Below are 261,045 nucleotides of genomic sequence, written 5' to 3' on the forward strand. Positions count from 1 at the left end.
GTAGACTACAACAAAGTCTCTTTTAGTAAAAATGGTTAATAAATAGAACAAACAGAATTGTAGTTGCATACAAGTACAATAAAAAGTTCGTCTCGTACCACACTTTTAAACAATTGAATAAACAGAATTGTAGTTGCATACAAGTACAACAGAGTTCATTTCGTACCATACTTTTAACAATTGAACAAACAGCATTGTAGTTACACAATTCGACCGATACCCTGCCCCGGAACAACTTTTCCCTTGAAATTATTCAAGAATTGTAGTTGCATACAAGTGCAATAAAAAGTCCGTCTTGTACCATACTTTTAAATAATTGAACAAACAAAATTATAGTTGCATACAAGTACAATAAAATTTGTCTTGTATCATACTTTTAAGCAATGGAACAAACACAATTGTAGTTGCATACAAGTACAATAAAAAGTTCGTCTTGTACCATACTTTTAAACAATTGAATAAACAGAATTGTAGTTGCATACAAGTACAACAGAGTTCGTCTCGTACCATACTTTTAACAACTGAACAACAGAATTGTAGTTACACAATTCGACCGATACCCCGCCCCATTAAATTTTTCCCTTGAAATTATTCAAGAATTGTAGTTGCATACAAGTACAATAAAAAGTTCGTCTTGTGCCATACTTCTAAATAATTGAACAAACAGAATTATAGTTGCTACAAGTACAATAAGAAGTTCGTCTCGTACCATACTTTTAACAATTGAAGAAACAGAATTGTAGTTGCATACAAGTACAATAAAACGTTTGTCTTGTACCATACTTTTAACAATTGAACAAACAGAATTGTAGTTACACAATTCGACCAATACCCCGCCCCATAACAATTTTTCCCTTGAAATTATTCAAGAATTGCAGTTGCATACAAGTACAATAAAAAGTTCGTCTTGTACCATACTTTTAATTAATTGAACAAACAGAATTATAGTTGCTATAAGTACAATAAGAAGTTCGTCTCGTATCATACTTTTAACAATTGAACAAACAGAATTATAGTTGCATACAAGTACAATAAAAAGTTTGTCTTGTACCATACTTTTAAGAATTGAACAAACAGAATTATAGTTGCATACAAGTACAATAAAAAGTTCGTCTTGTACCATACTTTTAAATAATTGAACAAACAGAATTATAGTTGCTACAAGTACAATGAAAAGTTCGTCTCGTATCATACTTTTAAATAATTGAACAAACAGAAGTATAGTTGCATACAAGTACAATAAAAAGTTTGTCTTGTACCATACTTTTAAGAATTAAACAAACAGAATTGTAGTTGCATGCAAGTAGAATAAAAAGTTTGTCTTGTACCATACTTTTAAATAATTGAACAAACAGAATTGTAGTTGCATACAAGTACAGCAAAGTTCGTCTCGTACCATACTTTTAAACAATTGAACAACAGAAATAACTACAACAAATTTCGTCGTCTTCCACCGTAATTAAAAAAGTTAGAACACATAATTTTAAAGAAATGGAATATACAGAAATATAGGTTATATACAAGTGCAACAAAGTCCGTTTCGAATCATAAATGTAAACAAATGGAACAAATATTAATGTAGTTGTATACATTTTCAATAAAGTCAGTTTCGTTTCATAATTTTAAAAAGAAGCAGATATAACTTAAGTATAGTTGCATATAAATAGAACAAAGTCTGTTTTGCAACCATAATTTTAAAGAAATGGGACAAACAGAATTTCAGTTTCATACAAATGCAATAAAATCCGTTTCGCATCACGCTTTGAAATAATTACAATATGAGAAGTGTAGTTTCCTGCAAACACAACAAAGTTCTTTTCCGCCCACAATTCTAAAAAAAAAGAACAAACGGAAATTTTGTTGTAAACATGTACAACAAAGTTGTTCGCTGCTATTCTGGTAACAGTGTTTCTAGCTATAAAACAATCTGATCTGGTTTTGATTCTCATCAGAGAAATGAAGATTTATATTTCTTCAATAGAGATTGTGATTGACTTTCTTGTGTTTGTCCTATGTTGTCTTATGTTTGCTATGATGGTCACAGAGAAGGGAGTCGAGAAGCTTGGGTTTGATGCTGATTGGTTCATGTTCTTACAAAAGCGAAGATGAAAGTAGGCTATTATTTTTGCTCATTTATTTTACTTTAGACTGAAGCATAGTTCAAACATTTCAGCCCGTCATGGAATGAGTTAGTGCCTATTGTGCTGTTCAGTTGATCCTGTTTCACCATTCGCCACACTACGCATTCTTCTCCAGCCATCAAATTATTATATGATACTTCTGGTGAGGGTCTACCGTGCCTAACAGATCTACATGAGTCGTCATGCTACCGTCAGACAAGGGCTCTGGTGTTTCTTATGTAGGCCCTACATGTAGTCTATGAATCGTTCTAGAATCCGTCACCACTGACATTTACTAATCTTTGGACAAACCGCGATAAACACCAACCATGGCGGACGATCGATTCGGCGTCACGCAAACACAAGTGCTTCTCTATTTTTCGGAACATAAATGATGATGAAAGGAGAATCGTTGAGAGTGTCGGTGGAATGAGGAGAGAAGAACGGAATAATCCCGAAAATAGACCTTCACAACCTAAGTTTTATCCACCTCAAACACAACTCCGCCATCTCACCGAGTCCCATCATATGTCCATTAATGTTTTGTCTAGAAAAATTTGATGTAAATCCCATTATATGTTTGAAAAATATATATCCTACATATAAGTTAGGATCCCGCGCCGTATACGTCCTGGTCTAAACCATCATGCCTAGAACTCGCGTTACGAAATGCGCGCTGATTCGAGTCCTCATGGAGAAGGAATTTTCTCGTGAAATTTCGATCAGCGTATGAGGCCGGTGTCCACCTAGCATCGTGATGAATTTGGGGAGCTACGATAGGTAGCGAAATCGCGTTACGAAAACCAGCTATAACGGCTGGGGGATCAGCGTGCTGACCGCACGATTACACGATACCTTCGTTCTTGTTGGATAGTCGTTCACCTCAGCTGAGACATGTGAACGTGAGGCAGCAGTCGGCTTGTCGGCCCTGGTCCTTCATGGGATATCTCAGCACGGATTATTATTAGTAGTAATGGTAGTGGTAGTAGTAGGCTATTGTTTCTTATTATTATTATTATTATTATTATTATTATTATTATTAATATTATTATACAAGATTAGGCTATTCTGTATCCTTATAGCGAACGTATGTAAGTAAGTCAGAATTTAAATGGATCAAGTATTATTATTTGCGTGCGTTAATTGTTAAGTGTCTGTACAAGTAGACTTCGCTAGCATCAATAAAATGTAATAGACGTCACTGTGGTCCACGAGCCAAGTTTGGCTCACAGGCAACCATTTTTACTTCCCTGTCTTAAATTTATTTCCTTATGGTAGCTTCCATCTGAAAGGTGGAATGATAGGTATGGTGCTTAAGGGATGGGGATCGGGGTAGCTGAGGGATGGGTGAATAAAAACAGTGCTGGGAAGGGGCGGCGAAAGGAGTGCCTGGGCAGATATTTTTGACCCCTTGGGGATGTTGACTTTGTACAAGAGAAACAAGCTGAAGAGAGAGAGACTCGCGAGGGTGGACCCGAAAAGAAAAGTTAGTATTGAAGAATTTTTTCTTCTTTAGTATAGGGTGAAATAAGGAAAAAGTGGGAGGGGTGTATGTGGACTGTATTGGAAAGGGCGGGAGATGAAATGACGTGGTTGAAAGAAAGAGACATTCGTGCGGGGGGAAGGGCGAGATAGAAACTAAGTTAAGAAAAACAGGTAGTTTTTTCATTAACGACAAAAGGTGAGTTTTCTTCGTCTTTTTTTCTTCTTCTTAGCCGAAGGTTCAGTTTGGTTTTTTTAAAAAAGCTGGCAGTAGAGGGAATGGCGTCAGCTGTCCAAACAATGGCTGGCTACCACGTGACCCGCTGTTATTCACCCTTACTTATATTCGTCGTCTCGTCTTTACGTGTTTGCTTCTCAGTATTGCAGACGTCACTCAGAGGAGGGGCCGGTAATTGTTTGCTGTAATTAAGCCACATCCTCCCACGAGCGCCTGTCGATACGTCTCAACAACTCCCCCAACTCCCCCCTCTCCGAGGTCGCCCTCCCTTTAGCAGGATCGTCAAATTAAAATACAAGTTTGATCTTCTCATTTCTCCGTTATATATCTGTATCCGAAAGTCCATAGTCACTATGCTTTCACTATCTCTTAATCGCCGTTCCTTAAAAGCCACAACTTAAAATAATCATGCAGTTTAACAGAGAAGAGAGCAAACGTTTGTTTTTTTTTTTTATTAAAAAGAAAAAAAAATGTAAAATAGCATTTTGCTTCTTATTTATTTTGCATGTTTGTCATCTAATAATAATAATAATAATAATAATAATAATAATAATAATAATAATAATAATAATAATAATAATAATAATACTTTATTGCCAGAACAAAGATACATATTGATTTTTTTTAATGTAAAGACTCTCTAGCACCCCCAGAAAGAGTAAGTTACATACTCGTGATCAGGGGGCATTACACATAAGTTGTGTTTTTTTTAGTGGGTTATTTTACGACGCTTTATCAACAGCTTAGGTTATTTAGCGTCTGAATGAGATGAAGGTGATAATGGCGGTGAAATGAGTCCGGGGTTCAACACCGAAAGTTACCCAGCATTTGCTCATAATCGGTTGAGGGGAAAACTCCGGAAAAAACCTCAACCAGGTAACTTGCCCCGACCGGAAATCGAACCCGGGCCACCCGGTTTCACGGCCAGACGCGCTAACCGTTACTCCACAGGTGTGGACACATAAGTTAATGTTTTATTGAATAACAGAGTAAAAAATAATAAAAGAAAAGAAGAAAAAAACACATATCACAATAATTGAACTTTAAATTTTCTCTGTTAACAGCTATTTTTAATAGATTTTTTAAAATAAGGGGCATTAGCAAATTGTATGTTTGGAAATTTATCTATTATCATGTTATAAAGCCTTGGACCGAAGTTGCTAGTGTGATTATATGCTACAGTTGTAGTACATTTAGGAACTGTCAAGCATATGTTGTCTGATCTTTTGGTTTTATATTTATGTGAATATAAATTAAATATGTTTCGGTTTTTATGTACGAAATTCAGTAATGCATTGTTATAAATTTGATGGAAGTCAAATACTTTAAATTCTGAATACTGCAGCTCTGAAAGATAATCAAGAGGTTTATTAAGGCATATTTTTATTATTCTTTTCTGTAGCAGAGTTATTGGCATGAGGGAGGTACTATAAGCACTACCCCATCCTGTAATGCCGTATTGTAATATAGCTTGTACTAATGCGAGATAAATCAGTCGTAAGGTATGGACAGTCAAGTAATTTCGTAGGGTGACAAAATAGTGAATAATTTTTCTTAATCTATTGCACAGAAAAAGAACATGTTTATCCCAACGTAAATGTTGGTCAATTATTATTCCGAGATATTTAACTAGAGGAGATTAATTTAGAATAAGACAGTTACAACTATTAGAAGAATAATTGGATGTATGAATTTTTAAACACAAGAGCGAATAAGGAGATTTCATACCAACAGATGTTAACGAAAATGTTACAACCGTGGTTTTAGAACGATTTAAGACAAGAAATATATACACAAATAAAGAACTATATATACAGAGTGTAAATTAACGACGCTTCATATATTTAAGGAATTATAAAGGGTGATGTGGTGAACATTTCTCGTTAAGGTACCCATGGTCGGAAAAGAGAAATGACGGATCCATTCATCTATGGCGTGACAGCGCAGAGTGGACCAAGGTCGATCATCCGACTTCTCTCTGTAGCTTCATCACGATGTTCTGATCCCATACACTGTCCGAAATTTCATAAGAAAATGTCTTCCCTCGTGAGAACTCCAAAAAGCTTGCATTCCGTAACGCTAACTTAAAGTATGACACCTTAGACCACGAGATTACGGAGCGGAATTTGCTTTACTTTTGTAAAATAAATAAAGGATAACAATCAAATTCATTTCAAAATAATAGGGTAAGCCTAAATCTTTTCATATAACGATACTTTGTTATCTTGGCGTGCAGTAGCATGACGTGAAGGGAAGCAGTGCCTGTATGTATGCCATTGTTCTACTGGGTTTCGATGCCTGTTGCCTACATACAGGGTTTCCATGGAATTGCTTCCCCGAAAACGTCATCACCACACGCCGCTTAAATCACACAACATCTACAATATATTTCAAAACATTCGTTACTACATTTTAATTCTAAGAAATTTAATCAAATATTATCATCTTACTTTTTCAGCTATTATGACTGTTCTTTACATATTTAAACACCACGCTTCTTTATCTTGCTGCTCTTTTTTATGTAAAAGTTTTAAATTTGCTTACACATAGAGTGGGAAGTCACCTCTTCGCTCGCGGTGTCAGACTTTCGCGTTACCACGTTTATTCATAGTGCTTCATGCTTACTTTGAATAAAGTAGAGAAAGATACACCGTTCATAAAAGTAATGAATATGTGTACACACTAAAAAAGAATCATAGAAAAATCTATCTTTAAACCCACCAAAATGGCGACCATATCAAATTTACGTATGATTTTCACACTCTCAACATCTAAAACATTTAATATCTCGGAACCACTCAACATACGCTAACGAACAAATAACTTACTCTTTAGAAAGCTCTAACAACTATAGCTACCTAAAAACATGTAGAAAACAAATTTTTTCGAGAAATAAAAAATGTAATTTAAAAAATATATATATATTTCATAAAATTTTATCTTACAGCTTCACGATGTCGAGAGTAATTGACGCACAAAAGCAAGAAAACTACCGGAAACTGAAGAAAGAAGCACAGAGAGCAAAAATAAAATAAAATAAAATAAAAATAAATAAAAGAAGATCGCCAACATTCAACTTGTCGGCGTGAGGGTTATGTAAAATTTGCGGTACAGCCGTAACTTCAACTCTGACAATTTTTCTTGTTCCATGGTTTCCATGCAAGTCCCTTGCCGATCTTCCTCTCTCCTTTTTACCTATGAAGGCCTGGTTTGCATAATACTCATATATGGGATCGTCTTCATTGTTCTATTCTTACTGCTTTGCACATATTGTTTTGCTTCTTTTATACGGTAGTTGTTTTTTAAATTTTAATTTTATTCGTATAAGTTAGGTGTACTCCTTCATTGCTTACTTTTTACTAATTAGATGATCTTCAGTAAGCTAGTGCTATTGTTTAAAATATTGTCTGATAATGTTCGTAACAAATCATAAATCCAAGTTGATTTGTTGATTGCAACTCCTCCAGATAAAAGTGACAAATATTTTCTGCAGTCTAGTCTGACGTGTGTACTCCATTTCTGAGATGAGATCACTTGCAAGGTAGAATCGATTAATCCTAGAGATGGGATGGCAGAACAGATTTCTCTTGTGTACAGTAATAAGTTACATATTATGAGCCTCTTACCTTATCCTCTTTCAAAAGTTAATTTAGAGCTTTTCATCGCCCTTAAACAGTTATCGCTCTCAATTCCAATGACATTCGAACACCGAGGATGGAATATAAATCGATATTGCACAAAAAATTATTCATACTCGTAACTTACATGAATACTGAAAATGAAACTAGTTTATTTTCAATATTCACCAATTCTGTCTTCTAAAATCCGTCTCGAGTGCGTAATTGTGAATATGAGACATTGCTGGCCGCAGCTAATTCTACACATCTCTAAGTTCATGAATCATATATCACTTTCTTATACAGAGTGTTTCAGAAATATGTTAACAAACATTTGGGGGCATGTTCCTCACACCATAACAAGAAAAAAAGTTCATATAAAGATATGTCCGAAATCCTTAGTTGTTTATTTATTAATGAAAGAACATAATGAAACATCTGTTTGATATTGTCAGCTTGGTGGCAAGTGTTGCAACTTTAATCAATTCAGAAACTCATAACAAATGTTCAAAATGTTCTCTTGCTTCCACACACGCATGCACTCGTCGGATCATGGACTGTCCCACACGGTATCGACTTGTATCGATAACATCATTCGATTATCTAACAAAATGAATATTATTATCGGTTACAAACTTAAGTTAAGTTGTTGAATTCTACCTCGAAACGCTTTGAACGTAAACTTTCATTTGTTTTGAGTTCCTGAATTGATTAAAGTTGCAACACTTGCTACCAAGCTGACAATATCTAACAGATGTTTCATTATGTTCTTTCATTAATAACTAAAAAACTAAGGATTTTTGGACTTGTGTTTATATGAACTTTTTTTCATGTTTTGTTGTGAGGAACATGCCCCCAAGATTTGTCAAATTATTTCTGAAACACTCTGTATAGCACATAGTAGAACATAGTACGACAATAGTACCACATGGACAGTGAATGCCACGTCCACTCAAAACGGGATGGAGTTACGTTTTGAAATGAAACAAACACCCATCTAAGAAATTTGTTTGCATGACATAGTTTCTCCTCCCATTCCAGAAAGGCAAAACATCACTGTTTATCGTGGTTCTCTCAGTTCTCTAGGGAATATTTTTGTTGTAGTGACGTGCCCAACACGACTTATGGTGGGACAATAAGTGCTGGACGGTCTTACCGACACGTGATTTTCATATATTAAATAAAACCAGAGGCATCTGCCTTGTCATTCTCGTTTGATGTCTCTCACAGCATTCCCTGTCTCCAAGATTTTTTGAACCGTACCATTCCTCTTTTTTCCTTACTGTTTGGGATATTTCCTTGTCATTCTCAGAGTTATGGTACCGAGCATTGCCCTGTGTTCTTTTCAGTTCATTTTATTAGATATGTTATATTATTTGAATCCGAATTGAAGAATGTGACATCTTTCTTGTGTTGTCTTAGTTGAAAAATCTTGCTCGTGCTAACCCCAAGTAACGGGAGTCCCATAATATGTTCGTCTAGTGTAAAATTGAAGAACTGTGTAAAACAGGTCACGGTAAAAATCTGATAAGGATTAAAGATAGCACAAACGTCGGAAAAGTGCCCAAATAGTAACAAAATAATAGGCATAGGCTATAGCGAACTTTTTCACAACCCAGTTATGGTTTGGTAGTTTAATCTACAGCGTGTGATTCGACAGACAATAAGTACATCTTGAAGATTTCGATCTAACGATACGCTGACTGATTTTCTTCATTATGATTTCTGGTGTAACTTCATTCCATTATTTTTATATCTATTCCAAAAAGCAGTTTGCTATAAACGCTTCGTACTTACGAAACCTGGAGTTTGATTCCCGAGAAAGTCCCTTATCACAAGTCTTTTTGTAGTTTTCGTCAATCTCTTTCGATAAATTCCGGCATTGTAGCTTAAAATAGGCAACGACGGATTTTCCCTATGTGCTTTTGTTCTCAACTGGCATATACCATCTATAATTTTATCATCTCAATGACGCTGATTTTCTTGCAATAGCAAGGCTCTTAATTTGCTGTTATTAGCTTCAACGCCAAGAGTGTGACTCAGAGATACCACAAGAGCCGAGAAGCACAGGTAGAGCAGTAAGTTCGCAAATGATGGCTGAATAACTTGGACAGTTTATAAATATGATCATTAAGTTTATCCTCGTCATATCACAGACTCTAAATAACCTTATCATTTTACAAATTAGTCGTATGTTAAATTATTATTATTATTATTATTATTATTATTATTATTATTATTATTATTATTATTGAACATATCTTCCCTTGATAATATCCGGAGTGTGATGTTAAGTCTAAGATTAGAAAATATTGTCCACACCTGTGGAGTAACGGTCAGCGCGTCTGGCCGCGAAACCAGGTGGCTCAGGTTCGAATCCCGGTCGGGGCAAGTTACCTGGTTGAGATTTTTTTCCGGGGTTTTCCCTCAAACCAATACGAGCAACTTTCGGTGCTGGACCCCGGACTCATTTCACCGGCATTATCACCTTCATATCATTCAGACGCTAAATAACCTAGATGTTGATACAGCGTCGTAAAAATAAATACAGCTTAGAAAATATTGTGTGTGTGTGTGTGTGTGTGTGTGTGTGTGTATGTCTAATGTCTACCCACTTCACTTGCGTGATTCGGGTTCCGCATAATACATATAGATGACAGGACTGTGATCCATGGATACCTTGATACTCTAAATCCCTGCCTTTGTAATCTTGACGGTATTCATTTTAAGAACTTTACCTCTATCTCATCGCAAGTATAATACATTTCGTAACGATTCTTTGTGAGAGACAAAGAGTCGTCTTAATTTATATTCCTTCGCATTCTTCCGGTGGATTGCGTCGCTATGGTTAAAGAATGTTATTTTTCCCCCAATTTTTAGTCTCTCGAACATACCTACTTTAAGAGTTGATTAAAAAGCGACGTACTCTTCGGTCGTCTTGAGTAACAAGGCTATCACATAGCCTTCAGTGTTTAGTCTATATATCTTCATAGTTGTTTTCTTAAGACGGTTTCGAGTTAGAACACCACCTCCTTTAGTTCCATTACAGAATTCTAACTAGCTTCCTCACCTCTCTCTCCCTTCCTCTCGTAATGCATTGTATGCCTATTGTACATCTTAAATTAACTTTAAAATGCCCTCAGGTTTTGAGTTCACAAGAGAGAGACAGAGGGAAAGGTAATTTATACTGTACAGAAGCACCAGTCGGTATGCTGGTGATACAGCAGGAAACAGAATTCAAAGACGAAGTCACAAAAGACAAAGTCGCAAGCAACTCAATGAAAACAAGCGTATGGCTACGTCTAGAAGGCGTTCACTACGCTCTCGTATGTCTTTATAAGCTTGAAGCGGGAGAATTGAAAAGGATTTTAGAGTAAAAGCAGTATAAGTGCCTCACGTGTGTTGAAATTATTTTAATTTAATAGAAAATGCAAGAAAGGATATTTTTTCTCCACTTTTAATACAAACTTCTATAACTACTCAGATGCAAACTTTTATTCTTCCACGTCATCACTTCGATGATTAGACAACAATGTTTCGGCGCCTTATTTTCCCAAAAGTTCAACATCTCAACGCTCTATGGTTTTGTACTAAATTATAATTATTGTTAGGACCTATCGTATTTTTTCGATTTCATTTGGTTTATTTAGCCTATTGTCTCCTTATTCCTTCGTCGAGCCATTCACAACATATAAAAGATGTTTTTCGTGTTATTTCAGGAGGGGGAGGGTAGTGTAGAGTTAAAAATAAGTTTATAAAGTTGTGTGAAACTTTTTCTGAGGGAGCTTTATTTTAAAGTTAAAAATAAGTTTATAATGTCGTGTGATACTTTTTCTGAGGGAGCTTAATTTTGGAGCTAAAGTGTAAAGAAACTGCAACAAACAATAATAATTCTGCTGTTACTCCACATTCACAATCGTGGTCTTACATATTTCAAGCATACAATAAGATATTATCTAGTACTGTCTATCCAAACAAATAGCGTTGAGTCCACACCTGTGGAGTAACGGTCAGCGCGTCTGGCTGCGAAACCAGGTGGCCCGGGTTCGATTCCCGGTCGGGGCAAGTTATCTGGTTGAGGTTTTTTCCGGGGTTTTCCCTCAACCCAATATGAGCAAATGCTGGGTAACTTTCGGTGCTGGACCCCGGACTCATTTCACCGGCATTATCACCTTCATCTCATTCAGACGCTAAATAACCTAAGATGTTGATAAAGCGTCGTAAAATAACCTACAAAAAAAATAGCGTTGATTGACCACACATGTCACCGGACTTGAATCCTCTAAAATTTTACATGTGGAATTACCTGAAATCGCAAGTGTATACGTGGCGTGACTTGTTTTGGTTTCTGCCAACATCATTCTGTTATTATTGTTATTATTATCATCATCATCATTAGGCCTATTAGCCATGCAAATCATTTTAATTTAATTTAATATAATTTAAAATACGGTCTTTGAGTGCAATAGCACAAGAAACATAGTCGAAATACAAAAATTAACGTGCACATAAAAAATTAGACAACTTGCATTCAAAAATGCATTAATATTATAAAATGGTGTGTTTATAAGTCAATACATTTGATAAATTCAGATCTGTTTTTAGAAAATAATTCAGGATGCATTTAGTCTGCAACCTTAATAGCCATGGTCTCGTAATTATAACAAGAAGAATTTTCGCTATTGGTAAAACAATGCTATGCCAAATTCATTACTCAGGTTTACTAATCATTTTTGCATATTCATATGAGATCTTTCCGACATCATCGAATATGCCTCAATAAGTGTCAGACAAGCGTAGTATCTAATCTAGTAATATGTTAATTTGAGATTGCAAAAATCACAGCAAGGAAAATTTTTCTTAATTGTAGTGATTGTACTTTTCCTGCAATTAGTTTTCCATTTGTGTTTCCATCCTTGATGTTTGCGATAGGATGGTCGTTAAGTATAGTATGCTAAAAACTTCCTCATGTGACATTACATTAGTAAAACACTTTAATGTGCTTCCGTATTTCCTATTGTAATGCAAGTCGTTCCAACCATTTATTTTCCATTCAAATATATTTCGTTATTAATCTCTCTCTGTGATATTACAGTCCTTGAAGGGCCTACAGTTTCTTATCCCCGTTCTCAAAGCTTTCCTCTTTATCTTCTAATACTTTTTCCTTGGCTTGCTGATGCATCTCTTACCACCTTGTATTCTTTCAAACACATTTTTAAATTAAGGACACCTTAAGTTCTCTTAATGTACCCTTTCCATGTATATCTGGATATTTTAATTTATCCGATAGATTTCCATTTAGTTATCATAATCTGCTTTGACATTTGTCATACCGTGGGATCAACTTTTGTATTCCTGTGTCGTAGAAGTCTGCCGTCTGGGGTCGGAACCAGTGTGTGAAAGTCGTCTGTACCTCTCTGTCGATCCCATGGTATAATAAATGTCTCAGTTTCGGTGGGTAATATGTTGAAAAATAACTCAACAGTTGTATCTGTCCCAAAAAAATTTTCCAATGAAATTGTGTTTTCTTTTTGTAAACGGCCCCGGGAAACTTATTTTTTACGGCCTTCGTAATTACGTTCGAGTGGCCAAAATTTGTACAAGCACTTGTTTTGACATATTAACATGATGGAAGAAAAAAAATAACTTTTTTATCTGCCCCCATGAGAATGTTTGCTTGTCAGCGGTAAAACACTGGACTTGCATTCGGGAGGTTCCGGTTTCAAGTCCCGGAGTCAGCCACTCTGATTGGTGCTTTAATGGTTCTCTTGAGTACTCAACCTTTTCAACAAATCACTCCTCTTATGTTACAAGAGACATGGGCTAAATTGTATCATCGTTATGAATTGTGCAGGGTGCGCAGTGGCGGTCATGTTGAGCTCTGAGGAATCTCCCATCTTTTAGTGTTTTATGCACAAAGTTTCAACAAATAAAGTTCAGTAGTAAATATTTTACGGTGTTTTTATTTTATCCATATCCAAACGGGTCACCTTGTATTTATGTGATTCAATTTTGGTTGTGAAATTTAATAAGTTCGAGATGTTATGGACTTAGTTTTTTCGTGCTCTCTACAGGCGAATGCGTCCTCCAGCTACAGTATCCCTTCGCTGTCATATAATTCCATATGCCCACTACCCACACTCACCTCTGTAGTGAGACAAGAGAGAGACTATAACGCCATAAAGCAGGCTTGTAGAACTGGGCGACAATTGTGGCGTTACGTCACTCCTCGGTTACGTCACTCACCCCTTCCTTCCATCCCCGCGTTATTGACTTGGTAGGGGAGGGGATTTGTATTCAGTGTCTGTCTTATGTGATTGCGTACGGGCCATAGATACGTCATTCAACGCCGGTGGACTGTGGATGGCGAATCAACGCTTTCCCCATGCTTTCCACACCTTTCTCGCCAGTTCTGTATTCCTGCCATAGAGTATGAAGCGGCAACCACTGATAAGCGTAAGGTGAAGGTAGAGAAAGGTACTCCTTTATGTCATGAAGGCTCTTGGAAGACTTGGAGGAAGAGCTCCATACTTGCATGACTTCGACACTACTGTAGAAGGAGGTGGTGTGGTAGGCACCACTCTTTGATAGCCTTTTTTACTTTCGGGAAAAGCCCTGTACTCATTTTGATAGAAGACTGAGTGAAATTTGGGGCCTTCGCAACGAAAAATCCCACCACCACCTGGAATTGAACCCGGGACCTTCCAGTTACCAGGCCGGCCTTAAAATAATAAAAAAAAACATTGGAGTTTGAAGCATAGGCCTACGCTTTTATTTCAAATGATAACCTATTTATTTGCCAGTTGCTTTGTAATCGAAATCCGATGCTAGTTATTCTTCCTGCTGTGAATGAAGCATAATAATTAAGCTAAATGTTGGTGAAATTATTTTGGTTGAAGTGAGTTAGTTAAACTGGAAATTATATGAATAATACTTTGTGCGTGAGAGTGAGGAAGAGTGATGTAGTAAACGCCAATCTAAGAAAACATTTCGGTAGGCTATTTATGCTTATATCTTCTTTAATGAGAGGCCACTTACTGCTAGTTAGGGCCAGTTAAAACATAAAATCTTTTACTAATTTTGTAAAAAAGAATTCAGCATGTCATAGTGGATCAAATTGGACATGATTGATGAAGCTCTCGTATTTTAATTTGAAAAAATTGACAATCCTATTAATATTAAACATAATTTGAGATGTAAAAAGTGCAGACATCAGTAAAGTCTAGCAAAATCTTGTATAGTAGGCTATAAAAATTTACATAGAACTCACTGTTCAATCGAAATATAATTACCGTATGTTCACATGTATAGGCTACACACAATACAAATAAAATTATCGATTAAGGTACAATGTTCAGAGAACATTATGTCTTTCTTTGTTAAATTTTATATTACCTTGTTAATATGTTTCAGCCTGCTATTGGCCATCATCAGAACTGGTTTTTGCTGGTCTTGGTACCCTTTGTTTTGTTTCCTGTTTCCTGCGCCAAGACCAGCAACAAAGTTAAAAGTTGTGTAATCAAGATGTGGAACATTATGTACTTTTTGCGTATGTTCTAATCTAGACATTATATGAAACACATATTTTTGCATATAAATCCGAGCTGTGGTAATAAAATAATTTTGTTCGCTGCAAGTAAAGTGTCATAATTGCCCCATGCTCCGTTGTTTTCCGCAGTTGCTGAGTAAGGTGTTCGCTGCACTGTATTGTGTTTCGCTGTCTCAGGTTAGAACATGGTGGGGAGGGATGTTTTTCACTGTTAAAACAAGAGGGAATTTCGGATTAAAACCTTGATGGCAAGAGTGGGGCAGAGGGAGGAGTTGATGAGGTAATTTCTGAATAGAAGTGGAGTCTGAATATTAATCTCCGAGGTTTTCACAAGTAGAAGTGACGCGGTATTGTCTTCTTCCATACAACTCAGGTGATGACGTCACACGTCGAAAGAGGTCGCGTTCGCTGTATTCAGGTAGCTCAATGGTTTGCAGAGGATGGTCCGTGAAACTTCAGTTTTTTATTTTGTTGTTGAAAAGAGAGCTTTATCCGTACTTATCTTACCTTACTTCACATAATCTTACATTACTTTGCTTTGCTTTACGTTTCTAAACTTTTATTCAAACTTATGTCAACTTTCCTTCCCTTTCCTTTGATTTCCTTCTCTTCCCTTTGACTTTCTTCCCTTCACTTTATTTTTATTTGTTTTGCTTTCCTTCCCTTCCCTTTTACTTTGTTTTCCTCTCTCTTCTTTGTTTTCCTTTCTTTCCTTTCCTTACATTTCCTTTGCTCTCCTTCCGTTTCCTTTCTTTTCCTTTCCTTTCCTTTGTTTTCCTTCCCTTTCCGTTCCTTTTCTTTGTTTTCCTTTCCTTTCATTTGTTTTCCTTTTCTTTCTATCCCTTTCCTTAGTTCTTCTTTCCTTTTCTTATCTTTCATTTGTTTTTTTTACTATCCTTTCCTTTCCTCTACTTTACTTTGCCATACTATAATTTACTATACTTTAGGCGTATTTGACTGTATATTATATTTGTTTTCTTTACTTTATTTTGCTTCATTTTACTTTACTTCAGTTACTTTACCTAATTTCACTTTGTCCTACTTCATTTAAGTTTACTTTACTTTTCTTCGCCTTATTTTACTTTACTTCAATGTAATTTACTTCACATTACTATACTTCACTCCACTTTTTTCATTTTACTTTGCATTACATTATATTTTTTTACTTCACTTCAATTTACTTTACATCACTTGACTTTGCATTACTTTATTTTTAAGCTTACTTTATTTTACTTTACTTCAATTTAATTTACTTCGCATTACTACACTTCACTTCACTTTCCTCATTTTAATTTACATTACAGTATTTTATTTTACTTCACTTTTCTTTACTTTACTTACGAGTAATTTACTTTACCCCTACTACTTTAACTGCCTTTACTTTACTTTACTTTACCTTAAAAAGGTAAAGGTAAAGGTATCCCCGTAACATGCCATGAAGGCACTTGGGGGGCATGGAGGTAGAGCCCCATGCTTTCCATGACCTCGGCAATAGAATGAGGTGGTGTGGTCGGCACCACGCTCTGACCGCCTTTTACCCCCGGGAAAGACCCGGTACTCAATTTTATAGGAGGCTGAGTGAACCTCGGGGCCGTTCTGAAAGTTTGGGAACGAGAAAAAATCCTGTCGCCACGTGGGATTGAACCCCGGATCTTCCAGTCCGTAGCCAGCTGCTCTACCAACTGAGCTACCCGGCCGCCTTACTTTACCTTACTTCACCTTAATTTATCTTACTTTACTTTATTTTATTTCTCTTATTTTTTTTATTTTGTCTTCCTTTACTTCGTTTTACGTTATCTTACTTCACTTTACTTTACTTCACTTTACATTACTTCACTCCACTTTACCTTACTTCACTTTATTTACCTTACAATATGTTGTCTTACCTTACTTCACATCACCTTATTTTAAGTTCCTTTACCTTTCTTTGTTGTACCTGATCATATATTCATCTTGACTATCTTTATCTTACATTACTTCGTCTTACCTAACCTTACATTATCTCAGTTAAACCCGCGATCTGAGGCTGCACTTGTTCTTGGGTTTGAATCACGCTCGAGCTGATTCCTTACTTGATTGGTTTCTTTCAGGAACTTTCCCAACAATAAGGCGAATGTCAGGTAATTTCATAGTGAGTCCTTGGACTTAATACCATTACCATTTCGCTGTTATCAATTCCACCGACGCTAGTTAAATTAATGTCGTTAATTAACTGATTAAACAATTATCATTAGTTTAATTTAGGCTATAGTTTCTCTCTTCATTACGCTCATCTCAGTATGGTTTCAATGGTGCTAGTTTCGATACATCGACATTATTATTACTTTGTTAGGCCTATATCGAGTATCGTCAGTATTGAAAACCTTCAAACTTTCTGTAGTTACATAAGCTAGAGATCTATCCCTTTTGAGTGACTTCTGAGACAAAATCAATGAAAATGAAGCGAAGTAAAAGATAAATTCTCTTGAACTATAAGTACTTACGTATTCAGATGATTGTGAAATAAATTATGAAAATGAGATAATACAGTAATGTGGAATTGCGAAGAGAAATCGAATTAGGCTAATTGGAGAATATCTGTCCATTAGCTGCTTTTTCCACCGCAAATAATATAGGATCTTTCAGGGATGCAGCCACCATCCCTCAGGACAGAAACCATCAGCTGGCAGAAATATGATGTTTAGTCTAATAATAAATTTAAAATGAAATGTGGAATAGACTTAAGTTAGAGTGGGTTAGATTATCCCTAAGTAGGCCTACTTGTTCATTTCCACAAATTTTAAAGACCTCGCGGAATTGTTCTCGCTGTTACATACTTGTCACTGACAGTATACTGTAAATATTTGAAACGTTAAGACACTTATTTACTTTTAAGAATGAAAAGATAAACTACAAATGGTGCATACGGAAGAGAATTGAAAAACCGATGGAACCCTTTCCGATAACTTGTACCAAAATAAGCTGCAAAGCCGCCCGTCAGATTTTATGTATTTTATGCAGTTTTTCATGCAATTTTAGCGAAAATAAAACAGCAATTTAATAAGCAATCGTGTCGTTCTGTGGTACGTCCACATCACTGCGTGATTTAATTAAATTCCCTTTATGGACGTAAGCGTAATGCATATGCTATAAAAATTGTCATCTGAGCTGGCATCGATTCTGTGCTTTCATTACTTGAAAGGAATTTTAAAATTCTCAGCATATGGGGATATCTATTTAAGTTTCTGTTTCGTCTTAATTAGTATAAAATACTTATTTCAGATACTATAATATTGGAGTAGAACAAAGAAATGTAAAATTATGTTTTGCGTTTCTTCAAACTGAAATAAAGAACGTAACTTATTTTCAATTAATAACTAAATAGCGTAAAGGTTGGTAATATTGTGATATGAGTAATATTGTGATAGATCTTTTTGAGAATGTATTCCAATTTTACTGAGCAAGAGGAAGATCGTTTTTTTGCATCAACGTATTAAGGGAATGTTCGTGGACAAGTTCCTACACAAAACTGGTCCTCTCACTCAGTAAAATTGTCAAACATTCTCAAAAGGAACCATCACAATATTACTCGTATCACAATATTACCAACCCTTAAGTCTTGGTTTTTCTGAACCGACGCATGCGACGTGCGAAATGCGAAGCCCGCCTCGGACAAATCTGGACAACACGTGAGATAGTGAGTGGTTTCTACAGTTGCGAGGTGCGCAGATCTCGCATCTCGCAGTTATAGAAACCACTCACTATCTCTTGTGTAGTCCGGATTTGTACGAGGCGCGCCTCGCATCTCGCACTTCGCATGCGTCAGTTCAGAAAAGCCAAGGCTTAACTCTACATATAAGTTACAAGTCTAATATTTCATTATATCAGCCACTGATAATCATGGAGTAATGCTATGAATATTCGTGTAGATGTTATACAAATCCCACGAGAGGGTAGCAGACCTAAGTTTTTGCACAGAGGCGTAATTGTCCAAGTTCGAATGGACGTGACATTCATTGTCTATGAACTGCCGTAAGCCTACTATTGTTATTGCTGGGAAGGCGACGTATGATAGTTGACCTTGAGAGGCGCAGAGGTAACTGCCATTTTCTCCCACTTTACAGCCCTCAGTATTTCGTCTTCAGAATTGTGCAGTAGAAACGAATTTTGCAAGAAAAGTTGGCATTGCTGCTGTGAGACACCGTGCACTGTGACTATGAAATTACTCACTACTGGTCTGTCACCTCTCACCACAGTTCAGCTGTCTTGTGACTCCGGACGCACATGACATCATTCAAAAGTCGTTTCCAGAGATCGAAAACAACCGTGTATTATTTTCTTTGTTAGCTTTCATTGTTTGTTTGCTTGCTTGTTTATTTCTCTTGTCTGTTAACTTCAATTATTTGTTTGTTCGTGCTCTATTTTCTTTTGTATGCTTTGTCTAATGACAGACTGTGATTTGAGGAAGCTCTGATAAATACAATTTTTTATTATTATTAGTCTATTATTTATTATTATTATTATTATTATTATTATTATTATTATTATTATTATTATTATTATTATTATTATTATTCTGTTATATTTCATGTAGGCCAACTTCAAAGGAAATGTTATTTTGAAGAAACTGGAGTATGTATATCGTGCTCTGAAAGTTACTGAATAAGATATTGACATTTGAATTCAACCGTTTTATAGGTACATAAGCCTACTTAGAGACAATCCTGCATAGCCTGATTAATACAAACTAATTTCACATTGTCGTAGTCTTTGCGTACTTCCCAAGAAAGCCATCTTATTAAATTAGGGCTTATACGACACTGTGTTTGTCAAAGACATCTTGCAGATAATTCTCAATTGAGTTCCTAATTACATGATTTTTGTTTTGTTTCACATATGTACGTAAGTTGCATTTCAGCAAGTACTTATATCTAAAGATTATTATTAACTGTATATATGTATGTATGTATGTATGTATGTATGTATGTATGTATGTATGTATGTAATGCTCAACCAGATTGATTCAACATCATTTGGTTTCTGGCAGGCCAGTACAAAGTCTCCATAAAGGATTTAAAGTTTACACGTTTTTTTACAAGGATTTAAATGTTCCCAATTCATAATAGAATTTTCCTCATTACAAACGACACACTGAGGTGATGGTAAAATATCCAGTTTATATAAATATTTCGCCAGGCAATCGTGTCTGTTATTTATTTTTTATTTATTTAATGCAGAGCTGTAGAGTTTATCTTTAGCCATGATAATGGCAACATGCAATAGTGTGAGAGAAGTAAACAAATATAAAAATAAACAAACAAACAGTGAGAAGAGTACAAAAATAGTTCATCTCAGCAAGAATGATGGAATATAGTGTCTATTATTATTATTATTATTATTATTATTATTATTATTATTATTATTATTACTATAATTTTATTGTTATTGAAAACTGGGTCGATCTGACCTCAGATCACCTAAATTCTATTGTCTATCGGTCTAGTAGTAGGTCGAGAAAGCCATGATTACATGTGAGAGACCACGTATGTAGTTCCTTTGAGTACATGACAAATCTCTGCTCTCCTCGTTGGGAATCGATCTCTAGTCCTGCCGTTCAACTCTACCACTGATGCAAAGCAGTGAATCAAGAAGAATATCAAGAGTGGAAGGAAGTGCGGAATTGTGATTAAGCAGTGTGGTTGTACTCTCCTACCTCACTCCTACAATGATGGTGAAGCAAATAGACTATATAGGAATTAACATGGGTTTTCCTGGTCCAGGAGCACTAGGCTCTAAATGAGATGGAACCGTGGTCTTGAGATAGAGAGAGACGGAGATAGGTAGGAGAAGATTGCATTCACTTCATTAACCAGGTAAATTAAACCTGAGTTATCGGACGCTGCAGCACTGTCTGTAGAGTCACCTGCTGGGGGAGGGGGCGGATCTGACGATGAAACTCAAACTTTAATTCATTCCCATTCGGAGTATTTGGATACTGGGGAATTGCTGTAGATTCAGTCAGGTGCTAGCAGAGTCATCAGCTACTGATTGTGAGGGATCGTTGACACTGAGCTAATTCCTTTATTCACACACACGATGTAATTTCTGTTTTATACTAGGAATATCCGCAGATCATATTATGAAACGCAATGATTGGATTTTTCTTCTCTTTGCTAATGAAATATAAATAATTTGTCTTGTTAATTCAGAATGAATTACTTATGATTAGACAGTGGATGCGGGATCGGTTATCGTTGAATGTAAGTGCACATTTACTATATGTTACTTTTTTTCATTCAGGCCATTGGCTGAACAGGTTTTAAACGTAAACAGACGACGTCAACATGCTACTATATCTCTGTACAGTCAGAATTAAAAGAAAAATAACGTACTGTAGTACATACCTTGCAAGGTTCAGTCCTCGTCATCATTGATGCAATTACCAGCGTTGCAGTAAACGACGATATATTCTCGTAAGTTGTCGAAGCTGAATCGTCTTCGCCTATCGCTTAAACAGTTTTTGTATCGAGAGAATTTCTGAAGAAAACCTCTAAAATGGGGATCACTCAATTTCTTTAGAGGAATATTTGTACTGAGCATCATGTTGCACGTGTCGCTAGACCCGCACAACTAAATAATGATGATGATGATGATGATGATGATTCATTTCAACGCATTTTCTCTATAGCCTGAGTTGTTCTGGTTTTTATTTCAATTTTACATACATTACACACGATATTGTCTTCGTTAATACATAAAATGTCACTCTCATACTTCTTAATTGCATTTCGTACCTCTGTGCGAATTTAACGTTTTGCCATTATGAATGGATCAGCACAACATAATCAACGCGTACTAAATACTTGAGCAGGATAATACAACTGCACACATTGCGTTGCAATGTTACTATGAACCGATCGGGGTTCATTCGTTCTGTACGCTGCTGTACTCGTCAGGTACATAAAAGACGGACGACGCGGCACGTGCCATATACTCTGATACGAAACAACTTCACTTTTCCTTAAGTCCAGTGGCGTATACTGGTTTAAGGGTCTGGGCTACCACTGACCCTATTATTACACAAAATATATTTTAAAATCCCTATAATAAAATTCCTTACCTATTTATATGTGAATTCCAGACGTCTTGATTGGGACGAAAATACTTTGATGACTTCGTCATTGAAATTACAGTTGGGCCGCTTGCGAAGTTTCTGTAGAAATGACTTTTCAATGGACATCAGTGCCAAGCCGGATAAACGTTCTTGTGTATGAGTTGATCTACAGTAGGATTTTATTCTCTTCAACGCAGAAAATGTTCTTTCTACCGATGCTGACGTAGCTGGTATTGTCACAATTAATGTTGCCAATTTAAGGACTTCAGGAATAACTTGGTTCAGCTGGTTTTCATATATGACAGATAATATTTCATGGATAGGTTTGTTCGAAAAATCAAAGACTTCTGCTGAATATATTACACTTAATTCATTTTTCAAACGTACTTGATCAAAGTGACTGTCATAGGACTGAAATAATTTGTTTAGTGCCTCATTCGGGAAGTTTTCTCTATAATCAGAAAAATTTTGAGAATCTAGAAGATGTGTGAACTGAAGCTTTCCATAATCAGAAAATCTGTCAGTAATTTCCATGTGCATACGATCTAGTATGCTGTAGTACAGCTGCTTGTATTTCAGTTCATCATCTCCTTTTCTTCGCTTTAATGGTGGTTCCATTGTATTGTCTGAAGAATTTTCATTTTCCATATTACTCCATATGGACGGAAACCCACTACGTCTGAAATCGGATATAGTATTTTTTAACTTTGATACCTCTTGCAAGCAGTATGCTATGTCTAGACTTTTTGTCTGAAGAATATTGTAGAGCACATCTGTACGTGCGAACACTCTAGCATAGACTTCAAGAAGAAATATATTCTGAAACTGTGTGAAAAAATACAAATATCCTTGAGCCTGCACAATTACATCATCATCCCAGTTTTCTTCAGAGTCATTACAAATGATATTTTCAAAGAAAGCAGTCAGTTGTTCTCTGTATTTCTTTACTGTATTTACAAGCCGAGATGTAAAATTCCATGTAGTTGGTGCTACTTTTGGGAGTTTCTTTTTCATAAATTCCTTGAGTTTTTCTGATCTTTTAGGAGATGATGAGAAAAATGCAGCTAAACCCGACAGTGTTTTGAAAAAAAATGCGGCATTCTGGAATGGTTGAAGTAGTTTGTTGCAAAACTAAGTTGAGAACATGGCTGTAACAATGGACAAATAGTGCTTGACGATACTTTTCTTGAACTTTTGTTTTTAAGCCATTAATATTTCCCGCCATAACTGAAGCACCATCGTATGTCTGTGCAATTAACTTATTGCCGACATTGTATTCTGCTATAACACCTTCCACATGCTGAAACAAAGCAGCAGCAGTTTTGCCCGAACTGACATTTGTGAATCCTATAAACCGTTCTTGAACATTGGCAGTACTGTCGACGTATCTTAAAACAGTGGACAGTTGACTCTGATTAGAGCAGTCACTTGTTTCATCAACAACAATGGCCACAAAAGGTGCTTCTTCTATTTCAGATTTTATGTTCTTTATCATAACCCCACTTATAGCAAATATTAAGTCATTTTGAATTGCGGGAGAAGTACCACGGAATACTGTTGAACTCTCAAGATGATTGGCCAGTAAATGGTCAAATTCACTTAAGGAACTTAAATATTCAATATAATTTCCTCTATTGTCTGATTCCACACTCTCATTATGACCCCGAAAATCCAATTCTTGTTTTCCTAGAAAGCAGACTGCGTTAATAAGACGCAGTAAAATCTCCCGATTTTTTTTCACAAGAGCATTGTGTTGGTTGATGTGTAGAGCTTTTTGCTTATCTAGCTGTAAATCAATTCTTGTCTTCCCAAAGTTTGCAAAGTTCATGCTACTATAAATATGAGCTTTTGATTTGTCGTGTTTTAGGACTGCCGTTCGAAGGGAGTTCATATTAGAAAACCCCTCTTTTGACCACACATTAGTTTCGCGGCTAAATAACAAACATGGCCAGCAAAATAGTTTAGACAGTTTAAACTACTACACAACCAATTCCACTTACCATATGATGTTGAAGTGAAATGGCGTGTGTACTCACGCTGTTTTTCTTTTACGTCCATGGACAAATTTAACTCAGGAGTTGGTCTTTCCATTTTCACAATTTCAACTTTCTCGTTGTATGTACGACGGTTAAAAGGCACTTTTAATAAACCTTCTATTACACAGTCATTTTCAACACAAACCTCTTCAGAAACTTGTTCTGCCATATTTTTCACAATATCACTTAATTGGGAAATTAAAAACTTACTAATTCACAATTAATATAACTCTTAGACACTTGAACAAATCACAAATTTAAAATACTGCACTGGAAGAACACAATCACATTCATGAGCTAGCGTACTAAGCGTAATGTTGCTTCGCGCCTGCGAAGAAACCGATCACGAGAGCGGCAGCTCACCCGGCCTACAGTACACTGCACGATGAAAACAGAGGGGAGCGGGGGATGGGCAGTTGTGCGACAGGACAGCATTAGCGGAACGGTCACAGGCTACCCCTCCTAGCAGCGGTTTCTCCAGTGATGCCGCCTTGACAACTTGTTTCTTTTCGAGAGCAGAGAGCGCATATAAATCTAACAATTACTTTAATTTTAATTACTGTGGTAAAACTAATACGGTAATACAAAATTATTACATTATGTTATATTATAAACCTTTTCTTTTGTAATTTCCTTGGGCTACCGCCGGTAGCCCCGGTAGTCCGCAAAATACGCCTCTGCTTAAGTCATCCCACATCCACTGTCTACTTATGATTCTCTTTCATATACATTTATATTATAATGTTCATGTTATCGAGTAGGCCTATATCATTTGACTCCGTCTTTAATATTCTTTTATAAACAGCAGTAAAATAATTGTCTTGGTTCAGAGGATAATGATAATAATAATAATAATAATAATAATAATAATAATAATAATAATAATCATCATCATCATCATCACCATCATCATCATCATCATCATCATACATACTCCAAACGATTACTTACGCGTAATAGTTCAATATATCTTACTAATCTGACGATAAAACTCAAACTTTAATTCATTCTCATTCGGAGTATTTGGATACTGAGGAATTGCTGTAGATTCAGTCAGGTGTTGGCAGTCATAAACTCATCAGCTATTGATCGTGAAGCATCGTTGACACTGAGGCAATGCCTTCTAAATGAATAAAGAACTTCTAACCTTGAGGGGTTAGGTACAGCTTACAGCAGTAAAATTTTTGGAAATATTCAACATTTTTTCCTCCATTACTGTATCTTGTACAATAATGAAAATTGGTACGTGTAAAACACTGACCTTCTGCTATATGAATATATATATATATATATATATATATATATTTGCCATTTAAAAGAAATTATTTATATATTTATTTTCAAAATTAAAAATGGTGGCACTTTACTGTGCAGTGATGAAGCGTTTCCCTCATAACTCATAAACTTGTTAACTTTTTCATATTCTCTCTCTTTTATTTTATTGCTGAAACTCGTGTTTGCAATATCATGCTCTTTCAACTACATTCCTTAATAAATAATTTCTTTTTATTTTGTGTTAGAAGAAAATAGCCTACTGATATTTGATCATTTTTTAAATGAATTTATTTTTTAATTCTGATATTATTAGGAATGTTTCAAGGACATAGGGCAATTCAGAGACTGAAAACGATTTTTAAAGTTCATAATAAAAAATTATGAAATAATACTACAAATATCTAGAAATCGCAGAAAATAGTCGACAGAAATATACTATTAAACAGATTCTGTAGGCTATGTCCGGGCTCCAGCGCTGTTCTCAAGACATGCATAGACTACGAAACCAAAGATCTGCAGTTAGGTTGCTCAGAAATCAAGTCTTTCATTCACACGAGGTCTTCTCACTGACACAACTCTGATCAGTAGGGCTAGTATTTTGATGACCTATAAATCATGAAAAAATGTCCTAAGAACAATGCATTTATGACCTAAAAATCTTTCAAAAATGCCCTAAAAATTGATCTTACATAATTGGCTTAGTAGGAAAAGAGATTTTGTACTACTTAATATTTAAACTAGTAAGTAAATTAAATTCTAGTACTAACATTTAAGTTTATTTAATTTCACACAATTTTTTCTAAGTAGTACACTTTAATTAATTATTTTACCTTATGTAGTTTCCATGTAGTCCACCACAAGGCCACTCTTATCTGGAACTAGCAGACATAGAGGAGTCTATATTGAAGGGGTGGTTGGACTGATCCATTACATGGATTGTATTTACATGGAGTGTACTGCGTTAAAATGGCAATATTTGTGTAGTATTGTACAAAATAATGGGTATTAATGGACAAAATATGTAGAGAAAATATCAAAGCAAATAAACATATTTTACATTAATAATGGAGATTTATGGCCAAAATTAAATGAAAATGCCTCAAAAATGGCCGAATAAAACAAAAAATGCTCTTATGAGTTGAAACAGGCAAAAAAATGCAAAAAAAAATGCCCTAACAAATGTGTCTTAAAACACTCAGTTTATCATATATATATAAATCCTAAAGCAGCTATATTTCTGGCTTAATAGAAAAAAGATGCAATTTCATCAAAATCCTAGCCCTACTGATCAGCTTCGACTCTATCTCCATAGGCAGATGATGTTAATGTCGCCGATTTGAGCAGATGTTTAATATAAACTGTATTCCTTACGCATCAAACACAGCCAAGTACTCTGTATTAGAAATGAATGATTCCCTGTGGTGGCTGTGTGGTCTAGACCATCAGTCTCACACGGCAGTCTTGGTTCTACTCTCGATTAGGTATGGAATTTTTCATTGAAAAATCCGTAGGCTAAGTGACATTTGTGGCGGACTTAATTTCGCACATACCAAACATCGATGTAGCCTGGACACATAAATAGACTGTGTGTGTATTTTTTACCTATGATATCTAAGAGTTCGTGTTAATTCGGTATGAATCTGTATACACATAGGCTAGGTCTGATTTTAATTATGATTTATAGTATTTAACGAAGCTCGCAACTGCAGAGGTTATATCAGCGTCACCGGTGTACCAGAATTTTGTCCCGCAGGAGTTCTTTTACATGCCAGTAAATCTACTGACATGAATCTGTCGCATCTAAGCACACTTAAATACCATCGACCTGAGCCGGGATCGAACCCGCAACCTCGAGCACAGAAGGCCAGCGCTATACCGACTACGCTACCGAGGCCGACTAGGCTAGGTCTAATATCGCCTTTCTCTAAATCATTTAGTTTTCTAATCCGCTTACATTTACAGAAAATTCTCAAAATAACTCGCCATAGAACTACTCACTTGTTGAAAGATGTCAGGTATCTGACGGATTCGCTGGCATTGTTCCATACATGACGGAGGACATCAGTTCTGTCAATAGGTGCTGAATAAATATTCGTGTACAATGAGTACATAAACTCTCTTAAAGATTTGTTTTGCAAAGGTTATTTAGGCATTTGTTCTGCATCTGAACGTTTTGACTTAATTACTTCGTTTTGGCAAATGTACACGTAGCCTACTTAATATATGACCGCTGCCTTTCGATTTAAGCAATCTTTCATTATCAGTAAATGCACTTAATAATTTACTCTTCTACAGTAATGCCTTATCAGTTATCAAGAATATCAACAGAAATAATTCAAAGAACACTTACTAAGCTTAGGCCTATATCTTGGTCAAATAAGTATCAAATAATAGTTAGTAAACATTTGAATTGGCGGTAACGAGTCAAAATCAAGCATGTATTTACGGTATATACTGTATGAACCTTTCCGATAAGTTAACCTATACAGATCAACTAAAAATATTTCGGTCAAATCCTGAGAATGTGCACAGAGCTCTAAGTACGAATGAAAATTGTTTCGAATACTAAGTTAATCATTTCCGTGCGATTCATCCTGCACAACCCTGGGTGTATTGAAGTTGTCACATACAAGTTATACTTTATAGACTCTGCAATAATGACACAACACTTAATTAACTCGCTAATAGCTTTTCTGACTTATCTATTTGTTATTACTTTAGGAGGTCTTGTGATATCGGGCATGGCATAGCTCCCGTCAATTATCAGGTAGAAAAAATAAAAATAGACCTATGGGACAGCATTGGCAAGAGGATGTATAAAGAAACTCTCGACAGATTATTCAATACGCATAATATATTATCTTATTTACAAAGCAAGAGAGATTGGAAAGAAGCTCTCCATAGATTATTTACACGTAATGGCACGTCTTATTTAGAAATCAACAGTGCATGTATTCAAAATAGTAACCTCTGACTGACTCTACAGCAATTCCCCAGTACCCAAATACTCCGAATGGAAATGAATTAAAGTTTGAGTTTCATCGTCAGATTAGTAAGATTTATTGAGCTATTACGCGTAGTCTAATCGTTTGGAGTACGTATTTTGATGATGATGATGATTATTATTATTATTATTATTATTATTATTATTATTATTATTATTATTATCCTCTGAACCAAGATAATTATTTGAGTGCTGTATATAAAAGAACATTAATGCTGGAGTCAAATGATATACGCCTATTATTATTATTATTATTATTATTATTATTATTATTATTATTATTATTATTATCCCTGAACCAAGATAATTATTTGACTGCTGTTTATAAAATAAGATTAATGCTGGAGTCAAATGATATAGGCCTACTCGATAACTTGAACATGCATTAAGGGGTTAGGTAGCTACACCATACAGCAGGTAAAATTTTTGGAAATATTCAACATTTTTTTCCTCCATTATTGTTTCTTGTACAATAATGAAAATTAGTATGTGTAAAACACTGTCCTTCTGCTATATAAAAAAGATAAAAAATTATTTATATATATATTTTTTTCCAAAATTCAAAATGAGCAGTTCACTGTGCAGTGATGAACTGATGAAGCGTTTCCCTCATAACTCATAAACTTGTTAACTTTTTCATGTTCTCTCTCTTTTATTTTATTGCTGAAACTCATGTTTACAATATCATGATCTTTCAACTACATTCCTTAATAAATAATATATATTTTTTTTATTTTATGTTAGAAAAAAATACTGATATTTGATTATTTTGTAAAATGAATTTATTTTTATCACACAATCTATCAAAGATAGTGAAGTTATCTTGCATCATTTTGTAGATATGGCATGCATTAATACACACAAGAATTTCATCACAGAATGTTGGATAGTTTTTGAGTTATGTGGGAAACGCTTCATCATTGCACAGTGAACTGAATTTTGAAAGAAAAAAAAATGTAAATAATTTTTAAATCGTAAAAATATTTTTTTCATATAGCAGAAGGACAGTCTTTTACACTTACTAATTTTCATTATTGTACAAGATACAGTAATGGAGGAAACAAGTTGACTATTTCCAAAATTTCACTGCTGTAAGCTGTATCTAACCCCTTAACTTATACGAGGGAGAGTCAAAAAGTAACCTTAATAACTGTTTTATTATACATCTTGATTACACAACTTTTAACACTGTATCACTTCGGAATATGTATGATAAGAACTTTCTTGTGTTAAATATTAACGTACCTTGTTAACATGTTTCGACCTATTTTCGGTTGAATATGTACAATAAGACTACAAACACTTCATCACTTTTCAACATAGTCCCCAGTACGTTCAATGCAAGTGTTCCTGTTATACTATGTTAAAAGTGATGAAGTGTTTGTAGTCTTATTTTACATATTCAATTAATAAAACAATTACTAAGGTTACTTTTTGACTCTCCCTCGTAATATAAATGTATATGAAAGGGAATCATAAGTAATTTATTCTGAATTAACAAGATTAATTATATGTATATGTATATATATATATATATATATATATATATATATATATATATTTCATTAGGAAAGAGAAGAAAAATCCAATCATTGCATCTCATAATATGATCTGTTGTGGATTTTCTCAATTGACCTAACCCTCTGGTTGCACTATGGCTATGGGGTTTTACTCAGTCTCTGACAGAAATGAATATCAGGCTTATTTCCGTTAGGGTAAAAGCGACAGGCACGTAGGACTGATATCTCTACTGCCATTAGTGTCGATTGTAGCCTACACATGGAAGCTTCAACCTCTCGCCAACCTGTGAACCTTCATGGCATTTAATGGAACATGACTTTTATTATTATTGCTTCCCACTTTATATGTTTTTTTTGCCATAGAGACTTCTGTGATTTCACAAAACGTTGTTACGTCTGCAGTTTTATTCAAAACGTCGGTGCGCAGAGAAATCTGTCCAAAGCCAACATGGAATTGGACAGGAGGAAGACGAGTTAGTCGACAACTTTGCCTGGATTAACAGTTCATTCATGTGCCTTATAACTTATCTGCAGTAAGACAGCTTTGGTTTACTTGCTTTGAAATTGAAATTGTGATGAGGATCTGCAATGCGTATTGATTTTTTTCGGTCTCAGCTGAGTTTCAACCTTCAAACTCGACACCAACAGCTGTACAGATTCCAATCAAGTCAGAACAGGTATATGAGCTTAATCTTTGAAGTTCATTGTCGTAATAGCCTATTTAATATTAGGTCTTCAGACTAAGATTTAAAAATAAATTATCATTATTATTATTATTATTATTATTATTATTATTATTATTATTATTATTATTATTATTCATTTATTTTTGTAAGGTCATTAAGGGTGAATTGATTGCGAATCTTTCTTAAGTAATGCCAGTCTTCGTATTCCTACAAAAGGATTAAGATTTCAAAAAATTATTTACACTAAAAATTCAAAATCTCTTTCTCCGATCTGCAGATGCAGAAAAAAGTGCCAATTTGCATGAAATTAATTTAGATCCATTTTATGTATAGTATTTACTTAATTGGTATTGTACAGTGTCAAAAAATCTGGAAGTTAGAATTTATAAAACAGTTATATTACCGATGGTTATGTATGGTTGTGAAACTTGGACTATCACTTTGAGAGATTAAGGGTGTTTGAGAATAAGGTTCTTAGGAAAATATCTTGGGCTACGAGGGATGAAATTACAGGAGAATGGAAAAGGTTACACAACACAGAAATGCACGTATTGTATTCTTCACCTGACTTAATTAGGAACATTAAGTCCAGATCTTTGAGATGGGCAGGTCATGTAGCACGTATGGGCGAATCTAGAAATGCATATAGAGTGCTAGTTGGGAGGCTGGAGGGGAAAAATACCTTTGGGGAGGCCGAGACGTAGATGGGAGGATAAAATTAAAGTGGTTTTGAGGGAGGTGGGATATGATGATAGAGACTGGATTATTCTTGCACAGAATAAGGATCGATGGCGGGTTTATGTGAGGGCGGCAATGAACCTCCGGGTTCCTTAAAAGCCATTTGTAAGGTATTGTACAGTATGTCATTTTGTTCTCATTAATTTTAATTTATGCCTTGTGTTTTTGTATTCTTGTCTTAGCCTATGTATTGCCTTGTATTGTGTGAACTTTAATTGGCCTCTGGCTGTTGTTCAGCACATAAATATTAATAATAAATATAAATAAAATAAGTTATCATTAACTCGGCAGAGCTCGCGCTGGGTGTCTGAGATCCAGAGAAAATAGTTTACATGTTCTATGTTACTATGTAAAAACATAGTTAAACTATCACATAAAAAAAACTGTATAACTCTAAGATTATTATTTTTTTATATATTTAGATTGGGTCTGACAGACCCCGGAGCGACCATTTATGCTAGGAAAATATGTGCGAGCTCCGCCAGGTTAACATAACGATGGTGTTGATGGCTTCCCTGTATTTTTCACTAGACAGCACTTCATGTTCCTCCAGATGTGAAGCATTTGTCGTCTCGCATAGCCTACATATTAGTGTTTCAGGTTGTAAACAATATACCTATAATCCAATGAATCGTATTTCGAAGGTATACACCTTTCTCCAGATGTTGAGACAAATCTTCATGAAATGTCACGTTTCTCAGATCGTGTGAATTTTGCCAGTTAATATCCAAACCAGATGTAGCAGTTGGTGAGCTGTTGAAACTCCCGTTACCAACCCAAAACCATCCACAGTTTTCGGCAACCCTTAACAAAGTTCATCTGGTGCATTCAAAGTTGAGTTTAGGGGTGGCCGCCAGGTGGTACCCTTACCTTCTCTCAACAGGTTTTAAACACTCGTATAGCTACCCTTGGACTCAGTAACAAAAACAAAGCTCCATAAAACCAACGCCCCCTGTGTCTATGAAATTTTACTTCAGAAGAATATATAATAAAACTTCCTACAAGTTACAATGTGGGTCGAAATCCCTTTTAAGCATAGAAATGTGTTATAAATTTTATAAACATCCGGCTTAGAGTAAATACTACAAAATCTTTTAGGATCTGGCTGGTGCTGCATGTTACCACCCAGTTGAGAAGCTCTTAACGCACCATCTGGTTTCATCAAAACTAAGAATGAAATAGTGAAACGGAATACTTAGTTATCAGTCTGCCTTAGGGTTTGATTTTCCCATTTGTTAGTATTTCGATCTCCTGTTCTGTTAGGTCTACCTTACGTCATGGAACAGAAGTTGGACTCAAAATACTTCCCTTCTATTTTTATTCAATCGTATTATGGATTAAATAACTGCAAAGATAAGAAAATATCAAGGTCAAAAAATGGGAATGAAACAGAACTAATAATGCAGTTCTGAAGAAGACCAATAATAGGTCGAAACATGTAAACCAGGTACGATAAAATTTAACACGGGAAAGTCATATAATACATATTCCGAAGTGATATAGTGTCAAAAGTTGTGTAATCAAGATGTATAGAACTAATTAATTGGATCTATGCGTATGATATAGTAGGCAACTCTTTAGGAGGAACTTCCTCCGAGGAAGTATAAATTGGATTTTTTCCTTGCTGGTGTTTAAAAACGAAACCACTACGTTTACAATGTGTCATCAGGTGATTTTTAATAGGTTATCGAACGACTAATTTGCATAATTAAAAATAATTAACTTCGAAACTAGTAGTCCTACTGGGCTGAAAATCTGCACACACCCTATTCTTAAAGCATCTAACAAACGGGCGAAAGATTAAAAAAATCGGATTAAAATTATAAAAATTTCAAAACTCAGTCCTCATTCTCTTTATATCACTTTTACATGCAGACCTTCATAAATATAAAAATTATAGATTACATTAGAAATTATTACAATGTACAGTAGGCCTACATGTATTTATTTCCTTTATTTTATGTAAGTTATAACTTATATTAAAAAATATTAACTTGCAGGTTTCTTTATAAAATTAAACCGTATGATTTATAAATTAAGTCAAATGTCTTAATTTAGGAATGTCTTTTGTAACTCACAGCAAATAAAATTAGACCTTTTTCTTTCGAATAGCTAATAAGTGAGTAAAAGAAAAATGTGTACGGTAATGTAATTCGAAACATATCTGAGATGAATAGAATGAATTGTTGTGAAGCGAGTAAAATGTAATATCATACAATAAAATATGTGTCAATTTCGTGACACTCGTTCTTTTTCTTCAATTTTGTTTCGTCATTTGTTTGTTTGTTTTCTTGCTGGTTTGATTTTCCGTCTTTTTCTTTTTTGTTTGTCTCATTGGTTTAATTGAGTCGCCTAGAATCAAACTGCACTCTCTCCAAATTATGAAATATCGGATTGAGGCATGTTTCAGTGGAGAATTTTGAAGGGAATGTGATTAACTACTCGTTTGGAGTCAGACTAGAATTTATCAGCCTTAGCTTTTGTAGTAAAATCACTGTTTGAAGTCTATGGTCCGTCCCAGAAATCTGTGAAGTAGAAAGACGAAACAAGACCTCGGCACAAGTGGTATGTTGGAGGGCTAGGACCAATGACTGCTCTGGGGGGGAGGCATTGCTTGAACGAAGCGAGCAATCGCTTGCAGGAGGGGATAATTTATATCTGAACTCTACTGTGCCTTCTATCACGAGCATCTTACCCCTTAGCGGACTCGAGCTGATGTTGCCCGCAATACACTCCGGCACAGATAGATCCGCCTCCATATGCACGAAGTTACTCCACAGATCCCTGGGACGGACCATAGCCGCACTAGTTTTTTGTATTTTCTGACAAATCAGACTTTTGGAGAAAGTGCAGTTTGATTCTATGAGACTCATTTCTTTTCTTTTTTTTTTTCTTCCTTCATTGAATTGTTTTCTTGTTGATTAAAAGTACAAAAGAATGTTCCCTTAAATCACTTATGAAGGAACTGTAATCCGTTTCTGTGTTTGGCGGCACGTCCATTCTTCTCTGCACTTGATTGACCTGCGTTATTCCCTCCCTCTGTAACCGATGTTTATGTAACATTTCCTCATTCGCTTCCTCTTAACTAATGACCGCTTCCTCTACAATCCTCACCATGTCGTAATTTGTTATCGGATTTGCATCGCCTATCGCACCTCATGCCAAGTGCACCGAGCTGAATGTAGGAAATTTCAAGCATTTTTTTTTTTTAGTCGTTCTCGGGTATCGAGTAATATGCTTAAAGATTCTTGTCATTTGAGCCTAGTTTCGCAGGTTCAGACTCGACTGAGGAGAATTCACTTTTAATTATGATAAGAATTCTTAGCTATTTCGAAAATACTGTATAGCTTATAGTTTTCCAACACAAACTTGTATGAAATTGTTTTTAATAAATACATTTAATTGCAATTAGTTAAGCTACAATTAATACATTAGGGTGAACTGTCTTCTTTAATTTAAAAGTTTCAAATTATTTCAGGTTTTCATTGTAGCCTATTATTTAAATTTTACTGTTTTCAAATTTATATGTTTTTCAATCTATTCTGACGAAGCCTAAAACTGTATGTCTAATATATTATTATGATGTACCGAAGTACATATGATATTTTCGTCCAGAAATTCTGCGTCATCATAGGCTATGATGATGGATGAGTGGAACAGAGAAAAATTCTCTCCGGCACCGGGATTTGAACCCGGGTTTTCAGCTCTACGTGCTGACGCTCTATCCACTAAGCCACACCGAATTCCCATCCCGATGTCGGATTGAATCCTCTCAGTTTAAGTTCCACTCTTGGGTTCCCTCTAGTGGCCTACCCTCATGCACTGCGTCATAGATGAATGACAGTGGCACAATGTCCCCACATGTGTAGAGGTGCACTCGTTATGAGTGACTAACTGGCCGGGATCCGACGGAATAAGCGCCGTCTTAAATCACTAAGTGATTATTTTTCGCATATCATATATTATTATGATGTACCGAAGTACATATATTTCCATGCAGAAATTCTGCGTCCTCATATGATGATGAATGAGTGGAACAGAGAAAAATTCTCTCCGGCACCGGGAATTCAGCACGTAGAGCTGAAAACCCTGGTTCAAATCCCGGTGCCGGAGAGAATTTTTTTCTGTTCCACTCATCCATCATCATGTAGGGTATGTCTAATGGCCAAAATAAATTGAATTGAATATAATTAAGTAAACCTAACAAATCTGTGTGGTAGGATTATAGGTAGACTACTTAAAAATTCATGTCTGCCAGTCACTATCATCATTTACCTTTCTATCACTGGAAACAATAATTTATCATATAACTTAGGCCTGTAGTAATATTATCAACCAATCAACCAACTGTAGGTTACTTCTCACGCAGATGTGGGGCTAATCAGGCTACGTCTGAAGATGGTACCTGATTCTGTAAGACCTGAGACAGGATGGCTCACCTGTCAGCATCAGATTCACGAATGCCAACCGTGTCACCTGTCAGACTCGGAGAGTCATCGCATAAGTGATAAGTTACAGGGAATGCAATGACCTGCAAGGATTCGTTACAGGTTCAGGCCTAGAAAAGCCAAGCCAAATCAGTAGGTCTTAGTAGTCTGAGTAGCAAATAGGCCTATTCATCGTTCAGATAAAAATTTTCAGGAGATCAAAATAACTTTTTTTCTCTTCATGCAATCGTGATAGAACCATAATTTTCTTTGCTGTAGCTAATCCTCTTGGCAAACTAAAGCGTTCGGATTAAGGTATTCAAATCCTGAGATGATCATCTTTATAAAGTTTCAAATTTAATTTTGGAGATAGCATCTCTTGATTGAAATTATTTGAGGAACACGTTTTGATTGAAATCATATTGGAGAAAATACATTTTGGTTGGATTGATACATGGACAACAATTAGACCTACATTATGGCAGACCAATAGCCCACTCACAGTCAAGAAGTGCAGTTTCCTGATTGCCCCATGGGAGAAAAGATAATCTGATTAAAAAAAGGCTAGAAGAAAACTCTGTTTGATTGAAACCTCACTTTTGGATGCGTATTTTTACGGGAGAAATCATGTTTAGAATTAATATAATTTTACAGATCGGAAGGTCTTAGTAAGCTGAAATAACGATGTGTATAAGAATAATTTTTGAGACAAAAGACGGTTTGAAAATCTTCTCTTGTGCTATAGTCCTTATCCGTGAATCTTTCATAAACGATATTAGCTTTCGTGTTCTTACGAAAGGCATGAGAAGTCACAATCTTTTCTACAACAAATCTAAATCCCTTTCTCCGGTCTCCAAATTTATTATAATTTCTAACTTGTAGGCCTAAATTATAAGAATAAATATAATCCATTTATCTTAATATAGGCTAGATCCTAATACCCTGCTCTCTAATATATTCACAATACTTAAAACACAATTAGATAAAATAGACTCACAAAAATTTATGAAATTATGCTTATATCTCCATTAAAGTAGTTCATTCTCTACACTTTCAATGGCTACAGATTTCCTGAAAATTTGAAACAATTTGAACAATACGGTATATAAAACTAAATAAGCCTAGAGATATTTACATACGGAATCTTGAAAAAATTTACAGCAGAAAGAGTTCGTCCAAAGGGTTGGACTCGGGAAGAGTACCCAAAACGCTCATTGCATTTCCGCGTTGAATTGCAATAACTTACAGTACTTAAACGCTGACGCAAATAAGTAGTGCAACGACGATCATCAGTAATGGAGATCAAAATTTGGCCGATTTGAGATACCAAAACTTTAGCGTCATGACTCCAAGGACCGAAGGTCTCCACAGCAAAGGGAACAAAGATATAATTGTCTAAAAGATGAGCATATTTATTGACTTTATTTTTCACGGCTAATTCAGCAGCAGATGCTACGCGTCTGGAGGTATTCGGCAAGTGAGATGGAGCTAGAGTGTCAACGCAAGTGGAGTCCCAAATTAAACATTTTCCTCTAGACCATAGGCTAGATGACTTAGAAACAGCATAATGATAAATATTTAACATAAATTATGTACTATTATTATTAGTCTATTATTAATTTATTGTAAGCATTATTAGGCCTATTTTCAGTAACTTATCTTTTTCTTCCAATGCCACCAGGTTATTGTATTCGGATATTATTGTAAGTACTGTTATCAATATTATTGTTCTATTATTACAGCCATTCCTTGTGTTATCATATTTTTGGAAAATCGCTGTTGGTTAGGAAGCTTAGGCCCTACATAGAAATTAATAAAGGCGCAGTAAAAATTAATTAATTAATTAATAATAATAATTAATAATAATAATAATAATAATAATAATAATAATAATAACAGTAGTAACAGGATAATTTCTACTACTAACATTAAATCCAGACGTTTGAGATGGACATGGCATGTAGCACGTACTGTTCTCCAACCAGGAGATCACCCGTGAAAGGAATGTGCTTACTATTGCGTCATCTATTGGAGCGAAGTAGATAGATAATATTACCGTTATAACGTCAGTTTAAAAACCATGCGCTCTCCTGCATATGTTATTTCCTGTATAGAGGGATTAAAAGACCAGGAAATTAACAGTGATCTAATTTTGTAACTAGGGTAGTATAAATATGTGTGTATCAATGTTATAGTTTGTGCTGTGAGAGCTAGCCAATAGAGATACGAGTACCCACGTGTGTGACCTTATGACATCAACATTCATTCACAGCATTACCACAGTCTACTATATACAGTCACGAAGCTTGAGTTTTGAGGGTGCTAGAAACAATAGACTGTGACGGTACTATGCATTGCCTGTAATGAGGCGATATTAGCGATCCTAGTGGTGAGCAACTATCTAATATTTGCATATTTACTACGTATTGAGCTTCGCGACTGTATATACTAGATGTGGCATTACCCCGCTGCGTCTCATTCCGCAGAGACTTTCTCGTGGTTGGAGTACGGTATGGGCGAGTCAAGAAATGCATATAGAGTGTTAGTTGGGAGGCCGGAGGGAAAAAGGCCTTTGGGGAGGCGGAGAAGTAGATGGGAGGATAATATTAAAATAGATTTGAGGGAGGTAGGATATGATGATAGAGATTGGATTAATCTTGCACAGGATAGGGACCGATGGGACCGATGGCGAGCTTACAGTATGTGAGGGCGGCAATGAACCTGCGAGTTCCTTAAAAGCCATTTATAAGTACTGCTGCTACTACTACTACTACTACTACTACTACTAATACTGCTACTACTGCTACTACTACTACTACTACTACTACTACTACTACTACTACTACTACTACTATCCTGTGCAAGATTAATCCAGTTTCTATCATCATATCCCACCTCCCTCAAATCCATTTTAATTTTAATCCTCCCATCTACGTCTTGGCCTCCCCAAAGGTCTTTTTCCCTCCGGTCTCCCAACTAACACTCTATATGCATTTCTGGATTCGCCCATACGTGCTACATGCCCTGCCCATCGCAAACGTCTGGATTTAATGTCCCTAATTATGTCAGGTGAAGAATACAATGCGTGCAGTTCTGCGTTGTAAAACTTTCTCCATTCTCCTGTAACTTCATCCCTCTTAGCCCCAAATATTTTCCTAAGCACCTTATTCTCAAACACTCTTAACCTATGTTCCTCTCTCAGAGTGAGAGTCCAAGTTTCACAACCATACAGAACAACCGGTAATATAACTGTTTTATAAATTCTTTCAGATTTTTTGACAGCAGACTAGATGATAAAAGCTTCTCAACCGAATAATAACATGCATTTCCCATATTTATTCTGCGTTTAATTTCCTCCCGAGTGTCATTTATACTACTAGGCCTACTACTACATGTATTAAATATCTTGAGACATTTTTCTTAACAATCGTGACTTTTTTCAACAGTACAGTTTGTAATTACTCAATTGAAGTCCATAATATGATATTTTCTATGTAACCTTTAAGACCGACATGATCAAATTTAGCGCTTTTTAATAATTGCTACAGATAAATATCGTAAAAATAAAACAAAAATATCCGTTTATTGGTTATAAATTGAATGAATAGCGTAGTACATTTACATAGGCGATAAAGTGCGTCATTAAATAGAATAAGTTGAGAACAAATAAAAGTGATGCATGTGTTGCGGGACGGGGCAGAGGTGTGTCATGTGTAGTTTCCAGTCTGTTAGTGTTGTCGGGGGGGAGGAAGAGGAAGAGGGTTAGATATTTGAACCTCCCTTCCCCACCTAGCCCTCCACTGTATGAAAAAGCATTTCGTTATAATTCGTGTATGTTCGGATGAGGGTTGGTTTTTGGCCTCGCGGAGGGGGATGTACTATGAGTCTCGTGTCTGGGCCGGCGCACGCCGCCACCAGTCGGGAGATGAGCTGCTGCCGTCAACGAGACGTGCACTGCTTGCTGCCTGCTTCAGTAGGCCATGGTTGCGCGTGGAGCGAGCATGTTTGGATGTTACGACAGTTACTCGTATCGACTCTGGAGCCTAGCCAACGTGTGGAGTCAGTGTGAGTAGCATTTCTTACAACAATTATTGTTTACAAAATAATTGCTTCCTCTTTTATGTTTTTCTTTGTGATTGCGTGATTTTGTTTCATAGCTGTGTGAAATATGTTAAGTGACTTGTGTGTTGGCGGTATAAAACATCAAAGAAAAACACGCCGTAACCTAAATAATAACTAAACTCGGCTTGCCGAATACTTAAATAATATTGACGACTTAGTTTAAAATAAATTCACCTCAACTTTCTATGATAAAGTTACGTAACTTAAATAAAGTGTTCACAAGATAACACTATGAATTAAAACGCAACGACTTCCAGAATTGAAGTTCTTTCGCTTATTAAAATAAAAATAATATAACTACCAAGATTAAATGCAATTCAAATCGTGTGGGTTTAAATATACGTCATAATGTGTTTGTTTTGAAGTTGTAGAACACGAAATAAACACGCGATGTTACCACAGATGTAAGTTCATTTATTTACTAAACAGAATAATATTCACTAAAAACTGAAATTAAGTTAAATTTGTTCACGTAATAATGCGTTGTGTGCCGTTAAAATCAAACACGAAACGAAGCGCTGTCACTAACAAAATAAATAAATTCGCTTACTTAACATACTTTTTATGATATTAAATTTACTCGCAATGTATAAAATAATATTGTGTGTGTTCAACGATTTACACTCAGGATAAGTTTAATATATATTTCTAATTTCATGGTAGCCTATTTAAAGGTGTAATTTTGTCTTCTCGTATATTGTAATAAACGTGTTAATTTTGGTGATTTCTTCCATGAAATGCGTTGCAGTATCGTGTGAATGTGTTTAATATAGCCTACAGTCTCTGTAACAGGCCCTAAACAAGATGCGAAAACAGTTTCAACGTAAAATTAATTTTATAAATCTTATTGGTAATATTGTAACACCGGGTTGTAAACAAGTTTTAGCTGTGTGATTACCCCTGAATAAATTGCGCCTAACGTATGATTTCAACTTGTGCAATACACGAATAAATTATTATAAAAATAACTTATAAAATACTTGCATTGATTTATAAACAGTAAACCTAACTTGTCGTGTCATGTGCTAATAATTAATCTAGACATAACGTTATTAACTTCGCCTTATTCAACATTGACAGTGCATTTCAAATAAATTAACTTCATGAATAAAATATACGTATTTTTATTGTGACACAATTAATGGCAATTTACAGAATAAGAATATATGAGCATACGTTGCAGAATATCCAGTACTACTGGATAATAAAATTATTCTGTCATCTGTTATTTTCAATTTAATAAGTATAGGTCTACCGAAATTATTTTGCATGCTTTTAATACAGGCCTACATTTCTGTTCCCTTTCTGTTCATTGTTTTATTGTTGAAAGTTGTGGTGTTACATATGCCTATATTATTTTAATACGATACTAAAAAAATTATATAAAGACGTTGAGTTATAACTTTTACATGTAAGATCGAAAGCCTTGCATTATAAGTGTGGATCTACATTTTGATGGAATAGCCTATTATTTCAGATACAATGTCATCAATTGTCATAGAACTTTGCCATGCTCTGTACATGTCACTGGGTTAGACATGAAAACTGTTGTAAAATTAATTAGTAAAGAATTTATACTATTAATTTATTTTGTGTAGAATATATTCTGATTTCCTATTATGTGTGTGTTGATTGATTTGTTACGATATTGTAGGCCTATTTCTACCCTTCTCTCACTTCTCATTTTCAATATACTGTAACTTATAAATTGTTTATAAATGACCTGTGTATAGATATTCTCACCTGCTACAGCTGCGTACATTACTTTCTGTAGTTACTATTATGTTCCTGTCTTAAGATATTTTTATAGCAATCTATGGATTTGGTCAGGTATGTAAAAATTATTTTTTACACGATCGTGTTTCTTGTTGTATTTACAGATATTGTTGTTATACCTTGAAAGTTAGAATTCACACACAGAAACTTGTTGCTAGGGAAACCATTCCTCATAACATAAGACTATACTGAAATAGAAACAGTATAGGCCTACTTATTGTTATTTAGTTACCATTGCAGTAGGGCCTATAGTTCTGCGAAGGCTTTGTAATAATATTGCTCTAAATTTTCAATGCAAAATATATTGTATTTGCAATTTTAAAAATATGATCGTGCAAAAAATATTGTACAATACACTTTTGTGAAGCTCATTACAAAATCTCGGAAATTGAAGAACTCGCTCTGCTCATTTTTCAAACTTTTCCTCGATTTTGTAAAACGCTTTTTCCAACCTTGTATCGTAATATAGGCCTACTATTACCGCTGTCAACCCGATGTGGCAGTTACCTACTTAGATAGGCCTACCTGTTATTAAATGCAAAAGTCTTGTCTCTCTCCCATTTGTTATTTACTCTAACCACACTGACTTGGCTCCTGTGAGAGATTGCAGGTTTATTCTGGTAGCATATGCATTTTAATACCTAGTTACGCAGTGATGTGTAACTGTGAACTGCTAGATATTTTATCTTGTTTGTGAGAGTAGTAAGATTCAAAATGTTTAGCAGTGGGTAGCATAAATTCATTAGGCCTACATGAAATTAACGTGTGTTGTTCATTACAAAATAAATGTAGTCTAATATAGATTGATATATTGCAATTTAAAGTCATTTCCTCCTTGTTTCATTCTGAAGACATTTAAAGGTTATTAGTTTATTACCTTATTACAGTCTGTAGGTGTGTTTATGTGTCCTGTGTCATAGCACATGGTTGTAAAATATGTAATACATTGCTTGTAATAAGATGGAATCTTCAAAAATTCCTTCCTTTTCATGTGAATTTGAGTTAAAAATATGAGTCGTATTCATAATATTTTCGTGCGTGGAGTTTATAGGGCTATAGTTCACCATGATGTATACCTATATAGGCAAATTACACTCATATATACATTTATTTATGAATTGTTTATCCATTTTTGTTGATAAGATTAAATTACCTTAGGGATAACAGCACCGAAAACGGGGAAAAGCATTATTCTTAGCTTTAAATAGTGACTAATTAATGAGAAGATGATGATTATTCATATTATAGACTTAGACCTATTTAAGTCAGATATCAATAAAATTAAAAATTTACACTATTCATTTTTTTTCCAAGTTACTGTTGAAGCTTATATTTCTTTTCACGGCTAAGACTGCTGCAGTCTGTTAAAAACTGAAGAGCTGGATGCTAAAATGTCCGTGCTAAGGTTTAAAAAAGATGCAGTTCTTTCCTAACTAAGCTTACTAGTAAGTCAGCCGCAGCGACAAAAGTAGGTCTACTTAGACCCTATAGTTACTCATAACAAATGATGACAAATTCAGCCATTATTGTACGACTGTAGTTAAGTACTAAAAGCTCTTCAATTTTATTCTGCCTTAAAATTAATGCCATTATTAATTTTTGATCCTACAGAATTCTCTCTCGTGTTTATTATCCGTTATTAATAACTTAAAAATTAAGCTAATGTAAGTCTTAGTGTAGTAAATAAATTATAGGCCTACTTTGATCTCTACATGTACAAAACCGTTGCTTCTGGAAAAAAAAAGAAAAGTTTTGACAGCATGTGTGGCATCCAACTCTTCATATTATCTGTTGCATTTATTCCGAGTTAGGACCTATGTCTACGAGTATTATTGAATAATTTTTATGTTTATTTAAAGCGAAGGTTTTACAGCTGATTGTGATGTACAGTATTTGAAATATGTTTCCCTCCAACAACTTAAAGGGGAATATCCCATTAGCATACAAAACAATAGACCGTACTGAGACATTGACTGTTTATAGTGTAGCTTTTAGTGTTCTTAATAGTTGTAGTTAGATAGAAAAAATAAGATCCATTTCATTCCTGTAACATCTGCCTTTGATGCATTAATCGTTGGGCGCATTAACCTTACCTTTCAGAAATTCTAACGTGCCATGCCAGGCGCCAACTATCTACTCGGCACGCAACCATAAACTCACATTTAATAGGTCTATATCTATCATTTCACAATTCCTGAGAGCATGCGTCACTTATGATGTAGACTAGAGTGATGTCTTTAATAACCTTTTGACCTCACTTCTCAATTAATCTCACTGTAATCTTGAGTATAATTACCTATGTACAAAAATTCCACTTCTACTCTTTGTACTGTAGAATTATTTGACTGTTTTGACCTCTCAGGAAAACATAAAATATTTTACAACGGCTTAGATTTCGATGCCCAAGACAGTTTGTATCTTGGCCCGCGCATTTCTCTAGAGCTGAGGAACGTTGAGTCTGTTAATTTTTGTCTTATTCTAGTTTATGTTTGACTCCATACTCTGAGTCCAGTGTCTCTACATCTGCATAACATTTTATGATGGCATCGTTCTTAGGAACAGACTCATTATAAAATTTAATGACTTGTCGCGTAGGTCCTATCTCCTGAAGTTTCATCTGTTACACGCTCTCTTGAAAAACTCCCTTTTAGCTATCCGAGGCAAATGTTTCACAAGCAGCGCGGCTTTCACTCCAAAAAGGCTTCCGTTTTACTCACATGCTGTTGTCTGGGGAGATGCAAGTACCTTCAGAATACATGTTCTAATGCATAGTTTCGCATAGAGCGTTGGATAGAATGTAAACCTATTTCTGAGTAAGATACAGTAAATTAAATTACTACTAAGGAAAAATAATGTAGGGCTTAAATGACGTATTTTACATAGGCCTAGCCTATTGCTTCCACGTGACCGCGGAGTTCCAATAGATCTACTTGTGAATTTGTAACAATTCACAAGTGAGGACGTAATAGACCAAAGGGCCTAATCAGTGATAATTGATTCTTCATTGAATTTTAATTATATGTAGGCCTATCTATTTGTATATTATTATTATTATTATTATTATTATACTACGTGAAAACTCACGAGAAAATTCCAAAACGCAAATACTTATATTATACTTACTTTTTTAATATTAAATTAATGTAAATATGTTGATAATTTTATATCTACTGTAGCCGAATTATAATATAAACACTTTCATAATGACATTGAAAATCCATAGATCTAGATCTAATAGCCTACTTAATTTTATACACAGCTCTGTGCGCTGAACCAAATAAATTATGAAATTGGTAAGTTGAATTTATTGCCGTCTTATTTAGCTTATCTTAATACAATGAGAATTATATTTCCAATTTAATACATTATATCAATGCTAGATGAACGTTTTCAGCATTAAAAATGCCATCATCAGATCATGAGGTTAAAATACGATAAATATCGAAATATGAACACTTAACATTTATAAAATACAAGAAATTTACATATGCCAGTTATTAAAATAATTATGTACATATAGCCTAATGAAAACTGATGTTTGATATTACAACATAGGAGCGTGATGCATTAAAACAAGTAGGTATTGTATGTTGTAATCTTCATCGTAATATGATACAAACATGACTATCAAATAAATTATGTCAATATGAACTAGCCAATAATTAGGCCTATACATGAACTTAAAATACTGCATGTACTGTGGCTTAATATTAGCCAATTGCAGACTAAATAGGCTATATCTTACATGATAATCTGGTAAATTGAATCTTGGTTATTTTCTGTTTATTTACATCAATAACTAAACTGTCGTATTCATAGTCTTACAGTTCGTTCGTTGTTATAAAGAAGATAAAGGTATCCCTTTAATATGGCCTCGGAGGCGTGGCTCCCACCTTTTCTATACAGTTGGCATTAGTAGCAGTAGGGACGACAGTTCTACGTGCTTTCTGCCTTTACCCGTAAGAAAATACCCCTCGTACTCATTTCTGTTAGAGGCTGAGCAAAACACCTTTAAGTGTTATCAAATTTGTTCAGAAAATGTGTCCAAATATTTAATACACCCCGACACGATACAACTAGCCTAGTTAAAAAATTTTACACTAATTTTGTCACTAAAACAGGTTGCAAAGACTTAAAACTCATGATTTAGGCAATATAGTGCAATAATTTATTGATTAAAAGTTAACGGAAAGTGAATGGTTATATAACACATTAATTTTTTCGTTTATTTCAAACTTAAAATATTTTATAGACTATCAAGGATTGCCAAACTTTTTTATCCAAGCGAAAACTTCTGAGAAGTGGATGCTAGCTACCGCCCCCCTTCTCCAAAGATAAACATAAAAGCATAAGCTTACTCAAGTCAACGACAGTAACCTTAAATTCAATTCATGTTACATTATACTTTCATGTTTAAATATTTCAAGGCTAAATACAGTCGGTTAAGGCGCTTGCCTGCCGGTCTGAAGTTGAGTTCGGGCCCGGGTTCGATCCCCGCTTGGGCTGATTACCTGGTTGGGTTTTTTCCGAGGTTTTCCCCAACCGTAATGTGAATGCACGGTAATATATGGCGAATCCTCGGCCTCATCTCTCCAAATATCTCGCTATCACCAATCTCATCGACACTAAATAACCTAGTAGTTGATACAGCGTCGTTAAATAACCAAATAAAATAAAATCGAGACAAATTGGAAGAACAAATAGGCCCAGCCTAAATTTTACCACCTGTCAGAAGTCACGTATTCGTTCACACTTCTGATCGATGGCTATCTGCTAAAACACCTCCCGCAAATGCTATGTTGCTAGATGGACAATACATCCCTGTTGGGGATTGGGGGGGGGGAGGACAAAAATCATTATATCTACCACAAAATAACTGCATTTTTTCGCGGGTTCACTTACAATTCGCATGATTCAAACACATTAAGACGCAACTTGTGTTAAATGTTTATGAACATAAGTTAAGTAGCCATAAATTATAATCTCAGAATATATTATAGAACATTATAGGCACTTTTAAATAAATATTTTATTTCTTATTGTTATTAACGTGAAATTATTTGTGTCATGTCCATGAAAACCTACACGCCCCCCCCCCCACTATCCTCTCACAATTTATCGCCCCCCCCCCTGAAAACTAGAAACGTCCCCTGAGGGGCAATACCGCCCACTTTGAGAGAAACAGTTTTACTCGTATATGATCAACTGTTTTAAACAAATTAACTTATATTATTGTGTTTATAATGATATAAAAATTATAACCTGTTTGAAAATGTTATGTATGACACATATCAGTGAGTATAAGTAACTTCATTACAATAAGGCTACATAAATCACGAATAGGCCTATATATGTACGTACAAAAAAAAAAAAACAATTTTATCCTACAGAGTGACACATCATTACAAAGGTTTCTATCAACCTTCCTAACTTTATCACTCAGCCACAACTTTCCGTTTTTGTGACTAATATAATCTTGTAATCTATTTCTGTAAGTTTGAGTCATTTTATTCTTCAGCTATACAAGTTCATGTAACTCATTTCGATCAGCATAAATCTAATTTTGTGTAGTTAATTAAATGAAACATGTGCTGGCTGGAGTAGCCTATCTATGAAACCTTGCGTTTGATTTAGTCGGAATTGAAATGCTCCATTTAATTGATCCCCAGTGTTTACTCGCACCTTCCATTAAGGGCATTATAGCCTGTCAGGTCATTGCCTGCTGTCCCATAACGCCATACAAAAGTGATGTGAAGATGAGGACGCTGAATGTGCAGCCACGTGTCAACGCAGAAAGCAAAGGGATTCCATTACTGCTGCGTGCGTCAAGACTGAAATATTCTGGCTATGTACAGTCCTGCTTGTCTGGATTAGAAATCCTTGTCACACGCAGTAAAGGCATTAAAGTATCATTAATGAAATTTGGACTAAAATGATTATGCAGTTGTAAAACATTTCATAGTCACTAAATTGTCTGGAATAAATTAATTTTCTTTTAAATATGTATGAAATATATCCATTTCTCGCAAAAATGATTACTGTCATTTTTAACCAGAATTATTTTAATTTTATAAATGGTGTTCCTAGTAACGCTGTAGGTTACACACTTGGAATAGAAAATAAATTATGTAGGTCATTAAAAGTAGGCCTACTAACAATTTTAATATTTATGTACAAAATAACTGGATGTAGCTACAAACAAAAGAAAAGGAAACGTTTAAAGATTAACCGAAAACTGTATTTCAGAGTAACAATCAATTACTAGAGACCACTGGCAAGTAAATTATAAATAGGCCATTTTAAAAGAAAAACTAAAATAGATGTATCTATTTAAATCCTTAAAAATATGGATTTATAGGCTTACACACAGAAATATGCATGCATATAATGTAAGCTTATCAGATTTACTAAAGTGTGCATTATAAACGTGAAATTAACACAATTAGTCAATTCACTTTATTTCCTGCTGCTGCAGCGTGCGATAAAAGTCATTGTAAAATTTCACCTACTGAAATCTTCATATCTAGACCTATCGCTAAAGAATAGACCGGTCCAAGGCTCTATAACAAGATAACAGCTGAATTACCAAACATTCAATTTGCTAATGCACCTTATTTAAAAAATCAGTTAAAATTATTCTAAAGTTTTAATTACTGTAATATCTGTGGCTTTCTGTTTCTCTTTTTACTTTTTGTTAATTATTTGTTTTAAAATATTGTGGAATGCCCCTTGAGCCCGAGTATGTACTCATTCTGGGGATACTAGAGCGATTTTTATATGTAAAAACATATATTTATTCTTGCAATAATAATAATAATAATAATAATAATAATAATAATAATAATAATAATAATCATATGAGCCGTTCAAAGCAAAAGTGGTGTAAGTCAAAAATGGATAATGAGGGTTAAAGTAAACATTCTGTAAAATACAGTGCAAAGTAGCAATTAATATTCAATTTATTTAAACTATTAGTAGTCGATGGATAGCACGAAGGACATATTAACTCCTACTTTGCGCTGTATTTACACAATTTTTACTTTAAACCTCATTACCCAATTTTGACTCACACCACTTTTGCTCTGAACGGCTCATATATACCCAGATAGCTCGACCTTATAGGCTTTGACGGTAACAACTTTCGTCAGGTTTACTATGCTGCCATCCAGTTGTTGCATAAGGAGTCACGTCATAACTACCATTTGATTTACATTAGCGACTGTACCGCCATCTAGTGTTCGTTTATGGCGGACGGGTGGCGATCCTGGCGGTTGTTCTCTTCAGAGTATATATATATATATATATATATATATATATATATATATATATATATATATATATATATATATATATATGATCTAGGCTAATAGCTACATAGACTATTACAAAATAAATAATAAAAAAAGTACGTCAATATCGAACACGACGATAAGTATTATTTTTTCAAAAAAAATTTTTTTTTCTAAAAATGTATGCTGGTAACTTGAAGCTTAAAATATAAATCTCGGTAGTCTTAAATATCTTAATTTTCTTGAAGTAGTAGAAAATTACGTATGTTACGTAGGCCTATGTTCTCGAAGCAGTAGAAAATATGAATGCGACGTAGGCAAACTATAGGCTATGTAAGCTCATCTCTGGCTCACCTATGAATATACACAAACATTCAATCTGAATAGCAGTATTTCGTCCCTTAATCACTGCAGTAGGGGGTATAATCGAAATATACATTTCTGTTATCAAATTTAATAATATCGCTTTTGTAGGCTAAGTGTTTCAGAATGCCAACTTGCATTTTGCATAAAAATCAGTTTATCACAGACTTGTCGGAATGGGAAACATTAACAAAAAAGTCTGCAGACGATGTTAATGATGGTGAAAATCAAGAATTTCCCTCTAAACTCTTAACGATCAAAAAGTGGAATGACATTTCGCTATAAGTTATCCCGTTTATTTGAAACAAAATGTCCTTATATCCTAAGCGTTGAAAGGATTCAATTATTCTTGTTTAGAAGAATGCTTACTTACATAGGCTTATAGCCCTACGTGTAGTAGGGCCTAAGTTAGTATTAAAGAGTTTTTGGATAAATTCATCTTCTCCTTGACATAGCGATGAACTCGGAAGTGATTTTTCTCTCCTTTTTACCACTTTCTGTGTGGTCTGAACATACATGTCTTGTAGTACAGCGTAAGTTTCGAACCAAGTTGTAAAAATAACTAATAAAAGACCGATTGTACGCACAAGTTTCCGGTTTTTTATTTGACTTCATTGCAGATCTCTTTCCAAGACTCTGTCTGCTACATTATTTCCGTGTCACTTTTCATTTATTACCAAAATCTGAACAGTTTTCTACTGTCTCGCTATGCAGACATTTGGCTAGAACTCTGAACTCATTAAACTCGATATTTAATGCAATCTTATAATTAAAAATAGGCCAGGCTGAGCGTCCTTAATATTTTGTATCAATAAACACTTCCAGTCTTCTAAATATACGATCTTTTGCATTGGTGCTTTGCGATTCGATAACTATTTCACTTCTTGAGCACCTTGCCAAGGTGTTGTAGCCTATGCCTATAGGGAAATACATTTTTGTTATATAGCCATTTGTAATTCCTACATCCCAACGGTGTAATTAAGCGATCTAATTTTGTATGATGGAGACCCAAGATCAAAACTTGAGATCGCTTATAAAATATTTTCTTACATTCTTTGGTTCAAATAAGAAACTCAAATAGGCCTAGGATATTTAACAATAATATAGTCTATTAATTATACTTCTTATAGGCCTAAGTCTGTTATTGTATAAGTTAAAAAAGACTAAGCTCAGTCTTGATAACAGACGATGGCGAAATGAAATGTTTTTGAAATGGTAATTAAATAGTTTACATGTAGGCTATACATTTATGCTACCCCTATTATTATTATTATTATTATTATTATTATTATTATTATTATTATTATTATTAATCGTCGCCATGCTTTTAATACATTGAGTATGTTCGTCTTCAGGATGTTGATCATTTTAGATGGATGCACATTTTATTCACTCGGGAAGCATTATGTTAGCCTATCCCTCTTGAGAAAATAGGCTATCTGTCACTTTTAAAACACGTTATCTGGTTATTATATTGAAAATGTTGTAAACCACTTAATGGTAGTAAGGTAGTAAACATTAAAAAAAACTTTATTCTAGATGTTTCGTTTCCTATTAAAATATTAAAAACTTTATTACGGATATTTCGTTTCCTATTAAAAATATTAAAAACCTTTAGTACGAATGTTTCGTTTCCTATTAAAATATTTAAAAGTTTAGTACGGATGTTTCGTTTCCTATTAAAAATATTAAAACCTTTAGTACGAATGTTTCGTTTCCTATTAAAATATTTAAAAGTTTAGTACGAATGTTTCGTTTCCTATTAAAAATATTAAAAACTTTAGTACGGATGTTTCGCTTCCTATTAAAATATTAAAAACTTTAATACGGATGTTTGTTTCCTATTGAAATTATTAAAAACTTTGTGGATGTTTCGTTTCCTATTAAAAGTATTAAAAACTTCAATAGGGATGTTTGTTTCCTATTGAAATTATTAAAAACTTTGTGAATGTTTCGTTTTCTATTAAGAATATTAAAAACTTTAGTACGGATGTTTCATTTCCTATTAAAATATTTAAAACTTTAGTACGGATGTTTCGTTTCCTATTAAAATTATTAAAAACTTTATTGTGGATGTTTCGTCTCCTATTAAAAGTATTAAAAACTTTAGTACGGGTGTTTGGTGTCGTTAAAATATTAAAAACCTTTAGTACAGACATTTTGTTTCCTATTGAAATTGGATGTTTCGTTTCCTATTAAACTATTAAAAACTTTAATACGGATGTTTGTTTCCTATTGAAATTATTAAAAACTTTGTGGATGTTTCGTTTGCTATTAAAATATTAAAAACTTTAGTACGGATGTTTCGTTTCCTATTAAAATATTTAAAACTTTAGTACGGAAGTTTCGTTTCCTATTAAAAATATTAAAAACCATTAGTACGGATATTTGTTTCCTATTAAAATTATTTAAAATTTTATTGTGGATGTTTCGTTTCCTATTAAAAATATTAAAACCTTTAGTACGGATGTCTCGTTTCCTATTAAAAATATTTAAAACTTCAGTACGGATGTTTCGTTTCCTATTAAAATATTAAAAACCTTTAGTACGGATATTTCTTACCTATTAAAATTATTAAAAAGTTTATTGTGGATGCTTCGTTTCCTATTAAAAGTATTAAACACTTTAGTACGGATGTTTCATTTGCTATTAAAAATATCAAAAACCTTTAGTACGGATATTTGTTTCCTTTTGAAATTATTAAAAACTTCATTGTGGATGTTTCGTTTCCTATTAAAAATATTAAAAACTTTATTACAAATGTTTCGTTTCCTATTAAAAATATTAAAAACTTTATTATGAATGAAAGAGAGATGGAACGGAGAAAAATTCTCTCCGGCGCCGGGATTTGAACCCGGGTTTTCAGCTCTACGTGCTGACGCTTTATCCACTAAGCCACGCCGTTTAGAATCGTCTCAGATTAAGCTCCATCTCTTGGGTTCCCTCTAGTGGCCGCCCTCTGCACTACGTCATAGATGTCTATGAACGCAGGACCGAAGTCCATACATGTGTTGAGGTGCACTCAGATGAGTGACTGTTTGGCCGGGATCCGACGGTATGGGCGCCGTCTTTAAATCACAAAGTGATTTATTACGCATATCATATATATTTTGATTCTTTAAATCACAAAGTGATTTATTACGCATATCATATATATTTTGACGGCGCCCATACCGTCGGATCCCGGCCAAACAGTCACTCATCTGAGTGCACCTCAACACATGTATGGACTTCGGTCCTGCGTTCATAGACATCTATGACGTAGTGCAGAGGGCGGCCACTAGAGGGAACCCAAGAGATGGAGCTTAATCTGAGACGATTCTAAACGGCGTCGGGATTGTATCCGGCGTGGCTTAGTGGATAAAGCGTCAGCACGTAGAGCTGAAAACCCGGGTTCAAATCCCGGCGCCGGAGAGAATTTTTCTCCGTTCCATCTCTCTTTCATCATGTGATGACGCAGAATATCTGCGTGGAAATATCATATGTACTTCGGTACATCAAAATATATAAAAAATATATATTTATTATGAATGTTTCGTTTCCTATTTAAAATTTTATTACGGATGTTTCGTTTCCTATTAAAATATTTAAAAACTTTAATACGGATGTTTGTTTATTTTTGAAATTATTAAAAACTTTGTGGATGTTTCGTTTCCTATTAAAAATATTAAAAACTTTCAATAGGCCTAATAATGATGATAATAATAATGATAATGATAATGATAATAATAATAATCATCATAATCATCATAATTATATTCCTTTACAGGCTATTGATTCATTTCTAATGTGTTCAAAAGCTTACGCATTTAAAACATTCTATTCCGGAGAGTGTGGAATTACAAAAATTTCAATAAATTTTGCTTCATTTTCGTATATGCTAGGCAATGCTTTTCGATGTTGTTGCCAAAATATTTCTTCCACGAAAGTCATCCAAGAACGACGCTCGAGGCGTGAAATCTGTGTGCTGCATTAGTTATGGGGCGTATGATTGAACCGCAGATCTCTTTACTTAGCCATTGCTGTACGAGTATCAGATTTGGTGCGTACTTTCACCTGTGTTGATGTACTGTTAGCTTATGGGAGAATCAATTTTTTTAGCGGTGATTTCTGTTTGTGAGGAAGCTGGCTGGACCACTGCCAACGCCGGGGCACCTGTCAAGCGGAATGAGTTCATCACTGAAAGGAACTCTACACTTGTTACTATACGAATCCCGTTCTAAAACATAACGCTTCTCCCGTAACATTAATAACGGTACTAATGGACAGTCCTACGTTTACAAACGGCCGTGTAATTTGCTCAGGTTATTTTTTTTAAAACTCTCCCTTGTCAAGTTTTTGACCTATTAAAATAAAAAGATGATTCTCAGAAGGTTCTTGTATGCGTTCCAAGAACTTTTCCAACTCTATTGGATATCTGAATGTAGTTAAGGTGTTAGAGACTAATTGTTCTTTTTATACCTGTCAGTTATGAAACTATTAAAAGTAAAAGACTTCTCAGAAAGTCTTGGAAACATTTTGAACTCGTTCCAAAAACCTGTTTCCGTCTCGGTAATAAAATTATTGTATCTAATTAACTAACAACTTAAGAATTCTTTGAAAATTTTTTTCTTATAAGATTTTTAATAACTTTCAGATAAAATTCATATAAAGAAAACTAAAGGAATTACTTTTAAAGTAAAATCTGTGAGAAAAGAAATACAAATACGAAATCGAATATTACTGTATGAGTAGAAAGGAACACTAATATTTTTCTTTTTCAGTTGCAATGTTTCATACTTTTCAATCTACGAATACAAAGTTCAACGCATGTTAGCTTAAGATGGATAAAAAAGTTCTTGCAAGTGGAAACAAAATTATTGAAACTGAATCGAACCTGCAATCTTCCTGAATGATAGCCCTATAGGGGAAACTCGGCTAATTCTGCAGTACCGGTAATTCCGCAGTAGTGCATATGATTTTACTGCGGCTTTACAATAGCGTGAACGTAAGTTTTGAGAGGCTGTCAACAGTCCTCTGCAGTGCTATAGAAAAAAATCAAGGATACTGGTCGACACCTCTGTCGGCAATGCAGTGAAACCTCGAAAGTTGGCTGTTTTTCGTGTTTTGCTACATGGCTGTGAAGAAAGTGAGCATTGTTACATATAAATTGTTCCTTTTATGTTACTTTCATAATGTAGGCTATTTCGTAATTATTTACTGCTGCGGAATTAGTGAAGTCCTATTGCGGATTTATCCGCACTGTTGCGAAATTACCAGAGTTCTTTTTCAGCTTTAATGTATGTACAACTAAATATATTTGCATTTTAATAGGTCTCTTTATCTCATTTGGTAATGAAAGGTTTCGTCCATGTCTACATACCTTGATAATATTTTTCAATAAACATTTTGATAAAAATATGATAGATTTACTTCTTAATATTGCGGAATAAGCCGAGTCTCCCCTAAGCTTTGTCTACTACTCAGAGACGTCGAAATTGAACAAGACAACAAATAATAATTTTATTCAAACAACTTAAATAAGGTTCATAAGATCAGTTGCTGGCTGTGCGTTAAGAAATCATAAACACATTCATGATGGCCTATTGGAAAGTTTATTATCTACAGTAAACCATACAACCAAATGGAGAGAATATAACTTAGGCCTTTTTTGAAAATGGAGTCACATACGAGTAGATTTTCGTGTTTTATTTAATTACAGACTAACATGAAAGAAACCAGCGAGATTTCAAAGAAACACTTTGATGAAATTAGTTCTGATGATGGATTATGAAGAATGTCCATGTTAATTCTTCATTTATCAAAAATATTTAGCTCTGTAATAAGTATGCCTATACGAAACACAATGATCATTTTATGTAATAATTCACCCGGAATAGTTAAAATGCGTACGTCTGTCTACGATTTTATTGGGCATAAGCTTATGCAATAGGACGTCTACTCGATTCCTTGCAGAAAATTGTACAGTACATTTGCCTTCTTATTAGGCCTAGACCTAAGCGGCTGTTTTGTGCCATGCTGATGGCATGGTCAACGAGACCCGCTAGTCTACATTATGTTTCGTCAATATTAACAATCCTCACAACACTTGATGGCGAAACGGGTGAAAAGGCTAAAGGGCTAAAACGTCTAGCCTACAGCAAATGAAGATATAGCCTAAAAAAATGCAACTTATCTAGGCCTATAAGTCTAACTTGCGGTCTCGTAACATCTTCATACAATTTGTGAACCTACGTTTGTGATGTAGTATTCTGTTCATCGACGCTTTTTGCTGTAGAGGTTATTCAGCGTTGAAATTCAACATGGGTGATAATGGTCGACATTTTGCCAGAATCCCTTAATCAGAAAGTGTTGTTTTACGTGTCTTAAATCTTAACTTTACTTCCCCCATTAGAGGGGCCATTTTAAGAATTTTATCGCCTTTTGAAATCATCACTATTGTTTGCGGTTTACAAAATAGGCTAATATTTGCAGGAGATGAAGATGACATGGTCTACGTCTAAGCTTATATGCCAAATAAACTCGTAGAAGAATATTAAAAATGGCATTTGAATATAAATAGGCCTATAGAAAAGAAACAATAACCTATATGCGTACCTAACTCAGGGTTTAAGCCACAGTCGCATTTTGCTATTTGACTTCTAAAAATGCAACAAACTTTGAATGTAAATGTTAAAAAATGCGACGACCACATTAGACTTCAGAAGATGGTAATGGAGAAAATGAAATCAGAGATGTGTTTGAACTAATCTGAATTTAAATGAAATGCTAATGACATGGGTAATGTTCAAAAAGATATTGAGCAATAGATGTTCAGGAATTGATTTCAAAGAATTGATGCAATTCATGTAAGTTGAGTGAACAAATTCTTCTAATTGATTTATATAATTCCATCGCATTCTGTGAATTGTGAGTGAGGATTTAGTTGCATAAATCTTGTAAAGACTGGAATTAGAAACCACCTTTCAGTAAAAAGAGTTAGCATTCTGCTAACAATAAATCTTGAAAGGTATACTAGTAAAGAATTTCAATGTTTAGAGTGCTCATTAAATAACGTATTTTAATGTGATGTAAATTCAGCAGTAATTGATTCTAAACATACCAACGTCTAATGATTTACTGACATAAATATGTCTAGAGTGTAATAAGATGGATTGAAAGTAATAAAACTCCAAGAAACAAATTACATAACTTAACTTTTTTGTTTCTGCATACTTTATTAATTTTAACTTTCTGCACAATTATTTATAATATTGCATAAGTTTAAGCATTTTGCAATTTGCACAAATATAATTTTTCATTTGTGCATTTTTTCGATAATTATTTATTTTCTAGTTTAAACCCTGACCTACCTCCCAATAAGATGTAGGTCCTATAATAGAAGATGTGAATCATTTAGGCTCTAATACAGACGAAAATTGCTTTCGCAAAACATGCAACCAAATCTTTACGTGGTATTATCTGAAACAGGAATATAAAAAAGAAACAAAATGTAGAATTTATGTAAGTATAGGCCTAATAGACCTATAGGATATTCTTTCAGGCGTATATGGTAATGAAACTTAGTCATTAAGGGTGCTATGAATAGACATTTCGCTAGCCCGCGCTACGAGCGTGCTAAACTAGCCCCGACTATCGACTGATTACTTGTACAGGATTCATATCATATCATGTCGCTAACACTGGTTTATGAATACGATAAACGTTAGTTCGCTGATCATCCACCGGAAGGCCGCGCTAAGAATGTCTATGAATAAAGCCCTAACTGATTCACAAAGACAAAGACAGTAGACTTTGATTACCTTAGAATTTAAGACAAAACAAAAAATGGATTATTTTGGAAGGAAATGAATAGGCCTATCACAATATCCATTGTAAAACAAATTTTAAAATAAAACCCTTAGCCTAAATGACATGGTCATGTATAGCCTAATCAAAAATAGACTATAGCCTATATTCCAATGGCCATTGCCAGGTAGAAACAAAAGTGAAAGACCAAGATTGGATTGGAACGACAGAGAAAAATTTAAACTGAAGACGGCAAACCTATTTTAAAAGGGGAAAGAATAAATCATCAGCTGGGTTTGAACACCTAAACCTTGGATCCAGTGGTTAGCACGGTTGCTATTGGACCACTGAGGATGAAACTGTGATTTGAGGGTCCGTCCTCGAATGCAGTAACATTTTAGTCGCATTTTTTCATAGCGAATTCCACTTATCTTGCTAAGCATAAATATAGAACGAGGTACTTCAGTTTTAATTCCTTAGTTCTAACACGGGTGCACGGTAAATCCATCTTACTCATATGATGGACTCAAGAATGCATAAAATTGTAATCTGATGTTTACATAACATTTCACAACATGATGCAAGTCTGTGAAGTTTTACATACATGAGTGAATATGAATACAGCCGAACTAGTAAGAAGTTTTAACTTGAACATGCTACCTGTTAAAAAGTAGTGTTTTACTGCAGTTATGTTACATAGATCTAAGATATTTAAAATAGCCACAGACTTATAGAATTTCTAGGAGTTGAAAAGATCCTGTGAGGAAATATAACCCATGGAAGTCCCTGAAACAGGCCTTAACGTTTGAAAAGAAATAGAAAACTGGGACTAATTGTATTTAAGTAAGTTAATAACTATGGGGAATGCATTGCAAAATTGATTTTCGCATAAAGTTTTCAGTACCCCCGACCCGGATAAGTATTTTGGTAGATATGGGTTTCAATCTACAGCCCTCTGTTCCAAATTATAGACTATTTTATCTTCATATTCAATATTCTGGAGTATGTTTATAAGGAAACTATTACAGATCGTTAGTAAAGTTACAAATTTCTCCATAGGCCTGTCAGTAGCCAACTCAGACTTTCTTCTCGTAGTCCTTCCCTAAAGTTACCGTTCGTTGAAGAAAACACTAAGGCCTGCAGCATGCTGCATCGAACATTGTCTCGGACAGCACGGTTTTGTCTCAGACATTTCGATGTGACGGTGATTAGTGGTTACACTCATTCTTATGATACTGCAGCATATTGCAGAAGGATGCGTGTAATCACCGTCACATCGAACGATCCGAGACAAAACCGTTCTGTCCGAGTCAGAATGTCCGATGTAGTATGTTACCTGTCTAAGCCTCATGTAATTTAAATTTAGACAGGAGTAGTGGTTAGAAGGTGATCCTTTCTGATCAAGCGTAATGCCCTCATAAAATACATATATTATTATTTATTATTCATATACGCTCATTTTTGGGTATCGCTAGCAGTCGGTGGTCGTTTCACAAGTACTAACACAACCCATACTTCTTGATACTTCTTGATAGTCTGTAGATAATTGACTGACAAGAGAGAGTGTGAGAAATGACAACCTTTAATTTAACGTTGTCTGTATTTTCTTACAAGAGAAGCGGCCTGATTGGAAAGGACCAAGCGCTTTTGCCTGCTGATCCAGGGCTGCGCTTACGCTTGGGTTCGATTCCCATTTAGGCTGATTACCCGATTGGTTCTTTCCGAGGTTTTCCCCAACCGTAAAGCTAGTGTCAGGTAATCACACATAGCGAATCCTCGGCCTCATCTCGCCAAATACCATCTTGCTGTCACCGATTTTATAAACGCTAAATTATCTAGCAGTTTATACAGCGTCGTTAAACAACAACCGAAATGAAATGATTGGCAAAGCAAAGTGCTGTAACAATTTAACTTTAACTTCTAGAAATGATTTGACAGACATTGTTGTATACCAATGAATCAATTATATTAGGTTTACTGTTCAGTCAATACTTACAACAATTATATCGTCGAGTATAAAAATATATTTATTTTATTTTACGACGAGCGCTTTCACCTTACGGCATCTAATTACATATTTCAAAATCTTTGATTTGACAACTGTTAGTATTTGTCAACATATCACAGATGTAATATTAACAAATAGGCCTATGTACAATCAATTCATTCAACTTATGTTCAACTGTTTTTAATTGCATTTTAACTGTTTTATAATTAAGACACATCTATTGTACATAATATTTTGTAATTCTAGTTTTCCATATTAAGCTTAGACAATGATGTACAAATACTTTAAAAAAATCATATATGCACGCTGAAATGTTCCTTAAAAAACTCATTTGAGTTTCTAGTTTTTGTCGTAATGGCACAATTCATGCATTTTGTAAGTTGTCAATCAGATATTCTACACTGTGTTTTCGTCATGTTCAGATGAGACCTGATGATACCGTAAGGCCAAAGCGCTCGTCGTAAAATAAAATATATTTTTGTACTCAATGATATAATTCATTGTTTTAAGTGATAGACCTAAGTATTGACTGAACAGTAAACCTAATATAATTAATTGTAGAAATGAATTCGAGAGAAGTCTTTCAGTGCAGAATTCCACATCTGAGACGGGGAGATGAAATTCGTTACTCCCGATGCTAGAATATTATAAGAAATTACGAGAAGAAATATTGGCAGATCTTACATAGGCCTAATACAATTTTGTACATATTACTTCCTCGAAATTATTAAGATCGTAGCTATAAACAACGATAAATAAGTTGCGTTGCGTTCTGAAGTTGGTTGTTTACAGAGACTCTTTGCAGTTAAGTATTTGCAGTGTGCTGTACGTATTCGAACAATATGTTTCAGTTCACTTATTTCGGATGCATCCTGCAAAGATGTAGCCTACGACCTGTGACCTATATGGTCGGCGACGGGTGGAACGTGGGTTTGTGAAGAGCGAAGGACAATAGTCTCGTTCGAATCTATTCGTTCTCTGAACTAGGCCTACCTATTGTAAAATCGAACTTTGATAAGGGTAAGACGGCTGATAGTCTATTATTTTGCTTGGAGTTCACTCATTTATAGTCGCGTCGCTGTTATTTTCTCCTCTTTGCATACGCCTTAGGAAGTGAAGGCTCTATAAAGTCTAGGTAGGTAGTATCGTTCGCCATTTTTGTTCTTTCGTTGCCGAGCTATTAGACGAAGAATCTATTTGCCGTACCGTTAAACATTATCATGTCGTAGCTCCTATAATAATGAATCAAACGCACTGTAATTGAGCAAATAATTGAACGGCAAATAACGTCCTCGTGTGCTTTCTGCGAACGCCAACGAAAGTACCAAAATGGTGGGCGGTTATGTTGGGCTTAAGTGTTTATCGAGCCTTAGGAATTGCATTACGTCACCAGCAGCGAATGACAAGACGCACACGTGTAAATGGAGCCGGCCTGCAACGTGATTGGCTGCTGGAAATAAGAGCGACGGGACTATAGGATCAAAATTATTTTACATCCTAGATCTCCTACATCTGAAGAATGTGTAACGTTTTTGTTATTTAATATGTTACTGTTTTACATAAACAGACACTAATAACCGTTTGCTTTTATCAACTTTCGTAGGCCTAGGCTGCAAGGGTGTCCTATAAACATTATTATTATTATTATTATTATTATTATTATTATTATTATTATTATTATTATTATTATTATAACAATAATATTATTATTATTATAACAATAATAATAATAAGTTTACAGACAATTCACGACATTAAATCCTCAGCCTTCTCTTCAGAAGGAAATCATGTCAAGAATAGGATTTACCGCCCTTAGAAATCTATCACCCACGACAAGATTTGAAGCCGCGAATCTCGACACACATGGCAAACATGATAATCATTAGAATGTCGGGGACGACATAAGCAAATATTGAGATTATAGAAGAATATTATCACTCGGAAAAGTAATTTGGTTTATTGAATCCCTTAGACCAAAATTTCAGAATAAGTTTCTAAAGATTTTTCTTCTCTTCGAGAAAATATAATTGATCCTTACAGTATGGACTGTATTGCAATAATTGATTCGGCGTTTTTATATGCCTTAAACTCAGTTTATTGTACGTACAACAAGACAGGAGTGTAAGATGTGAACCTAATCCAAGATTCCTCTGAACTGAAGCAGACAAACGCGAAGGTCTTCCAATAATGGAGGGGAGGAAAAAGCTACAAAACGAAAACAATGACCTGTTAATTATCTATCATGGCGGCGTAACTTTGATGTTCCAAGAAAAGCGTAATATTCATTTTTTTATATAAGAAAGATAAAAATCGTGAGTCATTGTGAGCCATAGAGTTGTTGAAGACCATAGTAATAGATGGCAGCGTTGATTACGACGACATACATGATGTGTGTTCTCAATGATGGTTTTATAAAATAAAAGAACGACCCATTGCTCCTGCAACAAGGGGCATACTCTTTGTAGTTAAACCCTTCGTGTTGACCTTTTACGTTAGTTAACCCCTGAGCCTTACCACCACTACCACCAGGGGCGGGAGGCCTTCGACTTCCATCTCTTAACGAAACACGCAAGAGATAAAACATCTGATGTTACTAGTGGCTGTTTTTTGTCTCTTATGTTGTTTGCTGCTAGAGTTCTAACGCCTTTATATAGAAGACACGTGTGTGAAACCCTCGCATTGCCCCTTAACCCTGAGCCCGTATCGTATTTATAACTGAAGTGACTCAAGTCATCTCGACACTCCAATTGCAGAAATAGAGTTTACGAACACAATTCTAAACATTTGTAAATTGAGTAAATGCAAACAAATTATTATTATTATTATTATTATTATTATTATTATTATTATTATTATTAATTGATCATAATCATCACTGCTATCCTACTGGTAAGCCTATTAGTTTTGTTACGTATTTATAACTGAAGTGATTCAAGTCATCTCGACACTCCAATTACAGAAATAGAGTTTTCGAACACAATTGTAAACATTTGTAAATTGAGCAAATGCGTACAAATTTATTATTATTATTATTATTATTATTATTATTATTATTATTATTATTATTAATTGATCATAATCATCATCTCTGCTTTCCTACTGGTAAGCCTATTAGTTTTGTTACGTAGAGTAAAATATTGAACTATAAGTTAGGCTTTTAGTTTTTGTTAGGCCTATCCTATTTAATATCAAAACATTACTTAATGAGAATATTTTCCCCTATTTAATATCAAAACATTACTTAATGAGAATCTTTTAACTCTAGGCATAATTCATGTAGTCTGTTAAGAGCTGAATGGGTTAGGTTTAAAAATAGTCATGAACTAGGCCTACTATTAATTTTACCATGTAGGCCTATTCCTGCTTCTTTTTGCAGGCTTCATCAACTATTATTATTATTAATAGTATTATTAGTATTAATTATTATTGTTATTGTTGTTATTATTATTATTATTATTATTATTATTATTATTATTATTATTATTATTATTATTATTATTATTATTATTACCACTATTACTACTAGACCTACAACATCTAATTCGAAAGAAGTAGGCCTGTTTTCACAAACCTAGAATGTTCCTTTGCAAATATCTACTAAAAAAATAAGACGGTAACCCAATTTATTGTTAGAGCAAAAGGATACGGATATTGGAAGGTTCCGGATTCAATCCCTGGCGGTTGCAGGATTTTGGGCCCTTCCCATGGTACCGATCACATTCATTCTAGTGCCGAGGTTATGAAAGTATAGAGCTTTACCTTCATGCCCCGACGCGCCTTCATGGCGTCTAAAGGGATTACTTTTATCTTTATAAAAATGGCATAGGCCTAAACCCTACATATTTGGGACGATGATGGTGCTAATAATAATAATAATAATAATAATAATAATAATAATAATAATAATAATAATAATAATAGTAAAGTAATAATAGGCCGAATATGAATCAAATTTTATATTAGGCCTATTTGACATTTTCGTAACTAGTATTAGGCCTGTCGCAGTTACCTACCAGTAGGACTATCATAGTGTAGGCTAATTCTGTTCTAACTGGTAGGTCTGTTATTATATGCAACTCTCCAAATTCTAATCATGGGCATACAATTCACCTTATTCGAAATCTATTATGAACACGGAAAGGTTTAACTTGATGTTTTCTATCTTTATCTACACCCGTAACGTAATAGTGTAGGCCTATTATCCCATTCATTTTAAGTGGGATAAGAAGTTCTTTATCACACTCGTTTTTCTTATCCCACTCGTTTTCAGGAATGAGTGATAGCTTCAAATATATTTCAAAATGTATTGAAACTAATTATAACATAATATTACAATGTAAAAATCTTATCTATGTAGGCCTGTTGTAGATATTAATAAAAGATTCTTTACTGTTGTGGTTTTTAAAGCTTGCTCTTCAATATCTGAAGACAAACTTTCAGAATCACTCATCTTAAAACTTACAAATTACAAATTTGCAGTAAAACAAACTTTTGTGGTTGTCGTAGATTAGACCTATAGCGTCACTATACTTTATTTCAAATGCTACGTATAGTCTATAGTTAGTTTCAAATTTCTGATTCTCTTTTTGCTTACTCTTTTTGTTTGAACGGGTGTAGATAAAACATTGTACAATCCATATGTGATAACGCCCCATTAATATACTTATGTGATTACATGCATATATTAATAATGTTCTTATCCCATTTGTATTGTAAATATCTATTATGCGATTCAGATCAGAAGGAAATAAATCTTGCCTGAATTTTTAAAATTACTTAAGCTTTGAAAGTTTAAAAGCAAAACATTTTAAACGTTAGTTAATGTTCATGGAGATTTACTTCTTGAACCTCCTGTCCCATTGATGTTTCATGTCCAATAGCAGGTTACCTTATCGTGTACTGTAACCAATAGCGGATGACTCACAGGTAACAGGTCAGCAGTATATCCACACCCACGCCGTGACGTCATGGGCGGAGCTTAATAAACCACCTGACCGGCAAATCGATATCTTCAACTCAGGTGTAAAAATGGGCGGAGCATGAAATTCAGGCGTGGTTACAGTATACAAGTCCGGTCTTACCTGTTGTAGAGTCTGCCGTTAATCCTTGTTATCCTTGTCCTTGTTCCTGGAATTCACTTACATACAGACGAAGCGAACTGTTGCATATTAATTTCAGATTCAGTCACTTTGTAATCTGTGGTTTTGCAATAGCCTACTTCTTGCCGTAAGTTCATAAAAGAAAGCAGGCTTTAAAAAGACGGAGTAAATTGGCAGCAAAATTATAGTTACTATGAAAATAAATTAACTATGAACGATTCCGAACATTATTATTATTATTATTATTATTATTATTATTATTATTATTATTATTATTATTATTATTTTACAGCCTAATATTTCCTTAGTTCATGAATAAGTTAAAAACATATGTAAAACATTATCCTTCTGATACATGAAAAAAATATTTTTACGATTAATTTTTTTTTTTTTTTCAAAATTCAGTTCACTGCGCGGCGATTAAGCGTTTCACACATAACTCATAAACTATCCAACGTTCTGTGAAGAAATTCTTTGTGTGTATTTATGCATATCGTATCTACTGTATGATGCAAGATCACTTCTCTACCTTTGATAGATTGCCTGATAAAAAATAAATTCATTTTAAAAATGGTCAAATGTCAGTATTTTCTTCGAACACAAAATAAAAATATATATTATTTATTAAGGAATGTAGTTGAAGGAGCATGGTATTGTAAGGAATAAAATAAAAGAGAGAAAACATGAAACATTTAAAAGGTTTATGAGTTATGTGGGAAACACTTCATCACTGTACAATGAACTGCCACCATTTTGAGTTTTGAAATTTTTTTTATCGTATTTTTTTTTTTTTTTTTTTTCATGTAGCAGAAGAACAATGTTTTACACATACCAATTTTCATTATTGTACAAGATACAGTAATGGAGGAAAAATGTTTAGTATTTCTAAAAATTTTACTGCTGTAAGCTGTACCTAACCCCTTAAGTGTTCTCCAATCTTACCTCAAAATGTACCTACATGTTGTACTCGTAATATATGGCAAAAGGAACCCACCAAAATCATCAAAGCTCAGAAGACAATAATAGGGGTCTAATAATAATAATAATAATAATAATAATAATAATAATAATAATAATAATAATAATAATAATAATAATAACTTCCATGTTAAAGATCGTAGTCTTAGGCCTACTACAAAAATGAATTTGAAACTTGTATGTGTTCTGTGGAAAATGGCAAAAATCAATTAACTTACTTTCGACATAACTTATGTCATATAGGCTAAAGTCTAGTTCTTAGGTTGCAGTCACTGGAACAAAATTAGTTATAACATCGACTGAAATGGATAATTTTGATACCGGTAACCTCACTCAAATCAGTTATTGATAAAATGGCTGCTGCGAAATCTGTAGAGGTGGTTGCTGTATTCCGTTGCATTCTTATGCACTGAAGTGTAAATGAATTATTAATTACTTATCATTGCTAAATTGCCTTTGTAATGTTGGCTACCGTGACAGTATTAATTCCAGATTTCATTACATTCAAATAGGCTACTAACTACCTCTACCGATTTCGCCGCTGCCGTAATTAGTAATCTGGTTGGCTAAGATTGTATTAAATTAATAGTCTAGCAGTCGGTTATTTACAGCGAAATGCAAACTAATCAAAATAATTTAAATGGAACACAACTGAAATTGAAGTTATAATTCATTGTTTAGAGAGGCAATATAAAGTATCTGTGTTTTTCTTTTTCTCTTTTTACTTTTTATTTTTTGTTAATTAATGAAATACTTGTTTAAAAATTTTTTGGAATGGCCCTAAGCAATACTAAATAAAATTATTATTATTATTATTATTATTATTATTATTATTATTATTATTATTATATTATTATTATTATTATTATTATTATTATTATTATTATTATGTTATTTATTTAGCCTACGTTATAATTTACAGTAAGGTGCATTAACCTGTCATCATTTCTAGAAAAAGAGTTTAAATACTTTGCTACTCTTCGATTTTTGTATGACTTGATGTTAGTGACTACTTCAGAGAGACATTTGAATTCTGTTTCGAAACGTCAACAGCAGGAAGCAAAGACTTACTGTACATTGTCTCCCTTCACTTCTGAAGTAAGTGTTGGTTCGCACGATTGCCGTACGTTGGCGCTAGAGACTGGATCTCATCACACTCTGTCGGCAGACTTTTGAAACACAATTACAGGTATAAAAATGACAAAAAATTATATTTATACATTGATTGTTGTGCGGGAAGATTGAAATACTGTTATTTATATTCGAATTTAGTAAATTCTCGTATTCTGTACAAATGAGGGGATTAAATAACTTGATGTAAACCTTGTGCAATAGGTGAGATTCAGAATAAAGTTCCTCGGCAATTATGATTCATCACTGGAAATCAGATCAATAATGGATGCTTCTACTTCTATTCAGTTTTGTATGACGTCACTTGGGAGCAAACCACTCATTGGTTATTTCCGCTGTACCAGACGCGGAGAAAGAGAACCATAAGCGTCAGTTCCATCCTTCAGAAGCAGTTTTTTTTGTAGCTTTTCTTTCCTGGAAGTTCCCGTGAGGTTGTTCGTTGTGGAATGCGTGGTTTCTGATAAGTCATCGGTGTACCTCTACAGGCACACAGCGGTAATTGTTCATCGGTCGACGTGAAGTCTGTATGTGACGTGTCATGCGGTCTACCACTATTCGAGGAAATCTTTACTCATTAGCATACTTGTACAGTGATGTGCATTCACTTCACATTTTATGTACGCAGTCCTTCTCCCCCTCCCTTCTCCTTCTTATCCACACCTCATTTTCCCGTCACCTGACCCTCGTCTGACCTTGTTTACGATTCCAATTAACTTCTTACGAAATATGGAGTTTCCGTTTTAAGAAACGAGTGTGGAGCGGTTTGTTCTCTGTATCAGCTCTTAATGTTTAGAGTAAAACAGGCGTAAATCACTTTCTTTGTGGATACTTCAAGTTAAAGACCATATTTGAATAACTGTCGGTTTAAGAAGCCAAAATATAGAACGAATGGATAACAAGAGATTTCCAAAGTTTCTGTTTTCTCTGGCAAGTGGCAGCAGTTCAGCATTTACTCATTAACCATCAACCATCATCATCATCATAATCATCATAATCGCCTTGCTGTAACGTAGATCCTTTTGGACCACAACGTCGAAGATGACTGTAATCTACAGTTTTGGAGCGTTACTCTCAGAAGAGGTTGCTTGAGGTCAAACAAGCGAGGAGTCCCCGCCGATGGCGGTTGGAAGGGAAGGAAAAAAGTGAGAAAAAGGAGGAAAGATATCCAGAGGAAGCTGCAATAAAAAATCTCAACACGTGGAATAAGTAGAAAATGTAGCATCGTTTGAAGGATATTTATTGCTAAAATTTTAATAGCCTACATGGAGTATAAACCAGGACGACAATAAATACAACTGTATTATCATAAATATAAGTGAATGGACGTCAATTATTCACTGTCACTATCAGTAGACCTAGCATCAGGGTTACACCAAATTTGTCCATTTAGTTACCAGATGAAAGCTGATCATTCCAACATTTTTAGGACGTTGTTGTATTACTCTTTTTGGTCGGTAATCTTAATCTATTTTCGACAGTTAGGGCCTAAATGTCTCTAGTTCGCGAGTCTTTATTTTAATGTACATTAACTTAATGGGGAACTTATTCTGTTGTTAACATTAATCTTTGTCTTCTATATTTATTTAGTCTCTTGTTCTGCAGTAGGCCTATAACGTTTAACCTGGTATGCACTTGAAACCAGATTTATGCTCCTTCATTCTTTTTTAATTGTTAACCAAACTTTTTTTTGCAAACCATGCTATGATTGTTCAAAGTCCGACATGTGATCTGGATGCATTCATGAATTCGATGCCTAAAGGCAGGCCATCCTGTTTTAGTCCTGACAGAGCCAGGTACAGAAAAAAAAAAACCGAACCGACCCTTGTAGCTGATTTCAGAGCCTTGTTCATTCCAGAGCACGATAGACTGGTAACTAAGACTTTCGTGGTTCGAATCCTGTCTGGAAAAGAAACTTTTTTTTTGTTCCTTATTCAAATTCATTCCCAATACTTTTCAATTGCTGGTAAAATTCATATTCTGGGAATAATAAATTAATTAAGTAGTAAAATATCTCTGCATTCGAAAAGTATTGGGAATAAATTTGAATAAGGAACAGTTTCCTTCCCAGGCAGGATTCGAACCACGAAAGTCTTAGTTACCAGTCCATCGTGCTCTGGAGTGAACAAGGCTCTGAAATCAGCTACAAGGGTCGGTCTGGTTTTTTTTGCAACTACTGTACATTTCCAGACCTGATAAACCTGTGGTCGAAGTCCTAAATCAATGACAGCATCGGAAATCCGTATTAATCCTACTCCAAGTCTTCACTCTAGTCTATTTTTAACTATTACCGATGATAGATGAAATGAGGGAGCGGGAGTGTTTTAGTGAAATGAAAAAGGGAAAAGGAAGTACGCCAGGAAAACTTCTCTGCAACGTCCGCTTTCTCCAATGTAAATTTTATCAAAACCAGACCGGGAATCTAACCTGGACCGTCTACACGGAAGACCATAGCACCTAACCATAGACACAGCTAAATTACTTACATACTTTGCATATCATGAAACTATTATTTTGAGTTATTTGGAACGTAATTCTATAAATCAGTTATGAATTCATTACAGATAGCCTAGTCCAACGTATTTGCCTATAAAATATTTTTATATGGCGTAGTCCTATTTTATTAACTGAAAAATGTAACTTCATGCTCGGTTAGCGCGTCTAGCCGCGAAACCAGGTGGCCCGGGTTCGATTCCCGTTCGGGGCAAGTTACCTGGTTGAGGTTTTTTTCGGGATTTTCCCTCAACCCAATATGAGCAAATGCTGGGTAACTTTCGGTATTGAATCCCGGACTCATTTCACTGGCATTATCACATTCATCTCATTCAGACGCTAAATAACCTAAGCTGTTGATAAAGCGTCGTAAAATAACCTACTAAAATAATAATAAAAAATAACTTTATGCTTCGGAAGACCTTTTATTTGTAAGTTTAAAGTCACAACTCCATACTTTTATGGAATAGTCGGCAGTAGCAAATGACCACAAAAAATCGGAATCGGCTTGGCTTTGTAAACTTCAGGACGATGCTGTGACGCTGCAAGATGGTCAGTGCAAAACTTCCGCGCAAATATGCGGTGACTCTGGGTTGACAAGTGCATTTTACGATACCGCAGTCGGATTTAACGCGGGTTTTCCTCATCGACTAGGTTCCGCGTAAGACCTCAGCAATATAGATTTTATAGACCGCACCTGAAGTACGCTTTGCCTCTCCCGCGCTTGGAATGTCTCCTCACGGAATCTGAATTTAGACAGCCCGCGGAGTTCCCAATGTTGCAGTTACGAGGAACACAGCGGGTCAGAATACTGTTCTAATTTCACAGGAAAACTACTGACAATAGGCCTATTGGTTTTATCCCGTTAGGTTTATGCCAAACTTTCTGGGTTTTCAAACTTTTCGATTCATATTGTCCTTGGTGTCTCAGTTTTTTTTTTTTTTTTTTTTTCAGTTGTGCTACAGTCAATATAACCACCAATTCCACTCGACGTTAGGTCCTAACAACATAAATATTTATAACACAAGCAGTCGCTAGACAAGGAGTATTGTTGCCGTAGCAATAAGTTTCTTACATACCTACCATTGGAGAGGAAAGTTAATATAAGCCTAATAATTTAATGAGGAGCAAATGAATCAATGAAAACAAGCTAAAGGTAAAGGTAAAGGTATCCCCGTAACATGCCATGAAGGCACTTGGGGGGCATGGAGGTAGAGCCCCATGCTTTCCATGACCTCGGCACTAGAATGAGGTGGTGTGGTCGGCACCACGCTCTAACCGCCTTTTACCCCCGGGAAAGACCCGGTACTCAGTTTTATAGGAGGCTGAGTGAACCTCGGGGCCGTTCTGAAAGTTTGGCAACGAGAAAAAATCCTGTCACCACCTGGGATCGAACTCCGGACCTTCCAGTCCGTAGCCAGCTGCTCTACCAACTAAGCTACCCGGCCGTGAAAACAAGCTAAACGAGATTAAAATTGGAAAATTGAGCAAGGTAATGCATAGGAAAAAGATTTTAATAAATGGGGAACGGATTTTCAAGTAATGAGGAACTGATTTCAAAAAAAAAAAAAAAAAACTGATTAATATTGTAGCACTGTTTCTTGACTTTAAAACTAAAAGTGATAGGTATTAATATGCCTACGTTAATGTAGCAGTGCTTCTTGACTTTAAAAGTAAAATTTAAATAAAGGAAATGAAAAACAAATGAATTAATAAAATTAAATTGGTAAATGGAAAACGGATTAATAAGTGGAACACGAATTTAATAAATTAGAAATTGAATAATAGTCCTACTACAGCAATAATTGTTTGCTATGGCATCCAAAAGGAAAATTGGCATAACAATGAAAAACAGATTAATTAATGAAAGGAAAATAATAAACAATTAATGAAAAGGAAAATAATAAACGGAGAACGAATAAATGAACGAAAATATGTTTAATGAGCAAATGTTCAATTTCACGATTTGTGAATAGCAAGGTGTGGGACAAGCATGTGAAAATTAAAACAAATGGTATAGGTTATTACAACTTACAGTAGCCTATTTGCTAATTTTGAAATATAACAACTTTTGGGGGGGGGAGTCTAATTTGATGGCAGCTGAAACTGATTCTTTACTAATAAGGCCAGCCAGGATGTCAAGAAAGGAAAACTTTAGAAACTGTTACTCAAGTAAGGATGCATATAAAAATAGTACAATACGTGTATAGTTGATTATATTCAAAGAAAGCAATTAAGATGGAATGGTCATACACAGAGAATAAAAAAAAACATTGTGTTGTACCAAAAAGAAAAGGTGCTTTGAATTGGTAGATAGGTACCTATCTAAATGGAGGAAACAAGCAAGTGAAACGAAGCAAATCGTGGAGAAAGTAAGACCTATGCGAAGCAGTAGACTACAAGAAAGAGGCTTGCTAGGATAAGCTTAGTAATGGATAAGGAGAACTGCTTCGTTATTGTTATTATATTGTTATTAGGAATCAAGAAATGTCATTCATTACTCATAAGGTATAGCATTACAACCCATATTATTATTATTATTATTATTATTATTATTATTATTATTATTATCATCATCATCATCATCATCATCATCACCATCATTATCATCATAGTCATTATTATTGTTATTCGCTCCTGCGGTCGTAAGCACAGTTTCAAATATTGAGGAGTCGGACAACGCACGTTGCGATTTGTGCTGGGTTCTAGAGACGTTCGTGCGACCATTTCACACATTTTGAATAAATCACATATTCACAATGGCAATGGAAAAGACAATTGTAAACTACATCGTAGAAAAATATATCTTACTTATATCTAAGTATATCTATAGGCCTACGTAACCAATATGCGCTGTGTTACATAGGCCTACTTTTATAGCCATTATTGAACAGTTTTCATTTTGCATATTTCACTCGTAAATTCTGGAACGTCTTAGCTACAAAGTACTATTAGAAACAATATATTTTTAATGCTTAAGTTAACTGATGTACTTATAGAGAAACATCGTCGAAATAATAAAAATACAGGGGGTTCGTAGATTCTCTATAAGTAGGTCTAGTTGCATGCAATGTTTAAGTGATTTGTAGTTGTGTAATTGCATGGCCTTAGATATTTGTGGGTTATGATGCGTATGAAATAAATTAAAGGGCATTATTCATGTTGCATTATAGAGTTAAGTTATTATCTTTGTATTATTTATGCAATGTTGGCGGGTTGAATCGGTCCGCCGCAGCCGTTAAGGAGTAATATGTTGCGGGTTGCATCGACGGGAGCAGGATGCGCGTAGAATATTACAGAACGGACATTTTTCTCGAATAGGTCCCCACTTGAATGTTCCACGTTAAAAAAAATGTATGAAGTTAATTTGAAATTTGGATCGCGCGGAAATGGAATAAGTTAAGCATAAACTATTATCTCCTGGATGGTATGCTACCGCAGGAACAATATTAGAAATGGGAGGAAAAACTCTGGTTGACCGAAAGAAAGATGAAGTGACAATCTCTGACGAATAGACTGAAAGTCACGAAGAAGAAGAAGAAGAAGAAGAAGAAGAAGAAGAAGAAGAAGAAGAAGAAGAAATCTTGGCTCCATAGTTGTGTTAAAAGTTGCATAAACTATTTTGTTACAAAGCCAAAAGACCCGATTTCGATTAGGCCTACTGAAAAAGAAGTAGGCTACCTAGCTCCTTGCAGTAGGCTTTGTGTTATGTTGTGGATTTACGCAACGGCGATAGTATAGCGTACTTAGAATGTTCCGCTAACGTGTCAATTGACGCAATTCCTGGAGATAGATGATGATGATGATGATGATGATGATGATGATGATGATGATGATGATGGCTGTGATAATGGAAAATTTTAATAAAGAAAATTTACAGGGAAATAATATTTAACGGCAACAATGCGGCTCTGGCTGTTGGAAAAAGAGGTGAAAATTCTCCCTGAAGAGGGTAATTATTGTAAATAGGGTTGTCAACTTTTTTAAGAAAATACGGGAGGCTAAGAAATCAACAGAATTTCACATAGAAAAGTGACATTATTCTGTTAATTATTAAAAAAAACTACTTATTCTATTCTTGGCAGTTAGGTTTATATCAAAAGTACTTTGTTGCAGTTTTCCATCCTTTTTAACAAAACATTAATTCATGAATAGTTGAAGTTGGTTGCAGTTTGCAAGTCCGATTTGATTAGATGTGTCGCGTTCCCATTTCGGACATCTATCCACTTAGTCTATAGTTCATGATAGAGAACACTTTGAGCATTAATAGGCCTACCTGTTAACTTTGCCTAAAAACAAAACTTAACATTTTTTTTTTCCAAATTATTAATGTTAATATAGGCTAATTTGATTTCAAACTGAGAGTACTGAATCCCATTTCTGGCAAAGACTGCACATTTTAATGCATTTTTGGAGGTACAAAATTCATCATAGGATCATCTTCATTCACGGAAAAATTAAATAGCCTATTCGAAATCAAGGTTTTAACATTATGCAAAATAAGGGAGAAAAATGCTCGAAGAGAAGGAAAAATATAGGACCCGAAAGACTCTTAAAAATTAGGGCCAAATACGGGACGGTTAGAAACTCGTTAATAAGTAGCCTATGTTGTTGTGGTGATTTATTTATAGGCGTTCTATCTAACCGGGAGAGTCCAGATTTTGACTTCTTAGTTAGCTACTATTTGATTTCAAATCTTCTTCCCTAATTTGTAGCGGACAATTATATTACTTTTGCGAGTTTCATAACTTAATTTTGCATTTTAATAATAATAATAATAATAATAATAATAATGCTTTATTTTTTCTTGTTTTATGAACTTTGAACCTATAGATTTCATATTCTTCACTGAATAAAATTGAAGCCATATAAGTCACGGGCTATAACGCACATAACCCATTAATTTAATCGCTTCTTTCTACAGGGACATCATTTTATTTTTACTAACATTTTTAATATTAACTTGTCTTTACCTCTGGATCAACGCCGTTTGCTATCCCCTTCCACGACTGGAGTTCGATGATACTGACGTAATATACAAACAAATCACTTTACTAGGTATAGGAGGGAAGAAAAGTAGTTCATCCATTTATGTAAACTAGGAAATATTGCGCTTTTGAGTTTAATCATTTTCATTAGGTTTTTGTTTAATCAAAATACAGTACAGTATTAATAATGAGTGTTTTTACTCACGAACTGAGCTGTCCTTGTGGACGTATTCATTATGCAGTGTATATTATACTGTCTACAACACATTAGCGTACAATATAGAGAATGAAGTTAAATTGAAAAATAATCATAATATGGATATTAAACACATTTCGATACAGGCTTCATTTCTAATGTGCATATTATCGCACTATAGCATATTGTACTTAATTCCAATTACCATTTCTTCGTACTAGTAACTCATGTTAAAATAAATCTGTACCTACACTATAAAAGAGTACCTTACGAACTGTAAATTCAATCTTCACTTCTGCCCGAAAAGATAAAATTACTCAGACATACTATCTACTGTCCTTCCAAGTGGTTATGTCGTAGGGTCGTAGAAAGGAGGGAAATCACGTGACAGTTAATTACTTAACGAGGCCCTTTTATTTAAGTTATTTTAAACAGTTTTATAATATTACGTAGACGTCCAATTCCTAACAGAAATTAATGTTCTCAGAAAAGAGCTAAGACAGCCCAGCCATTAGCTGGCGAATAAAAGCTGTTTGGGGAAACCGGGATACGACGTAGGCAAATGGACGACAGTACCTGTGCAAAAATGATTCAATATTGAAAGCTCTTTCGTCACTGGAAAATGCGAACATATTTTTGGATCGTACTGTGGCTACTATGACTATATGCGGTCTTGGATCTGTGTGGAAGACGGTTGAAGGGGTGGGAGTGAAGTACATTAAAAAATTCAGGTACAATAAAAATTGAAGTAAAAATAAAATGATGTCCCTGTATAAGTTTAAGTTTGTATTAGGCAGTTAGCATACAAGTTAGTAAGATATGATCAGTGTCTCAGTTTCACCACACTAGCTTAGTGGAGATGAAATAGTGTTTTCTTTTTGTAAACGGCCTCAGGAAAACTTACCTTCTGCATGGTCCTCGTAATTGCGCTCGAGTAGCCAAAATATAAATATAAGGAGTTCTTTTGACATACAAATAACTTTTTTTCTCTGTCCCTATAAGAATGTTTGCTTGTCGGTGATGGTTAGTTGTTGTACAGTGTAGTATTACCGGTGAGTGAAATGTGTTCATTATTATTAGTAGGCCTAAATTTTTAGTAGGTTATTTTACGACGCTTTGTGCACATCTTTAGCGTCTGAATGAGATGATAATGCCGGTGAAATGAGTCCTGGGTCCAGCACCGATAGTTACCCAGCATTTGCTCATATTGGGTTGAGGGGAAAACCTCGGAAAAAATCTCAACCAGGTAACTTACCCCGACCGGGACTCGAATCCGGGCCACCTGGTTTCTCGGCTAAACGCGCTAACCGTTACTCCACAGGTTTGGACAGTAGGCCTAGATATTAGCAATAACCTCCCTTCTCTCGTAACTTAATCACGTAGAAATCCCATTTCTACCCATAAGTTATAATAGAAGAGTGGATGAGTTCACAGCTCTGCCTGCCCGAATTCATTGCAGCGCCACTGACAACCGTGGTTGACTATGACGATGGCGAAGAGGTCAGCTGCAATAATTATGATTATTGTTGTAATTATCGCAGTTATAAACTTTTGCTCCTAGTGTAATGGAAGTAATGGTCTTATTATCAAAATTCTCGAAACTTGTAAGTAAAAGACTTCCTCAGAACTTCTCATATCTCGTATCATTGGCGACTACATAATGTGTCTTCGTTGTCTTTGACCCTTGTCAAACATTTTTTACCTCTTCGGTGACTAGAAAGTCGTAAATTTTCGATCTATTCCTTGTATGAAACAACGCAAATTGTCTTCTTAGCAAGCAGATGTTCTTATTTGAGTTATCGTATTTTTTGTACTGCTTATCTCTTCTTGGTAGGCAATATTTACAGCTGAAACCACAGGCGAAGAAGTTGTGATGCGGTTTGCAGGAACAGGATTTACGTAGGCATTCTAAACAGTAGCTGTGACTTGTGGCATTTATCGAGCAGCCTCCTGTGGTTTGCTTGTTTAAAAATTTAACCCGGATTAAAATTTTGATAGCTGTCATTAGTCATGTTCTATTATTAGAAAGAACTGTTGTTTTCATGTAATTATCCCTTAAGACTGCGTGCGTCATTGTTTCTACTGCATAACACCCAGTAACTGTAAGAAATTCTTTGTTTCGAAATCTACCTCTAAACAAACATAATAGGTTTATAAAATAAATAAATAAATAGTCTCGAGTACATTTTATGTAATAGGGAATAAAATTTGCCGGCTTAGGTAACTTGTAACACTATGCGGAAATCACTGTTGCGATGTATGACCGTCCCTAGAAATTTTATCCGTTAATGTGATATCCTGTGCCTAAACTTACGCCACGGCAGTCCCGCTAGCCTTCATTTTGATGTGTAGATCTAGATCAAGTTAAGGGAAGTGGGTAGTGATGTCTTTGCGATTAAAGAATTTCAGTACAAAAGTTTAGTTCAATATTTCTAGGCTTTTAGTGTTCAGAGTGGAATAAAAGTTTCCATGGATAAACAATCAATCATTCTGAATTCAATGGTATAAAAGACAACTAATTAGTTTCGTATTCAAGTGCAAAAAAAAGCCCAAACTGATAACCTGTTTTCCCACTTTGCTAAATGTACCACATTCTGGATGTGCACATTACATGCTACAGTCTTCACTCATATATCTTGTACTCTTCCAAGATACCAAGTAATGTATATTATAAATTCTAAAGCAAAATTTAGTTAAGTATTTCACCCTTAGGCTTTTAGTGTTCAGAGTGGAATAAAAGTTTCCATGAATAAACAATCAATCATTCTGAATTCAGTGGTATAAAAGACAACTAATTAGTTTCGTATCCTAGTGCAAAAAAAAAAAAAAAAAGCCCAAACTAATAACCTTTTTTCCCATTTTGCTAAATATATCTCATTCTTGATGTGCACATTACATGCTACAGTCTTCACTCATATACCTTGTATTCTTCCAAGATACCAAGTAATGTACATTATACATTCTAAAGCAAAATTTAGTTAAGTATTTCACCCTTAGTGAAACTGAAAAATATTGAACTTTGATTAACAAGTTTTTCCATTTTTTCAATGCGTATATATTTTTTTCCCTCGTGTAATGGTTTTATTCTTGAACAAAGTAGGTCTACTTTGTAGAACATAGGCTGCAAAAAATACTGTAAACAATTTCATGTAAATTGATTCAGTAGTTTCAGAGAAAAATGCGCTTAAGTTTGAAAAAATATCAACTTACGAAAAACTGCATTAAAAAAAATAAGGGACTATGGATTACATGCGACGCCAAATTTAAGAGGCCATTTAAAGGGCTTATCTACTGAGATACTCCCACAATATATGTACATTGTTTTAAAGATAAAGTTTTGCACTTTTTTTAAATAGAAAATGAAAAATAGGATTTTTGACTTCTGATCACTACCAAGTCCCCTTAAAGAAGAGTACAAAGATTCGATACCGTAAGCGAAGACTGACTGCTAATAAACTAACCAATAAAATTTATAGTTTACATTAAACTATATTAAATGAATATTGTCCACAACCCAAACTGAGAATTTAGAAACATTCTGTCGCTAAATAACCTGCAGTTGATAGATGCTGTTAGACGCAGGATTCCGTCTTTTTAATCATCTTTACTTCTGCTGTATCGAGTGGAGTAGAAGAGACGGACGAACCTGTCACAAACTGGATTATTGCAAGAAATATCTTTCCTTCGAGACAGTCATTCGTATTCCAATAAGTTCCGAATAAATTCATAGAATATCTAGAGAAATAGAAGATATGCTGACTGAAAATAGGAGACTGCCTTAATTAAACTTTACTTGCGTGGGGTGGAACGATGAACGTCACCTAAAAAAACACAAGATGTCAGTTTGACAGTGAACAAACATCCATGCCCTCCGCGGGACCGTGTTGTTATGAGTTTGTATTTATCACATTGCTGTAAAACAAACATTTATAAAGTTTCATAGCCTATCTATGTTTTATACCTAAATTCATATGAAACTCGAGAGAGTGAGTCAGATCTGTGTACTTTTATTATTTGTGTCACTATTTGATTTGTGTTCGTTACGAACACCTCTAGATGTGGTTGACAGAAGATCTTCCTGGACAGCCATACTCTGGCAGTATCAAAAATTCCATTCCTGAGATGGGAGCCTCTGCAGTAAGCCTGCAAATGATAAAGGATGGATAGACGAGAGAAAAATTCTCTCTGGAAACTGGACCCGAACCCGGGCTTTCAGCTCTACGTGCTGACGCTTTATTCACTAAGCCACACCGGATTCCAGTCCCGATGCCGGATCGAATCCCCTCAATTTAAGTTCTATCTCAGTTTTCCCTTTGGTGACTTACTCTCAAGTACTGTAAATGCCTGATATAGCGCGAACCGGAGACTTAATTTTCTTTCTTTCTTTCCTTTTTGTTGGTTTTAATCTCTTCCTTTTCTGTCTTATACGCCATTGCGGGTAGGAGAAGGAGAATCACTAAATCACACACTAGACATCTCATAAGTGCGGGCCTACCTAGTCATGTACGAGTAATTATAGTCCCTTCGCTCTAATTTCCGGCAGCCAATCGCGTTGCAGATCGGCTACATTTAAACGTGTGCGTCTTGTGATTCGCTGACGAAGACGTTATTCATTTCTTAAGGCTCGATAAATACTTAATATAATCGCCCGCCATTTTGGCTCTTTGGTTGGTGTTCGCAGAAAGCACACGAAGACGTTATTTGCCGCTCAATTATTTGCTGAATTACAGTGCGTTTGATTTATTATCATAGGAGCTACGACATGATAATGTTTAACGGTGCGGCAAATAGATTCCTCGTATGGTAGCTCGGCAACGAAAGAACAAAAATGGCGAACTATACTACCTACCTAGACTTTATAGAGCCTTCACTTCCTAAGACGTAAGTAAAGAGGAGGAGTCACGCCGGGAATAACAGCTTCGCGACTATAGCATGGCACAGTACCACCGTAAAGACATCACAGGACAATCACAAGACAAGGGACAAACACTCAGTCCCTTGGACGGAAGATGAATTTTTTCCTTAATTTATATTTTACCCCTATAATATTTTTAACATGTTAAGGCCATTTATTGCGAATAATAGGATTATTAAAAAATCAGGAAAAAGTTTGGCTACTTCGTTCTCACAGGAACTTCTGTTTCATTTGTTTCGCTAATGTTGCTACGGCAATTCAAGGCATTTTACCATTACACTTGTGATGACAACAGCATAAATGTTGTTCCCATATGTGTCGGGAAATTGTGATGTACAGTAGTTGCAAAAAAAAAAAAAACCGGACCGACCTTTGTAGCTGATTTCACAGCCTTGTTCACTCCGGAGCACGATAGACTGGTAACTAAGACTTTCGTGGTTCGAATCCTGCCTGGGTAAGAAACTTTTTTTTGTTCCTTATTCAAATTTATTCCCAATACTTTTCGATTGCTGGTAAAATTAATGTTCTGGGAATAATATTTTAATTAAATAGTAAAATATCGCTGCAATCGAAAAGTATTGGGAATAAATTTGAATAAGGAACAAAAAAAGTTTCCTTCCCAGGCTGGATTCGAACCACGAAAGTCTTAGTTACCAGTCTATCGTGCTCATGAGTGAGCAAGGCTCTGAAATCAGCTATCAGGGTCGGTCCGGTTTTTTTTTCCACTACTGTACTTTATGTGCCATTCACAAACTGGAACTTGGTAGCCTCTATGAACTGAAAATCATTGACTCTTATCGGTGTTGAGAATATCAGTTTCTCATTTATGTATTTTCTGGAAGTTTTTTTACCTAATCAAGAAACGCGCCAGACTAAACAGTGATATTAACGTCGTTCTTTCTTTTTTCCCCCGCAGTCCCTCTGTCCGCAGCCGGCGTGGGTAAAGGCTTATCCCCAGGATCCGGCGCTGACGATGTCGGCGGTGGCGCGGGTGGTCCAGGGATAGGATCCGACTACTTCATCAAGTGCCCTCAGTGCCAGAAAGGTTATCCGGGGTTCCAGGCGCTCAAGGAGCATGTGGAGTCTTCCCACCCTCCCCCGCAACACCTCGGCGGCGGGGACGACGGAGGCGCGACCGGGGTGTCGCAGCCCACATCACCTGTCGGGTCTCCTGCCCCTAACACGCCTGTGGGGGCCGCAGCGGGAGGTGCTCCAGGCGGGGGGTACGCCTGTGCCCAGTGCAACACTAGCTTCCTGCACAAAGACCAGCTGGAGAAACACGAACTTCTGCACTCCCCCAACGCGCAGGTGGTAAGTTATTAATTACTTAGGCCTACTTGTCTGTGCAGTCTTACATGAGAATAGGCGGGATAGGAACCACCAGCTCAGTAATCAACCACGTTCCATATCTCACTTCTTAACATAATTAACGTAAGAGCCACCTCACTTCACTCTACTTTGTATGGACTTAGTCAATTGATAAGGGGTCATAATATAAATCATTATTTTGGAGTTTCTGGACCCATTGGAATGCTACACAAAGCTCCCTACTTTCATAGTTCATGTATTTATAGATCTAATAGTAAATGGTACCATAAAGCATTTCGTTTTCGTCATGTGAATCCTCTGCTATTTTGACGTGACTCAACACGTCACTGAATTTCTGTAAGGTTACCGGCTCACACGGCAGGAAGTGGTTAAAATAATTTTTTAAAGAAAAATATGACTAGGTCTGTCTTTAGTCTGTCCATTTTTATCGACTACAATTCGTGGTCTCTCCGATTCAGACTATATAGCTCTGTTCTATGAGAAATGAAGGTGAAGGTTTGACCAAAGAGGGTGTAAATCTCACCTATTTGACCAGCGTTCTTTATTAGTAAGCCAACTATATGCTGGGCCCAGAATACTGAGGGTCATCTTAAGAAATTCTGGAGAGAGTGAAGTAAAGCACAAAGTGGATCATGTTAAATGTCGCATGGAGGATCCCCAGTCTGACTTCATTTTAAAATCTTTTTATTTAATAGGTGTTTAAAATCTTTTTATTTAATAGGTGGGACAATTATTTTTTGTCTCGCTCTTCTCTTGTATTCTTACCCTTCTCTTGTTGTCTCGTCCTTCTCTTGTTGTTTCGCCCTTCTCTTTTTCTCGTCCATTTGTTGTCTCGTCCTTTTCTCGTTGTCTCGTCCTTCTCTTGTTGTCTTGCCCTTGTCTTGTTTTGTCGTCCTTTTGTTGTCTCATCTCGTCTCGTCCTTCTCCTGTTTTCTCGCCCTGCCTTTGTTTTGTCGCTTGTCCTGTTTTTCGTCGTCCGTCCTCTTTTTTTCGCCGTCCGTTTTCGCCGTCCGTCCTCTATTTTCGTTGCCAGTCCTCTTTATTCGTCACCTGTCCCCCTTTTTTTCGTCCTTTTTCGCCGCCCGTCCTGCTTTTTCGTCTCCCGTCCAACTTTTTTGTCGCCCGTCCCTCTTTTTGTCGTCCGTCCCCCTGTTTTGTTGCCCGTCCTTTTGTTTCGTCGCCCGTCCTCTCGTTTAGTCGGCCTTGCTCTCGTTTCGTTGCCCGTTCCATTGTTTTGTCGCTCACTTTCTTGTTTTATCGCCCGCTCTCTTGTTTTCTCTCCCGTTTCGTTGTTTTATCGTCCGTTCTCTTGTTTTCTCGTCTTCTCGCCTCTCTCTTACAAAAACCATAGAGCAGTAAGGCAACATGACTAGGCTACACCATATGGTTATTTTAACGCACGTTGTAAAGTTGGTAGTTACAGTGTCTAGCATACTGCCACTGGAATTTCTACTTCTGTAAGTTGCGGGCGCCGTAGATCTGTTTGTAGCTCTGACCAAGTGAATTTCTAGTGAGCACTCTGTTGTAACTCATTAATAGAGTCTACTGGGATTAGCGAATGAAGCTTTACCTTCATAATGCATTAAGCCTTCATGCTCTGGTGCCGAGAGACCACGAATAACGTCATCTTCAATATCAGACTTAAACGGAGTGATTCTTTTGGCTGAATACATTGCGCCGCTTCAATCTCTGCAGCGATAATGTCTGTTTTCCACTTCCTGTGATACACTGTGCCTGACATATTGAAACTTTGGTATGTTTCTGAGTTTTAGTTTTAGTTTGTCATTGTTAGTCGAACGGCAGTATGTTTTCTTGCATCATTGCTGCTTCTGTGTCGTAATTTTATTACGCGTAGGCCTAATATGAAGGGGAATTACTGTAATGTCGCAGAATTCGATTTCGAGATTTTCAAATAAGTGTATTTTTATGTAGGCCTACAGCTCGCATTATACTATATTTGGCACCTTTGCAATGACTTCTAATTTCTGTAAAAGAAATCTTATAGCCTAATCCGGTTGCAGAAGTTCTGGTTGTCATAGTTTTGAAGCATCGTGTGGTTCTTCTATTATTACCGCGTCACTTGACTACGGTTTAAAATTTGACGCGGGCAGAATCTATTAACTGCCCAAACGGACTATAACTCTCAGGCTATGTAGTCTTCTTCCTAGACGACTGGACGGATTTTATTTTTACAATTTTTACAATTACTTTTGTAATTATCTGCGAGTCAATTCGTTTGGGAAGTAAAATGCAATGTTGACTTCTATTAGCCTAATGACTGTAGAAAAAAGAAAGTTGGAAAGAGCACAAATGTGTTTTATAAGCTCCTTGGTAGGTGTTACCCTAAGAGATAGAATGAGTCAAATAATAAGGAGCCAGCTCGGAATAAAATCGGTACAAATAGAGGTTATTCGAGACTATAATTTGAATGGCAGCAGCATGACGTGAGGATGCCCATAAGCTACGCGTTTTCCATACTAAGTAAGTTTGTGTAATTTCACTGGGAGACGAAACGTAGTAAGTCCATGGACTAAATGGAAACAGCAGTTCCACTGTCCTCTGAACGGGAATTAATTAACTCTTTGTTTTTTGCTGAAAGAAAAATATAAAATTAACTTGAGATTTTTGAAACCTTACCTTCAAAGTTGCACATAGTCGTTCGTTACTCAAAATGTGCACCAACAATGTTCTTGTCTATTTATTACGTAAGAAAATATCAGTTGAAATGTTCAGAATGTATGTCTTCAATTGCCGTGGCTTGTTTACAAAATTACGTTCAGTAATAGATGTATGCCGGTTAGTCAACAAAGTTATCCATTTCTCTAGGTTTCTAGCGAGACGTGTTCTGTTGAAAGGATGGCACTCTTCGTTGCTATTGATATGATATGATATGATATATATTTATTCATCTATCATATATCTGTAAGACAGACCTGTTACGATTCTATATTACCCCATATCTGCCTTACTTTACAATTTTAGTCACCTATGCAGTCTTAAAGTTATACACACACACACACAGTACAAGATCAATTTAATACACCATTACTTTTAAGTTTCTCTTCCCATTTGATCTTCACTATCATTAAAAATTTGCCCAATTTATTTAACTCTCTTATATTAGATATATTCAGGGAAAGGAAGTTCATGCCCTAAAATCGTGAAGAATATGTAAGTTATGCATTTATGCTGTAAAAATAGATAAATATGCTACAAAATATGCATTATCAGTCTGAGATTATTTGAACAGAATAATAAGGTATACGTAACTTACGTTCAATCTATGGATTTTGAAGTGCTAGCCTCATTGCTGAATGCTCCATTTATGCTATTACAGTTCACAACTAAGCAGTGTCGTATGTTTTCTGTTGTCATTCTTCGCCTGTTGTCTCTCAGCATAACTTTGTAGCGCGAAAAACTTCGTTCTACGTCACAAGAAGCAAGAGGGACTTGCACAAATTCTGTGAGCTGTTCTATATAAAATTTTGTTTGTTTTTGGGGTGTTTTTCCTTCGAGAATATCTTGAATTTCTTTAAGTTGATAATAGCCAGGGTTTTTGGAAAGAATATTTGCTGTTTTCTCGTTCACTCTATCTCCTACATTTCCTCGAACCGATGTTAAACCGGATATTGTTCTATCGAAATCTGCTAAAGACTGCAGTGAAGGAATACCAGTTGCTAGCTTGAGAGGCTCCCTATGAGGGCGTCATCGTTACGTTCAAAATTCATAAACATAAATTAGTCGTGTTTACGAGGTTACACACTTTTGAATGAGGGAAAGACAAACATACGTACATAACATGCAGTTTCCTTGCATAAATGTTAAAATATTATGCTTTCATAAATAAAGGCAAAATATGCACTTTTATGCACAATAAAAGTAATACCATTGTATTCAGAAATTTGTGATTCATGTAGATAATCTTTCAGCATATTCATACAACGATAGAGTACAAATATGCAAATGCATGAACTTCCTTTTCATAGTTATATTACATATTTTCTTATATGCTACATATCTATTGATATTCAAAAATTGATTATTTATCCACTTTTCCTTGTATTGTCTGTTTCTTGACATTCTATAATACATGGAACGCGTCTTCTCCCATGCCGCAAAGGGGGCAGATATCCTTCTCTATGGTAACCCTCCTGTTTTTCAATTTCCATATTCCTAGTCTCCACCAAGCTAAGCCCATCCTCACTTTTCTATTATTTATTCTGACATATTATTCTTGCTCCCATGACATTTTAATGTCCTTATAGTTACTTAATTTTCTTAATTCGTTGAGATTTCGATATAATTCCTACCTCGTAGTTTCATTACATCTCTCTTTTACGATTTTACAAATTACATTTATATTCATTACTCCAATTTCCTTCCATAACCATCTTAGATCTACTGTACTCACCTTGTTCTTTAAATCTTCTAGCCAATTGGATTTCAAATTCGTGTCCCGAAGAAACTACAAACACTTCTTCTCAATGGCACTATCCTCGTTGCTATTGTATTCTGTAGATTCCTGGGATGCCAAGTAGAGAAATTCGATTGTAAAGCAAGTTGGATACGTGTGAATGTGAATAACTTTCAACCTTTACTTAATGCAGAGATTGTGTCAATTTTTTCGTAGTATGGGTAATATGAAAATGTGTTGTTAACTAATGTCTATTTTAAGTATATAGAATGGGATCTCTCATTAATCTATAATCTAGGATTGTGGGGACCGAAACTTTAGCTTTTGTCATGTAATGAAGATTGTCATTAGTGCAGAACAAATTTCCCCATATTTCAGTGTCGGAATCATTTCCATTGTGTTGCATTGTAATTAAAATAACGACATGTAAACATGTTGAGGAACCACAAACCAAACAGCACTTAATGAGCTGTTTAATGAATGTTTTCGCTACTCAAACATTGGTATAAGTATCAATTTTGTACTGTATTTACTGTGGAAACATTTCCGTTGCATTCCATTGCATCCTCATAAATAAAATAAATCTCTTAGCTTTAAACTGGTCCTCTAAAGTACAAATGAGAACATTTTCTTTAATGATAGGACTACTGCATGTAAATAATTGCGACTTATGATCTTAGATTGAAAAATATATTGACACTATTTTTAGTTGGCATTGTAATGTATATAAGGCCTATATATCGGGATTTCAATGTCTTTGACATCTTTAGATTGCCCTTCTCCATTCTTCTTTATTGCGCTATAGATTATCTTCCAAATTGCTGTTATCCCATCTCGCCAGGTAGTTCTTGGTATTCCCTTCTCCCTTCTTCCTTCTGGTATTCACTCGAATACACTTTGCACGTGCCCATACAATCTCAACTGATTTGTAATGTGCTGTTTTTTTAACCGTGACTCTTTCGTATTGGCATGAAGATTAAGAGAATATCGTGTTACAATAGGCCTATGTGTAATTTGCGCTTCTCAAACTTTTTTTTTCTTTTTGCTGCGGAACACTCTGTTTTTCAGACAAAAACTACCATGTCACTAAAATTCACAATTAACTATGTCTGATTAAAAAAACATGACATTTCTTCTTCTTCTTCTTCTTCTTCTTCTTCTTCTTCTTCTTCTTCGGTTGTTTCGGTTCAGTAGTCCATCATTTTCCAAGTCTTCCCTGGTCTCTTCGTGTTTTTGGTCTATATTGCCACATTAGTTTCGGATAATGTGTTATTTTTCGTTCCCTGTGAATGCTCAAATCATTTTATTCTATTTTTTTTTTTTTTTCCAGTCTTGTATAGTCAATTTTCTTGTTAAGTTATCTTCTCTTTCTTTCCGTCCTGTTTCACTTTCCTAATGCCGTGTCTAGCTTCAGCTTCTTGTTTTTGTTCTTCTTCTTTTCATCCCATTATTTTACTGTATTATTTGCATTTTAGCGCAGTTTTCTTCTTCTCTCTATTTTTTTTCTTGGTTTAGCTACATTATATTTTCCTCTTATACATAACTTATTTAATTATTTCTCTCCAGCTTCTTCCTATATACCTCACAACTCGTCATGCCCTTTTCCTTCACTCCATTTTTTATCCTACTCTTTGTTAAATTCTTTTATCTCTGTCGCGTCTACAAGTGGTGAGATCGAATCAAATGAATTGACGCAGGGATAAATGGAGGGAAAACGACTGAAAGGTACACGAGCGCATCTCCTAATTCGAATATGTGAGGAAGAAACTATGCGATCTCAAAACCTGTAGGCCACTTGTCTCTGTCCGTTTGTCGTCGTTCCAATGAATGAACCTAGAGAAATTTTAAGGTAAAAGCCGAATGTTATGGTGTATATTTGTTCTTTACGGGGCCAATTCGGCAAAAATTTTTCTGTTACCTTAATGTAGGAAGTCTCTGGTTAGGGACCAACCTAATGCGCTTGTTATCTCTGCGGTAGATATAATTGTAATTTAAAAAGTGAATTTTATTTTCGAACGCGAATATTGTAATGATATGCCTCATCCTCTACATAGGCCTACTTATAGAAATATATTAATGATATCACCGTATAAAGATTTCCGGTACTGTTCAAGAACGTGTTCGGTTCGACGATTTGTAGTCCCTACAAACAATATTAAGTATTCAAAATTTTGTACGCAGGGCAAGTTTTTTTGCGTTATCGAACTGTCCCTCAGTCTTTCTATGCATGGAAATGATTAACATTGGTATATTTATTTTCATATTTGTTCAGTAAGCTTTTATTATGTCGGAAATTTAAATTATGTATCCATGCTGAATATTCAGACAAGGAAAGCCAATTGAAATGCTTCGCATGTGATTCGTGCAATATTCAGATTATCTAGTAGATGTATTTTTTGACAAAATATGACGTTGTTACATTTTGTGTGATTATTATAGGATTCGTTTTTTCTTCATTAAATATATTATGAAATTTATTGGATATTATTTTGTTTTCGTTATTGATGTAATTTAAATAAGTTATTTCCCTATAAGTGGCTATAAATATTGGAGAAAATATATGAGTTATCTATTTTCTGATCTACTCAATACTAACTTTAACAATTATTACAGTGGTTAGATCACATCAAATTTCATTTATCAATCAAACAATTTTTAATAGGAAATGAAATATCCACAGTAAAATTCTTAATATTTACCACTATGGTAAAGTTGGGAAGTTTCGTTCTTCATTTCCATTTTATACAATTTTGTTTGAAAACAATAGGCTTATATCAGGCCTGCACATGATAGTCGCACGTTTTTTCTAAAATATCAATTTCCGAAGTTTTCCCCAACCGTAAGGCAAATGTCAGGTAATCTATGGCGAATCTTCGGCCTCATCTCGCCAAATACCATCTCGCGATGACCAATCCCATCGACGCTAAATAACCTCGTAGTTGAGAGAGCGTTGTTAAATAACCAAGTAAAAAAATCAAGGAACGAATCTTCGTAGCCCATGAACTCTTTGAGATACGTTAGTCAGGAATGTACTTCTGGTTTGTGCTGGCCAGAAGCTTGTTTCGAAAATGTGAAACAGTCTTAAAATCTCCATTTTCTCTTTGTTAATAATTATCTTCCTTATTTAATCTTTTATTAATTCATTTTTCCTCTGCCTTATCTTTCTTCACCTGTTTATTTTTTTGTTCCTGTCCTTCTCATTTCAACTTCAAACATCCTTCTCTCTTTATAGATTTTCGTTTCCTATTCACATTCAATCTTACTCTTCCGACATTCTTTCGCATTCTACTCTTTGTTGTCTTCCTCTCTCTTTCCTTCTTTTGTCTTCATTTTCTTCCTTGTGTTCATCCTACTTACAATTACATGTCTTGCTTGAAGTATGTTTTTCATTCACTTATGGATTGGAAAATGGAAATTCAGGACGAATGATCTTCATTACTAACAACACTATTACAACAGTACTCAACAACTTTCAAGAATTGTGTCCTTTGGGCCGGTCAGTTCTCTCTTAATTCTAGGCTTCAAAAAGTAGAGTGGCTTTGGTCGAGTGATCAGCATATTTCAAGCCCATCACTCACGATAGCACAGAGAGAATGAATATAATTTAAAATTTTAACACTATTTCATTTATTTATAGGCTACTGTAATTTAACGCTTGGGCTGTACACTACAGTTGTATATAACGCGTATCAGCGGAAGTTCGGATGATATTTGGAAGTGCTTTGGCATCTGTTGGGCTACAGGGCGCGCAGTTCGGAAACCACCGGCTTGCTATGCCCGTGGTTATGGTCTGTGTGTTGACTGTATTCTAATACTATTTTCAGAGGCAACAAAGTGCACATGTGAGTATAGAGAGGTTCTGAGAGCTAATTGACAAAACATAAAACATAACTCTTTTGATAGGTCAGCCCGCCATTCTGCTGTCATAACAGTTTTAAAAACTTTACAACACAACAAGGCGTGTCTCGCTCCTTCTCCCTTCTCTGTCGACCGCCGTTAACTGGAAGGAGAAAAGGTTCATACACTGGGTCAATTTTTTGGTCGCATCCATTTCTCTTTCGTCATATCTAAATTTATCATCTTGCAGACTGGGTTGCCTGCTCGCCTGGTCGGCTGTATTTTTTGTAGTTATTACTGTTGCTGCGTTTGTATGGAATAGGATGTCGAGGGGTCTTCGCCCATGCACTGTGTATATTGTGGCGCTATTCCTCATTTGTATTAATGCTAAGAATGCTTCACATTTCCGACTTACGTAAGCGTCTCTCTCACAGACGGCGCTTAAGCTTCCCATAAAGAAATTCAATGAAAGGAGGACAGCGGTAGGGGAAGGGGTGCTTGCACAGGACACAGGTGTCTGTATTGACACCTTAGTATCATAACCAAGCAAAAATCAATTTTTCTGTACCAAAATTATACAAGACTTTCCAGCGACGTGGTGTTGTGAGATATTCGGGTTTTCCAACGATACGTTCGAACCTAATAATTTCAGACGCTTCGGTGTAATTAACCAGAAGTTTGATTTGTAGGTATTAACGAAATACGCGAAATGTTGAAAACTTAATTGTATTCGCAAAAAAAAAAAAAAAAAAAAATTCACGAAGGCAGTCTAGAAAATGAATGACATTTAACCGCAAAATGTCGCGAAATCTAATGATTTCACAGACACGAAATTAGTACTTAAAAGCCTGTTTTCTTCACGAAATATTCGCGAAAACAAACATATAAAAATCCTATGAAATAAAAAAAATGAATTTGCTTTTGTCTGAAGCTTTTTGTCAGCTTTAAACACGATCCTACAACGTCTTTGCAGAGGTCGAAGAGTTTACAATATTGTACTAGTTACATATACTGTAGAAGCTCTTTGAATCAGACGGAAGCTCAACTATCAACACTGATAGTGAGAGAGGATTTTCACCATATAAATAAATTTTATCTGATCTAAGAGTTCGTTTGTCATGTTCAAATGTTGAAACTATTTTCAACTTTTATATTAGAACAGGATATCTTAAGAGAACATCGTGGTAATATTCAGATAAGTCAAAATATGTTTTATTATTTTATTGTATATATTAGATTGATAAGTCATTTTGACTGAAATATATTCAATAAAATAAACTAATAGAACAGGATAGTTAATCCGGTGTAAGATTTGTGCTTGGAATTAGATTGAACACACCCCGGTTTGTGGGTTTTTCAGAGTGCTTTCCAGTTACATTTTCTAAATAAGTTATGTGTAAACTGATATTAAGTAATGATTGGAAGTAGGCTTACTTTAAAATTATATATAATTTACTGTTTATAATATTGGAAGTATTGGGAAATTTGTAACGTTTAAAATAGGAACTGAATTTCTATGTGTTATTAGAGATAGGCCTAATATAAATTTTGTATGCCATCTTCTGATATTTTCACGAAATATTCACCGAAATCATGATAAAATAACATCGAAATAATTACCAAAAAATCACATCACTTGTAATTACACAAGAATTTTTCATTTTTTGCTCACAGTGAAATAAGACATGTTACATACATTCAAATATCCCCAAAATACGTAAATTTAATGAATAGAGAGACAGATTTAGCCAATTATGTAGTGTATGTCATTAAGGAAACACGAGACAAAATCACTGTTTTGATTAAATTTATTTATTTATTTATCTGTTTATTTATTTATTTATTTATTTATTTATTTATTTATTTATTTATTTATTTATTTATTTATTTATTTCATGTTGTGTCTTCCAACCATGTAGTGAGACCTAATATCTCAGACATTTCGGAAGTAGACCTAACTACAGGTTCTGTAATCAGGATCTCATCACCCAAGGTCAGAAAAGTTATCTAGCTGTGAGCCCTAGCTGCTGGCAAAGTATTAGTTTAAATGGTGATATTCACACGTGCACATCATATGAGCTGCTGTGGCGCATAATAACGCCCTTTTGTTCCTGGCAGTTCAGAAGTACTGCTGCGACACCGTTAGCAGATCATTGTTTCAAATGGAAGGCCACTCAGAGACGCCACCGAGCTACTAAACATTCCCGAGTAGATGAGGAAGATTTTATTATTGAAATAGAAAAAATACCCATCGATATGGAATACAAAGTGTGAAAAGTATTGTTGGAGAAGATGATTGCGTGAGAGACAGTAATTTGCAAGTTTTCATCTGACTTTGGAGGTAAAAGTTCACCAGAGAGAGAGAGAGGGGAGAGAGAGAGAGAGAGAGAGAGAGAGAGAGAGAGAGAGAGAGAGAGAGAGAGAGAGAGAGAGAGAGTTTTGGTTAGCTTAACATTTCGCTTCTGTTTTTACCTTTGAAATGTTACTTCACCGAACGGAGTGGTCGAGGTGGTATCGTCTCGGACTCACATTCTGGAGGCCCGATTTCAAATCCCGAAGCCAGTCAATCTGAGTGTGGGGTTTTCGGGGTCTTCTCCACTCGTAAAGGCGAATGCCGGATTGGAATTTACTTTCCATCAATCTCGAACGTTCTGTTCGTTTTATCTTAATACATCTTTAAGGAGGTGGTCCCTGCACCGAAATGATTACTCACCAGGAAGATGCTCCTTTCTCTATTAAAAGCTTCCTTTGCCATTGCTACTGTCCTTTTGACTTCTTGGCAGCAGCTCATTATTATTATTATTATTGTTATTGTTATTATACCCTATTATTTTCGGACGATCAAGTAGTGATTGCACAGGATATAGGCATATACGTGATAAGGAAATTGATATGGAAAATGAAAATTACAGATAATTTCGACAAGGCAGAATATTTATTGGCTATGGAAGAAGAGTTAGGCAATATGTGATACAGAAGAAATAAAAAAGTATTGAATATTATTTCTAGGTTCATTATTGGAGAAAAACGCAACAACAAATTTAGAAATTAAAAGAAGACTAAATTGACGTTAAGAAAATTGATATGATAAACTCCATTTTATGAGGTAGAAATATTTTATACAGAACTCAAAAATTAATATTTAAGACATTGTTACAAAGTACTTAGTTATATTATGGGACCAAAACATGAGCAGTGAGCAGACATCAAGCCGAGGGATATATGGTAGTAAAAATGGACTTTTGGAAGTCAGCGCGAATATCCAGAAATACTGAAATTCGAAATAGGCATCCTAGAATAAGGAAAATTATGCAGGTCGACAAGAACATATTTTAGACACTAGAATAAAAAATTATAAGGTGGTATGGACATTTAAAATGGATGCCAGAGAACAGAATACCGAGGAAGATATTGAATTGGGTGGCGGAAGGGAAAAGAGGAAAAGATAGACCATGAGAGAGTTGGATGGATGGGATGCGAAGAAGCATGAAGGGAATGGGCCTATGTGAGAAAGATGCCTCTGGCGACGGAAGATCGTTTTAGCATGAAAGCGAACCATTGTAGTGAAATATTCATTATTATTATTATTATTATTATTATTATTATTATTATTATTATTATTAAAAGTAAATAAATACAATGATTAGTACATGTGAGCTTTATTTAACAGGTTTCCATTAGTTGGCAGATACACACGTGTCTGGAAATCATATAAACCGCTATTGCATGGAATCGGTCAGGTCGCATGTCCTGGAATCTGATCCTAAACGAGCCAACTGGTATAAGGAGGGGGTGGGGCGGGTAATGCCCCCTCTTCATCTCTCTTACTACAAACACAAGAGCAACAGACATACACGGTAGAAAGATGGCTGCCTCTGTTGTTGATGATGACGACGACACCGAAAGAACGTAGCTTATAATGAGTTAAACAGCTGCTACTTGCTTCTGCCGTGGGAACCCGCCACGTATCCTAGCAACGAGTCGTTCCAGTTCTTTGCTTGTTTTTGTGACGGTTAACACTTTTCAGTATCTTATACACTACACGACTTCGTATGTTTCTAAGATTATTAGTTTTTTTAAGACCAATTCTATGAGAGATGAAGGTGCCAGTTTATTGGAGGGATGAGGTGTATATGGCCGTTCTTACGGCCTCAGGAACAGGTGTGCCTCGCCGAGGAACGATGAAATGATAGCTGGTCGGATTTCCTTCGCTGTGCCCATAATCTTCTTTATGAGATAGAATTAATAAAAGAGGACTCCTTTGGCTTCATTTCACCCTTTATTGATATTGCTTTGTACACACGAAACCATCTATTTTCGTCCTTACGTCAACTTTACGCGTAGCTTTTTTCCTCCAAGTTTCTATTATGTTCCTTCAAACAGAACGGCGAAAATCGGATTGAGACAAGTGGCCAACAGGTTTGGAGCCCACATCGACACTTCCTCTGAGCTCCAAATATCTTTGCAAGGACGCGCCATAGTTTAGGCCTATTTCATTTTCCATTCATTCAAATGGAAAACTAAGTGGAACAATCTCTTAATTTATGATGTGAGGTTGATATAGATGGCGGCGGTGGTGTTTGTGGTGGTGATAGCGACGATGATGATTTTGGACTTCATGGAAATGAGGTTGTTAGTGGTTGCGATGGTGGTAATATAGTGGCGTTGATGGTAATGTGGTAATAATTGTGATCGTAGTGGTAATAATGATTGTGGTAGTGGTGATGGTGATGGGGTAGTGGTGATTATGACGATGATGCCATTTCCTCTTTTTCGTCACAAATTTTATAGGATCTTTCTGCATTGAAACTTGATCCCCTTTGGTGAAGAGAAGGCACTCAATGAAAATAGCAGCTGGTGAATGGTGTTGGTGCTGGTGGTGATGGTGACGATGAAAATAGACACTTCAATCGAGTTTCGATTAACTTCATTTGCTGTAGTTTAAAAAAACAAAACAAAAAAGTGCAACGATTTTCAAATTTGTTTAAGATTTAGTCATATATCTCAAGTATCATTTTCTTACACTAAAAAAAAAGAAAAAGAAAAAAAAAGAAAAACTTGCTCCAGTTTTAGTTTACGAAATAAATTGCAAACCTTTATTCGTCATAGGTTTTTCCTACTACGTTTTCTTTCTTTTTTTTCGCAGTAGGAATAGAAGAATCTTCGTACGTGGACCATGAGGAATAAGAATGGTTGAAACAATACTGTATATAGGTTTACCTCATTTAACTCGCATTCTTTCCGCTGTCTAAATATCGCGTCTTCAGATTGCCTGCGAGTAGGCAAACCGTATTTTTTTTTCACTGTCCAAACCTTGCCTCTTCAGACTGCCAGCGAGTAGGCAACCCGCATTCTTTTTCCGCTATTTAAATCTCGCGATTTCAGACTGCCTGCGAGCAGCAAGCCGCATTCTTTTTCTGGTGTTAAAATCTCGCAATTTCAGACTGCCTGCGTGCAGCAACCCGCATTATTTTTCTGCTGTTCAAATCTCGCGATTTCAGACTGTCTCCGAGTAGCAACTCGCATTCTTTTTTCGCTGTTAAAATCTCGCGATTTCAGACTGCCTGCGAGTAGCAACCCGCATTCTTTTTCCGCTGTTCAAATCTCGCGATTTCAGACTGCCTGCGAGTAACAACCCGCATTTTTTCCGCTGTTCAAATCTCGCGATTTCAGACTGACTGCGAGTAACAACCCGCATTTTTTCCGATGTTCAAATCTCGCGATTTCAGACTGCCTCCGAGTAGCAACCAGCATTCTTTTTCCGCTGTTCAAATCTCGCGATTTCAGACTACCTGCGAGTAACAACCCGCACTTTTTCCGCTGTTCAAATCTCGCGATTTCAGACTGACTGCGAATAACAACCCGCATTTTTTCCGATGTTCAAATCTCGCGATTTCAGACTGCCTGCGAGTAGCAACCAGCATTCTTTTTCCGCTGTTCAAATCTCGCGATTTCAGTCTGCCTGCGAGTAGCAACCCGCATTCTTTTTCCGCTGTTCAAATCTCGCGATTTAAGACTGCCTGCGAGTAGCAACCCGCATTCTTTTTCTGCTGTTCAAATCTCGCGATTTGAGACTGCCTGCGAGTAGCAACCCGCATTCTTTTTCCGCTGTTCAAATCTCGCGATTTCAGACTGACTGCGAGTAGCAACCCGCATTCTTTTTCTGCTGTTCAAATCTCGCGATTTCAGACTGCTTCCGAGTAGTAATCCTCATTCTTCTTCCGCTGTTCAAATCTCTTTATTTCAGACTCCTCCGAGTAGCAACCCGCATTCTTTTTTCGCTGTTCAAATCTCGCGATTTCAGACTGCCTCCGAGTAGAAATACTCATTCTTTTTCCGCTGTTCAAATCTCGTTATTTCAGACTGCCTGCGAGCAGCAACCCGCATTCTTTTTCCGCTGTCCAAATCTCGCGACTTCAGACAGCCAGCGACTAGCAACCCGCATTCTTTTTCCACTGTCCAAATATTGTAGTATCTTCAGACTGACTGCCTGCGAGTATGCAACCCCCTTTCTCTTTTTCCACTGTCCAAATCTCGCGACTTCAGATTGCCTGCGATTAGCAACACGCATTCTTTTTCCTCTGTCCGCGACTAGCAACCCGCATTCTTTTTTCCACTGTCCAAATATTGTAGTATCTTCAGACTGACTGCCTGCGAGTATGCAACCCACTTTCTCTTTTTCCGCTGTCCAAATCACGCGACTTCAGATTGCCTGCGTTTAGCGACACGCATTCTTTTTCCTCTGTCCAAATCTCGCGTCTTCAGACTGCCTGTCGGTAGGCAACCCGCTTTGTTTTTCTGCGCACCCAATGGAAGGCGAAAGGCGAACATCTGGAACTTCGGTAAGCAGTCACCTTTGTGACATCTAACTATACTCTTGGCAGATAGGCGGACTACTTGATGTGTAATTCGGAAGAAGATGGCTCTGCCGAGGTTATCAGAGGAAGAGGGGTCACAAAATTTAGATAGTCTACTGGTACGTTTCTTTCAAGACTGGATTCTTGACCTTTACTGTAAGATTCCTAACAATCTCATATCCGCGTGAATCTCTATTTTGAAGGCTGAGATGAAGGTTGGAGCCAGTTGGGAGGCTGTCCGCCGGTCGCGGCCGCTGCGTGAGATCACAAGCGACAGCGGCGAACGGCCAGAGAGGCCGGGCGTGTGAAACTTCGTGCACGCTCATCAAAATATGTTCATTTCGGTTACTCTTGTATTACGCCATAAAACTCTGACGTTATAATCTGATCTGTAGACCCTTCCGAATTCTGGGAGAGAGTTAATTTATATACTGTAAGTTAAACGGATGAAGAAAAATGTTTTTAGTTACTGAGTTTCTGTTAATATCTAATTGGGAATAAACTTGCAGGTTTTAAATTTAAAATTCTAGTAGGTGAAATTACATTATGTCTAGGTCGTGAGGGGGAAAATGCTCTATAATGTAGGTCTATATAATATGGAATCTACACCATCAAAATCGTTTTCCGATAATATATTTTCGGATTAAAAAAAGAAGGGTTTATACAAAGATTTTACTGAGGCTTTGGTTCCATATGATGAAAAATAATCTTGATTCCTTAAACACGAGAGAGATGCATGTAAACGCCCCATATATACTTGTATACCCGAACCGCAACAGTCACCTAAGAGTTTCCAATTTGCTTCTTAGACGGTCGTTTCATATGCCTGAATCCCTTTCTATTCTTGTTACCGCGTCAATCATATCCCTCTGCCAACTCCTCCTGGGTCTTTCTCTTCCTCTTCTCTCAGGTGTCGTCTTATTGGTAATGAATGACACTCTCTCCTCCACGGCCATCTGACATGGCTATACAATTTAACTTTCTTTCTTCTTCTTTTTTTTTTTACATAAATACGTTTATTTCGAAGGGTCACTAGAGAAATCCGGGTGATGGAAATGGGTACGGAATCAGGGACCGGAAAGTGTAAAGGCTGGTTCACAATAAACCGGGAACAGAAACGAATATTGTGAATGCTTACATTTAAATACATTTATTTTATCAATATTTCCGTTCTCGTTCTCGTTGTCTTTTCTGTTCCCGGTTTATTGTGAACCAGCCTTAACACTACTTAAACTTATGGTAATTAAAAAACTAAAAGGCATATTAGGTAAACTTTAAGATGTACCGTATAAGACAATAGGCCTGTATTATTTGTTTATATTCAGACCTACAGTATTTCAACAATATTATTTATTTCATTTAGGTTCTGCCAAGGGCAGGTCTTTCACTGCAAACCCAACATTCTCCAACTTTTCCATCGCCTGGCTTCCTTTTTTCTCCTCATATGATCCATATATCTTAATGTATATCATCTTATATCTTCTTCGGCCCCCAAATGTTTCTTCAGATTTCTTTCTCCAGAGGTTCGCAGAAGATGTTCCTTTCTCTATTAAAAGCTTCCTTTGCCATTGCTATCCTCCTTGTGACTTCCTGTCAGCAGCTCATGTTACTGCTTATAGTACAGCCCAAGTATTTGAAACTGCTCACTTGCTCTACTGCCTGCCTCATTTAAGAATTTGTAAGTTTACCTTCTTTATGTTTCTTTCTATGACCATGGTATTCGTCTTATTTGCATTATCTTCATCCCATACTGTTCACAGCTGTCATATCCCTTAGTATCATCTCCTCTTTTGCTAACAAAGCCATATTATCAGCAAATCTTATGTACTTCTTCTTCTTCTTCCTCCTCCTACTATCACAACTCTCATGTTCTGAAAACAGTTATTTTCTCATCTTGCCACGTTTATAGTTTTTCTTGGGAAAGATAAATGTGGTAGCTTTCAGTTCCTTTCTGCACACCACCCTCTCTTTCGCATCTTAATAGATCCCAGGTGGGCTCAACGTGAAGGTGAGGAGAGTGGATTTGACTAATTAGGGCCTCCGGACTTCAACGAAATTCACCGCAAAGGTAAAATATCAGTTCCATCAGAGTTTTTGACCTGATCAGAGACCGAGAAATCCCAGTCAGTCACAATATTGTTAGCATTGTTTATTGTAGTACAGTAAATATGTCCGAATCTCGTTAATAGCGTATAGCTTAGAATTATATATTTAAACATACCATAGGCTATAATACAGTGCTGTCATTTTACGAGTGAAACCTTGGCGTATACTTTCCTGCATGTCGGCGGGAAGCGCGTTCCGTGACTACCGGCATCATCAACTTCGAAACGCAAGATTTTGTAGGAATGCTAGAGTTAGGATATTTACGAGAAATTTCAGAGTTATCTTTTTTTCACCTGACATGCCACCAAATAAATTCGCTGTTCAACCGTATCCTAATTCATTTTCCAATCGATTACTTAATACACAAGCAAGTCACACACACACGTTCAAGTATAATTTTCAGAAGCAACTAACGGTTGGGATGTTTTGTAGAACTGGCTTCCCACGCTGCTGTCGGGAGAGCAGGAAGTCGGCCGGCGGCGAAATGATGCGAAATTTCCTCGTAAAATGAGAGCACTATATATAAAATATGTGAAACAAATTAATGCGTTCCAAATATGGTTTCAGATTTTGAAGTAGGACCATTATTTGGAAATTATAAGTAGGCTACTTTAGTTAATTACAATTGGCTCGCTGCGGTTGTTTAGAATCTACAAAATTATCATAATCTAGTTTAAGTACGCATCTATAACTAATTACTGTGCTTATTTGTGTGTTCTTTGATGTTCTATGTAGGTAGGCATTATAGTGTCCAGAATATTTCAGTTATAATATTTTATCTTCCTACTTCGATTTTAGCTTTTAGGTAATTTATTTCTATATTTGTCATATTATACCTTACTGCTAAAACTGGCCTGATAAATACTGTAGGCCTATGATTTATTCTGCCTTATTCGTACTTTGTCATATATTCTTAATATAGGCCTAAACGTTTCGCTTCCACAAAATAGCATTGGCTTTGAGATGATCTTATTTCAGTGTTTCTTGTCAATAATTTCAAAACACCTTAATTAAGACATTTATTTTATTACATTAACACATTTTCTAACAAATGTCGTCATCAAAATAATAGTCCCGTCAGTCTGAGAGAGGCGGATAACATAAATACAAGGCGAAGTCTGCGTGACATATGCAACATAGTAATTACCAGAACGGCCTGTGACAGCGATCGTATGGCTGCTATCATGGTCTGACCTTTTGTATTTTGTCACACAATGATTTCCCTAGATGTCGGCCACACACCTCCCCTCTTTTTCTAAAATATGTTTATAATGAAGGCGTCTTTTCTTCTCCTTTTACACGGGTTTGTCACCTTCCCCTCTTTCTCGCAGTGTATGCCCTTAAATAATATTTAAATAAAAAAGACAAAACAAAAGTAAAAAAAGAAGTTAAAAGCGAAGCCCTTCTGTTTTCACGCTGTTGCAGTTGCTAGTAAAGGAAAAAGGTTGGAGACTTGTTTATGTGGAACAGAAACAGATGCTCTACCTCCTACATAGACAAGTTAACTTTTTTGTTATGTTTGTGTCGTCATAGCTTTTTTTTCAGTTCCTTTCTACGTTGCTATGACGACACCTGTTTCCAGGATAAACTTTACACTTCTTTCCTTTCTTTCTATTTTCCACCGCTTTTTTTCTTGGTCTCGAGTTTTCTTGTGTCAATTTTTCTTTGTAAAGCTTTACGTACCCTATCAGACGATCTTTTATGAAACTTTTTTTTTCGCTAAATATGGACCAACAGATCCATCTACGTAAAATAGCGAATCTTTGAAGAATCTGTGGATCTCTCTTAGTCGAAAATTCAGTCCAACCTGTTGAACACGCTTAATTGTTCATCGCATAGGTCTATTTATAGATTTCTTACGTCGGAAAGTACGATGTGTTGTATGTTATTCCAATTTCGTAACTAATCCACTCTGGGGAGTCTCTTGGAAAGAGTTCACATAGAAGCAAGTGCGTAAATCATGTGAATTGGTCTTGCTGCTAGAACTGTGTGTTCCATACAGCAGACCATAATAATTACTCATAGATTTATTTATCTTGAAATTTAGTTCAACTAGATCAAAAACTGAATAAGAAATTACGGAAATGGACGAGCTGTTGAGCTCAACTTATCATAGCACCTGTATCCATACTCAGGATTCTGATTCATTTTGATATACAGTGTGTCCACAGGAACATTCCGTGATTATAAACTGCTATAATTTCGTAACTTTGCGTAATCGGTTGTGTACAGTTGTCTTCGTCCCGCGCTGTGGCGTCGTGATGTAAGGCATCCTGCCTAGGACTTGCGTTACGGAATGCGCGCTGGTTGAGTTCTCATGGGGGGGTGGGGAAGAAATTTTCTCATGCAATTTCGGCCAGGGTATAGTACCGGTGCCCACTCAGCATCGTAATGCACTTGGGGAGCTACGATAGGTAGTGAAAATCCGGTTTCGGAAACCAGCTATAACTGCTGGGCAGATCATCTTGCTGACCACACGATTCCTCCATTCTGGTTGGATAATCGTCCACCTCTGCTTCGGCATGAGGACGTGAGGCCAGCACCCGGCTGGTCGGTCATGGCTCTTAATGGACTGTAGCGCGACGGATTTACTTTTACTTTTTACAGTTGTTTTCGCTATAAGAAAGACTAGGATTAAGTGACAACCTTTTAGTACAGTTTTCAGTATTATCTCCCCCCCCTCACTCTCTCTCTCTCTCTCTCTCTCTCTCGGTTGTTGCACAGTCAGTCAAAAAATGAGTGAGCGCTATTTAATGTCTGAAATATTTTAAAACCACTATTTGATTGAGAACTTGGTTAAGAAGATACCGATTTCAGTCATTTCATTGCTTCCATAATGTTATTTTTCAGAAGTTCAGAATGTTATTTTTTAGGAGCTCGTCCAAGAACAATTTCCATCTACAGAGAGATCTTGTGGCCTTAAGAATAACATGTCTGGCTAATAGACTAAAGTCCACGTGTGTATGCAGAGAGACTCTCATGTTACGTACTTGGCAACTGTGCAAAAACTGTGAAACGGCATTCTTACCTCCTATCATCTTTTCTTAATCTTACCGTTCTGCTAGTGCCAAAAAGACTATCCAGAGTACGCCATAGGTGGTGGACCTACATTGTACTCGTTATGAATGACGATAATATTGAGAATTGTTGGATCTACTTGGGGAACCGAAGTACCCGGAGAAAACCCCTGTGTTACCTGAGCTATGGGCTTGTCCAACACAAGTTATAAATTCAGAGTAGATCAACAAGGATTTGAACCCGAAGTCCCTAGTTCATAAGCCCAACACGCTAGTGCTGAGCTACCGTGGCGAGTGGCGATATACATGAAACATAATAGTAAGCAAAAAATTAATATGGCCTAGATCTTTATTTGAAATCTATTCTTTTTAAATTTCGTTTCTTTCGTACGTAAGATAAATAGATGATTGAATGACCTGAGGAATTTGTTTCTAGACTCTCAAGTTTCGGAGATATTATTTGCAGAAATAATTATACTTTTTGTTGCGAATTTTGGTAGTCCGTAAAAGTCCCCAAATCTCACGAAGTTAAGCCAGGTATAGTAGGCATCTTTAGTGAAACGCGTGCCATTGTTACAGATGTAGATTCCTTCTTACAAACACATTTCTTATAAGTGTGATTGAATGGAAAATTTCATAAATATAGGCATGACAATAGTAAATTATTGGAATTGACTATAATACGTTATTCGTAGCTATTCATTTAAATGTATGGAAACATTAATTACATGTGGGCCTGTCTACTGAAACAGTACAATACGTAAATAAGTTCAAGTTTCTTATCTTTTTATGTGCAATCTAGAAAAGTGAAGTTCATATTATTTGTATCTACATACAGAATAGTACCATGGGTATCTTTAGAACAATAGTTGAAGAAGAGAACCATATAAACAATCAAATGAACTAAATATCCTGAAAGTCTTCAAATGTATAATGATAAGTACGTCACATTCTTGACACCGGTTTTGTTAAAATTTACCCTCATAATGTTTTAATACAATTAATTATATTTTAGGTAAGCTTACACAATTCCCGATTTAATTGAGTTGTAGGTATTGAATGTGAACGAAATCCGTTCGGTAATTCAAGAGAAACTGCTGTTCACACACAAGTGATATGTGAAAAGTAAATTTTTCGACATCGGCTATCTAGAAAAGTATTTCCGTAAAATTTCGAAGTCATGCATAGCACCTCATTACTTCTCTAAGTCTATACTATGTCCAATGAAGAACTTCACAAAGAGCATTGTGTTAATTTGTATATGCGCAAAATATACTTAAATTTTCAAGTTAAAATCGATCCTGCATCTATTTATATCCCTGTTCAGGAACTTCATTGTATGAAGCAAAGTAAAGCCTTTTTATTTTATAACATGTTAAGGAGGGAATTTGTTCCTCATGCTTGTTGAATCCGGGCCGGTAGACCACTCATATCCTGGTTGAGAATCTTCATTGTGCTTATTATCTATAGTCTGCATACTAGCATGCACTATCAGACAGGATTCACATGTTTATACATTATCACCGGAAGTGACTATAAAAGAAGTGAGTCATATGAGTGAAGGAATAGATTAACATCCTTGATCAGGAGTGCAATGCGCAAAACTCTACAAGATCGAACCGAAGCAGAGTTCCGTCCTCTAAATAAAACATGTAGACTATCTCCCTACTTTTCGGTTATCATATGTACGTGAATTTTCTATTTGACTAAGATTATTTTAAATAGGCCTAACTAAACGCTGAAGAGCCTCGACCTCCCACATTTTTTGTCAGTACGACACCTGGCCTCGGCCTCATCTTGACAACGAAGAAACATCCAGCTCTGGTCGGGATTCAAACCCACTAGTGAAACCTCCATGCAACTACAAAGCTGCACGCCTTCCATTGGCAGATGCTGGGTGGGACGGAATGATCCCTAAGCACTGCAGACCAAGTAGGCACCTGTTATGGAATGAGTTGCGTGCCGGCGAACTCTGCTTTACCAACCGATGTACCACTCATTCTTCTCCAGCCAAGTTCGAATACCATAGTCCTACCAATAGTGATGACCTGCCGTAATTCAAGAGATTTGAGGCTTCCACTCGTCAGCATATCAGAGAAACCTTAGAAGCAGCATTTCAAGAAGCTACAACTAGCAGTGATCTGGTGAAAAAAGAGATAAGGATCAGCTGCTGCACCAAGCGGTTAATATTCTGAATCGTCTAGAGCCAAACGCTGCCATCTATCAATCTGTGGACAAACCACCAAGAACACCTGTCACGGCGGGTGGCCAATACGACACCGAACAAGCAGAAGTACATGTCTTGCTTCTCAAAACGAAGATGACAATGAAAGAGGAATTGAAAAACTTGTTGATGAAATTAAGAAGGGAAAACTGGAGAATTCCCAGAAAAGCCCTAACAGCCTTGGTTCTGTACAGCATAAATAGGCCTATAACTCTGGCAACGCTTAAACCATACAAATTATGAACAAAGTGAAATGTCTTGCTTTTGGAATTTTGAGACGGAGTGAAGTTCATATGCCCAAGATTGATTACTCTATAAACAGAATTTAAATTATTAAAATGTTTCTACAGTCTTCTTCTTAGTACTACAGCCCAAGAGAGCCTTGACTTCATGAATGATTCTCTTCCGTTCTTCACGAACCTCAGCCTGCTTCATCCAATTCCGGATTCCAAACCTCACCAAATCATATTCCATACACTCTATCCAACGCGATCGTGGTCTTCCTCTCAACCTTGTTTCCTCTATTTTTTGTGTGGTAACCATCTTAGCCTTCCTAAGGTTCTCCATATGTTCAACATGTCCCAACCATCTCAGTCTAAATATTCTAATGAAGGATCCAATAGCTGGTTCTTTAAACATATCGTACAGCTCCTTGTTGTATCTGATTCTCCATGTATTGCCCATCTGTACACCTCCGAAAATTCTTCTCAGTATCTTTCTTTTGAAAATTGCTATTTGTGTACATGTTTCCTTTTTTAATGTCCATGATTCTGAGCCGTAATGTTTCTACAGTACTTATACGAATGACCAGAACTGTATTTTCTGTAACCTTTATATTTTTAAAAACATATTCGAGTACAAATCATTTTCGGAATTACTTTTTCAATCGTCTGAAAGAATATTATGGGTCAGTCTTTGATTTTGTTTCTTTAAGTTCGCAACTTGTAACTTCTCTGTCGCAAGACACGCATTACAGATTCATAAACAATAAGCCTTCATTAAAACAAATGAACTGGATAGGACATAATAGTAAAGTAACAAATTTATGTAAATTTGTGTTGCTAATTCCAGCAAGCAGGACTTCAGTGGAAAGTAGTTTCTTAAAATTGGGGGAAAAAAAAAACATTAAAATCTATGCACGCAATACTCAATGGGTTTACAATAGAGATGAACAACGATCGAGAAAGCAAGACTAACAGCGCCCGCAAAGCCGAAAACCTGCACGACAGTGTTGTATACATCGCGTCGTTGACGTAAAGACTGCTTGTGAGTGATTCGAGACGTCGAGATTGATCACTCCCGAAGTCCAGAGCGTCAAGCAGCCTTGAATTGCCACAGTTTATACCTGACCGAACTTTTATTTACTTTGACAACTGTTATATATGTATAGACAATTAAGTAGCCTATTTGAAACATCATCTCTACCTTTCAGTGTATAATAATCCGTTCCCCAGTCTTTTATTACTAGGCCCTTATTAAAAGGATAGGAATTTACTTTTCATATGTTTGAGATCAAGTGTGCAATCTCAAGTAAAAAGGTATCAACGTTATGTTTTATGTTTCTTAGAAATGCAAATTTATTTGAGAATTGTTTTTTTCTATTTATATAACAATAGGTAATGTCATATAATAGAAAAAATGTTTTTTGATAATTAAGATAATGTTCTGTTTTGTCTTTTTGTCTCATTTAAACATTTATAATGTTATTTATTTCAATGATGTATGTTATTCAAAGTTACGAAATCTTTCCACGCCGACCAAATTCCATTTCGAGAATGATGAGCGAGATTCGAAGCGCACGAGAATGACGAGACGAGACTCGGAAGACAAATGCAACGAACACAGCGAGCGAGAGCGGCAGTACACTCCAGTATTCGAAGCTGTCCACTTGTTCCACTGCCTCATTTCCAATTTGCAAGTGTACTTTCACGGGAAATTTAAAATTAACTGAAAAACAATCACAAATAGTTTTTTTTTGTACCTTACTGCTTTTTCTTCACTCGCTTTAGGTCTATCTGATTTTTTATGACAAAAAAATTCTTATGTTAGTAAATGCATGTCTTGAAAACACAAACAAGAAGATGGAAAGAAATTAAATGAGAAAGAGATGGGCAGACATACGCTTAACAGTAAATAATGAAAATGGTGGATAATGGTATGTTAAAATGGTGGAATTATAAGGGCAAACCTGACTACCTTGAGGAAATCAGGTTCAGCATCGTAACCACCGCAGTCTCCATTTAGATTTCAAGTTGACGTTTCCTTTGCGTAAAGTCGAGGCTATCTCTGTTTTAATATGTTGTTTAATGACTTTATATCAATTCCGTGGTTGTGTAGCGTCTATGAAATTAATCATAGCGCGAATGTATCCAAGGATTTGTCAGATGTCAATTGGCCTTACAGTTGAAAAAAATAAAAAATAAATAAAGACAGCGAGATTTGAACTACTTGCCTGAAAAAGGAGGGTCACTGTACGAGTCCTGTTAGCTAATACTCATACCAATGTCCCATTATTTCGGTTTCATTTGGAGATACGTCCCGTCTAATATGTAATAATGGACATTAAAATTCACACTTTAAATTACTATGTAAACATGAAATATGGAATGCACTTATATTCCAATTTTGAAGTTTCAAATAAATTCCACCACGAAATTTGATTTCATTCTACTCGCTCCTCATATTTCCCTTTATACATTTTTATCCCCAAGCTAGATTGTATATATGCAGCTGGATATGATTTTGGACTATTTCTTCAGCCTGGGTTCTGTACCCGATCGATCTGTGAGGTACTTGTGAACAAAAACTTGCGGCAGATGTTCAATGGTTACAGACCTTGCTCCTATTGTTAGTTACACCTTTTCATTGCTCACCAATAACAATAATGCTAACAGATGGCGTTGCTTGCAGCATTAAATAGCAGTTGGTCCGTTGTGAAAAGTGCCCTGGTTTAAAGGGATTTAAATGGAGATTTACGATTAAATTATGATTATTTAACAATAATTATAATAATTATACATTTGGCTTATCTCAGCAAGTAGTATATAATTTTTGCTGGTTGGCTGCAGCTGAGGAAAACTTCATCTCAATCCGCTACTGCGAATGTCGTGGTGCGCCATATTATTATTATTATTATTATTATTATTATTATTATTATTATTATTATTATTATTATTAGGTCTCTGAACTTTTCTCGTCTTGGCCCCTCTTTTCTTCTCGTCTTGGCCCCTCTTTTCTTCTCGTCTTGGCCCCTCCTTTCTTCTCGTCTTGGTCCCTCCTTTCTTCTCGTCCTTTCTTCTCGTCTTGGTCCCTCCTTTCTTCTCGTCTTAGTCTTGGTCCCTCCGCTTCTTGTCTTGGCGCTTCTTGTCTTGGTCCCTTCGCCCCTTGACCTCTCTTAAGACTGCAAATGCCTCTGAAGGTTAAAACACGAAGCGAAGTACACAATAAGAAGGCTAACTCATTATGTGATAATGGACTGCAGTGTGTCCTGGACTAAATGGGGGATAAGTAAAAATATAATATTGGGGTGGTGGTGACTGTTTTACACACACACACACACACACAGATATATATATATATATATATATATATATATATATATATATATATATATATATATAAAGAACTTGCTGAGTGTATACGTGTATTGCATACATTCGTACATACGAAACTTGATGCTGTTTAGTGTCGATAACATCACGAAGAGGTAAATATCCGGTTACAGTCCATGGAGGCTCACAGGGTAGTAGAATATTAGGACTCTCACTTCTGCTGACAAACGGGATTCATAACAATAAGGATGTTAGTCAACTCGTATGTGTTTGTAGCCTTTATTCCTAAGCAAATAACTTCGATAATCATTCATTCCTGAGCTCTTAATACATACATTATTTATCATATTATTGAAAAGAATGCAATAGGAATGCCGTCGGTCTCCCACAGAATTCCGTGCTTCCTGCAGGTCCAGGCGTGATATGGGCGTAGGTGGCGTATCCCGTTCCTATCGCTTATCTCGGGAAATGAAAACGTTGCACCAATGACTCTCTGACATTGGATATGGACCGAAACACTAAACTACAAGGTCTGTGATAGGGCAACAGGATGCGTTGTACAAGTTGCATAGCTTTCAGGCTAAACGTCAAGGTAACTTGTGGCACCAAGGTGAATCGAAATAGGATACGAGTATGTTTATCTCTAACAAGGGAGAGACCACAATATTCTGCTTCACAATAAAGAAACAAGCTTTATGAGAGGCGCTTCCTTTGTATAACGGTTAAGATGTCTGCTTTCCATTTCGGAGACTCCAACGTAAGTCTGACGAGTCTAAATAAGCCTACGTACATATAATTTATAATTGAATGGTGCATACTTTTGTCTAATCGTGCATCAATTTGTAATGTTATTAGGTTGAGCCATTGCTTTTCGGCCTGGTGTATATGCTGAATATTTTCTATTATAGACTTGTATAGAGATGTTATCATGTAATTTGTCCGCTACGCAGAAACCAATTTCTGGTCAGTCAATCCTACCTTCAGATCACGTGACGGGAGCCTTCCCCTTTCTACACACTCCTCTCTCCCCGATACTGCTCGCGTCCGCTTAGACACGCTCAGTTCGCATGCGCTGATCAGGCTGTAAGCTCCACCCTCCCGTCCGCCCGCCACCATCTGCCCACCTCGCGGACAAATTACATAACATCTATACAGATACGAAACTAAAATTTGGAGCGGTTCTTGATGGGAATCCACCTGTAAGTAGGCAACAATTTCGCAGGACTTCCACAAGTAGCATATATACAGGTATTCATGTTTACTGCACATGCGCAGTGTATTGTAAGCGAAACCCTAGATCATATAGGTAACAGATATGTCGGGCTTATAGGCTTTGAGGTTAACAACTTTTGTCAGGTTTACTACGCTGCCATCTAGTTGTTACATAAGGAGTCACGTCATAATTCCCATTTGAATTGCATTAGCGACTGTGCTGCCATCTCGTGTTCGTTTACGGCGGACGGGTGGCGATCCTGGCGGTTGTTCTCTTCAAAGTGCTGCCGATTTTAACGTAGCGAGGAGTTATCTGTTACATATATGATCTAGGGCGAAACTCAACACAATAAGGAAGCTCCAAATATTATTTCCGTATCTGTACAGTTTTAAACTTCTGTTCAAGTAGCTCTGTATTTATCCAATATTATTATTATTATTATTATTATTATTATTATTATTATTATTATTATTATTATTATTATTGTTGTTCAGTCAACTGTTGAACATAGATTTGAATCCCATAAATGACACCAAAAAGCAGCACTCATTTCTCCTTCAGATTATTATTATTATTATTATTATTATTATTATTATTATTATTATTATTATTATTCATCTATGACCTGCTGAGATTATTCACGGATTAATATGCTGGTAAATGAAAAAGCGAGCGGATAGGGATCTAAAGAGGAACGGCGTGGCCTCTGTAATTGATTTTTTGTGGAAAGAATGAAAATATTCGAACATCGGATGTTTAGAATGTATTATCCCTATAGTAGTTTACATCTTCTTCCTCTTCTTCTTCTCCTTCTTTTCTTCTTCTTCTTCTCATTCCCTAATAGTACCACTCGTTTGCAGCGTTTAAGGATCTTCTTGGATTCACTTCTTATACTGCATGGATAGTTTATTCTTGACTATATCTTACCGCTTTTCTTTTTTTAAATTTGTAAACTTAGAGTAGGCTCTGTATTAATACATGATAATGTGGAGTGCTTGTGAAATGAACTGAAACCACGTATTTCAGCCTCCATTTTGAGGTTGCGTCAAGTACTGATACGATATCGCAACGATGATGCATGCATTCCGGGTATGAGGCCTCAGATCACCGTGGTAAACCACTTCCTCCAAACATCAACCTTGCGCCTTTAGAAAGTGTACGCCTTATAAGAGAGAGATAGAATCTCCTGATTTATTAGTCTACTTTTTTTCTCACATTCTTAGGCCAGTTCTTTCGACTCTTTCATTGAAGTTGTAAACGAGCTATGGTCCACAGTCAGTGAAGTCCTTGTGTGGTTCCTTGATTGACACAACCTTGGATATCAAGATCACGTCCAATGTTACATACCGAAACATAAATATGGCTCATTTTTCTTTCAGCCCACCGCTGTGACACATTGGTAGCATGTGGGGCTGTAAGTCATGCAATCTTGAATTATTTTCTAGGCGAAAGAAGCTGAGATTAATGTCTCTTCTCAGCATGGACTTGCATGCCTTATTGTTTATTTTATTTCATTTCGAGAGAAAACCGTTTCGTTGCTTCTTGCGTTACTCGTGGAATCTAAATATGTAAGCAAAACAAATAATGAAATATGTATACAAATGCATGTGCAATTTTATAAGGTAACTGCAAAATAAAATTTGCGTCGGTATACGCTGAAGATTATCGCACTTGTAGAAAACGAAAAGAGGATTGAATATCTTACTCAGCAGTATACAACTCCATCCAAGATAAAAGTTTACATGTAAACTGAAAAATAATTTGTTCTCTCTCCTAGCCCTCAACCCAATACTACCTTGCAAATGCATGTACTCGTATAGCAGCTTTGGTGAATTAATACCCAGCCGCCGACAAAGCGGACGCTTTCGTTTGAAGAGATAAGAGTTAAAAATTCATTAGGCCTTCTCAGATACGTTTGTCACAAGAAGGGCTAACACATGTCTACCGATGATACCTTAGCACTTTCAAATTACATAATATGCATACCAACTCCACGTGGAGTATAAGACAACGTTGTCATATCTCGAGTTGATTGATGTTAACTAAAAGGTTAGTAATTGTAATTAAAAGTTATATTTTAGGTTGAAATATACTCACTGTAGATGGTGTATGATGGTGATGGTAGAAATAAATCTGTTGATATAGCGGTATCGGTAATTTTAACTAGGGATAATCTTTACGACGAAAACGTGACAACACCGCTTGACATTACAAGTGTTGATGTGTGGAAAAAAAAAAAATATATATATAGCCAACACAAAGCTTGTCGCTAGGGAACTAATTCACCGCGGCAGCTGTTCAAGCATTTAAATAGCTAAACGTTTATCTTGGAACATTTGTAATGCCACCGGCATAACTCCTGAAAGGTTGCTCTCTAGCGTGCTATCGACCCTTGCTTAGATTGATCACCTGGTTGCGTTTTTACTGCGAATCTCGAGACCCATCTTCCAAAATGTCGTCTCGCTATTACTGGTTGCACCGACGTTAAACCACGCAGTTCGCCGCATTGGTAGCTCAGTTGGCACAGCGCTGGTTTACGACGACTGCGAACCAGAGGTCAAATTTCGGCGATAGCGGAGTTGTATTTGTTGTGAACAGAACCAAGATAGTGAGGGTTTTACTCGCGCTTCTATAGTTTTCCCTGGTCATTCTCCAAACGCTCTCGAAAAATCCCCTTTGACTATGTTTTTAGTCTCGAAAAACAGGGCACGACTTGGGTTTGTTTGACGCCGAATCGATCTCCGTCATGGTGGATATTCATCGCTGTTTGTCCAAAGATTGATGGCACGGTAATGAATTCTATACGACTCATAGATCGGGATAGGAGTTATCAGAGCTCCCACCCCAGGTCCTTCTTCTCTGGTGGAAACATGATTACTTAATTAGATCTGTGAAGTATGACAGACCACTGGATTTGATAATAGGAGAGAAATGCCTGGTATCACAGTTGGAGCCTGCTTAGCCGTGCAACACAATAGGCACGTAGCTCATTCTATCAATGAATGCATAAAAAGTATACTTGAACTGAAGGGCTTGGGGATATTCCATGTCCCGCCCCACAAGTAGGCCTACCTCTATCTCTACCTGTACCTTTATATCTATCTGTAAACCACGAAGTTAATGTAGGCTTACCATCATTAAATAACCAATAAATTTGTGAAATAAAAAATAAAAAGAAGAAAATATCAAAATACATCCTCGAAATCAGGGAAATATCTTAAGAGTACAATAATGCCAAAATGTACAAGAATCGATAAATGCTTAAAAACCTGAAAATTGATTAAAAAGAATAGGTTTGAAATGAACATTTAGGTGGAGCAGTAGACAGTCTTGTTGTTTCGCGTTGTAACACCGTGGTCTAAGGGCATTATGCCTAGAACTCGCGTTATGGAATGTGCGCTGTTTCGATTCTTCATGAAATTTCGGCCTCTGTATAAAGGGACCGATGCCCACCCAGGATCATGATGAATTTGGGAAGCTACGATAGGTAACGAAATCCGATTTCGCAAAGCCAACTAAGAAATGAAGCTATGTTGGAAAGAGTGGATGAAGAAAAGAATGGTGCTGAAACTGATCTGGAAGAGAAAAATGAATTGCTGAGTAAGGCCTGACCACGAATCGAATTCGGATCGCCTGCGTAGCAGGCTGAAGGTTTGATCACTCAGCCACCTCAAGAGTAGGCTGTACTGTGTACACACGAGTACATTGTTCGAATGAGTTTACCTTATTATCTGCAACAGCAGTTTGTTATTCTGAGATTTTTCTACTAGAACTTCGAAGTCTGTTAGCTGAAGAATATTATTTTGTAAAGTAAAAACGGCGTAATAACGATACTCCTTCATTACAGAAATGGAAATAAAAATGTAAATTTACCTAACCTCCACCACCACCACCACCACTACTACTACTACTACTACTACTACTAATAATAATAATAATAATAATAATTATTATTATTATTATTATTATTATTATTATTATTATTAATACTTTATTGCCTGAACAAAGATACATATTTCTTTTTTATATATAAAACACTCTAGCACCCCCAGAAAGAGTACACCGGGGACAGAACATCTAGACGCTTGTAGACCGTTACTTTTAAGCATTCCGACGACACCCTCCTCCCGCACTAGCAGGCACGGTACCATTCCTCTGCAAAACATTTTCCGAAAGGAAGTTATTGTATTGTGAGAACGCAGCTGGATCAGTGAAAGTAAGTGGTCAACGTTTTCAGTTTGTAGTGCAATGAACAATTCTGCTGTGTGTGAGCTCTTCTGTATACTGACATCACTGAAGTCTCTAGTTGTTCTGTCCCCGGTTTTTTTTTTTTTTTTTTTTGTAAGAATGATTGCGTATTTTTCGGCTGCCAGTGTTAAACAAAAATACCACTTCTCTAATGTGAGTTTTTGAAAGAGAAAATACAAGTGAAAGTGTGCGTTTTGTTATAGAGATATACAAAAATATGGATGCGGAAATTTACCACAGAAAATCCATTTACCTGCACAATGAAATGCATGCACATCTTCGATCGATGCACTATATTTTAAAGAAGGTTACGTACTTCTTTGCCCAAGAATATTACTTTCACATGCTGGTTTAGTTTATTACCAATGAATAGGGGGGAGATGCATCTGGCTTATCACTTGGCTGAAAGCAAAATTAAGGTAGAAATGAAAAGTCTTCTAAATTTTGGTTACATCTTCAAGAATGTAGATTACAAGAACCACGTGATTTTATGTTGCAATCTTACATTAGTCACAGTTACTAGATCAATTATGTCAAGATAGGCCTGACAACTGGACAAAGGTTTGCTGAATATTTGTAAAAAGGTCAAGAGTGAGTAACTTGTATTTAACTTACGTTCTGTAATAGCGTTTATTCTGTATGTTTAGAAAACATGGAGCGTTAGAAACCATCTTTTGGGACAAGAACGAAAAGTTTGGGAATCACTGTCTTTGATGAGGATGCCTGCCCGACAAATATTTGACGTTTGCATACATAAAGTCATACTCCTAACACAGACTTCACCGCTACATGAGGTAGCCTACGAATCTGTACTTTGTATTGGGAGTAACCGCTTGTTATCAGCTATGTTGGCCTAGGAACATAGGAGGAAACGATGAGGTATTGCGCATGTGATGTTTTGATGTAACAGAAACACATGATGGTTGGCAATGACTTCACACGCACAGGAAATAGTGGCTACCACTAAACAAAAAAGGTTAACAGATTATTTAACGAGGAAAAATAACATAAGAACCATGCAACAAGTGTTCAAGTTACAAAGGGTGGGAGGACCTAGTTTCCAGAACTGGGGGAGCAGGATGTAGGAGACTGTAACCTGATAGCGACTTATGTGCGTCTTGCACTGACGTTTTTATCTCTAATTAAACTCTTGTTTTGTGTACCAAGGTTTAATGTCATTAGATTATGTAGAACATGTTTCTCTTGTTATTTCGCAGTTGGCGTATGACACATTCCCAACGTCAATATTCTGTACTCGCTATAAATAAAGGATAGCATTCTCATGTTGAGGTCAGACACATTAAAATGTATGATACATATCTAAATTAAGACGTTATGATTTTGTTTCTTGTAGCCATCTTTGTAGGTTAAAAACTGTTCCTTAGTTGTAAAATTTCATACTACAGTTGTTTTCATTCAACATGGCCACTCGAATACTAGTGATTAGTATTTCGGCGGGAATATATGTACTATATATGAAGAGTTCACTGCAAGAATGATGGATGTTACTTTTTTGTCGAAAATGAACCAAGACTGTCAAAGCATAGCTTAAGACTTGGTTTTATAATAACTATCATTTTAAGTTTGTTAAAATTTTATTTGTTTAGATTTTGATTTATTAATATTTAATTATTTTATTGAAATTTTTTATTAAATTATTATTTATTTGTAATTATGATGGAATTATACAGAATGTACATAGAGAGTTATATGCCATTAACACTGATGTCATTGTCCAGTAATGATCGGAAAATCACAGTTAAGCTTTGAGCGCTAAGCATTTCAAACTTTCAATTGCTTCTCCTGAGAAATGTGTTCCATATGACATCCATCATTCTTGCAGTGGACTCTTCATATGCAAGTGATGCCAAGTATTGACCTTTAAATTTACAATTTATTGCCAATGACGATCTGTAGAGATAAACTATCTGATAAGCTTAGGTCGGTATGTACTGATATTGAATGAGAAGGACGAGGTCAGTTTTAACAGATGCTCTCAAGTCGAAGGTGAATTTATTTATGTAACCCATCCATTAATACAAAATAAACTTGAGTTGTGTACAAATATACGTTATAATTACCAAATGTAAATGTTTTCTTATCAGAGCGATACAGTTTGTGAAATGTTTGAACGTTATCAATCTTATAGGCTCTCACGGAAATGCATGAAATCGTTCAAGCTGTATACACATGCGGACGTAGTGTCGGTGTTGGAGTTCTGTTCATCAGCGCACTATTTTTATCTATGCATTTCGAACTGTCGAATCAAGGTCACCTTCCTTTATGGCATCTTCTTTCAAATTTATATCTAGACCTATATCTTCTGAACGGATTTTTAGTTATTTCAAATACATTTTATACTTTTATGATTTTTTTAACATGTTTATATTATTTTGAGGTAGGCCTACATTATCGCCATTGTTAAGTACGAGATTGCAAGATGCATAACTGGTAACGTTAATTTATTTAAAGGAAAAACAAAGTATTTTATAGGCCTATATTGTTGGATGAATTAGGATTTTTTGTAGCACTTTCAAATTGTGTTGTAATGAAGAGAAATCATTAATGGCAAATGTTGAACGTAAATTAGCCTATATACGTCTTTCGAGAAATTTGTTTCAATTGAGATTTCTATGAAATGACCAAGATATAAAATACCTTGTGTGGCTCCAGTCTCCGTTACAGAAGTATATCATCCTGGGTGCTTCATCTTGTTTGGTGTGTATTTTTTAAAGTATAGTTTTCTGATCCATAGAAAAGTATGGGAATGGTAATTCCTTCATAAAATATTGTGGACCTTACTTTGTTTCTGGCTTTCAAAGTGTGTTCCCTTGTCCTTAAATTTAAACTTGTTTCTTTTCATCATCATCATCATCATCATCATCATCATTATTATTATTATTATTATTATTATTATTATTATTATTATTATTATTATTTTCGTAAGTTTATATACACGCTTTAACATCTGTGATCATATCGCGTGTTTATGATATGTGGTTACACAAGTAAGCCGTCTTTATTATTGTTCAGTTCTTACAAGGAATTCCTGTTTCTATTGTGTGTTGTAGATGGCTTATGTTTATGTAACTGATTATAGATTTGATTAATGTTTATGATATTAGTGACTGAGGGAAACCATGAAAAACCCGGGATCTCCCGAATGCGAGTCTCAAACGCTATCATCTGAGCCACCTCGCTCGATATTATTATTATTATTATTATTATTATTATTATTATTATTACTACTACTACTACTACTACTACTACTACTACTACTACTACTACTACTACTACTACTACTACTACTACTACTACTACTTCTATAAAATAATCTCATTTCAGTTCCTTCATTTTGGTTTTGCGTGCATTTTTTAAAGTATAGTTCTTTGATTCATAGAAAGGTACGGGAATAGTCATTTCTTCGTAAAATATTAAGGGTAAGCCTATTCTTTGATTGTAGCTTTCACTGTGTGTTCATTTATCCTCAGATTTAAACTTTATTTTCAAACGACGTTGTTGTTACCATTTTCATTATTGTCATCATAATCATTATTGAATGACAAACGTCGATGGTCGGCCTGGTTGGCGCAGTTGGCATAGCACTGACCTTCTATGCCTGAGGTTGCGGGTTCGATCCCGGGCGAGGCCGATGACATTTAAGTGTCCTTAAATGCGATGGGCTCATGTCAGTAGATTTACTGGCATGTAAAAGAACTCCTGCGGGACAAAATTCCGACACACCGGCGACGCTGATATAACCTCGGCAGTTGCGAGCGTCGTTAAATGAAACATAACATTTTAACATCGTTGTCATTAACATCAAAACGTTTAGAACTTCACCCTCTCCGCATCAATTTCTTCTGTAAGTTGATGTACAATACGATGTTTTTATTCGTTTATGATCGAGAAGACTAGCCAGCTAGCTATTGGTCGTAGAAGCTCCATGCCATGAATTTTCCTCCTTATCTAATGTGCTATCATGGTCCATACTTCTGATTCTTTAATTGGTGTCGGTATAATATTAATGGTTACCCATTTTCATACGGCACAGTTTCTTACTTTAATATGAAATTATAACCTAAAGAATTGAAACTGTTCACTTTGCTTATTTATTATCGGTAACAATTGAAGGGTTGGGTGCAAGAAAGGCACTTCTCTCAAATGCAAGTTTTGAGAAAATTGATGTTGAAAATTCAAACCCTAATAATGTTACGTATGCACGTCTTTACATTTTGGGTACTCCTGACCTCTATGATCACAGTATTGAACTACAACTTGGTGATCATATGCATAACAGGTCAGAGAACACAATAAAGCGTTTTACTCAAAAAGGGCACATCCTCTAAAATGCCTTTCTTGCACCCAGCCCCACAATTTCGATTCTGATGGGCATTGCTTCTGAAAACTACTTCATTTTGTTTTATAACAATTTTAGTTACAAAGTGTGATTTTTTTGTATGTCTTACAGTCTTGCAAGGTGTGCAACAAGACATTTGCGAACGTGTACCGCTTGCAGCGCCACATGATCAGCCACGACGAGAGCGCTGTTCTGCGCAAGTTCAAGTGTCCAGAGTGCGAGAAAGCGTTCAAATTCAAACACCACCTCAAGGTAGGACGATTGCCACGTTAATGGCCCGCATCTGTAGCTTCATGGGATGTTTATGTTGCAGCCCGTTCAACTGACAAGGGATCGCAGTTACACTCTCGCACGGCTTTCCTTTTCAATTGAACACGCTGTATTATGTAGTAGTTTTTTATACGTTGTACATACGAAATGTGCTATTTGTTAATTAAACATGTTATGTCATTATCAAATTACTTGCATGCTTAAATATAGAACACTTCACAATGAAATGTGAATAATAAATAAAAATAAAAATGTTTGTTATTTTGAATAGTTCCTTGTCTCAATTTTCATAGTTCATTAATACAATACAATAGGCTCTACAAATTGTACGTTTAACTTTTACAAGTTATTTAATGTAATTCTCATAACTGTATTCGGGCAGTTAAAATGTAGCTGTACAAAGGATGCAAGTTACTATTTTCACCTTCCTTCTCATTGGTAGAGTGGATACTACGCCTATCATTGCATCTGAGGTCCGTGAGTTCAAACCCAGCTAGTAATTGGTTAGTCCTCTTTCCAGATTCTTTGTTTCGAAAATCATGTTAAGTGGGCGACGAACTGCGGCGTGAGAGAAATAGCCGATAGGATTGGAGATTACACTTCGACATTAGGCGTACCGTTCAGATTTTCCACCAGCGTTCTGTCTCGGGTTGATAGGTTTAATTCGCGACACCAAGGCCACAAAGTAAGCTTTGACATGGGTTCATATTAAAACATTACCGTACTGAAGTCAACAATATTGTTGTAATGTGAGACTATTATATAATTTGCTTTTCTCTGATTTCTGTCAACAATGCCGATTGAGCGGAAAGGTATGCGGAAGTCCAAATCAATCGCGAAAGTAGCAAGTGTATTATCATAGGCGGAGAGAGAATCGTTTCCTTGGAGGGGCAAACAAAAACCATAGAATCCTCATATAACGGGGTTATGGGGGACATAATTTATCTCTTTCCTCCGTTATAGCTTAACCGTGGTACAGTACAATATTTCGGAATATTATCATTTAATAAAGGTATTTTCGGGGGGGGGGGGCATGTTTCTTACAGTGTTACAGCCATATCCGCGATGTTTAGGACCGAATTGTATAGGGCTTGAACTGTAGATCTAGTACAAATTATAATAGGGCATAATTTAAAACAATTCTCTCTTTTTCTCTCTCGTACAGAATAGTGTAATAATTTATATTACATGTCTAAGAACAATATGTGTAGACAAGGTCTGATAAGCCAAGAATTACAAAGAGACTGTACGATCAATTCCTCATCGCATACACTGTACATCAATAAAACTACGTAACAGTGGTAACAGAAACTTTTTTTTATTTTAAGCTTTCCTGAAGATATCATCTGAAATGTAAACTCTAATTATTTTATTCAATCTCGTCTTTAAGGTTACACATTATACCGGGATCACTTTCCTTTTTTCTGCATTATTCTGCAGTATGTTATTCATATTTCTCCAAGTGGTGGCCTGATCACCTGCAGATTTCTAACACATGAATACAGGCTGTTACAAAAGAAACATTACAGTGCTTCCATTCCTAAAATGAGGTATAGAAATTCTTATAAATTCAAAAATTTAAAATAAATATAGTTCAGACACATGGTATGAAGACATTAATTCGTCAATTTAAGCACAGAAACTTAATCATAAACAAAAGCAAAAAAGATCTTTTGAATTCAATGTTTTACGTTTATAAAATAAGAGTTCAGACAAGTTTGAGGGGGGGGGGCAGTGCCTCCCATCCTTCCCCCCATAACTCCGCCTATATGTGTTATGAATATAACATGTTTCCTTGAGTACAGATGACTTCAGCGATGTGTTTTTGCACGTTAGTACTTATTTGTCTTATATCTGGAGTTGATAGCTTTGAACTCGACGAAATCCGTCATTCGAAAGAGAAATGAAGCTGAGAGTACCGTGTTACAGATAGACATCATGTAAAAGAAAGATGCCTCTGAACGATAGGACTTGAGATATTATGACCCACAAAAAATTTGACGTTATCAAATGAGAAAGGTAAAATCTCGAGACCTTAATATCCAATCAAGTGATGATAAGTCATGTTTACTTGTATAATCCGATTTACGTACAGAAATGTAGAGTCTATTGTTATTGTACTTGATTTCAATAAGATAGCGTACTATATTCCTGTCGGTCCATCTCTCAACATAAGGTCAGATAATGAACTGAAATTAGAAATGAGACTTATATCAAGCATAATCATATAAAGTTGCCCTTCTATGATTGTGTTAAAGTTACCATGTTCAGAATAATATTAAAATGCTCAATATCGGTATCTTGGTCATGATTTTTTTAAAACATGGATGGTATTCATAGACATTTCGCTAGCCCGCGCTACGTGCGTGCTAAACTAACTCCGGCTATCGACTGGTTACTTGTACGGGATTCATATTATATATCGCTAACACTGATTTATGAATACGAAAAACGTTAGTTCGCTGATCATCCATCGGAAGCCCGCGCTAGGAATGTCTATGAATACGGCCCGGTTGTAACATTTTGAAGATTTATTGTTTTAAGAAACCTTAAATAAGCCTATCAAAAAGTTGTAACTACAGTGCAGTATTTATTGTTTGTAAAGTTAAAAAAAGCATTTGTCATCTCATAATCATTACAGAATATGGGAGTGACTGCTACTGAACGAGTATTTATAAATACTGTGTGAGATAGCCAACTATGACTCAGACATGTGACATCTATTATGAATTACAAACTTAAAAAAAACTTTCATTGAATGAAATGCCTTAATAAGGACTTCATTATTATTGCGTGTTTAAAAGACTGCATAACTTTAACGAGCATTTATACTAATTTTTAGCGATTGAATTTATCTGATCTTGCGTTAAACCACTATAATGTAGTTTTTGCATCTTGCATAGATTGGTCTTGCATGTAAGGAAGTTAATTAGTCTTGCCAAATCGAGGGATATGGCTCGCTCATCAGTAGAGTTTAAATTGATATACAAATGAATGTTGCATTTAGTATTCTGAAACCTATTCAAACATGATAATATCCAGTGACAATTACAAGTATAGTGTAATATCTTGATCGTCGATTTTGCATGCATTTAATTTATACATAACTTCAGCAGAAAAACATTTTTCACGATTTTTTTACCATGTCTACAAGAACTTGTTTCATTTTACTTACATAAAAACATAAGAAAAGTCAGATTTGTTATGTAATTGTCATTTTATTGTTAACATATTTATTAAGATTTTGTAATCATTGAACTGAATTTCTTGTCTGTTGAAAAAAAAAACTGTCGATTAATATTCTTACACTGCCTTGTAATATGATGAAAGACGACATTAAAATTATAACAAATTGAAATTCAGTATATGTACACAGAGAGAAAGTACTTTTCCAAATTTAGTACTTCACGCTTATCATTTAGTAAACCTACTCTTTTTCAGTTCTGAAATATAGCCTATTAATACGATGCATAAGAGCATAATCGCTGTGTAAAATATTCTTCATTAGAACCTTCATAAAGGTAAATTTCGGAGACCTTCATTACATTCTGAAACATACAGAATAAAATTAAGGCATTTTCATTAAGACTTTTGTAATTCACCGTTTGTTAACATACACACGCCCAATCTCTACTGTTAAGTGATCACTGAACTCGATTTCTAACATCTTATAGTGGTGGTTTTTCACGAATTATAAATGTCCAAACATTTAGTTTAATTTTCGTGTTGATTTCTCAGTGCTTGAGTTTTTCTTTGTCAGTGTCAAACTTAATAAAATTTTCAATACAGATGTTAAAGTTGTTGTATTTGTATTAACTAAGACTATTAATGAAAAGTTATTTCAATTTTAAACAAGTTCCACTATAAGATGTCTTGATGAAAACATAAGAAAAGCAATTGATGTGGAAAAAATGTTTGTTGTTTATGCCGACGCATGATGGATTTTGAAATTTTCATCGCTAGAGTGAATAGTTGATAGTGAGTGTGAAATCGTTGGCTGTTGTAACGCCATGGCGTCGCAGTGATGCGAGAGGGCGGTTCAGCGTCCATCCCGGAGTTTACCTGCCGGTCGACGCGAACACTTTCAGGGAATCGGGTCCTTCCCTTTGCCAAGCGGTTTAGCTATTTCCTTAGTCGATAGTTTTTTTTTTTTTTTTGGAGGGGGGCAAGAAATTATATCGAGCGTATGTGAGGTAATGTTATTTGCAGTGATACTTATACAAGAAACGGATTAGCTCTTTATCGTTGTTCCAGAAATTTCAAAGAATCTACCGGTGTGTGTCAGAAGTTTGCCTACATTATTTATTTCTCATGTTCTCTTAGCGCGAAGTTTATGTCCAATAAATTAAAATCTGTCTTACTAGCATACCCTAATAGAATAGTGTCCTAATTTTGCTATGGACAGTTTTGATGCCATTACTTTTTACATATTTACAGATAAATATCCATGTTATGCACGTTTTACTACGAGAAAATTAAGTCTATTCTCATATATTTGAACATTCTGATTTTTAAATGAGTCTCATATCTAAGCTACGAAACAACTTGTAAGAAGTCTGTGTATCCAGCACAAGTAGATTTTTTTTATTTTATTCTGTTATCATATTAGTTTTACAAAATATAGCCAACGATTTCACAGTGAAAATGTGTATAATTTATGTATTGTTTAGAGTAAGTGCATGTTTTTAGGAAATAAGACCTCCATTAAACAAAGGAATGTCATTCAAAACTGGAAGAAGTGTCGGAAAACCGGAACCAATACTATTTGAATTGAAATATAAGTAATTTTAACATACCCGAAGTGACAGAGGTTTGCAAATTTATGTTCACTTAAATTTTTTGTTCTTATTTAAATTGCCGCGTTATTAAAGTGGAAATGTAGACCAATCTTGAGACATTGTACATTCACCTCGTATGTTCGATGACAGTAATGGACTTACGTAGAGTCATGTCATCCTATAAGCCTATTTATAAGTTTAGTCATTAGAAATATAAATGAAGTGCTTTTATTAGTACATTAGATATTACAATTCCAATCCAATAAGTAAAACACTGAGGAGAAAATGCGACTTACGAGGTTATGATTAAAATGTAACGTATGAGAGACGTCAATCCTAGAATCTTAACCGCTAAAATATTGATTCAGTTTGTAATATAACGAATTTACTTCGAATCAAAATCTGGTCTAACAGTGAACTAGCAACGCAGTTGGAAAAATGTCTACTCAATTTTAGGAAGCCAAATGCGTGCTTTATTCCACGGATCTAGGTCTGTAACAAGAATGAAAAGACAATATTATGTGCTTTTGAGTGGGGAAAGGCACAACCTAAAGTTTCTCATATGCAAGTGACGTCAGTTTTCCATTGATCATTGTATTTGCGAATAAAAAAGCACGGTGCACATACAGAATATTTAAAAATGAGCGAGGTTTAGTTAAAACATGTCACTTTTACATTTTTGAGCAATTTAACATTTAAATCGTATACACGCCATGTAGACAACTCAAATTTACACAGGAGTACAGTCCTACATTTTGATATAGCTTTTAAAATACGTACGGACTCTGTTTTGTTTTTAATATCGACCGTTACGTTCCCTTTGATATAAGTTACGAAACTCTACAGCAAAAAGTACTAACATCACTCGCCTCTGACATTTCTGAACTAACGCAATGTTATTTTGACGTTAACATTTTATACTGTGCAGTTCTGAGATAAAGCAAATATAGCCGATGCATTCTATAGGGCCCCTATGTTGTTAGCAGAGAGATTTATTATGTTTGGAGTTTGTTAAAACCCCTGTCTACCCCCTTATTACTGCATTTGATAGAGTGTTCTATGCTTTAATTTGCTTTGGCAATGTATGTCACCATTAATTTGTTATACATTACTGTGTTGTGAATGAATGTTGATGCTTTGATTTTTTCTGTTATTTTTCATGCAACAGCTACCGCATGCTTTTGTTTGTTGTGTTATTTAGCAAGTTTTGTTATTTACCTGCCTGTCTGCATTTATTCACTTTGCTCGAGGGAGATTTTTTGTACAAGTTTTACCAACTGTACACTGCTGGATTTCCCTCATCGCAAGGCCGCATGCTGACAAATGGGGACATTTGTTCATGTGAGTGCATGAGTTTTATTACTTTGTTTATTATTACGCCATTTTGATAATGTCGTAGACCTTTGCTTTTATGCCGAAGGAAGTTGCAGCATGTATATTGCTTCAAGATGTTAATGTCGCAATGCATACGAATGTGTTCTGAAACTGTGGTTTGAATAATGCAGATAGTATGTATATCAGTTCAGCTTTGGACTGGAATTGATTTTCGTATTATGATGATTTTCGATAATTTCAGAGAATCTTTTGTTACTAATATATTATAATCTTCTAGGAACAGAAGTAGGAGTGAAAAGAAACAATATGAGATTAAGAATCCATGTCCGATGACGTATCTATTACAAGTTACAAACCTAATAGTGGACGTGATGATACCAGATAGACACTTTGCACTTTGAAATAACGTACCCATACCTATTAAACACAAAAAAGTATAGGCCTGTAAATTTATCTTAAGATAGCATTTTTATAAGTTTATAACATACGAATAACCATCTGATGAACATAGTTGATTGCACTGACCTACTATATACGAGTAGTAGGTTCAATCTAAATAGCAGAGGAAACAATGGTTGCTTATTCAAGAGATTTTGGATCGGATTTATTTCATTGATTATGTCGCTCATGCAATCAGTGACCAATCCCGGTATAAGAACTCGTTCAGTTTCAACCAATCACGATCATCTATCACTGTAATATTGTCGAAAATAGTCCTTCACACCTGATTTACAATTTATCTGTATATTGTCGCACCTGATTCGCAATTGTTCCTGGTTAGTATGGTAAATATTTAGAAAGCAGTGACAGTTCATAATTACTGCAAAGCGATGGTTTGTCTACAACGATCTTTGCCGAACGATCAACTCTGACGATTGAAATTACCAGCGTTCATCGTCAGAGAGTGGTTCTATACAGGCAAACCACAGTCTAGTATATACAGTCACGAAACTTGAGTTGTGAGGGTACTAGGAACAAAAGACTGTGCCGGTACTATTTCGCATTGTCTGTAATGAAGCGATATTAGCGATCCTAGTGGTTAGCAACTATCTATGGATGCACATTTACTACTTATTGAGCTTCGTGACTGTATATACTAGACTGTGGGCAAACTTCGTAGCTGGATAGTAAATTGTTTTATATAACTGACCATGCTTGATCAGCCGATAAATGGATGATAATCTAATAACGTTACAATATAAGTTTTGCTTTGAAAAAGAAGTATTGCTCTTAAAATTAACTAGTATCATGTTTAGAAATAGATATATAGAGGGCTGTTTTAATTCATTGATATTGAGACATCTTGAAAATGATCCCACTAAATTTAAGGAATATTTCAGACTTTCTCCCGAACAATTTAATTTTGTTTTAAGTTTAATTGAAAATGATATTGTGAAATTACGCACAAAATTTGTTCAGAAACCAATAAGCTCAAGATAAGATAAAGATAAGGTAAATACTAATGATATCAACACTTTATCTTTATTTTTTTACGATAATTGTTCTGCACATAACGAAAGGTTCGTAAAAACATATTGTTGTAATGCTATGTAGCGTATATTTACCTTTAAAACTGTCCAGATTTGTTTATGTGCACCTTGTTATTCGCGTAATCGATCGCAGAACCAAGTCAATGTCCTCGTACTAGCTCACGTTTCCGGCCTATGTACTACGTTGCAGTCAACTTGTGTAATCGGTCCCCAACATCACAAGCATACTTATGAGAATATACAGTAGTGTAATTTTTTAAACTACAGCTACAGGCCGCGTACCGGCAATTACCTCCAATCATAACTGCATAACTGAATAAAAAAAATACAAGGCTGGATTTTTTTCGTTCTCGAACTTCCAGAACGGCTACTCAGTCTCCTATCAAATTGAGTACCGGACCTGTCCCGTAGATAAACAGACGGTCGGAGCATTATGCTGACCACAGCACCCCATTCTAGTATCGGGGTCATGAAAGAATAGAGCTTTACTTCATATGCCTAATTGGCGTGTCCGATCTTCACAAGAGGTCGGCACTATGGGCTCTCTGAGGTTGAAATTCTCAAGGAAAATGTAGCATCTCTTTGTGTATTTGAGGAGCAAACTTTCAAAAAGCTCACATGTCCATTTTCAGAAAATACACTTCCGATGCCAAAAACCTTCATTACATCTCTGAAATGAACAAAATATTTTCTGTGGTTAAATATTAAAGATTTTTTGCTGTCGATTCTTATCCAATTCATTTATTACAGAGAGGCATATTTATAGCATTTTCTAAAATGTGACATGTCAGGTTTTGAAAAATTGCTCCTCATTTACTTTTTTTTTTTTTTTTGCATAATATTTCAACAGTACAGTAAACAAGAACAGAAACTTGTATTCTATAGACAATGATAGGTTGAAACTGATTTTCAAATGCCGCTACCTTATTCCTCTGCTCTTTTTTTTTCTTTGTTTTCGGTTTATGAAAGTCAAAAGAATTAACTTTGTTTCCCATTTCAAGGTATAGGCTTACCTACTAAATTTAACTTATTTGATAATATTGGTTTATTCAAAGGTCATGAAAGATTTTAAGTCCTCTAATTTTGTGAAGAAGTAAGTTTATAGAAAAACAGTACAGTTTTATTGATAAAACAGAATGTTTTGTATAAACCAATAACCAATTCACAAGAATATGCTTCACTGTTGAATAGCTCATTTGCTCTTGCCTCTCACAATGCATGTTCCTAATTTTGTCCAATTGAAGTTAATTGTGAGAAAAATGACATTTTATTTTAGTTTTAAAGCTCTGCGAATTTGTAAAATTAAGACTTCATTTTTTCAGAATTTGTTAAATATGGTGCTTAAAGTTTACTTGCAAATTCTTGGTCCTTTATCATTAGTAGTTCCTCTGTTTTTCTGCTCTTTATTTAAACGGAATATATGGACATTAAAGAAATGGGTTAATGATGAGTTTTCTTTACCTATATGTCCTAATACGAAAAATCTGTGTATGATTTAATCCATAACTTTCATTTTTGCTAAGTAAATCGAAAGAGCAACAATATGAAAAGGTTTGTTTTGTCTTGTAAAAGAGTTAGTGGGCGCCATCGTGTCGACTATAACGCCATGAACTTGTACTGGACTCAAACAAAAGTCCACACCGTTGTGAGTTGCCATTTATTCACTGAGAAAGCTTTCTTTCCCACTAAGGACTAATTTCAATTGGCATATCCCAATTAATTTGATACTTCACCATATGAAAAGTAAATGGTAGGAGTAAGTTATAGGCCTACACTATCTCAAAATACGAGTCAGTTGGGATCTGCCGCAATTATTCTGAGCGCCTCAATCCACATCGTTTTCTGCGAACTTGTCTATCGCAATGTTTTTATCTGCCATGGAACCGATCTCTTCAAATGTTTTCACAATGATGACAAATTGCACGGTCCATATCTTAATCCATTTAAAGCTCTGAATCTTCTTCGTGCTCTGGAACAATCTCTTAAACATTCATAGTAACACTGAATGGAGCCATTTTGCATTTTTAAAGACAAGACCATTATTTTCTGTTGTGAATTTGCAAAATAAACGTAAATCAACTCGCTCAAGAATAGCTTGAATTATTGTTTATTTGTTTCATTTGCATAGCACTAATAGTGAAACAATGAAACAGAGGTTTATTTGAAATTAAACCCCATTATTTTATGTACAACAGTATTATTATTTTTCTATGAACTTCTTAATAAAATTAGGGCTTCAAATATTTCGTGACTTTTGAATAACCCTTCATAATTAGACTAAGCTCGAACATTCGCCTGGCATTCACTTGTGACGTTCTTGCACTCAAACCGTTTGTGGTTACACGTTATGAATTCAGGTTTGTTTCTGTGTTTAGGTTATTGGGCGCAAGTGGATGTCAGACACTTCAGCGATCTGTTCATATTTGTCCTCTGTTCACTTTTAGAATATGGATTTAGACTCTATACACTTGATTTCATGTAACTGGAATGAAAGCGTCGAGAAATGGTAGTAAACTGAGTGGCTGAATGGATGGACCACTCTATACTGTGGATGGACCATTCAAACGTAAACAGATTTGCTTTACATTACTTTTAGAAACTCAAGTTACTTGAATTTGTTAGCCACAATAGGATTCACAATCAGAAGGCCCTACCTCCTTTGATAACCTAATCCACAGAAGAGAAATGATTCTATTCCCTGAAGTAATGTGCCTAAAGTACCAATACATTCCATCTTAAAACTACCGGGAATTTAAAATCACTGGAATAAATGCACATTAATTAAATTGCCTTCGTCATCATCCTTTATACAATAGTTATCTATTGCCTCCAATTACTGTATGTGCCTACATTTATATTCAGATTTCTGCAGTTCTTTCATCTATTGTTTTATAGTTAACGACTTCTCACATCGACACACAGTGGACGATAGGTCAGTATCAACACTACCCTTTATTAAAACAACATAATACGTCGCATATGCAAAGAAAAAAAATTAATTTCTTGTTCTAACTTACAAGCATTTCTTCTGTTTTGTTGTTATAGCTTGTTTTGCTTTTTTATTTTGATTGTATTCTTGCTTCTGATCTGATTTTAAGTTTGCTTACGCTTTTGTTTTTACTTATGTTAATTTGTTTTTGTTCTAGTTGTGTTTCGTTTGTATTTTTGTTTTCCATTGTATTCTAAGAACATTTATATAATAATTAAAATTTTCTCTTTACTTTCTTTCAACTACGTAATCGAAATATGTTAGCTTGCACAAGATAGAAAAATATTCAAATAACACTTTAAATTTCTATTTACAGTACAAGTTTTAAAAATGTTATTTTGGTAGTAGGAATGTTTGTAAAACGAGGACGCATGCCGAGTGAAGCAATCCTACGAGCAAAATAAAATCATTTTTAACATTGCATCTTGACGGTCGTTCGTCCATGCTGGTATAGAGAAAATTCCCCCGACTTCTCTACTCCTGTATTGTCCCTAATTTAATAATGAAACTTCATCTAGGAGGCGGATTTTTATGCCCCAGAAGTTAGTATAATTCAAGATAAACAAAATTTCTTCTTGCCTTAGAATCCTCATTGTTACCGGGTCTTCGTTACGGGCTGGTGAATATTGACTCCGAAATAATTTACTAATTTTTTGACAATGAACGTAAACTAAAGGAAGATTACAGTACCTTCACCACAGGTAACAAAACCTGTGGCGCGTGGTTTACACAGAAATTTGAAATACCATGTGTTTAGCAAAAAAACTTTGAATTCCAAAATAATGTAAACCAGACGTTTATCTTACATATTGTTAGACACAACTAATGATAGGCCTATATAAGTTACTGCGTAATTTTTAACTTTTAGATCATTAAAAAATCCGCTCCCTGATATCACATTAGAAACAAGCGGTGGTCCAGCTCAGTGGTAGAGCGTTTGACTGCAGCTCGAAAGCGGTTCAAATCCGCTTGTCCCGTAATTTAATTATTATATTTAAGTCTTGTTTCATATAATTATCAATAAAATAACTATTGAAATCATTTAATGTGTGTAAGTTTCTTAACAAAAAAAATCATTTTTAAAATAGTCCTATTGTTTTGAATTGCTTTATTGACCGGTTGCGATTGCGGACATGTTGAAAACAATCGATGTCAGTGTTAAAAGTAGACTACTTTTTGCATTAGTGTTAAAGTACAGTGCGTCTTCGCCATCATGCCCGCGATGATTGACCGGTCGCGTGCCCGGTGGTAAGCCGCGCTTCTGCAGCTGAGATGCCAAGCGCGCTCGCGCAACTTTTAAAACTTACAATGGAGCTTCATGCACAATATCTGGCTCTTTGATGATCAATATGTTATTATATTATGATGTCGCGTGGCCATCAGATGAAATCAAGCCTCAGCATTTAAAAAATTGATCGGGGATCAAGTTCTTCATTATTTACTTTTTCTAACATCTAATTACAAAAATTAAGCCTTGTAATCTTGGGCTGTTATTCATGACATGAGGAAATTCTGTATGTTTTTAGTTTCAATAATTTCATTGTCACTCCCGCAGATGCTTTAGAAATCCCTGTCTGCTGTGCTAAACGTCTCAGAATACTCTCTAATGTCGCACCGATTTCATACTGTTTTTCCTCCTGAAGAACACGGCGCTTTTGTCGACTTTTTCTGTCATTTACAGAACCTGTTTCATTGAATCTATTAAATAACCTTAATATTGTTTTTCTAGAGAGTACTAGCCTGTCAGAAAATTTACGTCTGAATTTTCACCTCATTGAAGCACACGATTTTCTATTTATGTACGTGTTGTATGTGTAAATATGTTCCCTTAATGAATATCAGTTTACCATGACGAAACGATCTGTTCTCCGTCTCAGCTAAACGAATACTGCCAGAGCTCAAGTTACAGAAAAACTGTTTTATTTATAATGTCGTAGTATTGATATGAATGGGAATGGTCTTGACTAGCTGCGTCAGCATATCTGTCGTCTTAGCGGCAGAAGCGCGGTCTCCCACCGGGCACGCAGCCGGTCAACCATCGCGGGCATGATGGCGAAGACGCACTCTTCGCACGCTACAATATAAACGATCTGCTTGTAGGAATTTATGTCTAAAGCAATATTTTATAAACACAAATCCATTCCATTCAGTCTCTCAATTGTTATGGTTTTTGAATGAATACTGTGAAGTGTTTCTTTGTATGATTAATTTCATTGGAATGGCACGTTGATGTTTTGTTCATTCCTGCAGGAGCACATCCGGATTCACAGCGGCGAGAAGCCTTTCGAATGCGCCAATTGCGGGAAGCGTTTCTCACACTCCGGGTCATACTCGAGTCACATGACCTCCAAGAAGTGCCTCGTCATGAATCTCAAAGTGGGCCGCGGAGGTCGTGGCGGACCTAATTCCCTCCTAGACAAATGCCCGCCACATCACAGGGGCGCAGGACCCGCTTCCAAACGTGCCCTCGCCAATCCCAGCCCTCTGAACAGCAACGCGTCGACCAATCCCGGCGTCAACAACTCTTTTCCACCTCTGCTCCCCAAATACGGCGACGCTGCAGCGGCCACGGCCGCCCTGTTCTCCGCCGTCAGCCCGAGAGTTGCAGGAGGATACCCTGCGCCCACATCACATCCACATCCTACCGCTTCGAACCTCCACCCCTTCTACTTGCCGGCAGCTCCCGCGGTCCACCTAAATCCACACCACTCCGCAGGATTGCAACATTACAAATTCCCACCAAATCTTACTCATCTTCTGGATCACCTCACGTCCGCTTCACCGCCTCACCATCATCGCATTACCGCTGCCGAAGACGATAGAAGGTTAGACGAACCTGTAGAAGAGGAAAGAGAGAAGGAGAAAGAGTCGGAACCTGCGGAACAGAAAGCGGAGGACAAGAAGAATGGCCCAGGTAAGAAAATGTACCATTTGTGGTATTTAAAAATAGACTAAGTTTCTTTACAAGCACACGGACTTGGCTCAAATAGTCATACTTGGTCATACTAAGAGTTCATACTTCACTGAAGATGATATTTTTCGCACAAAAAGTAAAATACGGTTTCATTCCGAAAGGAAATAAAGTTTGAAGTGTTTACACGAGGTTATTTTTCATATACATAAACGAGATTCGACCGATTTGTCACAATCATATTTCTGAAGGGCGTTTTGTGTAGTTCCTATATTCAAGAGATAAATATGCTGTCTGCTAATATTCAACTGACATCTAAAAATACAAATTCCTTCGATAGACAAGATCGTTTCCTATTATTCTATCGTCAGAGTCTTACAAGATCGTTTTACCACTTCCTCGTAAATGAAATTTACCTCTATCAAACTAGGAAAATTGAGACCATTAGGACCAGAGGGACCTAAATATCACTGGAGATACTCAGAGATAGATATCTTTGAAAGTTTGAGAGATTGCATACCTTCAGTCTATATAGTCAAATTTTTACTTAACAGTATCAGTATATGTAAAGACAGCGGATTTTCGGTCCCGATACTGAACGTTAGATGTATGTCAGTTGTAGGGAGGTCATTGATCTCAATGTTACATTCCCTTCTTATGCCAAGGGACATGACATCTTTTCGCTGGATAGGGACCAAAAATCCGCTGTCCGCACATGTATATCATTTTGTCCTTTATACATTTCGGTATAAATCAATGCATTTATCTCATATTTCGTAAATTTGTTGCTTAAATCGCTTATGAATCTAATAATCAGTTTGGAATAGTTATCCTTCACCATTTCTGGAAGCATTTAAAGCTAACATTTTTTTAACCCTGGTCACTAACGACAAACAGTACAATTTGTTACGCTGATAAGTTTTCAATATACCAACCGATAGTGAAAAGAAAGAAAGAAAGAAAGAAAGTTCGTTGGGATTGAAATAAAATGGAGCTATTTCAAATTTGACGTAGGCCCACCTTTAAACATATCCAAGCAGTCTATGCAAAGGAATTAGTGAAGCCTATTTATTATGCAGTGTATTTTACTTTTACTAAAACTACAAAAATTAGTCTTACAATTGCCTACGTTATCTTGTGCATCAACTCATTGTTTTGTATTGGGCAATAAAATGCTGTTTAATTCCACCAGAGTATTTTAAGTCAGTTATCGAGAGAAAACACTTTTTTTCATACTACTTCCGAAGTTTCAACTCAGTATGTACCCAAGCCCTTGAACATGAATCGCACCGACTTTGAGAGTGGCAATAGCTACTCGAGACAAACTCACCGGAAATCGAACTCAGGACCTCAGCTCTGCGCGCTGAGCGCTCTTTCTATCTGAGCTATACCGGGACCCGGAGTCATTTAAATATGCGCTCCTGCATACATGGTTTTGTATGTCTTAAATGCAGGTAGTATGCCATTGATGATACAGAGGAGAGTTCGACCGGCGCTGTGAATCGGATCCCGGTATAGCTCAGATGGAAAGAGCGCTCAGCGAGCAGTGCTGAGAGCTCCTGGGTTCGATTTCCGGTGCCGGAACGAATTTTTCTCCAATAATAGGTATAAGAACTTATATTAAAACCTTTCGTCATAATTTTATTACATCGTTATCTAAACAAAATAATAAGCTCAACGTGGAAAGCAATTGCCATGTGTTCTAATAATCTATTGTCTGTTCATTTATAACTTGCGTTCAGACTCGTTGGAATCCTCTCTGTGCATTGTGTTGATCAGATCTAGTCATTACAGCTGCGATGATTTTGATTTTGCAACTGTGTATTGATATGTAATTTCTCCAAAGTTTCAGAACTACTTCATACTGCATCCTCAGAACAATATCGTTTTAATTATTGGGAGGTAGACTTTTATTAGATCCTCAGGTTACGTTTTCTGCTATTGCTTGCGGAAACAACATATTTGATACACTAAGTACATAAGTCTTCCATATTTTCAAGAAATATAAGTCTGAGGATGGAACATGTAACTAATTTTGAAACGAATGGCATATTGCATTTAAATTTCAACACACGGTACAAAATCAAAATCTACATATTTACCCAGTCAAGTACAAGTCTTAGGTCTCAAAATTTTGTTGGTTGTTTCTCAGATGGAAGAAGGGAAGAAGCGGTGAAAGAAAATGTGGAAGTTAAAGAAGAGAAGCAGGAGGATGGAGACGTAGAGATGTCTAATGCCGAAGGAGATGGAGGCAGACAGGACGAAGCAGATGAACGAGACTCTCCTTCCGCCGTGAATGGAAACAGAAACTCACCAGGAGCCGGAAGTGACAGTGGCGATTTGGAAGCGGTGAAGAGAATTCTGGAAAGAGTAAATCAAACGGTCACCAAACAATTCCTAGAAGCCAACATGCAGAAGCTTACATCGTCAACGTCTTCAGGTAGTGGATGTCCTAGCATCGCCAGTGCGCCATCACCGGCTGCGAACGGCAGCGAGGGGACCTCATCAGACAGACAGAAAAGTGGTGACTGCACCTCTTCAGAAATGTCTTGCAGATATTGCCAGAAGAAATTCCCGAGTCCCATCGATCTGCATCAGCATGAGCGTTATCTTTGCGAAAGGGCAACTGGAGACCGCAGAAGTGAAGGACTGGCCGCCAAGTTAGAGGACGCTGTGACAGTCAAGACAGAAGAGATGTCCCTCAACGGTGGCTGCAGCGGTAGCGAGGACGGCGATGATGGCGACGGAAGGGCCTCCGGCAAAGAGCCGGTTACGGAAGAAGATGAGTACGAGGGGGAATCCATCACCACAACGGACCACGTCTCTGAAGACGGACGGAAAGTCCGTGTGAGATCGTTGATTGCCGACGAGCAACTCACAATTCTGAAGAGCCACTACAACCTTAATCCAAGGCCTAAGAAGGATGAATTATCGCGCATAGCAGATAAGATAGGCTTCCCAGTTCGCGTAGTCCAGGTCTGGTTCCAAAACACTCGCGCTAGGGACCGTCGCGAAGGACGTCTAGTCCACGTCCCGTACGTTCCCCTAGCTCCGGGTTTTCCTGTGCCTTCATCACAGCCGTCACAGCAGCTAAATCTGAACTTGGGCTCCTACTCCACGTCATCGCCCCCCTTGTGCCCATCCTCCGGTGCTGAGCAACCGTTGGACCTCTCCACAAAGAAGACGCAGCATTCTTTAGCTTCAACTCCATCCAGTTCTCCTCTTAGGCCGACGTCGGCGGCTGCACAATCCGATTCAGGCGAGGACGTTGCCTGCGCTATGAACCTCAGCCGGAAGTCTTCGTCGCGTAGCCCCACCCCCAACAGCAACGCCCTGCTCTCGGCGCCTTTCAGACAACTCCTTCCGTTCCAGCAGCCTCATTACCCACATTCCTCGTGTTCGTCGTCGTCGATAGCGGATTTCCGTCGGACCCCGTCGCCGCTGTCCTCCCTGAGTCTGCACCACCAGGTTGACGGCCTCAGTAACGGAATCACAAACGGCAGTAGGTTAGCTCGCATCTTGGCGCAGCCCCCCGTCTCTTCTCATCATCGCATGGTGGCAGGGCTCACGAATGGGGCGAATGGGGCGGTGGGACTCGTCCCCATGGATCGGCTCATGTATGGACCAGATCTCGTGTCGTCTCGCTCGCCGTTGCCTATCTTCGGTCTTCACCAACTGGAGAACGGTCGGGCCTGCAGTTCCAGTCCCAGCTCCGACAAGCGCTCCTGGAAACAGGTGAGTCCACCTCTTCAAATAGTTTGTAAGCAATTCTGTGATAACAGTCTGAAAGATATAAATGGTGGCCACCGGCGTGGCTCAGTTGGTTAAGGCGCTTGTCTGCCGGGCTGAAGTTGCGTTCGGGCGCGGTTTCGATCCCCGCTTGGGCTGATTACATGGTTGGGTTTTTTCCGAGGTTTTCTCCAACCGTAAGGTGAATACCAAGTAATCTATGGCGAATCCTCGGCCTCATCTCACCAAATACCATCTCGCTATCACCAATCTCAGCGACACTAAATAACCTCGTAGTTGATACAGCGTTGTTAAATAACCAGCTAAAAAAAAGATATAAATGGTTCTTAATAATTCACCAGCGAAAATTGAAAGTGCTCTTGAAAACACAACATTCTTATCCATCGGAGCCTTTATTCATCTTTCTAACTTGTCTATAACGAAAATATTTGTGAAACGATCTCGGATAATATACAGAGGTTATCATTTTTATCATTTCGAATGACATATATAAAGATTTATCATTTTGAATAATTTTAACGGAAATATATTTTAAATCAGTGCAGGTAACAGGGTTGCATTCTAATCTGATACTTTCATTAACAACTTGCATAAACATGTATCATAAAACTTATAACTTATGTATTCAGCTTTACTTTTTGTAAAGTGAAATTTATCGTCATCCACCGCGTGGAGTAGTGGTCTGCATGTCGGACTGCGAAACTGCGGACCCGGATTCAAATCCTACTTCGGACTAGTTACCTGGTTGGTGTTCTTTCCTGGGTTTTCCCCTCAGCAAATTAGAGCAAAAAATGCTGGGGATTCACTGGTCTCAAATGCAGGAGGAAAGAAAGGAAAGACTCATTGTGAGTTGCGTTATTAACATGTTCATTGCAACAGCTGACTCTCTCTAGGGTTTGAAATAACGGGTTATGTCTTAGTTCATCTTTCGAACAAATTAATTATTTTTTTAACACGAAGAATCTCTCTTTGAATTATTATTTGGAGGGACGAGGCCCAGCTATTAATTTTATGGGGGTGGGGGGACACACGCCCTTGACGTTTTAAGTTGAGGGGGCAGAAAGTGTCTTCTCCCTGCGATGTCGGTGCCTATGTACAGAAGCTAATCTTAATAAAATAACTGACATGAAAAAGTCATTTTACATATCGTGGGCTTACAGGGAAAAAGTAAGTCTCGTTGCTTTCCTATGCAGTGACCACTTTTTCCTGTAATCCCACGATATTAAATATCATTGAATGGGAACTTACCGACAGTACAGTTAGGCCTTCTTTGAACTTTGATTACCCTTCACTTTGAATCAAACCGTATTTCGATATTACCGCTAACATAATATTTCGGAGATAGTATGCAACTGAGTTCTCTAATACTTGCCAAGGTATTAGTGCGAGGTGCAGAAATTGAAAATGACATATTAAATCGGGGCCACTTACAAAGAGCCATTGATTTGGCTGTGTTCAGCATTATAAAACAATTAAATATTAAGGAATTACGATAAATATCGCGAATGTACTATTTTTCCGGTATTTTAAATACAGAAATCCACTTTTTAAATTGAATAATGAACCACTATTCCCAGCTGAAAATGATAGTTTGCGTAAATCAGTGTATATCACAAAATAGTAATAAAATCCATGCTCTTCGGTGAGAATTATTTTATAAATTTAAGCTAGACATAAACTTCAACCTAAAAATAAAAAAGCCTTTACTGCCATGTTCGGTTCAAGTGATCCATTATAAACAATTTGTTGTTTGTACCTCATATACCTTGGCTTACAAGATTGCGTGAAATATTTATACAATTCCAAGCTAGCTGATAGCCCTGATCACTGATCAAAGCTGATAGTTTGCGTAAACCAGGGTATATCACAAAATAGTAATAACAAAATCCATGCTCTTCGGTGAGAATTTTTAGAGGTTTAAGCTAGACATAAACTTAAATCGAAAAATAAAATAAGTCTTTACTGCCATGTTCGGTTCAAGTGATCCATTGTAAACAATTTGATGCTTGTTTCCCCATATACAGTACATACCTCAAAAGATTACGTGAAATGTTTATACAGCTCCAAACTAGTTCATAGCCCTGAGCACTGATCGAAGCTGATAGCTTGCGTAAATCGGTGTTTACCACAAAATAGGCCTAACGTTACGTATGTTTAGGGTACTTGGTAAATTCAAAATGATGTAAGCTATGTATTTATTTTATGTTGAATAAGCCAACTTGTTCATTCTATACCGCTTTGTAATCAGTTTGAGTATGGTCTCTTATATCTGCTTGGTATCTGTGCAAATGATCTTTGTAGGAATAACAGTTTAGTGAACTGTACTTTGCTTTGAAAAAATTGAACTTTCACTATAGGTGACTAACTAGAATTTACTGAGAACAAATTGAACTTTCGCTATAGGTGACTAATTATGCTCTTTAAAGTACATTGAGTTGTTTCTTAAATATATTTAAATAACTTCATTATCTATATTTATTTAGAATATTCATTTGCTTTTTCTAGAAAGGTATACAGATGTTACCATCGGTATTCTGTTCAGTGCTAAGTGTACTTAAAAGCTAGTTTAAGGGTCATACTGATAAGAACTTCAGTCGTCTATTCCAAATATATCACATTACTGAATTTTCTATTATGCCTTAATCATAATTATCCAAACGCCATTTCAAAGCACAGCAGGTGATCAAATTACGTAATACATGGTCTATTTGCTCATTTTTCGTAGCATTTGTGGCTGATGAAATTGCTCACAGCATTCTTCAACTCTGTGTTTGAAACGTAGAGCCTTTTGCGGACAACCTGCTTTATGATTCGCCAAAGAGAATTGTCTGGCGTGGTGACATCTGGGCCTCGTGGCCATGTCAGAGGTGAAGAAGAGTTCTCGGATCCACGACGAATCCACTTATCTACTTATCTCCGAAAAGATAGTTAAGACGAATTTTCACACTCATGGCGAAATGAGCTGGTGCGCTGTCTTGTTGAAGCCACACAACGTAAATATGTATTTCCTCTGAGATTTAGGAAACAAACATTCGTTAATCATATGCAGATAAGTCGTATGATACACCCTATATAAGTAACTATAACGTCATTGGATACATCGACCATCGAAAAAAATACGGTACAAGCAGTTGATCTGTTATCCCCGCCTAAATCATAACGTGAGGTGGATTCTGTTCAGTTTCTTCACAGAAATTTGAATTCTCCTCGGACAAAGAAGAGAAACTTAGATGAATACCATATTCATTGGAAAAAATAACTTTGCTTTTACCATCTCTCTTTGTGAAATGACGAAGAAGCAAGTTGCATGCTTCTTCGCGCCGTTTTGAATCCAAATCTGATAGTTCACTGTGACGTCACAAGTGCCAAGGAAAATGAGCAAACGGTATCTGAAGATGCATATATCTCTGCAAAGACCATGGAATATATGTGAATGTTCTGGATCCATAATAGGCATGTCAAATCATTGTAAATATATATTGATGACAGTGGTATACGGACTTTTCGCCCACTCTGTATGCTTAAAAAAATGAAGATTAGTCATCTTGATTATCCTTTGTTTATCGCTTTTTGACATTAAATTTGAGGTTCACGAATCAAAATTCAGTCGAATAAAAATATGCTAAGTTCCGAAGGGAAATAAATTCGGGCGTCCCACGTCTTAAATTTATCCTGGTACTCAACGAGCATCCTCGAAGCAAAATTTACTCGTCATTTCTTGCTAATGCCATCATTGGTCATCATTCTCGCATGTTATCCTGTCATAGGGGATAATGAATTCCTCTCGTTGACTCCTCAACCTTAAGGCTGGTTCACAATAAACCGGGAATGGAAGCGACAATGAGAACGAGAATGGAAATATTGTTAAAATAAATGTATTTAAATGTGAACATTCACAATTAACATTCACGTTCCTGTTTCCAGGCTCCGGCAAGTTTCTTGTTAATTGTGAATGCTCACATTTAAATACATTTATTTTAACAATATTTCCGTTCTTGTTCTCGTTTCCGTTCCCGGTTTATTGTGTTTACTGTGTCTTTATAGTCTCCAAATAAAAGCATCAGGATTTACTTAAAGCTCCATGAATAAAAGCTTAATTTTTCGAGAATCAGTTTATTCATATTAATTTCCAGTTGTATGGAATAGACCTTGAAGTTTTAAACAGATACATCTATTGTTATGATGAAAGAAGGTATTTCAAATATCGTGCATTGGCATGAATAAATAGTTCCGAACATGTATAACTTTTAGTATAAGAATAAAGCAAAAAATTAAAGTTACAGGAAATTGCAATCAAAGTTTAATCACAGTCTAGTATATACAGTCACGAAGCTCAATACGTAGCAAATATGCATCCATAGATAGTTGCTAACCACTAGGATCGCTGCTATCGCCTCATTACAGACAATGCGAAATAATACCTGCACAGTCTATTGTTCCTAGTACCCTCATAAACTCAAGCTTCGTGACTGAGGTATATATACTGTACTAGACTGTGGTTTAATGTTATTAAAAACCCAGTATGGTACACCAGTGGTTTAAAAATGACGTCACAGCAACTAACAACGCCAGAAATGCGCATTAATTTTATGTAATATATATTTTTATGTATCAGAGATGATTTAATAACGTGGAATTCTGGCTCGAACACAGTACAGTAAGTTCAACAGTAAATAGTGAAACTAATAATTATCCCTCAGTGCTACTAATATAATATAAATCCTCCAAGCTATAGTTCATTCTTGATCTATCCGAAAATCACATAAACCTCTTCTTCAGTCAACTTGAAACTAATCTTTTCACCCAATCTTAATTTTAAGAGAGACATATTGATTATATCTGTCTTCGGAGTATGTAACATAAATTATGTTTAATTGTTTGGTACACTCTTGAACACTTGTATAATCACTGATTAACAATAACTTCTTTACTAGGTTAATATTATAAAAATACCTGGCTGGCTAGTTTCGAGGTGCTGTCCCTCATTGTCCGAAGCCTAGTGCCTAGTGTTAAATTAGCCTATGCTTCTTTATGCACCTTTATGATGGAAGAAAACATTGAATGTTATCTTACAATTCATTTTTGATTTTTCAGATAAATCAGTTCAAGATTCGCTAATATGTTTTCGCGGGATATCAGCCGAGTTAAGATTTTGGAATGCTCCAAGCTTTCGACTGCTATCTCTGCAGCCATCTTCAGGGAAGTGATGTCCGAACAGAAAGTCGAAAGGTTATATAGATGTGGCTGTCTCAGGTGAAACGGGATTGGTTGGCGGATCGGCCAATCCCGTTTCACCTGAGACAGCCACATCTATATAACCTTTCGACTTTCTGTTCGGACATCACTTCCCTGAAGATGGCTGCAGAGATAGCAGTCGAAAGCTTGGAGCATTCCAAAATCTTAAAATTCCCGGCCCCGGATTGGCCGATCCGCCAACCAATCCCGTTTCACCTGAGACAGCCACATCTATATAACCTTTCGACTTTCTGTTCGGACATCACTTCCCTGAAGATGGCTGCAGAGATAGCAGTCGAAAGCTTGGAGCATTCCAAAATCTTAACTCGGCTGATATCCCGCGAAAACATATTAGCGAACCAACGCCGAGAAAGCCTCAAATCATACAGTTCAAGATTGTAAATGTATTTCAAGGTTTTTCAATGATATGATTTATCATTTGCTAAATCATATGATTGAAAAACCTTGAAATAAATTTATAATATTGAATGTTATGTTACATGATAACATATTTACAATTGATATTGAATTTGAAGAATGCACTACTGATACTGATAACACAGCTGTTTTGATACTGTGAGTGATTACATTCCAAATCTAATAACAATGCGGACTGTTCTATTATGAAGTTGTATTGAAATTATTACTCATTTGGGGTTTGCTCGTAATGATAGATAATTGAGTGATGTATGTTCTTTGTTCAATAGGGTTACTTTGATGGAGGTGACACAACAGACGAAGCAGATGACTCCGTCTGTGGTGTAGGTGGGAACCAAGATGCAGATCATAACCACATGATGGTGGATGACGATGGCTCGCCCAACAAGAGACACAAGCTTTCTCCTGCACTCAGCAGTGGTGGCAAAAGTGTACTGACTGGTGTTGGAGTGGCGGGGTTGGACGGTGAAGCAGAAGGACAGTTCATCTGTGACCAATGTGATAAGGCCTTTTCCAAGCAGAGTTCCCTTGCTCGGCATAAGTATGAACATTCTGGTAAGTTATTTTAAGTAAAACGTTCGTTAATAAGGATTTACCCAGGTGAATTTTTCGTGAAATCGTAAAAATAATGTTCTTGTATTTCTTGACGATGACGACGACGACGAGGAGGAGAAGATGCACTGTAGTGAATAATGTAGGATATATTATGATCTAAAACTTTTATCTAGTTTGATGATATGGTATTGATAGTACAAGGTTATGCTGTGAACAAGTATCACGGTTATGGTGGGATGCTAAAAAGTGTGACGAGAAACCAGGTACAGTAAATAGAGTAGATGTGAAATTGTTTAGAATCTTATACCTCAAACAGAAGAATCCGATACAGCAAAGAGACGAGTTTTATAAACTTAGTTAATTATGGGTAGGTACTGTACTAAATACAGGAAGTTCCTAAAACAAACTTGTTCATGTTAAAATATTTGTATTTCACGTTGCAATAATTGAAGGACTTAATTGTTAAATGTTTCCAATGTTTATGGTAAGAATAATTGCATACCTTCATTTTGTTCATATCCAGAATCTCCTTTTCCGCAAGAATTTGAAATTTATTAGAACTGCTCAAATCTTTTTTTTAGACATTTATGTTCTCAAATAAAATTTGTAAATTAGAGAAAAATAGCTTGTGGTCTTCCAACATTTGAGGAGTTCAAATTTGAATAATTTTTCTTCCTTTTCGTCACTCCTTTAAGAAGAACCATTGGTTACCATTAGGCCTACAGAACAAAATCGTATCAGTTTAGGTCTAGGTCTGTATAATGGCATTCTAAAATGAAATATATTAGAACTGCCCAATTTGTTTTAGACATCTGAAAAAAAAAAAAAAAAAAAAAAAAAAAACCGATGAGAAGAAATCAGATAGTCTGTATGTTCTCAAATCGAATTGGAAAGTTAGAGAAAAATAACTTCTGGAGATTAGATTATATCTTTTCTTTCTTCCTTTTCTCCCCCCTTCCTTCCCCTTCGAGAAAAGTTGTTAGTTACAGAATAAAATTGCATTCCAGTTTATATCATGAAGTTTTAAACTATATTTGATTAGAATAGTTTTTCTGTAATTATATTTTTGATCTGTTGTGGCTTATATATTTTGAGCCATTGTTTCCCGGGACTCCCTGTATTTCTTGCTCCTGGTAGACAATATTGTAATAATCTTTCCAATAATCCATTTGTTGTACATGGACCTGCCGTCAGGAGGCCTATATTTATTCTTCAGTACCAGTAATATCTTGTAAATTCTAGATGTTTAAGTTATGCAATATGTTTTGGTTCCCCATTTTTTCCTTCTTGATATCCTATCACGCAGCTCAAAACCTACATCTGTGCTCTTTGAAATGAATACTTTTATATTCCACTGACATAAATAATACGCTGCAATATAAGCAACTGGTCACTGCCATACTTCAATAACATTTAACTGTAATATTTTTTAGCTATATTTTGAGGAGCAATTCTCAATTTAAACATGAAAATTGTTGTATATGTACAGCACAGAAGAATTCTGTTTTCAGGAAAAAATCTCATTTCAAACAAGATATCAATTGTTACATTTGTACAGAACTTAAAAATTATACCATGGGGTTTTGTTAGTGACTAGAATAATACTAAGCAGTCCTTTTTATAGTATTTTCTTTGACTTTGATGTTTCTATTATTTTTACAGGCCAGCGGCCACATAAGTGTGATGTGTGCACAAAGGCATTCAAGCATAAGCATCACCTGACAGAACACAAGCGCCTACACAGTGGGGAGAAACCTTTTCAGTGTTCCAAGTGTCTTAAGCGCTTCTCACACTCTGGGTCCTACAGCCAACATATGAACCACCGCTACTCTTATTGCAAGCCGTACAGAGAGTAGCTATGCCTCACAGCTACCACCACCTGCACCTGAGAGGCAGGCCCTCTCCTCAACTGGTAAGTCTCGTGAACCATATTGTCTGTATTTGACCAGAGTCAACTAGTACCCAGTAGTATTACGTGGTTTAGCTGTCATTTGACAGGAATAAAACCATTTACCAATCCTAGAGGGAGTGTGTCGAAGTAACTTCAGTTGTATGTCCATTCATAACTTTTACAACTAGAATCGAAAGACTGGCTAACAAGGACGAAATGCTTGTTTAAAAAATAAACATTTTACTGTAACCACTGTTAAATTGTAAATATTGGAGCCGAGGGCAAGAAAGTGGGGAGGAGAAAGAATATTTTCTGCACTGAACTTTTAAACGAAGTCCTTTGGCGCTCAGTCTTTAGAGTTAATATATAAAATTACATAATATCTGTACCTGATCAAGAGGAAAACAATTATGTTCCCCATTTTGGATACAGTTGCTCAAACTATATCATTTTGGGTACAATTTCTCAAACTATGTGAAAGTTTTCCATCTTTCTAAATGTTAAACCAAATATATATATATTAATTATAAGTGTTACTTAAATGCTAATGTATTCCGTTACATTCAGCATTATTTTAATTACCAGTACCGGTACCTAAGTGTTTACCAAAGACGTGCAGTAATACTTTTATAATATCCTTACAATTCGATAAATTACTTTATAATACAACATATTTTTTGTGTTTAACGTATACATATATCATTAAGACATCAGCAGTCTAATCAAAATTAATGTATAATGATCTCACTTTATGCAGGGTATTTAACTTCGACTTTATAATGATTACCAGTACTTATAAAAGTTCCTATTAAGTTACATGCTTATTGTAGAATTTAAGCGATCGCAAAGATATTCCTTTTAGACTATATGAAGACATAGATCCATGCTTTCATGACCTCTGCACTAAAATGAGGTGGTGTGGTTGGCCACTCTGGAAGTTTTGACGAGAAAAATTCCACCACAACCCAAGATTGAACCCAGAGTCTTCTAGTCTGTATCTAGTTGCTTTATCAACTTACTTTCCTGGCTATCAAAAATCTAACTCAGTTATGATATACCATTACACGCCCAGTGTTACATTTTAGTTAAAATTGTTTTTCTTTTATGTATGTAATGGATGCAAAATGTTACGGCAGAAATTATCGTAGACTACACGAGATAAAATCTGAATTACAGATTATAAAACAAAATTAAAGATTTCCTGAAATATGGCACTAATTTATTAAAATAGGAACTAATATTTAGCCTTTATATTAATACAAAGAAAACATACACGTATGTATTATACTGTACCACTAAGTACATCTCAATAAACTAAAGAAATTGCATATTATTATTTTGTTATTACACGTTTAGTTTACTGTATAAAAATCATGAATACTAATTTCAAGGTGAAATTAAATCATTCTACTATAGGATTTAGTGTTTACCTAAGTAAAATCTATATGATAGGCTTACTTTTGGTAAACTATAAATGTTTCTGCCCACAATTTGTTGTGGTTAAATGGGTTAAAGAGTTCAAATTATATCAAACAAAGATAATAATTGTTCAGAAAGTAAAATTATTTTTATTGTAAGGGTAAAGTAAACCTATGTTCAGGTTGCACTAGAAAGTAGTACGACTTAATTTAAGGCAGAGTTAATTTTACATTCATAATGCAATGCTTTGCAAATATGACTTTAGCCATGAAGAAGGAATGTTTTGGGTTCCTTTAAAACCGTTCGATTTGAAGAATGATCTAAAATACGTGGTCTTCTTTCATGTGAAGTAAAAATATTTAGGACCTCAAAGCTCATTTAACAACCAAACATACTGTAATTTTCTCGTGTGTAATGTCTTTGGTGTTTTTTTTCTTTTTCTTTCTTATCTTCTTAAAACCCTAATGGACAGACATATCTTAAAATAATTCTAATTCTGTATTAGAATTTTTGTTTTCTTAAATAGTAAAATTATATTAATACCGATATGTAAGAAATAATCATTTGTCTTTATCTATAGCAGAAAATCTAGGATATCTATAATTGTTTTAGTAAAAGTAAGGGGATATATGGTTGAGGCTTCTGATCTGTTTCAGAAATGTTTGTGGTAATTATAGTGTTCGTGGTGATGGATTAATTATGAAATTCTCTTTAATCCTGTCTTAAGAAGTAATGGTGTTTTGATCCGCACAGCTTGGCTTAAATTCTTTACCTGTAGCTTATCCAATTACTTTGTAGTTTTCTGTTGGTGTTTGGGTTACTAATTTTAATATCCTTTTCTAGCATGACATTGGGCTGCAACTGTCCCAGGCTGGGAAGTGAACTCTGCTGCTTGCTGACCACTCCTTAGAATAGTTTGTTCAATATTGTAAACACGAGACTTTAGCACATGATTCCTTATTCACAAAACATTCTCTTAATATAAGCATAATAATTTTTTTCTATTCTTAAACTTGTTACATGTTAATAAAAGTTCTGCAATCCTGGAAAAGATCTTAAAAATATATCACCAATGTTGATTTATACATAAATTATAATCGTAATGAAATGCAAATAAGGTACCGCTACATTTAAGCAAAATGAAATGACAAGTTTGGAAGTGTCAAGAATCCTGGCATACATGATGGTCGCAGCTCTTGAAAATATATATTACCATAAGAACATACTCTAATCTTGCATATGTTTCGTTACATTTTCTATTGCATTTATTTTATATGTACTATTATTTGTAACTTGTTATGATGGCTTGTCTTTCAGCATTTACAAACAATTTGAAGTTACGTAATAGTCAAAATCAAATGATCAATTCACTCATATTCTCTGTTAAATGTAACAAACTTCGCTATGTCATCACCATGAAGCATAATATAAATTAATACCCACTGTTTCGAAGTGCTTGGATATAAGCAACTTTCATACGTGGTTATGGGTAGGCTATTTGCAAATCATAGAGGATGGCAAGGATAACACATTTTCTTTTCATTTCTAATGTGTTAGAACATTTACTGGATTTCATAGAAATTGCAGATTGATAGTATTCCAGAGTTAATCCCAAATATAATAACTCAATCATTGTGTAGACACAAGATTTCGTTCAGCTTATTCGAATTTTGGGGAGAATGCTGGATGGGTTGGATATTTATGCTGAATTTATTCAAAATAAATAGGGAAGCAAGACTCTAAAATGCAATCCTGTGGTCATTAATTTTCAAATCAGTGCATTTGATTGATTGAATCCTGCGGTCATTAATTTTCAAATCAATGTGTTTTATTGATTGATTGATTGATTGATTGATTATCCTTTGGTAGGTTTTTCGGGAATAACTTAAAATAATTCATTATCCTTAAGAAGGAACATTTCGTATAAAATATTTACATTGCATTTTATTTTAGTATGCATTATTTATCTTTTTTGACGTAGGTATTAGTAGATCTTTTTAGTGGGTTATTTAACGACACTGTATCAACTGGTAGGTTATTTAGCGTCGATGGAATTGGTGATGGCGAGATGAGGCCTAGGATTCGCCATAGATACCTGACATTTGCCTTATGATTGGGGAAAAGCCTAGAAAAAAACCTAGGTTCAGGTAATCCAACCCAAGTGGGAATCGAAACTATTTAGTAGGTCTTTAGATGCATTTCCTTCAAGAAATCAATTCTGCTTGGTGAAAGTTAGTCAACTACTGATTAAGTTTATTTTAAACTATATATTACAAGTTGTACTGTATATTTTCTAATTTCATGCTTAACATGGTGGTGATCTCACAACATCCATTAGAAGTAATTCACATGAACTGTTACAATGCTTTAGGTAAGGATTTAATTAATATTCTTACTTGTAATTATTTTGTTTTAAAATTCTGAATGAATTTGTTTTGCGTTCTTTTCCTCTATTCACTTTATATTAGTATTACCGAAAAAAAAACGTTGAAATTTAATTATATCGTTTTGTGAAAATAACTTGAATCATGTGTTATAGTAAAAATTGGAATGGTGTTGGAAAATTAAGTAGGGTCTATAAATTGTAAGACTTCGAGCCTCCATAGTGGTCAAGATGGTACAGACATCTTGAGGGTTTTTTATTGTATTACTGAAGGAAATAGAATAGCCCTACATCATTTCAGAGATTTCTCAGGGGTTAGAGAGTTTAGTGTTAGAGCTGATGAGATTGTCTTGAACATAGGGATGAGATGCCTTTTCTGGCATGTAGTAATTAACCTGTGACCTGAATATGATATATTTCTCTGAAATGGTTGGACTCTTCTTCCTTAGTGACACATTAAAAGTAAGTCAGAAAATCCTGGCACAAAGTACTGTATTTGAGTAAGAGTTGAAGATATGTAACTGCAAGTGCCATTGAAGAAGAGATTACGACATCCTTGCAGCCTGGAATAGTGCTACAGAATAAACGTCCTGCCTATATGTCTGTGTATCTGGATTGATTAGTAACCCCTTTCATCAGGGGTTGTATGTATAAGAGGGAGAATGGATCACAGTAAGAGAGTAGTTAACTAACCTAGGAGTCAACAGCTTCCACCCCCTCCCTCATTCCCCCTTAAACAAAAAAGAAAATATCCATTATGAACACACTTGAGAAATAGAATGCACGTATAAGTTACTTGACAGAAATTAGCAGGATGTTTTAAGGATGCGAAGGATGCGAGGGGTTAATGTTGATGATGATGTTGAATTTATAAATTTACTTCTGATCTTCTTTGACCTGAAGAATGTAATAGAAAATGCAATAAATATATTAACGGCAATTTTTGGTACAGTTACTAGTAGTATTTATTTACAGCATATACTCATAAACACAAATTCTATATTTGTATTGAACATAATGTTGTTAAGTGTGTTAGAAAAGCTTGTATTCATAAACATACCAAAAGTCAAAGTCAAAGACACTAGCAATGGAGCAATTTACAAATATATATTTTAAAATTCGTTTTTACTTAAACGTTGTATTAGAGTACTGTTGTTATGAATTGTAAATTAATTGTAATTATATAATTAATTATATGCGAAATAGCTGGTACTAACAACTGATGATAATTTCAGGTTTTCGAACAGTTGACTATTCTTAGTAAAACTGACTACTAAACATAGTAGTATTACATTACAAAAATTTGAATATATTACCAACATCAAACGGATTAATATTTCTCTAGACAGTGAAATGACATTTAAATTAGAAACAAGTGTATATGAAATGACTTAACTGTTACAAAAAGCTTAAAAATATTGGATATATTAACGATATAAAAAATTTTATTGTATATTCTCTTCATTTGCTTATGTCTTCTACAAACGTGAAATTTATGTTCATAATTTTCATTCTCAGTCAAAGAAGAACATAAACACGAAATGAAAAATAAAAAGCATCCTGTTTCTCAGGTTGTTTGTTCATTGTTGTTCTTTATAACATGTTGTAATGTTTTTCTCTCTCCCTTTACTCATTTTAATACCAACATATTGTAGCCATTTTTCATCTCTCTCCTTTTTAAAATTCCTCGCTTTAGTGGTATATAATCTTGCCCTGTGTGCAGGTCAGGAAATATGTTATTTCAAACATTGTTTCTGCGCATTTACTTAAATTCCATCACTAGCTATAATATTATTAAAATATTAATTTAAACAGGCAATTTGTCTTTCAGTTGTCTGCATTTAGTGTTATTGTGGTACATTGATCTGTGCAGGTATTACAAAGAAGTAAACATTAATCTGTATTTTAAATTCAATTTGGACATATATTCCTCACTTATTGAAGTGATTAATGATTTTATTTCGGTAAGAAATTTACTTGCTTTCCCATTTTACTATTATTGTTGTCTATCATTTTTCCTGATCTGTGACAAAAAAAAAGTGAAAAACTGTTTAGTGGATTTCCTGTATTGTAACATTTATCATAATCTAGTAGTATTTGGAAAAAACTTTTTGAGATATCCTAGATTCATTAGACATCCCACTTTATTCTGAATCTTGTATGTAATTAACTCAAAAACAAGTCTCTCCATTCCTTAACTGTTATCCAAGATGGAGTGTTTATACCCTTTTTAAATGTTTGAATCCTTTTAACAAAGTATTTCAATATTTCAAAGTTTTTCTTCCCTTCGTCTCTTTCTCTCTCTTATTAAAAATTTTAAGACCCTGATACCTCCAATAGCCCATTACATAAACAATTTTGAGATTGCAGATGACTCGTAGGAATGGTGTGGTGTAGTAATAAAATAAGAAGATTGATATTAAAAATAAAAGGGAGGGTCTTCACAGTGTTGTTCATTTTTAAATATGTACGTCCATCCATTGTGAAACTTTTACATCTTCTTTATTTTAAACATGTTCAAGAAGAAGGTGTTATTGTCAACAATTTTTTTAACGAAAAAATGTGTGCCATAAACGTCGGTCCCTCCCCCAATTCTCCACGGAGGGATGTTATCTTACTTGTAGCTGTAGTCCTCAATTCAGGAAGTATGAACGTATTTTCTTCATTGTGTACATATAGGGATATTATTAGGATATTACGGTACCTGTACAATAATACTCAACTTTTTGGCCAACTGAGAGGTGTATTAGAAGTGATTAAAAAAATTATAAATTCAGGGTGGAACGTAGATGAGAAAAAGCTTGCTGTCATTGCAGAATGGGATGCAAGCATATTTTCATTCATCTCAACCCAAAGACAAAGATGTCATGAATTAAAGAATAAAGATTTAGTAACTTTCCACAATTCATTATGTGCCAATGATTAAAATAAAATGCTAATGAGATAAAATCAATTGTCTTCCACCACCTCAGCTGAAGTACAGTTTTGAACGACAAGAAATGCAACACAGACTGGCCAGCTAGTCAAATATTTACTTCGAAAGTGCAATTTGAACTGAGGCAGGAATGTAAAAATGAGAACTTCATGATATAAATCAGAGCAGAAGAGGTTATGTCTCGTATGTGTTTGATTCTGTTGCTGTTGCGTTTACGTATGGTTGTCTGAGGTTTCAGAATTGATGGATGAATGGTAAAATAAGATATTGCCTTCATAAATCAGATTAAGTCCTTTAAAATATTTTATATCACTAATTCATTCATATTAATATAAGATTGGCAAATAAATAGATAAGTAAAAATTCCGAATTGTTGTCGGCAAGTTTTTTCTATTTTATGTTTTTCATGAACACCTTATATTTTGTGTTGTCTCTTTATATGATTATCCATTACATCACAGTGAAAAATTAACAGAATCTTATTTATATTTTACCAAGTGTGTGTCTGTGCATTTGTAATGATGAATCATTAATAATGACGAAATTTAATTTACAGTCAACACACATTTATTACTGTATTCATTTTTATCTTTTAAACTCTCCTGAGTACACAAAAATATTTCTAAATTATATATTCCTTATAAAATTCTACACTTTTACATAGGTATCTACCAGTAATATTTTTATAGAAAAAAGCAAGGCTAAAAATATCCTCTTTAGATCCCATGAAGGTACATGAGAAGCATGGAGATAGAGTTATGATTTCAACTCTAAAATAAAGTGGTGTGATTAGTACCATGCCTCGAGTGCCTATTTTTATCCCTGGGAATGATCCAGAACTCAATCTGACAGGAGACAGTGGATCTTAGGACCAATCTGGAAGTTAGGCAACAGAAAAATCCTGTCAGAACCCAAGATTGAACCTGGTACTTTCCATGCTTTGCAGTACCTGTCCATGTATCCATTTACTATAGAAAACAAGTATTAAAACGTTTAATTTGTTTCCACCGAATCATATGGCTGTAATAATTAAATAAGTAACACAATTTGCACACTATAGGCCTAATTAAAGCACGTTTATTTGTGCATACTTTCATATATAGACATTTTCTCTTATTTTCTAAATTACTTTTACAGTTTCATTTTGCCATTCGTGGAACCAGGAAGAAATTTGCTGGCAAGGTATTAGTATTTAATAATATTATATCTGACGAATTTATATTTCTCCATCAAATCTGAATTACCTCTTGTGATCTCATCATTATAAATGGGACTTCTTGAGCCAGTAGTAGTATATAAAGACAAGTTAAGCATAATACTTCCAGAATTATTAAGGGAAGCACTATTTATAAGTGGCACCATAGATACAATTTATTGCTTATAGAGGTGGAAGTTACAATTGGATGCAATATCTTAATTTCTTTTTTTCTATAAGTAAACTACTCTTAAGATAGTTTAAAAAAATATATAGTGTAATATTAATTGCATAGGCTTTTTATTTTAGCGCTAATTATTTTAATAAAATATTTTGTTATTATTTGTTATTATAAAAGAAAGTATATATAAAATCTAAGCAGTGGAAAAATCTACATATAGAACAAATGCTAAGTATCCATAATAGATGTCACACTGGCTTGTTAGACGGATGAGAAATAGAATATTTGTGTAGATCATAATGTGATATTATATATATTACCAGGTATAAAATGGTTTATCTTGGTTCTTGCGATATATAGTAATTTCAGTGTGATATCTGTAATGGAAACATTCAAGACTGAGACATCGACAGCATATATCTATAAAAGCAATGATGTTAAAAAGCTTTGCTGCAGGGAGGTTTAGGGCCAGGACTGACATCAGGTTTGACTAGTTAAAAAGAATGTTTAGCAAAAGAAAATAGGTGGTTGTTCATTTCTAGCTGTGACTTCTGTATCTCAGCTATTGGTGGGTTCTTGTGACAATATAATACAAATAGACTCCTCACGTTAACAAAAAATAAAAATACAAAAAAGAGAAATATAAATGGTGCGCATGATACAAATGCTGAATGATACTGGTAAACAGTGAACCAAAACTTTACTCCTTTCCCAGAAGTCCTATCCTAACTATATACTTTTTAAATACTCTTGCTGATTCCCATCCTTGTAATCTTTCACCAATACTCAGGAGTTCACTACAGATATTTTTTCTCTAGAAATTGAAGCATTTTTTTTTTTCCAGTATAACATATTGTGCTGTATACATGACATTAAAAGAGCATTTACAATAAAATAAAGTGTAATTGTAATTCCATAGCTATTTTTTTTTATCTTATTTGTGGACGTATTTGATCGAGCTTTCTTTCATACCAAAATGCTTTCAGATACGTATAATATTTCATGTTTCAAATAAAACTTCAGGTTTTGTCTAAAATGTGTGCTGTGGTTCTCAGAGGAGATTTAAGATAAATTATAATTAATTATTAATATTACTATTATTATTCAGATGCAAAGTAAAAAAAAAAAATACTCTGTAAAAACGAATCAAAGTGTCTTTGCATTAAAAGCTCTCACATCAACGACACATGCAAGGAACCCCATGTATAGAAATATGTTGTATTTGTTGTTTGGAAGGAGCAAACAAAATACTCATCATTCCAGAAACTGTTTAGTGGCAGAGCGAATTGTTGATACTTCCAAGTGTGTGAGCTGTGTATATGGGTTTGACAATAATATGTAGAGAAGAATTTTTATATCCTTTGCCTGATTCAAAGCCGTTTATTGTAATCAGGAGTGCGCATGTCCAATGCCCCACGTCGACGGGAACTGATCGGCCGTAGGGGGCAGTTTCCTGTCCCGTGTAATGTGCACATGATGCTGCACACATGCGCACAAGGAATTTTTCTATTCTTCAGCCTAAAAACAAAAGATTGATTTCATAGAATCACAAGGTGTGTGATATATATATATATTATAAATATAAATGAAAGATGAAAATTATATATAGATACATACTGAGATACAATTATTATAATTATAATTATTATATTGATATGGGGTCAGATATTGATGAAGACCCTAAGATATTAATAATCCCAAACTTTTGTAAATAATGAATATTTCCCTTGCTCGCGGTAAATATTTTTAAATAATATCTTTCCTTTTGTGTTAAGAATGTAGAATTTTCTATCCGGAGCAAGATATATTATATATATAATAGTTCTAAATGTCTCAACTTTAATGAGGGGTTAAAACATATGTTCATCAACTGTAAATGAATGTGGAGCTGTTAACAGAAATCACTCCTTTCCTTAACTCATTCCTTCGGATTATGTTCATTATTTTTTCTTGTATCCTAATTCGAGATATATTTTTTTGTTTTTCATTTATAATGCATGGTCTCATTGTCTCTGAGCATATTCTGTCTTCAGTCTTGCTCCAATAATGTTCTTGTCCTTTTAAATAGAAAATTTCTACTGGGATATATAACGAATATGGTATGATGAGCGAATGAATGGAGGCATTGCTTTAATCCCCGTCTTATATTGTGAAAATTTATTTTTAACTTTATGGGTAATCTCATCAACAAATATTCAGAAGGAACAGAACCACTTCTCGGTCATATAACTTACACAATAGTTTGTTCTTGTGACGTACCCAGATCTACATCTCAATTCTCAATTTTACAATTCCCTTCCTATTTGGCTATGTATGTAGAACAATGTCAAACAATAATTAATCTATTTCAGTGTTTCTACATCTCTATTTTGTGTTTTCATATCTATACACTACGCATTTCTCGAATCATAACTTGTTTATAATGAAAACAATAATGGTGATCCCTTGTGCCAATATAGATTTGTCTTTTTTTTATCTTTAAAATATGTGCTTCCAGTGCAATTGTTGTTTTTATGTAAATTCTACCCTAGCTTGTGCATTTGAAACATGTTTTGTTAAGAGGCTAAGTGATCCATGTACTGATGAGAGACGCCTGATACGAGATTTTAGTTTTTTATATAATGAACAATGTATAATTTTTTATATAAGAATGTACATGTGTAATGTTTTTGAGGTTTTGGAAACAACGAACAGATATGTTCTATATAATATACCAAAATATATTCTCTGTGTGTGTGATAATGTTTTTATATGTATACACATTATTTCTTCTCTTTATTAGGTTTCATATTTAGTTTCTTCACTTTTTTTAAACAAAATCAATATTTTCAGCTTCATTTGAAATACAAAGCTAGTGTGACCAAAGAAGTGTAACATAAAATCATATTAGATTCATTTTTTTAATTTACTTTTTTGTGCAATAATGTTAAATCTTATTGCCATTTTTATTTATGATATTGTTTTTTTTTTTTTTTTTTTGTTTTTTAAGTTCAGTTGTTAGTTGGGTAAAAGATAATATTTCTGCAGTTATTTGTGTTTTGAAATACAAAACCAAATATTGCTGATGTACCATGACATAACGATAAGGGGATATTTTACAATATGTTGATGTGTCCTGAGGGAAAGCAACTATGGAAAATAACCATTGTGTAAGGAGAAGAAAGAGATATTATTATATAACAACAATACCGTGTAAAAGCTAAAATGTTGCAGTCTGGACACTACAAAAGTTCAATTCTGTACCTTTTAATTCATAATGTATAAATAAATTTGTGATCAAATCTATTTCTTAAAAATTTCAATAAGAAAGAGTCTATTTTCTGTGACTCCTATTTGTAAATCCTCAATGATAATACTCCTTCACCAAACTCACATGAATTCCTATTCCATTTCATTCCACTGTACACATTAGTGAGTTGTTTGAGAAACCCCTACTTGTCCAAGAAACAATGAAGAACAGTGTTATCCTGACCCTGAAACAAACTTTCAAACACTGACAGGTCTGATTTATAATTTTTATGTGGGTGTATATTCAGAGATTGCATTGAAACCAAAAATCAAAAGTCATATATATAGTACCAGTATTTGTAAAATACAGTAAAATCTCTTGTATCCAGCGCCCAAATAACTAGCTATACCAAAACAATGGCACTTTTGGAAGAAAAAAAAATCATGCGAAAGGGAAGAATCGGACGAAGATGTGAGTATTATGTCCCTGGAGTAGATCGGGTAGCATCATATTGGTATGTCACTTGGGTCTTGCAAACAATGCACAGACACGATATATTTAAATTTACTACCACTTGAACACGCCCATTTCGAAGGGGTGTTGGACGAGTCTAAATAGGAAAGTGTGAAATTCTCTGTTCCTACAGCGTGTAAAAGTTTCATTTGAGTAATAGATAGTAGCCTATAATATAAACAAGCAGACATTAATGATATGTTACAGAGGTTGAAATAATCGAGCACTACTTCATCGTCTTCATAGTTGCAACATTGAGTACACTGCTCTTAATGTGACACGGCTGCCATTTAAAATTGTGATAAGGTTATGAAAAGTTGTAATATTCTTTACGCTATTATGTATTACAATAATTATGAACTGATGAATGTACATTACCGTATTCAGTACTAAAAATAAACATTGTACGTATGTCAAAACTTTATTTTTAAATATCTATATGAAAATTACTAAACTTCAACATGGAAAAAAATGTGCAGTGCAGTGCAGTATGTCTTTACATAACCTATAAACGTATTTTCGAATTATCCTGCACTGGCTTTGTCCCACAGTTGCCGGATATAAGGAATTCTACTGTATGGGGGATTTTCAAACAATATTCAAATAATATTTAAGTCTTATACCAATATGTGCTGATTGTAAATAAAGGAACAAGTCATATAATTGGTATATTAGCATCTCTGACCTGGTTTGAAGCTGCTTAGCATCGTTTTTCCTTCATACATACATCTGCGCCGCCATAATGGTCTAATGGCTAAAGTGCTGGACTTATCATGTGGATCTGGATGTATATCTGTGTCTATAACTTGTGTTGGGCAAGCCCATGGTCCAGGTAACACAGGTTTTCTACTGAAGTTCCAGTTCCCCTGTGGCATCCCAACAAAAAACCATTTCATCTCATCATGTGTGTAGCGTAGCCCAGACTCCTATGGCGCCACCATTGGCAACGACTGTTGGTAAATTGGTCTACACAACTGGCTTCATATGGATGAGTGACGAACAGTCGAAGTACCCACCATTGGTTAAAACAATCATAGCAACTATAGATTTATTATAAAATATCCACAGTGAATTATAGATTACATTACTTTATGCATGTTCCTGCACATTTTTCCTACTATTATTATACATCATTATTTTTCTAGTATTTTTAAAATAAAACGAAACAATGTATAATTCTCTATTTTTTTGTCATCCTTGTTTAAAAATGGGCTTTATCCATTCCTCTTTAACAGAGAAAAGGAAACAGTGAAGAGACAAAGAAGAATTACATATATCGGCTCTTTTGAACCTCTGAAGAGAATGAATTGCACGAATGGAGGAAGTGTGGTGACATTTAAAAGGAAAGGATAGTAATCAGCCACCAATAGAGTTCACCGAAGAAATTTACATCTATTGTCTCGAAGTTAAAGTACCTTGGAGTGAAACAACTACCACCATTGTGAGAAAAGGATCTACTTCACCTTATCCCATGAAGGTCCCTTAACCTTTAGGAGTCGTGCGTCCGTTAAGAGTTAGGCATTTGCTTGCAATAGTGGCATAAGTCTCCTGGATTCTAAGGGTTAACTGTCAAGAACAGGTGAAACTTTACCAACCGAGAATAGGTCACTTCTGCCTCACCTACTCTTATCTCCTTCTCAAACAGCCACAACTGACATGCAGTATCTATTACACAGCACTCACCATCCACCACCATTTCAACGAATGCAACAAATATAAGAATGAAAGACAAAATTATGGAATTCCAAACGATTAATCATTTACATTTAACAATCCTCAACTCCGCCTGAATATACTCGCATACCTCAAAGTGGTCACTGGACTTCAATCTAATTTCAGTCAGTGACGAAGCTCTTAAGAGGCTTTTGAGGCTTAGCCTACCCAAAAAAATTGAGTTATTATATCTAGTAACAGTAGGCCTATAAGTTCTTAATAACGATGTATCATAACACTTGGTTCCACTTCAGTCCTTACATATATTAAATTCACTGTTGGCAGCCATTCCTGAATGGACAGTTCAGTAGCCGGAAGCATGGCTAGTGTCAATGTCACAACATAATATATCGGTGTTCTATGACTGCGCTGCATTGTTGAGTGTTTAATAAAAAATGCATATCTGTGTGTGTGTGTTTTTTTACATACTAATCTTGTGTAAATGGCTCATACTGAGAGAATATTGTGGCCATTATTTGCAGAGGTAAAAGAGAAACCATTTTCAAGTTGGACGTATGACACAAAATGTGCTTACAAAGATAGGAGATTGACACCACATTTACCTGTTAAAATAGTGGATGGAGGAAGACAAAATAGAAAATTTCAATTTTCATGGTATAAGAAATATCCTTGACTAACAGGGTGCCCTGAGACAAATATATTATATTGTTATACTTATATTCTGTTTGGTCATCATCATCTTGTGGGATGTCACAAAAAAATTTTGATAGAAAAGCTGAGAAAGGTAAACAAATTTTTTCAGCATACCCAGTAGAGATTCAATCCAGTATCGGAACTTGAATCCAGTGTAGCTTAGTGAATAAAGCGCCAGCACGTAAAGCTGGATACTCGGATTCGATCCTGGTGTCAGAATTTTTCTCCTTTGTACCGATTCTTTACCATATGGAAACGCAGAATTATTGCACTGAAAACTCCATATGTACTTTGGTACATCATAGTAATATACTGATAATGTTAATAGCAGTGGGCACTGCCTGCCATCTTTGAGGAGGCAGTTACGCAGCTGTAGGATGCGATCCATCGGGCAGTGATACATTTACATAATACAACGCTGCATAGCAGTACATAGCAAAGATGGCTTTGGAATTGTTTATTTCAGGAGGCCTGCCATTTCATTTGCAATAAATCAGTGCTCCATACAAATACGCATTCAGTTACTTAGTGGAGTTTAAAAAGAGGGCGTCAGCTACTCTGGCTATTTGCACCCTTCACGCATTCAGGTTGTGGAAGCTTTTATTCGTTTAAATAGTGTAATCGCAGTTCAGCATTTCTTTCACAAAGGACATCGTCGTCATCATGTTCCTGACAGACGGACAATTGTGCGATGGGTCCAGTCTTGGAGGGAATATGGAAAAGTGGAAAACAAGATATCTCAGGTAGGCCAAGAACCATCCGAACATCTGAAAATGTCGATTGTGTTCGAGCAGAAATGCAACGAAGTCCACAGCGCTCAGCCCGTCAACATCCGCTGACAATGCAAATCAGCTGGTGATTGCTTCACTGGATATTGAAAGCAGATTTGAAATTCCTTCCTTATAAGCTGCAAGTTAACTTGCTTATGTTGGATGAAGCGCATTTCCATTTAACCGGATTTGTCAGCAATCAAAACTTCCAGTGTTGGTCAGACACCAACCCTCAGTTGCTTCATGAAACTCACTGCACAGCCCTAAAGTTACAGTGTGGTGCGGTGTAGCCGATTTGGAATTATTGGCCCATACTTTTTCGAGGAGCCCCAGGGCAAAATGGTTACTGTTAACTCAGAATGATATTTTCAAATGCTCAATACCTTCCTGGTATCTGGATTAAGAAGGATAGGACATCTTGACACATGGTTCCAGCAAGATGGAACTACTGCCTTCACAGCCAGTATCAGTATGAACAGATTGTGACAGCTGTTTCCAGGCCGACTCATTTCTCACTTTGGTGACATCCACTGGCCCTCCAGATACCCGGACTAATCAATTCCAGATTTCTTTCTTTGGGGCTACCTCAGGGAGAAGGTCTATTTCATTCGAAAGGAGATAATTGCAGCATTACAGGCTTCCATTATCAGATGATAGACGACATTAAAATATATGGATCATATGCGGAGACAAACTAAGGCAGAAAATAGGAAAGACTGGAGAATGCTGGGTTTGCAGTGAAAGACCTGTCCTTGTGCAGAACACTATGAATGAATGAATCCATGATGAAATTGCAGCCATTCTGTACGACATGCTGGCATGTGTGATGGGTAGTTTCCTGAGTCTACTATACACTTGTGAAGTGAATGAAGGAGGACATTTACCGGATGTAATTTAAAAAAAAATAAGCATCTGTTGGCATTAAAGTAAATTACAAAATGTGTACATTGTTTGCAAATAATCTGCATTTCGAGGTATGCAAACATTCTTCTATAATTCATTGTTCTTTTTGTACCATACATTTTGCTCCACCTTGTGTAAGCCAGTCCGCATATTCTATATGCCAAAAATTAGGAAAATATTTATTTATTATGTATTAATAGTATTAAAATCTATCTTGAATCTTGCGTACACTACTTTTAACACTTAATTACAAATGATTGATGAATTGGCAACTTACTAGTGTTAATTATATAAGCACGTGTGGCTTACGCTGTTTTGGTATATAACAGTGTTTGTCATTTCTACCCGGTCTAGTATTCCATCATTGAATGTACTGTATAAAAATGTCGAATCGTAAATTGTTTTCTTTGGAAGATAAGGCGAATATAAGTGACATTGTACATAGTCTTTCGCAAGCGGACTTGGGTTGACAGCATAATTTAAATAAATCAACTGTAACAGTATATAGTGTAATCCATTCCACAAAAATGAAATATTTTATTTTCTTGTTCACAATTTCATTCATTTCTGTCATTTAAGGTTAGGGAAGAGGCACTTTGGATATAGTGAACGAAATATGCAAATCCGCAGAGGTTCACTATATCCGGAGTTGACTGTATTTACATCATTACTAGCTTGTATTATTTTAAGGAAGATACTAATGAAGTGTTTTGTATGGAGTGTGGCATTGTATAGGGCAGAAATATGCACATACGACAAAGTGAAGAGAAATGAATAGAAGCATTTGCAATATGGATATGGATAAGAATGGAACGTGTGAAGTGGACAGACAGAATAAGAAATGAAGCTGTGTTGGAAAGAGTGAGTGAAGAAACAGTCATGCTGAAACTGATCAGGAAGAAGAAAAGGAATTAGTTGGGTCACTGGCTGAGAAGAAACTGACTATTAAAGAATGCACTGGAAGGAATGGTGAACGGGAGAAGAGTTCGGAGCAAAGGAAGATATCAGATGATAGACGACATTAAAATATGTGGATCATAAGAGGAGACAAAGAGAAATGCAGAAAATAGGAAAGATTGGAGAAAGATGCGTTTGTAGTGAAAGACCTGCCTTGGGCAGAACACTGGATGATGATGATGATGATGATGATGATGATGATGATGATGATGATGATGATGATGATGAATGTATTCTTTCAAATGTAAAAAATACAAAATTAAAATAAAATTAGAGAACTGAATGAATAAGAAGAATTTGAAAATGTAGGCATATTTTTGTTGTACATGACCTCAAGTGTTAAAATTGCGAAACATCTCGTCCTATATTTCTTTTGTGTTGTGTTATGTTTTGTATCTTCTTTTGTGTTGTTTTATATTCTATCACATAATTTTGTATTTCATTATATTATTGAAACCTGGTTGAGTGGACGAGAAGGCCTAATGGCCTTAACTCTGCCAGACAAAATAATAATGCTGCTGCTGCTGCATGATTTCAGTTTAATTTTTTGGCTAACATTTAAAAATGAGACACGAAACCTATTCTGGAAGAACGAACACATTGGACATGGCATGTGACTTTATACAAGAGAGAGAGAGATAACAAAATGTTATACTTGCCCTTTCTAAGGGTCACCATGAAGATACAGCCTACTGATCAATCCAAAGAAGGTAATATTTTAATTTATGTATAGGTACTAATAATTTTAATGCATTAGTATAATAACTGTTTTTTTTTCTGTTTAAGTAATTTTAAAATGGGCAGCTATCACTTTTAAGAAGTTGTTACATTTAAAATTTTTAGAATATAATTGATTGTGTACTATAGCTAAAGAGTCTCTCAAGATTTGAAGCCCGATGTCCTAGAGATGGGAACTGTGTAGGCTGAAATGGTTGAAAAGATCAACTGAAAATCTTGTAATTGTTCCTCTTGCACCAAAAAGCAACCTAATCATTACCCAGTTCTCAATGTTGTATTGTGTGAAAAGTATGCACAACAGGATCATAATGATGTTTTTTCTCCAAATTTACATCTTGTACTTGAGTGCCTCCTCCAAATGCATGAATGTCTTTTACAGTGGTAACAATCTCCATTTGGATTTTACATTTTTACAGTAATTTTGGAATCTACCAGTACCTTGCTTCTTAATGGGATAGGTAAGCTTGTTTCTTGTACACAAAACATCGAGTCTGAGGACAGTGTTCGATACAGTTACTCAGATCTGCTTCTCAATGTTAACTTTACTTCTATATCTGGATTTGATTACCGACAAAATTGAAAATCATGCCTCACAAAAGATAAAAGGGAGAATTACAGCTTTTTTACTCAGTACTGGATATTCCTTTGTCACACTGTTCCAAAACTGGCGTAGAGTCTCGAAGAGAATTTCATTTTCAGTGTGGAAATATCTATGAACAGTTCCTGCTGAGCAGTAATGAAGATTGACGGGTCTGTAACCTACATCCGTTCATCTGTTACTGGAGAAAAATGTAATAAAATAAAAATGTACACGTATGGTATTGGAAATTAAATTTGCATGTTATATTTCACTGTAGGTGCATTATAAATTGTTTTTCCTCATAGCCATGATGCCCCAGACAAAGACTGGCAATACTGTAGGAAACTATGATCATTAGAATAATTTTGTACGGTATTATTTTAAATGTTCCAGCCCAACTACAGCACTGGCTATATCACTATGAAAGTGTTATTTGGTCTCATCCATTTTTAACCATGATTCTGTTAATCTAATTATTCTGTCAATATTTCTAAATCACTTATTTCCTACACTTTGAATGATTAAATAAAGTCACTTTATATTGTAGTTTTCATCATTAATTGATTACTATTAGATTCAGGTTCTACTTCACTCCATCCTTTCTCTTTAATTAACGAACTAATTCTTTCTTACAAATTAATTAATTTCATTTTGACCTTATTTAAATATAGAAGACATATCCATGTATACTTGTTACTGATAATACTGAATATTGTTGTTATTAGAATATTATTAATATTTACTGGAGATAACATTTCCAGAACATAATAAAACTTAACATTCACTCCATAGGAATGCTGACATAACTTGATGTAAGAACTTTAATCTTAGGGTGCACTGTATTTATAAAAACAATTCCGTAAACTTGAGAAAGTGTATCTGTCTATTCACCTCCTTCTTTTCAGTATATACATATCCTTGCTATTTTTTATCCCCCACGACACATCTTTTCCTCAGATTATTGTTGTTTAGTCAACTATCCGAAGACAGTCTGAACCTCACAAGGCATACCAACATGGCACCACTTATGAGGCAACTAGGCCAGGAGATAATGGGTAGGGTGGTCTTCTCCTCCATTGCATACATCGCAGATTAGCTACATATTACACTAATCAGACTTCAGATGCATACAAATAATTTCCTCAGACTTTATAGAGTACTGTTTTTTCTTCCCTATTACTCCCTCGTTTCACACTACTTACTTGATTAACATTCTCTATACTTCTTCTTTTCTCTGCCTCTCCGCTTTCCTCACTATCTTCTTTCCTTGACTCATCATTCTTCTTCCCCTGCCGACTTCCATCTTCAAAGTCTCCACTGCTGTCGTCATGGGAGACCTGCTAGCTCCACAATTTTTGTGCTTTTCCTCACGTCTGATGTGGCCTTGGGACGACGTCATTACTGATCTCATCCTATCTATTCCGCTCTTCTCCTATACATTCTAACTTGTTCCCTGTTAGCATTGACGCCTGAGACGTCGTTGTTGTCTGCCGCCTGAATGAAATTTGTTGACTTTGCTGTTATATGAATAAATCCTTCCTTCGCATTCTCATATATCCTTGCCTTCCACAACTTCATCCTTTCTTTTCATTGAGTTTTTATTTACTATACCTCTTACTTTCTCCTCTATCTCTGCCCTTTTCCTTTCATTTATATTCTCATTAATTTCCGATTCATTCATACTTTCCAGACAAAATTCGATATCTAATACTTCACCATTGATTTTTAATTTATCTTTGACTAATCTTGCGTAATGTCCATTACTCTAGCTGCTTTCATAAAGGGCACTGTCACCTTTCTTCTGCACCTCACCTCACCTCATAATCAAAATCTTCCTCAATACTAATATTCGAGTCTTTAAATGTTTTCTTGCTACTCATAATCCTCTCCTTAATCAAGTTCGTCAGCCTAGAGTTTTTTTATTAATATAATAGCCCTAATCCATTAAATATGTCTATCAGAGGAAATTTATAGATTGATCTGGAAAAAGTACAGAAATCAAAGACATGTAGCGAATTCCTGATCGTATTGGTGACTTCAATAATTATGATTGCACTCACACATTGAGTACCATATGATGTTTCTTCCAGTCCAAATGTTATCGAAATATCAATATAATACATTTTCGGAATATGAGTGATTCTATGCCCTTTATCAAAGACTGAGGCTGAAAGAGCTAAGAGTAGTGTAAAAACGGCCTCCAGATATCATGTAATTGAGTATGGTTTGTTTAAAAAGAAACGAAACAGACAAAGGAAATAAACATGTCTTAAAGAAACAAAACCATATTCTAGGTACTATACCTACTTAGAAAATGAAGTGAGATCTAGTACAGATATTAGACGAACTATTTGATATTGGAATGAGGATAAAAGTGAAACGTGATAAGAGAAATAAATAAATATATTACACTTAGAATACAATAAGAAAATATTTAATATCTATCACAATAATGTTTGTACTATTACAAATGACTTTGGTACAATGTTCTTATATTGTACCATACTTGATTATATTACCTATGTTCCACTTCCTTGCAATCATATCTATGTACATATTTTTCTAATACAATTATAATCCTGTTCTTCTTATGTCCACATATATATCAAGAACGTGAATTCACATTTTAAAATAAATCAAGGCAATATTCATACTAAAGGTAGATACCTATTTCTTTAGAAACAAACATTTTTTATGCTATGCTGTATAACACACGTAGGTAACAAAAATCAGATTCATCTGATAGGCTTGGGAACACTATTGCCAGTACATTTAATATCATAATATGTAGCAACGAAATGTTTACAGAATAATTATTATTTAACAGTAGATTAAATCGTACGGCAATAAATAGTGTGACTAATGTTATCACTTGACAGTAAGTTTCATACAATACCTATGAAAAGAGGTATTATGAAATAATAACATATTTATATACCTAACATACAAATAATGTTCTGGTCCTTATTTACACTGGATAATGTGATTTGTTTTCTTCTTAACATTTATTCAACCTTTTCAGTCTGTTCGCTCATTCATTCACCTCACTTCACTTCATCTCACCAAAAAATTGTAATCTTGTAAAATTTTGAATTGTTCCACATCTTAAAGCTTCAATGCTAATGTAAGGTCTATGGAATACAATAAATTTAATGAAATGAAATTAATTCATTTATGCACTCACTTTACTTACTTCACTCACTGGTTAATCACTAACAGGAATAGTTATATTTTATGGCTAGAAATGATTATATATAGTAATTTATAACACATCAGGAATGCTCAATATCAGTTTAACGAATGGATGTAACTAAAATAAATTTTTTTGTTTCTGGTACATGTTATCCGTCAGATATGTGGAACAAGTATTTGAAAAAATAATTGTATAGCTTATTTCACGTACCATAAAATCTGAGTAAAAATTCTGATTTTAGTTCAACAATTATTATTCAGATTAAAAATGTTTTTATATTAAACCTTTAGTTCTGAATTAGATTTTATTAAAATTCAATAAATAAAATTTGTAACCTAAGTACTTTCATAATAATGACGTTTTATTTAATATATTGCATTTTTTTAAGCATAAGAAGTAGGTAGTAGTAGATGTATCTGCAAGACAACTTCTTATGAGTTTGTAAAGTTTTCTGGCAATCAAAACAGGAAACAAAATATAAAAAAATTGAAATCACAGTAGTCCTAAAAGGAGAGCACAATTAAAAATTATTTACATTTAGGTATCTAAGCTTAATATTCTGTATGGGTACACATATTTACAATACAATCTTCGCTTTCTAATACTGGATTACAAAAAAATATTGATTAAAATATTTATATAAAAATTAATTTATTTCTATAAATATCAATGCATTAAACAGTCTGAAAAGAAACTACCAAAACATGCTGTAATTAAATCCAAGCAAAATATGTTCTGTCAAATATTGTATGTATTACATAAACATGCTGAATACCACTTCTGTGTAGTATTTATATTTAACACTACAGCATCGTACATCAGTCTAATACAAGGTAGATACGATTATTTACATACAAAGTCAATAGCATGAACTGTGCTAACTTGTGTGCAGTGACTAGATTAATTTACAAAGTGTTCAATCCTAATTTACTCGCAGTTATTATATAATGTGATTATAAACAATCCAGCAACCTCCAAACCAGGAAAGAGACTATCGGTGAAGAAAGTGAACATATAATAGAGAGACTGACTTACTTAACAAAAGCTCAAATAGAATAGTGATTGCCATCTAACATAATTGGAAATTAAAATCCCATTAACCTTGCTAACAAAATTATATTGAACGCGTTGTATTTTTAAAATGTAGACTAGTAACTAACAATAGAATTAATTTAAATTAAGATATTTTTATTTATCGTTTAACATCTTATGTTGTTTTAATTTCGATGTGAAGAATTCTGAATGTTTTTAAGAGCCAGAAGCAACTGGAGAGAATGAAGAATGACTGCAGCATTGAGTAAGCACCATGGAGCTCCAAACCAGTTCGTTGTACATATGACAGGAACATGAGGCATCGAACCAGTTCAAAAATGCAGGCATGTTGACGGTTTTCAAATAGCATCCCAATCGTTGTCAAAGATAACAATATATAGGTCACAAATCCCAGCACAGCCAGTGGATTCATACCCTGAAAAGAATTAATAACTGCCTTAAATATAAGGTTTTTATGTGCAATGGCAGGGTCCTTATTGCTGATCCTATTGGTGACTTCAATAATTTTATTATGATTGCACTCACACATTGAGTGTGAGATTTCTTCCAGTCCAAATGTTACCGAAATATCAATATAATATATTTTCGGAGCATGAGTGATTCTATGCTCTTTATCAAAGACAGGCTGAAAGAGCTAATAGTAGTGTTTTAGTTTGTTCACTGTGTAAAAATAAACTTCTTTACTTCATAGTACATAGTTTAACTATACAAAGTTATCTGTTGCGCAAAGTTTAAGTATTATTTATTGCAAAGATTTTTTCCTTCAGAACAATTCTTGCCATTCATCACCTACAATTATTTGCTCTGACTCTCTGAGCGTGACTAATAGATGTCTCTAGTATTGAGAAGCATAGACCACTTAGTTCGTGAGAAACTATCCAGATGGTGGGAAAATAAGGTACCAATATTATGAGGAAAAACAACAAACACAATTTTATTAAAAAACAATATAATTAAACACCAATGCAGTCTTATGTTATTGATTCAAGACTGTTGCTGTAAATATGTTAAATATTTTAGCAAGCTACTTTATTTCGAAATTTCGTAAAAAGAAAAGGAATACTTTCATCAGTGTTTGGTAGCAAAGCACTGCTGACCTAACCTAGGGTAATACCTCATCTATCGATGAAAGAAGATAGGTAAGTAGGTAGTATTAAAGATCAGAAACTTGAGAAAAGTGTCTGTAGTAATTCCAAACGAGAGAACTACATGCAGTTAAATAAGGTGATCAGATTTTCAAGTTCCAAAATCAGAACATCTCGCAAAATGGTATAGTAAATTAATGCTGAATTATAAATACCGGTACGGGTATGCAATAACAATAAACAGAATCACGATGAAAACAACACATTGCAATACATGGATACAATAACACAAAAATAACATACAACACAAATTAAAATCGATTGCATGTGTTGAATAGATTTGTCCAGAAGGGAATCAATTGATTTGATGTGTTCTTGAGATTTTCAATACAAATGCCATCTGATCCCATTGTTTTCTTATTTTTCGTCCAGAGGATGGCTACTCTTACTTCAGCTGTGTTCATATCAGCTCTTTGTCATGTGACTCTCACTGTGGTTAGGTTACCTCTGTTGAGGAGAAGGGAGAGGTGTTGGAATCTCAGTGGCAGTGCTAATTAATTTCCTTCTAAAAGCAAGAAAGGGCTCTGTTAGCACCTCTTGACATTGACATCTTGGCAAAGTTCGGGAAGAAACGGCGTCCTGAAATGCCTTCAGAAAAATTCGGGACTGTCCTGGAAAAATCGGGATGGATGGCCACCTTAAGTTAAATCAATTTTGCATTTGTCAATAGATCTACATACCAATAATAAAATGATGGTGCCATTGCAAATATTTAATAATACTGAGCAGCACCACTGCATATAATACATAGAAACAACGCAAGAAAATGTAATATACCGGTAGGCCTACTCTAGCAGTAGGCTTACTTTTGAAGTGATAAAACATACTCGGTTTATCATATAGTCTATAGTCTACTCCGTATTACGGTATGTAAAATGAAGTTAGTACCGGTAATTGTATTCTGAATTATTTGTCTGAATAGTAAAGGATGGTCTTCAGATTTTTGAATTGAGAAAGGTTCAGATCCATAGCAAAGAGATATTGGTAAAAAATGTACCGGTATACAATAAATTGTCAAATTGTGGGAAAAGTTCGGTGGAAAATAAAAAACGAAGAAATAATATTCCTTGTGATTTAGTTTGTTCACTGTGTAAAAATAAACTACTTTATTTGTTAGTACATGGTTTAAGGGGTTAGGTACAGCTTACAGCAGTAAAATTTTGGAAATATTTAACATTTTTTTTCTCCATTACTGTATTCTGTACAATAATGAAAATTGGTATGTGTAAAACATAGTCCTTCTGCTATATGAAAAAAATATTTTTACGATTTAAAAAAAAAAAATTTACATTATTTTTTTTTTTCCCCCAAATCCCAATCACTGAGCAGTAATGAAGCATTTCCCACATAACTCAAAAACTATCCAATATTCTGTGATGAAATTTTTTGTGTGCATTTGTGCATTTTATATCTACAATATGATGCAAGATCACTTCTCTACCTTTGATAGATTGATAAAAAATAAAAAATGGTCAAGTATCAGTACTTTCTTCTAACACAAAATAAAAAAAATATATTATTTATTAAGGAATGTAGTTGAAAGACATGTAAACATGAGTTTCAGTAATAAAATAAAAGAGAGAGAACATGAAAAAATTAAGAAGTTTAAGAATTATAAGGGAAACGCTTCATCACTGTACAGTGAACTGCCACCATTTTGAATTTGTAAAAAAAAATATATAAATAATTTCTTTTAAATCGTAAAAATATTTCTTTCATGTAGCAGAAGGACAGTGTTTTACACATACAATTTTCATTTATTGTACAAGATACAGTAATTGAGGAAAAAAATGTTGAATATTTCCAAAAATTCTACTGCTGTAAACTGTACGTAACCCCTTCCTACATACAAAGTTATCTGTTGCGCAAAGTTTAAGTATTATTTATTGCAGAGACTTTTTCCTTCAGAACAATTCTTGCCATTCATCATCGATGTAATGAAAGTGTATCGAGGATATGAAAAATAATCAGTTGAATGTATACCACAAAAATAGTGTGCATAGCAGAAGGCTAAGAAGAACTCTAAAGTAGATGCATAAACAACATATGTGGAGAGGGGTATCTCCAAGAGAATTACGGAAAAAAGAAAATACCTAAATATCATGATTGTCACTAATGTCAGCATAAGATCATGGAAGCACTTCGTAAATGCCAATTCTCCCCCCCCCCTTTTTTTCGTTTCATTTATTGTGTTCCATAGATCTTACATTAGCATTGAAGCTTTGAGATGTGGAACAAGTCAGAAGTTACACAATTTTTGGTTAGATGCCATATATGGACATCAAGTTGGGAAGTATTAAGTTCCTTCAGAGATGTGGTATCAATATAATGAGAGCATCACTAAATGTTTGCACTTACCGGTAGCCTACTAGTAGCTACAGTGCCACATACACGTCAGAGATTTATTACTATGCTCCTAAGTAAAAAAGAAAAATTCAGCTACCCACTTACTCATATGTTGGGTTTATTCCGAGGTTTTCCCCAACCATAAGGCAAATGTCAGGTAATCTATGGACTCATCCCTGTAACACACTACACTTATTAAACGAGACATTACATATCTGTTTCTTTTCACAACTTCATTGTATTTTTCTGTTGATTTTTAAATGCCTCGCTTAATGACAAGTCTAACAAAATATTGTATAACCAATATATTTGTTAAATAAGGATAAGCATAGACGGCACATGTAATAAATTGTCATTTATATATTTTCGTTTTGCTAAAACGTGCTAGAGAAACAACAGATGCAATGTGATTTTTATAATTTTCATGACAAGCGTGTAACATACGTAAACTATCCATATTCTTGATACCGTCTTTGGCCCAAGCGTTTTTTTTTTTTCGCTTGAAAAAAGTAAACATGGCCAGCAAAAGAGTCGTGACAATTTTGCACTACTGCACAGCTGCGGTGTTTCTTTATACCATGAGACATTAAAATGTCTTTCGAAACCTCCACGTTTTGTTACTTATTGTTCAGATTGTTGAACAGATTGTAATTTTGCTGACAAGTAAAATAAAGAAAACCTCCAAGTGATTTAGTCTTCAAGTCTTTTAATTCAGGAATTGGCCTGCCATTCAAAACAATATTACGTTTTCTCCCTAAATGTACGTGATTCTAAAGAATGTTTAAAAGGCTATCTATAACACAGTCACAATCATAGGAGAATACTTCACTATTAAATTTAGAAGCCATACTTGGGGAGTGAAGGGAAAGGAAGAATAACACACATTTGTCAAAAGTATTTTACATAGAGGCATAAACATGTATAATAAAATTCCAAGCTCCATAATAAGTAGTAAACAAAAGAAGTTTAAAAGCATAGTCAACAGGTTGCTGCTGCATCATATGCCATATACTGTAGAGGAATTTATGTCTTTAGACCTTGCATGAAAGTGCCTACTAATGTGTAATTGTGAAGGCATATAGGTCGTTATTGCTGTTAAGAACATTTCTATTATTATTATTATTATTATTATTATTATTAGTGTTGGTATTATTATTATTATTATTATTATTATTTTTTTTTTTTTTTTTTATACTATCTTAGATACAGTTCTTCTTAAATCATGTCAGCAGATGTCCTGCAATAACAAAGCTACAAATTCATAAATATGCCTATAGTATAATCAGAAACTAGATTAAGATTTAGAAATAAGATTGACAAAGCCATGATTTGTAAAAATCTTTATGGTGAATAAATTACTATTACTATGTCTAACCGGCAAATAATTGTGTTGCAGTCACACCATGGCAATGAAAGTCACTGACACCCAGCCTTGGCAAGTTTGCCGTTGAAATGCTACAGGCAACATGTGGCGTAAATTGGAAACACTGAAGTGTTGTGTATGTATCAATTCAAATCTTCGGAGGTAGATGGCAACCATATCTTTTCTGTCATGTATTGTGTTACGGGAAACTGGTGGATTTAAATTGTTGATAGAAAATACAAATTAAGAAATTGTATAATAAGGAATATACTGGTACTTAATTTCTATTTTTTGTATGTTGCTGGCGACAATACCGACAATGTAGACACCATGTCCCTGGCTGGCCTGCTTGTTCTCCTGATCTTACATTACTAGCCTTTTTTCTTTGGGGAGCAGTCAAGGATGTTGTCTATCGAAATATTTCAATACCACCAGAGGACATGCAGCAACGTATTATTGATGCATGTACATCCATTCAGTAGGCAACAGTAGAAGTCATTCATCGAAAGATTATTGTTGTTAATAAAGCCATTAACTCTATTGCTCTCCAATATTTATCATGCACAGTGGATTTAGAGGAAAGGGCTGAACATCGCTGAAGATAATTCTGATCCATTTCTTCCTGAAGACTGACAGTGCACAAAGTGGTGAAGAAATAATTTCAGTTTTGTTCAAGTGTTTTTACAAACAGTCATGTCCTGTGTGTAATCGAAGGTTGCAATCTTGCAACTCTACTTTTTCTTGGATACTCAGGAATTATATTTTGTTGTACATTGAGGTGCTCCCATCTTTCATTACTTAAAAATTTCGTGGAAATGGTAAGATATTACATATGAATATTTTGCCAGTACCCATTCAAAAATTATTCATTTGTTAAGCTTTATCAAATGGTGTATATTTTCCAACAATCAGATTGGCTGTGATAGCAATAATAGCTGCTCTAGAATTGAAAATAAGAGATCTGGTACAACAGATTTTGAAGTGTCGCCATCAAAATTTGTAGCTCCATAACTTAAGTATTTATAAAACGAGAAAAGTGGTCATGTAGCAACAGCACTTGCTACATTTTGGTTGTACAATAGAGGTCCATCAATAAAAAATATGGAGCTATTCTTTGTTAGGAACTCTACTGTGAATAGTTTTCAATGCTAGCAATTTTACGACATCTTTTGGAGTGTCAATCTTGTTGATATCTTCAACCAGGTTCAGATAATACCCTATTTCTATTGCTTGCATAGGTTTAGTTTTATAAATTACATTTTCTCTACTTGTTGGGAGATTCATATTTTTCTTAATTTCATATACTTTAGGGAAAAAGCTTTCCTGAGATGTTTTTATCTTTTATGGAGGAGAGAACCGAAGGCTTACACTGCAGCCTGAGGGTTACTGTGCTTACCACTCTTGTTCTGTGAATGATACTTGTAGCTGAACGGCCATATAGCACACCACAATGTGAACTTAACCTGGGCTGTGATATGGATGATGATGATGATGATGATGATGATGATGATGATGATGATGATGATGATGTGTGAATTAATGGTGTCGAAATGAGTCTGAGGTCCAACCAAAACTTACCCAGCAATTCTGCTTCAATTGGTTGGGGGAAAATCCGGAAAAATCCCAACCAGGTAATTTGTCCTAACCAGGAGTTTAAATCTGGGTCTGCTTGTTTCATGGTCAAACATGCTAATCGTTACTCACAGAAAGTTAACTATGAAATTTCTTTGCCCCCAATTGCTAATGGAAGTTCTGACCTATTTTTCATATTAAAAGATTGTAATTATGCCTTAATTTCAATGGGCACCACTTTGAGCAGGACATGTTAAAGTGTTCTGTTTTAGTAGGAGTACCAAAGTGCTACAGTGTGTCATTTTACTTCAGACTTTTAATAACTATGCATACTATGGGTTCCATATTGTTTCGCACTCCTCAATGTTTTGTTTATTAGAATAATACATTGTGATACATTTTTTAACAAGCCTTGAAGAATTTAAATTATTAATTGAATAAGAAGTTCATAGTACCATTTAAAGAAAATGAAATCATTATTCGTATCTGCTTAATAAAAAAGGATTCAAGAAAGATATGCCCATAGTATTAATTCACCATTCTACTTAAAAAAAACTTCTGTTTGAAACAACTTTTTATTTTGAGCCTAACAAAAAAATTACTTTGGATGACCAATTTACATGAGACACATTTAGGGTTGCCAACTCTTCCATATTTCCCGGGATCTCCTGTATATGTCCCTAATTTTTAACAGTCTCCTTGCTCCCATATTATTCTTCTCTTCGAGTATTTTTCTCCCTTATATGTTGTTGTTTTCTAATGCCAGACATTTGACAATAAAGTCATTTGACCTCTTGCACTCCAATATTTTTCGAAGATATTATCATGGTCAGCCACTGAAGCACAGATTTTGAGGTGTTCCGAATCCATTTCTTGGTTTGAGTTGCACAATGGGCAGTTAGGGGACTGATATATTCCAATTCTATGCAGGTGTTTGGCCAAACAATCATGGCCTGTTGCCAATCTAAATGCAGCTACAGACGATTTTCGTGGTAAATCGGGAATTAACTGTGGATTATGATGCAGAGAGTTCCATTTTTTCCCTTGAGATTGTATTATCTCCCTTATATTTGCATAATGTAAACATTTTATTTTATTTTGCCGTGAATGATGATTCTTTACATGATGAGTTTTATTGTTCCAGAGATGAATTAAAATATGCAGTCTTTATAGAATGTAGCTAAGAAGTGATTTTAGTGCTCACCCGTTTAAAATCAAACAATGTTAACGTTATAAATTTGGAAAAACTGGCTAGTTTTGTTCTAAACATACCAAATAGTAATGCTCATAAAAGAGGGTGTTTCATCTGATGAACAATAATAAAATTGGACAGACGTTCGAAATAAGAGCACGACAAATTGAATCAAATCAGAGCTGAAAACTGCAGTCGACTTCAACTATTATGCGAGACAAAATATGTCTCAAAATACTCTTAATTGAAGCCTAGCTGCCGAAATGTACAATAAAGTTGTTTTTAGTAACTGAACCGAATAATTTGCCTATTTTCTCTGTGACATTTTGTCGATTCCTTAGTCTCCCGTATTTTCTTTAAAAAAAGTTGGCAACCCTAGACACATTGTACATACATTAATACATTTTACATAATACCGGTACTTACCATATATCTGATAGTGAGTTCTTGAAAACCAATCACCATAACAATAAAATGAAGACATAGATACATGTTGCACCACACTGGAAGCCGAACATCATATTTCTCTCTGCTTCTTATCTATAAACATAAATGAGAACAAAAGTGTAAGAAAACTTAAGAATTTGTTAACTATATTTGGATTAGTTTCAAGTGTTATATTTGTCCCCATTAGAATAAAAAAAGTACAAAATAATACTGACACCAGACAAAACGAAAGTAACATTGTAGTAGTATAAAATACCGTATATAAAAGGAATAATAAATTGTAGAAAATGTCAGCGCAGGTGGGCCAATTGGATCTGGATCCACTAAAATCAACTTTTTCTTCACTGTTAAAAATAAATAAGAAACGAAAAACGTTCTAAATACATTTTATAATCACTGAATAATTATTAAGTTATTTATATTAAATTATTTTTTACAGATGGTGATACGATGATAGTCTCAGAATGAGTCAGAAAACCAGTCACTGATGTTATGAGATGAAGCAAGCAGTTATTGAAAGAGATAACAGGTAAAGTTGAAAGATATTTTCATATTATCAGTTGTAGTTATAAATACTGGTACTTAATATAGTACATAAATTTGTAATCATGTTATAAAGTGTACCTAACTCTTACTGAAATATTATTCTTAGCTCTAAGAGAGAAAACAACAGTCATGATGAGAGCAGTAATTTGTGAATAGATTATAAAATCTAGAACAGAGAAAGCTATAAAGAAATGACACTTACATCCAGCTTGTCCTCATCTGCACCAAGTCGGGGCTTTCCCGGCAACCAACTTGGTCCTTTCCATACTGCAGATAATTTATCTTGCCAATTATTCATGGATTTCCATTTGTTTATTACATTCTGATTATAAAATACCTACACGATTAAAACATAATAAAGTTATATTAATATTATTGGCCATATGGAGGAACTATGAAAATAAAGAAGCAATTTTTATTGTATTGTATACATACCTGTAGAAAAACCGGATTGAATGATGGTTGGTTATACACCAAACCATAGACTATTTCTTCACCTTTGCGTTCTTCAGCAAATGTTCCAAAGATTCGATCCCATATGATAAGAAAACCACCATAATTTTTGTCCAAACAGTATAAATTGCAACCTGTTATAAGAATAAAATACAGTAATAAATAACTTGTTAGTGAAGTGGAGTTCTTAATGACTAATGTTATTTTCACAATCTGAAATCTTTATTTTACTTTTGTATATATATTCAATTTGTCTCAGTTTGTAGAACTGGTTGTTAAATATTTTAAATTAAAAAAAAAAAACTATTTTACAGAAAGGAAGAACAGTAATTTAACAAGAAATTCTCCTGCTTTTTAATATTACAATAGATATATTACAAAAGTAAATGGCAATACAACTCGAGCCAATCATACTGTATTTATTATTATAGATGCTGTACAGTATTATATCTGTGCCAATTACTGTTGAGTTTCAAGTGGCTTTTTTTGGTTGTGGTGTCAGAATACTAAAAGCAAAACAAGAGATATCTGGTTGCCTTCATTTCAATGTTCTAGTCACTGCGTGCTTGATTGTGAGTATAAGCTGAGAGTTCAGACATACTTTTTCTTATAGATTAGTAAAACCTCTTGGTATCTCTCTTCCCCCTCACCATAAACTGTGTCGTTGCACAAAGGCAGAGTTATAATACAAGATCAGTACATTGTTGTCACCTGTCCAACTGTGCAGTCAGTCAAGACAGGAGTATGATATGGGTACCTACAATTTTGAAACCCATCTACGATTACTTTGGCAGTCATCTACTCCTTCCTCTTTAAAGCTAATACCGAATACACAACGATGGAATGTAGTATCCAGAAACATAATTAAAAAAAATAGGACTTTGAACTACAAAATGCACTATTAAGCATATTAATAAGATACTTCGCTTTCTTCTTTTAATACTTCTTCTACAATTTTTTTACTCAATTTAAATGAAATTATTTTTTCATGAAGGATATTGACAATACTGATTGCGTTATTGTTATTGCGCCAGTAGTATTCGGTATAATTTTTAAGCTGTGCTTATGTTTGAATCTGATTCGTAGAGAGCAATCAGTGTAGTGCAGTGAAGCATTATAGTTTTGATCAAGTTTTTCGTATTAGTGGTGATAGCAGTGTGCCTAAGAAAAGTAAATAGATGATTCAGTGGTTGATATTTTAGAAAGTATAAAGTTAAATTAGTAAACATTCAGTACGTCATCACTGCTTTGTAGCAATGCCATATCGTATTTTTGGTCACGGAAAATACTCGTCTTTTACAAAACCACTCACCCGTAATACTTCGTAGCAATCAATGCCTTATTGTATTTTTAATCCAAGAAAAATACTTCTTTTTTTACGAAAACACTCGTTTTTAAGTAACTATGCACAGAATGCTGCAATAGCATGTTGCATTGACATTTTCCTTTATTTATAGTACTTTATTATTATCTTATTTAGTATTTTTTATATTAAAATTTTAACGATGGTGTATCTACTACCAGATTATTTAGCGTCAATGGGATTGGTGATAGCGAGATGGTATTTGGCGAGATGAGGCCGAGGATTCGCCATAGATTACCTGACATTTGCCTTACAGTTGGGGAAAACTTCGGAAAAAAAACCCAACCAGGTAAGCAGCTCAATTGGGATTCAAACCCACGCCTGAGCCTAACTCTGGAAATGCAGGTAAGCGCTTCAGCTGACTGAGCTACACTGGTGGTTATCAGATTTTAGATTTATCAGATGATACTAATGATGACGATCACAATGATAGTTAGAACGGAATGAATAAACATTGACAGAAAAAATGCTGCACTTTATTGGGGATACATCAGCATGTGGAATATGTCACCCAATTTTGGGAATGATACTACAGTTGTGTTGGTTTGGATGTTTTATTTTTGTTTTGTCCTGTGAGAGTAGAGGTCTATGATAAGAGAGATAATTAATTAAGGGTATGCAGTATACACGGTGAACCGTAAGTAATGTCATTAAATTCAGGGAGTTATTCTTTGAGATATTTCAAACAAAAAAGTTTAATACAATTTTGCTCGTTTTTTGCTTCCTTTTGGAGATAAAAAAATTGTTTTGTATGAAATATTTCATAGCATGTTTTGGAAACGCCATTGATTTAATTCCCAGTATGCTCAGTCAATTTAAGAGAGCACAGTATTGTGTTAATAAATGATTGGAAGAATTTTAGTTTTGTCCTTTAAATGTGCAGAAATTTGATCAGAACAAATGTAACTTTTCGTTCTGCAAATTAATTTTTTTTTTCTGTATTTACAGCTATTGTTGTTAGGCCTTGAAAGTTAGAATTCCCACACAGAAACTTGTTGCTAGGGAAAACATAGTTCATAACATAAAACTATTAAGACACATTACACTGCACTTTTCCCTCTGATTGAGGTTCTGGCTGATATGTACATGTATTATTTATCAGGCAGTACATTTCACTTGACGATATGTGTCAGAGGAAGAACAATTGCTTGTATGCATCTGAAGCCTGACTAGTGTAATATGTAGCTAGCTGGTGATGTATGCAATGGAGGGGAAAAGGATCTGGGCACTCTACTCCATTACCTACTGGCCTAGTTGCCTCCTTGTCTTCTTGGTATCACTTGTGAGGTTTAGACCTGTTTTCGAACAGCTGACTAAACAACAACAACAGTGCACTTATTGTTACCTACTTAGTTCCCATTACAGTGCAGTTTTGTGAAGGCTTTGGAATAATAGTGCTCTAAATTTTCAATGCAAAATATATATTTTATTTGCAATTTTTAAAAATATGACCGCGCAAATACAATACACGTTTGTGAAGTGCATTACAAAATCTCGGAAATTGAAAAACTCGCTCTGCTCGTTTTTCAAACTTTTCCTCGATTTTGTGAAAAGAACTTCTTAACCTTGTATCAATCGTACTATACTATTACCACAGTTTAGTATATACAGTCACGAAGCTTGAGTTGTTGAGGTTGCTAGGAACAATAGACTGTGCAGGTACTATTTCGCATTGTCTGTAATGAGGCGATAGTAGCAATCCTAATGTTTAGCAAATTAGCAACTATCTATGGATGCATATTTATTACATATTGAGCTTCGTGACTGTATATACTAGACTGTGCTATTACAATGTTACATTTGTTCAGAACAAATTTCTGCACATATAAAGGACAAAACTAAAATTCTTTCAATCATATATTGTAATACACTGCTCTTTTAAATTTACTGAGCATATTGGCAATTAATCAATGATTTTCCCAAAACACGCTATGAAATGTTTAATATAAAACAATTTTTATCTCCTTAAGTAAGCAGAAACAAGTAAAATTGTATTAAACTGTTTTGTTTGAATTATCTCAAAGAATAAGCCCCTAAAATTAATGACATTACTTATGGTTCACTCTGTATTTTCTCTTCATATGAAATGACATTCTGAAATTAGTCCCAGCTCACAACAAATTGTTCACTATGGTTCACTCAAAATGTATGGTACATGCCTGTTATCACTTTAATATTTCAGAAGTCACGACTACAAGTCAAATGAGTGGTGGCACAGATCTGTACCTGCTCTCTATGCCAAGATATTATTAAGAGAGGTCGCTCAGCACAGCTAAATTTATGCGCAACTTTGGCACCCTTATGTCCATATTGAGAGGAAGTGGATGTCATTGGACATTATGGCACAAGTTACATTGGTTCATGACCTGACTACTAATAACATTAGAATTCGGCCGTGTTAAGTAAGCATTTGAAATCCTATCATTTTTTGTTTGACCACGAATCCCAGAAAGGATGCCCATGCCTGGGGTGAGGAAAGATTTATTCTACGTAAAAAATGGAAGAACCTGAACATATTTTACTCTATCTCTTCTTTCTGCAATCAGATTGCATTTAATTTGATCAGATTTTGAACTCGAATCTCTTATAAGAAAGTCTCTAACCATTCAATTGTCGATTTACCCTGTTCTGAAAGTATGTATTAATTTATTTTGAGTTATCGTACTGAAATTATTCTTTCATTCTATGCAGTAGAATCCCTCTTAACCGGCACCAATGGGACCAGGCTAATTCCGGATACGAGATTTTGCCGGATAATTGAATAAATACCTGTATATACAAAAACAAAAGTTTGTATTTAATGGTGCCAAATGTTAAATGGTGTACTGCAGCCATGTGAAGCTTATTTCTCTATCACTTGCTTATAACTGAATAAACATAAAAACTGTGTGGATTTTATTTATTAGAATACATCACACAACACATATAATACATTAATTTTAGGTTCGAATATTCACTGAAAACGAAAGTTCTTGCGAACTTCCTAATGTGGCAACATTGACGACCCGAACATAACTAAATGAACATAAAAAACTGTGTGAATTTTCTTTATTAAAACACATCACACAACACAAATAATACATTAATATAAGGTTAGAATATTCACTGTAAACGAAAGTTCATGTGGACTTCCTAATGTTGCAAAACTGATAGCCCAGACTGGCAATGTGGCAGATTTAAACATTTTTTTTTTTTTGCCCAGCCATAAGTGCCGTTGTTTTGGTATTGCTGGTTATTTGGGTGCCAGTTACGAAGGATTTTACTGTACTTAAAATTTTTATTAATACCTTAAATTATTGTTGTTACGAAAAAATTACTACTGTACTTACCGTGGTGTACTCTGTGATGTTTAGGTGTATTAAGAATCCATTCCAAAGGCCCTAGTGTGCTAATGGCCTGTGTATGAATCCAGAATTGGTATAATAAATTGAACTGTTGATGAGTGAGGAACTGTGCTGGTGGTATGACCAACGCAAGAGGCAGGTAGAATACCTGTGAAAAATTATATCATGACAGTTAAAATGAATTATTATTAACGTTTATTTGGAATTGCCTTTGGCGACATAATGGTTAGCATGCTTGCTATTACAACTGAAATTCGCAGTTTCAAACCTGACTGACGGCAATACATTTATGAAAAATACTGAAATTGAAAGAATTTTGCTCCTGAATAGAATATTCCAGCAGTTTTTCTCCATGCATCATCATCGTCATCGTCGTCCTCTTCCTCCTCCTCCTCCTCCTCCTCCTCCTCCTCCTCCTCCTCATCATCATCATCATCATCATCGTTATCATCTCATCATCATCATCATCATCATCATCATCATCATCATCATCATCATCTCCACTTCTCTTATCATAGAAGACTTTAATTTCCAGGTATTTCTGTCTTAGAAATTAAATTCGATAGAGCAAAGGCCGGAAAGATTAATCAATTATCATATCAAATCAACCTACCATATCTATATTTTAAATAAAAGTGAACCATATACAAAATAATACATTATTTTTTAGTTTCTGTAATAAAGGATAAATTTATTATTAAATTACCAGAGTAAATCTGGTTGCAATTATTTCTTCTTACTCAAAATTATATAATTGATATTAATTTCTTGAATGAAGTCCAATGTTACACTTAACTATTTTCATTAGTAGTTTAGTCTATGTCACTGATGTAGCTCAGTCGGCTAAGGTGTTTGCCTGTCAATCCAGAGTTGCGCTCAGGCGCGGGTTCGATTCCCGCTTGGACTGATTATCTGGTTGGGTTTTTCCGAGGTTTTCCCCAACCGTAAGGCGAATTTCAGGTAATCTATGGTGAATCCTTGGCGTCGCTAAATAATCAAGTAAAAGAAAAATTTAGTCTAAAGAAATTAATAGCAAATATGTAGAGTGACCAAGCATTTGGTCGAAACTTCTGAAAAACACACACAAATGTTGAAGTAGAATAGCAACCCATGCCATTTGGACTCCACCTGGAGCACTCTGCTGATGATTATATTATAGATACTGTACATGAAGATGTGAATATAAATGGTTTTATTTGGTATTTATATCGATAATGTTTTTAATTATTAGTCCCAATTTAATTAGAATTTTATCATGTTGGAATGTTTTAAGTTTAGTAGAGATGGGTGTGACAACATTTTGTCATCATAACTCCGAATTGTGACAGCCCCAGAAAAATCGCTGTGGCAGATAATAACGATTTTGTCACAGTGTAATATTTTATGTTCAGATGATTTCTGGCGACTACCGACAGAAGTTTCTGTTTATTGATCTTTTGCAAATTGGCATACTGATGCCAAAAGTATTTATGTATACCAACAATACCGATTAGCCAAAAAGTAACAAACATGCGGTGTTATCGCGATGTGTGCGTGTGTATATTCACGAGAATGTTTATGAATGATTAAATGAATCATTCGTGGATGAATATAGGGAGCGCATTCGGTGATGTGTGAATGTATTTTTTTTTTAGCTTGAGTGTCAAAGAGTTGTCAACTGAGACGATAATTAATTATTAGTTCTCAGTTATCTTGTCCTTCAAGTTCGTATTAGATCTTCTAACTTGCAGTTGTCTGGAACTGTCACTTATACGTACATCAGTAGCGGACGGTGGGTTTGAAAGTTGAGGAGGCCAAGACGTGAATGATGAGAATATAAAAATACAAGGCCTGTGACGTACAACATTACCAAGTGCAGAATTTATATATTTTAAGAAATTAAAATTAGGTTTTCCAATTTATGTTTTAGGATTTTAAATCTTATGTTTAGGAATTTATATGATTTTACGGGGAAAGAATAAAAATAAACAACATACTGTTAATATATTACAACGGCTTGGTAAAGATTGCCTCTCTTTAAGACACTTTGAGTCCTAACCTATGAATTAGGTCTTTTAGGTCATATTGAATTTAAGAATGTTACTCTTTGCTACATAAAACGAATAAGAAAAATAATATTTCGAGAGTAACGAGATTGCAAAAAAAAAATTGATTCGAACCTAAGAATCTGGGTCTTGCTCATTACTATTACATAGTCTAATTTTACAGCAAATTAACTCGACGATCCTCTTTCTTCGCAAACCGATCAAATAAGTCACAACATACTGAATAACTGCTACTAGAAGAAGCTAGAGACAAATCTGCATTTGTTTCTAAACTCGTGATATATTTAAAATACTGTATAAGTAAATGCATCTCGTAACACAAAAGAATAAAATAACTAGAACACCTGCAAACAAGAGAAAATCTAACAACGTAAATGAAAACTTTTACTTAGGGAGAGAAAACTAACCACACGTGACTCAATTTTCTAAAACCAGGAAGAGAGAAAGAGAGAAACCTTCCCAATACAGCCATGACTATAAGCAGTACAGTTGTCAGCGGTGGGTAGGACATCTCCAAATCGGCTCCCCTCGCGCGTTCTAGTCAAGTTTAAACACTCTTCTAACCAGCTATCTTATTGGTTGAACTGCTGTTGTCATGGTTACTGGGGAGTAGCATTATGTAGCCGACTCCTCTCTCCCACTCTTGCATAGACGCTGCAGGATGCTAGATGTCGACTATACAGGTTACAGCACTATCTGTTATTTTTCAGTACGAATTATTTATACTATCTACAGTATACTGAGCGGGCATCACCAACTGAATGTGGTCGACTTTACGTAACTTACATCTTAGTCGTAGTGAATAGTAAAATTAATATAAAGGAAAAAATGTTCGTCATTTGCTGTAACTTGTCTGTGATCTTAATTCAGCTGAAATTATTACTACCATATTGTGTTCTGGTAAAATATTAGGGGAGGCTCGGCCTCCCTTGCCTCCCCTGAAAATCTGCCGCTGACGTACATCAGTCGCCAACATCGCATTCAGTCACATATTGGGTGGAGATGGCGATTTCTCGGAGCTATGTGTTTTGAAACTGCAGTCACAGTCTGAACCAGTGAGAAACCTATCACAGCAACGAAATCACAGGTCTTCAAACCACACTCCATCACTAAAGTTCAGTTTCTTATTGTTTAGTAATTTATATCAGAATGTTAAATCTTCTAGGCACTGCTACACCTAGACCATTTTGCAGATTTGCTGATAATCACACAACTGTGCAATGATTCGGTATTCCCTCAAATAGATATTACTGTATTATTATTATTATTATTATTATTATTATTATTATTATTATTATTATTATCATCATCATCATCATCATCAATGAAATTGTGCATTACCTGAAGTCCAGGTTCAGTGTTTCGCTGACCTCTTATCATGGAGATCCTATAATGTATCACTCTACTGTCAGACCGAAAATAGTCCTAATATGAACTTAGAATAAACACCTTAAAAGGCGTTTAAGAAAGTTTAAAGTTATTTTTTTTACGCTTATCATATCCTATTTATAAAAACATTAAAGGAGGCATTCAACCATGATCATAAATCACAGCCATCCACATCATTGGCACAAAAAGTAACTCAAAAATGTAAAAACTTACAAAGCCACACCATCCCTGTAGAACAGACTGGCGCAGACCCACAGCAAGATTGTACTCCTCAGAGCTGTGATGGACCTGGTGCTGTGCCCATAATAGGTGAACCTCTGCAAAGAAAACAATTAATTTCTTATATGGCCGGAAAATTAAATTATATTATAGCTTCTTTCGCTAAACAGCATTTTTTTATTCGCAAGTCCAGTACATGATGGGTACCTGCTGTGATCGTAATACAGACAGAATTTGTGTGTATCAACTGCACAAACTGTATTTTTAAATTAAAAAGTCTTCAAAATTGAAGAGTATTCTGAAATTGTTGATCTTACATTTTTCTGCAACCCTCAGGGCTTTTCATTTGCAAGTTTGTGAGTTGGTGACCACAAGGACCCGAGCTCAATCTGATATTGCTTTCACTTACTTATATCAGATTCCTCAATTTCAATCTTTTCTGTTTGATTACTCTTGATCAACTCTTGTTTTTTTTTCGACGTCAAAGATATTAAAGTATTCGAGGTCTTTGGTTGTCTTTCCTTTTCTTTTCTAAATATTGAATGATGTAACCGCCTATTGGTGCTCATTTAATCATTATGTTTATGGCCATAATATGAAGCTTCTTTATCGTAAAAAGTCCAGAGGTAAAATAGCTCCCTCTTTGAATCTCCGGTTGGGAGCCAGAAGAAGCCTTAATATATTGCAATGGAATGCAGATGGCCTAATTCAGGCGAAGAAAACAGAGTTGTCGAAAATATTATATGATGGAAAAATCGACTTCTTTTGTATAGTAGAGGCTAACGTATCAGAAAATAATATAAAATACTATGAGATAAAAGATTACACAATTAATATACTTCCAAAATCTAGACAAGTAGCCGTGGAATATTAGTTGGAACACACAAAAAAAAATTACCTCTAAATTTAATACGGTATTGTAAAGAATCTGTCAGAAGAAGATAAAAGTGAAATAATTAAAATAGATGTTTGGAAACATAACAATCATATAAAGGTGTTCTGTGTATAGGGCTATAATCCCCCGCAAAACAAATTAAAGCAGGAATCATTGGATATCCCTAATAAGACTGTTGTATTAGGAGACTTTAATTGACAAAGATGCTGCTAGAAGAAAAGCAGAAAATACAAAGATCCATAGGATGTAATCTCCTGGAGACAGGAAGCAGCTTTATTGAGAAAATAAATATGCACTTCAAAGAAAAAAAAAAAAAACATTCAATACATTCTTAGAAAATCTTGATTATAGAAAAGATGGTTCCAAAATACATAATTTCATCAAAATCTTGATAATAAAATGATGCATCAACAAAGGAAAGAGCCTATAATTACCACAAAAATCTTACATTCTAATATACAAATTGCTACAGCATTCACTAAACACTGTACTAAGAAAGAACCCATAACAAAAGAACAGAAACAGTATAAAAAAGAAATAAAAATGAAATTGAAGCAGTCTTTCAAAAATGAAAATGGTGTTAAAGACTTTTATGAAAAATTTACAATACAAAAATTAATTTTTGATTTAATTTAATATTGTAAGAAAACTAAGAATTGTTATGTGTACTCAATTTGATTAAACTGGTTTTATAAACATGAATTACGAATGATTAACTTTGTGACTATTTTGTGTATTTATTTCCACTTTTTGTTTTATGTTTGATAAGTAAGATGTAAACCAACCTCAGAGCTCATCTTTAATACCATAAAACTTTAATTTGTTTATCAGTATATTGTGTTCTACATAGTCAAATACTTTGGCCGAGTCACAAAATAGTGAACTTTAATAATAATAATAATAATAATAATAATAATAATAATAATAATAATAATAATAATAATAATCACCACCACCACCACATCATCATCATCATCATCATCATCATCATTCAGACGGATTCATCACCATCACTACCATCATCATCATCATCCACACAGATTCGGCCTCTAAGTCTTGTCCAGTTTCATACCCAGTTGCTGCCACCATCTCATTGCAAGTCTTAGCTGTTTACAACAACTCCATCATTTAGGTTTTTTGTCTCAAATTTTCACCTGACAACGAAAGCACTATGGGCAAGTATTGGTATTCTGCCATAAATTCTTATGCCTCCAAATAAAGAGGATTCAGGTATATTACTGTAAACTTTTTTCAAGTTACAAAATAAACTTACCATGGCATGCTCGATGTACCCAGTAGTAACAGAAGTCAACACCAATGACAGCCAGATACCAGGTCCAAGCAGAGTCCCATGGAAGTTCAATCACTCGAAAATGTTGATGAATATAGATGTAGGCCCAGTTCTCTCCACCTCGAAATACCAGTCTGTATAAAACATTAGAGTGTGTATATAAGTGATTGGTTCTTAAGTCACAGATACATTTAGTTCACAAGCGATTGTGAATCTGAGAATTCCAAAGTTACCGTTATTTTTGTGTTAATAATCTATACACTGATTAATTATTCTGAAACGTCTGGATTGTTGTAATATGTTACTAGTCAGTGATGTATGCAATGGAAGGGGAAAGGAACTGACCACCCTACCCCATTATGTCCTGGGTTAGTTGCCTCATTAGTGATGTCTTATTGGTTCACTTACGAGGTTCAAACCTGTCTTCGGGCAGTTGACTAAACAAACAACATAGGACTTGAAATAGTTGTATGATAGACATCTCGTGATATCTCTCATAAATATGGATTAAACTGACTGATGTTCGGGCTGTATGCAGTGAGGTAGTAGGAGAGAAAGAATGGTATTTTTCGGAGGGGTATGCTCAGATTTATTTATACCGCAATTAGAAAACACCTGTTGGAGCCAATGGTAACTCTCTTTTTCGTTCGACTTCCGACATATGTGATCTTTTCGGAATCCTTACATCCTAGTGTATTTCACTGGTAGTGATGATATTTTCCTCCGAATTTCTTGGGCATGTTTGAAATTTTCACTACAACTTTCAGAAACTGAGTCTCGTAACTCTCGTAATTCAACTTGCAGATAAATTATATTTTTATTCACTGATGACGTCTTTAAGCAACAGAACGAGGTATAGCTCGCTTCCTTATCTCGAGTCACACTGACGCAATCGGCTCTGAAGTGCACTGAGGCCACTAAAGACGGCCATTTTCGCCGTGCTCCCTTCGGTCCTCATGCATATGTTCCTACTGGTTTACATATTGTTAAGAATCGACATCTGCCCTCTATTCAACTGTAAATAAATTAGTAACGCAGCTCTTATAGTTTCCATGCAATAAGCTCTTCAGATTTTCCTCTTTTTGGGATATCCATACATACTCCCTCGGGGAATGACGTAGTTCTAAGTAAAAAAAAAAAAAAAGATATCGTACTAGAAGAAGAAGAAGAAGAAGAAGAAGAAGAAGAAGAAGAAGAAGAAGAAAGAATAACAGAAATTAAAATGTGTATATTTTTTAATTTCATCTTCATTCATATGACACTGCAATTCCATAATATATAGATCCAGACTGTGTGGAGAGAGGAAGATTTCAAATTGATTTGAAAATGATCCATTTTTAATATTACGAGGGTTGTTTGGAAAGTTCATAGCCTGACATAAAAATTAAACTAAGATTATTCTGAAACAATCTTTATTTCTCAACATGATCCTCCCTGAGATTCACACACTTGATCTACCAGTGCTACAATGCTCTATACCTTTCTCGTACACAGATTCCTCGAGGTGTGCAAAAAGCCTTCTGCTGCTGCAATAACCTCTTCATTTGACGAAAATTTCTTCCCTGCCAAGTGAGTTTTGAGCTTTGGGTAAAGAAATAAGTCTGAGGATACGACATCTGGCGTGTAGGAGGGATGCGGCAACAATTCGAACGTAGTTCGCGTAGTTTAGCAACCGCGATTGCAGACATGTGAGCAGGTGCATTGTTGTGATGAAACAACACTTTCCTCTTGGCCATACCCGGTCTCTTCTCGCGAATTTTTCCTTTCAGTTGCTTAGGGAGATTTGAATAGTATTCGCTTTGATAGATAGTGAATCATTATTATCCCTTTAGAATCCCAGCCATGACTTTCTGAGCCGATTGAACGGCTTTTGCTTTCTTTGGAGGCGGAGAATTACTGTGCTGTCATTGTTTCGACTGCTGTTTTGTCTCTGATATGTAGTAGTGGTTTCAGTTTCATCATTGGTCAGAAACCGCCTCAAAAAATCTGGTGTATTTTTCTCGAATCGATTAGAAAATCCCTCGAAATTTGACTTTGAACATGCTTTTCTTTCGGTGTTAACAAATGCAGAAAACACCTTAAGTAGACCTTGGACATGCTCGAAACATTGAATAAGATGTGGTGCACTCTTTCAGTTGAGATACGCATAACCTCGCTAATTTCCCGCGCTTTTAGTCGACTGTCATACAAAACTATATTATGGATTTTTTATACGATTTCTTTACTTGTTTCTGTTACTGGACGTCTAATGCGGGGGTCGCCTTCCACACTCTCTCGACCATGTTTAAATAGTACCGCCCATTTTTTCAGAGTCGAAAACGCTGGAGCGGATTTCTCCATGTCTGCTTTAATTTAATTTGGACTCATTCCCCTTTTTTACGAAATATTTAGTGACAACAAGAAGCTCGTTATTTTCCGTCAGGCCACGATCTTTTCAAATGCACTTCGTACTATAGAGTACAGTGATAATGAAATATATCAAATATGAATGATAATTCTGCTCGAATATAAGTCAGATCTCTATATTCTGACCTATTATAGGTCTACTGACTATAGATACTGATACATTTTAATATTAATGAATTTAAATGCCTATCCATGCCTATCTACAGAACGAATTACGGTATTTAAAGATGTGCGTATTAGATGTGATTTGCTCACTACAGAAAAGAATTTATTTTCATCTTTTTGTAGTGTATACATTAAATATTTTCACTTCTTGCTTGACAATTTTATTATTACAATTCACTGGAGAAATCTGTTATGAGGGAGATGTTTTTGAGTACTTCATTTTTTCTAGTTGAGTTTATAGTTACAGTATATCATATTTCTGTCTGTGAGTATTTATATTTCTTCTCTATTTTTCTATATACACTTTTAACACTTACACAGTATATCACTGATTAAATTTTCAACTTCTAGACTTTGGACAATGAAGAACAAGACTTCGAAACAAGTCGCCGGGTAAATCCTAAATATTAACACAATAAAGAAGTTTGAAATTTAATCAGTGGCTTATTGCACGCACATTAATATTTCATTTTATTTTGAGGACACGTTCGCTATCCAGCCTACATAATTATTGTACTCAAATTCATATTTTATACTTTGTTTTCTGCTTTACTTAGAGGCTTCTGAGGTCTCGCAAAACGTTGAGACACAGTATAACCACAGTCTACTATATACAGTCACGAAGCTTGGGGTGATTTTTTGCATTTCTCGCGATAGTTGCTAACCGCTTGGAGCGCTGTGAGTACTAGGAACAATAGACTGTGTCACTGCCATCGTGATCTAATACAGGCCGTAAAGCAGACCATGTGACTCGCTTAACCCGTTCACGAAGGGCGGCGTTTTAACCATATAAATTAATTGGAATGCATAAAGAGTAACATATATTTCTCTAAAATGTAGTGTAATTGCATTAATAAAATTTAAAACAATGATTAGGAGACACTTCAGACATAATTCCTTGCGAGTTAAGGTATAATATTATTTTTGGTGCGAAAATTACGTTGTTCGTATGTAATTTTTTCAAAAAAATACGATTTCAAAAGTACAATACATTTTATCGTCTACTGGGGAAAGGGTCTGTGATGAGGCGATAGTAGCGATCCTGGTGGTTAGCAACTATCTATGGATGCATATTTCAACTGTCTAAGTTTGCATATTTAGTAAGAGGTCAATACGTAGTAAATATGCATCCATAGATAGTTGCTAACCACTAGGATCGCTACTATCGCCTCATTACAGACAATGCGAAATAGTACCTGCACAATCTATTGTTTCTAGTACCCTCATAAACTCAAGCTTCGTGAGTGTATACTAGACTGTGCTATTACATTGAGAGGTGAGACATGAAGACCAGAAAGCATGGCTGCAATATTTTACTTGGCAACAAAGAAAAAGAATGCCAAAGGGTTAATTTATACTGATTGCAGCAACAAAGAAAAAGAATGTGCAGTAAGAAAAACATCCCTCACTTTAATCATATTATATTTAATCTTATTCATCATCTAAAACGTCTGGGTGGCATACAGAGAACTGTTTGCAGGACCACAACAAGATACCAATACCATGCTACAATCGAACATTTCATAATTTCTACAGTAAATTAAAATCGGTATTTTTAGTAACCACATTTAATATTTGAAAAATAAATTTATTTGTTCTTTAAGATCTCATCCAGATCCCCTATTAAAATAAGTTCAGTTATTGTAAAATTATTAATATTTTTCTGTGGGTGTTTCATTTTAGAATTACAGTGAAAATAAATAACTACAGTATATTCTTACTAATCCGGCCATTCCTTGCATAGAGGTATGCCGGATTAGCGAGAGTGTCGCATTATTGAGAGTGCTCAGAATGTTATTAAATTTAATGTTACAAACTACGTCAACCACTTTACTTGCACTACTAAATCGAAACTAGAACGTTTCACACGTGGCCGGAGCGTATATACATAAATATAAGTGTGTAAGTAATACAGTATAACACATGGCACTTGTGCAAATTTCCCAGAGAACTGTTATAGTAGAAGTGATAGAAAGTCATCAGAAGGAGGCCGGATCGGCGAGAGTCTAGTGTATCAATAAAAACTGTTCCTTCGTGATTGGTTTATGTACGGATGTGCTCTCGCATATTTCAGCCATGAAGCAAATTAACTCAATACTTTCATCCAAACCCCTGGACAGATCGTTGGTTAGCCGGCTAGAGCATCAAATTTGAATTCATTGGGATTCTACCTGTACAATCGATTGAATTCAGTACACTAGAACATTTCGAACAAACCAGAACTACAAAGGAAACTGAACATGTCTAATGAAACTATTTCAAATGGAAGTAAACGGGTTCATTGACATTAGAAGATCACTGAGGCACAGGCCTATAGCGCTTCTCTGTTTTCGAGTTCAGTAACGTCACTTCTTTATTATGAGCACTATTGTAGTTTTTAAATTATACTGTGTCTCTGAAATAAAGCATTCTAGGTAAAAAATAATTCATTCTATTAGGTCGATGCATAGGCCTAAGTTCGTAGCGTTTTTCGTTGCTATGGTAGCTGTGTCACTAAAGTATACTATTAGACCCATGGGTACGTATTAGACCTAAATAAATGAGAGTACAGAAAAACACTACGAACTTATGCACCAACCTAATAATTTTATTTTTATCTCTAAAACCTCTAACAACAAACTTACTAATGAAATCGTGCACATTTTCCGTTAATTTGAAATTAGTTCTTTTCACATCACATTGAACGTATTAGCTTGTTTTTATTCAGCGTAGTGTGACGAGTTGTCAGAAACGTTTGATTGCACGTGAATGGTAAAATTTTGTTGTTGTCTGTAGTCTTAGCTTCGGGAGTTTGATAGTTTCAGTGATCTTCAGTTTTTTTTTATTTAATACGACAAGGTCACATTGAAAAATACCGGCGGACCTTCAGTCAGACCTATACCGAACCGACAAAGCAGAATAGCTGGAGGAACCTGTTTCTTGCAACGGGGCTGGAAAGCAATGACGTCACAAGATGATCAGTTAATTAATATGACGTATTATCTGACGTAGTATGTCCGTGTTTTGCAATCCGTAACAATTACGTCGCATCTAAGACCATTCATTTAAACTGAAGTTGCATAAATGCAAGTAAGTTATAGTAAAAAGTAATAACAAAAAGCTGGAATAGACACGTGTTTAACACGATGGAAACGATTTTATTTTACTTGGAAGTGAAACACCCGTGTTCTTAAACGTGACATGAAGCCGTAGTACGATTGTTTTAAATTAAAACATATATTGTAATCGGTGTCATGCAAATGAGCACTATTCATATAGGCTACTTAAGCAGTAACTAATCAATTTTATATATATATATATATATATATATATATATATATATATATATATATAACAAATGCTTAATGTTAGTGTTTCATGCTTAGAACCAGTTTAAGAGGAATTTTCAGTGGATGTTGGTGCAGATTTTCTCCAGATACTCCCGTTTCCTATTTTATTCCAATATTTCTATATGATTCACAAATGTTCTTATTATCATCTTAATTGTAGTCATCATCATCATCATTATCATCATCATCGAGGTAGGCTTACGTAGTCTGTTTTGTTCATAGTGTTATAGTAGAGTTATTTTGAGAAATGTTCTTAATATATTTTTTGGTACCGGGTATTCAGTACCTACGTAAAGTGGTTGCTTTAGAGACAGATAGCAGTCCATAAAATGAACTATTATAGGAATCAATCCTATAAAGTGCTCACGACAACACTTGATGGATTGAATTTGTCGTAACCACAACACATTATTCAAGTGGCCGCCTTTGTAAAATTGATATCGGAAATACATTCTAATAAATACAGTGTCACTGTAGAATACCGTGGCGTGCCAATATGAATAAATATTGAAAATAATATTATATTTTAGTTTAATACTAGTTTTAGAAACCACTTTACGGACTGAGTGCCAAAAAACATTCTATGTAACAAGTACGTGAAACCTTCAGCGGCCTCGTATAATATTACGAACTCGACTTACGCTTCGTCCATAAACTTCAAAGTCCTCAAATGTTTCTATATTTTATAAATAACAAATGCATAACAGTTGTTAGCTGGGTATAAAAAGAATAAGAAGTTATTTTGCTCTCTTGTATAATATCCTCAAATGCAGTTACGAGGTTTTAAAAGTAAGTCAACGATATGTGTATCTGTCCAACTCGAAATATATGAAATTATTTTTATGTTAAACATCTATATTCGACCTATAAACTGGGAAAACGTATAACACTTTTGTATAAGATGAAGTTCCTAAAGTTGGCAGTTTCAAAAATAAATGGAATGTTTATAAAAGGAAATGATGACGTCATACACTGATAGATGACAGTCAGTCGTGTAAGTGCAAGCTAGACGAGTCCACTTATACAATACAAGAGAGGTTGGCTACTCAGAACTGAGAAAAATGGAAGAATGCATTTTATAACTATATGCTAATGCTGAAATTGATAACTTTTACAAGAGTGAGTAGACCCTATTGGTGTGTTGTGAAAGCACGAAAGACAAGACAATAATGAAAGTAAAAATGGTGAACCAGTACCTAAAACCAAAACTTGCCAAAAAGAGTGTAAAAAACGAGTGAGGGACTGTAGGAATAAGATTGTATTGTTATATTATAGTATTTATTTAACCCTTAAACCTATCCTTACCCAACCTAAAAGTTGCATGTCAAGAATAAAGACGTTTCACGCAATCCAAGGGATTTCATAAATCTTCTGTTACTTTTTGTAGACTAACTAAAACAAACAGCTGCTATAAGTATCAAATAAAGTAGTAGTGGTAATGGTAGTGGGAGTAGCAGTAATAACATAATAAATCAGGGGTAATAATAATAATAATAATAATAATAATAATAATAATAATAATAATAATAATAATAATAATAATAATAATAACAGTAACATTTTTTCTTAGATTTTAGAATGGAATTTTGGTTGGATATGGGCGAGGTGGCAGGTTTATGTAAAAAAAAAAAACAGGTTTATTGCTTCTGTCCTGAACAGCCCTCCTCCTAAGCCGATGGATGTTGTGAGGATAGTATAATTTCCTACCTGACGCCAGCTTCAGTTGAGTATTGAAAAATACTATAAAACACTCAACTGAATCGAGCTTCAGTAGCAATGTGAGCAATGTGAAAACGCAGATTTTGAGTTGTCATATCTGCGCACAGTTTGAAAATATTATATAAAGGAGCTTTTGATAATAATGCTTTTAGGATTTAAGTTTTGTATTCGGAAGAAATTATAGTGAAGTTCATCCGAATGCTTACCACTCCTGTTTTGACCTTGTCTCAGTCTATTCAGACTTTAACATAAAAACCGACATAAATTATCAATTATTTTGATTCACTAACTCAACTTTCACACTTGATGCTGACCTCTTTCGAGGCCCTGTTCTTCGTTGGGAGGGGAGAAAAACCGGATGAATGGTTGCAGTTATGTAACAAAATTGTCTATCAATGATACAAGAGCCGCGTATAAACAGATAAATGGAAACAAGTTCTGCATTTGTGAACGTGTTTATAAATGGTTATAGTGAACAGGCCTAGGTCTATAACTTACTCTGTTTTAAAGCATATTGAAAACGTTATACAACAGTGATTTTAATTATTATCTCAAGTAAAGGATAGTCGAATTGTCCATGTTCTCTTTCTTCTAGACCCCTTGATGTCCACAGCTGTGGAGTAAAGGCTGGTTCACAATAAACCGGGAACGGAAACGACAACGAAAACGATAACGGAAATAATGTTAAAAATAACTGTATTTAAATGTGAGCGTTCACAACAGTCAATTGTGAATCCTCGCATTTAAATACACTTATTTTAACATTATTTCCGTTCTCGTTGTCGTTTCCGTTCCCGGTTTATTGTGAACCAGCCTTAACGGTTAGCATGTCTAGCCGTGAAACGAGCGGGCCCAGATTCAATTCCTGGTTGGGAAAAGTTATCTAGTTGAGATTTCTTTCGAGGTTTTTCCTCAACCAATTGAAGCAGAATTACTGGGTAAATTTGACTTTCGGCATTGGGCCTCGGCAGGGGAGTATGGAAGGATGGCTTACGGGTTTATATCCCTTCCCCCTTGAACTTTATGAAAAAATGACGAATTTAGGTTAGAGTATTTTTTGTAACTATAATCGTTTTCCCTTCTCAATTTTTTCACTTTCGGAGTAACCAGAATCTACATTGACATAATACGTAGTCTTCCTACTCCACATTCAATATAATTCCTGTGCTTAGTGCTGCGGTACGTTTGAATTATAACAATGCTATCTTTATTATAGAGAGATCTACCGCCTATAGGCATCCAACAAGGAAAACTCAGAGCGCAGAAACCAGCGGGCGTGACTGTCTCGCGCAGATGATATATGTTCCCGTTCCCAGCTTGCTCTCACGCCTACTGCAGGCGGGTAAGAGGTGTAGCATGCGCGCCGTGAGGAGTCCGAGCTGAGTTTTCCTTGTAGGATACCTATAGTACCGACCTTGTATTAAAATGAAACTGACACAATATGAAATTTAACTTGTGAAACACACTGAAAAGGTTGATTCGACTCTTCTGCAGTGCAGATGTTAAATATTGTGCATTGTCGATTTTAAACTCATTTTAAGAGTGATATTCACTCGTTCGTTAGTTTGAGTTCCGTTTTGTGTATTTTACAGTTCATATTTTTAATATAAACTTCACATTATCGTTCCGAGTTCTTTGATATGTCTAAGCGACCGCAAAGCTCAATTTTACAATTTTTTTTATTAAAAAGCCGCATAGTGAAAATTTCGCATTGGCAAATGTTTCCTCGCAACCGCAGCGTTACAATGTTGTGGCGAACATTCTTCCTAGATTTGAATGTTGGAACAGTAAATGAATAAAAGATCAAAAAACAAATAGGTCAAATAATTCAATATAATAATTTACAGAGAAAAATTTTAATTGAGATTTTATGAAAAGTAGTTAGAGGAAAAGGGGGGGTGAGAAAGAAGTATATAATATTAGATATGTTAGGATTAATGAACAAATAGAGAATAGCAAATGAAATGTAGGAGAAATACTGAAGGGGAGATTGACCAAGTAACAAAAAAGGTACATAGTGTAATTGGGAGTTTTTGTGTAGACGTGTACTGCAAATAATGTGTTATTGTAATAATATGTTAATGCTGGCACCGGATACAGAAATGTGAGGTACACCATTACATGTAAAGAAGTGCTGTGAAGAAATATATATATATATATATATATATATCATATCATATCATATCATATCATATCATATCATATCATATCATATCATATCATATCATATCATTCTACCTAGAACTAGTTTCACATCCGTCTGTGAAAACTCAGCTGATAATAATAATAGTCTAATAATAATAATAATAATAATAATAATAATAATAATAATAATAATAATAATAATAATAATAATAGGTAATAATAATAATAATAATAGGTAATAATAATAATAATAATAATAATAATAATAATACTACACAACATATAAAATACCGATAATGTAAATTGTAGGCTAATTGTAAACAATTTTAATAATGACTCCCTTTGACAAAATTCTGCGTATGCCACTGGACCTCGGAATCATTTCGCCATCATAATTACACTTCCCCTCTTTTATCATCATCATCATCATCATCATCATCATCATCATCATCATCATCATCATCATCATCATCATCTCCGATTCTTTCCCGTATTTTGGGCTTGCTCCGATGTAGAGTCGGCTGCGGGTCGCCACCGAACTTGAACCCGTCGGTATGTGGTCTTTAGTTGCTGGTGCTCATAGTGCTCATGGAACCTATGGGATTCTATAGGCTGTAGGGAAGTTCAGGAGAGCCGGGGGCCTTAGGGCCACCATTCCGTTCCGGGTATACAGCAGCCTACGTGAGAGGACAGTCCCCAGCCCGCGCCGTTATCCTCAAATGGGATTAATAGATAGACTCTTTAATCTGCAATCACAAGACCTTACTCCAGGAATTCTCTATCTGCTCTAATCTGAGTCCCAGGTATTTATAACACTTAAAAATGAAGAATGCCATCTCCCTCTCTCTTCTGCTGAATAAACCTGTCCACTGACAGACATGTATAATTTTGAATTCTCTGACAAGGGAAACATTTTTATCTCTCATAATGAAACCTCTCCTGAAATTTTTTTACAATCGTAGGTAATGCAAAAGCAAAGTTACTTACTCACTTACTTACAAATGGCTTTTAAGGAACCCGGAGGTTCATTGTCGCCTTCACATAAGCCCGCCATCGATCCCTATCTTGTGCAAGATTAATCCAGCCTCTATCATCATATCTCATCTCCCTCAAATCCATTTTAATACCATCCTCCCATCTACATCTCGGCCTTCTCAGAGGTCTTTTTCCCTCCGGCCTCCCAACTAACACTCTATATGCATTTCTAGATTCGCCCATACGTGCTACATGCCCTGCCCATCTCAAACGTCTGGATTTAATGTTCCTAATTATGTCAGGTGAAGAATACAATGCGTGCAGTTCTGCGTTGTGTAACTTTCTCCATTCTCCTGTAGCTTCATTCCTCTCAGCCCCAAATATTTTCATAAGAACCTTATTCTCAAACACCCTTAATCTCTGCTTCTCTCTCAAAGTTTCACAACCATATAGAACAACGGGTAACATAACTGTTTTATAAATTCTAACTTTCAGATTTTTTGACAGCAGACTAGATGACAGAAGCTTCTCAACCGAATAATAACAGGCATTTCCCATATTAATTCTGCGTTTAATTTCCTCCAGAGTGTCATTTATTTTTGTTACTGTTGCTCCAAGAAATTTGAATTTTTCCACCTCTTCGAAGGATAAATCTCAAATTTTTGTATTTTCATTTCGTGCAATATTCTGGTCACGAGACATAATCATTTATTTTGTCTTTTCGGGATTTACTTCCAAACCTCTCGCTTTAAAGCAAAAGCAAAGTAGTGTGCAAAAAATGAGTGCTCGATATAATTAATGTTATGAATACTGACGTTGCGTTGCGTATTCTATTAAGTTTGCGGCAGCACAGGTGAGTTCCCAGCGCGCTGTTTCCTTCATCCTGTAGCTAATATGTTTCGTCGAACCCAGTTCCATAAATGTCTGATTGTGAGAGCTGTACAATCGTATAACAACGTAATTGACATTTGTTGTGCTGTGCGTGATGCATCCGGTCAGTAAAGTGGTAAATCCAGTGATTGTATTATTTTTTGATAAAAACTACTTTAAAAATAAAAACATTACAGAAACATGAGATCAGCGAAAATATCATTTTTTTTTAATCTCATGAATTTGCTTAGCATATCACTATTGAAATATTTTCAACCTTTGACATACAAAGGAATGAGAGTGATTCAGATTGTGATAGAGAAGGTGATGTTCACTTAGCTATAGATTCGTCTAATGATGAAAAAGAGGGCAATAGTATCATCATAATCAAGTTATGAGCCTAGTCCTCCAAAGAAGTCTAACAAGAAATTAAACATTTCTATAAATTACAAACAAAAACGCAGTGAATCTGTAGCTAAATGAAAGAGAAAGAAAAAAGTTATTCTGTAGCTACAATACGTAAAGCACTTCCTTATGTTACGTCTATAATACAATTATATACATGGACGCGACAAGTTGAACAGAAGGCAATTTCTGACACTAATTAAAAAAAAATTGTAGCCTACACAAAATAATTCATAATCATTTCGTGGAAGCATGGACCAATATCTGCGTGAATGGGCTCTAAAACATCGCATCTTCAATGGGGAACGTTAAGTTCCGTACTTCTTATTCTTGGATACTAATTAAAAAAAAAACATTTCCGTAGTCGAAGCAGAAAAATCAGAAAATTTGTGTTCGGCAACTACGCAAGATCGGAAATACTGTAGAACTAGAACAAACCGCAAACCATTTGTATCAAGAATGGCACATTTATTTGGTTTATCACTTCACTGACCGCAAATATCACGCACAGCACAATAAATATCTAATACGTTATACGACTGCACATCACTCAAAATCAAACGTTTGTGGAACTGGGTTCGATGAAACAGATCAGCTGTAGGGGGAAGGAAACCGCGCGCTGGGAGTTCACCTGTGCTACCGCAAAATTAACAGAATACGCAACGCAACGTCAACATTCATAACATTACTATTTTTCCATGTTATATGTTGTCTCGGTCGCTTATTTTTTGCACACTACTTTATTTTTGCGTTACCTACGATTGTGCAAAATTTCAGGACGGGTTTCGATATGAGGGGTAAAAGAGGTTCCTTAGTGAGTCAAGAATATGGATATACTATAAGCAGTAATATGAGCTGCTGTCAAGAAGTCAAAAGAAGAATAGCAATTGCAAAGGAAGCTTTTAATAGAAAGAGGAGCATCTTCTGCGGACTTCTGGAGAAAGAACTAAGGAATAGACTAGTGAAGTGTTTTGTGTGGAGTGTAGTATTGTATGGGGCACAAACATGGACATTACGACTAAGTGAAGGCAAGCGACTAGAAGCATTTGAAATGTGGATATGGAGAAGGATGGAGCGTGTGAAATGGACAGACAGAATAAGAAACGAAGTTGTGTTGTAAAGAGTGGGTGAAGAAAGAATGGTGCTGAAACTGGTCAGGAAGAAGAAAAAGAATTGGCTGGTTCACTGGTTGAGAAGAAACTGCCTTCTGAAGGATGCACTGTAAGGAATGGTGAACAGGAGAAGAGTTCGGGGCAGAAGAAGATATCAGATGATAGATGACATTAAGATATATGGATCATATGCGGAGACAAGAGGAAGGGAGAATGCCGGATTGGAATGAAAGACCTGCCCTTGGGCAGAACACTATGAATGAATGAATAATTACTCGTATGTTTTTTTCAACATTTCTACTTTTTCAATAAAATGAAGATGACCGCGAGAGAAGTAGGGCCCGAACTGTTAAGCACATTAATCTGTATTATTTTTTAATTGTGTAGATTCACACATACCTGCCGCATTCCATTATGATGCCATGAGATAATGATGTTATTCCATCGTTTATGCGTATTGTAGGTTTTTCTTCCAACCATAAAATGAGGTTCTCAATCGCCAAGAATGCCAAGAAGTAAGGCCACGCCTGAAAAATAAAGAACACAGTTAAAATTGCACACGATAAGTCAACAAACGCACAAATACATAAAATATGTTACTTTTCAATTCTCCGAAACTTTGTTAAAATAACGTTTATACAGTATAAAAACATTGTAGGCCTATTATTCATACACCAGAAAGAAAGTGGTGTTTAACCGTGGGAAACGATTAACATTGATACTAAGAATGATAGATTCTGTAGAACACTTAGAAGAAAATCTGCGAAATATTCTAGATTCGTAGAGTATTTTTTTAGTAGATTTTATTAAAGGGCGTAGTTGGGACTATGTTGAAACGTGATAAAGTCTTTGCAGTCTTATTGCACATATTCAGTTAATAAAACAATTATTAAGGTTACTTTTTGACTCTCCCTCGTGTATATATATATATATATATATATATATATATATATATATATTTTTTTTTTTTCATTTATGAAAGGAGTGTCAAGGATTCTGTGTTGAAAATGACATCATGCAGCTACGTATTTTCCCATTTTTGTATTCATTTTTCAAAACGTACAAAATAATGTTTTTTTCTTTTAATATTTGTAAACCATTATTTTGTAACAATTTCTTCAAATTTATGATCCCAGTGTGTGTGTCATAACAAAGAGAAAATGCTTCATTATATCAATTTATAACTATGGAAAATAAGGGGCCATGAATTAAATACTCATAAACAAAAGCTTAGCTTACTTTATGGCCACCTTATTCTCCACAGTGACAAATTGATACACTGAAACATTTCTCTTTGTTGTGTACACATTTGGGATCACAACTTTGAGAAAATGTTTACAAAATAATAGTTTATACAGGGTGTTTAAAAAGTGTCGCATATTTTTGCACACATATCTTATACACATATTATGAACACGTAATTTGTTCGAGAGTTCGGTGCTTAACTCAGTGAACAACGTACGTTTTGAGACCTGAAGAATCCAATAAAATTGAAACATAAGTATATTATGGCGACATAAAAAAATATCATATCGTCACGAACGTGAACACGGAACGTGTGCATTTGCACGTTTCTTGTGCTGGTGTGCTACTCTGTAGAAAATTGCTATGTGGAAGTTTATTTATTCCAATGGCAGTACATTATGCGGTGACATTGACCCAAAGAACAATTCAAATACAAACAGAAAAAAAAGGAGCACTGAATATAATTATAATGCTAAATACATTGAATACATTAAATAGGCCTATATTTAAAATTGAAAGTGGAATCAACCGGATATGTGAGCTCAGTATTGGGTCATGAGCGTTCTAACTTCTCAATACCGGTCTTTTTCTGTTGTCCTATTTAAAGCTGGGCGGAGTTGGAAGTGATCTCTGTTCATTACTTCCTTGAGCCCACAAAGTTTGCAATCTGGCTCTGGTAGAATTTCCATACGATGAAGGTACTGTATGCTGCCAATCATGACTAGTATGAAGACGGAATATTCCACTGCTTCTTTGCTCGGCCAATTAGGAGTAGAGGGAATGATGCTAGCCCACTGTTTAGAGATGTCCTGTTGCGTAATTTTTCGAGATTGATGTGTTTAGCGCTTCGAGAATAGAAAGACAGGAGGGAGCATGAGTTTGAAATGGTGGAATCAAAAGGGTGTACTGGTATGGCAGTCAAATTACCCATAGTTAACCTCTTTTTCCGGTGTGTTTATCAGCTGTTTTGTTCGTGTTACAACGATTACGAATTGTTTCGTGTTGTTGTGAATATTTCAAAAGTGTAGTCAAGTTCAGCAGGAGTTATTTTTTTATAAATAAGCTAATATTCTGTTCAGCTCAACTGTAGAATATGTCCGTTGATATGTCCCCCTATGCTTTAACATTATGAAAGAGTGCCAAAATCCTTCTTGATAACACTTTTAATAAATATACGGTGAAATGTACAGTAGTAGCAAAAAAAAAAAAAAAAAAACCGGACCGACCCTTGTAGCTAATTTCAGAGCCTTGTTCACTCCAGAGCACTATAGACTGGTAACTAAGACTTTTTTTGTTCCTTATTCAAATTTATTCCCAATAATTTTCGATTGCAGCGATATTTTACTACTTAATTAACTTATTATTCCCAGAACATGAATTTTACCAGCAATCGAAAAGTATTGGGAATAAATTTGAATAAGGAACAAAAAAAAGTTTCCTTCCCAGGCAGGATTCGAACCACGAAAGTCTTAGTTACCAGTCTATCGTGCTCTGGAGTGAATAAGGCTCTGAAATCAGCTACAAGGGTCGGTCCGGTTTTTTTTGCCACTACTGTACAATAATATAATAATCTGTTAATACTCCTGTTATCTCCACATCCATTTTAAACCGTTTACGTATGACCAAAATAGTCAGTAGCAATTGAATATTTGGTGGTATTTCGCGGAGGATTATGGGGCGTAGAAGGTGTAGTTTGACGTCATATCCGTCGCACCGATGTCAAGCATTTGCTAGGATTGCTAGGATTGCTCCCTCCTTTCTTTTTATCCTATCAGGTTTAGCGGCTTGACGAATATGTATTTTGATGGTACTGAAAGATTTTCTTTTTTATATTTATATTTTAGTAGGACAGTGTTAGTGGAAGTGAAGATGGATATTTTCGCTTTGAGATTTCTCGTTCTAAAATGCAATGGAATTACACAACAAAATGTTAATAGAAGACTTCGTTTTTATATTAAGGTTTACGCGACTGTAGACATTCAACAAAATGAAAGCATTGATATTGTCTGTACTGTAAACTGTGTGTTTTTTTTTTCTTTCTGCCAGGACTGAATTCACATTTTTTCAATTGCTTTTCTTTGCAGACCATAAGTAGAACCTTAGATATTACGGTGATGTCATCCAAGCACGTTATTTCACGCAAGCAACAAGAACAGCGTTATTCCGTTCTGGACAAGTTCATGTGTGCAAAAATAATTACTGAAATATGTATTAAAATATAGGCTATAAAATGCATTAAAATGTGCACTCTACATAAACTTACAATTAATTTAATTATATTAGATATTATTCAAACAAATTCAACCTATTTTCTGCAGCTGAAGTGTCTAATGAAAGCCACGATGGGATTTTTCTGTATTAAACTTCCATTATGCCACAATACAATGTTGCTTTTTCGTTACAAGACGTTAACAATACTAAAAATAGATTCACTAACAATTTATTACTAATTCTCCTTACACGGTAACATGCTTCTTACAAGTCAAACATTATGCCGTGATGAAAATCGCGGGCTCCTGGAAAATTTTTCGTTGTTAAATTCGTGTGTTTTGAAGTTTCGTGAGTTGTATCATTATCTAAATTTGGAGATAATGTCAAAACAGGGTTACATTCTTATATAAGCATGAAAGAGAAAATAGTAAACGAAATAATGAAGATAATATGATGCAGAATTTTGGCACATCTGTGCTGCATGGCCGCCGTGAAGACGTCTTTAATCCAAACATTTTTTCTTTCCACTAGTGTACATGAGAAGTTTAAATATTATTAAATATATATTGCATATTTTATGCGTTCACGTACAAGTCCCCTTAGCACCGGTATTACTACTTTGTAAATTAGAAATGCCTGCATTAAAAGTTGAAGTCTATAGATATTTCGCCACAAATTTCAGAACGGTTATTATGTCTCAGTCTGTAACAAAATTAGTATACGGAATTTTTATTCCGAAAGTTAAAATGAGGCAAGAATATGATGTTGATCATTCATTCCCATTATGGTGCCACGATCACTGAAGTTCTACCGTTCTGAAAACATGGGTTTTCATGTAAAGTGGGGAATCTTTAGCTTTACATAAAGCGACTGATAAGATAATATTCAACCTTGTCAAAATAAAGAATTCAAAGTTGCAGTTTACTCATATCACACTTTAATAACACCTTGAGAATTTGTTTGTAGCTATAACAGATAACTGAAGGAAGTTTTTTTTCTCACTTGTCAGCAAAACTGTCAGCGACAAGAGCCACGCTATTCCGATCAGTTTGGGACTGTGCAGTAAATGTAAATATTTAACTTCATTTTAATTAAAAAACGGTGTTGATAAATAAATGCGGAAGTAAAAGACAGAAATAATCAAATTAAAATTGTCTCATTCTGAATTATTTATGCGATATTAATTTTCGAAGGAAAAGAATAGCTTGAGTATTTTAAAGAACTATGGACTTGCAATGAAAATGAACTTATTTTAGCTGGACCAAATGAAAATGTAGACCGATAACTTTAGAAACATTATTAACAACTCTTAAAAGTAGTAAAAATAAGAAAGCCTCAGGCATAGACAAAATCCACATCGAAGTAATAAAATATGCATCACCTAATGTACAAATCAGATTATTAAATCTTGTTAATATATGTTGGTTCAGCGGTTACGTTCCCCACGAATGGAACTCAGCTCTAATATACCCAATGTTTTAAAAAGGAGATCGAAGTAAAGTGAAAAATTATAGAGGTATCAGTATTATGAACTCTTGCTATAGTCTAAACTATATGCCAAAACATTAAATGATAGATTGAGACCAATTTCTAACAGCCAACATGGTTTCAGAAAAAGGAGATCATGTTCTGACTGCATATTTGCCGTAACTCAATTGACTGAGAAAAGAAAATAATTCAATTTACCGACTTATTTCATCTTTTTCGACTATGAAAAGACTTTAGATAAAGTGAATAGATATAAACTATGGGAAATATTAGAAAAATAGAGGAATTTCTTCTCATCTAATAAGAGCTATACAGAGCCTTTATAGATATAATACAATACAAATAAAAAACATTCCGAAATGATACAGAGAAATAAATCAAGGGGTCCCGACACTTTTTGACATATACTATTTGGACGAGGTCATAGAAATTTTTCTGAATGATTTAATAGATTTTAAAATAAATGAAATAAGTCCTACAACTATACTATTTGCTGATGTCCATGTTGTCATAAGTGAAAATGAAAATAGTTCACAAAGAAACATTTTCAAGTTGAATCAAATAGCGACTAGTTTTAACATGACAATATCTGTAAATAAAACAGAAACAATAGCTTTTCTGGGACCTCAACTCAATTAAAGCAAAAATAGTTATAGATGGTAAAATAATAGAACAAGTTAATACTTACTTATGGCTTTTAAGGAACCAGGAGGTTCATTGCCGCCTTCACATAAGCCCGCCATCCTTCCCTATCCTGAGCAAGATTAATCCAGTCTGAACAATCATATCCCATCTCTCTCAAATACATTTTTATATTATACTCCCATCTACGTCTTGGACTCCCCAAAGGTCTTTTTCCCCTCTAGCCTCCCAACTAACACTCCATATGCATTTCTGGATTCGCCCATACGTGCTACATGCCCTGGTCATCTCAAACGTCTGAATTTAATGTTCCTAATTATGTCAGGTGAAGAATACAACTGCGTTGTGTAACTTTCTCCATTCTCCTGTAACTTCAACCCTCTTGGCCTCAAATATTTTCCTAAGCACCTTATTCTCAAACACCCTTAACTTCTGTTCCTCTCTCAAAGTGAGAGTCCAAGTATAGAACAAGTTAATACATTCAAATATTTGGGTTTCTCTATAACTTATGGAAAAAAGGTTGAAATTGATAATAAACTAAATATATGTAACTATTTTTGCTATCAACTACCTATAATTATTATAAAGAAGCAAGCTACACCCACTCTAATAACAATGTCCTGAGTTTGTGGTACAATTCGCCGTACTTCAGGTAAAAAGGTGCAAAGGAAATTTTATTGAAGTTTTATAAAGCCATGGCAATCCCTGCTTTCTTGTACTATTGTGAATACTAAGCTCTAACCAAAGACCACGAACGAAGAATCGAAGCAGGAGAAATTAAGTTTTTGAGATACGTAGCTGGCTATACTTTAATAGATATAAAGAGGAATGAAGATAAGTTATAAGAAAGGAACTAAATATACAAAGTATAATAGAAATAATTAGAACAAAACAACAGGACTCGAAAGAATACATACATAGAATGCCAAGTACACGTATTGCTAGAGCAGCCATGGATTGTAATCCAAGAGGAAGGAGGTCACTAGGAAGACCAGTTAAACGATGCAGAAATCAATTTTGATGGAGAAGGAACGGGTCGAAAGGCCTAAGCCTTGAAGAAAATGATGATGATGATGATGATGATGATGATGATGATGATTAATTTTCAAATGAATCCAATTCTCTGTAAAGACATTGACATTTTTTTTTCTCTCTGTTATTTATACTCGCTTTAACATCTTTGGTCATATCGCGAGTTAATCTTTTGGTTGAAATCCGAAGGCCTGTGTACTATTGTTGAGACTGGTTCTATTGTTGTGAACTAGATGGCGACTGTTTATGTATTACTAATTTGTTATGAATATAATTTCGGTGATGAATGAGGCGGGTGATAATCAGGGATTTTGTGGCCCGAATTTCCTGACATTTGCCTTACGGTTGAGGGAAAACTCTGAAAAACCTCAACCAGGAAAATCAACCAGACCGGGAATCGAACCGGGCCCTCTGCATGCTGACCCCTACACCACAGAGGTAGTCATTGACATTATTATTCATTACAATTTCAAAAAACTCATTGGTGTCATATTAATAGGTGAATCGTTTCGATTATCAATTGCACTGTGTCAAGACTAGACCTCATGGAATGGGGAAACAATTATGAAGTAATTAACGAGAAGGCTCCAGTTTGTTAAATTTAAATGCGGGGAGCATAAAGACAGAAATGAAAATAAGTATCAAAATTTATTTAAAATCCTAAACACCCTTACAATTCCAACCATGCTCACAATAAAAATCACGAACAGCACAAACGTTTCACGCAATTATAGGGATACGATGAATCCCGTGTCAATTTTTGTATTACATATTATTAATAGATGCAGTACATCGAAATTACATCCACTTTTATTTCATTGCTAGACTCCGTACTCTTTCCTCTAGTACATAATTCCATATAACTAAGAAATTAACATACTGTTAGCTACCATAGTGCAAGGTCATTACAACGATGACCCTCCACATAAGATGTAAGGAAAAAGTAAAGAAATGCTGATTACCTAGACGAGATTCGAATGGCGATTGTGCATTATACTTAAATCCAAGAATTATTCAAAGTACACAGCGACCGATGATTACTCTATTTTAAAGGCGAATAATTTTTTAAGGAGACAGTGGGTATCAGTATGATACAAATAACAAATTACAATGTACGAAACTAAGATAATTTTCTTAGAAATTATAAATTAATTGAGAATGTATTACGTAATGCCCTTTTTCAATCGAACATTGTTTAAAATGGTGAGGAGATAATATGCAGTAATGTGATGAAATTGATGATAAATCATAAGTAACTCGAAGAAATCCTTTCACCAGAATATCTTAGAGAATCTGTCAAGGATCACATTGTGAAAGTATTAGCACAATCTAGTATATACAGTCATGAAGCTCAATACGTAGGAAATATGCATCCATAGATAGTTGCTAACCACAAGGATCGCTACTATCGCCTCATCACAGACAATGCGAAATAGTACCGGCACAGCCTATTGTTCCTAGTACCCTCATCAACTCAAGCTTCGTGACTGTATATACTAGACTGTGGTATTAGCTTATCAATGCATACAAAACGTTTTAATCTTATTTTAGTTTTTAATCAGTTTAGTCTTGTTTTAGTCAGTCTTGGACATTGTAATTGGGCTTTGCCTGTTATGTTCAATAACAAATAAATAAATAAATAAATAAATAAATAAATAAATAAATAAATAAATAAATAAATAAATAAATAAATAAGTAAACAAATAAACAAATAAATAAATAAATAAATAAACAGTATGCAATTAAAAATTACTAACAAACTAGTACATTTTTTAGATTTGCATTTAATTATTATCAACAAGGGACACATAATTGTAATATGCATTTTAAATATTGAGTGATATACGGATCTATATGTGACATAAGTTAATTATTATTTGCCGTCCCTTACGTAGCTTATTTCTGAAGACATTCTGAGCAAAAAATGTCATATAAACATTTGTCCTAATCTCAATATTTTCGAAATTACATTAATTTGAAGTTGTTAATAAAATACCTTTTTTCTTTAGTTTTAAGGGTAAAGAAATATTACAAATTTGTATTTATAGGGAATGAACTATTCAGAAGTATAATTTCTTTAATTAGCTAGTGTTCTGAAGCTAAAATGTGTTGTTAATTGCTTTGCACAGATTTTATTTTTAAATTTCTAACTAAAAATGACAACATTCTTACGCACTTATAAAAAAATTGTTACAAATCATACGACTTTAGGAACTTGATTATTTACAGATTAATTATGCATCCAAATGTACACTCTTAAAGAATTTACAAGAGTGGAGTGATTTGTAACAATCGTTGTGATAAATGCATAAGTAAATGTAATTTTGTACTTACAAATCGAAAAGAAAAATTCTGTACGAAGCAACGACGGAATTCACAACACATTTTTAGCTTCAGAATACTAGCTAATTAAAGAAATGATACTCCTGAATAGTTAATTCTTTATCTGTAATATTCTTTTACCCTTAAAACTTAAGAATAATGACATTTTGCAAACAACTTCAAATTAGTGTAATTCTGAAAATATTGAGATTAGGACAAATGTTTATATGACATTTTTTGCTCAGAATGTCTTAGGAAATAAGCTGTGTAAGGGACGGTAAATCCTCGTGAAATACCCTGTATATTGGAGGGGGAAAGGAACTGACCACCCTACACCATTATCTCCTGGCCTAGTTACCTCATGAGTGATGCCTTATTGGTGTTACTTATGGGGTTCAAACCTGTCTTCGGATAGTTGACTAAACAACAACAACATTATATTTTAATATACCGAATTTCAAGTCTTTTTGTGCATTTAAAATATTTAAGAAAATTCTTAATACATTTTGACTCAATATTTCTAGCACTAATAATGCTATATTACAGTTATTTCAATTCCGATAAATTACAAGTAATCTTAAAAATTCAGTGAAATTCACAAACAAACCAAGCCATTAGCATAGCACACGTTAACAAACAACGGAATGTTTTAGTTTAATTTCAAATTCCAATACGTTTGACAAAGGGTATAAGCTGTTAGCCTCACTTTTAATTTCAGTATAATAAAACTGAAAGGCAACACTAGCTTTCATTCTATTTTTACATTGCAATACAATAATTAAAAACAATGATATTAGCATTATTTCAATTTTAGAAACAATTGTTAAAGAATGCCGGCGTTTGACCTAATTAAAGACTTCGGTGTTATTGATAAATTACGAAAACTCTTTGCGTAATTTTAAGGCCAAATATAATTCACACAATTTTTTTTATTATTTCGTAACGAGATGTGTTAACATGAGTACGTATATCATTATAAGATAAATGTCACTCACCTGTTGAAATATGTTCGGTACTTGTTCCGGTCTTTCGAACGTCATTTCTTCTCTGTCAACTATGTAGAACATTTGCCCAATACCTCGTTTTATTTCAGAAATCACATCGGCACTCAGAGTCTCGTTTCCATCTTCATGGAAATACATTTCAAACACAGGGTCCTTCCCCATATATATACTATCAAATCGAGACATTTTCGCCTGTCTTCTATATCCTTATTAACAGCACAAAATAAAAATCAATATAACATTGACAATTTCTGGCTATTCTACTTGTATTCCTGTCGGCAGTCCGACAAAACAAATGCGCAACTTTGTATCTTTATCGCGTTTATCTTCGAACTTCCCGTCAGTATCACAAACACTTCACCACTGTCAAAGTCTCGTATTAGAGTTGTTTATAAACTGCCTTTCGCATTGACAAATGGTGTAATTATGGAATATCCGCGGAATATTTAAACGTGTTAATATGCCGGCGATAAATATTTCAAAAGTCACAGTCCTGTGGTTTGAAGGATAATTTCGCAATATCCATAAGGTCACTTACATTTAAAATTAGGCCACATATACAACACAATCGTTCTCAATAACCTGCTTCTTATCTTCTTTTATATGACTAACAGCTCCTAGAAAACGAATATTGGGCTAAGTTTCAAATACTCCATAGAATTACCACACGATAATTACGTATAACCTAAATTACCGGTAGTTCTAATGTTCTAATTAACACTGAATGATCTCCCACATGATACTATATCGATATAAATAAAAAAAAAACATGAAGTAAAACTCAAGAACCAAACTTTCAAACTAACTTTTATGCACACTGAATAGCAATTCGTTGTCTACAGACCAACCTCGCCTTCGCGTAAGTAAATGAACCTCTGCAAGCAGATTGTCTTTATATATAGCCGGCTTCTGGACTAGCGCCACGTGAGTGTTTATTATTGTCAGCTTTCCAAGTCAACAAAATTTACACGCTGAAGAAATAATATAACAAAATGCAGTTCGAAAAGCGAAATAAAAACACAAGCCGTATACTGACAAAAAGAAGAATAGCGGTTTTGCCTGTCTGACGTTTACCACAGCCATTGAATAATTAACAAATCAAGCCCCACTGCTTCGTTTTCAAGGATTGACAGAGACATGAACCTCTTTCTCTTGGGATTTCGTTTCCTATTATGACGCAAGACGAAGTTGAACACTGCAGCATCATCGTACGTGATTTCTGACATTGCGGTTGCAGTTAAAGGCAATTTAATTTCGCTTCAGGATACACGATTTTGCATTGTCCTCGAATCAGCTAAACCGTAGTCGAATAGTTGCAGGTAACTTGTCTTAGACTGACTTTTTGAGGTACAGTACATCTGCATCAGTCTTAACATGCATTGTCCATTAACAATGTTAACATCAATAGTTTTTCCATCCCCATCACAGGTCGTGAAGGTACACAGAGTGGCGGGAAGTTAATATTCCCACCTGTAGGCTACAAACAATCGACACTACATAGGTGGCAGTAGGGGGTGCCAGTCCTACGTGCCCACCGTCTTTATAAGAAGTGAGGATTACCAAAATAGTTCCTAAAAGGCCGTCTGTTCAGTGTTGCCAACTAATACCAGATATCACTAAAGAGCAAAGAGAGTAAAAATACAATGCTATGTTCTGTAATAATAATAATAATAATAATAATAATAATAATAATAATAATAATAATAATATAGTATTAACATAATAATGTTTTGCTTATTTACTACATCTCATCTTTATGTTAGGAGGTGTTTTCTAAATGGTTCAATAATTTGTGAAATAGTATATTTTTCTCCTGGACATCTTGCATATTGGTAATTACTAGATTAGTATTATCTAATATTAATATGTATTTTGCTTGACAACATGAAATTCATTGCTTTGACTGAACAGTTTACGATTCATGAGACCTAACCTAAAAATATATTTTGTTTAATCACGTGAAATGATTAGTACGAATTCCGAAAATAGAATACCACTTTGAAATGTATAGTCTACTTAAAAACTCTTAATAATTTTGCTATTCTCGTTATAGTTGCCGTCCCTGTGCGCATAATTTTTTTTCCCAACGTCTTCTTTCTTCATTAGCCTACATATTAACTATAACTCGTGAAGTGTAAATACTTTGAATGGCAAGCGCTTTCTTTCTTGGAGAAATCGCTACCATGCTATTTCCTTTCTTTGATATTTTAATAAAGATATAAGCACGAAAGAAATTCATGAAAATGTGAAATATACTTCTGTCTGTTAGCCACGTGCATGTTTCGTACCAAGTAAGTCTATAAATTACATCTTATTTAATTACACTCACCAGAATATAGTGTTGAATTAAAATCACAACGCAACACAACTGAATTATGTATTGATATTAATATTAATACCGGTATTACTGATTAATTATATTAATTACGTTCCATTTCGTAAACCTAGTTACTTCCATTTCATCAGTTTTCTTGTATTGCAAACCGAAATTATTGCTGCCAACACTAGTTAGAAAATAACTGCCGGTAGTGATATTTGTCAGTACTCGAAATTCGAAACAAAGTTGGTAAAAGAAAATTCAAACCGACAACTAGAAAATCACTATAATCCACTAGCATATGTAGTAAGAGGAGAAAAATGGTTCCAATCGAAGGAACTGCCTTTCTACTCATTTCTGTTAGAGGATGAATAAATGTTACGGCTATAGTGCGGCCGGTAGCATAAGGTCAATGGAAAAAATCCATAATCTCATCGGGAATGGAACCCGCGACCATCCTGCTTCCAGCGTTACACCTTAATCGTGACACTATCGCGCGCCCTAACCTTAACATTAGTTGACAATATTTATGAATACTGTTTGCTTAATTTAATTTAGGCCTACTGTTCACACCAAAATTAAATATTAGAACAATAATTTATGACATGATTTTAAGGAGAAATTAGGAATTCTTAACAGACTAAGACAGTGCTTAATGGTAAGTTTTCGCAGGGTATCCCGTTTCCCCTCCAGATATTCCACCATTGCTCCATTAATCGTCATCATCCGATGTGATGTAGTTAATCTCCTACAGTGCACCGAGTGCAACGCTAAAGTAGCGGTAAAAATAACTATAACTTCTACGCTTCACTCCAAGATGGTAAATGACGTATAGTCAAGCGCCCTCCATTAGAAAACAGAAAATTTGAATCTTACCTGAAAATTTCGCCTAACAATGGATTTTCTGCATCTTTCACACATTTCACTGATAAATTTTAAAATAATTTGCAATGAACAGTAGAAACAATTCTGCAACAGGAAAACAACATGGGCATTTTGTTCCAACAAAATGGTGCACCACCTCATTGGACAACAGACGTCCGTGATTATCTGGATGACACATTTGGTAACAACTGGTGTGGCCGAGGAAGGCCAATTTTGTGGCCTCCAAGTTCCCCAGACCTGACACCACCTGATTTTTTTTTTTCTGGGATTTCGTGAAGAATGATGTGTATGCACAGCAACCCAGGGATATTCATGATCTCAGAGCAAAGATTTTCTCAGTTTTTGAGAAAGTTACCCCTGAGATGTTAGACCACACATTGGAGGAATTAGCCTCAAGATATGAACTGTGTCGTATTCGCAGAGGTTGGCACGTTGAGGTCTAATTTGGACAAAACTCCCATTCTTCTAGAATGCATGCACAAAATTATGTAACAATAAATAGCAACAGTTCTCATTTTGTCACGTTTTTATTTTATGTCTTCCCAAACGGATTACCCTGTATTATGAGACTTTGACGAAAAAGTTTTGGAGAAAATTTCTTTTTGTTAACAGTCAGTCAGTCAGTCTCTCTGTAAATCAGCCAAGTCTATTGGTCAGCTAGTCAGCCATCGAAATCAATCTGATGTCAGTTACTCGAGTCAAAATATATTGAAAAATTTTAACAAAAATATTTAACATTCTTAAAGTCATTATTATTATTATTATTATTATTATTATTATTATTATTATTATTATTACTTTTTTTTTAGTTAGCCCGCTCACTCGTTTGTTTTATTTGTCTAAACCATGACTCAGGACTTTTGATCCAAACGTCCGGGTTTCGATTTCTATGAAATTCCGAAGGATTTATTGTGAACAAAATGGCTGTGGGGCATTTTTCTTTCAAGAACTTTGGTTTTCCCTGTCATTACTGTTACTAGATGAATATACAGTATTATGCAAGGGGTGAAACACAAGGAAATGTTAAAGGATATTGGATAAGATGACGAAATAAAATCCACCTAAAAATTGGAGGAAATTTGAAGATAGGTAGACAGCCATTTATTTTATGATGGCATTAAAGTACGGAAGATATTAGAAGTCGATGAGGTGATGTAACGCCGATAATTAAGTGGTGGTGGGAGAAACCGAAGTGTTCGAAAAAAAAAAAAAAGTATACAGATGCTTCGTCCGCCTTCCACAGCAAGTTGCACAACATTTTTTTTATTTGTGATTAAACCACGTCTCTTTCAATAGGAAGCCGATAGATGGAAGATCATATCATTCGAATACTACATAGATGACCGCAGGGCAGCCAACATGCTTATGTTCGGTTGATATGGGGTTCCATTTATGAATTGCTACTCTGAATTTCCTTGTTTTTTTTTTTTTTTTTTCAGGCAAATGCCAGGGTGGTACGCTAAAACAGGTCACGATATCTCCCCTCCATAGAGTTGCTGATCGAATCCCACCTATATACCCACAGACGACTGTAGAGCAGTGGCCCGGTCTTAGGCCGTTACATACTTGAAGAGATTTCGCTAGCGAGAAATGTGTTGCGAGAAAATTCAAAGATTCATAACATGGATTCAAATGGACATCCACACACTGGAAGAGATTCTGGTTCGAGGCGAAAACCTCAAGCGAGTTTCTCGCTGAAATCGGTAGCTCAGCGAATTTTCTTGACACATTTATCAAAGATGTTTGACATTTATACTCTTTATGACGATTGAATGTAGAAAAAGATATCACAGGTGGCGATGAATTGTAATATTTTTATTGAAAATGAGGAAAGATGGCTGATAATTGCAGCCAGAAACGTATCGAACTTGTACGATGTCACCCGTAGGCCTATTTATATGATACACGGGATGAAAACTATAAAAACACGAAACTTAAAGAAGAAATCTGGAGTCAAATATCAGATGATCTGAAAATAAATAGGGGTATATTTTATTTTGATGAGATTTAATAGTATTAATTACCGCATTTGAAATAATGTATCCATATGTCTTAACAGTTTACATAATTTTAATCCGAACATAGCAAAGAATCCTCAATCATACCACGAATAGCAAAAAACTGAGGTCTATTCAACCTGAAATAATACCTAAACGTATCATCATCCAAATCGAAATCAGTGACCGAAACTCGCCCTTATCTTCGTGAGATACAATGTGATTACCAGATATTTCTAGCTTTAATTTTAAGCCTATTTTTCCTTTTCATTAACAAAATATGTTTATATAACTCCCGTTCCTCATCATCTGAAGATTCAGATTCAAAATAGTAGCGTTCGTACATAATTTGTAAAGTACGACAATATACTTACAGGTTATAATATTTAAGTACGACAATATAGGCCTACATAAATACATAACCTGTAATATTTCTCCCAAAGAGTGATTACTATAATCAGAAAAATACTCTCTGCACGAAGGCAGTGCATAGATGATTAAAGCAAATTGTGATCTGTGGTAGGGAGAACTCGCTAAGTGTGTGGAGGAAGACTCTTCCTCTCATTTTGGCAACACATTTCTCGCTGGCGAGATCTCTTCAAGTGTGTAACGGGCCTTAAAGATGTTATGGACCGCGTTTCGTCGGCTATAGAGAGTTCGGAGTTAAGAAAATACCATTCATTGAGTATATAGGCGTCTTCTTAGCGGACATCCTCTTTGCAACATAACTGAAAAAAGTTATTTACGTATTTTCTAACGTATATGAAATAACAGAAATGTACTCGTAGCTAAATACTGTAACTTATCATTGCTTCAAATATAAACGCCTCGTATTGCTTATAATTAGACATTACAGTATATTAGATATATTTCCAATAACGAAATAAATGGAATATATTTACTTCTGTTATTTATATACTTTAGAAAATACGTAAATAACTTATTTTAGTTGTATTACAAAGAAGGGGATATTCTCTAAGAAGACGCCTATAGTTTTATTCTTTTGAACTCCGAACACACTATAGCGCTTAGCGATACATTAACCATCTTCTAAGGTGTAGGCGTGTTGAAATATAAATGGAACGGTGTATTCCTCAATGAGACAAATGACCATCAAGCTTGGAGCTCCATATATTTCCTTATAGTCCCGAGAATTCTTGCAAGGACGCTAGAACGTTTGTACAGTTTAGTTTATTCTTTCTCCTACTGTTCTTTGTTACTGCCATTTTATTGTTCCTTCCTAATATCGTGTATATCAATTTATAATCAATCATTCTTGTACGTCATTTTCATAAGATGTACGTTGTTCTTTTTCAAGGGCATCCGCCATTATGCCAACACCACGTCAAGAGAGACCTTTCACACTTAGCCAAAACGATAAAATGACCGAGCACTGACAAGGACACACACACACACACACACACACACACACACACACACATGCACACCACACACACCACACATACACACACACACACACGTCCTGTTTATTGATGTGTAGCCATTTGCACATTTACTTACTTTTTTTTGCGATTATGATGAAGAATCCTGTTGGCAGCAAGGATGAAGATAAAGATGATAATGACGGCGAAATGAACCCAGGGTCCGCCACCGAAAGTTACCCATCATTTTATCTTAATGGGTTGAGAGAAAACCCTGGAAAAACCTCAACCAGGCAACTTGCCCCAACCAAGATCGATCCCGGACACGCTGACCACTACTCCAAAGCAGTGGACGTATGAGTATAATTACTCTGAACAAATCTGTTTGAAAAAGGTAGTATTTTATACTGCTTAATTTGTCAAGAAAAAATCGTTTGATCTGGTCTTGTGTGACTGAAGCATTTGAGAAACGTTATGTTTGGAAGAAAAATTATTATACTTCGTGAACATAGTTCCCGATTGAAATTAGAGATATAAAAGAAACCGAGCTCTGACAAGATTAAACGAGTTCATTAAGTAGGTTTTTTTTTTCCAAAGTTTCCTAACCCATTCAATTGTAAATTTACGTCACTCCCAACCAGCATATAGCTGTTGTGAAACTGAACGGGGAAATATTAGTATGAATAAACATTTTCTGAAAATATATGTTATGTACCGCTTAATTTGACAAGAAAAAAATTGTTTGATCTGATTTTGAGTGACTCACTCATTCGTATAATTTTTGCGCAAGTGATTGAGGAAACATTATTACAGTATATTTCGTGAGAATATCTCCTAGTCGAATTGACTCATCGATATTGAAAATTAATACAATCCCTTTAATTGATTATAACTAGACTTCGAGGAATTGCCACGAGAATCGTAAGGTTTACTGCGCACGCGGTATAGACTGTATGAGAAAGGGGCGTGCAACGGATGGAGTATGCCTATGATATAAACACTGAGCAGTATACTGCGGTTACAATAAAACCTGTATCCTGCATTCAAGAAATATAATGAATGATCATTGAAGTAGGAAATGTCTAAACATGTAAATACACAATTATTTTGTAGTGAGATATATTAACTCTTAAAATTTAATGTAATATACTCACATCATCCTTGAATATGTGCATTGCAGTAAGGAGTTACGTACATTTTGAGCGACTGCAAAGTAACCTCCTCCGATGATCACTTAACCAGTTTTTATATTGGGAAAATGTACATTCGACATCACACGATGTAATAGGTGCATATTTGAAGAACGGAAAGTCACTACTTTTTAGTACACCAACTTCAGACGTCTTGTCGTGACCAGGGGCCTGTTTCTCAAAAATATTAGTTTAGTAGTTCACCAGTTACTAGTTACTAGAGTATATTTCACCAGCTCTAGTATATTGTTTCTCAAACTATTTTACCAGTCTAGTAACTTGTGACAATTTTTCACTAGTCACATGATCTCTTTCACTAGTCAGCTGATTGAGTTCATTTGTTTATAGTCATTAGTAGGTATTGTTATTTGAAGTTAGAAGGCTAAGTTGTTTGTGTTTTGGTTCTTACTTCTCTTTTCTCTTGAAATTCCATGAATTGAAAGCAAATTAACTATACTCAATATGCGATGAAAGAGTAATGGAACGGAGAAAAATACTCTCCGGCGCCGGGATTTGAACCCGGGTTTTCAGCTCTACATGCTGATGCTTTATCCACTAAGCCACACCGGATACAACCCCGGCGCTGGACAGAATCGTCTCAGATTAAGCTCCAACTCTTGGGTTCCCTCTAGTGGCCGCCCTCTGCACTACGTCATAGTTGTCTATGAACGTAGGACCGAAGTCCACACATGTGCTGAGGTGCACTCGTTATGAGTGACTAGTTGGCCGGGATCCGACGGAATAAGCGCCGTCTTAAATCACGAAGTGATTTACGCATATCATATATATTATTTTAATGTACCAAAGTACATATGATATTTCCATGCAGATATTCTGCGTCATCATGCGATGAAAGAGTAATGGAACGTTCCATTACTCTTTCATCGCATGATGACGCAGAATATCTGCATGGAAATATCATATGTACTTTGGTACATTAAAATAATATATATACTCAATATGATTAATGAATCAAAGGATATATCATTCGGTGCTTTTTCAAGCATAATAACAAAAAATGATAAAGTAAACGAATGGACAAAAAATTTTGTAATGTGTTAGGCTATGGAACTGATACCTCAGAACAAAGATTATGCATACGTTAGGAACACTTACTGACCCAACATTAAGAAAGCAACTTTAATACGTACCAATTCAAGTTCACAGTATCATAATATGAACACATTATGTAGCTAGTGGATCTACTGCCGACATGAAAAAAAAAAATTCGCTAATTTTTTTTCAGTTTTACGTTTGATCTATTCATAAATTAGTGTCGTTTTATATTTAATTTGTAGGCTAAAGTTGACAATGCCAGAAGAACTGGCGTGGAGGAGGAAAGCCAGCAAAAATTACTGCAGTTGAGGAATTGGTATTAGATTATTAGGAAAAAAATTCTGCAAGTGTTGCTAGTCTAGGGCAGATGGCATTGGAAAATAATCAACTTCCCGATTTGTTGAGCAATTTGTATTTGAAGCTTTGCTGATAATGCATGACTTCTATTTGTTTGTCTTGTTATGGCAGGTCCCACTATATTTAACAACTCTCCAAGCTTTTCAGCACTTTATTTAAACCGTTCATTATATTTAAACAATGCTCTCTTAAAGGAATAATAATTGTTCCTTCTCGATATAGTTTTAGCTCTTCTCACAACAACTTTTTTACTACTTCGATCGAATATTTTGTTTTGATTATCTGAGAAAGATTGCCACTGGTAACTGATAATATAGAAATCACCAGTCTTTAGAGTCTTGTAGGAATATTCCTGTTGAATACTAGTATAATCAACTAGATTAGCATTTTGAGAAACAGGATCATTTATGAACTGGTGAAATCGACCAATATTACTAGTCTGTGAACTGGTAACTACTACTTTACTCTTGTAGTTTCTAGAAACACAGACTTGTAAAATGAACTAATATTACTACTGTACAGACTAGTATTACTAGTCCAGGAGTTTTGAGAAACGGGCCCCTGATAACATCATTTATAATACGAAGTTGTGAATAGGCAGAATTTTTAGCAATAATATTTCCCAACTTACATTTCACTTTTTCTGAAATTAGTGAATTGTTATTTTGGATAACGGTTTGTGATACTTTATCCACTATATTAAGGGCTTCTGAGAGTTGTAGTTTAGACGATTCTAATAGGGTGATGCTTTTGGACACGATTTTAAAATCAGAATCAATGAACAGAATATCTTCCAATAGCTGTTCAGAAGGCAATGATTTTACAGCTGCAACAGCGGAACTGTCCACACCTGTGGAGTAACGGTCAGCGCGTCTGGCTGCGAAACCAGGTGGCCCGGGTTCGAATCCCGGTCAGGGCAAGTTATCTGATTGAGGTTTTTTCCGGGGTTTTCCCTCAACCCAATACGAGCAAATGCTGGGTAACTTTCGGTGCTGGACCCCGGACTCATTTCACCGGCATTATCACCTTCATATCATTCAGACGCTAAATAACCTAGATGTTGATACAGCGTCGTAAAATAACCCAATAAAATAAAATAAAAAAACAGCGGAACTGTCTGTGCTATCCAATTAATCAATTACCTCCATTATTTTGCCGTAATGTTCTGCATAATAATTAACAGCATCAAACCACGTTTCCCAACAGGTCAAGACTGGCTGCGGGGGTAAGGGTATTCCAGGGGCAATTGTTTGGAACAGCAACACTCTCATTGTAGCATTTTTCATTGAATTCTTGTCTGCTAAACTTTGACTATTCCAACCACAGTAATGCAAAAACAAATGCTTACATAGGTATACATTAGCTGTAGCTGCTCTATCTATTTGGACCGGTCACAACTCTTAACATGAACTGCTTGTACTACGAGACAGGGCGGTCGCCCACCTCCTCTATACTACCGTACATCGGCAACCTGATTGCATGGTGCATGTGGCAATTCAACGAAGTCGAATTATAACTAAAGACCAGCGAATAAGAATTGTAAAGAATGGCTACTGAACGAATTTCCCTAGTCTGTTTTTCTGCGTTTTTAATTCCACTTTCAAACGCTAGAGATCAGTGTAATCGAGCACCCTCTTACGGTGTAACAGCAATCCTGATTCGCTGGCAAGTCTGCTGAGAAGTATTAATTCTGCTGTCGATTGCTAGTGCGATATCAGTGTCAGCTCTAGGGAAAAAAACGGAACCTCCTGCTGATTCAGATAGAACTGGTTTGAAGGTCACTGAAATAAGGCGCTACTATAACAAAGGTACCGACGCGCAGTGTCCACGCTTATAATAATTCCCTATACTCCGAAAAGACTGTACAGAGAAGAACTGACAGAAAGATAAACAAAAGCAGTTGGCATGCAAAGATCTGCCTTTTCAGTATTATAGTTTTCAAAACATATATTTTCGTAAATACTCTCGAAATGTATTTTTAATGCAGCGCAGTACTTTCTGCATACTTAGTACAAAGAGGAAATGGAATTGTAAAGTAAGAAAATAAGAGGAAGGCCTAAGATAACACGCGGTTTGATATTAGCCAGGATACAGCCAGTAATCTTAAATTTATTTATTTCATCAAACTGTGTTCACGTTATGGCGGATTAGATGTGTTCCAGTTCTTAATCCGCCATCACTCTCTGTATAATTATTAGTATTACAAACAATAATGCATATGGACACATCTATTCACAATAATAATAATAAAACTAATAATAATACTAAAACTAATAATAAATATAGCCCTTGTACTTGAAACTCTTACTTTAACTTTTTAATTTCTATATTCAATCTCTTAAAAATTATTCTGTTAACTTCGTTGACTACTTTTCATAGTCTCCTATCGTGCCCGACTACTCAACATCTATGATTTCATATCTGTTAGAGCTTTGACTTTCTCTTCCCATCTAATTTTAACTCTAAAAATAAATTTTTCTAATTTATGCAGATTGCTGGCGTTTAGAGTAGACCATTCCAACACAGCGTTTGAGGGCTAGGGAGTCCGGACGCTGCCCTGTGTCTGCCCAGGCTGGACCTCCACTCCTCTCTGTCGCTGAGGCTGTGGTGGTGTACGAATGCATGCGATCATCAACTCTTCCCCTCGTCTGTTCGATTATATTCTTGAGGCATTGCTGGATTATGCGTTCATTCATTCATATGGTTTACTATCGTTTGTGCTTAACTGTTTTAAATAAGAATGAAGAGAAGTACGTTGACAGTCGGTTCAAGATTTAACCCCTCTTGGGAGGGCTTGTATCTTGTCTAATCTGACGACAACAATGTTCAATGTTTAATATGTCATATCAATGTACGGGCAAAAGCGTACAACATTAAGCGTCACTTTGAAGTTAACATTCTGATACCCACGCTCATATTATCGGCGAAGAGAGGAAGGCATTAATAACGAAAATAAAGGCCGAAATGGAGTCTTCTTACGACGAAGTAAATATCATTTCAACTAATTAAGTACTCTAAAGGCAATATAATTAAATTAATGGTTATAGTAAGTTTATTTTGAACAGTTGTTAACAATGTATGATAATTATTATAAAAACGTTTGTTAAATTGTTAAAGGATTTTCTGTCCGTTTAACTATAAATGTATTTTTTGTATAGAGACAATGTCATTAAAATTCATATTTCTCTTTCTTTCGCAGCACATTGAGTGAGCCAAGTTCCACAAGAGTTGTCCATGCAAGCTATATTGTTGCCCTAAATATCGCCAAAAATAGTCAGTCTTTTACGGATGGAATGTTTGTTAAGGAGTGAGTGCATGATTTAAACTTCAGAGATATTATGTCCTTCCCTGGTGACGTTATTCGAGTGAGTCTCTCTCCACAAAACAATCTCTCGCCGCGTGCAGGAACTTGGTGAACATTTTTATGACGCCCTTTTCTGTAAATGTTGAGCAGGCTCCAGTCAAATTCCAAAGAGAACTGATGAGGCTTTAATGTCACACAATTTTGAAAGATAGATATTACAATATTCAAGCACAGTCTCTTGGTTCTCCTCTTATCTCAGCGAACGTCAGCAGTGTGTTTCCATTGGAAGTCGAACTTCCTCATGGCGTATCGTCGATTCTGGAATCCCACAGGGATCTGTTCTATCACCACTAATATCCACTATTTACGTAAATGACATCCCTTCGACTCTACTGCACTGTAAGCATCACCTTTACGCAGACGATTTACAAATCTATATCCATATAACCCCTGACTCACTCAATGACGCAATACACAATCTTAACGAGGACCTTGAATCCATATCTGCATGGGCCAAAAAAGTTTGATTTGACTCTCAATGCAAGAAAATCACAAGCAATCCTAGTGGGACACCAACGTCTATTATGCAACATTACTCCTGCTCTTCCAGTCAAGTTAAACGACACAATAATCCCTTTTGCTTCCTGTGTCAAAAACCTTGGAGTTTACTTTGACATGCATTTAAACTGGAATTATCAAGTAACCCATATTATCAAAAAAGTGCTTTCCATACTACATTCCTTAAACAGCATTCGAAAATTCCTCCTGTTATCACTCATGAAAATACTAGTGGAAACACTAGTAATGCCCCACTTCGATTATTGTGATTTTCTACTGACTGACCTCAATGTCACCCAGTCGCAAAGATTACAACGTGTTCATAATTCTTGTGTTCGCTTCGTCTGCGATGTCCATCGCGCTGAGCACATTACCCCATCCTTCCAAACTCTAAACTGGCTACGGTTTAACGAACATAGAAATTTTCATTCTCTTGTTCTCCTTTTCCAAGTCCTTCACACCTCTACACCTACCTACCTTGCCTCCTGTTTCAGTTACCTGTCATCATATCATAGTCTCTTCACACGCACGCAAAATAGCCTCATACTAGCCATACCAACACATAAGACATCATCGTATTCATCATCATACACAATCTCGCTTTCGAGCTTGTGGATTAGTCTACCCAGTGACATCAGAGACTGTCGGAATTTAGTAGCGTTCAAAAGCAAACTTATTAAGCATTTCAAATAAAAAAAATTCTCTCTTAACTTTTACAATGAACTGTCTAGCTTTTATTAGTCTGTTAATCTTTTAGTACTTTGATTTTTATTGTATTTGTAAATTCAATATTAATTGTAATTATAATTGTAATTGTATTCTTAATATTGTAGTTGTAATCCCCTGATAGAGGGGAAGAGAAGGCCTGATGGCCTTATCTCTACCAGGTTACATAAATAAATAAATAAATAAATAAATAAATAAATAAATAAATAAATAAATAAATATTCCAGGCGGCCTGGCCTCCCTCTCAGCGATCGGTATTCCGTCTCTTTCCCACTCACTCGCTGTCTCTCTCCGGGGCTCGGCACGACTCAAGTAAACCTAGAGCAGCCACTAGGGTATCCCGCTGGCTGCCCACTTGGAATGGTGTGGTTTAGGGGATCGTTCATTTTTTATAAGCTACTATAGCGTTGCAGTAATCTTAAATAATAAGGGCACTGAAAAGAGGTTAAAGGAAATGCATATCCACTTTCGAGGAATTCGTGGCAATGGTTACAGTTGCTAACTTCTCTGTTACCTGGAAAGCACTCTCAAGCCTGTGACGGAAGATTGTGTTACATATGGGATTGCACGATGTCGTTCTGTCTCACAAGGTTTCATGTCATGGACAACTGGAATGTGGTTTGTCACAAAGAGTTCGGTTATCGGACTCGAAATTTGATACGTATTATATTATTAGAATTCCTTAGGTATGATTTACTATGATTTCAGTTTATCCGAGAATATCGGATTGAACATATACATATGGCTACATCAGACTGGAAGAAATCTTCTCTGATTCGTAACTTCAGGTTTCTTATGTGTCTGCTTGTAAAATATCGGCACTTTTGATTGTGATTCAAATCTATAGGCCTACTAATATTAAAACTGTAACCAAATTTTTCTGGTAATTTTCGCTTTTTAAAAAATAATTGGTGTTAACATGTATAATTAACTATCCTGAGACCAAAAATCGCATTTTTGACATTTTGTTTGTATGTCTGTCTGTATGACTGGATGTTTGTTACCTTTTCACACGATAATAGCTGAACCGATTTCTATGAAAATTGGTACCGTATGTAAATTAAGTTGGGTCCCACTTAGAATTTAAGCTAAATTACATTTAAAATACTTCATGCTCGACTATGCCGAAATGTAGTAATTATACATCTGGTAGTAGCCCTTTAATGCACGTCATTAAAGTACACCTATTTATTATAATTTAGTTGTTCAGCCAATGAGAAATCACCATTGTACCATTATAAAACCGCAAGTATCGATTATTCTGGGATATGCAATCGAAAGACAATTAGCGAAAAGTCACGGACGCTGGAAATCCAATACTGTTGCAGAAGGTTATGTTCTGTTACTATAATAATTAGCGTTAATTGTAAATAATATTCAAATAAATTCAATTTGTCATCTCGTTTTTCAATTCTAAATCAATTTCCAGGTTATATCAAGCCTAATGTTCATGTTATTCTCTAGATTATATCAAGGTCAATGACATTCGTGTTTCGGAAAAAATCAATACTTTCGCGTCTGCGCACATCTCACAATTCAGATCAGTTCCGCTCCTCACTTACATAACCATAATATGAATACTTATGAATAATTTCAAGTTAGAAATATGGTCGAGCATAAAAAGTCGTATGAAACTTGCCTATAATGGTAATTAAGACGCTCGTATGAAAATTATGAAACTCGCTTGCGCTCGTTTCATAAACAAACATACTCGCGTCTTAATTACTACCATTATAGGCTCGTTGCATAATGTACTATTCTTTAAAAAGGGGATTATAAGAGGGTCTGAAGTCAATAAATCGAAATATCTCGGTTATTATTGATTTTTAGAAAAAAAATTATATTATCAAAGTTGTTTTGAAATGTTTCCGACAAGTTTTATTCTATACACAATTTCGATAGGACCAATATTTAACGAGATAAATGAGTTTTAAAATAACAATGCATTTTATATGTGGCGCTTCAATCAGACTAATACAATGAAGTGAAAACAACTGACTCTGATATTCAATTAACACTTTTTACATTGTAATCTACAATAATATGCATAATTATACATGTTTATCAATATTAATATGTAAAGAGAGTGTTGTGTGTTTGTATGAAGTAATCTCAGAAGATGTTTGACCGATTTGGATCATTCTTTCATCATACCTCCAAGGAATAATTAAATGAGGTTGAATCACATGTGCACCTGTAATTTTTTTATTAGTGTGCAAAAATACATCTAATAAAACTTACATTTTAAATTACATATTTTTTATTTATTACATATTTATCTATATATTTTGCGATTTTTAGCTACATATTTATATACATAGGCCTATTTCTCATTTTTATATTACATACAATCCGACCTCTACTTATAAGGAAAATCGGAGTAATTTTAAGTCATTCGTAGACCTACTTAAGTTCAGATGAAGAGTGTTTAGTGTCTATTTGGTGCAACAAACAAGGCAGTGAGTTCCTAGCAATTAGTAATTGAGTGCAATCGGGAGAAGCATTAAGGCACACATTAGAGCACGATTGTATATTTGCGATGCTTATGTGAAAACTGGGTCACTGAGAGCAACAAGAAAAATATTTAGCTGCAAATTTCGTAATAATGCCAATCTAAACAAGATCACGATATAGGCTCACAGGATTCTAAATAACAAGTGTCGGATCTATTTTACGGTAGATAATAAGACGGGAACTGTGACGTCGAGTGCTAGTAGCAAGGAAGTTAAATCGCACGTCGTTGTTATACCGTGGGGAAATGCAAAGAACGAAGTGTGTAAGTACAACTTTGACGATTTAGAAAAATTGCAGGTTAACATAGGTGAGAAATGTCTTCGTAAGCCCCCAAAACTCTTTCGTATATTGTAGCGTGTTTGCCTGGTGATGGAGCTGCTCTCGGGCTTGGGTTTGATACCAGTTTTGGCTGGTTTTTCCCAGGTTTTCCCCAACTGTAATGCCAATTTCAGATAATCGCATCGCGAATCTTCAGCCTCAGCTCACCAAATGCAATCTCGCTACCATTAGATCATCGATGCTAAATAACCTTGTAGTTTATACAGCGTCGTTAAATAAGTTAAAGCGAATAAAATATTTAATTCAGTAGACAAGTATCTGCACCAAATAATATAAAATGGTTGAGTATTGTTGTTAATATATTTTGTTATTAAATGAAAACAAAAATTACTTACTTTTCTACCGATAATTACGCCGATTGTTTCGTCATATCCCCGTCAGGGGTGGGATTCTGGGGGTATTAGGTACAGTTACAGTGAATGTATGAAAGAACCACTGTAGTGTAAGTTAGGAGGCGAAACCTGGCATGTCGGCTGTGCGATAGGGGAAAGAATAAGCTATCAGAAAAAGAGTTTGTTTCATGATGGTTAATATTATACGAATCTACCGACAGGGAAGTTCATCTCAGACTAAAACCTATCTTATCCCTCCATACCCATTGGTGATTAGGTCACAGGATAGGTCTTGCTTCCTCTACTCACTCTACTGTATTAGGTGTCTGTTATGCATACCTATAGTCGTCTAGATTCAGTTGTCTAGATTTCACCATCACTGCTATCTACCGATCTCTGGACAAACCACAAGAAAACCTACAACGGTAGAAGGCTGATTCGGCGTCACGTATAAACGGGAAATACCTTATTTTTAGAGACGAATATGATACTTGAAGGGGCATTTCGGAGAGTGTTGGTGTAGTGATTAGGGAAAAAAGAGAGAAATTCAAGAAAAACTCTCACAAACTTGGCCTTGTCCACACATTACACTGTCATATATTGTATTATATTATTTTAATTTAATTTTTGCTATGTGTTCACTAAATTATAACACTGAACAAGATAACATAAGATATATTTTAAAGAAAAGAGAAATACTGGAAAGTCGTGTTAAGAAGTAAACAAACTCGTCCAAAATAGACTATCACTTACCGGAAGACTATTTGAGTGCAATGACATGTGATATAAAAATTGAGAGCATTAAACTCTGCATTCCGGGTTACGATAAAGTCAGTGAAATTATTGATGAAAAAAGACAAATTGTCCGTTGTAATTAAAAAGTACATATGAAGAATTGACAATATTAAATAATTACATCAACTCTAAGCAACGACATCAGTTTTCTTTCGACCTTTGCCACATGCTCTTGTATCTGCTGCGGCCTCGACGTTGTAGTAGGTCTGCACACAAAGTAATAAATAAGGCAACTCCAAGCGCTTCCTCATCTTAGAACTCGTTGATTTTAAATATATATTCTTCCAGGAATAGGTCTAATTCATGTTAATTTCAATTTCCTTATGTAAGAAAGAAATTCGGAGGAAAATTCGTTAGAGCATATTTTAAGTAATATGCGTATTATATGTCCTTTTGCTTACATTCTTAATATAATCTACAGTGCTTGCGACTAAAATTCGTATTTTGCGAGTAAACTGGCTCTTACAAGTTGAATTTAAACAAAAGTAATTCAGCAATTTAACAGACACACTTCGCAGACAGCGGCATGCCAAAATAATCTCTTTCAGTGTCAGGATAATGCTTATTTTAAACGACGTATCATTTGATTTTTTGTGCAATGGCTGGGCCCTTAACTTGTCGCTACTCGCTCCGGCTCTACAAGCGTGGCTTATAGATGTCGCTAGTCCCGAGAAGAATAGAAGAGTAGACTACTTAGTTCGTCAGAGACTGTCCAGAGTGCACCACAGGCGGTGGGTTTATATTGGTTGATGATGGAGAATTGTTGGGATGTGACAGGGGAACCAAACCAGAGTAGCCTACTTACGTCTACTAGCAGACAGTACATCTCACTTGACGATATGTGTCAGAGGAAGAAAACTAATTGTTTGTATACATCTGAAGTATGATTAGTGTAATACATTATTAGTCAGCGATATATGCAATGAGAGGGGAAAGGAACTGGCCACTATACCTCATTATATCCTGGCTTAGTTGCCTAATGAGTGTTGTCTTATTGGTGTGACTTATGAGATTCAAACATGTCTTCTAGCGGCGAAACTAGAGTGTAAATACTGGGTAGGCTGAAAAAATCTTATTATTACCAGTAGCGGCTCGCCGTAAAAAAATAGGTGAAGTGCTGTTCGCATACACAAATGCATAAACAGTTTTACCAATATAATGAATGGGCCTACTATTCGTAAACTGCGTGCAATTTTAATAGTTCTAGAGCACATGCAAACAGGAAAATTAATTTATTTCAGGACTCACTCAATTTCCTGCATACCAAGTCAATCCTCCTATCTTTTAAAGCAGCAAACCTGTCGATGATGTTTTCATAAAATGTCTGAATTTAACTGAGGGTGGACAGTATATCCCTATGCAAAGCTATGGGGCTAATGATAAAAAATCTCTCCTGTGACGTAGCATTCCGAGTGAAATTTTCGATCTCTTCAAACAGAAAAGCTTCTTTTATCGAAAGATTTTTTTAAAGTTACTTTATACAACTTCTCTATATTCTTAGCTCTTTTTAAAGCAAAGAGCAAATGGAACTGTAGGTCGTCCAGAATTTAAAACATCTTCTTTATCCTCATATTTAAGTCTACAAAACGGCATTTCTAATAAATCACAAACCGTGTCATTTTCGGGATACATATTTCACACCCATATACATATTTTCTATGTACTGGTACCTAAGTATTTGTATAATAACACTACAGTGATTAAACATATAATATACACTATGATGTAGGATTAATACACTATATACACTTATCACTAATATACTCTAAATATATTAACTAATAAGTTAATATACATGTACACAGTATTAAACTACATGTCTACATTTACGCGCGCCAGTTTTGTTCTTGTATTTGAAAGTTTAATGCGCGTATTTACTTTCAAATACAAAACTGGCAAGCTCATGAGAAGAAATAATACACGCTGCGGAAAAGAACTTTTAAACTTTACGAATGTATGTGCGGTGTATTCCTGATAAAATAACATAGTCAGCTAATTTACCGCTGCAGGGGTGGCTGCTTGGACACAAGGAATGAGGATAGTAGTCTCGAGTCAGGTAGTACATACTCTTAAAATTTCACAGCCCTTAAACAATAGCTCCCGGCCTTGGACACTAGCTTCAACCCTTCCCTACCGTTAGATCTGCAAACTGGGTACTCCACCTACAAGTCTTGACAGTTCTTCGTAACTGAAAGACTCAGAAACGCACTTCACTCATACAATCTTTCTTTAATGCGTGACGTCACGTTACCATGGCAACCAAGTGCTGTTTGAGAATGGGAGCCCAAATAATTTTTCAGCGGACGGTTACAGGTACTATTAATACAACTAAACACTATTGATAACGACAGAAAATAAAACTTTTTTTATTTTAGAATGTGGTACCGATAATAACTAGAATTGATTATTAATAGGAGATAAAACTATGTTTTACGCGTAAATAGGTGAAGTCGCACTTCACCTACTTCACCTGAATAACCGCCCCTGATTATTACTCGACCGAGGCCACTGAAGTCCTGCAGCCCGGAGCCGTGGCGCTACTGCTCATGCGTTCGTAATACCGCATCGCGATAGTTCACATTACGGCCGCAGCTCCACTCGCTTCGGTCGAGTAATACCTAGTATCCTTTTATACAGCAGATGTTTATCGGCTTTTCTATCAAAATTTTTTGTGATACAGACCTCACAAGAAGATGATGACCACTCATTTTCACTCCCAAAGAGAATACAGATATAACAATGTAACATATTTGTCTCAAAGCACCCTGTTAGCGAAGGATATTTCTTATACCATAAAAATTGAAATTTTCTATTTTATCTTCCTCCATCCGCTATTTTAATATATAGTGTCGATCTCCTACCGTTGTGAGCACAGTTTGTTTCATACGTCCAACTTGAAAACGGTTTCTCTTTTAATTCTACAAATAATGCTCTCAATGTTCTCCCAGTACGAGCCATTTTACGCAAAATGAATATGTAACACACACATGCACTTTTGATTAAACTAAACTCAACAACGCAGCGCTTTCAGAGAACACCAATATAGCGCGACGTAATATTGTGACGGAAGGATAGTCTGCTTTCGTACGGAGATGTAGCGAATCGATACTCCATCCCCGGTCCCCCCTCAACCTTGAGAGTCAAGGTCGTAGCCATGTGTTCAGAGGCTTTAAACCACAAGCCTCGCGGCTCGCACTGCTCTCTCTATACTGGAATGACTGCCAACAGTGAACTTAATATATGGAAGGATCGAAGTGCAACCAAGTGTAAAATGATATATCGTTATTACGAACTTATAGACCTACCGTTACTAGGAATAATAACTCAAATTTTTTGGGCTTCGGACAATGGACTAAATAACTTCCACCTTATTCTTTACTTTTAAACGGGTATCTCGCGAACTCAGTCACATGAAGTGAAAGTAATAGACTGTCTCTAGAAAAAGTTACGGGCTTGTCCCAATTCTTTTTTACTCATACATTAAAAAGGTAAATCGCATAATGAATGCCTATAGGCCCTACTTAGAAACATAACGTTTATGTAAACGTTGATTTGCATATTAATTTACAGAATTATGCATTCTTCATACCTAATGCTAGAGAGAGAGAGACAGTAGCCTATAATCACTCTGACCTGGGGGTGGGTGTTTCCCCTCCACACCTCCCCATATCTCCGCGATAGACGGATAGATCAGATTGTGATAATTATAAGTAATATTCCAATACCTTGTGTTCGTCTGAACAACTACGAGTATAAAAATAAGTAGTGAACTTCCTTATGATGCTGCGAACATACATCACTATGACAACAAAGATAAGTGACATTCATTCATTTACTAACATCGAGCAGCTGTGTGCTATGATGTACGAGGGCAAATACACAATTCCAATCAATCAAAGTGGCTGTCATAGCAACAGTTTACAGCCGACTCAATTGAAATGTTTATTTGGGTCGTGCACCAGATTCACTGCAGACTTTTAAGGCAGTCGCACGCAATAGAAGTCCAGTGAGGGTCAGTAACATAACAAAATTGTTCTTTGTCGTTGTTTAGCTACTAGTTTCTGGTGTACTGAATGAAGAATGTACAGGGTCCTTAATATATATGACTGCCGTAGCACAGAATCTGGCTCCCGGGTGACAGGTCGAGCATCAGCCGGTAAAATGCTGCCTACCTTACAGTATATGTTGAAAGTGTCGTCCTTCCGCTCATATACAAGCTTGATATCGCGGTTGTCACGCAATTCACTCGTCTAAGCTCATCGATTGAAATTCTTCTTAGATCATGCTCAATATTAGTCTGGAGTTCCTCTGATGTGTGCGGATTCGCGCGAAACACGTCTTTGTCTCTTAAACTACTTCATAAATGCAGAAATTAAGAAAAGGAGAAAAAAAGGAAAAATGAAATAACAAAAGGAGAAATAAAGAAGTCAAATGTAGGAAGAAATTAAAAATGAAAAAAATAAAATAAATAAGGAATAGAGAAATCAGGAAATGTAGAAAGAAAGCAAAAATGAAAAGAGAAAAGAAGAAATAGAGCAATCGAGAAATGGAGAAAGAAAGGTAACACCAAAGAATAAAATAAGAAATTGAGAAACAGAGGAAAAATTAAAACAGACGAGAGAAGAAAAAATAGAGCAGTCAAGAAATCTAGAAAAAAAAAGGAAACACCAAAAAGAAAAAAAAACATAGAGATACAAAGAAATGAAGGAAGAAAGGAGAAATGAAAAAGGAAAAGAAGAGATAGAGAAATCAAGAAGTGAACAAGGAAAGGAGATATGAAAAAGAAAAGAGGAAAGAAGAAAAGGAGAACAAGGGAACACCAGAAAGAAAATAAGAAATAGAGAAATGAAGAAAGAAAGGAAAAATTAAGAAAGAAAAGAAGAAACGGTGAAATAAAGAAATGGAAAAAAGAGCTCAAGAGGAGTAGAGTAGTAAGGAAGAACGCGTAACGCGACTACGAACCAGTGCATGTCATTTCTGCAGGACGCATATGCCGTATATGCGGCAGCTAAGGTAGGCCTATATTTTAATGAATTTATAGATCTTAGAAACCACGAAAAGTCCACGCGTGGTGTTAATGAAATCTTACATTAATACATTCAAGATTTCTCAATAATGAGCTCTTATTCTCGACCTATTTTCTTCTTCATCCCTAATATTTCTTCTTCTTCTTCTCCTCTTTCCTCAGCTTCTTCTACTCATTTTCTCTTCCCTTTCAGTTTCTTGCATTTCCAACTCCTATTTCCCTCTTACTTTCTCTCCTACTCATTCTTAATCTTCTTCTCGCTGTTTTTCCTTTCCATTTTCCTGTCTATCATATTCCTTTCTAGTCACCTGGATGGCGCAGTCGGTATAATGCTGGCCTTCTGTGCCCAGGTTGCGGGTTCGATCTCGACCGAAGTCGATGGCATTCAAGTGTTCTTAAATGCGACGGCTCATGTCAGTAGATTTACTGGTATGTAAAAGAACTCCTGCCGGACAAAATTCCGGCACACCGACGCTGATAGGTATAACCTTGGCAGTTGCAAGCATCGTTAAATAAAACAATTTTTTTTTCCTTTCTACTTCTCATCCCCTTACACCTTCTGTTTGTTTGTTTGTTTTTTTTTTTTGCTCTTAATTACCTTCAATCTTTTACTTTCACTTCCACAACTTCCCTCACTTCACCTCTTAATTATTCTTTTACTTCGTCTACTTTCCCCTTTTCTCCTCAATCTTCACTTCTAGAAACTCCGCGTCTGCAAACTCACTCCGCAGCGAGGAGACGGCGATGTATACGCTAGGAGCTGCAGTTATGTTGGTAGGTGGGATTCACCGCTAGCGGCTGCAGTTATATTGGGAGTTAGGATTCACTCCACCCGAAGGTCAACAATGAACACGTGTGAATGATTTTGCTGCCAACTTAAAACTTCCCGCTAGGAGATCGAGCTTCTCTCCTCGCTGTGGAGTGAGTTTGCGGACACATTGTAGTAGGCCTACGTGAACTTTCCATGCAACTCGAACTCCATATCATCATCATCATCATCATCATCATCATCATCATCATCATCATCATCATCATCGTCGTCGTCGTCGTCGTCGTCGTCATCATCATCAATATTTAAATACTGAGCCCGTTGACCCGTTCTGTGATCATTTTTTCTGAAGTTTCAACAAACATAAGACATTCACAGATAGCGAGACGTCAGTTATGTGCTCAGCACGCCGCAAGACCATCGTTGTAATTCTCTGTAGGCGGAGGCTATATCTCCATTGTCTTGTCTGTACTTGATGGTAGTGGTGGTGATAATAATAATAATAATAATAATAATAATAATAATAATAATAATAATAATAATAATAATAATAATATTCATGGTGTCACAACAGCTATCCTATCTTCCGAAAACCAAACGCTATTCCTCCGTTTTATTCCATTGATCTGGTTAAAAATGTCTTTATGCTATGGCTGCTTGTACTCCTATCCAAGTCTTCTTTGGACGACTCTTTTTCCGTCACCCATGTGAAACCTATTCCGTCCACCGCTGTGGAGTAACGGTTAACACGCTAGACCGTGAAACGAGCGGGCCCGGGTTCAAATCCTAGTTGGGACACGTTACCTGGTTGAGATTTTTCCCCGGGTTTTCCCTCAAACAATTGAACCTCGGATTCATTTCGCTATCATAATTACACACTTCCTCGCTTTCATAATCTTTCATCATCATCCCCGTTTCTTCCTAGGTTCCGGGCTTCCTCTGATGTATAGTCGGCTGCGAGCCGTCGCCGAACTTGGACCCCTTGCATATGATGTCATTCGTAGAGTACCGTGGGACTACGGTGAGACGTACATGGAAAGGTATAGGAATCATTTAGGCTGTAGTGGAGTTCGGAGGCGGCGCGCAGGTGGATCTGTCTCGTGAGGGGGCTTAGGGCATGCACACCATTCCATCCCGGGTGGTACAATGGTCCCATCCGAGCGGCCTGCGTGCGAAGACAGTCCCAGTCCCTGTGGTCCCCTATTAGGGGAATAATGGATAGAAACCTATTCCATAATTTGTGTATTCTCTCCTCTTACATAGCCTACTATTTATTCTTCTCTAAAATCAGAATCGAGGGTGGATTCTAGGAGTGTGGCGTAAGTTGCTTACCTAAAGGATTTCAACATGATCTTCATGTTATAGGCCTCATGGACTTTTCCTGTTCTGCATTCTACCACCTTTTTTATCTACACAGTTTTCTTTCATCCTACCCAGATTTGTATCCGTCTTCTTTTATAGTGCTTAATTTGATCTGCGGGGATGTACCAAACTTGCAATTCTCCTCGTATACCCTCACTTTTGATGTGCGGTAATCTCTTAATGTGCACCTTTCAAAATTTCAATTGCTTTTATTTTGCCTTATAGTTTCTTATTTTAAGACCGACATTCACTGCCGAATGAAAGTGTAATGTTTTGCAAAATTAGAGAATATGATCCCAAATCTCGCTCAGTTCATTTGGTCATTTTTAATGATTTTTACATAGGCCTATATATGACTATGTTTGAGACTTCTATTATATTTCAAGCTTGTTTTCTTCCAAAACAACGTCAATCCTCGTCTAAAGTTTGTGTTATTGTGCATGTCACTTGAAAACTCGATTATTCCGTAGACCAGTGGATTAAAAACTATCCCAGTCCTTTCATAAAATTGGACTTAACGTGTTTTGGGATCACACTTTTCAATTTAAGTTGTGTTTATTTGGTGTTTTTATTTTCTAGTTTTCTTCGTTTTGTACTGCTCATATTCTGGAAATGCGAGAGACGAAAGATTTCTGACAGTTATTAGAGGTTTAAAAATTATGTAACTCGCTATGTGCGGTTGAGAATAAGTTTCCAGTCCGGATCATAGATCACAGGTCTTTCACCTGGCCTGGTCCAAGAACAAGGTGACCTCCAGACGCGTGATGGAAGTCAAGTTTACAGGGCACGCCCAAACAGATAGTTTGTTAAATTAGGTGACGAAATCTTGTTTGTCACAGGATGAAAAGAGTTGGCCAGTCTTGGTCAAGGTTGGGTGTGCCGATATTGCGTTAACAGTTGATACATCTTCCACCGTGCGTTCGTCATCTTCCTTGTTTCCCCCTTCTTTCTCTCTTTTTTCGCCTTTTCCTTTCTCTTGTTTTCCTTCTGCTGCCCTTACGATCCTCCTTTTCATTCTTCTTTCCTTCATCATCTCCAACCTCCTCCGTCACCTCTTTCTCTTTATTTTCTTCTTTCTGTTCATAATTCTCTTCTTTTTCATTCTCATGTTCCTCCATACTTTGTTTTTTCATTTCCTCCTTCTCTTCCTCTTCGGTTATTTATTTTTATCCTTCCTCTCTTCCTCCTTGCCGTCATTATACTTATGCACTTTCTCTTATTTTTTTCGACGTTGAATAACGTTTATTTACGAGTCTGCGCTAGAAACAAAATGTAAGTCACGCTGGCGCGTAACATCGTTAAATGCCAGTAACTCAGTACTTGTAATTAGACAACAAAAACCTATAATTGAATCGGTCGGAGCCGCAAGACATTAAGTCAGTTTTTGCAACTTTTCAGGAGAAGGAAAAAACATTACTGTTCTCCAACCAGGAGATTAACCGTGAAAGGAATGTGCTTACTATTGCGTCATCTATTGGAGCGAAGTAGATAGATAATATTACCGTTATAACGGCAATTTAAAAAACATGCGCTCTCCAGCAAATGTTATTTCCAGTATGGAGGGATTAAAAGACCAGAAGATTAACCGTGATCTAATTTTGTAAGTAGGGTAGTATAAATATGTGTATCAGTGTTATCGTATGTGCTTTGAGAGTTAGTCAATGGAGATGCTTGTACCCACGTGTGTGACCTTATGACATCTTATGACATCAACATTCATTCACAGCATTACCCCGCTGCGTCTCATTCGTCTGAGACTTTCTCCTGGTTGGAGTTCAGTATATCTTGAGGAAAACCAAGTAAATTTATTGAATGTTTATGTTAAGCTGTAAGACGGTTTGGTGTAAATCATTGTAAAGTTTGAATGAATTAGAATTGAAATTAAACCCCATTGCCTTAAGAACAAAAATATGTTTTTATTTATACAGAATTTTAAATTGAAAACTTATAACTTACAAATTGAATGAATTTTTAAATTATTTATTTTGTTCTATTTTATATTATATTTCTTCACTAGGCCTACGTGTAAAGCGTTTCTGCTGACTAGTTGCAAAAAAATAGATATTTTAAATATATATCTGCGCTCTACCGATTATTTGGTGGGTGGAAAGGTGTGAGGGGGGAGAGCGTATTATTTCCAACTTTATAGAGTGATATAACTTACTGTAAATATATTTAAATATTTTTTTTGGTCAAGAATCTGAACCAGGTAGTTGAAGACTGGTCTGGTTTCACAATTTGCATCATTCACAGGATGATCTGGGAATCAAATTTTGAATGTTTTTTTTACAGAATACTGAGACAGCTACTGTCGAAACAACTTCCATATTATGACGATAAACCGATATTAAATGAAGAAAACAGAACAAAACAACAAAGGCCACGTGATGTTTTCTCTTCACGCGCCGAAGAAATAAATCACAATTGTTTACATGCAAACGTCGAATTCCAAAGAAGGTGAAACTTGTACTTCTTGTTGGTTTTTTATAAAACCCGGCACGCGCGTCTTGTTTTGCTGTTGCCAGAGTGCTAATAACTTCTCCAAGGTGAATAAGGATAAGGTTGGGTACATAGGAGACTCCACCGGCCGCCGCGCTTGTGAATGACTGGTTCTAGTGACGTCTCAGTATTATTCTCCCGATCTTCTGGTTCTACGTTACAATTTCTCTATCCCTACTCAGCATGACTGTCATTCTTGTAGCTGTTTATTTCTGCAAAGGTATGCGCTATTGCAGCTGAGTTAACGAGTCCTTACCAGTGTTCACGTCCTAGCTACGTTCTCGAAGGAATACACTACACGGTACAGAAATGGCGAAAGAGATTTCCCTAGAATGTAAACATGATAAATTTTGGTATACAAAAGGTAAAATTTGCATCTTCTCTCTCAGGTTTCTGTCACAAAGTTTCTTGAGCGTCAACTGGAAGGATATCTGACTGATGTGGCAAGATAGATAGATAGATAGATAGATAGATAGATAGATAGATAGATAGATAGATAGATAGATAGATAGATGGATGGATGGATGGATGGATGGATGGATGGATGGATGGATGGATGGATGGATGGATGGATGGATGGATGGATGGATGGATGGATGGATGGATGGATGGATAGATAGATAGATAGATAGATAGATAGATAGATAGATAGATAGATAGATAGATAGATAGATAGATAGATAGATAGATAGATAGATAGATAGATAGATAGATAGATAGATAGATAGATAGATAGATAGATAGATCAGACAGACAGATAGATTTATTGTCATCAACATTTATATATTAGTTATGGTGTACCACAACTTATGTATACGGGATTCACCACAACTTTATATTACATTTACTTACAATTATTATGAAATTCCGAAGCCTGTTAAATTAATACCTCTTCTACTATCCTTCATAACTTAACTCCACACAGTCAATTTCTCCTTATTGATCTTAAACATTCACCATCTGTTCGTTCCTCACTTACGTTCCTTTAAGCATTCTAATCTTGCTAACATAAATTTATATATATTTCCTTCTTTTTACGACGCATCTAGCTCGTTCTACTCTACAGGATATTATTCTGTTGATCTTTATTACTTTATCAAAATATTATTCTTAAATTTTAACTGGCTATTCTTATTAAAATCCCTATACTAACATTCCTATTTAAAACACTTAACACCTTCACACGGTTTTACTAATTTTACCTGATACACATCATTATTATATCTTGCTCACTGTAGTTTGAAATCATCCATTCATTAACCTCAATCAACGCCCAGCAAAAACTATATAAAATTGTAATTACTCTCACTAATATCATCTTTCATAAACTTCACTACATCACTTTCCAAGATTTACTTCTTTACAATAATCTTCATTCGGTAACTATATTTATTAACTAGCTAGTTTTTTTTAACTTCCAAACTGATCTCTATTTCGGAGATCCCATGGACACATTTTCATCACACTAAACACGATTTACGACATTAAATTCTATTCAGACACTTTATTTATTTCTTATCAGTTATCACTCATACACCAGATGTGACAATATAAAGATATGATCGAACCGGGAAATAATGATTGTAACTATCTAATTCACTGGGATTATTGAATAGCAATATTTGGTCAGTTATTATGATCTGGATAGACATATAGAAAGTCCACATCTCCCTGAAGACGAGATGAACAAATATTCAACTCATGCAATTTGAATGTAAAGAATAAGTCATTTTCATCCTATTAGTAAACACAATTTTACATGCCAGTTCCCCGTCTTTAGTGATGATTTGTCGTGTTTTAGTCACACACGCTGAGGAGACATAGTGCAATCTGGAAAGCGTGTTTTAAATAGTGCTACAACTTTTTAAATTATGTTGCTTATAAAATTGACATCCTCATTTTTAAAGAAATCTGGTTGTTTTCGTTCTTTTATTTATTTATTTATTTTGCTAATAATTGTAGCATAAAATATAACATAAACAGAAAAACTTTAGCTCGCTCCTGAAAGAGTAGAACTCGTGCTCAGGAGCGGATTCCTGAATTGAAATTAAGAAATATATAATACAATTTGTCTTATGTCTACTACGCAATGAGAATATATAAATTTAAATTTACAAATTTTCAATTTTTATAAAACCCATACATAACTTTTTAAATTTAATACTAGAACTATTAGAATTGACAAGATTAGGATATTTAAATATAAATTTGTTATATATATTTTTGGGTCTAAATTACTAATACTATGATTAAATACTGTAGCAGTGTTGCATTTTGGTTCAAACAACCTTAAAGAATTCATATCTTTTGTTCCATAACCATGAGAATACAATTCAAAATTATGTCGATTTTTATGTATGAATTTTCTTAATGCAATATAATAAATTTGTCTTACTTTAAAAACAATTTTGAGATGGAAAATCAATAGGCTTATGAAGACTTATTTTAATTATTTTATTCTGTAATAAATAAAGTGGATTAAAATTAGATTTAAATAAGCTACCCCATCCTATAATTCCATACATAAATACCGATTGAAATAAAGTTAAGCATATTGTGCGTAATATACTTATTGATAAGTAATTCCTCAGTAAAACAAAATAATATATTATTTTACGTAATTTATTACAAAGGTAGTTAACATGTTGATTCCATTTTAAATGATTGTCGAAAATTATGCCTAAATACTTAACTTCAGAGGACTCCTTAATAAATCGGACATTTACATTGTATAAGGCAACAATTAGAATTATGTAATTTAATACTTAATATAGATGTAGGAGGTTTGTTACATTTTTAGATAATGAGAATGGAATAATTATGGTTTTATTTTCGTTGATAGATAATTTATATCAAAATCATTTTTTAAAAAGACAATCTTCATTCGTACCGCAAAAGCATTAGACTACGGAGTCACAGAAGTTCTTCCAACAGCCCTTCTATTTGTGACTAATTTTCTTTTTGTCAGTACGTAGTTTGTTCATATGGATCCTACAAACACTGGGCCTAATTTATCTCCTATATTTTTCTTTATTAAAAGAATTGCCTAATGTTATCTGCATTATCTCTAGCTCTTTGTAACACTATGAAGTAATTATTTTTTAAACTGGAGAATGTAGTCATGTTGCCTCGAAGGTCTGCATGAGAGAATTTAACATAAAACTTACATTCCTTTTACAGATCCTAAATCTATGCAAAATCCCTAAGTTCACTTTAATTTTTATAAATAAATTAATAACATTAATGAAGTAAAATTTACACCAAAACCAAGACAAAGAGGTAATACATAACTTATATTGTTGCTCACTTAAAATATTAATTACAAAAATTTCAGGAGCAGTTTGAAATATTCAACTTAAAATATTTCAGGAACGGAAAAATGTGACTTTGTGATTTTTAATTGGACCCTATGTTATGTTAATCTGTGTAGATTCATGGTAACGAATGACTTTACAAATTGTTACCTTTGAATAAGATTATAAATATTTTCAATGAGGATGACCAAGTTAATAATCAAGTGTTAAATACTGACAAACTCTTAGGCATTACATCTGATAATGAAATAATGTGAAGAGAAAATTGTAGAAGTGAGCTGCAGAACTGATATCCACTTGGCTTATTGTTGGCATTGGTAAGCCTCATTTTTTGTCTGTCAAGATGAGACAAGGACTGCTGTGTGTGAATAACATTGAGTAAAGCCTTCGTTGTCTCTAGTCGTCCCTGTGGTTAGTGTCGGAGCGTTTTTATCATTGCTGACTCTTCATAGATACGTTGTTTACAGAATTTCTTCTCTATCTCTCTTTTCCCCTCGCTCACACATACATCTGTTTAACCCTTCGTTACTCGCGTTAAATTTCGTAACGCCAGTACTCACCTGGATTACAATGGTAATCCACATTTGTTTTTGTTTGCAGACATGGTTTAAACATTGCAATTAGATTTAAATGTTAAGAAATATATTGTTTTCAGTTATTACAGTAATGAGAATGGATATGTTACGCATAACGGAACGTATTAAATATAAATATTAATAATGAAACGTATTATAGTACACAAATTGCATTCAAGTGACATGTTTACATAATGTTTCCACACTGGACGTGTCTATGAGTCATAATTTATTGTTGCACCATAGTTATGAGTTAGTTCACTATCATCATAATTATGTAGGTTATCTAGAATTGTTGCTCATTCGCTGTTTGAAGGTCACCTGATCTCTTGATGTAAACTCTCCCACAGGAAACGCAAGTTCACTACAGCTGACCTTTGTTACGTCATATTTGATAACTAAATACCTCACTCAGGGGTGTAGCAATGAAAAAATTCAGGGATGTAACAATCATTCACACTTCACATATAATATTTTACAGATGTTTTTGCAGTTCAGATTTAACGCACATGATAGCCTAATCTACATCTGATTCAATTATCTAAGTAGGCCTACGCATTTCTTCCATACAGTTCAAACAAATTACATGTTTAGTAAGTCAAAGAAAATAGAGGCCAGCGTCGTGAATTTCTGCTTACATCATAGGCTGAGCATAACTGTTCCAGGACATTCTCAGCACATTTAGTTCTATTATAAAATGATATTATTTCATGTTTCTAGCTGCCTCCCGTTTCCTCATCCATTGCCTTATCATAATGCATGGTTGATAATGCTAACAGTGTTTTTTTTCTTTGGTACATACGAAATAATTGTGCAGCGTTCATTGAATCCAAACAATGTACTGTTAACTTGCCTGTCTTAGTAGTTGTGAAATGAGGAGGGATTTCTCTTTTGTTTTCTTTCTATGTTCCTACAAGTGTAATTTTGTCATTTTCTAGAAGATCTAAACACAGAGGTATGCTCATGAAACAGTTATCGGTGGTCACATTTCTTCCTGTTCCTTTGATGGGATGAACCAGCCTCTTCACCACTGCATGTGCACTGTTACTTCAGTGAAATGGACAGTCTGGTTGAATACCAGCATAAATTTCCAAGTTATGAGTGTAATATGTTTTCACATCCACCTTAGCAAAAATTTTGATCCAACATTTTGTTGGTTTAGTAGGTATATACTCTTCATGGGACATCGTCCTCTGAATGCAACCAACTGCTCGTCTATAGTTACATATTCGCTTGGACTACAGCACTTTTGTGAGTTCTGAACAAATAACTCTAATACTTCACGTATAGCAGCCAATTCATAAATTTCTTTCCTTTCCTTTTGTCATAAATGTTATCAAAGAGTAGACATCGTAACAAAAATTAGAATCTATTGTAGGTAATTGTCAGCTAAATTGCCTCTATTCCTGTGTCATTTTTATCCCATGGTTCTCTTACGTGCAGTCTTCCCGATTTCAAGGCGCCAGCAAAATACAAAATACCCAAGAGTGCCTCAATTTCTACGTCATTTGTTAATTTGCAATCTCTGTCACGTCCGTAATTACGCTTCACTTTTTCAATACAAATATTAGTACCCTTACAATTACATTGATTATTGTCTGATCAATAAAGCAGTCAAAACTCTCTGTGTGGGTCCGCGCAATTCTTGCAGCCCTTTTAGGGCTCGATAAATGAATCACTATATTTTGTGCTCGTCTTCTCCCTCGTTGAGCTACTGGTTCTTCCTGCCAAATTGTAGTCTTTTTTCTATCCGTATAGCAGTTTCCATCATTTATAGACATTAGTCTTTCATCATCACCACCACTATAATTATCATCATCATCATTATCTTGTTCTGAATTAGAATCGTGAACTTCATTCTAAAGATTTCCCCTGTTGCTTTCATCATCACTTTCATTTTCAATGCCATCATCCATATCTTCATCCAGCCATTTGCAAATGTTGTTTGTAGTTTCCGTACCCATTGGAGCAAACTGCGAAGAGGATGGAACGATGTCACACATTTTTTCATAAACTTACTGCATTGCATCACTTATAACCATATTAAAAACTATTTCACTTACCTGAACAAAAAACTGACGTCAGTACTCGCGTGGATTACAATGGTAATCCACTCGGAAAAATTGTGCATCACTTTATAAAACTTCGTATAACTTTCCAAAGGGTTGCGACAAATACGTCTAAACACCAGTAATGCCTCACTTAGACTGTGACGAGAAATTGCATTGACGCTCAACTACGCAGTGCTGCAGGCAGTGACGTAATAGAGGATTAAATATCAGTGGATTACTATTGTAATCCACGCGAGTACTGAAGGGTTAATAAGATGATTGAGGTTATAGGTCAAGGCATGAATAAAATTCCGACAAAAGATTTCTCCCAATCTCTAATGTCAAGTAAAATTTATTTTGCGACCATGAAATCAAATCCTTCGCCGAATTACAGAGCTCGAATGATAAGAGGTTATATCTTTTATATACGTTGTTTCCATTCTATTCCCATTTCTGGAACTCCTGCTGAACTTTTCTTGTGAGTTAGGCCTATAAGAGTTTAAGCATTGTAAATATCTGATTTTCTATTGTAAGTTGTAGTCTACACAATGATAGGCCCACTAGGAATGCGATACGAAAAGTTATCCTTTTTAAATAAACTTTTTCGGAAATCTTTCCGGCCTATGAGAGTTTAAGCATTATAAATTTCTGATTTTCTATTGTAAGTTGTAGTCTACACAATGATAGGCCCACTAGGAATGCGATACGAAAAGTTATCCTTTTTTAAATAAACTTTTTCGGAAACCTTTCCATGTGTTAAAATCGTCATTTAACATGGAGTTACCAACTTTCTTAAAACGAGTGACAACAAGAATAATAACAAGAAGTGTAGGAACAAGAATAATAATAAAGAGATTAGGAACAAGGACAAAACAAAAGAATAGGGACAAGAATCATAAGAAGAGTAGGAACAAGAATAATTAATAACAAGAAGGTAAGGAACAAAAATAATAACAAAAGGGTAGGAACAAGAATAATAAAATGGAGTAGGGACAAGCATAATAACAAAGAGATTAGGAACAAGGACAAAACAAAAGAATAGGGACAAGAATCATAAGAAGAGTAGGAACAAGAATGATTGATAACAAGAAGGTAAGGAACAAAAATGATAACAAAAGGGTAGGAACAAGAATAATAAAATGGAGTAGGGACAAGCATAATAACAAAGAGATTAGGAACAAGGGCAGAAACAAAAGAATGTGGACAAGAATCATAAGAAGAGTAGGAACAAGAATAATTAATAACAAGAAGGTAAGGAACAAAAATAATAACAAAAGGGTAGGAACAAGAATAATAAAATGGAGTAGGGACAAGAATAATAGCAAAGAGATTAGGAACAAGGGCAGAAACAAAAGAATAAGGACAAGAATCATAAGAAGAGTAGGAACAAGAATAATTAATAACAAGAAGATGAAGAACAAGAATAATAAAATTGAGTAGGGACAGAATAATAACAAAGAGATTAGGAACAAGGGCAGAAACAAAGGAATATGGACAAGAATCATAAGAAGAGTAGAAACAAGAATAATTAATAACAAGAAGATGAGGAACAAGAATAATAAAATTGAGTAGGGACAGAATAATAACAAAGAGATTAGGAACAAGGACAGAAACAAAGGAATATGGACAAGAATCATAAGCGTAGGAACAAGAATAATTAGGCTCATTCATTCATTCATTCATTCATTCATTCATTCATTCATTCATTCATTCATTCATTCATTCATTCATTCATTCATTTATTTTATTCCATAGATCTTACATGAGCAATGAAGCTTTAAGATGTGGAACATGTCAACATTTTACAATATTACAATTATAGTTTTTACAAATTTTTATAATTTTCAATTTAGTAATTTTCTACAATTTTTACAATTTTGTACAATTTGTTTTCATTTTTTTTACATTTTGGCGAGATGTAGTGAGATGAGATGAGGCTAATAACAAGAAGATGAGGAACAAGAATAATAAAATGAAGTAGGGACAAGAATAATAACAAAGAGATTAGGAACAAGGGCAGAAACAAAAGAATATGGACAAGAATTATAAGAGGAGTAGGAACAAGAATAATTAGGCTAATAACAAGAAGATGAGGAACAATAATAAAATGGAATAGGGACAAGAATAATAACAAAGAGATTAGGAAAAATGGCAGAAACAAAAGAATATGGACAAGAATCATAAGTAGAGTAGGAACACGAATAATTAATAACAAGAAGATGAGGAACAATAATAATAAAATGGAATAGGGACAAGAATAATAACAAAGAGATTAGGAAAAAGGGCAGAAACAAAAGAATATGGACAAGAATCAAAAGAAGAGTAGGAACAAGAATAATTAATAACAAGAAGATGAAGAACAAGAATAATAAAATGAAGTAGGGACAGAATAATAACAAAGAGATTAGGAACAAGGACAGAAACAAAAGAATAAGGACAAGAATCATAAGAAGAGTAGGAACAAGAATAATTAATGATAAGAAGATGAAGAAGAATAATAATAAAATGGAGTAGGGACAGAATAATAACAAAGAGATTAGGAACAAGGGCAGAAACAAAAGAATAAGGACAAGAATCATAAGAAGAGTAGGAACAAGAATAATTAATAACAAGAAGATGAAGAACAAGAATAATAAAATGAAGTAGGGACAGAATAATAACAAAGAGATTAGGAACAAGGAGAGAAACAAAAGAATAAGGACAAGAATCATAAGAAGAGTAGGAAAAAGAATAATTAATGATAAGAAGATGAAGAATAATAATAATAAAATGGAGTACGGACAGAATAATAACAAAGAGATTAGGAACAAGGGCAGAAACAAAAGAATAAGGACAAGAATCATAAGAAGAGTAGGAACAAGAATAATTAATGACAAGAAGATGAAGAAGAAGAATAATAACTAGAGACCGGATTTTAAAGGGAATCCTTTTTTGATTTCAACACGAAACATGAAATAATTAATTACGATGTTCAAAACTATCTTCCACTGGCCAAATTATGTTGTTTTGACTTCCCTTTTTCCCTTTTTTTAGTCCATATTCCCTTTTTTCCCCGTTTTTAAAAACATCTCTTATTTTGGTCCATTTTTGACAGAATATCGCAAACATTTAGATAATTTTCCTATAGCTATATATTTTTTTTCCGATAGACCTATAACTTTCTGAGCAAGCGAAAATAAATATCGTTCTTCTTCTGATTCCAGACATTGAGAAACTAATAAAGTGTGCTGGTTTAGAGTTCAGGATAAAAATCAAATTTTCACCTCTGGTTTCAGTTGATGTTGAGCTGTCATTTTCTGTTTATAAAGACATTCTGCATTCAAATAGGCAGAATGATATTGAAACATATTGAAATGTTGAATGTGATCAAATACAGCACTCTCCTTATGTTGTGAAGCGATAAATATAAGCTTGTGTGTGATATGTGTATCCATGAATCTGCTGAAGTGTGTTTTCAATTAAAATAGCACCCTTTTGAGGGAGCAATATAGTCCTTTTTGAAATCCTTTTTTTTTTTTTTTTACTATATCAAATACAACACTTTTCTTAAGTTGTGAAGAGATAAATGTAAGATTGTGTGTGTCATGTATATCCATGAATGTGCTGAAATGTGTTTTGGGGAGTAATATAGTCCTTTTCAAGTCCTTTTTCTTGGCTATAACTTTTCCTTTTTTGTATTTTTTTTTATGAAAAATTTTCCCCTTAAAATCCGTTCTCTAATAATAACAAAAGGGTAGGGACAAGAATAATAAAGTGGAATAGGGACAAGCATAATAACAAAGAGATTAGGAACAAGGACAAAAAGAAAAGAATAGGGACAAGAATCATAAGAAGAGTACGAACGAGAATAATTAATAACAAGAAGATGAGGAACAAGAATAAATTAATAACAAGAAGATGAGGAACAAGAACAAGAACAATAGCAAAAAGTAGAAACGATAAGAAGGAAAGAAACAGAAACAGTGAGAATAATAGAGAAAAAAACAATGGCAAGAAGATCAGGAATAAGAAAGTTAACAGGAAAAAAAGAACAAGATTAAGAACATGAGGGACAGAAAAAACAGAAAACTACCGAGACGTAAAGGAAAAATGAAACAAAAAGAAAGGAGAAGAAGAGAAACAAGACGAAAATGAAGAGGAAGTAAGCAAAATATGAACTAGGAAGAACACTGATAAGAGAATGTGGAAACAGAGTAAGAGTAAGAAAAATGAAAGAATATGGAGGGGAATAGGCGGAAGAAACTAACGATTTTATAAAGAAAGTAAACGAGAATGAAGAGGTGGAGAAAAGGAAGATTATCATTATGGTGATAAACAGACAGAGGAGATGAAGAGGACGAGGTGGAGGTTGAGAAGAAAGAGAAAGAAGAGTCAGAACTGATGACGACAAGCTTGAAAATCATAGCGATATTGTGGACTGCCGTTTGCGTTGCTTGGCAGGCATTGTGAGCTTCATTTCACCCATGTCGTGTTCCAGGGCCAGAGAGTTAGTTTGGTTAGTTTTTATCACCGTGTCATGAATACGAAATTAGAATTCTGTTTCACAAATAACTCCATATTGCATTAGCATGCACATGTGATGATTGCTACTTGTTCGTACACAACTTGTTACGTGGACGGTTCATGAAATTTCCAATGATGGCGTCAGCACCGGCCATGAATATTTCGCTGACAAGAATATGGAAAGAACATAACAGACGAGTTCCACAGAATTAGTTTTACAATTTTCAACAATGAACAACTGTAGTAACATCGGTAATTTATAATTACATTATAACAGCCGTATGCGTACTATATGAAGATCGACGGATTTTAAATATATGGACTGGTATTTTTATTTTGTTATAAAGTTATTTCAACCATTAACACGGTCTTTTGTTGTTGTTCAACACCGAACTGATGTATGTTTCAATATTTAAGGGCAGAGGATTACGAACGCATAGAAAAATTATTGCAAAACATGCAGTAACACTTTTGACAATATCTACCACAAGATTTATGATAGCCAGACATAAAAAAATCATAAGATACATAATAGTACATTTTCTTGGTAAACTAATGATGTCATTGGTCCCAAATTTTTACCACATCTTACATATTGCCTTGCGATAGTGAAACTCAGTTTTTATTTTTATAACTTGAAAATTAAGTTAATTTCATAATTTTATACATGCAGTGAAAATTATTTTTTCCAAACTCTAATGTTTTAACATATCACAAAACCGACAGATCTTTCTCAAATTAAGTAAAAAGTGAGTTTCTTATAGCTGTATACGTATGTAAGATCTGATAAAAATTTTGGACCAATGAGATCGTTAGTTCACTAGGAATTTGTACTTATAGGCTACGATCTTATGTTTCAGTGTATTTTCGATTTGTTGCAACAATTAAACAAATTATTTAGGATAGATGAATAATCTAAATTAAATGAACTGTATGTCATTCAATTTATCTTTCTTTCGAGATTCAGTGATAAAATTTATGTATGGCTATCATAAATATTGTGGTAGATATTGTCAAAAGTGTCGGTGCATGTTTTGACATAATTTTTGTATGCGTTCATAGCCCGCTGCCCTTAAGTTCATAAAAAGTCCAGAAATAAATGGTGCCGTTAAATGGTATATACTTTCTCGTTGGTGTAGTGACTCTAATGGGTAGAGCTTTCAATTGCAATTATGATGTTCCGGGTTCGAATCCCAGTTAAAACACAGGAATTTTCCCTTAAAGCAAATTGTTCCTGTGTCCTTCCATAATCTGGAATTTAGGTTAGGATTAGATTTAAGACCTCTCCTGGTGCCAATCATTCGTGTTCATCCTCTCATATCATCTGGATAATGTAATCCTTCTTTACAGGCGCCCCAACCTCAGAACTGGATTACATGTAAGCCACTGCCAGGAGATAAAATCAGATATGTCGAAATACAAGGTCTTACAGGCGCCCCAACCTCAGAACTGGATTACATGTAAGCCACTGCCAGGAGATAAAATCAGATATGTCGAAATACAAGGTCTTACAGGCGCCCCAACCTCAGAACTGGATTACATGTAAGCCACTGCCAGGAGATAAAATCAGATATGTCGAAATACAAGGTCTTACAGGCGCCCCAACCTCAGAACTGGATTACATGTAAGCCACTGCCAGGAGATAAAATCAGATATGTCGAAATACAAGGTCTTACAGGCGCCCCAACCTCAGAACTGGATTACATGTAAGCCACTGCCAGGAGATAAAATCAGAAATGTCGAAATACAAGGTCATATTAGAGGAAAACATTATATTACGAAACAATTAAAATAAAATTACCCACAATATAATTCTTACAGATTTTCTGAATTATGACAAATAGTTAAATATGTATTAAGGAAAGTAGGCCTAAGTAGTTTTTACTAGTTGAGGCGAGTTTCCGGCCGAACGATAGCGATGGCGACAATTGAAGGGTTCAGAACCATAGTGGGCCAAGCTCCATTTACTAAAACCATAGAAAAAAAAAGTTAAAATGAAGTTATTACCATAATTCAATGGAAACATAATAGCAAGTAATATAAATTATACACATTAAAACTAAATGATATGCCAATCTTCATTAAACTATGGTAGGCCTATTCACTTAAATTTAACCCTTGCTTTCTCTGTTTTTAATAAATGGCGCTTGGCCCACTATGGCTCTGAACCCTTCCATTAAGTAGCCTAGTCCGAGACTAGCAAATTCTACTTAACTCACGAATTGTATATAATATTTTTTTCACTCTCAAATAATATATTTCTTCATTTTATATGATTTAATCACATTTAATATCAGAACTGTTGGTGGGTCGTCGAGTTTTGAGTATTCCTATGTTTCTTGCTATGCGACTGTTGAAGGAAACATATTCTCACTTAATTTTATAGGGAAGTAATGTGACTTACGTTCCGTCATCAGTAGCAATCAACACTACTATGATAAAATCCATTTACTTCCCTAAAAACAAGCCAACAGCAGCGTACTTACGGCAGTGGGAGTGACAAAATAAAATTTTATTTGTTAATAATAAGGAACCTGGCTACTTTTGAAATACTGTTTGCGTGCGTTTTTCATTTCGTTTGCGGACTTAGTTGCGTGAAGTTGTTTCTATCTGCCAGTGTTTAATAACGGCTTTGTGAACCACGTGGTAAGTTAATGTGAAGTATGTACGAAGATAATAGAAGTATTACAACAGTCTTATCTAATACGAACTTCGTGTAGGCTTCAACAATGAAGAAACACGTAGAGAATTTTACAAGAAGATTTTCCTAGACAAAATGAAAATAAAAAATAATAAAGACATCTTCAAGTGAAATATACATGTGAAATGTATTTCTCTATGCGTATACAGAGTGGAAGTGCTGTAGATTGAAAGGGACGATAGAGTATACTTCATTCATTCATTCATTCATTCATTCATTCATTCATTCATAGTGTTCTGCCCAAGGGCAGGTCTTTCACTGCACACCCATCATTCTCCAGTCTTTCCTATTTTATGCCTTCCTCTTTGTCTCCTCACATGTTCCATATATCTTAATGTCGTCTATCATCTGAAATCTTCTTCTGCCCGGAACTCTTCTTCCGTTCACCATTCCTTCCAGTGCATCCTTCAAAAGACAGTTTCTTCTCAACCAGTGACCCAGCCAATTCCTTTTCCTCTTTCTGATCAGTTTCAGCATCATTATTTCTTCATCCATTTTTTCTAACAAGCTACATTTCTTATTCTGTCTGTCCACTTCACAAGGGTACACTTAAAGGAATATAAAACCTATATTTCGTTTCGTGATTAAATGCATGGTTAATTAGAAAATTAAGTTGAAAGTTTCAGGAGTCTGGCAACATCTCCGCTACACAGTCGCCTTTCTTCTCATAATACAGATGTAAGAGGTCAACGAACTCAGGTCTGTCTGTACGCGAGCCTCCCTTTCTCGCTACGACGTTGCAGTCTGCTCGCAACGTTCAGTGGCTTGAAATAGTGGTTTTTAAATTAAATTTACACGAAAACTGTCCACACTATTGAAATACGCCAGAAGAATAAATTATTCTTTATTAGATTTTCTATCGATATGGACAGAAATCACGATTCTACTCGAATAGTTACTAAATAAGAGGGTGTTAAACATTTGAAAAGAAACTTTTTTTCTGAGAAAACTATGGACTTTCCGCCAATATGGTATTACACTGTTTTGTTACATACAACATGAGCTATTCGTTCTGAAAATCTGCAGGGTTATTTCACTTCCACCCTGTATAGTTATGCTATAATAAATAATTATAATTAGGGATTTTTTGATGAAATAAAATGGGTGATTTTGGTGTTAAACTTGCCACTATTTAGGTGGGTATTTCGTGAAATAAGTTGTCAGATATATTATGTTATGTTTAATGTAAAACATTTTGTTAAAGGTTTTTATTTTTGCATACATTGGCTATATTACATTTCGGCATAACCAAAATGTAAGCTAAGCATAGTTTCTATTCGTACTTTGTCAGCACGAAGATTTGTGCGGTAGTCAATGACTATTTTCGTGCACCCAGAAAAATCCCTCTCACTGTCCATATTAGATGTAGAAAACCACACTGTCTACAAACAATTACCACCAAATTCACTGTGGTTCTCTACTAATCCCCCAGATCCTCTTCGCATCAAACTATAGCCCCCAGTGCAGAATATATTGGAGCAAAGATTGGAGATTTTTTATGTTATATAAGTAACAGTCTTCAATTTTTTGCTGCAGTCGACTATAGAAATTTTGCTTTTCTTTTCGATAGCCATAGAGGCAGTAAAAGTGAGTGTACACAATATCCATATAGAAACTACAAAAATATTGTCATAACCAAGCGATTGACAAATTAACCGAAGAAAAAGTCACAAAATTGTTTGACAATATTGAATAACATTTTGGTCTGTATTTGATAGTTTTTGCGATAGAGGGCGTATATTTCGTGGTTATTGAGATATTTCGCACAATGATCCAAATTTCGCGTGTTTGTTTTGCTTAAATGTGATATTTTAGGTAACTAGAAGGATAAATGTAACAAAGAAAGTAATTACGGAAAATTTCGCGTATATTGCTATTACCAAAATATACAGTCCCTAATTATAATGCACAAACACACAAGGCTTAATATTACTAATTTTATTAGAAGGCTAATACATGTCAATATGATGCCCCGCAACAGATATTCTAGATTATTAAAAAATTACACCCCGACGGGTAACTTACAAGAAACCCTGGAATACCACTGAAGAAATTTCTCGACCTCTAATATGAGATCGGAACGAGCCAATCTGTGGCCCAACTCCTTGGAAGCTACTGAGTGAACGGCTGTACTGGAGTTGGTTCCCAAATCTGTGAATTAGTTCCCAGTTCGTCCCAGAGCTATACTCGAGTTGGTTCCAGGTTGATTTCTCCTGTGTACTGCAATTGGTTCCCGCGCTAGATCAAGACAGAAAACATTTCCCTTCCCATTTTATACAGACTTAGGACTGTCAACTACTGTCTACAGTAGTAGGTAGGTTAAAAATGTTTTGTGCTTGGCGGACACGCTGCGTCGAATAACTTCACAATTTTATTTCTGTACTGGTAAAAATTTGAAACAAACGTGTCGCAGGAATGCATATCTACTTACACTGCCATCAGAAAGATTTTCCACCCAATCTTTCACAAAAGTTTCCGTTTGATGCATTATCTTAGGCCTACATTTACTTTTACTCCTAAGCTTAATGTAACTATCGCACTGAACCTCCTTCAGAGCATCTGCAAGTGCAAATATATTTGGGTGTGGAGCACAAAAGTGCGCATTAAGTTTACTGTGAAAAGATTCACAACAGTTGGTTGTTCACTCTAAGGAAGAAGTAAACTCAGCCCATATTGGAGGTGGATGCTCACTTGTTGGTGTAATATAAGTATGGAGGATGTAATCAAAGAACTGGTCCAATCGATCGTCTATAGGTTTGACAGCCATTAAGTCATTAACAAAACAATCTTAAACTTCTTGAGGAGCCAATAAATGCAGTCCGAATATAGTTTTTGGAAGCTGACCAATTTCAGATTCCTTACTTTTAAATTCCGCACTCAAACTTAAGGTTTGAATTTTCCTCCACCAAGATTGTGCAAGATGGAACCTACATTGAACATGGGGAACCAACTCACGTTGATGATATTTGAACATGGGGAACCAACTCACGTTGTTGATTTTTTGTTTGGGAACCAACTGTAGAACAGCGGAGTGAACAGTATAGAGCAGAACAGGTTTCACGGCCGGCGGATATGCGCGCGGAGGTGGGGGACTCAAGGCCGCGCGAGACCGTGAAACCTGTTCTGCTCTGTACTGTTCACTCCGTACAAGATTATTGTTATGATGATGATGATGATGATGATGATGATGATTAGTTAATACGTAACACATCCTCTTATACAGTCAATAAAAGATGATCTTTCCAAGAAACTGAATATCGATTAAGGTGGTCCTCCTTATTAATTTCCCATCTGCAAGTATGGCAATCGTATTTCTATTTCAGATCGAAATTTGAAAGTACAGTAATTGGCTCTTATCAGTTGTCTCGTCTCAGTGCGTGAGGACTTTGTCCCGCACTTCGTCACTAATCCATGCCATACCAGATACCATTATCATACATTACATCTTCTTCATTCCTTCAGAAAGCATGGAGAACTGCTACACGGTGCTTGATGATAAGATAAATTGTTCCGTTCTGTTTCCAGCCCTTTTATTTTGTATTTCCAGCCTTTTTATTTTGTATTTATCGTTCGATCGTTGAACCAGAATGACAGTGCATGGTATTGAGGTTACAACTGATAAAACGCATCAATTCATATGTTAATGATTCTCGGAGTCTGTTTACTTTACTTATTCTCATCGCAGTGTGTGTATATGTTACAGTTTACTCCCGACAACTGCATGCATATAAGTTTTTCCGTTGCCAGTGTGATTATCTTGTGTTGCATGAGGAGGAGGTCGGGTGACATACTGTCATGGGAGCCCCATCGTGTGACTGTCTTCTGTTGGCTCGAAAGGAAAATACAAATTTGCGCCAAATAAGGAAACCTTCCATAACACCAGGTCGTAGCTTGTCGTGTAGATTTGGACAAGCATAAATTCTTACTCATCCTCGATGGCCTTGTGTTTGGTTACCATGCAAACCATCGGATCCGAGGTTCGCGGGTTCAAACTTGACTGAGGGTAGTGAAGACCGTGTCTTTAATAGAGGACTGCAGGCAAAATTTTTTAGTCATCGACAAAGAGCATTGTTTATTTAAGCCAACTGACGAACTCATCCAGGATAACAAAGGTCTCTTGGAGTTTAGAATAGGTCCTTAATAAGGGAAATTTACCTTGGAATTATTCAAGCCTGCTTCACAGGGAGTTCTTACCTGAAAGCCAGATTTGCATAATATATTCGTTACTGTAGGTACGTTAACAGAAAGCTACAATTTAAGTCACACAGAATTTGTGTGCACTCAAAGTTGGGTTTCTGGCGTCTTGTCAGCCCATTTGAGTTGTGTGGATATAAAGGGAAGAATTGTGACAGTATCGTGTATAGTTCCTGGGGTAGCTCAGTCGGTAGAGCATTCGTGCGCTAAGCAAAGGGTCCCGGAATCGATATTCGGCCCCGGAACAATTTTTCCCTTGAAATTATTCAAGCCTGCTTCTCAGGGAGCTTCTACCTGAAAGCCAGATTTGCATAATAATTAGTATTATTGTTTCATTAATGGTATCGTGATTTTACATGCTTTCGTGGTATCTGGTAGACCTTCCCGGTTTAGCAGTTGCAACATTGAAAAGACGACCGTGTTAGTTTTTAGGAAATAATCTTATGTGAACTTCACTATATTTCTAGTAAGGCACACTTTTTATTCTGATTTAGGGTGAGCTACTGCTCTTTCGTGGATGTCTACATACTTTGGCATATTACACTAATCTCCAAGATAGACGAATTCTTACCTACATCGGCCGACCGCGCTAAGGCACGCTGTGTACTGTATCTAGAGGGCATGCAGACTATTCCACAAATCTCCTGGGTCAACATCTTCCGCACATTGCTGAACGGTGATCGGAGAATACTGATAAAATAATGCTGGAATGGTGATATGTTGACTGAATGATGTCAATGTCTATATTGGGGAAATGGGAGAAGATCGAAAAAAAAAAAAAAAAAAACAAGAAACTACGACCTTGTTCGCCTGAGTGTCACTGTAGACTTTTCAATGGAAAATCCCAAGGCCTGGACGGAACTCGAACAAGGTGCACATTATCTAGAGACAGCTTAATGCCACAATTTAACTAGAGCAAAGTAGTTATAGGCTGCTATGAACCGTGATGTGCCCTCATTGAACATTTGTGATAAATTTTAAACTCTCTCTGCTAACACAAATACTAGCTTATAATATTATGGAAGGTTTACTTTTGTTTTATAGGCCTTGTTGAATTGGAAAGTTGGAAGATCAATGCGAGCTGCTAAAAATGTAGACTAATCAAATTTAAGTTTTAAAGCTATTTTTGAAGCTACTTTCATACTTTGATGTTCGTATTGGCAATATTGTAGAATCACAACGAGCTGGAAGCAAGTATTTCTACTTCTAGTTCCTTGTAGAACCCCGACAAAGATTCAAGATCCTTTACTACCAATATATAGATGGTGGAAGGAAGGATGAATGGGTATGTGCGTCGGTGACTGAGTAGGCCTAAGTGTATGGGTGAATGGATGATCAGGGAGTGCGTTGATGAATAAGAAAATAGAACGTTGAATACAGGCATAATTATTCTTCCTGAGTGGCTATCTACTATGGAAAATAACTCTTCTGAAAACTAAACTAATGAACTCAAGCGAATAAGCCTTAACTAATTTTTTACAGTCGCGTGCATTAAGGTATTGTTCTCAAAGTGTAAGTAACTCTATTAGGAAGTGCAGAGAATAGAAATACTCTACACTCTAGATTTATTATTTATTGACATATATTTATTTATAACTCCAGTCAATTTGGTATTTAAAAAAGAACATGAACGAAGACGTATCTTTCCAAAGGAGCTAAGTGCCAAAAGCAAGTTTCTGAGATATTGATTAAAAACACACTGCTAAATGCATATTGACATACCTCCAACACCGTCTTTCGGAGGATGAATGAGTCACAGTTGAACTACGACAGAGCCTATTTAGTATGATATGCTCATAAGGATGTAGATTGAATAAAACAAAATTTGAAAACTTGGCACTTAGTCCCTTCAAATATATATGTAGAGTGTTTTGTAATAAGTTACGTGGCATCTACTTCAGGGACGAGAAAAACATCCTGTTTCTACTGTATCGTATACTTTCCAATTTTCTGCCTAGAATCGAACTCTGGTCCGCGGAATTTGTAGTTGGCAATACTCGTACCTAAGTGACAAGAAATGACTAAAAGACTAATTAATAATAATAATAATAATAATAATAATAATAATAATGTAAATATTAAAAATAGAATAAATATATACTTCACACAGAATGTGCTTTCAGTTTAATATTACCTATATAGTCATACGGAAATTGAGATAATTCCAATTATTTGTTTATTTCATTTTACTTGTAGGATATATATTATGTCTTATGAAATATTTGTAGATGTAGACAATATCTAGAATCTGAATCTCATGTACCTCCATTACCTCAGAGAATATAATTCAATACAGTCGTCCTCGAAATTCTACTTGAGAATTTCCTGAATATGAATGGCTGCCACAAGGTCTTTCAAGTTAGGAAGTAGATTAAAGGTTCTTGACCATTATTAATAACTTCTTGTCCCTGTAGTGAATGAGGTCTTAAAGTAAACTGCGTTACTTAATCTTTTTTTACGGGACGTCTTTTCTAAAGAATATAGATTAGCCTAAGTTTTAGATATCTGCAACTAAACAAATATAGGCTATATGTTTCAGAAACACTGATTTATCAGTACAAAGTTAAATCTCATAATTAAGTCACAGGACAAATTAACAGTTCCAGTTATCATTACCACAATCGTCATTACCATCATCATTATCGTTATCTTAATCATTATTTGCTTCTAGCAGTCTTTACGTCAAGAACGCGACGTATACAACATTTGTCGTGCGGGTTTTCGGCTTTGCGGGCGCTGTTGGTCTTGCTTTCTCGATCGTTGTTCATCTCTAATAGGTACAAAGTTTTAAGAGAGATTTTTTTTAGATTCTTAATTCCCATATAGGTTGTTTTAGATTCAATAGAATTCATTTATAGTACACGTTTTAGAATGATTCTGAAAAGTATTTTAATAATTTGCAAGTTTTGGAGCAAGAAACAATGAGGTATTAAAACCTAAGAATCCAGATGCTAGTAACAAACAAGAAATTTCTCTAACATTTTATGAAGTATTCATTATCTTCGCACTTTTTCATTGGACTGAAAACCAAGGTAAACCGTCTAAAACAGATAAGATGAGGCTTTAAAAACACATGACGTCATGACAAGATACAGCCTTCTTGACAGGAAAATAAATGAAGAGAGACTTCAAGAGTTACGTACACATAAAATATCAGAAAAACAAACGAACAAACATAAGCCTACTCATTGGAATATCTTAATAGAATGAACAAACTGAATGTCCCCATAGCACTGTCTGAATACAAAACTAAATGAAGAAGACAAGGGAGACGACCGATGAAGCTCTAGACCAGAGCTGGGCAACTGAATGCTCCGTGACGCAACGGAAGGCGACTCTTGTTCACGAAATACTACTGTCAGCTCTCCAATGCAAGACAGCTGTGCAGAGGCGGATTACAAATTACAGATATATGTCGCGCATGGATATAATATAAATCATATTCACTCTTTCTACAATTAATAGAATTTAAATGGGATTGAAATGAGCATATTTAATATAATTAGAACATTAGTATTTGAGAAAATAAACACGCTCTGCATTACTCCATACACAAAAATCCAAATGATTTAAATCCGGTGATGTATTCAGATTCAACATAGCAGCGTTCGTACGTAGGTTTGTAAAGTACGACAATATACTTACAGGTTATAGGCTATATTTAAGTACGACAATATACGTAAATACATAACCTGTAACATTTCTCCCAACGAGTGATTACTATAATCAGAAAAATGCTTTCTGCATGAAGGCAGTGCTTAGATGATCATAGCGAGGTGTGATCTGTGATAGCGAGAACTCGTTAAGTGTGTGGAGGAAGGCACTTCGCCTCTTTCTCGCAACACATTTCTCGCTAGCGAGAACTCTTCAAGTGCGTAACGGGCCTTACGGTGTGGGAACAGGTAACTTGGAGAGTTTTGGAGCGTATGGTATTGTTCCAGCAATATATTATCCTTGGTCGCTTGTAGATACACCCTGTGTGCGAGTAACTGCAATAAAAGGACTTAGTACCATAGGGCGCTTCTTGTTGAATACTTCAATCACTGAGCAGTAAAATTACATTTGTACCAAGATTCTTGGCAATTATGAACGCAATGATTAGTTTTCGTACTCATATTAGGAAGGTGACATGGACCGTCCGTGCTTTATTATATCACACTTCTTGTCATATTTAAGTCCACCAAATGGCTGCTTCCACAAAGTTTTTAGCACAGTTACATTCCGAGAAATTAGGGACATTTGAAGAGCCCGCTATTTCCTTCACATTTGCTCAACATTTCAGAAATTATACAACGCTAATTTATATGCGCGCCAATGAACTAGTTCAAAGTTTAGGATTCCAGTATCAAGAAATATCAAAACACTTCATATAAAAATGAACTAAATAAAATAATCTCTAGTATACTATTGGTATGTTGGATAAAATATCACTTTGTTGCATTGTAGCTAGATGCAAAATGAAAGCTTTAAAGTCTACGTTCAACTAGCGTAATCGCAGACGACATAAGCTTGTAGGAGCTCGCTAAACATGCGACTGCCATTGGCTCCTTGCGTCCTACTGGGCGCGCTGCTTAGCCAAACAAAATAGAAAGTACTGAGGGTGCGTTCATTCGTAATCTGTAGTTCACATACGTTACAAGTGGAAAATGTAGGACTAAGTTTCTCGACAAGAACGAACTATGTCGGAGACCGCGAGTGAATAAAGATACTAAAATCAGATTTTTAATTGTAAAAAATATATAAAACATTTTCTTTTTGCTTGAAAGTGTAAACGGCGCTTACAGCAGTTACATGTATACCTCGCCACTGCTACGAACAGTGGAGTGAGTGAGTTCATTGTGGCAGATATCGGTCATACATGGTCATGGACGATACTCTTGTATTTCACGGCATTACAGCTTTTGAATAACCCTGGTCTAAATCTTTTTCGAACCTACTACCACAGTCTAGTATATACAGTCACGAAGCTTGAGTTGGTGAGGGTACTAGGAACAATAGACTGTGCAGGTACTATTTCGCATTGTCTGTATATTAGCGATATTAGCGATTCTAGTGGTTAGCAACTATCTATGGATGTATATTTACTACGTATTGAGCTTCGTGACTGTATATACTAGAATGTGCTACTATTATGACTTCCGCGAAATGGCAAATCAGTCATTTCATGTACCATGGTCTGCTAAATTTATACCGTAGCTACAGTATAGCCTATGTTAATATTTTGGAAAGATTTCGAAACCTGAAGTAGGTAACATTGAACTATTCCTTAAGAAGTGTGACTAGAATAAAAATACACTTGATACCTGATTCAATTTTTAAGCATCAGAACTATTGTTCACTACTAATATTAATACGACATATACCGTAACGCCCTTATTATATTGCATCATGCAATCTCTTGGAAATTCTTCAAGGTCGAACGTGTCTTTCTAACCTGAGATGAGTAAACAAGGTGTAGAAATTGATTTGTAACCCATTTCTATTAATGCGCTTTAATTTCTTGTTTGTATTTGTCGCCAGGGATATAAATATGAAATAGAAAAATTATATCACTTAACATTTAATGACACTGACTGGAACATAGGCATGCGATATAAAAATATGTGCATTTAATTGGCATTCAGATTATTTAAAAAGCTGATGAAAGAAAACGTAATGATGCAATTTAATATAATGTTTACAGCAGAGTATCGAATTTCATTCTCTGGCTATGTTCCGTTCTCGTATTACCTTGGATAAAATGTGGAGCGAAGGCGACAGTTTTGTTACAACCGTTATATTTTATTGTGTCTATAAATAAACTTTAGAAACAAGATCGCTGATTAAAATAACCGTCTGAAATATGCATCCTGAATTACGAAACGTTACAAGACATTGACCTCGTTTTTATTTCCTTCTAACACAGTGACTTGTTACCTGTTCTACTGATGGTTTAGAGGCCAAGTTGAATAGTTGCATTTATATCTCTTTTACTTCACTCACAACTATTTGTCAGAACATCTCCCCTGTAAATTTTAATTACAGCACTTATTTATATACAAAATTCATACTTTATTATAATATCCTATAACATATACAGACGTGATTTTCTTTCAGGATTAAATTAGTATAATATTTTATATCCAGGGATAAATATTTTATTCGAATGTTTCCATATCTATAAAAAATAAAGAAAATATTCTGAGTGTACATGATGAATAAAAAGTATGGAACGCTACTTGCAGCTTTCCTATTTTTAATTTATGAAAAAAAAAAACTGTATATAAGCCTACAAAAGTTATAAGGGGTGGAAAAAGAGATATAGGGTATTTCAAAAATCAGTTCAAACATTAAACCGCTATAAATATTATAATATTTGAGATGAGGAAAAAAACAAAAATATCACGGTGTTGGGCAAATAACGGGGTTTACAAAACATTGGGAAGATGTCCGCCATTCTCTTGTTCAACGTGCAGCATTCTGTCTGCGAAACCATGCACAGCATTTTGCAGATAATGTCTTGGAATATTGACAATTTCTTGCGAGATGACATCTTTCAGTTGCAGTTGGGTTGTTGGATGTGTCAGGAAAACTCGTTCTTTAAAGTAACCCCACAACCAAAAGTCAGTCGGATTAAATCTGGAGATCGCGGAGGCCACGTTGTTGCAAAGTGCCTACTGATGACTTCGGTCGGAAAACGAACCTCAATTACGCGTGTTAACTCCACCATTAATTTTTAGTAGTAGTTAGATTCACTAAGTGTATTCACAATTTGCTCTTCTTACATACTGTTCGCGTATTAATTTCGAATGTTAGGACATTTTGTGTCTGGTGAAGTGCTTTGAGAAGAGCTAGACATGATTTAATATAACATGAGCTCTCTCCACTATATTGATTTCCAGATAAGAAAAAATATTGAGGTAAACAAAAGGGTGGAGTATTTACCACTTCCCATATCATCGTACTAAATCATACGTGCTCTTCTATTGGCTAGTGTTCATGTACGCGCTATAAATTAGTTCGAAATTTCTTATCGAGATGTTGATCGTTTATGATAATTTAGACAGAAGCGAAATATGATTAAATCATGAATCGAGATTCGTTATTCGTTCAGAATGCATAGGCCTATATGAGTTATCACAAATTCATTCTCACAAAATTAATATTAACTGTCTAAAGTAGGCGGACTTTCTTTAGGCCGTACCGTTGCATTTCATGCAAATAAAACCTGCGTTTAGACCTTACTGTTGCATTTCATGTACATAAAACCTGCGTCAAAATCTACATAACCTATACCACTTCACATGTAATGCCGAGACTAAGGCCCGTAACACACTTGAAGAGTTTTCGCTAGCGAGAAATGTGTTGCGAGAAAGAGGCGAAGAGCCTCCTCCACACACTTGGCGAGTTCTAGCTATCACAGATCACACTTCGCTATGATCAGCTATGCACTGCCTTCATGCAGAAAGCATTTTTCTGATTATAGTAATCACTCGTTGGGGGAAATATTATAGGTTATGTATTTACTTATATTGTCGTACTTAAATATATAACCTGTAAGTATATATTCGTACTTTACAAATTACATACGAACGCTATGTTGAATCTGAGTATTCAGATGATGAGGAAATAGAGTTACACGAACATATTTTGGTAATGAAAAGAAAAAAGTAGGCCTAAAATTAAAGCCAGAAATATCTGAAAATCACATTGCATCTTACGAAGATAAGGGCGAGTTTTGGACACTGGTTTCGATTTGAGTGATGATACGTTTAGGCGTTATTTCAGGTTGAATGGACCACAGTATTTTGCCATTTATGATATGATAGAGGATTCTTTGCTATGTTCTGATTAAAATTATGTAAGCTGTTAACACATATAGATAAATTATTTCAAATGTTTAATTAATACTAATAAATCTCATCAAAATAAAATACAGCCCTATTTATTTTCAGATTATCTGATATTTGTCTCCATATTTTTTCTTTAAGTTTCGTGTTTTTATAGTTTTCATCCTGTGTATCATATAAATAGGCCTACGGGTGACATCGTACAAGTTCGATAAGTTTCTTACTGCAATTATCAGCCATCTTTCCTCATTTTCAAATAAAAACAATACAATTCATCGCCACCTGTGATATCTTTTTCTACATTCATCGTCATAAAGAGTATAAATGTCAAACATCTTTGATAAATGTGTCAAGAAAATTCGCTGAGCTACCGATTTCAGTGTATGGACGTCCATTTGAATCCATGTTATCAATTTTTTAATTTTCTCGCAACACATTTCTCGCTGGCGAAAACTCTGCAAGTGTGTTACGGGCCTTAGTAGTGAACAGATATATCAATATTATCATGGTTAACTATCAGTGTAATGTTCATCTAATTAACCTTTGGTTCTTCAGGGTGCAAATATATACAGCACAGCCCCCTTTCTGAAACATATATGATAAGGTCGTGCGATCCATATCCTCCTCCCTGAAGTGACTGGAACAAATTGTGCTGCAACGACAACACAAGGTGTCCGAATATCTTTAAACTCAGGATCCTTTGGAAAGCTGTAGCACAAGTTAAATTTAAATATTAATAAATTACAGACGATAACAACTCCGGAGATTTACGTATATAATGTCATAAGTCTCTCATACATACCCATGATAGGTTATTCCAGGTAAGTTCTTGGACTCTTTATTTCTTCTGCCATATAGCACACCGGATTGACGCATTTAAATTGATCAAAATATTACTCAAAAAATTTAAAACAACACAACTACGCCATGAAAATACAATGATAGGTTAAATTAAGATGGCTACCGCGCGACGCTGGCAACTATTTTCTATTCTGTACTCTTTGGTTCGATTACACATTTCTCGGCGCTGTGTGTGGACAATGCTGCCTCGCCTCGCTCGCGCATTTCTCGGCACACATTTCACATTACGCATCTCTCGGTATAGTGTGTAACCGGCCTTATCATTGAGGTGTGATATTGGAGTAACGATAAAAGCGAAGATACACGATAAAAGCGACGAAAAAGAAAAATTCCATTTACTTCTCTCTTGTCGTTCATATGATCTCTGATTAAGATAATATTAATCTGTATAGTTAATGACCGATAATGACCGGTGATTATCAATATATCCGAATATTAATCGATTTATTATTATTTCGTCATATTAAATTAGTTTCACAGATATTGGCAAATTGATCAGTTGTGTATTTATTCGTGATACGTTATGTGATCACAAGAACCAATCTCAACACAGTGAATTTATACTAGCTTTGGGATTAGCAACGGGTTGTGTTGTACGTATTTAAGTTATATTAACCTTGAACCTAGCAGTTGTTACTTTCTATATATCTTGTTTCATTAAGTGGATGTATAGAATATCTTCTACTAATAAAACAAACTGTTCTCTTCCCGCGTCCTCATTACTCCGATATGAACACTTGATTCCACGTACCCTAACCCTTCAAAGTTATCTCTCCTGTAGGTGTCT

At 35.3% G+C, this 261,045-nt stretch overlaps 2 protein-coding genes and 1 non-coding gene across 5 annotated transcripts; 1 reads left to right on the plus strand and 2 right to left on the minus strand.

Annotated features, from left to right (window-relative positions):
* The first annotated feature begins 39,709 nt into the window (after window positions 1-39,709).
* On the plus strand, window positions 39,710-145,242 carry zfh1 (Zn finger homeodomain 1). The gene is made up of 8 exons (XM_069818443.1): window positions 39,710-39,850; window positions 79,845-80,239; window positions 116,196-116,336; window positions 129,197-129,860; window positions 132,010-133,592; window positions 139,550-139,835; window positions 141,498-141,747; window positions 143,989-145,242. Exons 1-7 carry the CDS (start codon window positions 39,766-39,768, stop codon window positions 141,689-141,691), a joined length of 3,348 nt encoding a protein of 1,115 aa, XP_069674544.1. The 5' UTR covers window positions 39,710-39,765; the 3' UTR covers window positions 141,692-141,747; window positions 143,989-145,242.
* An 8,995-nt stretch (window positions 145,243-154,237) lies between these two features.
* Window positions 154,238-207,705, minus strand: LOC138694578 (alkylglycerol monooxygenase-like). 3 transcript variants are annotated; one of them, XM_069818445.1, is made up of 9 exons: window positions 206,814-207,158; window positions 197,278-197,405; window positions 183,735-183,886; window positions 181,561-181,664; window positions 177,899-178,061; window positions 173,189-173,340; window positions 172,956-173,090; window positions 172,187-172,300; window positions 154,238-154,447 (listed from the first exon to the last, which is right to left on the minus strand). In XM_069818445.1, the coding sequence occupies exons 1-9, from the start codon at window positions 207,006-207,008 to the stop codon at window positions 154,253-154,255; spliced, it is 1,338 nt and encodes a 445-aa protein (XP_069674546.1). In that variant the 5' UTR covers window positions 207,009-207,158; the 3' UTR covers window positions 154,238-154,252. The 3 variants fall into 3 exon arrangements, with proteins under 3 accessions (XP_069674546.1, XP_069674545.1, XP_069674547.1); XM_069818444.1 differs by lacking the exon at window positions 154,238-154,447 and adding an exon at window positions 163,716-164,557 and having other exon boundaries at window positions 206,814-207,705; XM_069818446.1 differs by lacking the exon at window positions 154,238-154,447 and adding an exon at window positions 165,746-165,898.
* A 7,386-nt stretch (window positions 207,706-215,091) lies between these two features.
* On the minus strand, window positions 215,092-215,163 carry TRNAY-GUA (transfer RNA tyrosine (anticodon GUA)). Its single transcript has one exon. It is a non-coding gene; the product is annotated as a tRNA-Tyr (tRNA).
* Between the last annotated feature and the right edge of the window lie 45,882 nt (window positions 215,164-261,045).

Source organism: Periplaneta americana, chromosome 2 (genome assembly GCF_040183065.1).
Source record: "Periplaneta americana isolate PAMFEO1 chromosome 2, P.americana_PAMFEO1_priV1, whole genome shotgun sequence".
Classification (NCBI taxonomy): Eukaryota; Metazoa; Arthropoda; class Insecta; order Blattodea; family Blattidae; genus Periplaneta; species Periplaneta americana.

Bases quoted from the DNA above. Each gene is read 5' to 3' on its own strand.
- LOC138694578 (XM_069818444.1), bottom strand. From the start codon at position 207,008: ATGTCTCGATTTGATAGTATATATATGGGGAAGGACCCTGTGTTTGAA. The intron at 183,887-197,277 runs GTATGTGTGAAT...TGTTTTATACAG, and splicing joins ATCATAATGGAATGCGGCAG to ACTGGTATTTCGAGGTGGAG. The intron at 173,091-173,188 runs GTATGTATACAA...TTAATCGTGTAG, and splicing joins TCAATCCGGTTTTTCTACAG to GTATTTTATAATCAGAATGT.
- zfh1 (XM_069818443.1), top strand. From the start codon at position 39,766: ATGGTTGCGCGTGGAGCGAGCATGTTTGGATGTTACGACAGTTACTCG. The intron at 39,851-79,844 runs GTGAGTAGCATT...TTTCCCCCGCAG, and splicing joins AGCCAACGTGTGGAGTCAGT to TCCCTCTGTCCGCAGCCGGC. The intron at 133,593-139,549 runs GTGAGTCCACCT...TTTGTTCAATAG, and splicing joins ACAAGCGCTCCTGGAAACAG to GGTTACTTTGATGGAGGTGA.